At 50.3% G+C, this 210,730-nt stretch overlaps 1 protein-coding gene across 3 annotated transcripts; it reads right to left on the bottom strand.

Annotated features, from left to right (window-relative positions):
- Window positions 1–39,669: 39,669 nt before the first annotated feature.
- Window positions 39,670–198,187, bottom strand: COL13A1 (collagen type XIII alpha 1 chain). 3 transcript variants are annotated; one of them, XM_032491543.1, is made up of 40 exons: window positions 198,083–198,187; window positions 165,341–165,410; window positions 122,411–122,418; window positions 117,373–117,399; window positions 114,856–114,891; window positions 112,771–112,797; window positions 110,313–110,363; window positions 104,670–104,705; window positions 104,128–104,154; window positions 103,462–103,488; window positions 98,950–98,976; window positions 98,828–98,854; window positions 97,959–97,985; window positions 94,866–94,931; window positions 91,191–91,298; window positions 88,812–88,838; window positions 87,976–88,011; window positions 77,540–77,584; window positions 76,608–76,640; window positions 75,973–75,999; window positions 73,454–73,507; window positions 72,544–72,630; window positions 70,989–71,042; window positions 69,828–69,872; window positions 69,364–69,432; window positions 68,166–68,189; window positions 66,579–66,641; window positions 65,481–65,525; window positions 64,968–65,120; window positions 64,289–64,387; window positions 62,927–62,971; window positions 60,347–60,388; window positions 59,372–59,398; window positions 58,346–58,426; window positions 54,989–55,024; window positions 52,821–52,874; window positions 51,585–51,638; window positions 50,539–50,574; window positions 41,651–44,662; window positions 39,670–39,976 (listed from the first exon to the last, which is right to left on the bottom strand). In XM_032491543.1, the coding sequence occupies exons 2-39, from the start codon at window positions 165,366–165,368 to the stop codon at window positions 44,312–44,314; spliced, it is 2,109 nt and encodes a 702-aa protein (XP_032347434.1). In that variant the 5' UTR covers window positions 165,369–165,410; window positions 198,083–198,187; the 3' UTR covers window positions 39,670–39,976; window positions 41,651–44,311. The 3 variants fall into 3 exon arrangements, with proteins under 3 accessions (XP_032347434.1, XP_032347432.1, XP_032347433.1); XM_032491541.1 differs by lacking the exon at window positions 198,083–198,187 and adding an exon at window positions 183,138–183,982; XM_032491542.1 differs by lacking the exons at window positions 112,771–112,797; window positions 198,083–198,187 and adding an exon at window positions 183,138–183,983.
- Between the last annotated feature and the right edge of the window lie 12,543 nt (window positions 198,188–210,730).

Genomic DNA, 210,730 nt, shown 5'->3' with positions numbered 1-210,730 from the left:
CTCCAGTTTTGGTCAAACAGATTCATTTCAAAGCCTCCTCCATTTGGTAACATTGTAAGTATTTGCCCCTATAAACTTGTAAATGTTTAAGCAATGGGGAATCTTGGGGTGACTGAAAGCCTCCAATAGCCTGAGTGGGAGGAACCCAAATGTCCACTGCCCCCTGGATTTATTTAGTCAGGGCTGTTGATGGAATTAGTAGATAGTGCATTAGACTAGGTGCATCTTAAGTGTTTTCTGAGCAATCAGTTGACTTCCTTAAAGATCATAGATGTATCATAAAGGTATAAATAAACCTCCCTGTTTAAATCTCATATGGCTTCTCAAACTCTCCTGGACCCACTGGTCTCAGTTCACTGGGACTTCCTTCACTCTCCTTTCTACTTCTTTTACCCTGTGTATGACCTCACCCTGCTTTGTCTTTGAAGGCACTTCCAGGTCAGAAATCTAGTCAGGATAAAGTCCTCTTTTCCCAAGACACATATTTAAAGGGTTTTAAATGATCCCCTGGGGCATCTCATAATGGTTTCGATTTCCCCTTCCTAGAGGAAGCGCCTATCTCCCTTCTTACATAGATTTCTGGTGCCCATACTTGATCAGAAATAACCTCCAGGCCAACATTCAAGAGGGTTCAGGAGCCTTCTGGGAGTGCTTGAAAAATACTCCTACCCTGTGACCCAGTCAGCCAGGCTGACTGAGATAGAGTTGAATAATTCATCAATATATATTAGATTCACATTCTCCTTGTAACTTCCCAATAAAAATGGTATGCATGGGCATTTTTATGTGGATTTTATGTAACTCATTTCATCCTAGCATTTTGTTATTTGCTCTCCTGAGAAAGGCTGGGCCTAAGAAATTTACTAAACAAGATTTTCCCCTTTCATACTAGTTGGTTCCTTTAAATAGATGATGATGTCTCAATTCAGATTCAAATCAAGGGAATGTCAGCTTCATCATACTCTGGTTCTTAGAATAGAGGCGATCACAGAGTTCACCTGATCAAACCCTTTATGTTATAGGAGATGTGTAGGGAAAAGGATGCAACCTGATATGCAGATCTAGTTAAATTATCTATAATATTGAACATTTAGCACAAGAACAGAAATTTAACACTGAGATAATATTCTATAATTAAAATATGTTTGAAGTAGTCAATGTGATTATAAGTTCATGAGTACTCAGGAGTTCTGCAGTGGCCTCCAGCTCAGGGAACTTCTGACAAAGTGACTAACAAATAGTGATAATAAGAACTTACACTTACTGAATGCTTATTGTGTACACTGTGCTTCACCTCTACTAGCTCATTTAAATCCTGACAATAATCCTGACAGTGAGGTGGGCACTGTTTTCTCCTTTTTACAGCTGTAGAAACTGAGGCAGTAAGTGGATGAGAAACTTGCCCACAGTTACAGAGTTAGGAAGAGGCAGGCTCATACTCACTCATTGCTTTAGTCTGGTGGTAAGGGTGGGCATTCACTTTAACCAGAGGAATTTTGTGATTGGTCACATGATCGAAAGTCTCTTGGATCATTCCCAATACATATCCTCAAGGAGTCAGTGAAAAGTCTGATTACAGTAAGTTTGGTTGATTACTGTTGCAGTGAAAATGTTTTCTTAACCCTTGACCTGTGTGTGAGCATAATGTTAGGAATAAACATATTGATTGTGAGTTGACTCCATTAGTGACAAGGATGTCTCATAAACATTTTATTGAGATAGAGGATGAACTGCTTCTTACTTAGAGACAGGCATGTAGCATGATTTAGAGAGGAAGAAAAAATTAATTAGCCATGCAACCAGCTTCATATTCTATTGGATCTGCTAGTAATTCATCCACAGAATCATCTATTTCAAAAATATCTTCATCAAATTTGTCCCCCGCAACCTTTTTGCTTTCTCATGATCCAAATTGATGATGTTGTGTAGATTGAGTGGGTTTTTACTTTCCATGATTAGTTCTAATCTGGTTTATGACACCTATAATAATTTGTGATCATTTTACCCTTCTGAGATCTTGGTATGCAATTACCCTATTAATTTCCTGACCCTCACCTCTTCCAGAAAGTCTTTGTCATGTAGGTATATATTTATATCTGACATATGTAAGTATATGAGTGTAAGATTTATATATCCAGATTAATTTCATTTGAGAATTCTGATGTCCTTTGAAGTAACCTGAGATTCCCTGCGAGTATCATAAAAACAGATGGAAATCATTGGTTTAAGCTCTTCTTTGAATGTAAGTTAGGCAATTCTAGACAGTGTATTAATTCCATCAAGGCACCAACTGGCATAACTCTAAATAGCAACTCGGGAGTCTGAGGTTATGAATGCAGACAAAGCACCAAGTTGAACAGTACCCCACTATTCCAAGAAATAAACACAGCTTCTAAATGTCCCTTATAACCTGGAAAATATTAGGCAATCTGACTAAAAATTTTTATTAGCTAGGAAAATAGGAAGTCTTTCCTGTTGTTATGTTTTGATTAGTGAACATGTTTAATGTTAAACATTTATTTCCTTGGTCAGAACTGCTGGCTTTAGGATCTTAATCATTTATGGAAGTGAATAATATTCTTAAAGGAGGAATATTTTGTGGATGAATCACTAGCAAATCCAACAGAATATGAATCTGGTTACATGGCTAATAGACAATCATTATGCCAACAAAGCCCGTTCTTGGTATCTCTGGCTAAAATGAACATCTTCATCTGCTAACAAAAGAAACATTTTACTGTTTCTGGTTCTTAAAAACAACAACAAAATATGTCCTTTTTTGATACTATGCCCTGAGCCTTTGGTTCCGGGAAAGGAGATTTACATGAATGAGTATGTGTGTATATAGATTCAGATCTGAATACATGCATCTACATATAAGTAAATGAATATATATTTGGTGTGTGTTACACGTGTGTACGTTATAAGATGGATAGTGACTGAGATTGCTGTAGGCTCAAGAGTTAAGCCTGATTTGGATTTTAAAGGAATCTACCGAATGTTTAGCATTTAACCAATGAACTATATTGTAAAAAATATATTTGGAAAGTGAAATCTTTCAGGTTTTTAAGGGAAATGCATTGTCAGCCCCAATTATTCAGAGTTGTAGTTAGGAAAATGAAGCACGTGATGTCATTAAGTTTAATGGAAACAGAACCTGGAGCGAAGGGGAGTGTGCCAGTTGGTATCTTGCTCTGTTCGGCGCTGGGGCTCTCTGGGAGATCATCCCAATATCTCCAGGCAGGGCTCTTTGCGACAATTGCAATGGGAAGTGTCATCAAGCGCCTAGGGACTTTGGCCCTTAGCATCTGTGTTGGGAAATCTGCACAACGTGGCCTCACACCTAAATGAAATTGCTCATTACAATTTAGACACATTCTAGAGAATGGGGGCACTGATTTTTCAAATGCACAAAAGCAGAATACCACAGTAAAACTATAATTTATTTATACAAATGGTGTGTTTTTACAAAGGCCATCTGTCAGTTGACTCTCTGATCTAAAACAAATCTGTTTGTTCCCCGGAAGAAATAACATGTCTGTTGAAAAAGGATTTATGGACGACAGGCTGCCCAATCCACCAGCCATTGATATAATAGTAACTATTTATGATATATTTACTTCTAAGGGAGTGCTGTGAGTGGGAACTATTACTTGTAAAGTATGGTAATTAATTTTTCATTACCTCAAAGCCAAGAAATGGAGCCCAGTTGCATTTATTAAGGTTTCTGCATGAAAAACATGTTTCTTCTGGAAAAAAAATAAAATAAAAGTATTCAGAGAGCTATGGCCTCGTGGTAGCTCACTGCTCTGATGGGTGGGATAAAACTGTGGGCTGAAACTCAAGCCCTGGATTTGTTTTTGGAGGCCAAGAAGACAGTTTCTATTGAATGACCCTGGTCACTGGATCTCCAGGCACCACTGATAGTCCTTATAGAAAATTAGATCTTACCGTTAATACTGAAAGAAAAAAGAACTCTGGGCTGGGAGAAACAGAAATGGAAGAGAAAGGAAAGCCCCCTGTCTTCCCCACACAAGGAAGACCCCATCCCCCTACACAGAAGAGAGACTCCATGAGTATATTCATACTTTAATATTTACTTTGGGATGGAATCTAATGTTTCTTAGTATGTATCCTCTTCAAGAAACTGGGCTAGGTTATATGAGGGGTACAAAAAAGCATGTCTTCTCTCAGAAGGCTTACAATCTACCTGTTATCTCAGGGCATGGTGATAGATACAGAAATCACCTTGACTTTATCAATGAAAAATGGGTAACAGAGTCAGTGTTTATCACCAAACACCTTTCTTAAATTAACACCAATTCTTATATTTTGGTTTTCCAAAGCATTCTTAAAATTAGCTAAACCTAGTTTTCCCCCCAAATACGTAATTTTATTTCCTTTGAATTTATTTTTGTTTTTCAAACATTTTAAAAAATAGATAATACTTGAATATGACACACAAAAAGTACAAAGGTAGACGGTCCAAGGGGTCCTTTCCCTGTGTCCTCCAGGCAGCCAGTTGCCCTCTCCAAGGAAACCCAAATTCAGTTTCTTCTGTGTCCGTTTCTCCTGGGTTTCTCTTGTGGACAGAGGTCTTACTTGTCTTTTCCAAGGAACTGTGGAGGCGTCTTAATATTCAGATCCCAAAGGAGACAGATTCTACCGTAACACATTTACTTGTCTCTGCAAAGGTCTCGGACAGAAGAATGGACATTGAAGCTCAGAGGCAAGATGTTGGTGAATGTAACCATGTGGGTCTCCTCCTGATGCGGCAAAGTGACAGTCCTCCCATCTCTCCAGATCCAGGACGGTCCTCACGTTGGATAAGTAAAAACCCAGAGACAGGGCTGGCACTGAAATACATTGTGTCTCTCAGGCTGACAGTCCAGGATCCTTGGTTTGAAAATCGGAGGACCCTCTCTGCACCTGTTGATGGATCCTTGAGGATGCCTGATGCCATTCTGCTTTATTTCCCACAAATACCTCCCAGTGGTGGGACTAGAGATGAAGTGGGCACTGCCCTGGACCCCCATTATGTACACAAGTCTCCCAGGACAGTTGGACTGAGCCTGTTTGCTTCCAAGCTCCACACTGCAAGGTTGGAAATGATGAGGTGGTTGTTGAAATGATGAGGTGGTTGTTGGCCCAGATCACATCCAAAGTCATGTCTTCTTGGGATCTCTGCAGCCTCGGGTCCAAGAGCAGGGTCACCTTCAACTGGGGCTGCTGCTCCCTGGTTTGGACTGCCAACGTTCCCATCTGGAGGTTGGGTCTCAGCTCAGGCACTGGGGGATTTGAAGGTTGGGGGCCAGATTATAGCTTGTCTCCAGGGCCTGCATAAGCAGAAGGTTGCTTCAGCCAAGGCACCCTAGAGACATGGGCTTCCAGAACAGTGGGAGTGGGGGCAGCTCATGGCTTCCAACAGCCATTCAGCTGTGGCCTCCTCAGGTCTGCTTCTCAGTAACTGTGCCCCACCCCTGCCCCCTGCATCCTTATAGAGGAATTCCTACCTCCTTGAAATTCTTAGCTTGGGTTCTGGCACATGTAAAGGTCCACTAAGCTCTGTTGGACTCTTGGAAGAGATACTGAGTCTCTGGGACATTTTATGTGTACACGTTTCTGTTGAGAAGATCCGTCTTATGTTGTTGGCAGCTTTTGGGTGGTTGGGGGCGGTAATTATGTTTATTTATTTATTTTAGGTTTATTTATTTATTTTAATGGAAATACTGGGGGTTGAACCCAGGGCTTCTTGTATGCTAAGCAAGCACTCTAGCGCTGAGCTCCTTGGCAGCTTCTTAAAGGCATTTCTGCCACAAAAGCTGCCCACTCAGTCTTCTGGTCCCAGCCCAGGCCCCTGTCTTCACCAGCCAGCTCTGGTTTCCCTGCTACATGCTCTTAGAAAACGTCCCTCCTCCTTCTATAGTATAGATTAACAAACTTTTTCTGTACAGGGACAGATAGTAAATATTTTAGGGCTCTGGCCTAAGAGGCAAAATGAAGGAAGTATGTAGGTACTTATAAAGCAAGAGAGAAAACAAATCTCCACTTTTTTAAATTAATAAAATGCTAAATATAATAATAATAGAATACATTTTTTGTAGTATAGGACTATTAACGAGGATAATGGAATTCTATTTTAGGGATGATAATAATTTTTCTTAATTGAGGTTAAGATTTAGTGTTTGCTCTCATCAAAACTGATTGTAAATGTTTGTCTATTAATGCTGATCTGTAGTGAGATTTCATATATTAAATTAAAAAAATAAAATTTGAATACTGTAATTTTCCTGTGTCACAAAATATTATTCTTCATTTGATTTTTATTCAAACTTAAAAAAAAAGTAAAAACCATTTTTAGCTGTACAAAAACGGGGAATGGGCTGAATTTGTTTCTAGAGCCTTACTTTGCCCGTTCCTGCGTTGTAGCACTCCCCACTGCATGTGGTATACTCGTTTGTTTCCTCCTCTGTGCTTTAAATGCTTGTGGTTAAGATATCAAATGATCCTAAAAGTTTTTTTAGTAAAAACTAGCATTCACCTGCTCTGTTTCTCCCTACCCCCCTGCTGCTCCCTAGAGGCAATCACTTTAAATTCATAGCTAATTCTAATGTTAGTCTACATAGATCTAGAAAGAAAGAAAGGATAGAGATAAAAAGAAAAGAGAATATAAGAGGAAAAAATAAAAGGCATATAATGCTGTTTCTTGATTTATCAGTTTTAAACAGTATACCTCTTGATTTCTTACCACAGAATGAGATTTTAGGTCTCTTACACTCTCTCCTCCCACTTTCTTTCCTCTCATCCTCTCAGTATAGTTATACCACAGTTTTTGGTTAAATTAATATTCAGTCTTTATATTCTTGTGATCATTTAGTTATTACTCAGCAGAGCCATATAGTATACTATGACTACATTTCCTATATTGCACAATATTTCTTTTTCCTGAAGGTAATAATTTCCTTATTTTTTTTTTCCTAATTGTCTCTGTGCTTTTTGGCAGATTCTGTGGAAGTTCAGAATCTCCCAGCTCATGTAATATTAGAGATAATTCTGCCTAATAACATTGTTAGAGTGTTGCAATATAACTGTACATGGGTGATGCCAAGTCATCTCAATACAACTCTGGACGATGCAGCAAGATGGAACTGATGGTGTAGTATGATAAAATTGTACCTAAAACCAGGATGTTGGATCCTGTGGCCTGTGCAGGGTGGTTTTGCAATCATGTGTATTAATGATGCTTGGAGTTTCAGGGTGACCAGGCTAGAGGCAGCAGAGACTTGGTAAGTGCTTATTTAGACTTCCTACAACCTGCAGGATGTCCCTGTAGACAAGCAGAATATCTCCACCACCTTGAGTGCACCTCCTGTGAGGACACGGAGACTAGAGGAGACACCTGTACTCCCCACTCCAGCCAGCTGGACGTGCTCTTTCCCTCCAGTACTAGCAACACATACTTTTAGCTTTCTGCAGTGAAATGTTGCTTATATAAGATTCCTGACTGAACCTAATTTTCCCGCTACACTCACCACAGATCTCTAGAACTTTTCTCAATATGGTAAACCAAACAGGTAATCTAGCAGCTGTTTTTTTGTTTTTGTTTTTTAAATTGAAGTGTAATTGATTTACAGTGTTTCAGGTGTACAGCAAAGTGATTCAGTTATATATATACATATATATTTTTTTCAGATTATTTTCCATTATAGGTAATTACAAAATATTGACTATAGTTTCCTGTGCTATACAGTAGGTCCTTGTTATTTATATGTTTTATTATTTTTTTAAATTTTTTTGTTAGTGGAGGTACTGGGGAATGAACCCAGGATCTCATGCATGCTAAACCCACACTCCACCACTGAGCTATAACCTGCCCCCATCAGTTTTATATATAGTAATGTATATCAGTTAATCTCAAATTCCTAATTTATCCCTCCTCCCCTTTACCCCCAGTAACCATAAATTAGTTTTCTCTGTCTATGAGTCTATTTCTGTTTTGTAAGTAAGTTCATTTCTACCATTTTTTTAGATTCCATATATAAGTGATATTATGTGATATTTGTCTTTCTCTTTCTGACTTACTTCACTTAGTATGATAATCCCCAGGTCCATCCATGTTGCTGCAAATGGCATTATTTTATTCTTTTTTATGGCTGAGTACTATTCCATAGCATATACATGCAGTATCTTCTTTATGCAGTCATCCGTTGGTAGACGTGTAGGCTGCTTCCCTGACTTGGCTGCTGTAAGTGGTGCTGCTGTGAACACTGGGGTGTAGCAGCTGTTGTTGACGCTTCTCCTCATCCTTCCTCTCTGTCCCTTCTCCCCTCTCCCCTGCTTCCTCTCCCTCTTTTTCCCTTCCTTCTCCCTCCTCCTCCTCCTTCCTCTTCTTCTCCACTTAGACATTCCTCTTAGATCTCTCTCTTTGCTGACTCCAGGCTGTACTGATTGCTTTCTAGGATTGATATCTGATTATTTTGGGGATTTACCTCTTCTATCCTCTTGACAGTTTCCTTCATCCCTTTAGTGTGTTGGATCCACTGTCTTCCTCTTTCTTGATTGACTTCCTTGTTTTAGTGGAGAATATTTTCCAGGAAATCCCTGTGCATGAGAGGTAAAAATATTTGCATGTCTGAAAATGTCTTATCCTACTATCACATTTGATATCTTTCATCTGTGGTCATTTCTCTTACTCTTTTTGTCCTTGAGGGTTTATGTCTATAAATTCCTTTACTGTTATTTTAGTGGAGTTTTGGGAGGAAGCAGAAATAAACATACATAACAGAGTTAATTTTTACCTGCTATTCAATGTCTTTTTCCTTTATTAATAGAACCTCCCAATTTAAGCTAGAACAATGACTGCATTTCCTAGCTTCCCTTGGAGCTAGATATGGCTGTGTCATTAAGTTCTGGCCAGTTCTTTCTGCACATGTTATGTCTGTAGCTTCTAAGTCAAGCTCTTCAAGGCAAGAGGCAGGTCTTCTCCTTCTCCACCCTTTTGCCTAGAACATGGTTATGGTGGTGAACCATCCTCAACCTTGCAGAACAGGGTGACACTCAGGGAAGGCTGAGCAATGAGAGAGAAGGAATATGGGTCCCCAGCATAGTGGGGCACTTTATTATCCTTGGCCTTCTAATGATCCCTGTTATGTAGGAGAGAATTACACCTCTTTCTTGTTTAAGACATTGTTAGTAGAACCTGTATCCTGACTAGTTCACTGAATGTGTTCAATCTGCTGTCTTTGACTGGGGGAGAGCCTTCTTTACATGTAGAATAAATTTCTTCTCTTTTTCACGTAAGGGAATGAAAAGGCTCAGAAATGATAAGCAGTGGAGGAAGAAATACGTCTCTCAGATGTGTGAATAGATAAACTGTTGACACATGACCACACTCCTAACTTTTAATTTTTATCCACATGATTCATGGAAGGAAGAATGAACTTAGAAATGAAAGATTTGGTTCTAGTCCCAACCTCTCCACTGTGTCTTTGGAGGTGTTAGAATCTCTTTGAGTCTTAGTGTCTTCATCTGTGAAATGATAATAATGGTTAAGAATGGAGTAGGGGGTTTACCAAATTCTGCTTATGTAATTATATCTTTAAATGTTTGCTCTTAAGTGAATCTAAAATGAATCTTTAAAATTAATGTTATTTAGTATATCAGCTTAATGTATTATATTATCAATAGCTTTTATTTATTAAACATTTTCCACATGCCTGGGACTGCAAAGCACTTTTATGATGGTAATGATGTTAATAATAATAAACCCTTATTGCATGCTTACGATGTGCCACGTGCTGCACTAACTGCTTTGTATGTATTAGCTCATATACTCCTTGTAATAACCCTGTATGAATAATTCCATTATTAACCCATTTTACAGATGAGGAAAGTAAGACTTACAGAGGTATATAACTCCTCTAAGGCAAGGATTCACACCCCAGTCTAGACCAACTCCCAAGTCTTTGCTCTTTTCTTTTTTCTTTATTCCTTTTCACCTTTTCCTCAAATGTTTTATGTGATTTTTAACATGAGAAATTAAAACAAGTAGGTAAGATTAGAGAACCACAACTGAACCTAAAGCAAAATTAGCCTCTAACTTGAAACACTGTTTTGACCCCATGGCCATGACCCATCTTAGAATCATGGAAGGGGATGTGGGGTCACCCAGTCTAAACCTCCCACCCAGCATGGAAGTCCCCCCTGTAACAGCCTGGACGGATGGTCACCCAGCCTCTGTTTTAATACCTCAGTGGCTGAACTTGTGCTGCTTTATTCGGCTGCCAGTGCCACTGTCAGAGAATCACGGCACAGCCGGCTTTCAGACTCCAGCCCCTGTGTGTGCCTACCTCTGCAGCACCGAAGCTGTCAAGTGGCGGCACATCTCTCTTGTCTCTCATCTCCCTCCCTCCCCTTCTCCTCCAACCCCATTTGGTAGAGAACTCCATGAAGAAGATGACATTTGAGCTGGACGAGAGGGCTGCATGAAATTTCCGCAGGCAGAGGTGAGAGGAGGTAGAAGATTAGAGGCAGAGGCTGCAGGTGGGGCAGGTGGGGGCGAGGCCAGTGTCTCAGCCTGGTGGGTCGTGGATGCCCAGAGAGCAGCTTAAGGGGAAGGTATCTTTGGGGTGGCAGGTTGAGGCCCGACTACAGGGAGCTTTGAGCATGAGGGTGAGGACTGGTACATAACTATGGTAAGCGGTGGGATCTTGGAGCTTCTGATGAATAGGAGAGTGGACAGTTTGAGGGTCTTGCTTTTAGGAGATTCCTCTGATATCTGTGTGTGTACAGGGATGGCTTGGCAGGGAGACTCTGGAGCAGAGACCAGCCTTTCCCAACCTGTTGGAGCAGGTGCCCCCTGGCTCCTCTCATGAACATAATCACTTTTCTCTCTACACAGTAGCATTTTTATTTCCCCTACCATATAACAGGACAGCTTATTACATTTTTTTAAACTAAAGATGTGCATAAGACAAGCAAAAATGAGCAAAAATTTTTTAAAAAATGAGATAAGATAAAGAACAGCCTTTTACAACAAATAATTGAAATGTGCTGAGAGCACTTTTCCTTTCCTCTTCCAGCCTTCTCTGGCCGGAGGCACACTTACTTCCCAGCCTCGGAGAGAATCTGTCCTTTAATCTTGTCCCGTGGGCCCCAGGTCACACAGCTAGTGGCCCAGCAGGCATCAGAACTGGGGCTTTCTGATGGAGAGTCCAAGGTTCTTTCCACTGCGCCCAACTGCTTCCGTCAATCTCACTAACCGTCAGTGTGTGTGTATCATATCAAAGCTTAGAATAGACTCCAAAATAATTCAACATAGGAACTTTTGCAGTTGGGTTTTATGTGGACAGATGAAAATGGCCCGATCTCTTTATTTACACATGCTTATTTTCATAAAAAGGTACTTTTCAAAGAAGCTTATTAAGCAGGTGTACCCAGACTCTTTTGGTGTATTTGCAGATTTATGACTGATGGACTATGTGGTCACCATTTATTGATGAAGTTATTTTCTTATCTGTACAAAGTCATGGCTGCCTGTCCTTTGAGTCTGGTTTTGTCAAGGGGCCCAGGTCTCTCTCCACTGCATCTACTGCCTCTCTCTCTCTGGTTGTTCCTTTCATCCAGCTCATTAGATGAAGGTATTCTCCACTTGGTTCTGTGTTGACGATCATGAAATTGAGTGCTCCCAAAAAATGACAAGTGAGCAAGAAGAACCTTACTTAGAGCCAGAGGGGATGGTCGCAATTAAGATCTTTAAAAATTTCAAAAAGAAGTCCCTGCTGAGTGACTGCGACAGCTGCTGCTCATTGAGATGAGAAACCATTGGCTCCGAACCAGCCAGTTCTGAACAGCAGGGCTCCCTGCGCTACTCCAAAGTGTATTTCTTTCTGTGGTGGCTGCCGAAATGCAGGCTGTAGGAACCCTGCTTTAGATGTGCCACTGGAGTCTGTGGGCTGTTAAGGGATTCTGCTAGCGGTCCTCTGTCTAGGAAATGATCCCACTTCTACATTGTCCATCTCTGAGTTGGCTTAAAGGACTGCGTGCATTACTGCAGATGATGTGTGTGTTTGCTTTGGTAACCCGTATAGTCATTTGTAATGAAAATTATGTTGAGGACATTATAGTACATAACCCAAAGAAGCAAATGTTCACCCATCAGACGCTCGTAATTCTTTTCAGAATAAACTCTGTAAACTAACCCTCACGGGAACATGTTTTTATTTTCCAAGCAGAACGAGTGTTCAGATTACCTTTAGCTCACACTTATATATCCTTAAAATGGTTTGTGTATTAATGATTCAATGGAATTAATAATCCTCAGTGCCTCTCTTGAAACTATTTAAATTTTTCTCATATTGCTCCAAGGTTAGGTAGAATCCCAAATTTTGAATTCCATTGTCATGAAACCCCCTCCCCCCATTTTACACAGTGAGAGCACATGACATCCTGTGTGCCATGACACTCTGTTTCAAATTTGTACATTTAAAAAAAATCAATAATCAAACTGGACTTTATTTTTTTTTTTAAAGAAAGTGCATTGTAGTCCCTATGCTAATCTTTTGAGTGAGTAAAGTGTTTTCTTGCAGATGCTATAGGGCTGATATTCTACTGGCTAATCTTACTTGACTCAGACCTAGTCATTCACAAACAACAGATGTTCATGGTGTATTTTTCACTTTCCTGCTTGCTCTGTGAGCAATGATGTTTGTGGGAGGCCGTGTCTTTGTCAGGTCCTCACATTTCTAGTCAAACCTGGTATTTTCCTTGTGCTGATTTTTCCTCCCTTGGGATACGATCTTTTGGTGAGGTTAGAGGTTTGTGGCAGGCTTCATTTACTTTTGTTCTTGTTTTGGGTACAGCTAATTCAGGCATAAGGTTTCTGTCAGATGATATTTAGAAGCACTCTGTATTTCGGTTTGGACATACAAGGCTCTTTCTACAGAATATGTAAGTGCAATACTTCAGTCTCCTTGTTTACAAAATTATCTTTTAGACAACCCTGGAGCCTCCCAGAGAGATCCCCAAGGACTCTGACTGTCCACTCTAAATTCAGGATAACTGTTCTTCATCGCCTACCTCTCAGCCAAATGTTATTATTAATTAGAACAACAGATTCATAACAATGTGTTTTTAACTGCCTTTAACTCGGTTCTGTACAAAAACGTTTTTGAATATCTGCTTTTTACTAGATTTGAGCTGTTAGCACATACCACGGAGCAGCTCGGATAGGAATGGGCAAGGCTGATGCAATCAAAGCAAAGGAGCAAAGATTGTGAAAAGAGTATGAATTTCCCCAAAGACCGCATACTCAATTTGTGGATAAAGTATTTCTGTTCAAAGTATTTATTGGTTTAATTTTTTTTCCTGATTACAAAAGTACGTCATATTTGGAGTAGATATTTTGGAGAAAATAGAAAAGTAGTCATCCACCATCTCAGCATCCAGTGTTAACACTTGATTTCACGGCCTCCCTGTCTTTTTTCTAAGCATGTCTATATAGTTCACAAAAAGTTCACTCCATACTGTTTTCAAGAACCTTATGTTATAAAATAAAACCTGTATCTAGAAAATGACACAAATGTATGGCTTACTGTAAGTTATCAGAAGGTGAACACTCTTACAATTAATATCCAAATAGAGAATGAGAACTTTGCCGACACCAGAAGTCCTTTAATCTGCCTGATCATCATCTCAACCCACTCACTTCCCACCAAAGTAACTACTGTTCTGGCTTTTATCATGTGTAACATTTTATCATTTATAACTTCTACATATAAGCCTCATAATACATTATTATTAGTTTTTCATTAAACTATCAATGACCTTTTAAAGAGGTTTTAAAAAATAAGACCTGATAATTTTCCTTCTGTCTGCAGGATTTTCTTTAACACTTTCTGAAGTGTGGGTCTGCCACTAATAATAAATTCTTTTAGCTTTTTTATGCTTGAAAAAGTCTTTATTTTACTTTTGTTTTTGAGAGATATTTTTTCTGGATCCTATACAATATTACATATTATACAATTTTAGGATTACAGGTTTTTGTTGTCGTTTAGGAATTTTACAGTGTTGCTCCCTGGTCTTCTGACTTGCATTGTTTCCAAGAAGTCAGTTGTGTTCTTAGCTTTGTTCTGTTGGCTGCTTATGAGTTTATCTTTATCACTGGTTTTAAGCAGTTTGATTATGATACACCTTGGGAGAGTTTTCTTCTTGTATCTTGTGCTTTGGGTTCATTGAAATTCTTGGATAGATGGGGTTTGATAATTCTGTTAAAATTTGGAAAAATTTCAACCATTATTTCTTCAATTTTGTCCCACCTCCCTCTTCTTTCCTCTTTGGGGACTCCAGCTGCATATTTGCAGGTTACTGGAAGTTATCCCACTGAGCCCTGGTGCTCTGGGGGGTTTTTCAGTCTTATTTCTCTAATTTCTATTGCTTTGTCTTCAAGTTCATTACATTAGGCCTTTCTTCTGCAGTGTCCAATCTGCTATTCCTCCTGTCCAGTGTGTTTTTTAAATCTCAGATGTTGTAGTTTTCATCCCTGTATGTTCATTTGGGTCTTCTAAAAATATATTTTTCACATCTCTACATGCCCAATCTTTCCTCTACTTTATGAAATACATATATTTTAATTACAATTGTTTTATGCCCTTGTATCCTAATTCTGTTTGCTTTATTTATGCATCTTCTTATTATGGGTTATATTTTCCTGTTCCTTTTCATGTCTGGTAATTTTTTAATTGGCTCCAGATCTTAAGAATTTTAACATGCAGGGTGCTAGCTATTTTACATTCCTGCACATATTCTTGAGTTTATTTCTGGGATTCAGTAAAGTTACTTGGAAACAGTTTGATCACTTTGAGGCTTGCTTTTAAGCTTTGTTAGGTGGGACCAGAGCAATTTTTGTTCTAGGGCTGGTTTTTGCCTCACTACTTAATGCCTCATGAATTACAAGGTTTTTCCAGCTCATGAACTTTTCCTGGTTTTATGTGAGCTCCAGAAATTGTTCACTTTTCTTTGTATAAGTTTCCTTATATCCGTGTGCTGATCAGTACTCAGGGGTTGCTCTCTGCAGGTCTCTGGACTTCTCTTCCCGAATTCCTCTCCTGTCCTGTATTCTCCCTGTGGACTAGCCACCTGGCCTCCTTGAACTCGAAGTTTTTCTCCTCAACCCAAGAGGACTGTTAGGTTCCTCCTGTCCGCAGTCTGGCCTGGCTATTTTCTACAGGCAGTAAGCTGGGGCAGTTTTAGAGCTCACCTCATTTGTTTCCCCTGTCGTAGGGATCACTGTTCTGTGCAGCTAGATAGTCAATATCTAAAAACAGTTTTTTCTCCACCTATATGTTTTGTCTAGTATTTTAGTTATTTCAGGCAGGAGGCTGTATCTGGTCCCTGTTACTCCGTCTTGACCAGAAGCAGAAGTCCCTATCTTGACTTATAGTGATTGCTTCCTCATGCTGCTTTGTAGTTTTATCACCCAGGGGTACATCTCTAGAAACTACAATTTAGTCTCGCCCATAAAAAATTTTATCATGCATCTTTTAAGTCTCTTTTAATATACAGAATCCTTCTTCATCCTTTTCTTTTCCTTGCATTTCATCTGTTGAAGAACTGGACTGTTGAGCTGTAGTTTCATATGCTCTGGCTTTTGCTGATGCGTATTTTTGGTGCTGTTCAACATATAGCTCTAGTCTTTTATTTTTCCTGCAAATAGGGAGCCAGATCCAGAGGTTTGATCAGATTTGGGTTCAATTCCTTTGGGAAGATTTCACCAGGATGTTGTTTCTCTTTTTGTGATGTCAGATGAATGCTTAATGCCTAAATTTATTAATTCATTGAGGATTGCAAAATGATGATATTCTGATTCTTTAATTTCTTTTTCATTTATTAGGTAGAGTACCTTTATAAAGAGACACATGTCCTCATTACCATTTGATACTCACGGTGCAGTTTATATGGGAAGGCAGAATAAATGATTCATTTAAGATAAATTGGTTTTATATCACTCTCTCAAGCTGACCTATTCATTTAAAAAATCATTTTTAATATCATTATTAACTCATTGATTGATAGGTTTTAATCAATTGCGATTATACTTTGTGAAACTCAAATTGTTCCATCGCTGGCTGGGGGGAGCCTCTTCAAGTTGGCTCTGAATCTTTTTAACCCCTTAGTAGCTTCATGACTGCCTCTCTGTCTGGTATGCTAAGATATTCCAGGCTCATCTTGTACATTTCCTGCCCTAAACCAGGAATAGCAGCTTCTTTGAGAAGTGTTTTCATAGAAAATGGTATTTCAGATAATCCAAGTGCTAGGGATGATCTCTGCTATTAGTTGGTCATTGTTTTCAGGCTTCTTTAGTGAACAGAGCTCAGATTTTGTGTGTGTGTGTGTGTATTTATTTTTTCTTTTAAAAGGGAAAATATCTCCTGAGTTCGTATTGATCCTTCTGACTCATTTGGTTGTAAAATTCAACCTTTTCTATATTACATCTGTATTTCCTCTCTTCTACACCAAGAATCTTTTTTAAACACCTTTATTGTGGTATGGTTCTTATACACTAGACCACACATATTTCAGATGTACAATTTGATGAATTTTGATAGATGTGTGCACCCATGAAACCACACCACAATCAAGAGAGCTAACATTTCCATCACTCCCCAAGAGGTGCAATTTTTGAACTCCCAATTTACCTCTTCCCACCCCTTTTACCCCCTGGTAACCATAAGTTTGTTCTCTATGTCTGTGGGTCTTTCTGTTTTGTAGTTAAGTTCATTTGTGTCCTTTTTTTAGATTCCACATATGAGTGATATCACATGGTATTTTTCTTTCTCTTTCTGGCTTACTTCACTTAGAATGATTATTTCCACATCTCTCCATGTTGCTGCAAGTGCCATTATTTCATTCTTTTTTATGGCAGAGTAGTATTCCATTGTATAAATATACCCCAACTTTATCCAGTCCTCTGTCGATGGACATTTATGTTGTTTCCATGTCTTGGCTGTTGTATATAGTGCTGCTATGAACACTGGGGTGCATGTATCTTTTCAAATTAGAGTTCCCTCTGGATATGGGCCCAGGAAGGGGATTGCTAGATCATACGGTAAGTCTATTTTTAGTTTTTTGAGGAATTTCTATACTGTTTTCCATAATGGCTGCACCAAACTACATTCCCACCAACAATGTAGGAGGGTTCCCTTTTCTCCCCACCCTCCCCAGCATTTATCCCCCACAGTGTAAAGCCCCTGATGTTGCTCTTCAGAGGATGCAGGCTTGGTCATGCACACAGTCACCCTGGGATGAAAATGGTTTTATCCGGGCTCCCTTTGACTGTCTTCATCCTTGATCTCTCCATTGAGCTGTCTGCTTCTGTATCACACCCAGCTGTTAGGTTCCGCTAATTGTCAGCTGACTCCTCTATTCATTTTTTGGCAATGCCCCGGGTGGTGCATTGCTCCACAGTTTTATCCAATTAAATTCAGGCTCTTTTGTGGGGGTGACTTTTGAGGCCAGACTTTGGGATTTGTGCTGGTCCCGGGAAGGCTCTGAGCTCTCTCTCTGATGCTCTCTGGTGAGATAGCTTGCCTGTCATTAAGCCTGTTGCTGCCATAGAGCCGCCAACCTTTCCTCAATTGCTTACCACCAAGATTTCCACGGTTTTTGAGTGCGCCATTAGGCTTGAGCTTCCCCATATCCTTTTCCAAATAAAGTCAGTTCATTTGAGGAGTGCTGATGAACCTTTGTTCTTATGATCTGTCTCTCTTTCTGGACAAAACCTCTGGGGCTGGGGACAGGGGCAGTAGCCCTTTTCTCTTGCAGTGACACTCTGGGGCATTGGGCAGGGGTCGTGGGAGCATCTCATCTTTTCAACTTGCCTCTCTTGGCATGGAACCTCTGCCCTGTGAACAGCCTGGGGTGAGTAGGGTGATCTGGGGCCTTGGTATTCCTGGTGTTCCTGGGGGCAGAACCTCTACTGAACACCAGGGTCTGCGTGGAGGATGGGAGTCTCTGACCTCAGCACTCTTGCCCAGGATTTCGCCTCTGACTGGAGCTGGGGGAATGAGGAATGTCAGCATGCCCCTCCTAGGGATACACTGTAGCTCTTGACTGGGAATGGGGTGGCGGAGGTGGGGAGAGGGAGCCTTGTCTTCTAGGCCACACCCACCAAAGTGGAGCTTCCATCTTGCTTAAAAAATTTTTTCTTTCAGCCGTTTTTCAGTTTTTTAATTGCTGTTAATTCAAGGGGAAAAAGGTTGCATAAAATCCAATCTGTTTCCAATCTCGAAAAAACTTTACAATACATAGCATTTCAAATATCCAAGGATATGGTAAACATACAAATAAGGAGAAGGTGGAGGAAAGAGGAAGAGGGCTGTGGCTAATGTACCACAGACTCCCCCTGCATTTGTGCTTCAGTTTAGTAGACATTCTTTTATTCTTTCTTCTTCTTTTTTTTTTTTTTTTTTTTTGATGGGGGAGGTAATAAGGTTTGTTTGTTTGTTTGTTTATTTAATGGAGGCATTGGGGATTGAACCCAGATCTCGGGCATGCTAAGCACACACTCTACCACTGAGCTATACCTTCCCCCCAGTAGACATTCTTGAATAAATGTTTTTTCACTTGCTGTATGTGCTTAAGACAATTTCCAGAAAATATAAATGGCTGTTTTTTCATAATTTTCACCAATTAGTGATTGTTTCACTGGGGAGTGGGTTCATGGACCTCCTCACATAGCCATACCAATTTAGAGTTGGGATCTCTAATTCTAATTATTTTAAAATTTGTGTCTAATAACTGGAATACTTAAGTTTCCTATTGATTTTTTTCTACTGTTTTTGTTTTGGTCTTGGTTTTCAGCCAGTATTTATCTTTTTCTCTGTCTGGTTATTTTTGACTGAGGGTCAGATGTTGCCATGAAGATTTCAGAGATAATGTGCATCTTTAGGTGATTTTATTTTCCTTCAAGAGAATTTACTTTTGCTTCTGCAGCCAGGTTGGTGGCAGATAGCCTTAACTGAATTGGAGATTGATCTGATTTAAAGGTAGGCTTCCCTCTTTGTAAGGGCTGACTTATTTTGGTTATTTACTTAAAATTTTTTTTTTATTCATATAAGGCTTTATTTATATACCCTAATTTTTAAAATTGAAGTATAGTTGATTTACATTATTATATTAGTTTCAGGTATACAGCATAGTGATTTAGTATTTTTACAGTTATTACAAGATAATGGCTATGGTTCCCTGTGCTGTACAATATATCCTTGTTGCTCATCTTTTTATACATCGTAGTTTGTATTTCTTAATCCTCTGCCCCTAACTTGCCCCTCCCCCTTCCCTCTCCCCTCTAGTAACCACTAGTTTGTTTTCTACATCATCCTTTTAGCCCCTCACAGTCTCATTTGAAAGGTCTCACCTCTTTGCTGGACAGAAACTCCAATTTTCGTCCTCCCGTCAACGGGAAGTCAGGGAGTCACCTGAAAGCTCTGCTTCACTTTTCAGCTGTTGTTTGCAATGGGCAAGGGGAAGGTGGGCCCGGGGGTTCTGTTCCCTTTTCTGGGCTTTCCTTTATTCTGAGTTCTTGGCTCTGCAAGTCTTAACTACTTTTGTTACTGGGAAAAGGAAAACAAGAATTACCTTGGTTCTTAGTCACCCAAAAAAAAGATTTTTGATGAGAGACAAAAAGTGTGATATAAATAAGATTTTTATTAGTGAAGTAAAAAAAATAGTAAAAAATAGTAGACTTCCGAGAACTGGGAGCCGGCCAATCCAAGGGAGGAAAAATGGCGCCATTCCTAGTTTTTCCTGTTTTTCTATCCTGGATTCGTGATTGATTGATTGATTGATTGATTGACAGCTCAGGTTCCCTGTGTTCTGGTTAATTGACAGCTCAGGTTCTTTGTGTTCTGGATTGTTCCTTTCCCCTCCCTCTCCCCCTGCCCAGTGCTCAGTTCTATCTAAACTATCTGACACTTTGATAGCTCTCTGATGCCTTCACGTAGATTTTCTCCAACTGGCAATACAGGAAGCCACTCCAGCCAGCGTTGCGGAAGCTGCAGCAGCCGTCTCTCAGCTTGGCATGAGAAGGAACATGGAAGTGCCTTGACTCCAGTAAGCTTCCCGGGAGTTTATCGGTGGTGGAGGTGGGGGAGGCGGAGGGCACCTCAAGAGGAATATGTTGGGCTGCTGCTAACTGGGCAGGTGGTGGTTTGAATAATTAATTTTGAAAAGAGAGAGTAAATTTGTGAAGTTTGTGAAGCAGGTCTTATAAGTTGTAGAAGGTATAATTCATACCAAAGACTAGACCTGTCCATCTTTTACATCATATGCTTTTAAGTCATACATCATGCACCAAATGGCTCGTAAAGATAGTTCCCAGGACCCCATTGTGATTCTAGCATCTGTCCCCTTGTTCTGGAGCTGTTAGAGTTTTAATTCAGTTTTGTTCAGTCTTACGCTTTGGATCTACCTCTCATCGTTTATCCCTGAAGTGATTACTTCGGCAACTTTTCTTTCGTGCTTAGGCGCGAGCCTTCACCCTCCAAGGATGCTGGCTTTGCTCTTCTCTCCCACCTTTTGACTGTCCTGGGAGGTGCTCTTTGGATACACTCCTTTGGCCCTCCCCATGTTCCACTCCTGGGACACCTGTGATGGGTTAGAGTTGGAAAAGAATAGCCATCTAGTCATTGAAGGTGTCTTTTGCTATCATGAAACATGACGTTGGAAGTTAAGGAGATGAGTTAAAAAGATGAATGTCATCTTGAGAGTATTCATACGTAAAAGTAACACTGAATTTTTTGAATGAATGGTAAGCCAATAGAGAGAACTGGCTTATGACCAGTAAGATAATGAAGCTGTGAGTTTTAAGCACAGAGGGCTCATTAGGGAAAAAAAAAATTGTATCAGGCAACATTTTGCAGTTTATTTTGATAGTTTTCAAATCAGAAGCGATGCAGTAGACGTTACATGCATAAATGTTTGCAACACATTTCAGTGTTTGAAAATTTTACCACTAAAATTTAAGATGCCTTGGAATTAGAAAAACAGTCACATGGCTTGCAATCTGCTTGAAAGACTATAAATTACAAATGGTATTGTTTAGGAGTTAGGCTGAGAAGTTTAAGTGAAGTTGTAGAGTTGGAAAATGATTGCTGGAATCTGTAATTCCTAAGGAAAAATGTCTAGGAAGGTCAGGAGTTCCTGAGCAGTATATTTGTGGGAAAAAAATAATTTCAATTCTGTGTTTGTGGAATTCTTGAAATGCTGGAAAAGCTGACTTTTCAACAAGGTGGCGGAGGTTTACAGTGGAGATGGGCATTTTATGTTCGGCCGTGGCGACCAGTGTGGCTTCGGGGCTGTCCCACAGGAATTGGTCCTCTCTGTGGTGATTGGTGGTTTCTCACGCTAAGTGTTGTAGGGAATTTGGAAAGATTTCCTGTAAATTAGGATTGCCTGTATTCCACATCGTTATGATTTATTCTATATAAATGACTACATCCACTTTCTCGAATAACTTTTGGGGTTGTTTGCCTGTTGTCCTGATGTTATTTTCAAAGGTTCCAAGGTTCAAAAAACACAGCTTTGTTTCTCCGGAGTGCACTGCCTCCTGCTTTTTAATTTCCCCCAGAAATGGAAATGTTTGACAAGGCTTCCTTTGGGAATGCAGTTATCCAGTTAATCTTAGTGTGCTGTAGAAGGAGATTACAAAGCTTTTTTAGGTCTTGTCTTAGCTGGGGTGCTATAACAAATACTGTAGCCTTAAATAGCAGACATTTATTTCTCACAGTTCTGAAGGCTGGGAAATCCAAGATCAAGGTGCTGGCTGATTACGTTCCCGGGGAGGACCTTCTTCCTGGCTTGCAGCCGGCTGCCTCCTTGCTATGTCCCCACAGGGCAGAGAGAGAACGAGTGAGCTCTGGTCTTTCTTCCTCTCCTCATAGAGCCACTAATCCCATCACGGGGGCCCGGGTCTCAGTATCTCAGCTAACCCTAATTACCTCCCGAAGGCCTCATCTCCAAACACCATCACACTGGGGGTCAGGGCTTCAACGTGTGGATTTTGAGAGGCTACAAACGTTCAGTCCGTAATAGATCTCATGCCTCCAAACTTGATTGCAAGAAAATGCCTCCCAACTCCACATTTCTAACAGAAAAAGATTATTTGTTTATTTATTTACGGCCATTGTTTTTATTTATTTATTTATGCTTGGCACTTCTTAATCCCCTCACCTATTTATCTCGATCCCCCCAATGCCCCCACTTCTAGGAACCACCTATTTATCCTCTGTACGTATGACTCAGTTTCTGTTTTATTATGTTTGTTCATTTGTTTTTTTTAGATTCCACATGTAGGTGAAATCATGCAGTATTTGTCTTTTTCTGTCTGACTTATTTAATTTAACGTAATATCCTCTAGGTTCACCCATGTTGCTGCAAATGGCAAGATTTCGTCCTTTTTTCTGGCTGAGTATTATTTCATTATATATATATGTGTGTGTGTAGATCACATCTTTATCTATTCTTTAGTTAATGGACACTTAGGTTGCTTCCGTGTCTTAGTTATTGTAGATAATGCTGCAGTGAACACTGAAATACATAATGTCTTTTGAAACAGGGTTTTTGTTTTCTTCAGATAAATACTGGAAAGTCAAATTGCTGGATCGTATGGTTGTTCTATTTTTAGTTATTTGAGGAAGCTGCATACTGTTTTCCATAGTGGCTGCACCAATTGACATTCCCATCAACTGGGAGGGTGCACAGGGGCTCCCTTTTCTTCACATCCTCAACTACACTTGTTATTTGTTTTCTTTTTGATGATAGCCACTCTGATGGGTGTGAGGTGGTGTTTCACTGTGGTTTTAATTTGCATTTCCCTGATGATTAGTGACGCTGAGCATCTTTTCATGTGCCTGTTGGTCACCTGTGTGTCTTCTTTGGAAAAATGTCTGTTCAGGTCTTCTGCCCATTTTTAAGTTGGGTTGTTTGCTTTATTGATGTTGAGTTGATGCGTTTTTTTGTGTAGTTTGGCTATTAACCCCTTATCAGATATATCATTTGCAAATAGAAAAAAAATTGTTTCCTCTATTGGTGGACATTTAGGTTTGTTCCTATTTTTCTTTTATAACAATGTTACACTGAGTATTCTTGTGCATTCTCTGTATATAATTATAATATATGTAACATATACATATATATTTTTATTTATATAATACAGATATATGTATGATGTATAGAGTATATTGAAAAATATTTTGAAGTTGGACACAGGGCAATTTCTGGAACCATTGATCAGAATTTTTCTGTTTTTACTTGTAATACACATTACCTGTCTTCCAGATAAATTATTTCCCATGTATTTTCTGCTCATTTCCTTTTCTTCCCAATGGTTTTTATCTACTGTTAGGCAATTTTAAAAGAAACACTGAAAAAAATCATTCTTAATCTACATCAGGAACTTTTTTTTGTAAGTTACACATTTGTTAATTTTGTCTATATATAATTAGAATCTACCATCTTATTTCCTGCTTATTTTCATTCTATTTAAAACTGTCAAAAACATTTCCCCATGTAATTACATAGCCTTTCCTCATCCTCTTCATCATTATTATATGGCTTTATGATTACATGATAATCTGTAAAGATAAAGTAGTAAATTTACTTAACTGTTTTGGTGGGAACCATGCTAAACTGCAATAGAGAGGGATGTCCCCACCGCCTTCCCGAGAGATGGCGTGGGTCTTTAGGTCTCTATTCAGCAGCGCTGGGCTGCTTTCAGGAGGCCAGTCAGAGAAATAGGTGCTCAGGGAGTTTACCATCCAGCCCAGAGACAAAATTTTTTAAAAGTTTTTTGTTCCAAAATCAAGTTTGGAATTTTGTTACAGAAATTTTGGAGAGAGAGAGAGAGAGAGAGAGAGAGAGAACACATTAGCCTTAATTTCATCATTGATAGTACCACTTTTGTTTTTTGTATTAGTACATGTCCCTCTCAATTTGTTTTCTCTTTCCTTGTCTTTTAAAAGGTATAGAGTACATGAGTACATTCTCACTGTAAAAGATTAAAATAATTATTAAGTGGAGAGGAAACAATAAAGCTCCCCTTCATTCGAGCACAGGAATCTCCCCTCCCTCTAGAGGTTAATTACCGTTACATATTCGGTGAGCATAATTCCAATTTTACTTCTTTGTAGCTACATACATATAAGTACATATACAGTTACTTATTTTCTTTTTACAAATAACATCCTTTCTATATTGTTCTGTGACTTGCTTTTTCAATTTACAGTGTATCTTAGAGCTAGTTTCACATTAGTACTACATTATTCTCTTTAATAACCATTTAATATTCTATAGAAGGGATTGAGCCAGAGTTTTTAAATGTTTCCTCTCTCGGGCGGACATTTTAGATTTGTTCCTATTTTTTTTCTATAACAAACGATGTTACAGTGAATACTCTTGTGCATTCTTTTTTGAAACATATGTAAGAATTTCTGTATGGTAGTTTCCTTTAAGTTGAATTTCAAGTTCACAGGGTAGACATGTTAAAAAGTTTGAGAGATGCTGCCAAACTGTCTTGAATTTATATCCTTTCTAATAGTTATATAGGGGTGTCTTTCCTTTTATCCTTGTCACATTTAAAATTATATGACTCAAAAGTTGTTGGTAATCTGATTGGGAATACTTTATTATTATTTTAATTTGTATTTCTTTGCATTATGGTAGATCTGGCTTCTTTCACGTAGCACAATGTTTTCAATATTCACCTACTTTGAAGCGTGGATCAATGCGTCATTCCTTTTGTTTGACTGAATAATATTCCATTATATAGCTAGATCACTTTTAGTTTATCCATTTATCGGTTGATGGACCTTTGGGTTGTTTATACTTTTTTTTACTATTATGAATAATACTGCTATTATTCACTTGAACATTAGTGTACTTGTTTTTGTGTGAACATATGTTTTCTATTCTTCTGGGTACATTCCTGGGAGTGAAAACACTGGATCATATGGTAACTTTGTGTTTAACTTTTTGAGCAACTGCCAAACTGTTTTCTGAAGTGGCTGCACCGTTTTGCATTCCCATTAGCAGTTCATTAGGGTTCCGTTTTTCCCACGTCCATCCCAACACTTATAATGATCCATCATTTTCATTATAGCCTTAGTGGCTTTGAAGTGGTATCTCATGTGATTTGCATTTCTGTTCACATACCGGACATATCCTTTTCCTCCCTCGCCCTGGAGTTCACTTTCTAGTAATAATTGCAATGAGAGTTCATGGTCTAAGAAATATTTGGATTCCTGCACATCTGAACATGTCTATTTTTTCCTAACACTGGAATAATAATTTGGTTGGATATAAAATTTAGGTTCAAAATTATTTTGTCTCAGCATTTTGAAATTATTCTTACATTGTCTTCTTTTTAAATATATTTTTTGAAATAATTTCAAAGAAAAAGTAGAATAGTATAAAGAACTCCTGCCTGCCCTTCACTCAGATTTACCAATTGTTTGCATTTTCCCCCTTTTGTTTTATTATTTTATTTTTGTCTTTATCTCTTCTTATTTTTGTTGTGGAACTATTTGAGAACAAGTTGTAGATATCCTCTCCCTTTACTTTTAAATACTTCAGTGTGTATTTTCTAGGGGCAAGAATATTCACTTATACAACCACAATACCATTGTAAAAACAGATTTCACATTGATACAATACTATTTAAGCCTCAGACCATATTCAGGTGTTTCCAATTGCCCTATAATGAGTTTTATAGCTTTTTTTTCCTGACCCAGGATCCATTTAGTTCCCATGTCTCTGTAATCTTTATTCTTCATTATTCTGGATCAGTTCCTTGGTCTTTCTTTGCCTTTCGTGACATTCTTATTTTTGAAGAGTACAGGCAGTGTTTTTGTTGAATCTCTCTCCATTGCATTGTATTCTTATACCCAGTGCTACTAGAGAGAATCTGGAGGTAGAGGAAGTGAATGAGAGTGTATTTAACTCAGCATAATCCATCCTCACTCCTGAAAAGCCAGGGAGGTAAACAATCTACTTGTGTGATATTCAGTACCCCAACTCTTCAAGGCCTGTTCAAGCTCAGAATCCCTGGAGATGCCAGTTAACAGCTCCTTTCAGGGGATTTGCTGCTCTCTCACAGGGAGCACGAGCTGGGCAAGACATCTCTATCCAAGACAGCCTCTCCTCAGTTCCCACCTTACAAATCTTGTCTCTGAGAGGTGGTACACGGACTTTTTTCAACCACACTTAGAGCTTTCAACAATTGTCATATCATATAAAAATACTAACAGCCACAAGGTATCTCCACCTATCGCCTTAGTACCAGGTGAGATTTTGAGTTCAGTGATTTCACGTTTTGAAGAAGTAGAGGCCTTGAGAGAGAAGGCCACATCACTCGTTAGTGCCACAGCCCCGTCTTGAATTAATATTCTGATTTATTATTTAAACTTGAAACCCAGCAATCCTAAGGAAACCACTGTCCAGCAGTGGCAAGAATAATACAGTGGCCACCTTAATTAAATTAAGATTGGAAAAAAGTGGAGGAGGGTGAGGGACATAGTTCATGTCTCCGGGACTAAGATGGCTGGGAATCTGCCAGCCCGATTACAAAGGCCAGGTGAGTGATATGCATGAAGTATCCTTGGAGGGGGCTTTATGAGTTCAAAAAAGAGAGACTGCAGTTCATTATGTGAAGAGCATCTTAACTGTCAGCACATCGAATTAAGGGGCCAGTAGCAAAGAGGGCCTTCCTAGTTAACAGTCACAAATGTGAAGGGTCAGGGGTCTTTAATTCAGAGGAAAGACTCTAGCCATATAAACTGAGAGATTTAGTGCGTACCCAGCGATGGGTGCTGTGAATTGAGGGTCAACATCCTTCACTACATCTGCTTTTGATAAGCTCTGCTGAGTTAGTTATTTATGTCAAGAGTTCCTAGCCCCAAGCAAAGTGGGCTTGGTGGTGGGGTGACAACAGGAGAGACAGTGAACAGAGAGAGGGGAGCGGCCCAGCGCTCACGGGGTCAGGAGGTTAATGCTCAAATACAGGGCTCCATCAATATCTGTGCAAAGGTTTTCCTGATTACACTTCCCCCAGCATAACGTATGAGTTGAAAATGATGATGGGTTTTAATGTCGGTGAAATAGGTCTGGGTATTAAATAAAGCAGAGCATTGCTCTACAATTGTAAAAAATATTTCTGAGTTTCAACGGAAAACTGTGTTTCATCTGCAACCTGTCCTTCTAGGTTATTAGATACTAGACCCGTTCACTGTCTTTGAGCTGTTTTGCAGCCCTTCGTAAGTTGTAGGTGATGGACAGATGTGAATTCTGTCCTGGGAGTGATAGTTGTCTTTGTCGTCTTTGCAGTTCATCTCGACATTCCTCTGGTCCACAGAAATATGTACTTTTTAAACCTTTCCTTTGGACTGGTTAAAAACATCGATCTGGTTCCCTCATCATATGAGTCAAATGAAATCTTAACACACATTCACTTTTATGTCTGTATGAGGGTCATGATTTTACCTTTTTATGAATATTAATCTTTTAACAGAAAATCTTTGCGTAGCCTGATGGCTTGTGAAAAAGTTCAGACACTCTCCTCTTCTCTGAGATTTGATTATGCAGATCAGATCTCTGGAGACTTCTCCACTGGCACTTTTAAAACAAGACACAGCGGAAATATTTTTTTTTTCTTTTTTGATGCTGTTTTATACACTGTTGGATTTAATCATTTGAAATCACAGGACTGTGTATCTAAAGTACTTACTTATCTGTTTTACCAATTTTGCATCAAGATGCTGCTAGAAGTTGGTGGGGAGTGGGGGAGGCCAGTGGTAAAGAAAATGTCAGGAAAGAGAAAACAAGAGGTGCTTTTACCTCTATTGCGAGCATTTCAGAGCAGGAAGGGTTCCCGGTCACATTTAATGGCAGAGTCAGACCTGGAACTCGTATCTCCTGGTTGTAGGTCTGCTCTGCTCTTCAGAAAAGGAGAGGAGAGGTAGAAGCTTTTACTTTTAGAAGCCCCTCACTCAGACCCCCGGCCTGTTCAATGCGATGACTGTATTTGCAATGCCCTAATTTGAAGATGGAGGGCCCGTCGATGACAAAGGTGGATATAGCTGGTTCCCTCCCACCCGCCTTCCGTGTGTGTCATCTTGAGCAGGCAGAGAAGGAGGGGCTGCAACTCCAGAGAAGGGCCCGGATGGTCCCTTTATCCCTCGCAGTTTTTCTCATGAGTTTCAGTGACTATGTTATTGAGTAACTTCGGTTGAATCACAGAAGTCCCGGTCTCTCATATACACAAGGAGGGGAGGGGAGCTGATCTCAAAGGCTTGTTTCTACTCTGACGTGGTAGGAAGCCGAGGTCAAGCCTTTTGGTCTGTTGAAGTGGGAAGCAACCTGCTATTCATCATGGTTTTCTTTTGAACTGTACAGCTTCAGTTTGGTCATCAGCAAAGGGGAAGATGGCAATTCTCAGCTTTGAGGGACATACTCCTTCCACAGTAGTCTGCCTGGGACACTCCTTGGGAATTCCTTCCCACTTTGGGTGGATTGTCAATTCCAGGTCATTTGATTATATTTCTGTCTTGGTAAAAGTCTTCTTCATGTGATGTTAGACACTGATGAAGAAATTTTGGTCAAACCAAGAACATATTGAAAGTTTGTGTATTTCATCAAAAATTGTTGAAATGTAACATCTTCCCTAAATGTTCTGAAAGCTAACAAAATAATTCTGGTTATTAACCATGGATCTTCTATATACCGGTGGGAAAAGTTAGTATCAACTCAATTTCTTTTTCAATTTTGTCTCCAAATAGAATTCAAGCAAAATAAAATATTAAACAGAAATCTCCCTTATATAAAACGTTCACGCTCCAACCAATCGATATAATGAAAATTAAGACTTAGTAATTCCACGTGCATCTGCTACCTTTCAAATTTTAAAAAATAACTGTGACAGCTGTTTTCATTTTTAGATGAAGCTCCAAGAGGTTAAGTGACTTAGCCAGTCTCACATCTGTTAATGAAAGAGCCAGAACTAAAACCCACTCTCCTGAGCCCTAATCCTTTCCTCTTTATATGTCACCATCTTACTTCCATTAGTCAGGAATGAAGGTTCCCTTTAATCATGAAACTCTCTTTCCCTTCTGAAAGATGTTAAAGGTATGTAATTTCTGAAAAAAAAAAAAAAAAAAAAAGAAGAGGTAGATGATTCGTAATTTATTACTTAGATCAACTTCCATTTTAGAAAAGACAAAAACAAAGTATATAATCCATATTTATATCTTTTACAATGAAAAATATTTACACCACAGGTATTAAGTACAAAATAACACATAAAACTCTAGGACAACACAGATAGTAAGGACCACAATTTTGGCAGGAAGTTTTCTGGCTCCTTTTTTTTTTTTTTCCCCTTACAAGTTTAAGTGCATTAGGCTAACAGTAGCCTAATCATTTTGCTAATTTACTGGCAGTTACTGTTTCATCCTTTTAGTTTGATGGCCTCTCCAAAAGAGCCTTTGTTTAGTGTAATTAGTAACTAATCTTCCAACACTACTCTCTTGGATTCACCTTTGAGCCTTAGGACACCTGTTCCATCACTGTGGTCCAGGCCGTTGGCTCTTGTGGGTTTTCAGGGGTCGAGCTTTCTACTTAAAAGAGTATTTATTTGCTGAAATCCTCCCCATCTGGGAGTAGCAAAGCTACATTTCAAGGAATAGGCTCACTTGCTGAGCTGTGCTTTTTTGGTACAGAGTATTCCATTTGCAAAGAATGACCAGCTTGTACTTTATGGGGCCAAAGACCAGACAGGGCTGTCAGTTAGTGCACCACTGGCAGAACTGGGAGCAGGAGCTGGGCCTGCTGACCCCCACGGGGCTCTGCCCTGGTGCCACCTGGCTGGGATGGAGTTAGTTGCTCAGAAGGCCAGGTTTTGGCCTGCCTGGATGTGACAAAGTGGGAGGCAAGAAGTTTCAAACAGATGTGGGTGTGGGTTAGCTGGGGGCTCTGTCCTCTACTTCAAAAAACACTTAAGAAGCCACTTGTGAAGCCATCTAGTCGTAGGTCCTTGAGCAAAACCGACCACCTGGGATGTTTTCCCTGGGATTCACTTGTAGCCTGGAAGTTTTCAAAATGGAGCAAAGACCTCACTGCCAAGGCAGAAAGCTATCTTTGACCTGGTATGATGAGGCCTTGGCATGTTGAATTAAAAGTCAAAACAACTAAAATCAAAGTCAGAAACAGGAAGGACAGAATAATCCAGCAGAGAAACAAGTTTTGCTGAAACAGCACCTGATAATGGGAAGGAAACCACATAGGTAGCATTTAAAAGGACCGATCTGTTAATGTCAATACCTATCAAAGAGCTTGCTCACTGCTTCAGCAAAGAGCTTTCCCGCGTCTACTAACACAAATAACATAATTCCAAAATATCAAAGGAGATTAGAAAAATAAATTGAGCGCACCAGAAAAAATACCCAAATTTAAGAATGACAAAAGGATAATGGTGATAGTGATCGCAGTAAAAAACAGATAGTTCTTAAAGTACCAAGAGATAACAAAAGATATTTACATACATGAAGTTAGCAACCGCACAAAATGTGTAAATGGGTGTGTAAGATTTAAACAGTTCTGAAATTACCTGAAGGTTGTGAGAAGCAAGAGAAATTCTTTTCCACTATCAAGCTCATCGTGGAAATAAAATACTGTGCATTTAAACACTGTACCCCAGATGCACCAAATAACAAGGGGGAAAAAAGCTTAAATGAAGGTGTAAAATTAACAAATGCATAAAATCCGATTGCTTCAATAAACAGGCTGGTAAGATCAGCCCTGGACTGCGGTGGAAGTTTGCAGTGTCCAGCTGGGCAGAAGGGAGGTGCTGGGAATAAGGGAATTGGGCAATTTGCCCTTAGTGTTTTTTTCTGGTAAAACGGCATTTTTACTAAATTGATGGAATATGATATGAGATTCTATAATGTTTCTTATAAAGGAAGCTCTCAAACTTAAAATAGAGTAATTAAAATTCTTTGGAGGGGTTTTTTTAGATTGTAAATGGAAGAGGCCATGGTGCTTGGTGGAGTCCGGCATAACGGACGGGCTGTTGGAGAAAAGTAAGTTCTGAGGCACAGGGATTCTGCCCAGAAGCAGTCCCTGTGGTCAGTAGTGAGAGGCTGAAGCCAGGGCCTCGGGTGGTCATGCTCTCGGGTTACCACCATTCAGTGAATGCCTTTGTGAGGAGGTAGCAGGAACCCAAGATGCCCCACGTCTCCAGCGCCTCAGGAGCTGTCTTTCTCCTAGGCCAGCAGGTTGGTGTGGATGGGCTGGGAGCTGGGAACTCTGACCTTCAGAGCTGCACTTGCTCTGAAGAGCGCAGTGTCAGTGCCTCAGGATTTGGTGAGGAACGCCTCATGAATGGCCACTTCAGAAGAGAAAACTTTAACTGGAGAAACCAGACTTCCTTCAGGGGCTCCTTCCAAGTGGGGACATGCCTGGTTTATGATTATGTTAACGTTTGGACAGGGGACTGGAAGCTACACCCCCAACATAGAACCAGTCATTTCCACTGAGCCAGGTAACCTCTTATTTCTTAGCCAGTTGGTGTAGGTGAATGATGCTCTGTTCTGCCCCTACCCTGCTGGGTAAGGGCTTGGAAGACACGTGTTTTTGCATGGTCCATGCACAGTCATATTCCCAGAGATCACTTCATCTTGCACCAACTTGTAGTAACGCCTTCCAGTAGCACATAAAACACAGCTGTTAATTTTCTCTTCGATACAGTTATAAGCCCTTTTGGCCACATAAGAGCAACAGAACTGTTTAGAGATTTATTTTCTTACATTGATCATTCTTGAGCACACACTGAGCTCTAATGGCCACGACCACAGGAACCCTGCGGACACCTGCTCATTCATGGGAAATACTGAGGGTCTTTCATGGGGGTCTTGGATGGCCATGGAACCGGCTTGCTTACTTTTGGCTAAGCTAGAAACCAAAGAGTTGGATTTAAGGAAAAAGATTAGCTAGCTGTTCTATTTCTTGCCACAAATACTTGGCACTGGATTTCTCTGAACGTCTCATCTTGTGTTAGAGACCTCATTCCAGATTCCAGCAATGCATGGATGGGAGGAAACCAAATGAGTTCCCAAAGGAAGAGGAAAGAACCAGCACAGGAAATTGTCGCCGCTCCTCGTCCACTGCAACTTCCCACCCAGATTTGGTGAGGAGGGGGCATTTCTCAACTCAGGCTTGAGCCAGAGCCCCTCTTAAAATCAGAAAATATAGACACACGGTTGAAAACAAAACCAAACACACCCCTGACAGGCGTGAGGAAAAATGCCTTTGACCTGTTGAAATCAGCAAAAAAGCTATTGAATTATAGAATCACAAAATAGTACATCTAGTCTCACCCTTTATTTTTAAGGATGAGGAAACGGAAACTCTCGGCACCGCTGCCTTCCTCTGGAGATGGCGCGAGTCACGGCTCTGTAATGAGAAGTTTGCTGTGACATATTGAACTTAAAACTGGTGGGAAACCCTAGAGGCTTTGCTTATGACCCTCAAACCAGAAAACAAAGCATTTCTTCACCAGTAGGTCCTAATAACTATGTTTTATCAGATTCAGAATAGAAACTGAAAATCAAATAGAATAAAACAGAAGTGTGGCTTTTCTCTTACGAGGCACAGAATAAGATAAGTGATAATCTGTCAAGGACTCTATTTAAATGAAGGGCATCAGTAGTGTTTGTTAGGAAAACAAAACTGTCCCACACGCTGACCAGACTGCAGTTTTCTCCCCAGGGGCCTCGGGTTGCTGAGGTGAGCTAAGATGATGCTCAGTGGACTGAGCTGAAGGAAGTAGTGGGGAGGGTCTCTGAGGGGCAGAAGATGGTGGGGAAACAGAGACAGGAGAGAGGCGGGAGCCAAGTGGTCTGCGGGTGAAGAGTGAATGGAGAGAGAACTGAAAAACAAAGACAACAGAACCAGGGTAAGATAAGGAGGTGAGAAATTCCTCCCCGGTTGGGGTGTGATAGGGCGGGAACGAAAGGAAAGACCCAGAGGATCATCCAGGCTGAGGGGCTGGGGGTCCTATCCCTTGGGAGGGGGTGGTCAGAAGTCTATAAGAGGCTTTGGGAACCATTTGGGAAGGTGACAAACACAGCAAGAAGGTAGAAACGTTCCAAGCTCTCACCATCTGCTTGACCAGGTGAGGGGACTCAAGCCCCAGGGCACTGCGGGGACATGGAAGGGGGCACCATGGGGACCAATGACTGACCTGGAGCCAGGAAAGGTCCTGCCTATTGAAAAATGACCCCTTTTTGGCAAAAGGCACTAGAATGTGACAGGGATTCCTGCGGGGGTGAGGACGGGACCGCCTATCACTGGGGACACCTAGGGTGGGGAGGGGGTGTCGGATGCCTCACTCTAGGATCTTAGCACCGGGTTGCCTTCACAGGAGGCGCTTTTGACCCAAAGGAAAGCTTGAGGGAAATAACTTTTTAAAAGTCATAAAAAAAGAAAAGAAGACATCTTGCCATAACATCAAAACAGAAATGCTAGAAAAACTTACACCATGAGCAAACTATACACAGGCACATTTTTTTTTCTTCCATACAAAAGTCCTGCAGTATGGATAGATCCTTACCAAAAATAATTACCACAAGGAAAAAAATGTAATTCATGAGTGCTTTTATCATCGAGGAATTACTCCTGAAAACCCCTTTTTCCTACTCCCCAGTCTGTACAGTCAGTCAGGTAGGCTGTTGATCTTCATTATGCAATTCTGAAAATTGGGTTCTGACTCACCTTAAAAATACATTAAACCTTCAATTAACTGCACTGAAATTTCCTGCAAGACACAGTGCAATAAAACTTTTTCTACTGAAATACTGAGGTAATGATTGTTAAGCGTAAGACGACAGATTGACCACTTGGGGAGTCTCGGGCCCCAGGGTCTAAGAGTCACAGGAGGGGAGCGGGAGGGTGGGGCTGCTGGGGAGATGGGAACAGGCCCTGAATCAATATGCTGGAGCCGACAAAAGGGAAAGTCCTCATTCAACCAGGAATATGGGGAACTGTAATTTTAAAAAAAGATTTAAAAAAACTGCCGATTTTTCTCTTTTTAGCAAAAAGAAAGAAAAACCTATGAACATATATGGAATTTGCTTGTAAAAAGCAACTTGCCAGGGGCAGTCCACATCCATTCTTGTGTCCCATCCCAGGTGGGCCACCCCGGGTTGGAGATGTGTTTACATCTCTGTTATTCAGCGTTATTATTATTGAACCTAATTTCGCCAGAAACTTTAAGGAACCATTTCTCAAGTGACTCCAGTTAATTGAGGTTTGACTATAAAAAGCAAGGTTTTTTTCTCTCTTGAACTGAGCACTAACCATCTCATTGTCTAACCTTTATAGAGCTCTTTCCTGTGTTCCGAGTCTGTTCACAGAGCTAGTCCTCCTATGCTCTAGGTTATAAATGAGGAAGGGGAGGCTCAGAGCATGGGGAGCACTTGTCCAAGGTTGCCCAGCCGGCAAGGGGCGGTCAGGGCCAGCACGCAGACCTCCTTCCTCCTGGGCCAGAGTGCTTCCCACTGGCTAGGGGAGATGCAGGCATGTTTATTTTGGCAGACTTTTGCAATAAAACACTGTGTCTTTGGAATGAGCGGAGTGCAAGAAAAATGTCTCTTAGCAGGCGACTTCGCTGCATTTCTTAGAGTGAAATGAGCCCAGGCACCGGCAGTTTCCTCTTTCAAATGTGGCCGTGATGGATCTGGCTTCCTCTTGTGTTGTTGGTTCGGAGCTGGTGGTTTGCTGGCAGATGATAAAGACCATTTGACTATATGCAAATGTTCAGGATTCTGTGAGTCACTGAAAGTCCTCAAACCCCTTCACTCATGTGTCATGTCATATAGGGATGTTTTTTATTTCTCCTGTGACCTGAGGTTGGAAGGAGCATTGGGCGGCTGGTTAATTTGGCTGTAAAAACCCAGCGGTACCCACCAAGCCTCTGTATGGGGACCAAGCGAGAAGGAAGGTAGTGATGGGTAATTTCCAGGCCCTGTCCCTTCAACAATTTTGCTAAAGGAAGAAGTCTTATTCCAGATCCTCTTGAAAATATGTAGCTTGCTGTGCCTCTCCATCGTCTCAAGACTGCAGACTCGATGTGTGAGGCCCCTTGGCTCTGAGGGCCAGCCCAGACATCCAAGCTCATCGCTGTCTTGCTCATGGGCTTCTCTCCTCTATGATACTGATGTGCCTTCCTCTCGAAGACAAATACTCTGCTTTTACAGCTTGGTACACTCATCAGTTTATGATATTTGAAAGAACCCAGGAAATTAAAGTGTTAATGGTGGCAGCACCAAAGGAAGTTAAAGGAAATCAGTTGAGAAGGAGCTGGAGAGGTGACTGGTCTCTGGCCACAGCCTCCTGGGGAGGCCTTCCAGGGTCAGAGTGTGACAATGATGGCAGCCACTTCTGCAGAAGGGTTGTTGCACAAAAATCCCCAGTTCTCCGCGGCAGAAGGGCATCCCAGCGCCCTTGCAGTGAAGCAACAGCAGAGGGCGCCAGCTGCAGCGCCGCAGCAGAAACCCCAGCAGAGAGTGGAGGAGGTGGGCGAGCCTGCGCTCTGCTGGCGGGGCTCTGGCCCTTGGAGACGACAGGTGGCCCGCGCTCTCCTGTGGTCACCCTGTGATTGCCCCTCAAGCCAGGCCCCGGAAAGGGTTCAGCCCTCGTCCCTCTGTCCAGAGGAAGTGCTGTCTTCTCCTTCCTCCAGGGTAAGGCCTTTTCCCCAAGGCTGGCTTCACTTCTTGGCAACTAACCATGGACTCTGGCCCTTGAGGAGGTAGATAGAGGGGATGTTTGAGAACGAGCCCGGCTGGTGATTGGCACGTAGGATGCCTCCCTGGGCCGGGGATCCCACAGACCTGGTGACCTTGGTAGGTGCCCAGCACCCTCCCAGTTTGGACCCACCCTCTCTACCCCTTCCTTCCACCACAATCCCATTTGCCCTCCCCTGATTTGAGAAGCTAGTGTGGCCCCAGGATCACACTCACTGGAAGATTCTATGAGGAGGACAAGGGAAGGGAGGGGACCGCCTGTCCACAGTGGCCAGCTTCTCCTCCTCTGCTCGTAATTCCTTCCTGGCCTCCTCGCCCTCTCTGCATTCTGGCCACGCTGGCCGCACAGCATCCTCTGACGCGCCCTCACTGAGCACTCGGCACAGTCCTCGCAGGGCTGGAGCTCCTGTGAGCTCCTGGAGGGCAGACTGTGTCTTACGGCCCTTAGTAGCCCCTGCCCCCTCCCACTGCCTGCACATAGTGACATAGTGCTTAATGACGTAGACTGATGACTCAGCATGTGAGGGATGTTTACGAGCCCTGGCTGTGGTGGGGAGACCTGGGCCAGGTCCCGCAGGAGCCCAGAGAATAAGAAAATCCTTCTCTAAGAGTTCACTGTCTAATACGGGGAGACCGACTTTCCTACTCGATTAGAAGGTGGAGGAAGAAAGGAAGACAGAGTTCCTGGTCGTTCCAGGGAGGGAGACTCATCCAACCGAGGAACCCAGAGGTCTTCCTGGGGCCTGGAGTCTGAGCTGGGCCCTTAGAAGGAGGTAGAACTTTGACAGATTAGAAAGAAGGGCCCATCAGGGGCCAGGTGTGCAGGGGGTGAGCAGAGGGTATGGGCAGGGCCCAGTGGGTAGACCTGGGAAGGGGTGGGGCCCTGCTGGGGAGGCTTATGTCCCTTGTTCAGCTCTGCCTCCATCTGTGTCTTCCTCCAACAGACACCTGGCTGTTTCTCAGAAGCAGGGTGCTTGTAGGAACCAGAGGGTCACTCTGCGTGTGGAATTCTGCCTTGGTGGATCAAATCCAGCTCGCTTACCTGCACCACCACCAACCCCTGCCCCTGCTGTGAGAAACTTCACCCTCGAAAATTCCCCTCCTTGGAGAAATGAGCTGCTGGTTCCTCCCTGCCCTCCCTTCCGACTCCCCATGGACCCCTCTTCTTTTCTGGCTCACTCCTCAGGAGCCTGCCCTTCTCCTCATTTTGGGTGGAGTCTTAAGTGCTTGACATCTCAAGTTGCCCGAAAATGTGTCCAGGTGCAGGGCTGGGGGCAAGGCCAGGCTGCGGAGGGTGTGGGTGGTGCCCTGGGTGGGCGCGGCACGGAGAGCCTGGTCTGAGGAAGGTGGCAGTGTCCCTGCAGGTTTGTGGGGCTTTGGGGCCCCCGCTGCGTGCCGGGTGGTTCAGCCTGTACTGCTAAGTCTCTGATGAAGGCAGCAGCATGGACACCATCGTGAGAAGCCACCTCTGTAGCCACGCCTTCCCCAGGAGAGCTGACCCCACTCACCCACTCCCCGAGACAAATGCAGTAGTCTTGTTACTCAGGGTTACAAAGCACACGCATGCAGCACACGGTTTTGCAATGCCAGCGCCATGCACAGCACTCTCACAGCCAAATGCCTCTAGCTGGAGGGGCCTGGAACGCTCCAGCGTCCCAGTGCTCCCAGGAGCTGACCAGTCACTGGAATCAGGGAGTTTCAGGGTGTAAGAGGTCACCCAAGTCAACTTCCTCATGTGACACCAGGGGGAAAATGAGACCTGGAGTGGGTTGTCCCCAGGCCAGATAGTTAATAGTGAAGAAAGGGCTGGGAGCTGAGGCTCCCGACTCCCTGGCCAGTCCCCTCTGCCTTCTTGGGCTAAGCCTGACTCTCCCCACTTTTCTTTACACATACTTCTATTTCATTATCTATATTCTCGCAAGTGACTTCGAATTCTTTGTGGTATTAGCTGAGGTGTAATAAATAAGTGAATAATAACACCAGGATGGAAACACAGTAAAAGAGGTTTTGATTTGCCCAGAGTTGTCCAGGGTGTTCAGCTAACACAGAACCTCAGTTTCTGGAACTTTCTAGTTGATGTTTGACTCTATTTTGAGATCGTCATTGGGTTCTGATCGCTCCAGTGAGACCATGAAAGGGAATGAGGCAGTGGGTCTAGAAGAACCAGGTTACACTCTGATTCCTCAGGCCCTCCGATGGGCGGGGAGTTGGGGGAGGAAGCAAAAGAAAACGGTGAGGAGGGTGGCACTGCGGGGGGCGTTCAGTCAGTGGAGCCAGGGCGAGAGAGGACGTGGCAGAGCCGTGCTGTGACTTTTGGGGACCCTGGGCACTTTTTCCTTCCTCCAGAAAAATACAGAAGTCGTATTTTATGGCGGCCCTGGTAGAAGGATAAGTGTAACTCTGGCTGGATTCATGATTATGTATTCATTTTGCTTTTGAATTGAAAAGAAATGGAAATTACAATATCGAGTTGCCCCTGAAAGGCCTAGGCTTGGGCTCATGGCGCCTGGTGGAGAAGCCGGCCCTGGGTGAGGCCAGGAAGTGGGCTCGGGATGACCAGGGGTGGGGGTGGGGGTGCGGCAGCTGGGGCTCCCCCTCAGGGGGGAGAGCAACTGTGCCAGCTGCTGGCTTGGGCCTGGGTCCCTCATGCTTCTGCCACGAGGGGAGGGGACATCTGACCACAGAGAGCAGCTCTGTTCAGCCACTTCACTTTTCAAATGAGACTCAGAGGAGGAAGATGCCTGATTTTAAAATATCTGAGTGGATATTTGGTAGGAATGCAGGGAATGGTCCCCTGGGGTCTGGGCGGCATGTGGTCCCATGAAGACAAGAGCCTGTGAGTGCGACCTCACCCCACAACGTGGTGGGGGTCCTACGAATGTGAAACCCACTAATTTAGATTTCGTGTGACTGTGTGTGGACAGAGTCTCCATTTCAGTCTGCCTTTGTACACTTTATGATGAAAGGATATACGTATAAAGACAAGTTAAAGGGTAAATAAAATGGGGCTGTGTGTTTAAATTACCCAAGTACTTTGTTATTTTCAAGCTCTTTAGAAGCATCAGTTGTTTTGTAACATCTAATAGCAAATCTGAGTGCTACACCGTAGGTAACACTTACCTAGTCTTTAAAATAGTTTTATTTTATTTATAAGCAGTGAAACCCTTATAGGCATTGTGCTAAGAACAGTAAACAATAAAACTCTATTTCTTAAAAAACAGAAAGAACTTTAGATTGCCAGTCTCACCCAGATACGTGTTTTCTGAATGTTCTCTGTTGGAGTGGAATGGCTTTGAGGCAAATTTTTCAACAGCTAGTTGTGAGTGGACCTTGCAAATCTCTATCGAATGAATGGGCATCATGAGCAATAGCTGGTACTAGTGATTGCAGCTCAAAAGGAAGGGAAAAAACCACCAAAAAACAAAAGCAGTAGCAAGTAGCCCTTTGTAGCCCTGGGGGCTTGGAGGGTTTCAGCGTAACTAAACCCTGCATGCGCATGTGGTGCTGTAATGAACGTGGGAGGTGTTACAGTAGACATTGCTTAATACAGTCCCTTCCTCCCTCTATTGGACTTCATGTTTCAAACCATTACACTTCTGAGGATCTCTGCTTCTGGGATTTCCTGATTTCACAAGAAGAGAATATATTTAATTTAAAGATACATCAGGATCATGAATTGCCATGTTTCATTTTTTTAAATAATGAAAATCCATAAGAGTTTAAGAAATTCTTAGACACACCTAGTTTAGCAAACACCTCGGACCTCCACATTTCTGTGAATTCACACATAAACTAGCCAGCACCTGAGTGCTGGATGGCCCTCTTTGGCACCAGAACAGAATAATTTATTAAGCTTCAGTACTTAATAAGTGTGCACAAATATCATGCAAACGTACGACCATACTCACAAACGAAAAGTGTATTAGAGTCGTAGACTTATACAAAACATCTTGTAAACAAAAGGGAAGAGGTTGGTAATTTCTGTACAAAATATGCAGGTTTTCCTTTTTTTTTTTAATAATCTGTAAGATGTATCATACTTCTGGCATTTTCAAAAAGTGAAAACTGTATAAAAATAAATATTCTATGTACAAACACACACACAGGCCAATCCCAGGTTAGAGGAATCACTGCAAAACAAAAACAAACACAAAACAAATTGGAGTTAGTCTCAGTCAGTCTGTGGGTATGTGTTTCCCTAGTGGGAAATAAGGTAAGTCTTGTCCTGGGTTGAATGGGAGCTTTGGGTAGGGGAACTGGGGGAGCCAGGAACCCCCTAGTTCCAAGACCCTAGTGCGGACAGTCAGCGCCCTGAAGGTGGGAAACCACTTTCTCTTTCCAGTCACTCCCTGTCCTGGCCACTAGGGGGCACTTTCTCTCTATGCTGCCTTCAGCGGCCTTTTGGTTGAATTACCGCATCTTTGCAGGCTGAATTTACGGTGAGAACCAACAGGCACCAGGCTCTCTAGTTGCTTCTCCCGGACACTGGCTCTTGAGAGTGGCTGTTCTCCCCCTGCTAAGCTTAGTCAGTCATCTCTATCTCCTAACCATCCACAGCAATCTTGAAGAAGAAAATCTTTCTCTTAGGGGACACGCCCCTCACCTGCTTCTTGGTGCTTTAACTAGGTCTAGGGGCACTCAGCAAGAGGACGAGGCCAGCAGGAGGGACAGGTCCTTCTCCCTTAGGTGCTGAGCTTTTCGTTTCTCTTGTTAGGGGGTGCTTTAGGTACCTGGGCAAGTAGGTACTCAACCCAGGGCCTGGTGTCTTGGTGGTTTCACTGCTTTGCCAAGCCCCATGAACTGATGAGACTGTGGGCATTTAGCACAGAGGAGCTTATTCATCTCATTGTGAGTGTGACTGCTGTCACTGAGCAGGACTGGGTTAGCCAAGCACAGACTCTCATACAGGTAGGGGTCTCCAGCTCTTTTATGAAGATGAACCAACCCTTCGAGACCATGATGGTGGAGGGCTGGTGAGAAGTCTCTGAGCAGGAGGCAAGGTGAAGGGAGGCCATAGGTGGGTCTGCATGGCAGCTGCTACCTTTGCAGGACCAAGTTGGGCTTGCGATTAGCAAACCAATGGCCCTGGTTGTGCTGGGGAGCCCTGCACTTTTGGGGCCCTGGATGAGTGAGGTGATGGCATCGAGGGCACAACCTTGTGGTGTCAGCTTTAATGATGGCAAATGCCAAGCAAGTGTGAGCAGATGAAACCTCACTGTTGGTAGGAATTCTGGGAACCCAAGAGAGGTTGGGCTGAGTTCTCTCATGTGCAGAAGCATGAAGCTCTGACAGCTTAAGTTCAACGGTAAGAGTAGAGTGGTGAGCTGGCCAGTCTCTCCGAGGAGGTATAGAATCCACATGACTTTATAGTTTAAGCAACTTAGATTCCCTACATCTGGATAAACGTCATCACATGGCTTAAACGGCCTCCTATGAACACTATGAGACGAGCTACTGATAACTAATTTTAAAAACATGGTGTAGAACTCCATGCAGGAAGGACACTGTGATAAATGAACCACACAAAGCATAAAGATGTCACTTGGCTGGCTGCATGGACATTCCATACACTGGGGTTTGCTGATGCCTTAAAAAGCATTTTTAAATGTTCTCCAAGTGCATGCAGTGAGTGGCATGTTTAATGGGCACCCTGCCTTTGGGATCATTCCTTTTTTGACCCGTGCCCCGCTGCCTCATCTGCAGGAAGGCCTGGAATGGGAATTGTGCATGCTTTATTGCACGGCAGAGAATGGAGCCCAAGGCCACCTCTGCCCTGAGGCCCTAGAATGCTGGGAAAACCTTACCTTGTTCCAGCAGCCCTGGACTGGTAAGCCGTCTTCACCCTGCAGTGAGGAAGGAAGGCAGATGGCTCAGACTCTCCGGGATAGCCCACCAAGCCGCCGGACGGGGGCACACGGGCCACAGACACAGGCAGTTGATCGGGATGTAGCCCACCTGATGGTCTGTCTCTTTTCTCCCCATGGCGCAGCCTCAGAAGGAGGCAGGAAGCAAGCCCGCCAGTCTGCCCACTGGCTAAGCTCACAGGTAGTTACTGTGCAAGGGCAGGGGCTGTCCTGGCCTATGGGCTCAGCAAACACAGGGGACCTGAGTGTTGTGGAGAGAACAGCCTGGAGGCCCGCTGGCTTCTGCTCTGGCTGTACTGAGTGCGGGTGCCTGTAGGCAAGTCACTCAGTGCGTGGGGGGGCCTCAGTTTTCTCATCCATAAAACCTGGGCAAGGTGCAGCTCTGTGAAACAACAGCCCCCCCCCATGTCTCCCCTCTTATTCTCCTCTCTTCCTTAGCAGCTGGAGGAGGACATTCAGGCAGTTATCATCTGGTGTCTAATGAGGAGGAGGAGGGATGACCTCACAGACATCACAGTGTGGGCCTGAGGTGCCTTTAGCAAGGGGACAGGGCTCCCGGCACAGCCTGGGACACTGATGGGGATTTGGGGGGAAAAGGCAGAGGCAGGACGGGAATCCATTCGGTGTCGCCTGTCCCCTTTACCCATGGAGCAGCTGCAGCCTCAGGACCTCCTGAGTCTCCTCGAGCCCTGATATCCTGGCTGCTCTGCACACCCTGGGGAACCTAGAAATCTCTGAGAGGCATGTGGGGAGGGTGAGGCTAAACCAGGGCAAAGATCTGGTTCTCAATTCAAGTCTATTAGAATTGTAGCCAGATTCTAGAACTCCAGGCTCCAGGGCAGAGAAAGAGATGGACACAGGGTTTCAAGGGATTGGAGCAAGTGGTCAGCCCCGTGGAGGTGGAATGGTAGCCCCCTGTGCCCTGGACCAACTTCATCCATCCACGACAGGCGCCTAAACCGCTCACCTGGCGTTCCGCAGACAGCTGGCCCTGCGCGGAGGGCCCAAGAAGTCTAGTTGCCTTGTGTTAAAATTCATGATCAATAGCCCCCCTGCCCCATGTCCACAGTAACACAATGCAGGAGACGGGGCAAACAGCAACCACAGAAAATAAGAAAGGGAAGACATGTACACGTCCACAGCACAGTCAGTAGACACGTGACACGTGTTGCTGGTGGAAATGCCAGTTTGCACTACAGGTCAAGTCAAGATGACTTTCATTGTCCCCTCTGGGTTGGGGAGGGTCTGCAGGGGGTGGTGGTGCACCCGAGGGTTCCACGAAGACCTCTGTCCCCTTCCCCAGCCCAACACGTCATACGGACTCTGGAAGGCAGAGGAGCCCCCGCGGGCCACAGCAGCATTCCCATTGGCACGTGGATGGTGGCGGCGGGGACAGAGGAGGGCTGGGCAGGCAGAGGATCACGGTGGTGTCGGGGTGAGGAGCAGGGAGGCCAGGGCTGCAGCCGGCAGAACTCAAGGTGTTCAGATGGTGGGAAGGGATGTGGCAGAGGCGACAGCCGGCTGGTGATTAATGGAGGTGCCGTGGAAGGTGCGGAGGTTCCAGGGTTGGGAAAGGTGCCCGGTGCTGCATGCTCTGGGCTGGGGAGGTGGGGGCCGGGAGGCAGGGGGCGTGCTGCTCTGGGTGCTCGCTGCTCTGCCTCTCCTTTTGCTGCCTATGCTGGTCCTAAAAAGTCCCTTTAGGGGCCCTGAGGTCTCCTGTCAGGGTCACGCAGTGTTTTTCTTACCACTTTTTCTCTTCTGTTCAAAGATAATTCCTGTGTGACCCTGAGGTGGGGATGTGAGGCGGGGAATCCTCATCTGACAATTACTGGTATGAAAATAGCTTTCTTAGCGCCAAGCCTCATCTGGAAATTTAGGAGAGCAGGAAGCTTCTGAGCCAGTTGCCTTGAAATGAAGTGCCATCTTCTGCTTCCTTGCAGTAAGCTGAAAGGATCTCAGTGGCCGCCTGGAACATCCCCGCCTAGAGAGGGACTGGGCGTGGCAGGACCTGAACTGCTGCCACTGGTGTGGGATGTGCTTGGGAGCAAGTCCGAAATGTCCCTCCTGCCCCGTCTCCTCCCTCCTCTTCCTTAACTACATTTGTATCCTCTCTATGCTCTTCCAGACTTTTCGGTGATGAACCACCTGAAGATGAAAGAAAGGGAAACCAAGGGAGGGCGGTGTAGGGTCTTCTGGGACTTAAGCAAAAAGGATGAACCCTTCAGGATCTAGAATCCTGACCTAGGACCACCCCCTGGTTCTGGGGTGTCACTGGGACAGTGATCCCAGACCTATCCTGGAAGAACAGTCGGGGTACCCCCTCCTCCACCTGGCTTCTAGAACTCTTTATTCTGCCCCGTTTATAAGGGTGCCTGCCCATCTGTCCCCTGCTAGACTGTGAGATGCTAGAGTGGAGAGGGATGTGGGGCTGACTCATTCAAATGTTTGCTAACACTCATCTAACTAAGTGCAGCGTGGGAGAGAAGCCACAGTCCTAGGAACCTGTCCCTTGTTTTCCTTCTGGCGGCAGGTTTGTCTAGAAACAGTTCAGAAAGGAAGGTCCGCTACAGCTAAGGCTGGCACTAGATGGGGAGGGACGGCTCACATTAAAGTGACGGGCTTTTGAAGCAGCTGTAGGAGGAAGCCGAGAAAGCATCTTGGCAAACTTTGCATGCAAGAGGGGGATGTGGCGGGAGCCCCTGAGGACCAGCCAGGGCAGGCTGACCCTTGGTGTCTCCAGGGTGAAGAGGTGGGAAGTGGAGACCGGGTGGATGGAGCAGAAGTGTGGAGGGCAGCTGGAGAGGCAGCAGGCATAAACCACACACGTGGGGAAGCCCAAACTGGCCATGCAGGCGAGGGAGGGTGATGCCATACCAATGGGCACGGGGCATCCAGTCCGTCCAGCCCTGGTAACCCCGGCTCCCCTTTCTCTCCTTTAAAACCTCGATGTCCCTGTTCATGAAACCAACCACGATGATTATTTAGGTCAAGGCCGGCCAGCTCCGACTGTGGAGTGGAGAGGCCCAGTCCTATGCTGGCCAGGATGCAGGACCCTCAGGGCATCTGTAAGGAGGCTCCAAATGCTCGCTGCTCCCATCTCCCCAGTTCTGCCTTTGTGCTTCCTTTGATTTCTGGGAGAGCTGAGCTTTGGAATGTGTATGCCCAGCCCCCTCTCCATTTAGAGACTCACTTGGAGTAAACACAGATGAATTTCAACGTTAGTGCATCATAATTTTCAAGGCCTTCAAATGGGTTAAGACATTTGAGAAGCCAGGCAGATGTGCCACAAATCATTCCTTATTGGCTGGTTTGGGACAGCTTCCTGGAGGGTGTCTATCTGCTGATTTTGGTCTGCAGCTTTACAGGTTTTAGCCAGATGCCTGGTGGGCTTTGGGAGGCTGTGTATAAAAGCCCCCTCCATGGCCTCATTCTGCCCAGTTTTGGGCATAGGTAGCCCTTAGGAGACGCTAACCCCAGTGTTCTGCATCCTGACCAAGTGGGGATTCAGACGGCTTGAACTGCTGGCCACAGAAATGGCCACAAAACAAAGAAGGCAAATTTGAGGGGGCGTGTGTCACTGTGACATGCGACACTGGCTTCCAAAGCCATCTTGGAGCTAAGAGCCAAGGCCTGCTCCCAATCGCTTTCCTCGTGGTGTCTCCATTTCCACACATCAATTGTTCGGCATCTTCAAAGGAAAGGGATTTAGCGAGAATTACTTGCAGCTGTGGTTTCAGGGCAACACCAACAGCAGGCAGAATTTCACCGGCCAAGCAAAGAGATAGGTATTGGTGGAATCACTCGGTTTTTATCCTAGTTTATTTGCCTTCTTTGTTTCCAGCTTGCAAACCTCAAGGAAAAACCCAGAACCACCAAACAATAGATGGAAACATACCAATGGACAGGGGGCATCTAATCCAGGCGCTCCTTGGTCTCCCTTATCCCCCTTAGGCCCTCTAGAGCCTTTCTTCCCCCTCTCCCCCTGTAAATAATGGTTTAGTCCAAGAAAAAAAATAACATCAAAACTTTAGGATCATTCATGTGTTAAGGTTAGAGACAGAAAAAGAAAAAAAATGAAAGAGGGAAAAATAGATTCTCTCAATTAGGATACGCCCCCCAGTGGGATGAGGGGTCCGTACGCACCCCCCACCCCTGGAAGAACCTGAGAACCTGGCTGAGGCAGGTGTGGAGGGTGGGGAGCCGCGGGCTGAGAGCCAGAGGTGGAAGATGATAGTGGCGGCCAGTTTTGCTAATACCGTGGCCACTTTTGCTAATACCGCGGCCACTTTTGCTAATACCGAGCCCAGAGCGCATCGGTAATGATCCACTTCCTTCTCTTTCAGGGTCCATTTTTGAAAGGCCCTGTCCTGACAGCTTTTGTCCCAGTTGGTTTCCATCCCTTTGATAGTCTGTTAGGAGGTGAGTGATCTCGTTTAGAGCCCTGGGGTGTGTGCAGGCATATGGGAGTGTGCACATCCATGGCTGGTGCGTGTGTGTATGTGAGCCTGTGCGTGTGTGTACAGTGTGTGCTTGTACACGTGTGTGCAAGTGCACATGTGTATGTGTGTGTCCAGAGCTCACAGGCAGCACCTGGCTCTCCGCTGGGTCCTCCCATTTTGTGCATCTCTGGCCCATCCTGGTCTGAAGTCACTGGCAGCTATTTGTATGTGGGCATGCTGGTTCGAGAAATGTATTTGTTTCTGAAAAGCTTCATTATCATTTCTCTAAACTGAACCCTATTTTGTGTATGTCAGGGTCACTCTCCATTTAAAGAAGCACTGTGGGGAATTCTTTGTCATACATTTGAGTTTGGATTATATTTTGGGTCTCCTTATAATGGGGCCAAGTGTGCCCCTGGGGAGTCGCCCTGGGAACGCTCCTCTGCTCCGGAAGGCCGGCTGTCTGATGCTGGGAGGCTTCTCTGGCCTTTCTCCAGGGCGACGAGACATTTCAGGGTGGGTGGCTGAATGGTCAGAGCAAAGGCTTGGAGCCAGAGCAGGGTTTGCCTCTTATCAGCCACGTGACTTTGCGAACTTACTGAACCTCTCTGAGCCTCAGTTTCTTCTCCTGTACAATGTGGATAAAACACCTGCTTCAGAACTTTGTTGTGAGGTCTTTGTGCACCAGTAGTGCTTAACACTGGCATGTAGTACGTGCGCTGTAAGTGACGGCTGCTTCAGACGATGGCAGTAACCATTGTCATTTCTTGCCAACCAGCACAGGAGCCGAGGCTGCCGCCAGAGGTGCGGTCTCGCCGTGTCCACTGTGCTCCCGCAGTGGAACGCTGCAGGGCTCCTTAGAGGGAGGCAGTGGATTAAAACAACTTTTAATGTTTCTCTACATCTTTGGAAATTACCCCAATTTTTTGATTCCAGAGGTCGCCTGCCACTGCCAACATTCTAAGTGAGTTGTCTAAAATGCAAATGCTTGCTTAGAAAATGAGATATGTTTGAGAGGAACCATGAATATGCATATTAGGTGTCATCGCACTGGCTCTAGGATACGCCCACCAGTGAGGATATCACAGCACAATTCATCTGCAGACGCTGGACAAGTAAAACCACTAGCTGCTTGGACAGGGAAGCCCCGGGGTAAACTTTCTCGGGAACGTGGCTCCTTATTGTCCCTGGGGCAGGCCAGTGCAGAAGTGAGCACAGTTTCCTAAGTTCAGAGGGTAGGTGAAACTCTTGGGGAGTGGGGTTCAGGTCCCAGTGACGTGCCCCTGGGTAAGAGGGTCAGCCACGGTCCTTTCAGGATGGGAAACTTGCACTCTGGGCTGCCATGTTCTAAGGGCACAGGAAGTGGCCTTCACTGGGCGCCCCTTGGAGACATTGCAGCAGTAACTGCGCCTACATCCTCACCCTGGCCCTCCAGGAGGGACACGAAAGAGCCCAGGGGAAGAGGAGAGTTCTGGCTGGTACAGAAGGGGGCAAACAGGGTCAGCAGCAGATGTTTCTTTAAAAATAAATATAAACCTGATTTTAGAGGATGTAAATTGAAGCTGGGAGAGTGGAAGGGACAGGATGAGGGATGTGCGGTTATTATAATGGGTGCATATATCTAGAGGGAGAAATATTGAGTGGAGGAAGGAAGAAAGAAGCAGGCCTGGCCGAGAGAGTAGAGGAAGGGGAGGGAAGGAGGCAAGGGGGCCTGGGGAAGCACCACACACACACACACACACACACATGCACACATGCACCCCATCCCCACCCCCCAGACAGCACATCCCGGAGAGTGGCCGCAGCCTCACTGCACGCACTCAGACCTTTCGGTTGGCTGGTTGCAGGCAGTTCCACAGTAAAGTCCGGTTTCCCTGATGCCCAAATTGCCAAATTCACACCACCCTTTATACTTTTCATCCTAAACACAGCTCCTTGGCCACATTCACAGGGCTCTTAAGGGACAAGGAAAATGTCTCTAGTGACAAGGATAGACACCTTTTCCCTGGGATGTGTGTCCCCTTAGAAAACTGCCTGTCTTGGGCTCTGGCCCTTGCCCACCCCTACAAGGACCTCTTTCCTCCCGTGAGCAGGAACGACACTCCCAGACCGCCCTCTGGCGGGACTTGAAGAAGCCCTGTTGTAAAGACGTGTCTCAGTTCATGGTAAGATAGGACCACAGATGCTGCGGCACCTGCTGGTGCCTCTCTGATGGGTTCCCTGGGGGTGATGGGGGCGAAGTTCAGGAGCCTCCCTTCCATGCCCGGTGGGCACAGGGGCTTCAGACTCTCCTGGCTTTGCCTCCACAAGCAACAATGAAGCTTCCAACCAGAATGTCCTCTGAGCAATTCTGGCCTTTTACCTGGACCAAAGTGTCAACATTCTGAGCTTCCAAGCACCAGAAAAGCTGGTCGTGGCAAAGCATTGACTCTGCATGGACCTCTCTTCATTTTGGAGGCCTTATCACCAAGCCCTCATCGCTCCCCCCAGAAGTCCTGTTAGGACGGGTGGCATAAAGTGGCCTGAAAGGGGAGGCGGGACGTAGGGGGTGCTCTTCTAGGACACTCTGGCCTCCTGAGAGTCAGAACTCTTGGATGGAAGAAAAAGCCGGTCCTTGATGTGGAAACCTGCCCTTTGTAATAAGTCAACAGGTTCTTTGTGGTGCACTCAAGGGAAGATGCATGCAGCCTGCCTGTTTTCTGGACTTGACTTTTTACTAAGTGACATACTGCTAATTTACCTGTGGGATGGGGGAGAATGTGTAATACCTTAGAAAGGGGAAGTGGAGAAGGAATGCTTTCCCACTGAATCGTGGGGCCTCAGCGGCTCATTCAGTGACCTCAGTTCCTTAAGTGTCAGAGCCACCAGCCTCCCACCTCCTCTCCATCTGTCACAAGGGCATATCCCTGCCCCATCTCCACCTCTAGAGCAACACGGCCACTGCCACCTGACACTGGAAGGACTGGTTTTGCAGACTTTCAAATGGCCCAGTGCCTCAAGCCAACTGGAAAAGTCTTAAGAAACAGGTTTAATAGGTGTTAATTGAATGTAACAAAGAAAACAAGAACACTTTAGAAATAAATCAGAAAGGAGGTTAGTTAGTATGCCAACTGAGAGGTGGAATGATCAATTATTTTAGTGGTCTAAATTCTTTGATGCCACAGTAATGAAGGTGGGCTTCCCAGCTTGCCTGAACAGGATGGCACGTTTCTGGAAGTAGGTCTGTTTATTCCAGTGGTTTCTAGACATGGTCTTCCCATGGACAGTCTGGTAGGGGGAGGTCTGCCTGCTCGCTCTTGTTCATAGATTATACGGGACAAATTGACTGATTTTGATGAGCTGCCAGAAAGGCGAATTTAGGAATATGGAAGTGTTCAATAAATCCATCTTAAATTACAGTTGATGCCAGATATAAACACACAGATTCTGGCAGGTTCTATTCATGAACAGTTACCAGTGTTCAAAGGTCAGCTTCTGGAAGCCACCTGCTCTGTCTCTGACCCTCTGTGGGAACTCAGAACATGTTATCATCGTTCTGGGCCTTGTTTCTCCATCTGTTCTTACCACTCCTCTTCTACCTCTAAGATCCTTGGATATTATTCCCACTAGAAGATGCTCTTGGGCCTCTAGTGGTTCCCCATGAGAACCACTGTGATGAGGCAGCCAATGCATGAGATGCTCCAGAAAGGAACCCAAAGGTCATCCCTTGGTCAGAAGTAGTGAGATGATGCTGCTGGGCCCAAGTGTGCCATACACACAGCATGTATCGTACAGCATCGTGTGGCCCTGGGTGCTGTGGACACTCAGTAACTGTGTCCTGATGAAGAAGGCAGATACCAAGGGAGAGCAGGGGGCCCTGGAAGGCACAGTTTGTGTCATAGTCCTGCCGACTCTTGCCAAGAAAAATAACAGCTGGGGTCGTTTTTAAAACGGTTGGCTGCGTACAACTAACTGCTTGTCCTTGGACCTGCGAGGTATTCTCCCCCCCCCCCCCCAGTGGCCTGGGATGCCTAGTGAGACTGTCAGGGGACCAGAACTAGGCAAGGACGGGTATAAAAATACCATCTAGAGGCCCATCATCAGGGCTCCGTCCAGGGAGCCAGGCACGTGGCTCCTGGTCCTGGATGGCAGTGCTAATCTGATGGCCACCCTGGGATTCAGACTCCTCTTTTCTCGTGGAAAAAGATGTGCTTCCATTTCAGGAGTAGGTCCTGGGCTCCCTGCATGCCACGGATTAAGCCCCTCACTATAAAGCCTTTTAATTTAGGGTGATTTATCAGGAAAAACTGTACTTCCTTCCATACTGGGTCAGGAATCCCCAGTTGGTCATTCCACCTCACCATGAGGACGTCAGTAACGAGAGCCAGAGCGCGAGGACTCAAGACTCACCCGGTTGCCTTTATCCCCGGGTGGTCCGTGCAAACCCTACAGTAAATCAGAGAAACAAAGACACAGTAATAAGAAAGCACAGAATGTCCACACAGTCCTCCCTTCCAGGCTCATAAAGCTCTTTACTGGTGCCTCATTCATTGCAGACTGGTTTAATTATCCCCATTTTATGGAAGGGGGGCAAAGGAGAAAACTGCTCAAGGAACTTGACCCCGAGACAGACAATGAATTATGGGAAAGCCAAACAGTTCTGGTTTTCTGGCTCTGCAGCCAGTGCCCTGGCCTGCGGCCGAGTTCTTCTAGATGGCTCATCCGAGGACACGGTCTGGGTGCAGACTTCTCCTAGAAGAGCAGATGTTTGCATGGCTCTCCTGCCAGACTCTTGCTAGAATAATGACTCCAGAGCCCCTCTTGTCAAGGTGCAGGCCGTTCCCCTTGGCTTTAGCTGGGGGGTGGACACAAGGCAAAGACTGGCCAGAGGTGCCTACTTAGCCAAAGCACAGCTGAGCATGGAACCCATGAATAGACAGAGGTACCATCTTCAAGGGGGTGGGGAGCCAAAGTCCTGGCTCTCTTAGGCAGTCAGCTTTTCTAACCACGCAAGGGGAAATCTGCTGCAAATGGAAAGCCGGTCCCCTGCATGGGAAAGCTTCCCGTCTTGGGAAGTGTCTCCTTGCCTTATAGTGATCTGGACTCGATCCTGTCCCTCCTTGAGGGCAGGGGCCATGGTACATTCACCTGTGGGACCCCCGCTGCATAGAACACAGAGGCTTGTGGCAGAAGGTGCTCATCCGGGTTCACTACATCTCGCAGATGTTCCACACGGCTGAGGACCTGGTTTCCTAACGGGTCGTGTCCCCTCGAGCAGTGCCCGGCAGGGAAGTTCTAGAGACTGGGCCGGGGGCTGCTGGCTGCCTCCTCTGTCAGAGAAGTTAGAATTCTCGCTCGGCTCTAGGCTTTTTTGCCCTAGGCTCTGGGTGTTTAGACAGTGGTTCTGTGAGGGACCCGGGTGGGTGAGAAGAAACCTCTGAGCCCATGAGACTTACAGGAAGCCCAGCTGCTCCCGTTGGTCCTGTCATCCCGGGGTCGCCTTTGCTGCCCTGAAACAGGAACAAGAACACGTGACCCTCCTTGACATGGTAACAGCCTTCCGTCAACCATTTTCTGTTTTTGTACAAAACCTGGGAAACCTGCCTAGTCCCTTCAAAGAGCCCCCCAGGAAGCAAGGGCTAGGTGAAGCGTGGGGTGAGGGTGGGGTGACTGGTGTGGGCTCTGCCCCGAGGAGGGGGCTTAGAAGCCCCTCGCCTCCTCCCTCCACAGAGCCTATCCCCCAAGGCCCTCCGGAAGGACTGGACAGTGTCTGGGGGGTACTAGCTGGGCAAAGGCAGAAGCAGCAGAGAACACAGGACAGGAATGGGCGCAGACAAGGGAGGCAGAGGAGAGAGAAAGCGAAGAGGGGAGCTTCAAATTTCTCTTTGAAGCTGCAAGTGTCACTCCTCAGAGTAGCCATCCTGGTTCCCCAAGTGGCTGGTGATCTCAGGGAAGCCCATGCCTCTCTCCAGAAGCTCCCTGCCCTTGCCTCTTCCAGCTGTGTGGTCTGAGAGAGGAACAGAGTCTCCCCCACGGCAGAACCGGCAAGGTGGGCGCACGGTGAGAGGGAAAGCTGCTCCCACCGGCTGCTGGGGAACCCAGCAGCTGCCCACTCAGAGGTCCAGTGCCTGAGCTGGCTCTCTAGCAGTCCTGAGGGTGTAGAACCGGGACCTGGCTGGGGGGAGCTGATGTGAGGAGTTCTCGCCTCCACGGAGCCAATGCTTTCCACCCCTGCACACGCCCATTGCACTGGCTAGAGCTCAGGGAGGTGTGATGGTGGGAGCCTGCTTGATGCACCGGCCTCCTGGCTTCTTGATGTCTGCCAAGATTTCTAACACCATCTGTCACTCCATGTCATGCTGTCTGCCTAAATCATTGCAGAGTTTAGGTGTGCCCAGTGACAGCAGCACCTGGGGCCTTGCCAGTCACCTGTGACTGATGCCAGATGACCAGGAGCTGAGTGGGGGAAGCTCTCCAGGTCTTAGTCCAGTTGTAGCTACAAACTGAGCACCTGGAGCCTGCCCACTCGCCTATGGGCTGTTGGGACGGTCACCAGGGGGAGACAGGGATGAGGGGCTTGCTGGGTTTAGGAGGAACGGATGAGGCCGAGGCTGCTGGGGCTGATGCGGTGACATTGCAGGTCACAGGCGCCAGGGCTGAAGACCCGAGGCTGAGGAGCACTGAGCACTCACCCTCTCTCCCTTTGGTCCCGCTGGGCCTGGAACTCCAATTGGTCCTGGAGTACCCTGGGGAGGTGAAGGAAAGGAGAGGTGAGGGTTCTGATGCCAGGGGGAGCCCCAGGAACCCCGCCCGACGCCTGGAGGTGAGCAAGGTCCAGAGGCCCAGTTTTCAGGGTTGGCGAGGCCAGGCTCATTCAGGGCAGTCATTTGACTGGGCCGTGTTCCTGTTTGGGTTTGGGGGCCTTGGGGAGAGAGTGCCTCCCCCAAGCCTCAGAGCCAGATTTGAAGAAGGACACCTTTTCGCTTCACAACCAAGCTTGCCAAGGCTGAAAACAGCAGGAGAAGAGGTGCTTAGTTTGCTCCCAGAAGCGCTCGGGAGGGAGTTGACGCCATCCCAGGGGCAGGGGACTGGGGGCTGGCACCCCTTTGCTGACGCAGCTCCACATGCAGCGGGAGGGTCTTCATGCCACAGGGACCGATGCAGACGCACACACAGAGGTAGGCGTGGGAGGGTCATTCAGCCACCGCCCACCCCACCTGCCCCCACTGCGGGCCCTGGCCCTTAGCCTCTAGCTGGGCCCCCTGGCCCCGCTCCCAGGCCCTAAGGAACTGGCTGGGTTGGAGAGTGAATGAGTTCGCTCTGGATGTCTGCTGTCACTGGCCTGGCAGGGAAATGTGTCATAAGTACTCCCGATTCGAGGCTGCAGCTGAGTTGGGGCAGCTGGAGTGATCAGAGCTGTGTTGCTTAGGGACAGAGCAGGGCTTGCTATGACATCATTAAACATCTTCTGCAGGTTCCAAAGTTACAGCCCGCCTAGGTGACGTCTAGATTTCAGAGCTTCCTATTGCTCTGCATTGGTGATTAGTTTCTTGTTCGGGACATGAGCACGTGGGCCTGGGCCTGTGGGCAGTTCCCGGTGCTGCTCTGGGTGTAGCTGTGACGGGGGGCGGAGGCAAGTGGGGAAAGACTGATTTACTTTACATGGGACAAAAAAAAAGAGCTGTAAGACATTCTCAGTGCTCCCTTTGATGGGGGGAGGAAAGCTGTGGGTATCTGTGACTGTGTCAGAACAACACTCTGGACGCACTGGCCAGCTTCAAGTCCTGTCTCAAAGGCCTGCATACTCTGCAGTATTGGAGTTTCTTGGCCTCTCTAAGGGAGTTTTCCCACCTGTGAAATGGGGATGATAACTTGAGTGTCTGCCTCCTAGGCCGCTGCCAGGTTAGAATGGATGAATGCATGTCATGCATTTGGTGCTGGGCCTGACATCTAGGAAGTGCCCAATAAACGTTAGAAGCAGCAGGGTAGGATCATTCTTCCCATAACAATTTTTCTTTAAGTTTGTGATACTGATTTTATGAGAAAAAAAGCTGTCAGGTCCAAAGGGGACAGAATACATGAATGTGCACTGCTCCCCTCTGTCCCACATGAATGGACTAAGTGGTGGAGAGGAAAGTCACAGTTTCTCTGATTCCAGCCACACATAATCCCCCAGCCGTGGCTGGCCACCTGGGCAAGGTGTGCTAGGTGCGAGGGGGGTGGTGGAAGGAAACGAGGGCAGCTGCGGTGCCACAGGAAGTGAGCGGTGTGGTTATAACATGCCCTCGGAACACGGAGCTGGGACTGGCCTGTGTGCTCCTAAGTGCTACACCCGCCCTTACCCATCAGTGCTGTCCCCACCTACATACACACCAGACTGGTGGCGGCACAGGACTAGGAAGCCCTTGTGGGCAGACAGGAGATGGACAGAGCTCACAGCATGAAGATGACGAAGCGTGATGGGCACATACAGACACTGTTGTGTTTGGTGGGGACAAGTCATGGCCCAAACCCCCAGGGCTGGGCTCCCCGGCTGAATGCAGCCTTCCTTGAGGAACAGAGTCTTTGCTGCCGGAGCAGCCTCCCACCGCCCACATCCAGAGGTCTGGAAATCCAGATCTGAGGACCCCGGGTGTATACTATGGACGGGGAAATTTAGATGAAGGCCAGTTTTTTTTTTGCAAGAGGCCTGAGTAAGCACTTCTGAATTGAGCACAGATGGTACTTTCCGGTGTTGGTGGTGAGATAAGGCATGATTCACTGAAAACACAATGCCACAGCAGGACAGACGAAAGGGATTACAGGCCAGGGGAGGGGTGGGGTGGGGTGAGTTGAGGGATAATGGAGAAGAGACACTCACCGGTGGCCCAGGCCTGCCGTCCAAACCTGAAGCTCCCTGGACAAAGGGAACAGTTTGACCAAGAGAAGGGGAAGGGAGGAACGGGAGGGAGAAAAAGGGACCAGGGAGGGAAGAGGTGAGTGAAGCAGTGACTCTGGACAGACATAAATGCTGGTAATCAAACAAAACGGGGACAATAAGCTCGGGAGGACAGTAATGTATTCACATGAAAACCAACAAAAACATGGAGACGCTGGGTGCAGGGGGCCGACGGCTGAGCAGGCTGGGAGGAGATCAGTGCAGATGGCCGTTCTGATCCTCTGTGCCCCCTACTCCCCTCTCTCCTTTTATTCTTTCTCAGAAACACCTCTCCCAAGGGGTTGCAGTGCTCCGGGAAAAGAGATACAGAAAGTAAATTCATGGAGAGGTGTCTGGAACCAGAGCTAGTGCATCCTCCCCAGGACAGGCCTTACTTGGGAGAGACATGCCTATGTGACAGGAGGGGCCCAGGTGAGGGTGGTCTGCATACCTGTTGAGGCCAGGCCATGCTGGGAGACCCCAGGAGGCTCAGCTTTGAATTACAGCATTCAGCTTTGAAACCTGGGTAGAAGCTGGCCTACTTCAACTCAGCTGGGTGAGAGGAGTTGGGCCTTGAATGGTAATACTAAGAATGACTGACATTTCTCTGGCACTTTACAGTTTGCAAAGCTTAACACAAATTCAGTCCATTCATATTATCCCAGACAAGATCTCTTTTACAGAAAAAGGCTTTAGGGGGCAGCTGACTGGGATGGATGTTTAAGGCCATGTATCCCTTGGAATAAACTGGCTGGCAGGTGGGATGCTATGAGGGCCCACTCATTCTGCAGCATCCGGTGATATATTCAGTGGGAATTACAGCTCTTGCTCCAGTGCTGGGCTATGATGCTGCCCCTACAGCTCACCTAGGAGAACAGGGGTAAAATTATCTGATGACTCCAATGTGACTAACCCGGGGGAAGGCAGCAGGGACACTCTAGGCCAGGAGGGACTGAGTTCTTGAAAACTGCTTCCAACCAAGCCTCAGAAATGAGCCTAGGCCTCAGGAATTTAAAGGTGGGGGAACATCCCCAGGAAAGAGAGGGCAGGGAGGGAAGGGTGTTGGGTAGTAGATCCTTCAGGGCTTTGCTTCTCAGTTTTAGGACCACATAATTCTAGACCAGTCTTGCTCACAGCCTAGAGAGTTGTGGTTCTCAATTCTGGCTACAATGTCAGAATCTCCTGGGGGTAATATTAAATAATACAGATGCCTGGGCCCCACTCCAGCCCAATTCAAACAGAATCTCCAAGAGGAGTCCTGGGTAATAGTGTGTTTGAAAAGCTCCAGGTGATTCCAATGTGCAGCCAGTACTGAGAACCACTTCTGTAAGGCAAATAGGAGGAACTCGGAAGGATGGGCCTGGAAACTCAGGCTGCTATGATATGAAATAAAGCATAGAAGTGAAGCCTAAAAACAGAACTTCAGCTAAACAGCCATCTACTTTGTCTATGCAGCATTAATACTGAGTTGTCTTGAGAGGTCTGGAGCAGAGGGCATGAACTGGAGGCTTGGGGGCCATTTGTGGGCCACTGACATATTTTGTATGGGCTGCAGGATTGCAAATAATTTTGATTTACTATTGGAAAATGAGGAGATATTACATAAAATGCCAGATGCCTAGCTTCCTTAGAAAAATTAGAATATGCAGAAATACTGGATCCTCATTCCTCTAAGGTAACAGTCAGCTGAACTGAGAAGGGACTGGACCCCTTAAGAAGGGACACATGGTCTCCGGTGTACCACAGTCCGCGCCACTCCTTATTATCCCTCTGAAGTCCATGTGAGTTGCCATTTATGAATATTACTTGCTCTGTTGTTTTCTTAAGCTAGCAAAAGTACTTCTCTGTACCCATGTCCCTATCAAAAGTTGAAAAATTAAAGACAGAATGAGTACTTTGTCTTTTCTCTGGCACTTTCTTTGTTTATATTACCCGTTTGGTCTCTGTGCCATCTTCCTTTTAGCCCCTGACTGAATTGTCCAATGTTTACCAGGGTTGCGGGGCCGTGAAGGTGGACAAGGAGAGGTTTGTGGTTGAGTAGGGGGCAGGAAGGCTCTTTGTAGTCAAAAGTACTTAAATCATTTCGGACACAGCTTATGACATGGGAAAATGTCTGCTAAAGTCATCAGTTTACCATAGTCTGTCAAGCAAATCTGCTCCTTAAACATTCCTGCATTTGGTGGACTCCTGAGGTGTAATCATACCTTTTGCTCTTCCTGTTTGCTGGCTGCGATTACATTAACCAGAACTTCAAGCTCTGCCAAGCTGGGGCAGTTGGGCTTCCCATCATTCCCCTGCTTTTTACAGCTTCTTGGGGTGGGAACTGGCTTTATGCCTGGGAAAGAGGAAGCCCCAGTGGCTGGAAAGAGCCCTTTGCAAGGCTGTGGCCTCAGTGGAGGAGCAGCCCTTGGCCCAGCCGTCCCATCGACTTCGTATGTGACATCAGGTGACTCACTTTCTTCTCTGGATCCATCAGTAAGATGATTACATGGAATCCCAAAGTCCCTTCCAGGTCTTGAAAAACAGAAGAAAAGAGTGCTGACCTCACTGGGGTTAGAGGGAGGATGCAGCCCTGGGCGGGTGGTGGGATGCACTCTCTTGGAGGCAGGAGAGCTGGTGACCAGGCCATTGGCCGCTGGAGCTTGGGGTGAAAGAATTCGCCCGGGCAAGCCCCACATGTGGAGATACAGGTGCCCTCTGAGCAGCCTCTGCCCTGCCCTGGGGCCTCTAGCCCTGGGCAGGCTGAGATCAGAGATCTCGGGGAACTGGGCTTTGAGTAGCCTTAGCCTGCTGGGACCAGAGGATCTGACTTTTTGCAAGCTTTTCTGCTGTGGCCAGTGCTTAAGAGCAGAGAGCAGGGGCTCTCTTGTGGTCCCTGGGGAAAGTAGGAGAGAGGTGGGGAATACTCCACTGTCCTGTTGCTCCCAAGTCCTCCACACTCGGCCCCCACAAGGGCAGACTTTCAGTGCCACAGTCGAAGCACATGTAGGGCCTGAGGCTGTTCTCAGGCCTCTGTTGGCTCTCCAGCTGGGTGCTCTTGAGCGTGGGGAGCTTGTCTTGTTCAGCTTTGCGTTCCTCCAGAACCTAGGCCAGGGCTGGCCCAGAGGAGGCCCGCAGCAAGAGAATTAGAGCCTACTGTCTTATCCAGGTGGGAAAGCAGGATGCTGCAGAGCTCTGGGATGCTCAGGACTTTAGAACCTCGAATTTTCCTGGGGCCTTCTCTGGGGGCCCTGCCCAGCACGTTATCAGGACCACCTGGCTGGGATTGTCACACCGGTTTGCTGGGTCTGTAATACTTACGGGTAATCCCAAAGGACCTCGGTCTCCTTTTTCTCCCTGGACACCCTTTTCTCCTTTTGCTCCATCTAGTCCTGCTTCACCCTGAAGGAAAGGGAGGTGAGCGAGATCACAGAAGGGCATGTCCTAGATAACTGATTCTTGCATTCTGGGGTCCTGGAGATGGGGGAGGGTGGTGGAGAGAGGTGGTAGGGAGAGGAGGGAGAAGGTGGAGGTGGCTGGCCCAGGGGTGGCAGTCTGGGGACTCCAAGAATCCCTCAATTCTTAGCCTGGCTCTGCTTCAGTTAGAGTCCCCTGTTTCTCTGTAGTAACTCTGAGGTCCCTAAAGGGAAAAGGGATGGGGGATTGGAGAAAAATCCACAGGTCAGTTCCAGGTCAGGCTTTAGCATAGGTGACCATTTGCATAGCAGAAAAACTGGGACTCTGCAGAGACTGGCTGGCAGATGCCTGAAGTGCCACCACTGGAGCTCTGAGGCTCCCAAACTAATTGGGAGAAGAAAGTGCCCTATAATCCCCTGGAGAATGTTATCATAGGAGGCAAGGGCTGCTGTTAGACTAGCAGCCCCCAGCCCTTCTTATCTATTTTAAATGCTTTAGGCAGGGGAGGTTGGGAGAGCCCCAAACCAGAGTCCAGTGGACTTGGTCCTGGAAGGGGATCCTGTGCTTCACCGCCCTCTGTCTCCCACCTATACTTAATGGTAGTGAAGGGTCTGGGCTAGGTTACACGGGAAGAGGATTTCATTATCTGCTAAGAATCTAACCTGTCACTCTGTAGGGTGGGTTGATTGAAGGATGGGGAAATTCAAAATCCAAAGCCTGCCCAGTGTTGATGATGGGTGTTAAAGGGGCTGGAGGACTTTCACTCCATCCTAATTGTGCCCCACTGGCTGAAGTGTCACATGATTCCATTCAGGGAAGGGGTCAGCTTGGTCCCCTGGCACTGAAGCCTTTTCCCTCTTTTCTGCCCTCACTGACTCAGTCCCTTCCCCTACCCACTCGCCCAGCGCCTGTCACACCACCTCTTCTTACCTTTGGTCCAGGAATGCCTTGGAGCCCCTGCATTTGGAATCAAAACAAAGCACCTCAGAACTGCATTTCTGGTTAAGTCAGTTTCCTTGTCCATAAGTTAGACCACAAAAGAGCAAGTGCTTAGAATACATAGCCTGGCTTGGGGACCCTGCCTGGGGGGAGGTAGAAGAGAATGCTAAGGAGGGTTGTTCGTGGGGCTTCCTGGGGTGGGGTCTGAGCCAGGCTTCCCCAGCCAGGGACTGACAGAGAATCTCTCTGTGACCCCTACAGCTGACAGTTGGGAGAAGATTCAGAGACTTATGAAGGGAAGATTGAGAGGGAACAGAGGGAACGTTAAACAAATTAATATTTGCAAAGTGCTTAGAGTAGCATCTGGCACGTAGTAAGTTTCAATAAATGCTGGCGACTGTCATTATTACTACTACTACTTCTACCAATGACAGTGGGTGGCTCATTGCCATGGTGACCATGAACCCTGCAGAAGCAAGGACAAGCATCTCTTGGTTTAGGATGCTTGGGGGCCCTCTAGGCACAATGCATAGGGGTCTCTTTAAAGGTGCCTTATCATCTGTAACCATGGAAAGGCCAATCCAGTGGGCTGGTTTTAAATGGGTCCCTTTCTATTTTAATCCTGGTCGTCTTGCCTGCTGGTTAGCAGGAAGGAGGAAAGGGAGGAGCAGAGTGACTCCAACTTCTGCAGGGGGGTTGAACCAGACCCTGGGGCTGCCAAGCCAGTCAACTGTTTCCAGGAAACACGGCACTGCCCCGGCCCCTCAGTGTTCCAGAGATAGTGCCTGTTTAAGGTGTGAGGGAAGACGAGCAGGGAGGGGCCTGTGGATGTGAAATCCCATGTTGGAAGCAAGAGGCGATAGTGTGACCTAAGGCTGAAGTTAAACCCAGTGACTGTCATGGGGAGGGGACATTAAGGGACCCAATTACAGTAGACTGGAACACAGACAAGCCCTCCAAACTCACTGGAGGTCCAGGAGGCCCCTCTGGTCCTGGTGGCCCAGGAACCTAGAAGCCAAAAGGAGATGTTAGCCACCCCCACCTGTTACACTGTAAGTGGTCCTGCCTGCTGACATAGCCCAGGGTCCGGCTGGGGACTGCGAGGCCAGAGGACAGAATTACCAGCACACAGTCTCCCAAATGAAGGCTTAGAACAGGTCAGAAACTCATAGCAACTCATTAGCCTGAACAATATTGAGAAAGAAAACCACAACACTGCCAGGAAATATCCTCCAATGTCTATTTTTCTAGATTTCTTTTGAAAACCCAGAAAATCTGGCGGCACCAGGCTCTTGTTCATGCATGGCAACAATTGCCTGGACCTGAATAAGGGCTTCCCCTCCAGGTGAGGCCTGAGGTCTTCGGTTTACCCCAGTCCTCACCACTCCCTATTGTTTTGTTTGTTTGCGGGGGGTGGGGGGGATTAGGCTTATTTATTTATGTATATATTATTATTTTTTAAGTGGAGATACTGGGGATTGAACCCAGGACCTGGTGCATGCTAAGCATACCCTCCACCACTCAGCTCCACCCTCCCCACTCCCCCACTGTTTTTAACCCAGACCTCTTCCGTTCATTTGTTGCATGTCTGCTCCCTGTTGGCATTTGGATTTGAGACCTTTAGGAACAGAGACTGGTTATGTGGAATGAGGGGAGACTGAGATGTTTCTGAAGAATATTCCTCAAGCTCCCCCCACCCCAGGTTTGTAACAGGCAGAATGGGGACTGGGGGTCTTACTTCTCTGGAGAGCAGATTAAAGTAAGAGAGATTTGGACTGGACAGTGGAGATGGAGGAACCCAGGGTGGCCTTCCTCTCTACAGAGGATGCTGCTCTTTGTAGATCCTGTCTCTGGTGAAGATGGACAACCTTTTGTCCACAGTCAGCCACCCTTGAGGCAGGAAGGAGATCTGTCTCCCTACTTGAGCTTCCGGGCTTTCCTTGGGCATCTTGCCTTCCCAGGGACAGAATCCCCTGGAGTGTGGCCAGGGTGGGGACCCTCTGCCAGGCAACTATAAATGGAGCCCCTGTACTGGGCAGACAGGGCACCCCAAAGTCCCTTGGACCTGTGGGCTCTTCAGTTCCATAATACTACAGTCTCCTTGTAGGGAACTCAATCTTTGGAAACTCTGCTTTCTGAAAAAAAAAAGTTTGCTAATTTTCTTCTTACTGTAAATGAGTAATTCATATATCCTGATTTTGGTAGTGGGTATGCAAATCTATGCATATATTAACATTCATAGAACTGTATACATTCCACAAAAAAGTCAGTTTTACTGTATAATTTAAAAAATAAAAAATTAAAGGAATACAAACCCTTTAAAATATTTAATAAAGAGATTAAAAAAGGAAAAGAATATCACTGAATAATGCTAATATTTTACTTTATTTCCTCCTACTCTTCATGCATAAAAAATGTTTGAATATATGTCTATACTTATGATGATATTATATGTATGTAATTTGGTTCTCTGCTCTTTTTCACTTAGCATGAAACCCATTTTCCTTCTTCTGTGTGTTCCCACAAGTCTTTCAGTGTCCACGTGCTATTTACTGACTAGAATAAAAATGAACTCTCCCTAGCCAGGGCTTGGAGCAGCACTTGGCCCAAGGAAAGTTCACCAACACTGGACTATGATTCCCATTAGTATTGTTGCCATAAGTTATTTAATCATTTCCTTCTTGTTAGAAATGTAGGCTGTTTCCAGTTTTTATTTTAATACTTCTGGAAGGAACATTTTTGTATATAATGCTTTTCATGAATTTCAGAGCATTTCCATAGAAGGATTTGGATTTCTTATCCAAATAAGTAATATATATGTTACATAATTAGGTCTGAGTCACTAAATGCAGAAAGGGCTTGGTGACACGGAAAGGTGCCCGAGGGGACCTCTCCAGGGACTGAGTGGTGGTCTCTTTCTGCGGTGGTGTCTGGGTGGCCCTCCCACCAGAAGCTTCTCCCTTCTGTATCTGCAACCTCTGTTTTTTCCTGGCTCTTTCCCCTGAGCCTGATTCCCTCCCATCTTATGAGAAGCTGGCTTTCTTCCCGACTACCTCTCACTCCACTGTTCTCTCCTCCATTCACCACCACACTCCTCAAAAGAATAATGCCTCTCTCTAGAAACCCTAGCTCTGGAGCTTCTAGGCAAACTCATACAGAGTCTTCAAGACCCTGCTCAAATGACCCATTTTCTAGGGTGCTTGACTCCCTGAGCTGCTGCCATTCTAGTGCCCACTAGTGGGAACTGTTTGCTCACAGGGTTGTTCTGTTTTATTTTCTTGTCTCCAGGCTCTGGCACTGGGAATGGAACGTGGCAGGAGCTCTGTGAATGCTGTGGAGGGACCTGATTAATGCAGAGGCCATGGAGCAGACCTGAAGGCTCCAAGCTGACCCCTGAGATGCTCAATAAACGTTCAACTTCTTGCCCTCTCCCCAAGCCAGGCAGTCGTGAGCTTCATTCTAAAGCATGGAAGTGCTGCGCCCACTGGAGAGACTGTGGTGTGACAAGGTCCCCATGACATGAACAGCAGAGCAGGTACAACCTACCTCCACTCCTGGGTCACCTTTCTCCCCGGGTTCTCCTTTCTCTCCCTGTGGGCACAGAACAACATGGCATGGACGCCAGCATGTGGGGGAGCCTGGGACAGACACCCTCAAATCTGCAACAAACCTGACTGGGACTAGACTAAGCTTAGGTGTCAGCAAGGACTTCCTCCAAGGCTGTGGAGGCAGTCAGCCTGGAGGATGGAGACCCGGGCGGGGGCCCTGTGATCTCTGACTTCATGAATCTGAGGTTCTAGCACGTGGGAGGAGAGGCTGATATTCTGTACAGATCCTGTGGGGCACGGACCCTAGGGTGGACCTGGGACTTGCTTCTAACCAACAGGACATGGATAGGGTGAAGGTGATGGGATGTCACACCAGTGATTATGTTACAAGCTCACGATACAAATTGTAACATACATATGTTATACAAATGATAGCATATAACATGGTAAGATTATGTTATGAGCATGTTACACACACCCCCCTCTGTCTTGCTAGCATGCACTGGGACAGCCTGCTGGCCTTGACTTAAAGAAGTAAGCTGCTATACTGTGATCTGCTTGCTATGGGGAAGGCTCTGTGACCAGGAACTGTAGGTGGCCTCTAGGAGCTGAGGGACCCAGTCCTAACTATAGAAGGAACTGAATTATGCCAACAGCAGCCAGCTTGGAAGAGGACCCCGCCTCTAGATGGGAATGCATTTGGATGGCACCCTGACGGGGCAGAGGACCCTGCTGAGACGTGACTAGACTCCTGACTCATAGAAACTGATAAAATACGTGTGTGTTGTTTTAAGCCACTGAATTTGTGGTGACTTGTTATGCAGCTGCAAAAAATGAATATGGCTCTAGAAGCAGAGCCAGGGCCAGGGAACTGGTAAGGGAACTTCTGTACCACATCGGAGCACTCCCGCCAGTTTGGAGAGGACATGTCGGGAGGCCGTCAGCTGCCTGCCTGTCCCAGCTGAGTGGGGCAGTCACGTTCAGTGGCTCCTGAGGGATCCTGCACTGGGTCAGAGGTGGGACTGGTTGGTCTCTGAGGTTCTTTCCACTTCTAAGAGGAGAATTCCGAGTCTAAGATTCTAGCCCCTTTGAACTATGCTGGCACCTGGAGACGGAGGCCACCATGCTGTGAGTGGAGGGAGCTGGAACCCAGTTTACACCCGACTGGCCCTCAGGGAGTAGCGGCTCATGGAGGGGACCTCCCCCACCAGGCCGGGCAGGCAGGCTGGGGGTCAGTGCAGCCTTGCTGCAGCACGAGGCACCCGCCTGGCAGGTGGCCACAGTTAGGGAGCGCCCCGCTAGCTTGCCCTCATCTGCAGAGGCCTGCTGACAACCTTGGTACCCAGCCCTCTCGCCTTACTGTAAATCCTGGGAGCCCGATTGGGCCAGGCAATCCGGTCGCTCCGGGTCTCCCTTGGCCACCTGGTTCTCCTTTCTCCCCAGTTGGGCCGTCTAGACCCTACAGATCGACAAATATCTCTTTTAGTCAAGGGCAGGGCCATCACACTGAGGTCTGTGACCAGCTGTGGCACGCACGCAGGGCTCCCTTCCTCCAAGGGCATGTGCCCAGGGTGCTGCCCATTTCACAGATGGAAACCATGAGGCTGAGAGGAAGCTCCCAAGTCAAGCCAGCGGCCTAGCTGGACTGGGTTAAGGTCTCTTTTTTGTACCTCTCCTACCCAAGGCTTCTGCATACTTTCCCAAGAGGCAGTTTTACACCTGTGACTTCATCTCCTTCCCAACAGCCCAGTGAGGTGTCCAGGAAAGGCACTGTTATCCCCATTTAGAGATGAGGAAACCAAGGCTCTGCCAGGCTCAGTGACTTTCCTGAGGACACAGACAGGAGACGACAGAACAGGACCCTGATCTCTTGAGGTGGGAAACTGGTCTTCATAAAGTAAGGCTTGAGAGGAAACTGGGTGAATCCCCTGTGCCCAGCCCCAGGCTCCAAGTTTCCAGGCTGCAGCTAGCACATGCAGAGCCTGTGGCACGCTGCGGGCAGTGCGTGCTCCAGGGACAACGCGGGCACTGGCACTCACCGGTGGGCCTGGCTGCCCCGTCTCCCCTTTCTCCCCCTTCTCTCCTGGGCTCCCTGTGGGTCCGTCTTCTCCCTTCATTCCTGCAGGCCCAGCCTTTCCTGGGGGGCCCTGGGGACCAGGAGGGCCCACATCTCCTGGTTTGCCTCGAGGTCCCTTGAGGAAAGATCAACAACACATTTTTGATTCACTGGCAGAGAAGCGAGGGGAGAGAAAGTAAAAGGATGGGAGGTCAGAAGGACCTGGCTCTCTGGGGCTTGACAGGACCAGGCAGAGGGCCTGTCCAACTCCCCACGGGAATCCGAGGGGGCCTCGGCCACCAGCCACGGCCCATCCCAGCGTGAGTCTGCCTGGCTCCTCCTGGCGCCAGCAGCAGGGCTCAGCCAGGCTTCCACAGGGCGGGCCTCCCTTCCCTCCTCCCCACATGGCGTGCACCTGGGCTTCTTCCAGAGCTTCCTGCACCCTCACCCCCAGGGGTAAGAGGACCTTCAGAGGTTTGTCTGGCAGTGTCCTTACCTTTTCCCCATCATGTCCTGGAGGGCCTGGCAGTCCAACCTCCCCCTGCAGCCAGAACAACAAAAGGTCACTCCCAGATCAGAGGAGAACGATACCTGTTATTCATACAGCACTTGCTGTGAGCCAGGCGTCCCCAGCACCCACGCAGACCGTATGCACGTTCACTGACTCCGCTTTAGAGGTGAGGACCCCAGCACAGAGTTGTGAGCTCAAGGCCTCAAGTGAAGAGTGAAGCCAGGTCCCAGTCCAGGCAAGCTGGCTCCACTGCCCACGATTCGGCCATAACCTCACATCACTGCTTATGACGCCTGGGCTGGGGGGTTTGCCTCCACAGCTCCACGGCCAGGCTGGGTGCCTGCCTCGCTGACTCCCTCAAATTCACCCTTCCTGTCCATGCCCCCCACGGGGAGCTCCCTTCACTTCACATCAACCCGTGTCCCTTTAAGTCAGGGAGAGAGATAAAGGATGTGTGGCCTCTGCTTTGAGGCCAAGTAAACACCCAGCTGCACCATCAAGGCAAGCCCAAAGGAAAGAGCAGTGAATTCCACCTGCTAGATCAGGGGAGGCTTCAAGGAGGAGGCAACCTTCAGTTTAGGCTTGAAATGAGAACTTTGACAGGTAGGGAAAATGGGAAGGGACTTCAGGGGAGAAGGTCTCATGAGCAGAGGACGGAGGGATACATGTGCACAGCCTTCTGAGAAAAATCACAGAGGTGACAGGGGCCAGAGGATAAAAGGGAGCAGAGGCAGGAGGTGAGGGAGGGGCGAGATGGAGGAGGCTCAAGTGCCATGTGCCTTGATGGTAGGTTAGGGTCCCTGTTGTGGGTCTGGCTGGGGCAGGGGCTTGTCCAGACCCAGGTCTACCACATCAGAGGTTCTGTGAATTACAGGAGCCCAAGACAGACAGCAAGGAAAGAATGGCAGAGCTGAGGGTGGGAGGGTGAGGGCATAGGCAGGCGGTGCCCTGGAGCACCGGGGAGAATACCAGGCCAGAAGATGAGAAGGACACAGGCCAAGGGGCAGCCCTGGGGTCCGGCACTCAGAGACACACCCAGGGCTTCTGCAGGGTCTGCACCCCACCTTGTCAAGACAGTGTTACCTTCTGTCCTGGAATCCCTGGAGCTCCAGGTGGGCCAATTTGCCCGGGAAGACCAGGGGGTCCCTGGAAAGAAAAGAAAGATGTGTGGGAGGACTTTCTGACTGAGGAGGGGTGGCCTGTCTCCAGAAGTGGGGCATATGTGGAGGCTGGTGTATAGAGATTGGTCATTTCCAAACATTTCGTCAGTGTCAGGAACACTTTTTTTTTTTTTTTTTTTGTAAAGAAAATAACATGGAGACCCCACAGTGTAAAGCAGATAAACACTGAGTGTGCTTGGGTTAAAATGGGGACGGGGATCCTACAGCCATGCCTAAACAGCCTCTCTCTCCTCTTCCCTCTACACCCTGGGAGCTCCTTGGGCTCCAAGAGGACAAATATGACCTTCCCTGATAGTGATTTTAAAACATCTCCAGGAAACAACCCAAATGTCCATCACCAGGTGAACATCTGATATATTCATACAATGGAATACTACGCAGCAATGAAAAAAGACCCATGCACTGTGCAGGCCATGCCACGGATGAAAGAAACTCTGACACATTCATCTGAGCAAAAGAAACCAGATGTAGATACCTATATACTGTGTGACTCCATTCACTGAAACTCTAGGATAAAGACTAATCTACAGTGACAGAAAGCAGATTAGCAGTGGCCCAGGGCTCAGGGTAAGTGGGACTGACTCCTGAAGCACATGGAGGAACTTTCTGGAGTGATTGAGGTGGTATGGTAGATACATGGGTGTATACATTTGTCAAAACCCAGCAAATTCTACATCTAAAATGTGTACATTTTTTTGTATGTAAATGCTAACTCAAGGTTGATTTTAAAAATTAAAAAAAAAGGTTCCAGGAAAATTTTGCTTCAAAGAGCTATTTCAAATAATATATTTTAATGTTTCCAAATGAAGCTCACTGATTCGAGAATCATGTGGTTAATATCGATTTCTGGAACTGGGGCATCATATGACTGGTGTTCGATGCTGGGGTTGTATCACCCCTAAGTGTGTTGTTGTGTGGCACATGGCCACTAAAAAATACTAAGTGAATTGAAATGCTAGTAACCTGAGAATTTGTGATCTCCCCTCTCTTCTTTGCCTTGGAAGTTAAACCTGGTGGAAATCATTTTAGCTACAAATACTCACTGAGGGCCTGCCACTGGTAGGCACGCGTGCAAAATCCCGACTTAGAATTGACTGGTTTTCTAGATGCAGATAATGTAATCGACTTCTATGAATGAGGGAAATGCGGAGGGTCGCTGCTGATTTTTTAGGATTATGCACTTCATTAGTTAAAGGCTGAGTAAGAACCTTTAGGAGGAGAAACATAACAATACCCCTCTCTAAACCTCTAGTTGCCAGACATAGCTATAACGAGAACCCAGCATTTGCCCTGTGACAGGAGTGTGCTGCTCAGATGGTGAAGAGCCACATCAGGAGAGAGCCACAAGCCCTGCTAAGGCTCAGATCAGCCCCCACCCAGCAGCCCAGCGTCTGCCTTCTGGAGGCGAGTTTCAGTCCTGGCTTCCAGCCTGCCCTTTCCCAGGTCCCAGCCCAGTGCCTGGGTAAAGTGAGGAAGGAGGAAGACTCACCATCAAGGCCAGCGTCCGGATCTCCTAAAAACCAACACCATGCCATCAGTTGAGGAGCAAATCAAGAGCCACCTGCAGGGTCCCCTTGGCCCAGTCCTGGAAGCATGGGAGCCAGGCCCCTCAAAGGGGCACAGCAGAGGTAGACCCTCTCAGGAGGCTTCGTGCTTGCCAGCCCCACACCACCCTCGCGTCTCCCAGAGGTTTGTAATCACCGGACAGAGAACATCCCACATGCACCAACTGCTGCCCTGAGGCTATCCTACAACAGACATGTCCTAAAATGGACTGCAAACTTCCATTCTACCAGAGAGGGAGGGAAGCGACATCTCCTATCTTTTCTGATCACTCCCTCCTTGATCTTCCCTCTTCTTCTAGAACCCAGATTTAACGCTCTGGTGTACCTCCCTTTAAACAAATTAGATGTGATACAGCAATATGGAACCATTTGAAAAACAGATTAGAGGGACAATTGTTGGTGTTAAAAAAAAAACGATTGTACACCTTGTAAATGGATTCAGCTAGGTACAAAGATTCCTTTAAAGGAGCAGTTCTCAATCTAGGGTGATTTTGTGCCCCTGGGGACATTTGGCAGTGTGCGGAGACATATTTTGGTTGTCGTGGCTTGGGGTGGGGTGGCATCTAGTGGGTAGAGAGCAAGCATGCCCCCAGCGCACAGGACTGCCTCCCCCCCAACAACCCCACAGTCAAGATTATCCAGCCCCAGGTGTCAGTGGCACCCAAGTTGAGAAGCCCCGCTTTTCAAGGAGGGTACCATCTGAACCTGAAAGATGACAAAAGTGACACAAAGGCAGATGTGTTCCAGGAAGACAGATGCTGCCATGTGAAAGGGGAGTGTGTGTTTTGAAGAAATGGGGCCCCAGAGCCCTGGATTGACCAGCACCCCACAGGTGCCAAAATGCTTCAGTCATGGCTCTCAGTGACCCAGAGGCAGGATACCCAGCCAGCTGGGCGCAGACTGAGAGCTGGGCCACCCTCATTCCAAATGAGAGGCTGTGTGCCTGGGAGCTGCATGGGGAAGGCCGAAGGAGAGAAGGCCATGGGTCACCTGTCCTGGAGGCTCTGCACAGCAGCCTGTAGGGGGGCCCTGCCCCCTCATCAGGCCCTGGGGCGGAGCCCGGAGGCCCCTGAGCCCCCTGAGCCCCTCCAGGTGCCTAGTCTCTGGGAAGGCCCCGCTTACCTGGAGAGCCTCGTTGATGTTTCCGTTGTAGTCCACCATCTCTCCCTTCCCCGGTTCGCCCTTGGAGCCCTACGAGACAAGTGAAACCTCCACTCAGGGCCTGGGCCAGCAGGGACCTCAGGACAACTGCCACCTGCTTTCTATCAAACAGGACCACAGCCAGCACTGGCTGCAACACAGAAGGATCCAGAGCAGCTGGGCAGGGGGGCTGCTATCAGGGGGCTCCAAACACTCTCAGAGGAAGCCCAGGGGGTCCAGAACCGACAGAGAAGACTCCATGTGAGAACCCTGGGCTAGACAGACCTGGGGGAGACTGAGTCCAATCATGGCTGCAGTTCAGACCTCCCTGGGGTCAGAATGCTCTCCCCGCCCTCCCCTGCAAGGCCCCAGGGACAAGCCACTTCACGCTGTGATCCAGGGAGGTGAGATGTGATGCTGTGACTCTGGGTGAGAGATGCACGTACCTTGGGGCCAGCAGGTCCTTGTTCTCCAGCTGCTCCGGGCTCCCCCTGTTGTACAACAGAACTGGAGTGAAATGGGCATAAAGCCAGTATGAGATGTCCCCACATGGGCCAGGCGTTGGGGCCGTGGAGGGGGCTCAGGGGGCTCAGATCAGCTCAGGCCATTCATGTGCAGGCTCCACCCCTCAGGAAGCATCTCCACCTGCCCATGCTCCCCGCTCCCTCTGAGCTCCTCCAGCTTCGCCCTTGAAGATATTCTTTCTGTCTTGTGTTCATTGTTGGCGACTCTCCCTGTGTCCGTCTAGCCACCTCTTCCCAGTCCCCTACGTCAGCCATCTCCTCGGGAGCAGGGACCAGACCCTTTGCCCCTCTTTATTTCCATTCTGCTCAAGGAACAAGGGCTCAAAAACTTTTCGCCAATTGTCTGTGTGGTTGGTAATCACCATGGAGAGCCCAGGCAGTCCCTCCAGGGGTCTCTGCTGGTGAAAGACCCAAACTGTGAGAGGAAGCGTGGGGCCAGGTGCTGCGTTAGGAACAGCCGGCCTCCTGGAGTGGGTGGGCTGGGAGGATACGTTCCTGTTGGAAACAGGACAGGACTATGGGGACTAGATGAAACGGTGTAAATTGTGAAAAGCAAACTACAGTTGCAGTTGTTCCGGAATAATGTGAACACTGAACACAATTCAAAAAATTCAAGATAGAAAGTAAAAATAAAGGGAAAACAAACTCTTTAATATAACTCAACTCCTGCTGACCCTGCAGTCGGCCAGCTCACAGAGCGTTACCTCCAGGGAAGCTGCCCTCCACCTCCCCATGCCCACAGTCTCTCAGGCTTGGAGCACCTGCAGGGAACACAGTAGCACCGGCCAGCCCGTCCACAGGGAGCAGCGGAGACAAGTGGGAGCCCCGCCCTTACCCTCTGGGTCACTCCCCAGCCCCTGCGTCCCATCCCTCGGCCTGCCTTTGCGTGGCTGCCATCTCAGTGGGAGCTCTCCAAAGCCCAGGCTGACCAGGAGAGACAGTGGGCAGGAGTCATGGCTGTCAGCTCTGTGCCCTGGGGGCCCAGATGCAGGGACGGCCAAAACTCTCAGTCTCTCTGAGCCAGGCCTTGAGTTCCCAAGCCAACCCTCATCCTGCAGCTCTCGGATCTAGAGGCCTCTGTACCTTGTCTCCTTGCCGTCCTGGGGGGCCGGCGTGGCCATCAGCTCCAGCATCCCCCTGAGCAAGAGGAGAGAGATGGGATGAGCACACACAGGGCAGCTGGGACAGCTGTTTAAGGCGGCAAAGATGGTCTTGCTGTTGATGTCCTAGTGTCTCTGAGCCTCTGCCCCCTTCCTCAGCTTCTACTAACTCACCCCTGGGCCCAGCCCAGGTCTCACCTCCTCCAAGCAGCCCTCCCCACCTACTCCCTTCCTCCTCTGAGTTCTGCACTGCCCGGCCCGCCTCAGTTCTCGGTTAACACATGCGCGCCCAGCTTTGTTGAGAACCCCACTGGTATTGCCATCAGCCCCTGGCTGCGGGAGGCTGGTCATTTTGGAGCCTGGAACACTTACGAAGACACACCTCATCAGGTCCTGCCTGGGAGACAGAGGGGAGCGGGAAGGCCCTGGGCACGTGGGGAGGGGGCCCCAGGAGACCTAGGACAGGAGGAGCAGGGAGAGGTAGGAGGCGGCCCACTCTAAGCACTCTACTTATTCAACATTTTCTCTCGTCCTGGAAAGAGGACATGGGTTTGGGGACAGTCTTCTAGTTTTCTTCCCTTTCGTCCCAGGACACAGGGGCAACAGTGGCCAGGTTTCCCCGACTCCAAATCAAGACCCAAGAGGTGCCTGGTATCCATGCCCTGCGGGGTCAGCGGGACAGACTCAGCACTGGAGATGTCCCGGAGCCCAGGTGGCAGGGCTGTCTTTGGCAAAGCTGGTGCTCCTGCCAACGAAGCTCTGTTCCCACCACAGTCACATGAGCATGTGGAGGTGAGCCCGAGACCCTTCCTGCTACTTCATCTGCCTATCTGTGGGGTTCCTTGGGGCTCCCTACACTATATTCCTGGAATTGTGGGTTTACTTCCCTGCAGCCTCAGAGCCCACACAGAGGCCAGCCCATAGCAGGCCCTTGATAAAAGTCGGTAGAATGAATGAAGATCTTGCTTCAAATCATGCAGAGTAACTAATCCTTTCCTTTTAAGCTAAGAAAGAGACCCTCCTTATTTCCCTAAGCTACTAAAATAAACCAAGCAATGCAAGAGGCATCTGCTTCGGAGAACTCAAATCTCACCACTGTGGCTCCTGCCCTGTGCAGGGAAAGTGTGGGCAGTCCCATTTGCAGCTGCCCCACTGCTGCAACCCTGCCTCCCCGCAGTCTGCCACACCAGCCGGGCTCAGCTGATCACTGACCCGCGACTGATTCAGAGCCCGGGCCAGGGGCCTTTCTCGTTGTCCTAAGGCTTTGCAGCCATTGGTCCCCGACACAGTTACATCACAGCCATTTGAATCAGGGGGACCATCCGTCTGCCCCAGAGAGGACATCTCTCCTGGATGGTCGAATAATCACTGGCTGGAAAGCAGATACATGATCCAGATGACCTTTCCAGAATCCACCGGAAAAACCATACAATTGGAGCAGGAGAGCAGGCAAGGTGCCCAGGACACAGAACACCTGAAATGGGCTAAGGATGAAGGCAAACATCTGCCCTGAGCACTGATCCCAGGGAAAGACTCACCTTTGGCCCTGGGGGCCCAGGGAGCCCTGGGGGACCGGGCTCCCCTCGGCCTCCTCCAATGGAGTTGCCAGCATCACCTTTTTCTCCCTGGGGGTGGAAGGTAGAGTTACCATGACTAGCTCTGGAGGGAGGTGGTCGAGCCCTGTCTTTCCTCCCCTCACAGTTCAAAAGGAGTGAAGGCAGCAGACTGTCCTCAGTCTATGCTGAGTGTTGGGGGACATGAAGGGACTGCAGGCTCCAGGATGGCTGGGGACCTGAGGCCTTCAGAAGTCTGGCTGTGGGGTTTGAGGAGAGAACAGAGCTGGTTAGTGAAGGGGAACGGGTGTAGAGTTGGAACAAGACACCCATCGGAACTGGGATCTAGAGCAGTGGTTCTCAAAGTGTGCTCCGTGGGGCATTCCTTCAGCGGGCTGGGAATATTCAACATGTGAGAAAGGGGCCTGGCGGCCAAACAACATAGGAAAGGTAAAGCGAAACGAAGCTTCACAGGTTCCTTCACCGAAGGCGCCACGGGTCTCTTAGACAGGCCAAGGTGCTCTGCCTTACACAGCTCTCCCCAAATTTATTCGACCTTAAGTTTTGTTTGTTTGTTTTTAATGGAATATCTTACAGAACACACGTAGTGTGGGGCACACCTTCAGATCTGGTGCAGAGAAATCAGGCCAGGTCACAGTTACCAAATTCTTTGAATTTGGGCATTTTTTTTTTGCCAATCAGGGCCTCCCATGTGGTACCCCATGCCTCTGTCCCCCGAATCAGAATCTGACTGTTCCAGCTACTTTCCCCTAATTGGGGAGGGCCACCTCCAGTGCTGGGGCCTCTGTGAATTTAGGGGGACCGGAAATGTGGGTGGGGACGGACACCAGGGCTTTTACACAGAACCCACCATTCAGAGCTGACTGATACGCACCTTCTGCCCCAGGAGGCCGAGAAGCCCAGGGGGACCGGCAGCCCCCTTCTCACCCTGCAGAGGAAATGTAGACGGTGTGGGGTTAGGACCTGCAGCTCCAGGATGTTGGTGAAGGCACTAGCCCTCCAGCGTTGGGCTTTGCCCTTCGTCTCTCCTGCCTCCCTGCCCTACCTGGGCTGTTCTCTGAAGGACTCTACTTCCTGTTGGGCCCCACTGGGGACCTGAGTGCTTCCTTGGGACACTTCATACAGGCATCACTGTCCTCCTGGCCCATGTGGGCCAAAGCCTCGGCACTCATGCAGGGAGAGGAGCCAAGAGCATTTAGACCCTTTTGGGGGTCTCCTGGAGAGAGGTGAACAGTTCTGAATGCCAGTATTTGGAAAAGGCCATTTTTTTTTCTTTTTAAACTGCTCGGCTCTTTTTCATGTTTGTAATGTCTACCAATCAGAGGCCCCTGGTCTCCAGGGAAAGCTTTCTGCCCACCTCTTCCCTGCCTCTAGAAGGGCAAAAACCACAGAACCAGAACTTCTCCTTTGGAGGAATATTTTGAAAAGTTTGCCTCCTATTATAGGTTGAACTGCGTCCCACAAAAATTCATATGTTGAAGTCCTGACGTCATTGGACATGTAATTAGTTAAGTTATGAGGTCATCCTGGAGTAGGATGGGCCCCTAATCCAATATAATTGATGTCCTTACAAACAGGGGAAATTTGGACACAGACATGCATATGGGAAGAAAATCATGTAAGATGAAGGCAGAGATTGGGGTGATGCTTCCACAAGCCAAGGAACACCAAGGATGCCACCAAACTACCAGAAACTGGGAGAGAGGCACAGAACAGATTATCCCCCATGGCTCGCAGAAGGAACTGACCCTGCCCGCACCTTGATCTCAGACTTCTGGCCTCAGAACTGTGGGACAATACATTTCTGTGGTTGAAGCCACACAGCTTGTGGTCCTTTGTTAGGGCAGCCCTGGTGCACTAACACTCCTCCTGCACCAGCTGCTTCTACCACAGAAGAACACCTTTCTCCCCCAGGGCATGACTCCCAGAGCCCCACTCTCACTGAGCCGATGAAGGGGCTCCGTGACTGTGGAAGACCTCTCACTGTGTCAGTAGCACAGCCAGGTCCAGCACCCAGGTCTCCTGATGCTCTGTCGTCTAGCCACAAAGACTTCACTGTGATTCACAGAGTGTCCCGTATCAGGAGGCCCCCCAGTACCACCCCGCCAGGTTAGCAGAAGTTCCACTCTCCACAGCCTGATGGCTGGTGCTTCTCGTATGTAATGGTATAAACCGAGGGCCCTGGGATTGTAATTTGCTCAGCTGTTTCAATGAACTTTTCAGCTGGGGCCACAAAAGATGCCACACCAAATCTTTGGGTGTCATCCCCTTGCCACCTGCCCGTGGGTAGAAGATGAATGGAGAAATGCAGCTGGCCAAGGAATGGGAGGAGGGCTAGATAAGGCTCAATTGATGAGAGGATGGGAGTCCTGAGGCCCCAGCTGGCCCTGCTTTGCCTGTGCTGTGCTGTCTTCAGCTGGGGCCTTCCCCTGAAACAGGCCGGGTGTGGGTGGAGGATGCGGTGCTGCTCCACAGAGGTCCTGGGGGATGGGGGCGAGGGGGAGGGAGGGCCTTCCTTCCTTCCTTATGCTGGGCTTTCCTCCTGGGTACCCAACAGCTTTCAAGGAGAAAGGATGTGCTCTCGAGTGTGAATTTCTGAAGCTTTGCCCAGTCATCCCGGCACTCCCCTCGTTCCGGGGACACATGCACCCACAGCACACTGTAAGCAGCACACCAGCCATGGGGTGGGGCAGGGAGCTGGGGACTAGCCGAGGCCAGGATGAAGGGGCACACATTCAAAGACACAGTATCCTACCCTCTGCCCCCTCTTTCCCGGCAAACCTGGGGGCCCCGGCTTCCCTGTCGCTCCTGGGTCTCCCTTGGGGGTAAGAAGAGAAAGTCACTGATAAGAGGATGAGGGGGAGGGGGGAGGGGTACGAGGGACAGTCATCATAGACCAGAATACTTGTCCCATAAGATGCTCCTCTTAAAAAAAGAATGCCCTGGTGGGAAAGTTTGAAAATGCTGCACAAGATACTACTTTTTTAGTTTCCCAATGTATGTTCAGCATATTAAAGGCTGGGAAGGCCTGCAGTAAAGAAACCTGTGTAATATTTTTTAACCCTGTTATTTCTCAAACGTATTTGACCACGGAAACTGTTTCTCATGTTATGTCTCTTATTGTCCTAGATAAGAGAGACAGCCCTGCAGGTGCAGGGGACAATAGCCACTGCCCGCTGGAGCGGGCAGGCCGGGATCCAGGCAAGGGGGGAGACATTTTCAGAGCATTCCTGACAAGCAAGCCCCTCCCTGGCAGGCTCTCCTCTGCTCAGTCAGGTCCCTAGCCCCAGGCCAGCCTCAGGGGGACCAAGAGCAAAACGACAGCAGCCCCTCCCACCTCCACCCCACGCCTGATGCTCCACGCAGCCCAGAACGTTTCTTCTGCATCAGTACCTTGGCTCCTGGGGTCCCCGGCTCGCCCTGTGTGGGAAAAAGAAGACTCCGGTAAAGAAATGGGAGATGGAAAGAGAGAGCAAGTGCAGAAGCAAAGGGTGAAAGCACTCTGGGGGCAGGGGAAGCCTCAGGGGCTAGCCCCCAGTCTTCCTCTTTTAGGACCTGGGCCCCTCCTGGATGTTCCTTATTCTTTCCCCAGGTGAGAGGGGTGGCAGGTGTGAAGCAGCCTAGGAGGAGGGAGAGGAAGGAAGGGGCATTTGCTCTGGACACAGAGCCCTTGTCAATGGACCTGCAGGGAGATCCACACCGAGAATTTATGCTTCCCCGGTGTCCCCGCCCATCGGAATGTAGTGGCTGGATCTTGGAGTGGGAAGGAAAGCGGTCCCTTCACATTGGCAGGTGAGATTTCTAGTTGAGGCTGCTAAACCTTGGCTACTTACTTGCAAGGCTTAGTTAAACATCTGTTGTTCCAGTTATGCCTCTGGCGTAAATATTTCTTTAAGAGAATGTTTCCGAATCCTCTCTGCTCCCTCTTTGGTCCAGAGGCCACACACTGAGCCCTGAAGCCCCGACTCTGTCCTCTCTCCATCCCTCCCATCCTGCCCCTCAGGTGTCAAGTTACAAGGTCCACTGACCTTCATCCCAGCCACAGCGATTCCAGGAGCCCCCTGGCAGAGAGAAGAAAAGGCAGGGGAACCTTCTCAACCAGGGGGAAGCGCGGAAAAGGTGGTGAGATGTAAGATGTGAAGGTTTCTCCCTGCCACCCCGGCCCCCCAGGGAAGGGGTTGCTGAGGTCGGCACAGTGAGAAGGGGCCTGAGGAAGAGGCTCTGTGCAGTGCTGCTGGCTCCCTGGGCTTCCCACACACCTGCTCAGCCCTGAGACCCTCCTGGGGGGACTCAGAGGACACTGTGGCAGGCAGCCCGTGGTGGGCTAGGCAGGGACGCCCCGGGGTGGAGTGAGGAGAGGGCTACCTGGGATGGGAAAGGAGGAGGAGGAGACGGAGGGGAAGGGGCAGGAAGGGAGAGCCGTGGGGGGGAACAGCAGATACTGATTCCAGCAAGTACAGTGGCCGTGGGTGTGCAGCTGGAACTCTCCTCACAGAGCGCTCTGGCTCTGAGCCCCAGTGCCTGGGGCGGCGGGGGGGGGGTGTTGGGAGTGAACCCCATTTCCTCATCAGCCCAAGACTACCAGCTTTGAAGTAAATAGGCTGCCAAGTGCATCAGTTAGTAAATCCCAAGTGAAAGTGGTATTTAGCAGCTCCTGACTCCCACATGGGTCTCAGGACTGCAGCCAGAGCTGGGGCTACCTGAGAGGCCTTTCATGACCCACAGATGCCCCGGAGGAGGCCTGGCCATGTCAGGAGGGCACTGGAGGGCATGTGAGTGACGGCTCATGGGCCAAGAAGGAGCACCCCTGCCTGGAAGGACAGGCCGTGTAGCATGGGGAGGGGGCCGGGGAGGAAACGTGCACCCATCTTCACAGTGGGATGCGGGGAGGAGCTGTGGGAGAGAGGGCTGGGCTGCCGTGCGGGGTGGGAGGTGCCAGGGCTGTGGTGGGAGGCAATACCTTTGCGCCCTGTTTGCCCGGCATCCCTGGCATGCCCCGTTCTCCCTGAAGGAAGAAACAAGAGAAACGATGAGAAGATGACCAGACTCAGGGCCCAAGTCTTGGCTCTGGAAGCTTGGCCTGCAAGGACGTCCAGATAGTGGTAGCTCTGGAAGCCTGGGATGACTGTCCAGCCCACGATGGGCCTTGAGGACCCTGTGGTCACCGGCAGCCACTGTGGGCCCCTTCTCTCAGCTAGGTGAACCTGAACACAGCCAAGTCACAGATCACAGAGCAGGAAAGAGCCAGGGAGAGAAACTAGCCAGTGGAGCCTGAGTCTGGGGGCGGGGACTTGCTCAAGGTTTATCGCCATACAGGGCCCCGGCCAGGGCCGTGGGCCTGAGCTGCCCACCTGGCCACTTACCTCCTGCATAGCCCCCCTCCCTTCCCGTCTAGTGTTTCCTGCCCTGTTTTCACTCCAGCAGGTTTGTATGAGTGGCACTGCTGGCTGAGCTGGATGGGGCTCCAGCCTATCCTCTTTGTCTGGGGTCCTTTTCCTCCCAGGTTCCTTGGGTCTAACTCTTCCTAAGGACACGTGGGCCTTGGCCTCACATGGCCAAGGGTCAGCCTGTGCTTTGGGTGTTGGGGAACTGTGGATGGAGGTAGGACACAGTCCTAGAGCCCCCAAGCCCACTCATTTCTCTCCACCACACCCCTAACCTCATCCATCCAGAGGCAGGCAAGTGGTTGCTTCTCTAGGATACTGTGCATGAGGATTTGCTTTACCATCTCGGCAGTGTCCTATCTTTTTCTGTAATCTCTTTTACTTCCTGATGAAAATGCCAAATCTTGGGAGGGGCTGGAGCTCAGGAAGGAAAGGGAACATACTCTTCCCTCCTTGGAAGGACACACCAGGGGGAGATGGGATTGGAGACGACAGCAAGTGACAAATGGGGGCCAAGAGTAGGTGAGTCAAGACTAACCTGTTGTGTCAGAGAGGGAGGGGTGCAGGGGAGGAATAAGGCAGCTCTTGTCTCCACGAGTTGAGCCCCCAAAGAAGCCCCAGCCAGAACCCAGCATATTGGGCAGTGCAGGTGGGAGCAGCCCAGGCCCTGTGGGCTGCAGACCATGCTGCAAGTCCCACGGGCAGAGGCGGAGCCTGGCCCCACCTGCCTGCATCTTTTCTGCTGTCCTCATCCCTTCCCTGCCATCTTACAGGAAGTCCTGGCCCACCCTGCTCCTGGCTGAGGCTGGAGCTACTTCTAACCTTGTCCCCTCCATGATCAGGGCTCCACACTGGCATCCAGGTAAGCTTCCCAATACAAAGACTGGACAATATCACTCCCCCACTTGGCCGAGCCTGCCACTGCCCAGCATTGACCATGGAAGAGGGGCCAGGCTCCTGAGCATGGCCTTCCACTCCCACTCCTTTTTGGCCTCCTCACCTGACATCCCAACATCTGCTCTCCGTTTCTCTGAAAACACCACCCATTTTCACCATTGTATGCCTTTCTGCTATTTCCTTAACTCAAAACCTTATTCATTCCTTGGGGACCAGGTCCAACACCATCTCCGCTATGAAGCCTTTCGCTCTGCCCCATGACCCAGTGCTGGTTCCTCAGTACAGCAGGGACCACTGTGTATTTGTAACCTGCATTCACAGATTCATGTCTGCCTGGGACGGCTTCACCTCCATCCTCTTTGAGCCAAGTCTCCGAATTCTGCAAAAGGCCCAGAAACTTTAGCTTCAAACTCAGGAGCCCTCCCTCACCCCGGCCCACCAGGACCCCTGAGCCACAGGCAGGGGTGTTGAAGCTGGACTCAGAAGTGATCACAGCAGACAAGCTGGTGCCCCAGGTCTGCCCCAGGCACTAAATTCTGGAAAATGTCTCTGGTGGGACAGAGCAGAGAAAGGGACAGCCATTTACCACACCTGTTACGTGTCTGGTACTGAGTTAAGCCTTTATATCCTTCCTTTATTCAATCTCTAAAAAGAATCCCCTACGATCAGTGTGGGAGTGGATGTTATTCCTGTTTCACAGGTGAGCGAACTGTGGCTCAGAAAGGCTGGGTATGATTGCCAAGGTCATGCAGAGCAGGGATTCAGACACAGGTTTTTTGTCTGCCAAAACCCAGGTACCCTTCTCTCAGCCAGCCTCAAGCTACAGAAAGGCTGGTGTTCCATCACTTCCATTACCCACTCTCTGCAGGCCGAAAGCAGGGCAAGCTCTCTCTTCTGGAGGAGCCTCAGGGCTGTTCTCCATAGGAGTGAAGGTTCACTGCTCAGCCTAGGGCTGTCTAATCACAGGCACCAGAAAGGGGCTGAGCCAGGCCCTGCCTACAAGCACAGTTCTGCTCTATGGCCAGCAGAGGGCGCCAGAGGACCTTGTCAGAAGTCTGGCGACTGTAGCTCTAAGGTTCTCAAAGACCCCTCCTCAGGAGCGCCCTCTGAGGTCCCCGTTACTCTTTCCTTTGGAGGACCAGGTCTCCTGCTAACATTCCAAACAATTCCAAACATTCCCAGGATTGACTCAGCCCCAGGGACATCAGACAGAGTCCCCTGGGGGGTGGGTACAGGTGGGAGGTCAGCTTGGGCATCCCTGACTATTCAGGGATCTCCCGTTTGTCTCATTCTTCCTCTTCCCATCTTCCCCTCAGCTTTCCTCCAACGCACCCACCCTCACCTTACCACCTCCACTGAGGGAGATGGCCTGGGAGTCAGGAAAGGCTGTCTGTGTGACCCTGGATAAGTCACTTTCCCTCTCTGGGTCCAGGTTCCTTATCTGCAAAGTGCAATTAGACTAGACACCTCCTACCCACCCCTGCTCCTGAGAGGCCCTTAGGTGGGAGAGGCCAAAGCTGAGGAGGTGACACTTGGGTGTGTTGGCAGCTCCAAAAGAGGGCTCCACCTGAGAGGGAGTGTTAGCTCTGGGTAAAACTGCAGCTCTAGGAGGGGCTCAGTGGGTCTCTGCTCTCCCCTCCTCCTGCTCTGAGGGACAACCTTGCGATGCTTCAGCAAAGGAAGCAGCTGAGGTCTGTCCACACTCCATCTCTGGGCTTCTGTCCCCAGTCTCCACATGAGCTGTGGAGAGCAGAACCTCAGGAGTGAGGGTTTCTGGACTAATCAGGGTTGTCCTCAGCCCGTGTTAGTTTGTATGCAAAGACACAACCACACACTCCAAGGAAATCCAGGGCCCCTTGGAGCCTCTGAGGAGGCAGCCCTCCTCGTTAGGGTGGCTGACCTCTGCCACTCCCCTCCCCTCTGGGTCAGATCTCTTAATTCTGCAAGTGACCCAGACTCCCTTGATCCCCATCTGGGGGCCTCCCTCACCCCCACGTCTGGGCTGGGCAGGAAGCAGGGGTGCCCCCGGCTGACCCCACCCTGCAGGCTCACTCCACTCTCATCAGTCTCCTTCTCCAGGGCTTGTCTCCATGGGATTGCCCCAGCCTGACCTCTGCACCGGGAACTGGGCTCGTCCTGCACCAGAAGACGATGATTGTGGATGGTGGGGGAGGGGAGAGAGGGCTGAGAGTCATTATCAAGGACTCAGGGCAGTGGGCAAGGGCGCTCGTTTGCAGGGGTGCGGGGGTGGGGGGGTTTCTGGCAGCCACTGGTGAAGGGAGGACAAAGACACACTTGTGTTCGCAGGAGCGTTTCCTCGTGGCTTGTCTTTGCGCGAGCACATCTAGAGGCTCCTTCTTTCCCATTTCCCTTCTTAAAAGTTCTCCTATTTAGAAGGTTTAAGTTTGGAATTGTGCTGAATTTAGATCCACTAACACACTAATGTCTTAGTTGGGGAGGGAGCTCTGATAGTCTGCCAAATTCTGAGGGCCCCAATGTATCCCCTCTACTTCTGCCTTCTCCTGTCCTCCCAGTGGGGAGCCAGGAGGCTCCCCTAGGGGCTGTCAGCCACCCAACCTGGGCCATCCTACAGCTGGGGAAGTGGGCACTCTGAGCATTACGAAGGGTCTTACCCCATGTGCACAGATGGTGGCAGCTGCTGTGGGACCAGGCCTGAGACCCCCAGGCCGGCCTGGCCGACCACCTGGGATGATGGCTCTTCAACCTTGGTGCCCAGACCTGATGATGCTGGATTGCTGGCCTGGAAGAGGCAGATTTCAGTCTTTGCGGCTAAGATAGAGCTGGGTGAGCATGGGTGGATAGAGAGAGGACTACCCCGAATGACCCTGAAGGCCGTCCCAGCCCCCAGCTGGATGCCACTTGACTCCAGCTGCCCCTGCACGAGCGCGTGCCAGCTGCAGTAGGTTCTCTATCCTGGTCCCGCTTCCAGGTGGGAGGACCATCTTTTACCCAGATGACAGGTTGGAGGCAAGCTCCTTGGAGCACAAACTGGTCGTGCTCCTGTTCTCTTAATTGGTGATTTACTGTTTGTTGAACAAGCAGGGCAGGGACTTGGCAAGAAGATGTAGTCTGGAAGGAGGTGGGGGCTTCCAGGTCAGCTCTGGCTGAGCAAGGTTAGGCCAGAGAAGCATGGGGAGGGGAAAACCTTCCTAACGTGAGGGTCCCGCTGTGGCCCAGCTCTGGGGTGGGAGGGCCCTGGGCCCAAGCAGCACCACACAGACTCTTTGTTCTCTGCAGGGGAGAAGTGTGGGGCGTGGAGGGCTGGGGGGAGGCCAGTAGGTGACTCAGGCCTTAAGTCTGGACCAGGGCCCTTTCTGGGGCTGGAAAAGCAGGGTGAGGAGGGCTAATGTTTTTCTCTCCCCTAAAGAGTTCGCAGGACTCCCTTCCAGGAGAAAGGCAGCTCTGCCCTAGCCAGCTCCTGCCTGGAGGGGGCTGGGGCCGCAGAAACGCCAGGTCCTCCGGTAATTAGGGCCGGCAGGAAGTGAGCCGGGGAATTACCGGGGTCAGGCGCCCCATCGAAGGCCAGGGCTTTGGAAGGGCGGCTGGCTTGTAATCTCGATTTGAGATGGGTTGATTTTGTAGTTAGTTCCAAAAAGAAAAGTCAGCTCTAATTAATCTGTGGACTTTGGAGTGCAGGAGAAACAGGGCCCAGAGAGCACAGGCTGGGGGGCTGGAGGCCGGCAGAGTGAGAGTCCCAGTCAGCCCCCACTGAGGCCTCAGATCTGGGGCCCCTCTCTCAGCTCCCTGATCTGCTTTAATTGAAATGGTCTGGATGCCCCTGCTGGGAATTCATGGCTTTGAAAGAAAGTGCTGTCCCTACTCCAGAAGGCTCCTACTGTCTACGGCTTCCATCTCACGGAGCCTGGGGTTGCCCAGGTCCTCAGGAGCCAGAGGGGTGCAGGGAGGTTTCTCCGCTGCAGTGGGGCGGGCCTGAGACAGCTGCCTTCTCCTGGCTTTATTGGAGGTCCCAGGACCAGGCCAGCTCCCTGGGGAAGCATTCAGGTGGACTCAGTGCCAATAGGCAAAGTACTCCCCTTCCTTGGTTCTTTGACTAAAATGCACCGAATACCCCAACTTCTCTGCCTTAGACGCTCTGTGTCCTGCTCGCAGAGTCTGGGAGGCTTGGAGGAGGGCCTGAATCCAGCCACAATCTTTTTCTCACAAGAAGGAAAACAGCCCAACTCCCTCCTTCTTTCCTTCTAGTGGAGCAGAAGGAGGAGTGGGGATGAAACTACTGGAAATCACGAGCCCCTCCAGGCTCCTAAGACCAGGTAGTAAAGCCATTCCGTACAAGGCTTTCGGGCCAGACGGACCTGGCTCCACTGCTTTGTAGCGGTGGCCCTTAGGGGATTCACCTCTGTGAACGTGGGTTTGCTCATCTGTAAACTGGGAATAAGAATAAAACCTACCTCCTAGGGTGGTTATAAGGATCCAGTGAGTTGATGCCAGCAAAGTGCCCTTACACAGCCTGGCATGAAGAGGTCCAGTAAGGCAGATATACTAATACTAGTTACCATTCTACAGAAGTATGTCCACCAACAGGATGCCTTGCTCTACCTGGCAGGTCAGAATGATCCTGCCCTTTTGTAGGATGGAGGAGGGGTGAGGAGATGGGCTGGCACGGCCAGAGAATCAGGGCAGAGATGGGCCGGGCGGGCGAGCTTCCGTTCCTCACGCCCTCACTCTAGTGCTCCCGCTATCTGACCATGGGGCCGTTGGATCTCCTCCCCTGGGAGTCCTTCTTTCTGGGAGCCCTGCAGCCTCCAGAGGAGCACCTGCAGTTCCAAGCTGGTCTATCACATCCTTCCTCCTCTGGTCTGAAAACGCACAGCCCGCAGCCTGCTGGAGGGAAATGTGTGCTCAGCTCCAGTCCTTCATGCAAACCCCAAGGCTTAACACCCAGACCGCTATATGCATCAAATGCACACCCCACTGCCAAGACGGACAGACCAGCTCCCATGTGCTTAGAGATAAGATCTCACCAGGTTTTGTGATCCACAAAGTCTGACAATATTCGTCAATCCTCTTGAAAGAGAGCCAGGGTTGTAATGTTTTAAACACACTTTGCGTCTTACAACATATTTAAAGTGGATGGGTGTCATAAATTTGGATCAAATAGGTACCACATGGGTGCACAACAATACTCACAGTGTCTAGGCAGCAGGGCTGAACGTGAGTGGGGCTGGGGTAGCATGAGGCCTGCTGGCCACACTGGGCTGTGATCTCAAGGAGCTGGTGGAGACCCTTTCCTGCTGGCCTGGCTGGCCTTTGAGAGAATGCCAGGCAGGGACCAGCTGCTGGGGTTGGGGGTGGGTGGTGGATGGAACTAATCATCAACAAACTTCACAGGACGAGAAATGTCTTTGCTGAGAGTTAAATTTCACCTCTTATTGAAAGAAAGGCCTCCCTGCATGTGTGTCAAGTCACCAGGACAGAGCAATAGAAGCAGATGTGGAGGGTCTATCAGTTACCATGCGGGTCCCCTCACACCCTGAACACAAGGGGCATCCTGCGGCCTCTGTCCCAGCTCGGTGTCCCCACCCGCTGGCACTCCCTCCTCCCTGGGGTGGCGGGTGAGAGCAAACTCATCCTCCCAGCATGTGATCAAGCTGCCCTTCATGTTGGTGCCTCCTCCCCAGGCCTCATTCCAGGCAGAGAAAAGAGGGGAGGAGAGAGAAGAGATCTGATGGACAGAAGAAGGGAGCTTGGGGGCTGACCCCCCACATCCCAGAGAAACCACAAGCAAGGGTGGTCTGTGCATAGTTAGCCTGAGGTGAGACCCCCTGAGCAGACATTCACCTCTGCACTGGCGCAAGAAGACTGGCTTCTGGGTTTGGACTCATGAAACCTAGCTTCCAATCCCGGCATGACTATTCACCAGCATGACAGGTGCACCAGCTGTGCACCTTGAACAAAGTATTAACCTTTCTGAGCTTCTCATCTGTCCAGTGGGGATAATGAGCTCAAACTAGTGGGCAATGGTGAGGACCAGTGAGAGAGGGAGTGAACGGCCTTTGGCTAAACCAGGGATGGGAAGCATTGCTACCCTTGTCCTTGGGCACCAGACTCTTCATGTCAGAGTTCTGACAGGAAGCAAACTTCTGCCTGGGCGTGGTGGTCCCTGGGGCCAACATGCCCACTACACCAGTGGGGCCGGGGCAGGCACTTGTAGCCTCCTGAGTGTCACTCAGCCTTGAGGAATGACTCCTAAGTCCTTGGGGGCAGACTCTTTGCTGCTGCCATCAGCCCCCAGTGCATGCCCTCTGGACTCTGTTGGACCAGGAGGCTGTGGCTTCAGTGGTAACAGGACAAGGGTCCTAGCAGAGTGAGAGCCGGCACAGAGATGAGGTGCTGAGACTATCTGGTGGCTCCAGAGGCACCTACTGAAAAGTCCCAAGGACAGGCTTAGAGAAGAGGAGGCAGCAGGAGCCTTCCAGAAACCCAGAGAGGCAGTGGGCTAGCAGCCTCACAGCCCCTCCAGATTCCACGAGAAGAGGCCGATGTGGAAGGCGGTGGGAGTCAGGGGGGCTGGCAGAGAAAGAAAGGGTGGGGAGCATGACCTGAGCATGAAGAAGAAGGGCCTCTTGATTCCTCGAGGCACCTAAGAACAATGATGCTTCTGATGAGTCCTGGATGTGGATAAAGAAAGGCCTGGCAAAGACACAGGGGACTGACTCATAAAGCCGGGGTAGGGGCTGCTCCTCTCTAGGGGATATGGAGCCAACTCTGTCCTCAGGAAGCTGCAGCTTCCCTGAACTGGATCTTAATCCAGTCTCCCATCTGGTACACAAGCTTCTCTTAGCACAATCCCAGACCCGTGATTATCCAGCCTCTCCTTGAATACCTCTGGTGACGGGGAGCTCCCTCCTTCTCAAGGGACCCATCAGCACTTGCGCTACCTTTAGTCATGCGAAAGAAGTACGTTCTCCTTTCCATGCTCGAGCCTTCTCTAGCAGCCCTGAGCCTTCTCTCCTCAGAGCAGGCTTCCCAGGGGTCAGGAGCTGCCCTATCAGCAGGACCACACTGGTTTTCTCTACAAAGTCAATGCAGCCAGGAATGAATGATTCCTCCCACAATCTGAGCCCAGAATTGCCACACTCATGGAACCAGGCCTTCTGTCATCATGACACCCAGCCTTAAGCTGATGCCTCTCCATCCTCAGAGCAACAGACCCCCAACCTCCTGTATGGATGAATCAGACTTGCAGTTGGCAGGAGCAGACATCCGGCATGGTATGGATGCCAGTCGCAGGCATCCTCATGACCCCGGGGAAAATTCTGCATTCCCTCTCCTTGTCGTTTCTTCATGGCTTGAAGAGCTGGTCTGGCTGCTAATGGGAAAGCTGACCCATTGTTGCACCAGGAGGCAGTAAATTTTGTGAGCCTGCGTGAGTGGATGGAGGCAAACGTGGGGGCCGTAATTCCCACTTCCTGACACAGTACAAACTTCATGGTTTATGCAGAACTAATGAAAGATCTCTCAGGTCTTGCCGTTTCACCCCCAAGCACCCATAAAACACTGCGGTGACGGCAGCGGCCCAATCACAGAGTGTGCTGGAGTGTGCTTCTTTAGAGGGAGTCTTCCCTTTCCAGAACCCCTCCTCCTCCTCGCCCTGCCTTTCCTTCCCGTCTCTTTGCTTCCTCTGGAAGGTGCTCTGGCACCTTCCCAGCCAGGGCCTAGAGGGCGGGATGGGCTCCTCGCGGCAGGTGCACCATGGGAAGGACCCAGACTTGGACTTGAATTCCTGCTCTGTCACTTATGAGTCATGTGACTTCAGGCGTGCCTCAGTTTCCTCATTTATTAAATAGGAGATGAATAGTACCAGCCTCCTAAGGTGGTCTTAGGATTAGATATAATGCAGGTCATGTTGAAGCACAGCCTGGTACATAGTAGGCATTCAGTAAGTGGTGCCTATTATTAAAGTTATTTTTTATGTTATATAGTTATTGTAATGACTACCTCTGGGCCTTTGCTCAAACTATTTCCTTGTCTAATATGCCATTTCCCTTGAAATTTACTTGTTGAAGGACCACAGTGGTAGATTTAAAATGGCCACAAAGGCTTCGCTGATCCTCTCACAAGAAGTGGAGGCTCTGACTTGCATGCTTTGGCTGCGTGACTTGCTTTGACCAACAGGACATCAGCAAACGTGATGCAAGGCATGCTGTTGAAAAGCACTTGTGCCCTGGGACTTGCCCATTTTGAACACAGCCCTGAGCTTGCCATGCTGTGAGGAAACCTGTCTGCTCTACTGGGGGTTGAGAGGCCACATGGAGGAGAACAGAGGTACCCGGCCCACAGCCAGCGCCAACCCCAGGCACATGGATGAGGCCACCTTGTTTCCCCAGCCTTTCCATTCATCATCTCACATGACTGCATAAGTGAGCCCAGAGGAGACAGCGGAACCCCCAGATGGCCAATCCACAGAATCATGAGAAATAATTAATCATTTGAAGTGAGTAAGTTTGACAGGACTTGTTACACAGCAGTAGATAATCAATACACTTACCCAATCACCAGGATTGAGCTCAGAGGCTGTCCTCTCCCAGCAAACTTCCCAAACTCCTCCCAACCTAGCATTAATCTCTCTGCACCCACCCCCCATATTCACACAGCACTTTGGGGATGGTAACAGTTAGCACGGTCTGCCTTCACCAGGGTTATCTGTGCAGGAAATCCTTCAGTCTCTCTGGCCTGTGAGCTGCCAGAGAGCAGGGCTGGGGCCGCTCCATATCCCCCACCACACTCAGTGTGGAGCTCTACCTGGCTCCCACTTACCAAGCCCTCGGGGGCCAGTGAGAACCTGGCCTGCCTCTGTGCAGACACAGCCACCCAGGCTGGCAGGGGACACTCCTGGGTCTCAGGTTTAGCCAGGCCACTGACTTGGCTGAGGCCCGGCCCCCTCAGAGCCTCCTCCTCCCTCAAATGGAGGCATGAACTCCTGTTCAGCCAACTTCAAAAGGTTTTCAGGCTCTTGCTGGGTGTGTGTGCAAAAGTGCGTGTGCGTGACTAAGTCCAGACCCTGTGTGCTCTGTGGTGAAGCCCCTCTTGGTTGTCACTGAAGGGTGGGATCCTCCCGTCCCTTCATTCTTACCTTCCGGCCGTGGTAGCCCTGGATCCCTGGGTCTCCCTGGGGGAACCAAGAGAAGACCATTAGAGGGGTTTTCCCAGCGCCAGACTTCAGCTCTCACCACCCGCCTCACAGTAACCATTCCTCTTCCTCCCTCTGACTCCAAATCCTCTGACATCCACCTCCAGCCATCCCTGGGACAACAACAGGGACCATCGGCCCCTTCAGAATGAGTCCCCGCCTTGCAGAGGCAGAGGGAGACGGAGGGTGGACTTGGCAGGGGCCCAGGACACCCGAGTGTCAGTTTTGGTTCCACCACTGACACTCTGTTGCACCTGCTGGGTAAGTCACTTTTCTCCAGGGCTCTAGCTTCTGTATTTGTAAAATGATTGGGTGAGATCAGTGATTCACAACTTCTCATCCCCAGAGCTGCAGGGACCCCAGCTTCAAAGGGAGAGGCTGTTTTAAACTGTGGGCTTCCAGATAAGGTTTTGAAAGAGACCAGATGACCCCAAAGGTTCTTCCCAGTTCTGGCCCCTTATGAAACACTGTTTTATTGGGATGCTGTGACAGCGCCCTGGGCATCTTGAGTTTCCAACTAGACCGTACGTCAGCTCTTTGGAGGGTGGGGCTGCATCTTCCATTCCAACCATAGCACTTGCTAGGCCTGAGCCCACAAAAGTGCAGTCTCTGTGGGACCCAATCAATTTCCGAGTGGCGTTTTCTACATGAGCCACTCATGATCCATCTCTCGGCTGAGAGCCCTCCAGTTCCTTACTCAGTACCCGAGTGTTGCGTCCCCTGCCTTCCTACAGGCAACCCTCCTACCCATTTGATGCATCACCCAGAAGGACCCTCACCTTCAGTCCAGGAGGCCCAGGTAAGCCCTGTGGAAGCAAGAAAAAAAGATGTGTGGAGATGGATTCCACTGGCAAATGGTGAGGGCTAGTCATGTTTACAGTGGAAGCTGGGGGCAGAGTAGTGCTTGAATAGCTGGGATGGGTTCTGGCTGTGCTGGAGAACAGATCTAGAGGGTGCTGGAAGGGTGTCTGAAGCCTGGTGAGGGCACGTGGGGACAACAGGCTCATGTCCCTCTCTGGAGCCACATGGGCGCCATGGGCAACTCCGCAGTGCTCGCCCACTGGAAAATAGGTCAGTGGCATCCTGTGAAATTGATGGTGTGGTTTGGTCCAGATCCCCACCCACCCACCTCCTAACTGGAACCGCTCTCTGGAAAGCTGACCTTGCCCAGCAGAACCTGGATTTTGCCTTTGGCCCTGCCAGACTGCGGGGGAGCCCTCTGTCTCCTTTCCCCATCTCCCGGGCACTGTAACCTCGGCAGCCAGCGCAGGGAGGTGGTGCGGCCCTGTGGGAGCCTGAAGGAGAGGTGAGGGAAGGCTGGCTCCGGCGTGGTCTCGGGAGTGGGTCTGGACGGCAAACATGGGTGGGAGGAAACCATGATGCCCAAGTCTGGTCTGTTTCAACTGGCTTGAAAAACATGCTTTCTGGTTTTTTCTTTTATAAACAACCTAACAAAGAAAACCACCTGGCTTGGGTTCAGGGATGGGGAGCCCAGTGTGTCTGGGGGAGGGCCATCAGCGAATAAGTCAATTTTGAGCACTTTGGTTTTCTCAGCTTGGTTTGTTTGGTTCAATTCCCTAAATTTCACTACCTTTCAGGTTTTCCGTTTTCCCATCTAGAAACCCATGGAAGTGAGAAAACCCTGGGTTCTGAGGAGAAATCATGGAAATATTTAAAATCCATGGTAGGGTCAAGTTGAGCAGGAGAGCTGTCTCCTAGTAAATTAAGTGTTTACTCTGCTATGCTGCTTTCTGGCCAAGCTGGCTGCCCTGGTCAGCCAGAGCTGTCGCCCAGCCCAGGGGGACCCTACACTGCAGCTGGGCAGCTGGGGTAGCTGAGGGCCCAGACGTGAAGCTGAGTGGCCTGGAATGTGGTTGTCCCCATTGAGGGCTGTTTGGCAGGGGCATCCCTGACCCAGCAATCCGACCTCTGGGACTCCATTGCTGCAAAAGCATCAAATATGTGCACAGACATTTATGTTCCAGGATATACACATTGCAGAAGAGAATTCATAACTGCCTTGTAAATAGAGCCAGCAGTCCTAAAATCCATATCATGGGAGACTACCTGACATAGGAAAGGGCATGGTTTATGCTATTAAGTGAAAAAAGTAACAGGCTACAAACTGCTCTACTATTCAGAACATCACCAACCTAGAAAACGTTCATGTGCAGATAAGTCTAAGGAGAAAAATGGAAAGGACTCTCCACAATGTTAATGACAGGGAACTCTGGAAAATAGGCAATTTACAACTTTTTTTGTCTATTTTCCAAATTTTTCACAATGAATGTATGATGCTTTGTTGTCATAAGAGAGAATAAGTTTTATGGTTTTTTCTTAAGCCACGTGGAAAAAACATCAAACAGACTATGTCCTTAACCCCTGTCCCTCCAGTAACTGCTGATGTTAGTCTTAGTTCTGGGTGGAGAACCCATTTTCTCCAAAGAAGTTGAGGGGCCTGCTAAGTTATTCTGCCCTGGTACTTTCTTGTACTAAACTGGGCTGAGATAGAGTCAGGGGTTGGCCAGGGCTTGACAACAGATGACCTGGTGGACTCTGGCACCGACATATTGCCTGAGTGTGGTCTTGCCTGGAGCAGGTGCCTGTTGGCCCCGCTGGACCCCTCCCAGCAGTGGTCCAATCCCCAGACTCGATGCAGGGTCCTCCTGGCCGACCAGGTGTGCAGCCCAGCTGGGAGGTGGCCCAGGAGTGTGAAACCTACATATACTGGGACAGGTGTGTTCCTTAGGATGCCCCCTTGCTACCTCCTGTAGAACTTCCCCATCTCAGGTTTTCCTAAGCCCAGGGTCAGGGGCAGCCATCAGAGTGGTCCTGGGGACTTTTTTCCCAAGCTCCTCTCTGCTGAGGCTGGGAGAGGGGAGGCCTGTTAGCGATTTCCTCTCTGGAAGGCAATGACTGGAGTGGAGCGCAGGGTCCCAGGACGTGTGTTTCCAGAACCAGACTGCAACAGGTGAGTGTGACAGGGATAGGCAGCTCCTACACAGGCCAGCCACGTTCAGTGGCCCTGCCAAGGTGTTTCTGCCTGTTTGGCAGGGACCCAGGTTCCTGTTGGTTATACAAGGTTTGGAAACTTCCAGAGAATTCTTGGAACAAATCTTGAAGGAGAAGAAGCAGTGGAGAGCAGGAGGGATACTTACAGGTGGCCCCATAGGCCCTGGCAGTCCTGGGTGCCCCAGAGGTCCACTCGGTCCAGGAGGGCCTGGTGGCCCTGGTGGGCCTTGAATGCCAGCCTGGCCCTGTTCACCCTGAGGTTCATGGAAACAAGTGTTAGAGCCCCAGGGCTGCAAAGCGGTTCCCGCCCCAGTGCCATGCACCCAGTGAGGCCCCGCCGTGGGCTCTGGGGGGAGGCAGTGGTGGCGTGATGGTGGTGATGCTGTGGTGGTGATTACATGCAGGGACTGGTGGCAGCAAGGAGATGGCCAAGACATTAGGCCCCCAGAGGAGAGGCTTCCAGAGAGGACTTGCTGCAGGAGCAGCTGGTCCCCAGGGCAAGAGCCCTGCTGCGGTGGCAGAGGCAAAGGAGTGAGTGAGATGCCCCCGGCACGCCCAAAGGCCTGCTCCCGGCCTGGTCAGATGGCCAGGGTCCATGCCTGGTGGCCGGCGGCCTGGGCCTGCCCGGCCGCCCCCCTTCCTTTGTGGAGAGTGCACCATCTCTGTGCCCCAGTCTCCCTGCCATCAAATGAGAACAGCTGCTCCCTGCTTCCTGTCACCACTTTTTGCTGTCTTTGATTATTTGGCCCAGAGGATCAACTGAGATCCTAGGGTCAGAGGCTACAGAATTTTGTTTGGTTCACCAGACAATTGGGCAAGAGATTTTATGTAAAAAATTTGGCTTAGTGGCTTCTGAAGAAAAACTGGGAGCCCTGGCCAGCTAGGCCCACACTCCGGAGGGCAGCCACTGCCTGGGCTCCCCAGCTGCTTCCGTCCCCACACTCCATATCCTTTCTGCATGCAGCCTGCTTCTGTCACTTACGTGATTGGTGCCTGATCTCAGGGGACAGCTGAGTTTGCAACCCTTAGCTTGGTTGAATTTTGAAACTGTCAAGTGCTCTTTGCATGGGGATGCTATTGCTATTCCTTTGCCTACCCTGACTCCTCACTCAGCTGCTCTGAGCCCAGCCTTTGTCACCCACCGTGCATATGCCCAGGATGGACCCAGGGCCCAGAGAGGTTAAGGTGGGATCGAGTTCCCTCAGGAGGAAGAGAGAGCCTGGTCCATGCGACCCAGATCTTGGGGCCTGGGGCCAGCCAGAGTCATTATGTAATTTTCTATGTGACATCTCTAGGGGGGATCTGGGCTCAGCTCTTGATAAGGGCCCCATTCCTGCGACAGACTAAAGCAGAACAGCCTGGCAGGTGTGAGAGCTCCAGGCTGGGATGCAGTGGGGCACAGGTGACCAGACTTCCAGGCTGGCCCATCCTTCTCAGTGTGATCTCAGTAATCCTCTAGGACACTCCTGCTTCCCTAAATGAAGAAGGGAGCTGATGGTGCTTGCTGCAAACCCCATAGAGGAAAATGATGATTATAAACAGGAGTGCACAACCTCAGGATGAGAACAAAGATTTTAGCAGCACCTGCTTGAACCATCTCTCCGTTGGGACATCCTAGGGCCAATGCCACCAGCAGTGCCACTCTGGGGCCTGGGCTGCATCCTGTCACAACCTCTGAGAAGCTGCTTGAGGGCTCTGAGTGTCCTTGGGGGAGAAAGCAGGTGCAGAAATGGATCACAAGTCCCACTTTACAGAAGAGAAAACTGAAGCTCAGAGAAGTTGAGCTCTCTGACCAAGGTCACAGGGAGAAATCGGGGTGGGGGGGAGCCAGGACCCAAACTCAGAACTCCAGATTATTTCTATTCATTCCAGATAAGCCCCCAGCAAAAACTGCTCACCATCCAACTTTATGCACGTTGGAAATGACTCCAACACCATCTGCTAAGCACATCATATCTTACATAAAGTCTCCTCTTTCAACTAATGTTAGACCCTATGTTTAAGCATCTTAGAGAGCCTGTAAAATCAATATTGGTTTATTGATAGGAAATGGACAAGCCTTTTTATGTCCCACGGTGGCTGACAGCATCAAAACCTTATTCTCCAGGCCGAATCCGCAGCAGGCAGAACAGGGGCCCCTATTCTTCCCACTTTCCTGTGGAAATCAGGTCAGAGCAGCACAGAAAGTTCTGGATCACCTGCCTCTCGCTCTTGAAAAGGGAGGCAGGAGCAAGCCTCAGCCCCTCTCAGTTTCTTCACCTGTAATGTGGGGATAACGAGGATGGCACCGCCGCTGCTGGGTGGCTGGTGTGGGATCACACGGGATAATCCATGTAGAATTCTTACAGAAGTTCCTGGAACCCAGTGGGGGCTCAGCAAACAGCGGTTGACGCAACTAAGGCCGGGAGGTGGCTGCTGGGGGCTGGGGCCGACGGCCACTCTGAGAGCAAGGACTCAGCTCCCCTGGTAGGGCGTCTGACACAGTGGGATCGCTGAGGGTGGGGTGGGCCTGGTGCTTCTCTGAGCTGGCACTGGGCCCCCTGAGAGCCATGCTTGGGGTAAGTACTCGGAGCACGTGGAGGCTCTCGAGGATTTGGCTGGTGTAATGGGATATGTAGGCTCGGGTAGCACACGTATCACGTGTCCCTCTGTATTTTTAGCTGTTAATTGGAGTGATTTTTCAGCCTTGTTCAATCAGGTGCCTGAACATGCAGGCCCCTGGGCTCCTGAGTCAAGCCAGATGGTGGCTCCTGGCCCTGCTGTCAGGCTTTCGGAGAGCATCTCTGAGCCTTGCCACTTCCAGCACCACTGTAGCCTTGAGGGGGACCCCGACCCCCAATATAAGGAAGGCTGGTGGCGTGAGTGGCAGCCATGGGCTGCCTGGTCTAGAATCAAGCTGTAACACCTCTGCCTGGATCCCTTGGTCTGTGGTCTCTTGCTCTTTGTTCGTTGTGATCTGGTCCAATCCCAGCCTCCTTGGCTTGTAAGGCAGGAAGAAGGAAGCGGTTGCTCACGATGATTACATCTATCAGTTGTGGGCTAAATTTCCTCTGCAAATTCCCTCGATTCTCAAACTCAGGTTACCAGCAATCAGATACTAAGCAACCTACACTTTTAAATAGAAAGGGTGTAGGTCCAACTGAGAGAGCCCTGGATGTGGGGTCTGAAGACCTGGCTGCCAGTTCCCATCCTGCCTCCTGCTGTTTGTGTGACCTTGGGTACAAATTCACCTCTCTGAGCCTCAGTTTAATCATAGCACTTAAACTATGCCAGAATTATTCCCAGTGCTTTGTGTACACAATGACCCTAGGCAGTAGGAACTGTTATTACCCTTATTTTACAAACGAGCAAGCTGAGGTACAGAGAGGTTAAGTAACTTGCCCCAAATCACACAGCTAGTAAGGAAGAAAATCTTGGTGCTCTGCAATTTACTGGCTGTGTAATCTTGGGCAACTTAATGTCTCTGAGCCTGATTTCCTCATCTGTGAAATAAGGATGATCATGCCTAAATCATACAACTGTGGAGAGAATTAAATGAAATCAGGCCTGTAAAAAGCACAGCTCAGTGCCTGGCACACAGTGATGGCTGTTGATGGTGGCTGTTATGAGCAGTAATGGTGAGGTAATAGTCGTGACTCCTGGGTCTGGGTGTTGTGTATTTTCATGTCTATGGCATTTGTGGGTCCATTTTTATCTAGTTTAATGTAACGAGAGTGGAGTGAGATTCTGGCTTTGCTGGCAGCCCCAACTGGCCTGTCAGGGCCCAGAGACTTGCCAGTCCCCGGGAAGCCCGATGTGGTCTGGGCAAGGGAGGTGTCTACCTGGAAGGTCCGCCTTTTAATGACTGGGGGTGGAGCCAGCCGCACTGAATTGAGGAGAGGCAGCAGCTGAGGAGAAAGACCAGGTGGAAGGCCAGAGGGCAAAGGCCAAAGATCACAGGTGCTCAGGAGGGTCGAAAGTCGCCAGGAAGGCAGGGCGGCCAAGAGGGTGGGAGGAGAGGAAGAGAGAAGAGAGATTAGCGAGCATGAGGCACAGGAGGAGGGCGTGGGCGGGGCTTCAAGGTTTGTGGGTGCAGTGCAGAGCTTGCCCTTGGGTGGCACCCCATCCCTTGAGGGAGTGTTGGCCAGCAGCCCTCCCCGACCAGGAGAGTGGCCCTACCTGGCCTGGCCTGCCCTCTGTGGCCAAGGTGGGCCACAGAGGCCTCCTGACACACGGCCCAACATTGCACTGCCAGCCCCGGCCATCCCTGGTTGTGGACCGAGGCTGCTGGGCTGAGGGGAGCAGACTCCAAGGCTGTGGCTGGGGAGCCACAAGACCAGCTAAATTGGTCCTTGAGGCCAGGCTGGTGTGTGGTGACCTCTGGGTTCTTTTTTTGGTTGAAGAAGAAAGGCTAGTGTCAGCGAATCTGGGGAGGATGGTCAAGGGTGGTGCCAAGGCTGGCTCCCGGGTGCTGAGCCAGTGGAGGGTGTGACCGGTATGGGCACCAGCTAAGTGCAACTGAGGTCTCACCCTGGGGCTCATGGGCTTGGAAAACAGAGGCTGGGCAAAGATGTCTCCAGCATGTTCAACCACTTTTTAGAGGGGAGGCAACTTGCAATCACATTATCTGATGTCATTTTCGTTTCTGGAAATCCTTGCTGCTTCTGGTCTCTCTACCCATTGGAGCTGAGTGCCCCGTGGCTTTAGGAATGTGAAAACAAAGATGGCATGTAATCCACCTCTTGCTTTTGAAAGCATTTTAACTCATGTGAGGTTGTTGGGATGAGCATTAAGAAGCAGGGGCCACCTGGGCTGAGGAGGGACCCAGCTGAGGACTTGGGAGCCCGATTGTGGCCTTTCTGGGTCACTGCTGCCTTCATGGGCAGCTGCTGCCCTGGGAGCCCCACCCCTCCCACTGTAGGACCTGGAGACGTGCAATGTTGGGCTCTGCGTCCAGGGAGCCTCTCAGCAGAGGGGCCCGGAGACCTTCCAGAACCTACGAACCTTCAGGGTAATTATCTGGTTGGAGCGCAGAGCGGCTAGAGGGCTGCTTAGGTGCTCCTGGGGTGGGGGTGCGGGTGGAAACAGGGTGACAGAGAGAGTGAGTGCCAGGCCCAGACACCAGCTCCCTGCTCCCTGTCCCAGAGCACCCCAGCCCACCCCTGCCTACCCCTCCTCCTGCTCCCTCCCTCCCTGGGGATGCTGCAGGCTGGAACAGAGGCCTGGGCCAACCTGCCACTCCCTTCAGGTCCACAGACCCCTCAGAAAGCCAACAGACCCCTTGCCTAGAAGCACCCCGATTTCCTACCCACTTCCAAATAAACAGAGGGTGCCTGCTGCCTTGCCTTGCCCATCAGCTGGATCCCCAAATCCACTCTCACCCTGCCTGACTTGTCACGCACACAGGTGCAGTCATAGCGCCGGGCTTCCTTGCACTCTGTGCCCAAGGGGCTCTGAAGCTTCTATCCCTGTCAGCTTCCTCTTGCTGGGTTGGGCTGAAGGGCAGAGAGCGCTCTCCTCCTCCTGCCCCCATGCATTCACTTGGACTAAGGACACACTGTCAAAGCGTCTGCAAGCGTGTTGTCTTTTGTGCTGGGGGATGCTGTCTTTCTTTCGTGTAACATAACAATCCTGTGAGCCCATCGTTCCAAATAAACACAGCTGACCTTCTATTATTGTATCAGGATCAGGCTGGCCGGAACACCAGGGCCCCTGCCTCCCTGGAGCACATGCCACTGACAGGCTGGCTCTGTCTGCCCTGCTACCGGCCCGCGTCCCCTGCCCAGCCTTGGCCTCAACCCCACCCCAGCCGCTCATGTTCAAGGCTGCCCCGCCTTCAGCCTCTCCCTGGCCTGGGAACCCAGAGGTCAGAGTCTGAGTGGCCAGACCCTGTTGGCAAGGCCCTCCCAGTGGCCTTCCGGAGCCAGCACAGTTAACTGCGAGCCTGGCTTGTACACCTCTCCACTCCCTCAATCCCCCTGCCTGGCAGGGATGGGCGGCCAGGGCAGCTGTACTGTGTGTGTGTTTCTGAACACAATGAAGCCTGTGACAGGTGGATGGACACCTAAAGATGCCTGTCGTCCCTACCCCTACTGCCCACGTCTGAAAGCAGCAAGGCTGATCCACAAAACAAGGGGCATTTTCCTGGTCCCTGCTCCCTGGGGCTCCTGCTGGAGGAAGCACCGCACACCTTCACCCTCCTCGCTCAAGAATGGACTCTCTGATGCTGGTACACATATTTGAGGCTTCCTAATAGGACCATAACAGCCATTGGGCTCTGTATTCTGGGGTGGAGCAAGGAAAAGGAAGGAGCTGGGTGGGGGCTGGGGCAGAGTGGGAGACCATCCCAGCCCTGAAATCCCCTACCCGCTTAGAGAAGCATCCTTTTATTCTTCAAGAGGCAAAACAGAGACTTTATCCTTGAATCGATACAGTCAGCCTTCAATTATCTCCCGCCATGGAGGTTTGGGTCATCTGAAACAATGACTAACCCAAAAGTCCCTCTGATTCAGCCAGGGCAGGCAGCCAGACACACACGTACATGGAGTCACACGCTGGGTACAGGATCAGACACAGACTCGAACAAGCTGCACGGCCTTACCTAGAAGGCCATGTGCAAAGGAGTGCACAGCCAGGCGGGGGGAGTTCCAGACATACACACGCTGCAGGGCGAGCAGGCCCAGCCAACACAGGGGCAGACAGACAAAAACACGCACGGGCGGGTGGACATGATCACTGGAGACCAGCTCTGTACAAACACACGCACTGAACACAGGGCACTCTTGGGGGCCAAACACACTGCTCCCACACAGCACCGCTCTGGCTACTGAGTGCCAAGGGGACTGTGTGCTCCTGGGCCCCAAGCTCAGTAGGGAAGATAAGGCTGAGCTGGGGGCTGTGCCCCAGGGGTGGATCAGTTTTCAGGGTTCACTTACCCGATGTGGGTACTCTCCACACTGACCCTGGGAAAGAGAGGGAAGGAGAGGAGGGTGTTAGGCACCTGTTGGGGGGCTGTCCCTCGGAGGCAACCTCAGGACTTGTGGACACAGCACTCATACTCATAACCCACGAGCCTCGCTCTGATCCTAGGCTGAGCTCTCAGAGGTAGAACTGATTCCCTCCCTCTCGCCAGGATGGTAGCAGGGAAGAAGCCCCCAGGGCCTGCCTGACGGGGCCCCACGGAGCCTAGGGCAGGACTCTGCCACCCCTTACCATGTGCTGTGACAGCAGAGTGAGGAGTTATGCTCCATGCCCGGCTGGAGGAATCTCCTGGAAAGGTCAACACTCTAGGTGTGTCCAACCAACAGCCCTGAACAGGAGCCCCTGAATGGGAACAGTGGACACTGAGGCAGGCTGTGAGCAACAGGGCCCTCGGGGATGCCTTTTTTTTGAGTGGGGGGTGCCAGGTGGCTGCACCATCTACCTTGGGGCATGCCCAGCAGAGCCTCCATCAGAAATTCAAGGAGACACAGAACACAGGAGGACAGGAAGGGGACCAGACCAGTGGTTTACAAACTGACACCTCAAAATCCTGGAGGCTCATGGAGGTGATCAGGAAATACCACTGGGGTGGCAGGTGTGATAGGCAGAGAAAGAGGCTGAGAAGGACCAGGCTCCAGGCTGCCCTGTCCCCCCAAGAAAAGAACCCCTACTAGAGCAGCTTCCCTTCTCTCCCTCGTATACCGCCTGCCACGGGGTTTCCTGGTTCTGTTGATTAAAAACTGAAGTTTGAAAATAACCCTTTCTACCTGTTGGAAGGCTGTTTACTGAGATGAAAATTCTAGAAAGCCTCCACTGGCCTTACCTTTTCTCCTTTTTGTCCTTGAGGTCCCTATGAAAAGACAGAAACGAGAGAGTTAGAAACTGAGCCTAAGGACCTAGGGCCCAAAGCCTCTCTGCTGGGGAACATGAGAGCGAGGTACCAACCGGCTGTCCTGGGGGACCCGCCAGGCCCTGTGGGGAGGAAACACACACAGGTCAGTGGGAGCAAAGAGGGGGGCAGAACCAGAGATGTAGGCCTGTGTAGGATTGTGCAGGAACTTTTTGGAAAGCCTGGAGTCCTGAAGCCTGGGTTTGGCCACCCATGCCTGGTCTTCCTATGCCCAAGATGGTCCAGCTGGTGTAGCTCAGCTTCTTTGTCCCCCAGTGGACATGAATGTGTGTCCTGTGTGTCCAGTAGGTGTGCCCTGGCCCCTGCATGCAGCCATGATGAAGAACAGATGCCGTCCTTCATTCACTCCTCCACCGCCAGCATCTAGTGGTGGGGACACAAAGGAGGTGGCATCTCCATCTGCACATCAGGTGATGCTCTGCTACTGCAGACGCCCTGCTCACTCACGCCCTCTCCTCGTGGAGACAAAAGCCTCCAGGAGACACTGCACATTCTAACTCCTACCCTCTGCAGCCTTAGCATCAACCCCACTGAGCCAGAGGGATTCTGAGGACACGGGGGCTGGGGCAGTGCTGCAGACATCAGGGTTTTGGAGAAACCTTTGGCAAAAGAGAGGAAACAGGAAGTGGACAACTTAAGCCATGTTCTGGGCTCTGCAGAGGAACATAAGGGGCCTTGGGCTTTCCTTCCAAGGGGTCTTGTCAAGTTTGTAGGGCTGAGAAAAGAGCCCGGGTTCAGAGAGGACCCTTGTTCTCTGAGGAGGACACAGTGTCCAGCTGGCTCTCTCAGGAGCCTGACCTGAGGTCAGTGCTGAGGTACTCATGCTGGGCTGGTGTGGTGGGGAGACAGGGAGGACAGTCCACCTTGTTTTGAGGACCCCCTCAGAGGCAGGCTTTTGGGATATTCTGAGCTCACACCATGCTGGCCCAAGAAGGCACTGGCATCACTCCATCTCCCGGACGAGGTGATGGAGACAAGGCCCTGCGGCTCAGTGAGTGATGGCACTGGGACTGCTGTGTCCAGCTGTGTCCACACTGCCACACTCTGTGAGCTGGGCTGGACCTCGCGGGGCAGGGATTCTAAACTTGGCTAGAGTCACAGGCAGTGCCCCAGCCCCTGGGGCCCTGAGGTCCCTTCTAGCCACCGTCCTGAGGGCCTGTGAGGACCCACCTCTGGATCAGTCTCTCTGGGGCTTGACCTCAGGACCCCATGGACAGATCCATCTGGGTGGGAAAAAATCCCTCTTGTCTCCAACTTGCCAACTGGAACATCTACCAAACTGGGAAATTCTCAGCAGGTTCATGGGAAGGGACAAGTGGTCTTTGGGACAATCCATGTGGCACCCCAGCCCACGTGGTTGACAGTTTAGAATCAAGTTCAGCAGAATATGATGCATCTGGCAGGGAACCAGACTGCAGGGGACCAGGCCACACTTTCTCGGGAATATTATGAGCAAGGGAGGGCCAGGAGCCCAGAAAAAATAACACAAAGGTTTGGGACTGCAGAGACTTGGAGGATTGGGTCCAGACAACCCAAATGGTGGGCCATGGGACAATTGTGGTTCCCAGAGGGATTTTGTTGACACCATGCAGTTTTATTTCAATTAATTGCCAATATTTGAGAGCAAGGAGAGTACAACAAAAATCTGAATTTCAAGTTTCGCTTAAGTATTTCAAGGTCCAACCACACACAGCACCAACAAGCTCCTGAGGCTCCCCTTTAGGACAGGTGGTGGGAGATGCGCCAGCTCAGGCGCCTGTCCTTCTCCCTCTGTGCCAGGAACTGTTCTAAGCACTTGGTGTGAATTAACTCCTCCCACCCTTAGGACAGCTCTGTGAGTGGTGGGACAAGATGTGAATTCAGAGTCCTGGTTCTCCTTGAAGCCACTTGTGGGACCCCCGATCCTGTCTACACCTTACAACAGGTTCTCGGGGCTACTGTGAGGTGGGCAGGGTGAAGTCACCCCTTTTGACAAGTAAGGACACAGATTAAGCACATAAGGGTGAGCCCCAGCCCCTTATTTTGGACACCCAGTGGAGGGGAAACCATCCGGAGAGGGAGGTGAGTGGGAGCCCAACAGATGATAAGCAGGCCAAGATAATTACACTAGACAGCATGTTGAATTAAGAGCTCGGGGTTCCTGTGCCAAGCCAAACAGGAGCCCAGTGGCTCTGTGGCCTGTTGGATTTTGATGGATGACTCTGAGGCAGACAGGGGATCTATCACACTAACGTGGCCTTATGGGAGAAGGAATGGCCCCACCTTTCCCCCGCAAGTTACTTCTGACCCGGGAACAGACAAGGAAGCTCATGGGTGGTCAAGTGAGGTGGGGCAGAGGGACGGCAGGAGGAGGAGCCCTATAGAAGGGTCCCTTTCCTTTAAAACCAAGGGCCCTGGCAGCAAAAGGAGACGTGGTGCAGGGGTAAAATCCTACCACGTGGGTTTCAATCTCAGCTCTGTTATTTAGAAGCTGTGTAGCCTCGGGAAATACACTCAGCCACGCTGTGCCTTGATTTCCCCTTTTGTAGAGTGGGAATGAAAAATTTTTATGATTACAGAAAAGTGCCCAGATGTTGATCATCATAATTACTTCTAGGGTCGCAAGGTGGGTGATCCTAGCCATTAGGCCACTAGGAAGGGGAAGAAGGTGGCAGAGAGGGGTCTGATAAACACTCCAAACTCCTGGCATCCAGATCCCTTATGCCTCTATAACAAGGGAAGCATGGAGTATATTCTTGCCTTGGTCTCCAACACTTCCTGCATGTGCACAGCATGCTTAAGAACAGGGTAGGAGCCACAAGAAATGCATTTGCAGTGGAGGTGGCTGGGATGGAGAGGAAAGCTGGCTGGGGGGACCTGAATTCAATGCCAGTTCTTCTATCTATGGCTTCCAGTGCCCCACTGCCCTTCTTCCAGCTCCATGGATGTTTTAAGGACTTTCCTATTTCAGGGTCTTTGCACATGCTGTCCTCCCATGTCCAGAATGCCCCTTCCCATCTCCTTCTCTCTTAGTTAAATCCTCATCCCTCAGGACCTAGTTCAAGTCTTTTTCTCAGGAAAGCCTCTCTGACCCTCAGCCTGGGTGAGGGGTTGTTATGCTGAGGTTTCTCAGGCTAACAGGTACTGGCTTTTCATAGCACTGACTGCTAAGGCAATTTGTTGATTATGTGAGTGATTATTTAAATGTATGTCTCCTAGACTAGGCTGTGTGCTACAGAATGACAAGGACTTACTCCTGTCTGTATCCCAGCACCTGGCACAGTGCCCAGCAGTGCAGATACTTCATGAAAATATGTCAAAGGAAGGAGTCAGGGAGAAAGGGAAGGAGAGAGAGGAATAAAGAGGGAGAAAGACAATAAAATGTGGAGGGAAGGAATTCGAGAACTGGGTGGGATCCTTTCTGGACGCTCCCTAGCTGTGTGACTTCAGGCAAGTTAGACTCTCTGGGCTTCAGTTTCCACAGCTGTCAAAGGGGACACTAACAGGACCTGGAGCACAGGGCTAGGCTGAGGATTAGGTGAGATGGTACACGTACAGTACTTAGCCCCTGCCACCACAGAGAAAACCCTCAGTAAATGTTAGCTGAGTTTGAGTCAAGCAGGCAGGCTGAGGCCCAGAGGGAGCTGAGCTGCCAAGAGTCCCATGGCAAGTTAGGGAGTGTCGGGGCTAAAGCTCAGGTCTCCCAGCCTACCCTCCTCCATCTCTTTTCCCAGGTTATCCACGTCCCTCAGAGGACAGGGTTCTGGCAGTGCCCTGGCTCCCATCTGCACTTGGAGCAAGGCACAAGCCAGAGGCGGCTGGACACAGAAGCAGGGAAACTGCCGTGGGCTCTCACCACCCGGCACAAATCCCAGGAGCTGGTTCCTCACAAGTAGATGTGACTAGCATCGGAGGCAGGAAAGCCCAGGGCTGGCCCATCTGCTCTTAATGGTTCATCCAACTCACTAAGAACTGGCCCCCTCCGCCAGAGGGGAAGGCCCCTGACAAGGGGAGGCCTTTCCCTTCTAAAAAGAGTAGCCTAGGGGAGACAGTGAAAAGAGGAAATTCCTTTAAAAGGCTCTGTAGAAGGTGGGAAGGGGCCAGGAGGAGGGTGGAAGCAGTGGTCTGCTTCTCCAGGTCTGCTTTGTGCTTCCAGCTGGGGTAGGGGCGCCTGGAGTCCCAGGGGACCCAGGGCAGGGAGCATTAGGAAATCAGGCTCAGGACAAAGTGCTGGATGGGCTCCCTTCGCCCCTGTGTGTATGCTGAACACAAGCCCATCCCCAGTGGCGGTTTGAAGACACTGGCCTCTGTGTGACACTGGCCAAGCGCCGACGCTCTCTGGACCTCCCTTTCCTCATTCTTCAGGTGGAGAAGCAGCCCCTGCCCACCTCTCCTCCCTGTGCTGAGTGAGGACCTAGGGGACGCGTTGTACACAGCTGGGGAGTGACTGTGGGGCAGTGCCTCCTACTGTCCCTGTTGGCCCCCTCTGCCTGGCAGTGCCTGTGTGGCCCCCGAGGGCCAGGTTGACCCCCTACCCATGGAGGGAAGACAGGAAAGCTGGGTCTTACCATCTCCCCCTTTGGTCCGGGGTGGCCCTGGAAGGAGAAGAGCATGAGTGCCAGGTGTGTTGTTTGCAGCCAGAATTCCCCGCCCCCCCAGGCCCTGTGGTACACGCTCCTCCCATGAACGTCTGTGTCTGGGGCCAAGTCAAAAGGATGGATGTGAACAGAGTGGAGCTCTGGACGGGAAGCAGCCTCCACACAGACCTAGGTGTGTTGTGGGGGCTCAACAAGGTGGGGGACCCCGAGGAGAACACAGGAGGCGCCCCGCAGTGCTGGGGGATGAGGGTGTGTACTAGTGCCCAGGCTTCTTTCAGAATTAGCAGACTGAGCTCTCCTCCCCTCTCCCCTTCCTGCTCCCTCCTTGACTCTCTCCCTGCTAGCCCCTCCCAGGAGTGCCCCAGAATCACTAAATTCTAGGATGGCTCCTGCTTCAGATGATCAGAGCCTAGCCTGGGGCCATGGACTTGCGCCCAGGGAAGGCCCACTGGGTCAGGGACAACTCATTCTAATGGCCCCTCCTCCCCTTCTCACTGGCAACGACTCTCCACCCTAGAAACGTTCATTCTATCTGAAGCTTCTTCCAAAGAGTCAGGGTCTCGCAGAAGGACTGAGAGACACTGGGTTAGGACCAAGGGAAGGGGAGGAGCCCACAGCACCAGAGGGTCTACTCACCGGTTTGCCGTCAAGCCCAATGGGACCCTGAAAGAGAAAGAGGCCGATGTAAACAGCGAGAGTCACAGGTCTCCTAGGCAGTGGTTAAGGCCCCAGGTTGTCTCTGCTTGACCGCTTGCCGTTATGAGACCATAACAAGCTTGAGTCTCAGCTTCCCACTCTAAAATGGTATGAGAATAATAGAATCTTCCATGAGGGGCCCTTGTGAGGAGTGAACAAGACACCACCTGCCAGGTTGGAGGAGGCTTCCCTGCAGTACATCATCTGCCCAACCTCCCAGTGTCCTGCTGGGACTCACTAGCCTGTGACTTCACTGCCTGTTCCTGTCTGCCGCCCTTTATTTTGGAATTGATTTCCCTGTCCATGAGCCACATGCTGGGCTACTCTCCTTGCTTGCTCTCCAAGAAAGGCTGCAGGAGAGGGTTCTTACTGACTGGGGTTTGGAAGGGCAAGAGCAGCTTGAGGGTGGGCCCAGGCTGAAGCTTAACCCAGCCAGGTCCAGGGCTTGCCGGGGACACAGCTCACCAGTTCTCTCCACTTACCGGAAATCCAGGAAAACCTCGAGTGCCCGGCTGGCCCTGAAAAGAGCAGGAGAGGAGTGAGGATGGGCGAGGAGGAGAGGAAGCCAAACCTTAGTCCCTGGTTCACCTTGGCTCCCAGAGAGTCCATGGTTTCTCTCCCACTCCTCTGTGATCGTCCATGGGAGACACTGGCTGGGAGGGAGGATGGAGAAAGATGGAGACGGACCATCATAGGAAATCTCCTCCAGGGACCTGGGGGTGGGGCAGGGAAAAGCAGGTGGCCAGCATCCTTTGGATCTTTCTGGGAAGTGGCCCCTGAGAGCTTCTCACTGCCCAGACACTCTGAACCTTGGCACGTGAATAAGATAGAGAGCAAGGACCGCAGGGGACTTGGCCCACAGCACGCTGGACCCCTGGACTGTGACTGTCTAAGTCCTTTTCATTTACACAGCCATTGCTCACGGCCATTTATCTGAGGATGGTTTGGATGTCAGAACATGGCCTTAGGAATGTGTTTTCAGGCCAGAACAGGTCAGGTGGCTCACTGTCCTCTCACGCTGCCTAGCAGCTCCTGGTGGGGCAATCCCCGGATACCCCAATCTGGGTGGAAGGCAGAGCAGTCACGCCCATCTTCCCAGAGGTGCAGAGTGCCACAAACGACAGCGTTCAGGCTGGAGATTAGAAGCTGGTTCACTGGCCACAGCCCAGTGGCTTAAGGCCCAGATTCAGGGCAAAAGAGATGTGTGGACAGGAGAAAAAGCGTGAGGCTGTGCAGATGCACAGGGCTGGGGCCGGCTGATCAGAAGATTCTAGGAAACATGGGTCCTGTCACTCCCCTTCTCATGAACCAGCAAGTGTTCCTTTCTGTTCATGTATCATTCAATGTCATCCTCAGTCTCATCCTGATCCACCATTTTGGTTCCCTTCCAGCCTTATCTTCCCACCTACTCTCTGCTCAGGCACCCTGGTGCATCTGCCTTTCCCTGGACACACCACATCCTTCATATGATTAGCTCTCAGCTTGGTGTCTCCCCTTGACTGAGATGATCTCGATCTTTTCCCAAGCTTGGGCTTTTGAGCCTGGCCGACTGAGTTCTAATCCTGCCTCCACCACCACTGATGGCTGTGTGATTCTGAGCAAGTTATTTAAACCTCCCTGTGCCTGTTTCCTCATCTATAGGATGGGGATAACAGTATAAATTCTTAGGGTCATTCAATTATATCTGTAAAGCCTATTGAAATGGTAGCTGCTATCATTGGATGTTTAACTGAACTGAACCTAGGAGTACCAGCATAAAGCAAGGTGGCTTTTGAGCCAGTACAGTCTTAGAATCTATGAAGATTTATCCTTATCAAGCAGTAGTTTCAGAATAAGACCTTGCCTAGAGGAAGACTTCTCTGGATCCATTTGCTATAAATCTGAAACATCCCCAGCCTCCTTGGGTCCTCCTTGAAGCTGTGGACATGAGTGCCCAGAGGCGTCTGCTCAGCAGACATGCTCAAGGGACACGGGTAAGTGGGATGGGGGCCTTGCTGTCAGGGTGGGCGCACTGGTCATACAGGGAGCGAGCTGGAGTATGCTGAGGGCCCAGGATGGTCCTGTGGCAGGCATCCAAAAGGGCAAGAGGGTGGAGATGCCACTCATGTACCAGAAGGGCCCCAGGCTTCTCTCCTGTCAAGGATAAGTGATGCTAAGAATAGCACTAAGGAGAAAACCTGGAAACCCCCCAGTGTAAACTGTCAGCCACTCTGAATGCTGAGAGGCCTGAAGAGAAGGTCAGGAGGAGAGGATTCCAAGAAACATCTTCAAGTCCCACTCCTGGTAATGTTTACACGGTAGGGGTAATCACATGGCTGGCTGATTACAGAGCTGGCCCTGGTAGCAGGACACATCTCTCCAGCCCAGAGCCAAATCCAGGGCTAACCAAGGCTTTTTCAGGGATCTTGGGAAGAATGTTGTCATTGACCAAATGGAAACTGGGACTCCACTTCCTGGAGAGGTTGGGCTGGGTGAGGCACTCGGAGAAGCTTGGAACCGGATTTCAGTTTCCATCTCTTCACATCTACGCTGAAGGTGGACATCTCCTCCAGTGTTTACTGACCGGTTCTATTTATTTGTGAACTGCTTGTTTGTATTCTTTATCAGTAATTCCTACTACATTGTTTATCTTTTCCTACTGATTTGAATAATGCTCTCTGTCAAGAATAGTAACTGAGTCATATGTGTTGCAAATATTCTTTCCAATTTGGCATTTGTCTTTTTTACGGTAGATTTTCTGTCATAGGGAAATTCTACACTGATGTCGACAAACTTATCAATCTTCTCCTATGGCTTCTGGGTTTTATGTCATCCTCTGGGAAGCCTTCCCTGACTGCCCTCACCCCAAGTCAGGTGCCTCCTCCGGGTCCCCACAGCTCCCTAACCATCCCTGGCTGAACGCTGACTGTCTGTACTGGAATCGCTATGGGATTGCTTCTCTGCAAAGGGGGCAAGCAGCCTGCAGTCAGGTTTCCATCATCTGCCCAACACCTAGGATGCAGTAGGTGCCTGACAAATATTAATGGAATGAATAAATGAAGAAACACTCAACAGGGGTATCGACCTGGTGTGGGATGTCTCCTTGTGAATGAGGGCTGGAAGTTCTGACAGCTCCTTCTGGCCCCTGAAGAGAAGCTGGGCAGGTGAGGGGCCCCAGGAAGGGATGAGCTCCCTTTGAGATGGGGGGGGTGGGGTGGGGGGCAGATGACCTTCCTAGTGCCTGCTGGGCCAGTCTGCATCTAAAGCTCCCAGCCTCCATCTCCAGTTTGATCGGCATATTGCTCCAGCATCTTGCCTCGTTGGAATGTGAACCGTCCTTCTCTAAAGGGCCTGGATGGATCCCCTTTTGCACACACCATTTCTAAAGCTTCAAGAGAGGGGGCAAGTGGCCTCTGGGAGCGGCAAGGCTGGTTCTCATTAGCAGCATGGATTCTGGGCCCTTCCTGGCTGAGTGAAAAGCCACATGTTCCTCATCATCCCTGGCCGCAGAGAACTTGCCCACTTGACCTCTACCTCTTAATTGCAATCGGCCCCTTGGTCTTCTGCAGTTCCTGCTCTCACCAGCTCCGGGTGGCTTCCTGGGAGGAACTGAGGGGGTTGCTCTGGTGTCTAGTGAGGACTCGGCAGGGGTGGCCCCAGTCATCTGGGTGATGGTCACATACACAGGCTAAAGTCGGAGGGTGCTGGGCTTGGTTGAGCCTCCTGGTACCGTAACGCCTCTCCCAGCACCAACACAACATGCAAAGGGAGGAGTTTTTCCTCCTTAAGGTAAACATCCTTTTTAAACAGTAGAGCTTAAACCATAGATGGGGGTGTTGGGGAAAGAATGCTGGTTTTGGAATGAGGCCAACTGGGCCCAAACCAAGCTCCAGCACGGACGAGCTGGGTGACCACAGGCTAGTTATGGGCCTCTGTTTCCTCCTCTGTGAAACAGGCTGACAGGGCCTGCCTCACAGCTTTCCCTGGGGAACTGAAGGAGACCAGCACATATATAGGCTTCAGCATAGGACCTAGCAAGTCTCCCAGGTGTCCAGGAGACGGAAGCTATTGCTGTTACCAGAACAGAAGGGACTTTTCACCATAAGAACCAAGCCCAGCTTGGGAGATGTGATTATGTGCGTTGCGTTGGAGGCCGGGGGAGCTGAGGCAGACCCTGCCCCCGAGCATGTTCCCCAGAAGTGGGGCCTTTCAGTCACTTCTAGGTAGCCTGCTGACATCACACTGCTGAAGGATGCTGCGAAGGGAGTGTTAGTGGTCCACGCAATGGAACATATGTGGTCACATCAGGAGGCAGACAGAAACGGTGGCCAAAGCATAGGGCCTGCATTCTGTGTTACTCCCCTGTCCTCCTAACAGGACCACCCCCAGGCTCAGTCCTTGCTGTTAGAACCTGGGGGACTGTCTCTCTCTGGGACTTTCCCGTCTCCTAGTTCCCCCTGGCTGGGCACCACTTTTTTTGGGAACACCTGGGCTCAGGACATCCAGGCTGTGGCTCCCTCAGTGCACAAGGAGGCTTACAGCCCATTGGGGCAGCGGCCACGTGAGCCCAGAAGCACAGATAACCCCAGGGCCTGGTGGTCTGCTACAGCAGTGGGGGTCAGAGTGCAGACTCAGAGCACACGGCCCAGGCTGAGTGTCAAATCCCAGCATGGCCACACTCTTGTGTACTAAGCAAGTCACTCAGCCTCTCTGTGCCTTGCTTTTCTCATCTATAAAACAAAGCTGCTAATAGTACCCACCTGTGGGGTCCTCATGAGGATTCAGTGAGCTGCAATGAGTAAAGATCTTAGGATACTGCCAGCCACAGAGTAAGCCAAGGGTCAGCCCTCATCCCTGTGGTCTGAGCTGGAGAAAACCTTGCTGAGAAGGCCTGTCTACACAGCCCAGCACCCCTCCAAGACCTGCCTCCAGCCCAGGCCCCCGCTCTGCCCGCCAGCCCTGATCCCTGGCTGCATCCTTCAGCTTGCCTCTCTGACCTTCCCAGGCTCCCCTTCTCAGCTCCCAACTCTCACCATAGCCCCTCCCTGGCTGCTCAGCTCAGCAGGGTCCCCATCATTTGGAGGTAGCTTAGCAATCTGCCCTCTGACTCCTCTCTCTAGTCTGTGGGTTGGAGACTCTGGCTTCCCCTTGGCTCTCTCCATGGAAGGCAGGGGAATGGGTGCGGGGTTGGGGTGTGGGGAGGGCGCTTCATCCATCCATTGGGCCAGCTTCTGGGAGTCTGAGGCTAGCCCTCCGTGCCCCTCCTCTCTCACCATGCAGGGCAGGTCAGGAAAAGAGCACAGCAGAGCATACAGGTGGCAGCCTGTTGCTGTGGTGGAAGCCCTGGGTGCCAGGGGTCCTGGGTTCTAATCCTGCTCCAGCCTTTATGTGGGGGATCCTGGCCAAGCCCCTAGCCCTCCCCAGGCATCAGTTTCCCCTTCTGAGAGGGCTGTGTTAGACCATCACTGAAGTCCTTTCCACCCTGACATTTGGTGATTTTATTGAAGCTCGTGGGTGGGGCGCTCTTTGAGAAAACTAGCCAGTCCTCCTTCCCATCGTCATGATATCTTCCCACATCATCACCCATGCCCCCCTTTTGGTCCCTAAGGAAGCCTATCTGAGGGGAAGCCGCTCTGATTTTCCCAAGTCCTTGGCCATGGGGTGGAGGATACCGGAACACCGGACCCAGCACTGAGCACAAAAAAGGAGCCTTTGAGAGTACGGGGTGGGTTGGGTCTCTGCCAAGACTAGGAGTGGGTGCCGGGGTCAGGGAGTCTGGACTCTGCGTCTCTGCTCCATGGGCTTCTGGAAACAAGGCTTGTCCCCTGGAAGCTGGAGCACCCCTCCAGAGAGGAGCAGCCCTTTGTCCCTCTGCCTGTAAACAGCAGGGCTGCCTCACAGCTGCTGTCATTTCGTGGCTAGAGGGCAGGCCCTTGTGAACCCTCCCGAGAGGTTGTAATTTCGGTATATTTAGTCAGGCCATTTTCTTTAACATCAACAGCAGCACTGAGGCCTGGCCTGGCTGACTGCATCCCATGCAGTGGTCGTCACACCCAGAGGCACAGCCAGGACATGTGCTCCCCCATCCCCACCCAGCCCTTAACTCATTCATCCCTCCACCCCAAAGAAGAGCAAAAATCACTTACTGGGGGGCCACGGGGACCGATGATGGACATCCCGGCATCTCCTGGGGCCCCCTGTTGGGGAGACAAAGAGGGAGGAGGGGGAAAGGGAGCAGGGGCAGGGGCGGGAGGGGAGGGGTGGGGAAGAGTAGAAGGAGCAGCTGGCAGGTGGGGAAGGCGGGGTGGGTGAGGTGGGGGTGCCGAGCCAGAGGCCGAGGACACAGTGGGCAGAGGATGCAGAGGAAGATGAGGGATCCAGAGGAGAGGGGACACATTCGGGAAGGATTGAGAAGGGCAGTGGGGAAGCCGGAGGAAGGAAGAGAGGAGATGAGTGAGAGCATACATGTGGGACCCCAGGCCGGGAAGCAGGGAAAAGAGGATGCAGCCCAGTGATGGGCAAGAGGGCGGTACAGGGAGGGAGGTGGGGGTAGGGGGACACTCAGCTCAGCCACTGCTGCTCAGGCCCCAGAGGCGTCCCCACAGGGCCCCGCTCAGGATGTTCCCCAACCTGCCCCAGCCCCAGCCAAGTTTTAAAACCCCTGAGGTCCTCTTCCCTGGCCCCAAATACCCACGTGGCTGCGCACCCTGTAACTTGCCTCGGGGAGGTGCTGCTGCAAACAGAGGGTGGGGACAAGACACATACTTGTTGAGTGGGCCTATCAGCCCCGGCCTGAAGATTACAGCTGCCTTGGACCTCCTAGTCCTGGTGTCGGAGCGACACAGAGGGCTTAAGTCTGGGAATTTTCAGTCTAGAGAAGATGGTGGCTGCTTCTGGGCTGGGAGCTCAAAGTGTCATCCAAGGGTGGTCCAGCTGCCTAGATAAATTTGTGTGTGTGTGCGTGTGCGTGTGCGTGTGCGTGTTGAGGGTGGGGAAGGGCGACAGAAGGACGATGAAGGATGTACAGAACACAGGTGGGCGTGAGAGGTGATGCTCTGGCAGAAGGATCCAGATTGTGCTCGACAGGGAGGAGGCAGGATACTGCCTCCAACCAGGGATCTAGGGCCGTACTTCCCGGTCTTGCTCTGCCAGGCAATTCACAGAATCTCTCCGAGCCCACATACCTCCTCTGTGAAAGGAAGCCTGAGAGCATCTCTGCTGCCTTTACAGGGCGAGGGATGGAAATACATTTTTCAACTGTCATGCCTCACACTCAGGTGAGGAGTGACTTCAAATTAATAACTATTTATGCCATTACAATTATACAATCATTTTTATACAAGGCAGTATAATGTGATGGTTATGAGCCAAAATGCTTGTTTGAGCCCAGCTCTGCTTCCCCTGGCTGTCTGACCTTGGGCTACCTAAATTCTCTCTGCCTCAGTTTCCTTATCTGTAATGCAGGGATAATAGTGCCTGTCTCATAGGGTGAATGTGAACATTTCATGAGATAATGTTGTAAAGTGCTTAAAAGAACGCCTGATACAGGAAGGGGCTGGCAAGGGTCTGCTATTGTCTGTATACAGTGGTTGTGTCCCCCGTCTTCCTGCTGGGTGGTTTAGCCCCAAACTCTTCATCCCATTTGGAGGACAGCATAGCACAGTGGTTAGGGGCCCCAGCCTTGGAGTCAGACACCCCGGGCTCGTCTCAAGCTCTGTCATTTTTTGCTTTGTGACTTTGGGTATGTGACCTTGCCTTTCTGAGTTTCAGCTCCTCGTGTAAATGGGAGTACTGAAGCCCCCCCGGAAGGGCTGCGTCAGGGTTAACTGGAGGAACAGAGCGAACGCTTAAGCTGCACCTGACACAGTTTGCCAGATGCTGTTACTACTGCTGTCATCGTTATCCTGGAGACGGGGAGGCTCGACTGCAGAAATTCACACAGCAGTGTCCAGGCATGGATGTATCGGGCTGGGCACCGGGAGGTCTGGCTTCCAGTGCCTGCCCATCTCTCTAGCTGGGGGCCCTCAGGCAAGCCCCACCCGTCTCTGGGCTGCAGTTGCCTCATCTGCAGAGTGAGCTGGTTAGCTGTGTGGCTCTCTGTAACCCTTCCGAGCCTGCTAGGGCTGATGTTTCAGGATTATCTCTTGGGCTTCTGGGTTCCAGGGGGCCCCAATCTACGACTCTGGGAGCCTCTCTGGGTGTTTCCCTCAGGGACACTTTCTGGGGCAGCACCAGTGTCTGAGGCTCAGGGGCCAGTGGTGGGCTGGGGAGGGGCTAGAACCAGCCACACAAAACAGCAGTCTGCGCTCTCCTTGTCCCTGGGAAGGGTGTCTGCCCTAGGCAGAAATCAGAGGCCACAGGCAGCCTCTGTGGGCAGGGGAGACCAACTCAGCCAGGGAAGCTGGGACCTTAGCCCGATGGTGTGGAAGCTGTTAGGAAACCAGGCTGCGAGAGGCTGCGAGGGCAGAGCAGGCCAGGGTGGCACGCTGTGCTGGCTATGTGCCAGAAGGAGGGCTGAGATGGGGGCCTCTGAAAGCACCCCCAGAGTCCAAGGGTAGAAGTGGAGGCGGGGGCAGCCACGCGGAGGGGAAAGTGCAGACTCACCTTCTCACCTGGTTGGCCCTTTCCTCCCTGGGGCAGCCACATGCAACACGGGGTGCAGGGAAGAGAGGGAGGGAGAGAAAAAAGAAAGGATGAGAGAGAGGCACACACACAAGAATTCGTGTTAATGGCACAATGACCAAACAAAAGAAATCACCGTGAAATAAGAAACAACACAAAACACAGATGCTGACAAACGACAGGTCCTGTGTCCAACACGCATAGCACACAGACAACTATTGCCTCAGCCCGGGGGCCAGCCCCAGCCACATAACTAAGACAGAAACAGTGGCAGGAGCCTTAAGAGGCCCTCCTGAAGAATGTGTATATGTGTGTGTGAGCGAGAGAAACAGGCAGACAGAGAGCAGGAGAAACCACCCAGGTCAGAGAATCATCTGAGGATGCGTGGCGCCGGCCAGCTGGGCTATTTGGGGTGGGAATGGGCACGGGAGAGACTTTCCCAAGGACCCTGTGGTGAGGTGGGATTTAATTGGTTTGAGGATCCAACTGAGCACCAAGTACAAAGTTTTGCCAAGCTCAATGTGCCAGGAGTCATTAGGGCAGCCAGGCAAGAAGGTGGGAGGGGGCGGGAGGAACGTGAGAGGACAGATAGAAGGACACACACGTCTGGGAGGATGGAAGATGGATCCGGGATGCAGAGGAAACTGGGTCATCACCAAGGCCCTCTATAACCGCAGTGACCAGCAGAAAGACAGCTCCAAGCCACCTTAATCGGCAGAAGCCAGTATCCCTCCTCTGGTGAACTACAGGAACAACTCAGGCATTTCACACTCACTGGCTACCCCAGTCCTTATCAGGTGGCTCATGCCAGGACACCTACTGGGCAGCCAAAAGGGTCCACTGTCACATTTAAAATAGCACAAGCAGCAAGAAAGCCTCAAAGTGGCTTGCAAACAGCTTTGTGTTGAAGGAAACAGGGGTAGGGGGGTGGACCTGCGACTCTGGGACAGACACTTAACATCCGAGCTTCAGTCTTCTCATCTGAATAATGTGTCTCCCTCATGCAGTTCTTGTGATGAGCTGATGTGTGTAAAGCTCTTAGCAGCATGCCCAGCACACAGGCAGCACTTTCAAGCATTAGCTATGATGTGGGTGCCTTTTCTCTGAGCACAGGGCTCATACCAGGCAAGCCAATTCACATGGGATGCCATACCCAGGCCTAAGGCCAACCCAGCCCAAGCGGTGAAGTTATGAGGCAAAGCATGTGAGTGACATGGAATAGTGGCACAGGGCCGGTGAGGGGGCACTGGGGAGCCAGGGTGGAGGTTGAGGCTGCGGTGGGGAGTTAGAGGTCAGACAAGGAGAGTAGCTCGGACCACATCCTAGATGAGGCTGGGGGTTGGTGAGGCCAGCGTGTGGCCATCACTGCCTGAGGCTGCCCTCAGGTTCCTGTGCTGCTCTTTCTAGCCCCTCAAAGGCTAGAAGCCACCAGGAAAAACCCTGGTGCTGGGACCTCAAAGCCTAGTGCTGACCTTCCCATCCCTGAGATGCGTGCTCCCTATCAAACATTCCCTTTCACCATCTTAATTTTTTCAGCAGGAAACGTTATATGTTTTAACTCCCAGCCTCCTGGGGAGGATTTGGAGGCACTGCCTGGAAGCCAGCCCTCTCTTCACCATCTTCTGGTTTCTGTCTAGGGCAGGTGCCCCGGAAGCTGGCCCCAGAATAGCATCTGTAGAGCACTTTCAGTTTGCATTTCTTGCCATCTTCTCCTGCTCTTGCTGGGGGATGGTCGCAGGAGCAGCTATAAATCTGAGGGTGAGCTGCCAGCCTTGCGGGGGTTAAGGGGGTGGGAGTCCTCAGTAGGTAATTGGCAAAGAGCTTTCTTCATGCAACTTTTGGATTTTTCCTTTGCCATGGCAGCTCTCTGGAGAGTAAAGCCATATTGCAAGATCTGAAGGACTGGATTAAAACTTTTCCCTTCAACTCGCATGTCCCTCTCTGAACCAGACTTGGACTGGGGAAGGGAGAGGTGGGACAGGCAACGCCTCGCCATGGTCTGCAGGATGGGCCAGCATGGGGAAGCAAGCAATGGCCACCCAGGCAGGTGCAGATGCTCCAACTCACCACACGTCCAGGCATCCCAATGGCACCTTTGTCCCCCTGATGAAAGAGACAGAAACAATTAGATGTTGCTGGAGCTGGGCCAGCACATGAGGGACCCCATGGCTAGCTAGACACTCAAGACCTGGTTTGCATAGGCACTTGGGAAGATTCCCAGGCATTATGTGGGTGAACTTGCCCTTTCAGCCACACAGACTGTTCGGCCACATCCTCATTATGCTCAGTTTCAAGGCACGGATCAGGGTGAGTGGCAGCTCCCACATGACAGATGGGTGAATCACTTCCCTTGGTCTGTCTCTGCTGGAGCTGTGGGGCAGTGCCCATGGTTCCCACCAACTCCCCAGGCCCTCTGTCTGGGAAGGCTACCGACAGAGTCCTGCCTCTCCTCACTGCCACCCCCAGGGCCAACAGTGCGCCATGTGGATTCAGTCGCATCACGAGTTTCAGCTGCTCAGAGGGGGAATTGCTTTGTTTTGCAGCCAGGGGTTACATCTTTTCACTCTGGAAATCTGCTTATTAAGTTTTGTTCCTCCCCCTTTTGGTAGAGAATATTTTTTTGCAATCATAATGTGTGCAGACTCATAAAATCTGGGGTGGGGCCTGGGGTTTGCTGGGAGTCCGAAAGGGTGGAAACCAATAGGGGCTGAGAATCCGATGGCATCTGTCCCGGCCTGCTGGGCAGGAGATAGCTGGGCTTGTGGGTGCCCCTGCAGGGTGGGCATTTCTAGGGTAATTCTGTGTCTGCTGACCCCACTGAGGCAAAATGCCTCGGAGATGGTTAGCATCCCAAGATGTATGTGGACACACCAGAGAATAGCGAGCAGCTCTGAATTAGGCTCCTGCTACACGTACACTGTTAAGGCTGAGAGTGTCTTTAGTAAAATGTTCAGCCTTTGCGAAAGAGGGGCAGGTCGCAGTGATGGTTATAAGCGTGGATTTGTTTCCTGAACTTCCCTAACTATCTGCATCTCTCGCCTGGGGCTGCTTGGAGGATGCCATGAGACTGTGGTTCTGGAGAGCTAACTCCTGGTGTCTGGCACCTGGTGAGTGCTTGTGTAAACCGCGTCTACGGGTAGTGAGCCAGGCATGGCCACGGGCAAGTGATTTTTATAAGCATGTGTGTACTTCACACTTTTGTATTTCACAACAAGAGGCCAATGTCAATCAGTCAATTTGTGGGTCAATCCCAGGTCCCTTCATGGAAGCCTAAGCGGGGCTGTGACCCTTCCTGCTGAGGATGCCAGGCCCGCTGGTTGCTGGCTGTGACATCCCCATGTCCCACTCACTCCTGGGCTTTTGAATGATATTGCAGGATGTGTGTTTGGGTTTCTTTCATTTCTTGTTAAAAACTAATGTTCTTTGCAGTCCTGGCCATAAAACATTTGGGTTAGGGACCGGCATGGAACAGCCAGAGACTGGAAACTGTGCGGCTATTCCTGCTCTGCGAATTGCCCCCAAATGCTTTTTAAAGGTGGACATCGTCAGAAAAAAACAAAGTCTGCCCACATTCCCTAGTCATCTTATTTTTCCCCTCCTTGGATTTCACGGGACAGATTTCCCCTGTTTTCCTTTGCTCTAGAGCTTCTACTTGCTAGGAGAGTTTCCATTTTCGAGGCTAAACATTCTCCCACATGCATTTTATTAAGAAAGTCACTGCTGGACATGAATCCTAGAAGCTGTTGGATTAGTCAGGAGGTGATAGTATAATTCAGTCTAAAAGAGGAGTAACTGGGACAAGAGGGATGCAGAGAAGTCCCTAGAAGCCAATGGATGTGGCCTTCAGTGCAGGGAGAGAGGGCAGCCTGCTGCCAGCCCCACCTCGGCCCTCTGGCTGGCTGCAGCATCTTGCCTGAGCCACTACGCATCTGAGTAACGTGGGGCCGCTAACAAGCCTACAGCTGAAGCCCAGGCAATCAGACAAGCTATTTTACCTCTCTCTGTTTCCTCACCGATAAAATGTGCATAGCAATGCCCATTTCACTGAGTGGCTGAACAACTCAGATATATGAAAAGGGATTAGCATAGTGCCTGGCATGTATTGTCTCAGTGAGAGGTGGCTATTAGTATTATTTCTACTTTTGTTCCAAAGCCCCCGTGGTTACTTGACACAGCCTCTCTAGCATTCAGAAATGGTAAATGGGAGGAAAACAAAGTTTTGGAGTCTACTCTTACCAGGGGGCATGGGACAAAGTGGGGACAATGGTCTTCAACTAAGCTGGGACACAGGAGGACACCAAGTAAGCCAGGAGGCTGCCTTCTTGTGCAGTCCCCCCATTATAGGGCCACTAGTCTGGAAGTCAGATCCAGCCCTGGAGGGGCCTGCATGCACTCATTTGCCTGCCTGGGGCCGCAGGAAAGGCACAGGGGAGCTTCACCCTCAGCTATAGGCTAGAGATGCTGGAGAGAGGCCTCCACCTCGATATACCTGGAGGAAAGCAGCCACCCAACCTCACCTGTCCTCAGATTGAGAAGGAGCCTGCGAAAGAGATGCAAAGGAAAAACAAAATGAAAGCTACTCACCGGGAGGCCAGGTCTTCCAGCAGGACCCTGAAATAGAGGCAGAAAGAGTGACGTTTGGGAAGGTCAAGGTGTTACAATATCCAACGGCTCTACACGGCCCAGCTGGCCGTGAGGGCCGGGGGTCACTTGTGCTCTGTGCGCCTCTGCTATTTTATGCACAAAATGAAGAAAGGGCTTTACTCGCTAAGCCTCTTTTTAGTCCTAGTATTCATTCATTCATTCATTCATTCATTCACAACAGCTGTTAGCAGGGGTCTCCCCCATGCCAGGCCCAGGGCAGGTACAGGGAACAGAAAGACAAGAACGTCCCATCATGTCTCTGTCACTCATGACTCAAGGATCATCAGGGCTCTGGGCCTCACGAAAGCATCACCTCTCTCTGAGCCTCTGCCTCAGTGCACACGTGTCCCCCACTCATGTGTGCTGGCCCTGCCTGGGAAAGGGACCGAGGCGGTCAGACATGTCCTACCACATAGGAGAAGCCAGATGTCTGCTGCGATGAAGCAGGTCCACCTGGTACACTTCTGCTGGACCTGCCCCATCGGGGCTGAGGGACCACAACCGTCCCCCAGGGGGCCCCTTCCCCTCTGTTGGGATGCTGAAGAGGGCAGTGGGACTTCCTTCCTTTGATGCCTCCAACCAGCTTCAGACCACCATCTCCACAATGAGTTGGTGCTGGGGGTGAGGCAGGAGGCTGGATCCCACCCTGTGTGGGCCCTGTGTGGCTCCAGGAGTCTTCAATGACCACCACCATGGCTTTTTCAAACCCTTTATTTACAACCCTAGGACTCCTGCCTAGAACAATTCTGGGTGTAGACTAAAGACTCCATATGATGGGTCTCAAATCCCACTGGAAAGAGGAAAACATTCAACAAGATGTCGATAATAATAGTTAACCTCAGAGCAGCATGTATAGGATGGGGTTCAGGAACCAAGCAAATTCTGAGCTCATCGTGTCTTTTTTGCTCTGGCTTCTGACTTCCAGATGGATCTGATACAAGATGGTGTCTGAGAAATTGCTCTAGGAGCTGCCTCGTGGGGCACCGTGGAGAGCCTGGCAGTGGGGAGCAGGGGCACCTGGAGAGAGATTCTTGAGCTAAGTCCCCAGCCTGGCGTGGCCAGGGCCTGTGGTCAGGAGAGGTGGGGTCTTGGTCAGGGAGAAGCAGGATTTTAGTTAAGATATGGGCTCTGGAGTGAGCCCACCTGTGCTCGAATCCCGGCTCTGCACTTACTCGTCAGTGACTTTAGTCAAGTTGTTTTGTCTCCCTGTGTCTCAGTTTCCTCACCTTATAAATGGGAGAACAAGCATATCTACTTCTTAGGATTAAATGAGATCATGTACGGAGAGGACTCAGCACAGGAGACCCACAGGGAGCAAGCGCTGAGTAAACACTAGCTACTGCGATCACGGAGAGAGCAGGACTGGCTGACGAGGCTGGCCTCTCTGGACTCTGCTGTCAGGTGCGGTTCCTCTCCTCCCAGACATCCTGCTCTTCCCGTAAACCCGTGGCAGCAACAGGAGTGGATCTCAGGGGGTCCACCGGGAGACAAGTGCATCCCGTGCAGGGCTGCTAAGGCAACACAGGCAGCACAAGGAATAAACATGCCCCGTCCTGTCCCTTGTTCCTGAGGACGTCCTGGAGGCAGGGCTGCAGGGATGCCCTCACTTGGGCCCAGCCAGGGGGTCCTGGGGGGCTGCTGGTTAGTGGCCACAGGGGCACAGGGCCCATGCCCACCCCTTCACTCTGCTGGGTTTTGTTCCTGGGGCAGGCAGGGTGCTTTCTGCTTGGTTCACGGATGTGTTCCCAGGGTCTAAAGGAGTGCTGAGCTCTTAGTAGGTCCTTAATTCATGTTTGTGAATGAATGAACCTGAGGGCAGATACCATGAAGCTGGGAATACAGCCTCCTTCTTTCTCAGCTCCTCAAAGGAAGCTCAGCACTGAGGGGCCTCAACCCAGAGCTTTAGCGCTGAGCGCATCCCTCTTCCCAACCCTTCTAAACACTATCAGGGAGTGGGCCACCTCCCTCCCGTCCCAGAAAGCACATCCCAGGCAGCATGCGCCTGAGGAGGGTTCCTAACCTCACACAGGGGGAGTCTACCCCACCAGATGGGGACAGAAGGGGTAGTTTGCCACTGCTCCAGGGTACTGACCACCAACATTGCCCGCACAGGAGAGGAACTTCTTTAGGGTCTCAGCACCAGGGAAAGCAGTGCTTCACCCAGATGCTAGGGCGCTCCTTTTACTGCACCCTGACACTTGCAACAATTCTGCTTTCCTCTCTGCTCTGACCACCAGGATGCTCAAAGCAGAGTCCACAGGATGTTGTGGTATCATCAGCCCTGAATTCCCTGTTTTCCTGCCTCTATTTTCTATGCCTCCCCTCCATTGTTTCCTTATTTAGTTTGTAAATCACCCCAAAAATGTTTCTTGGAACAAGGTGGGGGAGAAATAAAATGAAATAAGCTTACTGAATGAAATAAAACAAAATGACATGAAATGAAAATTAAAGGCTTGTCAGAATCTTTGGGGATCATCTAGAGAAGTCTTCTGTTTCTAGAATTTAAATGAGTTAATATATTCTAAACGAAAAAATATAGGCATACATATATACATACATATGTACACACATACATATAGACATTATACGAATATACATATACCTATACATACATACACACTCATATGTATAACATATATATTCCTCACAACACCTGTATGAAGCACACTACTACTACTTCAGGTGGGGAAACTGAAGCACAGAGAGGTAAAGTAACTTGCTTGAGGTCACACAGCTAGAGGTGACAGAGACAGGATTCTGACCCAGGGGGTCTGGCTCCAGAGCCCATGCCTGTAATCACTCTATTACACTGCCTCCATAAAAAAACAATAGTGTCTAACACATAGTAAATAAGTGTAAGCTAGTATTTCAGCAAGGATCGCTTTCAACCAGGGCTGGCAGCTGGATATCATATATTTCCCTATATTCCTTCAGAGAAAGAGACATACATACTTCCTTTGGTCATCTGTTTCAGTCTCACAGGTCTCATAATTAAGAAATTTTTCTTAAATCTATTGCAGGAATGGTCAACAGCTATCCGCTTGAGAGCAGACTAATGGATTGGTAGTGACAGATGACAGGCTAAGAAGCCTCCTAATTGATTAGCAATGTCTGCCATGGGTGAGAGGTGGATGGGGGCAGTGGTGGGTACAATTTTTCTACCACTCAGATGATTCCTTCTGTTACTTAAACCCATCCTCGGTGGTTGTGTTCTCTGGGCGCTGGCCATTCTTAAGCCCACAGGAATTGGGGTCTAGAGTCACCCCCGGAGGCATCCGAGAAACACCCAGAGGGTGGCAGACAGGCATTGTGAGCAGCTGCCATCTCCCTCTCCCTGCATCTGGCGTGACATTCTTCCTTTGTAAGAAGTAGAGAGAACGGGGCGAGGGGGCGCTTCCCACCCATGCCAGCTTCCCATTTCCTCCTCATTGCACCTTGCGGCTTCAGCCAGAGTTGGGTGAAGGTTCAGGCCTGTTCTGTGTCAGGCTGAGAATTCAGGAAAGCTACCTGGGCTCCCCTCCCTCACCCCATGGCTCGGGTGGTGGCTGGGTGGGCAGGGATTGTGAGGAGAGGCCCAGATCCACCCCCCTCATTTGCTCTGGCACTGCAGAGCCCCCAGGAGTGGCAGCATCCTCTCCAGCTAGGAACAGTTGTGGGATGAGGCCAGCAGAAGCTCTCAGGATGCTGTGTTCCTGGTAAGGAGTCAGGCAAGGACCCAGAATGGACTCAGGTTAGCCCAGTAGCCTGGCTGGGGGAACGAGGTAGATGGGGGAGGTCCTGGGAGTGGAGGAGACAAGGGCTCTTTTTGGCTTTGTCAAAAAAGAAGGGGAAAAGCAGCCCATTTCCAGCAGGTGGTCCACTGAAGTTTCCCAGGGCAGAGTTTATTTTGGAAGATTGATGACAGGAATTGAGATCTGACATCTAAAACATGTGTGATAAATCACCCCTCCTCCTTTCAAGGAATGACACGATTTTCCTCTCTCTGTAACAGAGCAGTGAGCGAGCCAGGCGGGGTCGGCTGCACGGGTTCATTGTGCCTTTCAAGAAAGACATAGATGTAATGGAACATCATGGTCTTATTACAAATTGGGCCGGCTGCTCTCACAGGTACAGATCAAGAGGAGAACAGCTATGGAAATGACTTCTCCGAGGAAGGGAGGATGATAGGGCCGCTTTCAGTGTCGCTGAGAAAGATCTGATGTGGAGGGCCTGGCCCTTTCAACTCTAATCCCCAGCTCCCCTGGCGATCTCTGGGGCTTTTGTTGGGATATCAAATGCTGTCCTCAGAAGACGCGCTCCTGTTCTCTGGATCCATTACTTTGGGGAGGCAGTCTCCTCGGGCTCTTCTCAGGTTCTCTGTAAATGGCTTGGCTCCCCCACCCTGCCCTGGGCTCCTGGGCGATACCAGGGGAAGGAGCCTGACATGCTGCCTCTACTTCGTGCCGCTTCCCAATGTAACCCACTGACATTACTCTCTTACATAAAAACACCACCACCATCACCTGCCCGAAGTGACTCAGCCAGATGGAGCTGCCCACACAGTGCCATGGACACCACGTCCTCAAGAGCAGTCCACACGGAGAGCCACTCACCGACCTGTTTACTAAATGGGCAGGCCACGTTTCAAGGACCAGAACTAAGTAGAGATGACCTCTTTCTTCTTTCTAATACCTGGTGCTTCTTTGACTCCACTTGGCTGTTTTGGGGACAAAGGAGCAGGCATTGTTCCTAACAATGGGGCAAGCCAGCCTTTCAGATTGAAACTGGGACACGCTCTGCCCTGGGCACAACCACTGTTTGGGCCTGGAGGGTGCAGAGGTGGGTGGAAAGCAAAATGGTGGCCACGTCAACCTTCTGGAGGGACCCTGCAGACTTCAGCAGAGGGTGCAGGGGGCTCAGTAACCCCACCCAGGGCCCGGTTACCAGCAAGGAGCAAGGCCTTTCAGACGTGCGAGACTGGCTGCACTGGAGTACTTACAGGAGGTCCTGCAAGAGAGAGAAAATGCCAGGGTCAGTGTCACTGTCGTAAGGGCTGCCTTAGAAGCAGCATCCAAGAATTCTTCAGCTGAAGGGTTTCCATCTGGCCTTCAAAGTCAATATTTTCCTGGCCCACTTTCACAGTATAGACTTTTCCCCCTTTATTTCCTCTCCATATTTTCATCATTGGATGAGAAACCCAGAGGTCTGCGTCACAGCCCTAGTTTCCCAACCCCCAGATGGGCTCCGTGGGACCCACGCAGCTCGTACACACTGAACACAGGGCAGTGGGCACTCAGGCACCTTGCTGAAGGTCAGAAGTGTAGCAGAACCTAAAGAGATTGCGATTATTAGCACATTCGTCGTCCTCTCTGTGCTTCCATGAAACGAAATGGAAAAGCAGCAGGAACAGCGGGGAAGGTTTCTCACTGGGTTCCCTGCCTGATGTCTATCAGGCCTGTCCTGGTTTCTGTTAAGCTGTGAGTCAGGTTTTCTGTCCTCCTGGGTCTGCTGCCCACTCCCTCCTCCTCACCGCCCACCTCTGTGCTCCGGCCCCACCCTCCCTCCACGCCTCCCCCTTTTGTTTCCTCCTCCTCTGTGTGGCCACTCTCCCTCCTCCCTCCCACAGGCCTCAGTAATAGCCCTATCTTGTTTCTGACAACAGCCAAGAATTACAAATTCAAAGGTTCCGCAAAAGGGACAGGAGGATAGGTGGGGAGGTAAGGTAGAGAAAAAGCAGCCACAGAAAGATAGTGAACTGAAAGGCATTTCTGCAAACATGAGTCACAAAACCCCCCAAGGTCCATGGGATTCCCAGCTGGGCCGGTGCGTCTGCCCAGCCCCTGGTGACCTGGCCGAGTTAACACAGCTGCTGCTCCTGTTGCTTCTTTTATGCTCGGCCAATAGAGACTCCTGATGTTTCCCTTTGCTCCTCACGTTCCCAAAATCGGCTCCCCCCCCCAGCCCCTCAACTGCCTGCTCCTCTGTCCTGGGCCCCTTCCAGGAGCACGCAACCTCTGTCAGGCCATCGCGTTAAGGGAGAACAAAATGTTTTTAATAATAATAATAATAACAACAACAAGAACAACAACAAAACAACAACAACAACAATAATAATAAAATAGTGAAGAGATGTGGTGCCGGGTGAGGAGGCCCAGGCAGAAGGTTTCAGAACAGCGAGAGAAAGGGGAGTTGAGGGAGGCGGGGACCATCTGGGACCTATTAGGCTGAGGAGCAGGGGAATGTCACCCTGAATCTGAAAATATCCCCTGAGTACAGCTTGCCTGAGGGGCCAGCCCAGCTGGAAAGTCCATGCTTCCTGGCCAGGGGAAGTGTCCTTGTGAGAAACAGGCTGGTGACAAAGTTCAGCCCACAGCAATTTTGGGATAGTTTAGCCACATGGCGAGCAGATGCCCTGCACCCGCCGGGCTCCCAGTGCACAGGCTCTGCAGGAGTCCCTGGTGACGCGGCGGAGCCCCGGTGACCACCCTGCCTGCTGTCAGCAGTCTCGGCTGCATAGGTATCACACTATGTAGCCGGGCAGCTGACGTGAAACGCGGCACTTAGCCCAGGCCCAGGAGAGCAGTTTGCTGGGTCCCCCCAAGTGATATAAATTCTACTGCAGATTTCAAAGGTTTTTACATCACCACCATTACCGCACATACCTCTATGGTCCTTACTATGTGCCAGGCACAATCCTAAGTGTTTTCCACTGCAGAGGAGATTCTGTTATGCCCACCTTGTAGATGGAGATACTCTGGCACAGAAAGGCTGACCTACTCCCCCAAGGCCAAGTCATTAGTAAGCAGCGGAGCTCCTGACTTTTCATCAAAGCACCTCTCTCTACTCCTCTCACTCAAAATACAACTCACTTTACCCCCAAATCGCCCACAGGCCTTTTCCCTCTCCACGCCTCTCCCTTCGATGGGTGTCATGTTCAGCCTCTTGCTCCTCTCTCTGGACCCAACCCTCCCACTTCTCTTTTACGGGCCCCTTTTTCTGATACAAGGGAATCTGGCTCTGTCAAGCTCTTCCAGGCTGGCAACCCCCCACCTGTCACACAGATTTCAGGATGGGAAAAGCCCCTCTTTGTTAGTTGATTCTGTACCTTAGGGGAAGAGAGATAGTGGAGTTATAAAAAAAAAAAGACTTTTTCTATCACTAACATTTCCCCCTCTGGCAATGATGATCCTCAAGGGTCCCCCTGTGAAATCTTTAAGGCCCTTGGAAAATCTGCTGCTGCCCTGCCCCTGCCGGCTTTCATCAGACCTCTGGATTTCAGAGCAGATGCTTCATCTAATGCTGTGTTCGGGGCGCAGCTGCTCTAAGGTGGCTGGGGAGTCGATGGCTTTGTGAAAGCAGTAGTGCCTTGATGTCACTGGTTGGTCTCACATGTATGACACTTGGCCATGCTCAGTAACATTGACTGACTTGTCATGCTGGCCAAGTATCAAAAGACAGGGTCACCCCAAGGCATCACCTAGTCCCCATTGTATGGGTGGGGAAACAGAGGCCCAGGGAGAGTAGTGATCATGCAAGGTGACAGGGATGGGGCCACAACCCAGGTCTCCTGACTCCCTATCTAGGGGTCTTGCTAATAAACTACACTGTCTCTCTTGCTCTGTGTAGTTGACCCTCTCACCCACCACCTCAGTGAGTCCACTGCTGCCCTTCCTGGGGTTTGGCAAACGTCCTCCAAGTAAGGCAGTCATGTTCTCCTAAAGGGACGTGTAGGAATGCACTCCAGTGAAGAATCCTGGGTAGTCACGCCTTTCTTTCAGCCATTTTTGGTATGTTCATTTATTCATTCAACAAACATTTAATCAACACCTGCTGTGTATCAGTCACTGTGCTGGGCTGTGGCTCTATAAAGATGAATAAAGCACAGTCACCACCCTTTGAGGAAGAAGAAGTTCATTTTTAAAGCATTCAATATCTACCAGTCCTGATGCTAAGCTCTAGTGATACAGACAGAAATAACTCATTTAACAGTTTTCTATGTCAAAGAGCTGGAGAAGTTCCAGAGAAGAGAACTAAAACGAACAAGAGGATTTAAGGGAGAAAGTTATGCTGTGAGAGGATTCACTCATTTGTTCACTCAGTCATTCATTCAACATTTACTGAGTGCCTATGACGTGGCAGACTAAATACAATCATTATAACAGCACATTTAATCCTTATAACAAGATTATACACACAAGGTTGGCATTATCATTCTCATTTCATAGATGAAGAACCTGAGGCTTAGAGGTTAAGCAACCTTCCTAAGGTGGTCCCCTTGTCTTAAATGGCAGCGTCTGTTTTGTTTTTCTTTCTTTCTTTCTTTCTTTCTTAGGTTTAATTTCCATGCAGCGGAGCCTGGATTTGAAACTTACCCAGAAGCCCGTGCTCTCCAGGTTGGAGGTCATGAAGGTCAAATAGGTCATGTCTAGGGCTGGGAGGGTCCCCCTTCTAATTTAAGCAGGTAAGGCCCCTCTCCTCTCTTCCCCTCACCCCTCATCCAGACCTTGGATCCAGTCCCAGTCCTGGACAGAGAAGTAAAGAGCCACAGGGTGTGCCTGAGTTCAACGTCATACGAGCCATGATCTGACCCTGCTTGACTGCTGGGCTCCCAGCAGCTGGGGTCCTAGCCCCGACCCATGCCGCCTGGTGCCTGCTGCCAGGCTGCCTGAAGCTGACCACCTGCCACTTGGCTCTGCCACGTGCCGACCCACCCACTCTGCCAGGACAGATGCTCTGCATCCCGGGCTCTCCTCAGACCCGAGTGACTAACAGTGCCTGTCACGCTCTATCTGCTGGAACCGGGGTTCTCAACCGGGGGTGATTTTGCCCCTCAGGGAACAGTTGGCAATATCTGGAGGCATTTTTGATTGCTACAACTGGGAGGTTGCTTCTGGTCTCCTGCGCGTAGAGGCCAGGGATGCTGCTAAACATCCTATGATGCACAGGCAGCTTCCTACAAAAAAGCATTAACTGGCCCCAAATGTTAATAGTGCCAAGAGTGAGAAATCCAGCACTGTACTAACAGAAGCAGTCCTGTCTCTGGGCTCCCCATGTGTCTACGGTCCTGCTTATGCTCCTAGGTCGAGGCCCTGGCCCTCAGTCCATTTGTAGTTTGCCAACTTTGGCGATTTTCTCCTATAGGTTGGCCTATTCAGCCTCCACTCAAGACTTTGTTAGGATAAATAATAATTCATTTATTAAGCAATTAGTCTGTGCCTGACACTATTCAAAAAACTTTATGTACTGCCTAACAAAACAGTGAAATAACTACTATTATTATTAGTCCCACTCTACAGATGGAAGAGCTGAGGCCCAGAGAGTTTAAGGCACGTATTCACGGTCGCAGAGCTCATGCACGCCTGATGCTACCACGGCGTGAACACAGCTTGGCACAGCCTCCCAGGACATAGGAGAAATAAAAGGAACAACTTCCCCCTTAAGAAGTGGCTAAGGAGGGAAACACAGGTAGCTCAAAAACCATGAAAAGAAATTCGTCAGCGGCAGGCGTGAAGGCCTGTCAAGGGAAACTGAACGAGCTTTGAGGCAGCCCCTGAACTTTGAGGTTGACATCAAAGAGAACAGGAAGCCTGTCTGCCATGCAGCCCCACGGTGGGAATACTGGCTTTCCAGCAGACTTCTGGGCAGACCGTCTGGATTTGGTGCCCTGAGAGCATGTCTGACAAGTCATGCTTGGTGACTCTCAGAGGGCTTCCGTGTATCTTAGCTCATTGTGCTTCACCACAACCCAGTTCCCATTTTACAGATCAGGGAACTGAGGCTCAGAAGGGATGTAACTTGCCTATGGTTCACAGCTGGTAAGGGCTCCTGCATCCTAGTCCACACTCTTCCTGGAACAGCCCACCACTGGCAGAGCTTTGAGGGGCAGTAGTAGGCTTTATATTTCTTAGAAAAAATATAAAAGTACCCGGATGGTGGTATGCTGGGACTGGCGCATATTACATACATTTTTGTGAGGGTTGATTGTGTGCGTCAATTCCCAACTCTGCATTCAGTGACTTCACATTGGCAGCTGGAAATCAACCATGGTGGGAGCATTCACACCACAGAAATTGGCAACAGCTACAAAGCAACCCCATCTCCACCCTAGGAGCCAACTGTTAACCATTTTTCAGCACACTGCAGTGCTGATATGTGCCATGATGATGTCAGCCACAAGATATGCCCAGTCCTTTCCAGCTTAGGCTGATGGAGAGTAACAGGTCCTGAGAGGAGTGGGCAGCTGCTAAAATCACACATGCCACACTCTACTCCTGCACTCGTGGCAGACATTGCTAATCAATTACAGCTAGTTTTCCCCTAGTATGCCTTGACAAAGTTTCACAGTTCTTTCCAACACAGCCACTATCAATCAGCAGAAGCTGGCATATGAGATGAAATCTATTAATCATCTTGGAACTAGAGCCGTCTGGGCGGGTAAGACACAGGGAAACAAGTAGGCAAAGCGTGAGGGTCCTTTTCTGACTTCTCAGGGAGGGCTGGGGCCAGCCTTGGTAGGTGAGCAGAGGTGGAGAGGCTGGGTAACCTGGACTCCCCAGCCGTACCTCATACCAGGGGTATACAGTAGCATTAATGGCAGCCCTCTCCCCTAGTCCCCATCCGGTTGTCAAGACCGGCAGAGGGACCGGGAGGTGTGAGCAGGGAAAGGACAGGAGCCAGCAAGTTCCCCTCCAGTTTGGTTCATGTCCTGGCCCCAGGAAGTCCCCAGATGTCCTACTGCTGCCACATCTGGAGCCACCAGAGGGCAAGCTGAGGGCAACACCTTCCTTCAGACACCATGGAAGTGGCCTTCCTACCTGACAGGGCCTGGAGCCAGATCTTGGGGCTCCTGGACCCCTCTGCTCTTGGCAGGCCCCTCCCTTCAATGTGGAGGTTGTCCCCCTTCTTGTCCTTGCTCCCCATCTCATTTGACAAGTGCCTGGGGACAGGTGGGGCAGTGGGCTGGGGAGAGGCTCAGGTGCCCACTCTTCCTGATGTGGAGGGTGTGCCTGAGTAGCAGACTCTCTCATTGTCTCTCCAGTGCTCCTTCTCTCTTCCTACTGAACCCCAATTTTATTCTAGTCCCCGCCCATTCTTCACAGCCCATGTCTCCAGGAAAACCGATTCCAGGCCTAGCTGTGAATGGGTGAGCGTTAAGTGTCTGGACCCCTTGCGGAGATGGCTCTGAAGTGGTCAGTCTGCACAGGCAAAGAGGGAGCCCACAGCTGAGGACACTGAGAGATGGAGATCCCACTTCAACGACTGCAGCTCCCAGCACCCCAGACTCCCACATACCCTGTGGCTGGAAAGCAGTCCCGAGGTTCCAGGAAGCGGCCACAAGGGCTGCTGGCTGGCAGGAGGCCACAGACAGGGAGGAGGAGACCGAGCGTGCAGACCTGGCGGTGGGGACCCTGCCCAGGGGACAGAGGGCAATGCCCAGCCCCTGCAGAATGGATAACGGCTCCAACCAAAGACGGCCACAGACCACACCTGTGTCCCCTCCCCAGCACCACAGCAGCTGCAATCCTGGGAGGGGGAGAGAGAAGGGGACGGTGTCCTGAACCAACCAGCGCTGAGCCTAAAGGGCTATTAACAGGAAGTGGCTGAGCTTCTCTGAGTTATTTTTTCACCCTCAGCAGAGGCAGGGGCTTGAGAGCCAAGCCGAGCGCAGTATGAGGCGGGGGAAGCCAATCACATCTTTGCGCACTTGAGCTGTGCCCTCCTCACGCTCACTTCGCAAGTGTTTATTACCATAAACGTCCGCTCAAAGCCGGCCGCGTGTGGGCTGCTGTGCTTGACCTGTAGCAGTCAGACGCCGTCCCTGTTCTCAGGGGCTCCTCTAGCTCGGGAGATGCCTCCTCACTCCAGGTCAGATGGGTCCCTGCAGGAGGACGAGCCTCCGAGGCACCGCACCTCTGACCCCAGACCTTCTTCCTGACACCGGATCTGGCTACTGTATCCTGCCACCGTATCCGATGTTCCTGTGGAAGGTCCTGCTTGGGGCAGCTCAAACGGCACAGTTCTGCTGCGAGGCCCCACTAGGCAACTGCTGGTGGGGGAGAGGGGAGGGGTCGGCCAGGGGTTACCCCTCAGAGGCCCGGAAGAGGCCACAGCTTTCGTAGTTCTTGTCTTTACAACCAGGCCTACACCTCCCAAGGACGAGTTTTGTTCTTTGGTTTTTTTAAAATTAATGTCACTGTATTGACAATCCATTAGGGGGCTGGCATCCTGAGTCTCTTGTCTCATCACTGTCATAAATACTAATATTTATTAAGTAAACACTGACCCCATCAGGACCCAAGCATATATCATCTCATTTACTCTTCACAGTAGTCCCACAAGGTAACACTACTATTATCCACACCTAACAGATGAGGAAAGCTGAAGTGGAGAAGTCACTTTGGGGGTCCAGGGTCACAGAGCTGGAGCGCAGGCACGTCCTTAGCTGTGCATGACCTCACTGAATAGCCACCACCAACTGACAGGTACATTCAGTGCTATTACTGCTCCATTTTACAGTTGGGGCTCTTGAGGCACGGAGAAGTTAAATAAATTGTCCAGGGTCACAGAGCTGTAAGAGGCAGAGCTGGCATTTGGAATTAGTTACATCCTAAAGTTTTCTTTTGTAACCCCTATATTTATAACTTCAATGAAAGCAAATAAGAGTCATTAAGACTTAGGTGGTGGGCAGAGAGGATCAGACTACTGAGGAAGAAAATCTGCAACAAATCCATTCTAGGCCCTTTGAGGATCGCATGGCCTCATCCATGGTCTGACCTCGGACCACTCTCATCTCTCTCTTACAGCTGGCTCCCTGAGCGCCCCCGCTGAGGACTGATTGTTAACCCCACTGCCTGTCTGAGCAGGAAAAACAGCCGGCCACACTGCACACACTGTCTCATGGCTTCATTGTTCCTTTCTTTATTTAGAAGTAACGGAATAGAAGCTTGACTTGATAACTTGCACCTTTTGCTTATCAAACTGGGATCCTGCCCAGAATCATGGGTAAGAGCATGGGCTTTGGAGCCAAACAGCCACAGGTTCAAATCTCAACTTTGCTACTTGCTAGCTGTGTGACCAAGTGTGGGCAAGTTGCTTAATCTCTCTGAGTTTCAGTGTCTTTTTCTGTAAAATGGGGGTAACTATAGTATCTACCTTGTTGGATTTCAAGGAGTAAATGAGAGAATACAGGTAAGAGGTTTAGCACTGTTCCTGGCTTAGAGTAAACATACAGTAAATGATAACTATGATAATTATTAAGGTTAAAAAGTCGGAAAAATGGCATTCTATCCCAGAAGGGTATGCTATCTTCCTCCATTCTAACTACAAATACTGCTAACACTTAGAGAGTTCTTTGGATGTGCCAGGCACCATTCTTAGTGTTTCATGGATATGACCATATTCAACCCTTGCAAGCCTTATAAGATGGACATCCTTGTGACCTTCATTTTACAGATGAGAAAACTGAGGCAAAGAGAAGTGATGTCCTGCGAGGGGTCACAGGCTGGTGAGGGACAGGCTGACTCCAGGGCCAAGGCTATTATCCTCCCCTGCTGCACTGCCTCCCAGATGAGCCCCCGAAATCCTGGAGACCAAGAACAACAGGCAGGGGTCAGGGTAAGCTGAGATAAGCAGAGCAGGATGGATGGGGCTAGGTGTCCGTTTGAATAAAATAGTACAAGTCACCAGCTTTGAAGTGGTGGGACAAATTACGCATTTTCTTGCTTCCTTGGGCCCCTACACTTCCAGGTATGGGTCAGAATCAGAAGTCCTGAGTGAGGAAATTTCGGGGTAGGTCTTGCTGATGGAGATTGCAGGCCCAGTTCTGTGGGTTGAGGCCAAGGGCAGGCATTGTTCTCTGGCCGCCAGTTTCCTGGAATGGCCTCCATCCGGCTCAGGGCAGACGGGCCAGGCTGTCCGAACACAGATGGGGGCTCTGGGCCCAGGGAGTGGGGAGAGAATCTCTATCAAGTCACCCCCTGCACTGCTGAAATCAGCTGGGGTGCCCACCAGACTCTGCCGACTCTGCCACCTATTTTGATAAAGATCTGGAGTCTCATTTGAACTTGGCACCCTTCACTGAATCTCCAAGAAGCAGTGAGGTCCTCCCACATGCCCTGGAGATACTTCTCAAGGAGAGTTACTTCCTGCCCCCACCCCTCCTCCCCTCACCTTGGGTCCTTCTCAGGAAGTCAGCAGTTGTGCAAGTGATGCTGTCTTGCCACATCCCCAAGGCACACAGAGTTCTCCAGGAAAGGTCACAGTATGTTCACCACAGCTCCACACCACCTCCTCCAGACAGATGGCTTTGATTGACCACAACCCCATAGTACTGTGCTCAATTCTCTCCAAGCCCTTAAAATATCCAGTTAGTTATAATTGTTCTCCTTTCTATGCGAGAATGCCAAATCCATGTTTTTCTTCCTTGTCTTTTCTGTTAGCCTGTAAGATTTCTGATGAGTGCAGTCATTTTTCCTTTAGTCACTACTTTAAAAGAAGTTGAGGGAGATTTGATGTTGCCAACTCCAGCGCCCATGAGAAGACAGACAAGTAATAAACAACCAAAGCAGGCCAGGTGTAGTGCAATAGGGAGTGGTAGAGACTGTGGCACAGTGCTAAAGGATTGCTTGTGCCCCTAAAATTGAGTTACTGCCAACAGCTCCAGTCAAGTCCTGCTAGGTAGGGATGCAGACACACTATTGACAGGCCTTGAAAATGTTCAAGAAAAGCTCCAAATTTAATGTTTTATGCAAAAATCTTCTGATTTTGAAATGTTGATACTAATTTAAAAAATTTTTAAAAACTACCTAAAAGGGATGTTCCTACATTCCCCACTAACAATTCTACACAATCAGCTTGTGACTAACAGCTTGTGCCCTTGCGCCCACCCCTGGGAGGAGGACGTTAGCGTTGCCTGCCTCACCCACCCCATCCTGATTTTTGTTGCCTAAGCATTACCTGGCTTTCCCATCTAGTCTCTCCTTTTCGCCAAAGAAATGAACATTTCAAGGAGTTGGAAGTGAAATCTATGATATGAAACATGTTGCTTCTTGTGTACTGTGTCATAAACAGATGAATAAACTGAATTTTTACTTTAAGAACAAACAAACAAACAAAAAAAACTACTTTGCAAGCCAAACAAAGCTGCATTTGGTCCTCAAGCTGCTAGTTCACAGCACATTCTCTGGGCCCTTCCAGGCCTGATGTGTTCCAACCCCACACCCAGAACGTGTGTCAGTAGACCTTGCTGAGGACATGAGTGGGTGCATGGGTGGGTCCAGTCGCTGTCCCCTGAGCTAGGGGTATGTAAAGAAACAGCTTTCTGGGGGAAGGGTACAGCTCAGTGGTAGAGTGCGTGCTTGTAGGCACGAGGTCCTGGGTTCAATCCCCTGTACCTCCAGTAAAAATTTTAAAAATTAAAAAAAAAACCCCAACAACAATGTTCTAACAGTATTTGGAAACTGAATGCCTGTTTGAGAGTTAGCTTTACCCAAGTGTGGAACTGTTCAGTTATGCCACCTCCAAGCATATTACATCCCTCCCCTTTTGCCTCCCTCCTTCCACTGGGCACCGAAGCCCAGAACTGAAGACTAGCACTGAACAAGGCACAAGCCTCAGGGTGGCAGGTGAGCGGGAAAGCTGAGCTTTACTCACGCTTGGAGGTAAAGCAGAGTAATGCTGAGCAGTGTCTGAGATCAATTAATACTTAATGAGGTATTTAACGCCCCTGGGTATTTATTTTTCTCAAATATTACTTTAAACTCTATGCAATTAAAAATATATGCCATGATAAGTAATTAGTACATGTTAATTCTTGGTCAAAATACAGAGTGTTTTAATTTATGCTAACATGATCAGGTGAAAAATTTGCTTGTCTTTGTCTCAATCATGTCTCAAGCAGCTGTGCTATTTGCCCACACGGCCAGGGTTAAGGTGTGCATATGTAATGTGGGCCAGTCAGCCATAAGGAAATACACAGGGGCAGCAACCCCCTACCAGGCCTTCTTTCATGCCACCTGCCTGGACGCACCACCAAACCCTCTGAACTTCTTTTTGGCCAGGATAGCAGCTACCATGTGCCAGGCAGGAGACTGGCCACTTCTGTTCACTATTTTTAATATTCATAACACAACTTATCTGCACATACTCTAATTTACAGATGAAAACACTAAGGCTCAGTAATGTTAAATAGATTATCCAAGGTTAAATAGCTAATAAATGATGGAGGTTGGGATGGAGTTCTCACCTGGGTCCATCAGACTGCAAAGTCCATCCTCTTTCCACACTAGTATTCTGAACTGGACACATCCACCTTTCCTGACATGGGACAAAGTTTTTCTGTACCCAAGATTCTCCAGGGAAGCCCTGGCAAGGTTGAGAGGAAAGCCCAGATGTCTGAGACCTATTTGTAGTACCAAAGTACTCTGGGATAGCAATTACCTGGGACACATTCCGTCACTCACCTACCCAGGGCCCGTGGTAGACATAACTAATCTACTTCAGTGCTGCTTTCCCTACTTGTGGCAACCACAACCAATCAATCAGAGCTGGCACCTGTGAGGAAACATTTGCCCTCCTTGGCCAGGGTCTCAGCACAACTGCAAGTCAAAGAACTTCCATAAACTGAGGATGTGGAAACTCTAACCAGAGTCTGGTGGCAAGCAGAGATAGATGGAAATCACTATCTTTTGAACCAAGAGGGTCTGAAATAAGTGTTAGGAGAAGAGGCATAAGGAAAAAGAAAGGATGAAATTAGGCTCTGGTCTTATATCCCAACCCAGACAGACTGGGGAGCAGGGCCCAGTTTGCTGGGTCACCTCACCTGTCTGTGTTGGGGCTTAGGTGGGGGTGGGGGTAGGGGGACGGGGGTAGGTGGGAGTGGGGCTGTGGTGGAGAGGATCCGAAGAACTGGATATATCTGAGCTGAGAAGAGTGAAAACACTTTGGCTTTGCTTTCTAAAAAACTTTGGTTTGTTTTTCTGACATTTATTTATTGTTAAAACAGCTCTTCAGGAACATTAAAGGACATTTTGTGAAAGAAAAGCATCATCCCCCAGCCCCTGCTCTCACACAACTGTTTCCATGTTCTCTTCTCCCCTCTGATCCTCCTCCACTGCATACCTAGGTTTGCAGGGCTGAAATGAGCAAGCACGCAACGTGGGGTGCTGCTTCCTTCACTTAACATGACAAGGTAACCATATTCCCACATTGTGCTGCCTTCCAAATGACATTTTTAAAACAGCTGCACAATACACCATGATTGGCTTAGATTTGTTGTCTAGTAGACCTGGAAGTCTGTATGTTTTGTTTTTTAAATTTTATTTTATGCCTCAAAGAATATCTTTGTGCATTTAGCACTATTCTTTTGAGAAATTATTTTCTTAGACTAAGGAAATGGGACTGTTGGGTCGACACGAAACCTCGTATGAACATCGCTGTGACTTTCTGTGGTTGTTTTGACCTCCCATGTGTAAGCTCTTGAGAGTTTTCTGAGCACTGTATCTCAGCTGGGTGGTTAAGAAGTCTAGTCCGGGCCACCCAGCAGAAAAGAGGCCTCGTTGGAACCAATACTTGTGTTTCAGGCTCCTCGTCCAGAGCTCCAGCACACCTATAAGCCCTGCCTGCTGGGGTGAGGGGTCTGGGGCTGTATATGGGGAGGGAGTGGGACACGGACAGGAGCCCACAGGAAATGCGAATGCAGCATCAGGAAGAGGGTGAAGCCTCTCTGGTGGCCACAAGCGTCCCCACCTCATAGAATGTCCCTTCCCGACAGGAGGCCCTGCCCGACTTTTTAATTAAGAGAAGATGCTATTTAGAAGGGGCGGGGCACTGGAAAGCCCAGGTTGTGTTATCAGGTGCCGATTCCCATGAAGGGGCTCGCAGCAGAAAAGCCTCTACCCACTGCACACAGCCCTTCCACCCCACCCCCTGCAGCTGGACAGCCCGTGGCTAGGGCTTTGGTGGGGAGGGCAGGCGGTGTGAGAGCTCTCTGAAGAGGAAAAGGCTGGGTGGTCTCCAAGGCTTTGGTCCCTTTCTGCCTGAGGCACCAGGAAAGCACAATAAACACAAGCTGAGCAGCCCCAGCCCAGCCCCGCCCAGGCCCAGCCCCGCCCCCTGCTCTAGCCCAAGTCCCTGCCCCAGCCTAGCCCAGCCCCCGCCTCAGTTGCTAAGAGTCCACCTGGCAGAGAGCATCACTTCACTGCCCAGGAGAAACATTTGCCAGTTTAGCCCAGCCAGGCCCTACTCCTCTCCCTACTTAGCCTACTGGGGTCTCCCAGGATGGGGTGGGTATGACTGCAGGCCACACTCGGCACTGCCTAGGACCTCACCTCCAACCCACTGTTCTGGCCTGGGGTTCCACAAAGCTGCAGGGCTGGTGCTCACACCCAAGGTTAGAGGCTATCCTGGGCCCATACCAGCCCAGCGGCAGCGCCCAGGAGAGCCCTAGCCAGCCCGCAGTCACTGTTTACTCAGGGACTCCTTGCTTTACGTGGCTGGCACTGTTCTAAGTTGGCGCTGGGGCTATAGAGGTGAAAAAGATAAAGTGAGCCCTGGCGTGTGGCCTTGGTCAAGTCAACCTCTAAGCTTCAGTATCGTCATCTGTAAAATGGGATAAAACAATATCTACCATGGGGGTGCTGTGAGAATTAAGTGAGATAATATATGTGCAGTTTTTAAACCAGTACCCAGCATACAGTCAGTGCCATGTAAATATTAGACTTTACATTGTTATCATTTTTGCTAGTTGCAAGCAATAGGCAGGAAACAAATAAGTGAGAAAAATTCAGGCATTGATAACTGCTACAAAGAAGTTAAAACATGGCAATGTAAAGGAGAGGGGCTGGAATCTGAGAAAATGTGAAAATGCTTTAGCTTAGGTGGTGAAGGAAGACCCTTCTGAGGAGGTGATACTGGAGTCAGAACTTAAAAAACTAGAAGGAGCCAGTATGAATGGATACAAGGGATGATTATATCACACAAGCCACAGCAAGTGCAAAGGCCCTGAGGTAGAAACAAGCTTGGGTGTCTGGGAAACAGACAAAAGGCCTTTGTGGTTGGAGCTGTGATGTCTAATATGGTGGCCATTAGCTACCTGTGGTCATTTAAATTAAAATTAAAAAAATAAAAAATTCAGTTCCTCAGTTTCAATAACCATATTTCAAGTAGTCAGTAGCCACACGTAGTTAATGACTACTGTATAGGACAGCACAGGTATAAAGTGTCCTGGGAAGCCTTTGAGCTGTCCAGACTTCGGATTAGGAGTAGAGGAGGGGCTCCCTCTGATTCTTCCACTTCTTTGAGTCTGAGGAACCCTCCAAAGTCAGAGCTGAAGGGAAACGGACGTGTTCACTGAGCCTGACAAACCTACACACTCTGAAGGCACGCCACAGCTCTCCAGGACCTGGCATTTTGCCGGGGGAGGCGTGGCTCCCCTTAGTGAAGGCAGAGGCGGAGCTCCTGGTCCTGAGGCCACTGGCCCATGTCCTGGCACCTTGCGAAGGTCTCAGTGGTGGATGCTGTGTCCCCAGATTCCCCTTCAGGGGATAAGGACTTAATCCTCAGATGCTGAGGGTGCTGCCCGCACACAGCCCTCACTGTCAGTTCTCTTCAGGAATTATTTTGGCTGAAGAGAACCCCCTTGTCCAAGGCCCCCACTTGGGACAGGGCTGAAGGGCCCTCCCAGCTCCAGAGCTCCCTGAGCTCCACTGGGGTCTTCCTTGAGACTGCATCATGGCTCAGCTTCTCCCTTTGCCCACCGCCGCTCCTGGCCTTCCCTTTCCCCATCTCCAAGTCAGCTTCCCAGGGCGCCCAATCTGCCTCGGTCCCTCAGCATCACAGCAGAACAACTGGTCCTTCTGCCTGTTGGTGGGAGACAGTCGAAGAGTCAGAGGACGAGGTGGTCACTGTGACAACAGCACTAATTCAAGCACAGCCCTGACTGGAAGGCAACCCCCTCCGAGTGGTGGTGGCCACTGCAAGGTCCCTAAAGTGTCCCCATGTTGGACACGCCCCAACGGGTAAGAAATCATATTCACCGAGTGGCCTCCTTTGCCATGCAGTTTACACATGTGCTCCCCGCTCCCCTCACCGGGGACCACATTGTAATCCTCATCCTCCTAGAAGCAAAGGCCGGGCTTTGAGAGGCTCTATTACAAGCCCAATTTACCACAGCTCCCAGACGCCAGAAGTGGGATGTGAACCCAGATCCCGTTGATCCCAGAATCTACTCTCCTTGCCTGCACTGCGCTGTGCAGCCTAAACTCACTGAGTTCTGAACGCAAGGATTTCATGAGTTGAAGCACAAATTCACGTTAAGAAACATGGACATGCCTTTACTGTGGTCAAGAACCGGAATGACACTCTCTTCCCTCCATGCCCACCTCACCCAGTGGGGGCTTTATGGTGTAGCTACAGCTACCATCCAATGTTTGTCACAGCCATCGCTTTTCCAGGCTCTACAAATCCTGCTTTGATGTGCTAACAGCCCCTAATGGAGACAGCAGTTAATAAATCATTCAGTGGAGCCCAGGATGGCTAACCTAAGCGAGACTGACCTAGCTCCTGACCTCTGACCTCATTCAGGAGCTGGCAGTGAGACCACTGCATATCCCAGGCACCGAGGCAGGACAATTCAGGGAAGCTGAAATCCCCTAGGCAGTGCACAGTGGGCAAGGCCTGGAAGGGGGCCAGGAACTTGTGACTTCAGCAGATGGGAAAAAACATCCATAAAAGAGTCACTTGCAGATGACAGGGGTGACCTGTCCCAGGGACAGGGTGACGCAGCCTGGAAAGATGTCAGGGAGACACCATCCTTGAAACTAGTCCCTGAACACAACACAAGACTATGCAGTTGACTTCTGAAGAAAGAGGTCTCCCATGCTACTGGCGTCAGAGAGTCTGCAGAATTGTAGCGGGGGTTGGGGAATGGTGGGGTTGGGGAGTGGTAGGGCTGGGGCCGACATCAAAAGGAGATGTGAAAAAAGAGAAACAACGTCCTCTCCTCTTATTGAAAAAAGGATAGAAACCTGCCATCATGAGGCAATAATCCCAACCCTCCCAAAGACAGGGCAGAAGAGCTGCTGAGCCGGGCGATCTCCGTGGTAGGGCGGTGGGGAATGGCCAGTGAGCATGGCTGCCTGAGTCCTCAACAAGCACCTGGCCAGGCAACCAGGGCATCTATGCCAGGCCCCAGCCGCCATACTGGAAAGCGCAGGGAAGGGATTCAAGGGGAGGGAAGTCCCATCCTGTCTCTGGTGGGACCAGAGACTGGGGCTGAAGCCTGGACGTCACTTCTGTGGGTTTAGGGTCAGAAACCTGTTCCTTGTAGGTGCTGTGATTTAAAAACCTTATAACATTCTAAGACATTTAAAAATGGTTTTAATATTTCTCTCTGTTTTTGGTAAAACTGTTAAGGCAATTCCAGACCATCTGAGCCAGAGGGGAAATGGGGATGAATTGCCCTCATGGCTTAGGCAGAGAAGGGGGTCAAGGTGCCTTGGGTGGCTGGGGGACAATGGCAACAGCAGGAAACCCCACAGGGATGGTGGTGCAGGAGCAATGTTGGCTGGATGGGGCAGCCCTTGGGCGCACAGATGTCCATGCTGCCTGTGACAGGTAGGGAGAAGGTGAGCTGCTGGGGGGGGGGGGGTTATCAGGGGTGATGGTGCAGCCTTGCTTGCCCTCCAGCTCCCTGCTGGTGCTGGCTGTTTCTTCCGTGGGGATGCTTCATTCCATTTTTATAAGAGGAGGGGGATCCCTTTCTGGTCCAACAAAACATCCTTTGTCCATCTGTCTCCAGAAAGACACAGTGGAAGTCCAGGGTGGGGAAGACAGGTGAATCAGATGCCATCCAAGGGAGACAGAGAAGCAGTCCACACCCGTCGGGCTCCTCTCTCTTTCACTGATAGGAATTATGTTTACACTCCCAGCACTTCTTACAACATTGGGTACCACAGTACATGAGCTTTGGAGCCAAACAGACCTGGGTTCAAATCCCAGTGGCTCTCAGTAGCTATGGAGCTCCCTGCTCCACAAGTTTTTTTCATTTCTTGGGGCCTCAGTCTCCTTATTTGTAAATGAGTTAATAGTAGCAGCTTGCAAGATTGTCAGGAGGGCAGGACATGTGCATGCAAGGGTCTCGTACCGAATAAGCACTCCATAAATGGCAGCTTTGCTTCTGGTTACTCAGCCATCATGTGGGCTCAGGATGTTTGCTACGGGGTGATTTTGATTCAATTCAGGCCAGTTTGCTCGCACTTTGTCATCAGTCTCAGCAGTATGGCTTCGTGATGCTCTTCTGTCATCTATCCATCTTCCTGGCAACCTCGGCATTTGTCCTGCCCCCTCCCCCAGAGCCCCTGGCCTCAGCTGGCCCCAGTGGCTCCCCCACCTCCCGACTGAAAGGACTTGAGCAAATGATCCCAGAATCCTCAGCAACCCCACTCTTAGAACCCAGACAAGCTAGAAAGGGGAAGGAGGGTGGAACCAGGGGATAAATAGGGCTGTGCTTCCTGCCTGAGTTCCACACACACTGGCTCTCAGAAGGTGCTCTCTTTCCTGTGGGTCAGGATGCAGCCCTCTGCAGGCAGAGGGCCCGGCCCCCCTCCCTCGCCCCCTCCCAGTGGGCCAGTCCCACTCCCACTGAAGCCTTGATGGGAAGAACCTATTGAACTTTCTTTTAAGTTCTTGGCTGGTTTTGTGGGGCCTGCCTGATTGCTTTTATGGGTCACAGATGGGGAGGGTAATGGGCGAGTGATTAAGGGCTCCTCCCCTACCTTGGCCGGAGCCCCTGCCCCTCCCTCTCAGGGCTCCTAATCCCTTGCCTACAAACGCCTGTCCTCCTGAGCTGAGATGCTGCAGAGCCAGAGAATTATACACAGACCCATTATTTATTGGGAGGCTTAGGGCCAGGATGAGGTCGGGGCCACATTCTCTTCTGTCCTGGCTCTTCTCACCTGGGTTGTAAGCAGGGAGAGAAGGGGAAAGGAGAAAGAGAGAGGTGGGGGGATGGGATCCAAGAAGGGGCACTCCTGTGTTGCAGGCCTACTGTGTGCCTGGTTCTGTACAAGGTATTAATGGGGCGAATTCATTGAACAGGTTGCAATAGGTCACTTTTACCTGAAGCGCATGCATGTGTGAGCAGTGTGGATGTGTTTGTTTGGAGACTGGATGGTACTGTGGTCAACAGCACGGTTCTTGAGGCAGATAGGGGTCCAAGCTTTAGCCCTAACTCTTATGCGATGAACTCATATACACACACCCCTTCACTTCTCTGAGCCTTAGTTTTCTCATCTGTAAAATGAGGATGCGAATATACTTCCTAGAGTTCTAGAGAGACTGGAATCAAGCCCCAAGCATGGTTCCTGGCATACTGTCAGCATGCCGTAGGTGGTGGCTATCATGAGGAGGAGGAGGGAGAGGCTGGGAGAGAAGAGCCAGGGAGAAGATGAGAAAATAAGGGTTAGGAGGAGTGTCTGAGCAGAATTCATTTGCTGGCCTCCACCTGATTTGCCTGGCTTCAGTTTTCCAGCCGCAGCCTCGGGGTGGGTAAGCCCCTGAGGAGGATGCAGCTCCCACTAGGAAACCCCAGCTAAGAATGACGGAGGGGGATCCAGAGGATTCCAAGCAGCAGAGCTGCAGCCACTGCCCCCACCCCTCATGTTTGCACACCGGCTCTCACCAGCAGCCACTGCACAAAGGAGGGATGTCAGGGATGGGGGAATGGGGGAGTGGGGTGGGGCATTTGGTCCTTCCTGGGGCTCCTTGCTGAGATTCCAAAAAGCACCCTGTGTCTTTAAGGAGGAGACTGTTGGGAGTGCAGGAGGGAGGAAGGTTAAGATGATTAGCTGGTGCTAACAAATTTAGGATATGGAAGAAGTCTTTTCTTGGCTATCCATCAAAGGAAGGATTGAATGTCCCTGAGGTTGGAGAGAGCAGAAGGAGGAGACGAAAGGGCTGGGGGAGGGGAGCAGGAGGGCATTATGTGCTTACCAGCTGAGCCTTCTCCCTGGACAGGCCTTTCCCGGGCACTGGGGGTGTGTGGGAGTTGGGCAGGCTCGCAGGGCCACAAGCTGTCTGTCCAGACACTGGCCTCCCTGTCAGCCTGTCTGTCTGTCATCGCCCCTCCCCCACAGCCCCAACCCCAGCTCAGGTTATGTCCAAGCAGCTGGGCTGAAAAGTGATCCTGGAGGAAGAAGGCCCTTCCTGTTGATTAGGAACCAGGACACTCTCCCCCAACCCCCCTCTAGCATGACCAGAGCCCCTGCTCGTCCAGGCTCCCTGTCCTGGGGCCACCCCCAGCCCCTCAATTAAGGGCTGGGCCACCCTTCATCTAGGTTCCCTTGTAACCAAGGGAAACGTACATGGCCTCCCAGAGAGATCACAAACCACTTGCAAAAGCCTTCATAAAAGGTTATTTCCGGCACGGGCTAGAAGGAGGGGGGCATGGGAACTGTGCCACATCCAGGAACGATTCATTCAGAACTGCCTGGGCACAGGCTCTGGGCCAGGCCCCGTGCCGGGCACTGGGGAAACAGATAGCAAGACCCTGTTCCTGTCCCTGCCCTAGCTCGTGTTCCCAGGAGCTCACCAACAAGTAGGGTTAAAAGAGAGATGAGAACAAAACAATGCGCTAAAAAGAAACGTATATACAGCAGCGGCGTTCAGAACTCAGCGGGCAGAGGATGCCTGGGAATGCATCTCTAGATGCAGACCTCTGGCGAGTCTGATGCCATAGGTTTGGTGTGGGACCTGAGCACCTGCATGTTTAAGCAGAGCAGGTGATTTCCATTCAGGTCGGCATCGGCATCGGAGTTGATTAGGAGGAAGGTGAAATGGAGGGAGCAGGGGTAATGCCAAGAAAGAGTGGAGGGACAGGGAAAGCTTTCAGATTTGGTGGCCCGAAGCTGCTTCCTGCTGGGGAGGTTGGGCAGGCCATGGAGTGGAAGGGGGAAGGAGGCTTGCGGGTTGGGGAATGCCTAGGTTGGTGTGGCTAGAATATAGGAAAAAACCAAGCTGTGCAAGAAGTGAGATTTTGGGAGCATCCCAGGGGAGTTTAATGTCTTCAGCAAGAGAGGTCTTGATTGGGTTTGCAGTTCTGAGAAAGTGTTCTAGCTGCAAAGTGGAGAGTAGCAGGGAGGGGACCAAAAGCAAAGGGGGGGCAATAGTTAGCAGACTGTGGCAAGAATCTCCATGAGGGCAGGAGGTGGGGAAGAGGCGATGCCAAGGAGGCTGAGTGCACACATCATGGTGCCTGGTGGCCGGGGTAGGTGAGGGAGAGGGAGAAAGCAGTGATGATTCTCAAGTCTCTAGTCTTGGTAGTGGGTGGTGAGGCCCACTTCTCCCTGAGACTGAGGATACAAGAGATATGAGCTGGGTCAAGAGGAAAATGGGGCATTTCATTTTGGACTCAGTGACTTAGCGCACCCTGTAGGCCATCTGAGTAGAGATGGGCAGTGGGCAGCTGGACATAATAGATCTGGAGCACAGGGAAAGAAAATGGGTTGAAGATGTACATTTGAGAGATGTCAGGGCCCACATCTGTGGCTTTCACACTTCTGACTGACCTGGTATAAGAAAAAGCAAACTGGAACACACCCACAGAAAGGAAAAGCTCCACGAAACAACCATTCCCTTACCACGTGCCACGCACGTGACATTTTCTACTTCATTTTTCTTTATTTGATTTCACTTAATTCAAAAAAAGCTTGGTCACCGCCCACTAAATTGATTTTATGACCTGACAGAGCCCAGAAACGGGAGTCACTAGAGTGAATGAGGTCAATAGGGAGAGGGTTTGGGATGCCAAGGGTGGAGTTTTAAGGACACCCAACATTGAAAGGACTGGTGGGAGATGAGGAGGTAGCTGAGACAACTGTGAAGGAAGGCATGAGAAAATCTAGGAGACACTGACTTGGAAGAGAGAATATCTCAAGAAGGAAGGAGTTAGCAGAGAGCTGTCACAGCATGCAGCTTACAGAGTGAACGGGACCCAGTGGGGTGGGGCCTGGGGTCAGTGGACCACCAAGAGCCACATCCTGCATCATGCTCAGGGAAGGTCAGCACAGGAAGATGCCTCTGGGCCACAGTACTGGTAGGGAAACTCAGTCCCACAGAGGTGCAGGGACTCCCCCAAGGACACCTGGGGCTGTCTCTCTTTCCTGTCTCAGCTCCCTCACCCCGTGGCCTGTGAGGTGCTGCCAGTCCCCTCTGTTACCCCATCTACATAGAACACATGTGGCCTCTTGGGGTCTTAGAAGAGATGTACGTCCTCATCCTCACTGTTGCTCAAGGCCCACGTGGAACTGAGGAGGACATGTGTGCTGAGGGCCTTTGTCACCTCAGCTGAGGCACTCACCATGCACTGAGCGCTAGGCCTAGAACTTAGAGGGACCTAACCTAGTCTGGGGTGGGGTTAAAGACAGCTCCCCTTGGATGGGAGGTGTCAGCTAAGACTTGAAGAGTGAGTACGAATGAGTTCAGCCATGAGATGGGGTGGAGCCTGGGAAGGAGGCAGATCCTCTGAGATCCTCTGAGACTGAGAAGGGCTGCAGTACAGAAATCAGGGGCATGATTCGGGGCTCTGAATGTTGGGAAAGTGCTTGGAAGCTCAGAGGCTGCCAGAGCCCTGAAGACCTGGGTGATGGTCCCTTCTGTAGGTGGCCACATCAATTCAGGCCCAGACTGCCCCTTCTATGGCTCCTCCAACTTCCCCAGGTGCCCCTGTACCTCTGCATACAGAAGTTATGGGAGGCTGGAGAGAGCCTGTGGCCTGCCCCTGGCTAGCACCTTTTAGGAGAGGACCTCCAGAGAAGCCCCAAGCCTTCCAGGGAACAAACCAAAAGATGCTGCTTGGAAAGGACCTTGGGCACCATCCAACCAAATGTCTTATTTTGAAAATAAGGAAACAGAGTCATACAACAAAATAGAGATAGGACCTTATAATACGGTTCTCTTGTAGGCTCTCCAGTAAACTATTCATCTCTCAAGGCCCATATGTAAAGTCATGTCCACTGGGATTCCCCAGATGGAGCCCAGGCCCTCTGGGCAAAACCACTAGAGACAGAAAATCCACCCAGGAGCTGAAGTGAGGCTCAATCCCGTCTGCCTCCCCAGCACTGCTGGAGTTGACAGTGTAGGGCACCTCTCTCCAGTTTGCATTCACCCGGCATATGTACTTCATGCTTTCAAATAGCCTTTAGGGAACTGAGGCATAGCTAGCTCTGATTTTAGGAACTTTAAGTCCTGCTCAAATGATCAGACAGGCCAGCTGAACACTTTCCTTCCCCAAGACAAAAGCAACGATATTTGTCATCATCGTGCTAACATTGACAGCTGATCCCTCTATAGCACTCACTGTGTGCTTGCTGCCGTTCTAAGCACGTCACATGTCTGAACTCATTCAGTCCTTAGGACAACCCAACGAAGTGGCCACTATCACTAGCCTATTTTACAGATGGGGGCTGAGGCATGGAGTTAGACCACCTTATATTTGTCCTGGGACCAATCCAGATGGTTCGTGCTGTCACCTCACCTCACTGTGCACCTTCACAGGCTTGCAGGGGTTCCAGATAGAGAAGGAGGTGTAATCGAAGCAGACACGAGGCACAGGGAGGCAGGACACAGTTAACGATCTTCCTTCCCTCATATCACCAATCCTGCAAATCCTGAGTGGCTGGCATTTGAATATGGGGCCTGCGCTCCATGCCTTCTGCCCCAGCCATGCTGAGCTGTCCATTATTTCCATAGCACAGAGAGCTTTCCAGGTCCCATGTGTTAGCAGATGCTGCTCCCTGGTCTGGGATGCCCAACTGCCCTCCAAAAATCAAGCACTACACCTCCTTTAAGACCTAGATCAAATGATGCCTCCTCTAGGAAGCCCTCAAGGTTTGCTATTCCTTTCTTTTTGCTTCAGACTCTCCTTGGGTGCTTTTTACATTCTATACATTATTTGCAGGCATCTCCCCTGGAGAATGAGGACCATTTCTTGTTCCAGCTTGTAACCTATCAAACATCTATCACAGAGCCTGGCCCAGAGCAAAGGATCAGCACCATTTTATTGATAAATAAATCCAGGTTTGTCGATGCCTAGCCTCTTTTTATTGGATGGCAGCACCTCTCCTGGTGGATGCAGTAGGACACTAAGAACATACACGGGAAGGGACAGACTGTCACCAATCCCGTCTCCATCTTCACTATCACAGTAAGCATTGGTCAACACTTAACTCCGTATGTTCATTACCTCATTTAATCCTCATCGAAATCCATAGGATAAGTCTCATCATCCTTGTGTCATAGATCGGAGCTTGCCAATAGGACATTCTGCAATGATGGAAATGTTCCACATCTGTGCAGTCCAACTCAATTGCCACTAGCCACGTGAGTATTTAAAAAGGCTGGTGTGACCCAGGAACTGAATTTTAAACTTTATTTAATTTTAATTAACTTAAATATAGTCACATATGGCCAGTGACAGCCATAATGGACATTTCAGGGTAAATGAAGACAAGCCAGAGGCGTTATGTAACTTGCCCAAGAACCCACAGCTGGCAAGTGATAAAGGCAGGACTTGCACCCAGGGCTGTCTGGCCCTGAACCCACGCTGTGAGCCACCAGGATTTAACACCATCTCCTTTTCTCACCCCCAGGTTGTGGGTGCAGTGGGAGGAGCTTAGCATCATCACACCAGCTCTGGTGCAGGCTGCGGACCTGTGTGATCACCACTGAGTCCTCTGACATGTGCAGCATGACTGACCTGTGTGAGACTCTGGGTTCCCCTGGGCCTGCCTGTCCTGCTGGGACAGTGAGTGCCGGAGGAGATCGTCCCACATCCTCCAGCACTCACATCCCACAAGCCACAATTTCTTTGCAGGAGGCCTTTGGTCACGGGCTCTGCAGCTGGAGAATATAAACAGTTTACTCTCACTGCATTTCTGCAGCCCAGGCAACGGGGAAGAGTTAACCTTGCTTGGGTCCTGGCATCAACTTCCAACGTTTGCAGACCTGAGGCCTTGTGAGGTATAAATGCTGCTCCAGTATAAATGCTGCTGCCCAACTACTGTGGCCCCCATGTCTAAAATCCTCGCACAGTAGGGCCAAGAAGGAGCAAGCCCGGGGTGAAGCAGTCCTCACCCAGTGGGTGCTGAAGCCCTGGCAGCACACTGGGGTCAGCATCTGGATACCCACAGCCTGCTGTGGCTGCCGGAGGAAAGCCAGCATTCAGGGTGGGCATAATGCCAGTGCCCAAATGAGCACAGGCAGATGAATGCTTGGGAAGGGGGAGCGGACGGGGAGAACGAGTCCTCAGAGATGCATTGACCTCGGGTGGGCAAGGGTATAGAACGTGGACATCAAGTGTGGGCTGGGTGTGAAGACACCCAGATTCTGGTCCTTGCTCTGTACAGATGCTAGTCTGAACTTTTCATGACGTCAATAGGATTAGGCCGTGGCTCTGCTCAATATTCTTTGGTGGCTCCCCACTGCACTCAAGACAAAAGCCAAAACATTAACATGGCGCACATAGCCACGTCCCAGCTCCTGCCGATCTTCCGAACCTTGTCTTGTGCCACTCTCCCCCAGCTTCCACTCTGGACACAAGGCTCCTCCTCCTGTTCCTCATTCTTGCTGCACTCCTTTCCACCTCAGGGTCCTTGCATATGCTGGTCCCTTTGCCTGGAATGAACGCTCTCCCTCCTCTCTTTGCCCGCTCAATTTCTGCTCCTCAAGGACCACTTTCTCAGAGGAGCCTTCCTGGACCTCCCTTACCCCGAAGACTTTTTCTAGTTTGCCATGAAAGTCTGTATTCCCTTTGGTAGGACTGGCCATCATGCAATTGTATGTTTGCAAGTGGGATTAGTAGAGGTGCCTCCCTCACTAGACCGCAAGTTCTTAGACTTGTTGTGTTCACCCTTGGGCCCCTAGCATCTAGCAAAGTCCTGGCATAGAGCAGGTGCTTAATAATATGAGCTGAATGCATGCATGAATGAATAAGTGAAAGGATGCTCTTGTGATTTTGTGCAAAGCAATTCTGTTCTCTGGGTCTGATAGCTTAGATGATGATTTGTAGAGTATTTACTCCATGCGTGGTGCTGTGGGGGGCACAGAGCTGGCTGTCCAGAGGGGAGACATACATTTAAACAAGCCATGACACAGTGGGATAAGGTGCTGCTTGGAGGACGGGCAGGCTGTAAGGAAGCTTTTGGCAGAGGCATTTGGTGGGAAAAGGGGCTGGGAGTTGGGGAGGATTCCCTGAATTGGGTTTACAACTAAGGCCCAGTATGAAGGGTAAGATAGAGTTAACAGGCAAAGATGGAGAAAGCATTCCTGGCAGGGGGCAGAGCAAGGGGGAGAGAGCCCTAGAAAGGCTATTTATTGTAGGGAGGCTGCAAGGTGGGCCGGTGGGGCAGTGGGGAGGTGGGGAGAGACAGGGTCAGATGGGGCCAAGTTGGACTTTGTCGTGAAGGCGCTGGCACCACTGCAGGGTTTCGGGCAGATGGGCAACAGAGGAGTGTTTTTCTGGGTAAAAGGAGAGGACAGAGTAGGGCAGAGTCTGGGGCCTCTCCAGCTCTGGCGCCTGGGTGGGTATGAGGCTAGATTAGGAAGGTTCCTGACTCCATGGCCACATCAGCCTCAAGGGACTGGTTTCCTCCCTGACGTCAACTTAAAGGTCACACAGATCCCAGGTTTCCTCTCCGGAGACATTAACGGTTCTGCATTTTGTCCTTCTACTCAGATCCTTTTGGGATCCTGTGACATTCCCAGCCTGGACCACCTCGAGGGGGTCATCAGTCCCCTGAGCTCCCGAAACACCGTGAGAAGCAGGACTTCCTTTAATTTGTCCTAAACTTATCTTGCTCAAGTTTCAAAGTGGGGCCCATCATCCTAGCCTGTCAGGAGTCAGTGGAGAAGAAAATGCCCTGTGAGCTGTGTGGTAGGAAGGGGAACTCAGGACATCTTTACTCTGGGGGCCCTCTGCATCACATCAGCCATACAGACAGGCCCATCTCTCCCTCCCCCCAAACCCAGGCCCCTCTCTCTGCCTATTAATCCAGGCATGATCTGATGAACTGGAGGTGAAACTAGGCCATTCAACCAACTTCTCACTCTAGCAAACGATGCCACAGCTGGGGAGTGTGTGCATTACAGGACCCTAAGTAGCTGGCGCCGTCAGCTGCACTGACTGTCCCTCCAGACTCTTCTTCCAGTCCTGCCCCCATGCCTTCGGGGATCCAGCTCCTTGGGCTGCAGCCATGCTCCAGCCACACGCCCCTAACAGCCTAGCTAGGCAATGGCTCCCATCAAAAAGCTCTGAGTCCTGCCTGGCTTCTCTCTCTCTCCCCAACACAGGTGGACCAACAGCAGGGCCTGCCAGTGTCACCTCCAAAACATAGCCCAAGTCTCCCCACTTTTCTCATCTCCTCTATCACCACTGCTTCTCACCTGGACACCCACAGGTTCTTCTCTCACTCCCTCTGCACCTGTGCCTTTGTAATCCATTCTCATCAAGAGGAAGATAAATTGTCCTCTGAGTATTTGGTTCCCCCTTTTAAAAGCCTCCAGTGGCTTCCTGGTTCACTAACAATGAAATTCACAAATCCCATAGGCCAGAGTTGTGCAAGGTGCTGCAGGGCTGAGCCCATGACTGCTCTCCCTTCTACTCACTCCACCAGGTCACTCTGACCTTCTTTCTCTTCAGACACACCAAGCCCATTTCTACCTCAGGACCTTTGCACATGCTGTTCCTGCTGATGGGAATGCTCACACCCCATCCTCTAATTTAATTAATCAGTCATTTGATTGAGTAATTTAATAGACACTTTGATAGTGCTTTGTTCTATGCCAGGCTTAGTCTAAGCACTTTTCAAGTTCTGAATCACTTGTCAATGCTTCACAAGGCTGGGTCCCTCTTGGCAGTTCAAATGTCCCCTTTTCATGGAGGACATCAAACACAGTTACCACTGCCCCCTCCCTAATCCTACAGAAAACACGCCTTTGATTTATTTTTGTTAAAACAATCAGTGGCTATTTTCTTATTTTTTTTCCTACTTATTAACTCTCTCTTCCAGATTGGAAGCCCCAGGAGGGTGAGGCCTGTCAATCAGTTTGACCCCTCATATTTCTAGAGCCTAGCATAGTGCCTGCCCCTGAAAATGAATGAATGAAGGGGTCACCTGCCCTGATAGGCTTCTAAGACCACTAAACTGCTTAAACTCCATGGCTGGCATGTACCGATTGCATGATATAAGTGGTGAAATGTTTCCTGTGGACACTGCTCAGGGCCCCAGCAGGGGATGAGCTTCTGGAAGGTGGGGTTAAGGTCTTGCTCATCTTTGTGTAAATATGAAAATAACAACTGGTATGTTCTCAGCAAATTAGCAATTCACTTTAGAGCTTTCAAAAAAGCTTCACACACATGAACTCACTGGCCTCTCCCAGTTACTCAGTGAGACTGTCATAGCTCCATTTTACAGATGTGGCAGCTGAGGCCCAGAGTCAGGGCCACACTATGTGCACAAGAGCCAGGATTCAGTGCAGATCTGAAGCCTTACAAATGTTATATCCAACTGGGTGTCCAGCACTCTGTATACAGCAGGGGCTCAGTGGAGATATCTGCAGCCAATAGGCAGCAGTTCAAAAATTCCTTTGAAAGAGTTGATCCCACGGCAGTGGTGTTTCAGAGGCTCCGGGAGGAGAGGCAATGTGGGCAGTCAAAAGAGTACTGCATGAGGGTTCGGGAGAGCTGAGTAAGTGCAGCTCAGGACCATTTACTAGGCACCTCCCCTGTGCCAGGCTTTACATACGTCTCCTTAGTGCCCACGACAATGCAATGAGGTAGATGCTATCATTATCCCCATTTTACAGATGAGGAAGCTGAGGTTCAGAGAAGTTAAGTCACTTGCCCATTGTAACACAGTCAAATCCTGGAACTCATCAGCAGAGAATCCCACCACTCATTAGCCCAGACACTTTCAGACGTGGCTGAAGCAGCCTCTTGCGTTATCTGGGTCTTAAACTTTGCCTATAAAGCCCAGGTTCAAACTAGATCCTGTCTAGACCTGTCTGGCTCTGACACAAGTTAGACGGAAGAGACGAGAGCAGGATGTGTGGCCCCCTGCAATATGAGGAAGGGGCTGCCTGGATGCCCTGGAGCAAGGGCAGAGCCCCCGTCCGCCCAGGGCTTGGTGGATGGAGTGCCCAGAAGTAACCAATCCACAGGGCCCTGGTCTCCTGTGCTGATTGGATGACAAAGACCAGGTCACACGGGAACAGAGAAGGGCTGGGGGATCTTGGAGCTTCCCAAGGCCAAGACAGTGACTCATCATATCCAAGGGGGGAAGGGAGTTACCGTGGGCAAATGCTCTGAGTAACATCCAGCCTGGCTACACAGCTGCTAAAATGAACATCAGAAATGGGCTCCCAGCCTGAGCTCCCTTTGGATAATAAAATCCTTTTCCTTCTCTGTATGTCTCTTTCTTTCTTTAAGCAGAATCTTTGAGTCTATTGGTTCTACAGAAACACAATCCTACTGCCTTAGGTGTCCACCCCTCAGGGGGATGGGCACGGAGGATGGAGAAGAAGTGAGAGTTGAGGCTGATTTCTAACTCTCAAGGGAGCTACCGCCCTCCCCAGAAGCAAGAGGGTGATTGAGACCATGCCCCAGGGGAAGAGTAGAGATGATAGGATCTGACTTCATCCCTGGAAATAGTTGTGTGGTGGGTGGTGGCTTCAGGGGCCAATCAGTTTTAGGGACATGGCAGCATCTTTTGTTCTGGCAGGAAGGACAGGCTGTCTAACAGACAGATGAATCCAGAACCAGATGCCCAGCTTGGCAGGAGCTCTTGGCCTCAGGACATATCACGGTGTTGGCTGATGCCGGCCACTGGGCTATTTTACATTCCTCTGCCTTGCCTCAGTTTCCATAAAAGTTCTGCCTCCCTGTGACTCCAGTAGTGGCTCTAGGGACCGATTTGGAAGACAAGACACGGTGGGTAGGGCCTGGCCACTCCCCAGCTGCCTGCTGCAGGTTGAGGCAAGCTCCTTTTATCCTCTTAAGGGCCTCATTATCCCCAGCTACAAAATGAACAGGTTGGATGACACCAGTGGATTTTGCATTCTGCTCCTAGAGCATCGAGGTGCCTGGGGGAACCAGTGGGACAGACCCTGGGCACTCGAGTCCCCCACTCCCTCCCCAACCCCACCTGTGGGGCTCTGCTTTTACATGATGTATATGTTGGATGGCAGGGAAGATTCCTTTCAAAGAAAGAGTTTGCTGCTGCCTCCCTGCCCAAGGTGGCCTCTGAAGTCCCCTTGGTGTTGCAGGCTGGATTTGGCATCTGTAAGGAGGAGACATGCCCCCTTCCATCCCTGCAGGACCCAGAGGGCAGGAACCCCCTCCTCCACAACCAGTCAGGATCCAGAATTAGGTGGATCTCGCCCCACAGTTTACAGGCTCCTCGCTCTCCTCTCCTAACGCACAGCTTGCTGCTCCTGCTCCTTCCTCAGCTAAGTTGGGGGAGCACTTGGCAGATGCCGGTGTTATTTAATTGTGAGAATCGGGAGCCAGATTCTTCCGGGTTGAAGAGGCTTTCCAGAGCCAAAGGCACATGACTTCAAAATAACAACATAATAGAGATTTTTAAAAAAACCTCCATGGACTTCCAGTGTTGTTTCTCAGAGTCAGTGTCCCTTCAGTCCGACGAGTCATCTGTCCCCTTCCCAGCCCCACTTCCTGAGGTAAAAATGGAACATCACGCTCTGGTCAATACCTCTGAGTGCCAATCAGCGAAGAACGAAGCAGCAGGCGTGATGCTATCAAGAACTGGGAACTATAACCACACAGAGACCCACCAATCAGAACCAAAGCCAGCATGATGAACCAGTGATGATGAAGGGGACATTCCGGCTGCCAAAGCCCTCGGGCCCTAGGCGTTCGGGAGCCTGGAGGTGCAGCGAGGAGAGTTCTCCTGGCCAACATACTGGGAGCACGTGGCCCTGTGCCCTGTCCATGCTGCCCCAGGAGGTCTGGGACCTGCCCCGGCCTCCCTCACCATGTGCCAGGCCACCCTGTGACAGCTTGCATAGCCGTGTGGGGAGCTGGCGTCCACTCAGCCGCCTGCCGCCTGCTGGTGGCTCCACGCCAAGTTCTCATGCACTTCCTCTCCCTTGGGTTGACAGAAGCGGCAGGCCACGCTGCTGGAACCTCTGCCCACATTCGACCTTCATTCCGGCCCCCATGAGCCTCCCCGAGGTCTCTACCGGGTGGAGATGTCTGTCTGCCAAAGGATGTGGCACCACGAGTGCTGCACCAGCCATCCCGGCTCCTCCTGCTGCACTGCCGCCCACTGGAGACATTCCCACGACGCCCTGCCTGGCATACCTGCCTCCCGCACACAGATGGCAAAGGGGGAAGCGGTGGGCTGACGATGAGTTGTGAAGTGAGCTGGAAAGAATGGGCAGGCAGGCCCGGAGCCGCCCTGCTGCCACTCGGCTACTAGAGGGTCTGACCCTTTTTCAATCCTCTCTTCCCTCCCTCCTCCACCTGCCTCACCCCACAACCTCTGTCACACCCCCTCAGGCAGAGCTGGGGGCCTCTCCTGCTTCTCACCAGGGAGCCCAGGGCAGCTGGGCTCCTGGGTCTCTTCTGATTCCCTGGGCTACTGCCAGAGGTACAGATCCAGCTGTGCAGGCCACTGTCAATAGCATGGTTCTCGACTGCTGTCCATGCCTGGCTTGTGGCCCACCTCACAGGGGTGACCCCAGGGTGGCAGCTGGACTGCCCCATGCAGGGCACCCACATGCCACTACCCGCGGGCCCGCTCCCACCCGAGCCCCTGGTCTCTGCAGCAGCCACTGCTTTACCTATGCATCCCTTCACCTGGACTGTGAGCGCCTCTGAGCCTCCTGAGGACAGGGCATGGCCCAGAGACAGTGTCTGCAGAGTAAGTGAGTGAGTAAAAGTGAGACAGGGAGAATGAGCCTGCATTCTGACGCTGCTCTGGGTCAGACTTGGGTTAAAATAATTCTGGCTCCAGCACACACTAGCTCTGTGACCTTGGCCACGTTGCATAACCTCTTTGGGCCTCAGTCTCCTCTTACGTAAACTGGAGATAATAATGGCACTGCCACATAAAGTAATTACAGAGATTAAATGAGATAAGGTGATAAAGTGCTTGTAACAGTGCCTGGCACAGAGTAAGCCCCCAACACATGTTGTTGTTGTTATCATTATTAATTAATGTCCTCCAGCCTTATCTGACATCACCTCCCAGGACAAGCATTACGGCCACTGCCAAGTCCTCAGTTTGCCTGCTACGCTCCAGGGAGCACTCCGGGGGCTGTGGGATGTACACTGTAGGATGTACAGCAGAACAATGTATCTCCTGATGTTTTGGGGTTGGGCTGCTTTCCAATCCCAACCCTACTACATCCTTGAGCGAGTGCTCTGAGCTTCAGAGTCCTCACCTGGGAAGCTCGGTCATGGGAGTCTTAACCTCAGAGATTGGGAGGATGAAGTGAGGTGCACAAGGTGAGAAGTGGGCAATCAGACTAGCTGCCAGGGAGCAGCTGAGAGGAGAAGCTGGCTAGGTTGTAACAAGGAGTCGGGGCAGCCAGCAATGCAGTGGGCGGTGGGGTGGCTCCAGGAAGAACTGAGGGCTGCGTCCATGTGTCCACTGTACCCTCCCTTCTAGTCCTTTACAAGGGCCATGGTCCTTCCCGTTTACTGCCTCTTTCCTGCAAAGCAGCACCCAACATTCCCTTAGCATCACGGTGATAGAACCTTCTCTTGGGACCCTGCAGGGCAGAGTGGATAGAGGCTAGATGGAGACCCTTCCCTGAGTGTGAGGCAGGGAGCACCTGTGTTCTCAGCATGTGTGGGGCCAGGGCTGGCCATGGGAGAGGGGACTGACTCCTGGGGCACAAAGTCTCCAGCTTGGGTGCCTCCAGCAGGCTCTCCAGCAAATGCGCCCTCACCTCTCTGCCCTGACCAGAGGCCTCAGCTGCCAGCCAGGTGCCGGCTACACTTAAGGCCTTTCTCCTCTAAGGCCGAAGAATCAGAGCTTCCCTCTCCCCTCTCCCTGGGACAAGCCCTGCTGGAACCCTCAGCACTGCCACGGGAACATCCTGCGTCCCCGCCCGCCCCACCCCTGGCTTGTCCAAAATAGAGCTCTGCATCTTTCCTCTCCACCCTCTTCTGCTCTACCTTGTCCCTGAAGGGTGAAGACAGTCAGTCTTGGGCTCTGTCTCCTAGCTATAGACCTCGGGCAGTCCCCCAGCATCTCTGAGCCTGTTTCCTCATCTTGGAGCTGGGGATAACCACAGCCCTACAGCACAGAATGCCTGATGGAATATAAGCAGTACTGGATTAAGCATGAAGCATGATGCCATCTGTTAATATAAATACATGCCATAGGCTCATTGGTTACCTGGTCACCACTACCTTGACCCTCCTTTGCCCACAAGCAGCCAATGCTTGCCAATTTTACCTCTGTGATTTAACCACCCCTCGGCCTCTTCACCTGCTGCTCCATGTCTTCTATTAGCAGGGTGGTGGCAGCCGCCTCCTGGCTCCTCTCCTTGGCACTAACTGTCCTCTCCACTGCAGCTACGCCCAGCTGGCTCATGTCACACCCCTGCTGAGAACCTGCCCTGCATCTCCAGCGTGGTGTCCAGTTCCCTCCAGAGTCTGCCTTCCCAAACCCCAGCCTTTCTTCCCATCCTTATCTCTTACCCCATCCCTCCAGGTGAGCTTGCTACAGCTATTCTAGATTATTCCTCCTTTTCCAGAGTGGAAAACACTCTCTACACTTTTATTACTCTGTTTCCTTCACTCACAATGTTCTCATATATGTTTTCCTTGACTGACATCTTACTTGTTTTGCAAGGCCTGCTTCAGATGCCACCTCTTCCATGAAGCCTTTCTTGATGCCTCCCTTCAAAAGTAATCACTCCTTCTCTCGCATTTTCCAAACATGATGCTGATGCATCCGTTTAGCATTTACTTAACCCTGAACAGAATCAGGCCTTGTTTACCCACAGTGGGCCAAGTTCGCCTGATGATGTGGCCCATGGACAGCCTGCAGCCCCGAAGTGCACACAGTCAGCCTGGAAGTCTGGCCACTGGTCCCTGGTCTGTGTCTGCTGGGTGGGGGTAAAGGGGTGGGAGATGGAGGTTCACTTAACCCCTCTGACCACAGTGTCTGCCCTCACAGGGCAGGTTCTAAGGAAAGGCTCTGACAGGTGAGTGTCTTACAAACATGTGGAATCATCACAGGAGTGGGACCAAATGGTCTCTTCTTTCTCCTGGTCTCCTCCTCTGGCCTCTCAGAGGCAGAAAGCTGGACAGACAGGAAGAAATGAACACACAGCGGGTGCTGCTCTCTGCCTGCAAGTCCACCCAGCCAGACCCAGCCAGACAAATGTCCCTTGTTCTTTGGAATAACTGCAAAATTCCAGAGACATCCCCACCCCAACCAACACTGCTACAAATGTGGCCCTTTTCTCCCTCAGGAGGGCCAGTCGCCAGACCCTGTATGGATAAGGGGCAATGAATACGACCCTTCAGAAAAACCCCACTGCCCAGTGGTGCCTGCTCCAGGCTGTGGCTGGACAGAGTGGTGTGAAGCGGAGTCTTTCTCCATAAACCAGGGTTCCAGGCCCTTTGACTCAAAGTGTCAGCAGCGATCTCAACACCCCCTCCAAGGAGTCAACCAACACCACGCTTGTAAGTAACCATCACTCTACCGTGGTCCACGGCACTTTTCACATTCATGGTGTGCAACCCAGTCTCCCTTCTACTAAGTGACTGGATTGTGCGTTGTGACTAATTTCCCTTCCTCTAAAATTGTTCACTTGTATAGTACTCCACAAATGACCAACAACTTTTTCCATCACCCTGTGAGATTGTTATTTCAGTGTGAGAGGTGAGCAAATGGAAACTCTGCGACGTTAAGTGACCTTTCTGATGCTGAAGAGAGAGGCAGAGAGAGCTGGGACTCTCCCCGAGGGCTCCCACCCACCGCAAATGCTGCCATCACCTCTTTGAGGGCAGGCGTGCATCTCACCCATTTTGCATCCTGCAGTACATAGCACGGTGTCCTGTAACAGAGGCATCCAGAATTTTTCATAATGTTCGACTGACTGGCTTAGCCTCTGGCAGGGCGGAGAGGGGTAGTGGGAGTGAGAGAACAACTTCTGCAGCTAAGCCACATTTCCCTATTGTGTTCAGTGCTTGATGTGCATTCTCTTTCAGGATCTCACATGGCTGGAATCAACCGGGCAAGGGCCTTTTCCACTCATCCTCGTATTCCTCCTCCTCCTCCTCATGGCAACTAACAGTCGTTAAGAGCTAAATATGTGTCAGGCTCAATAAGGTACTAAGATACTATCACTATTCCCATTTTACACAAGGTCAAGACAGTAACTCGCCCACAGTCCTGCAACTAATAAGAGTAGAATGGGATTCTTGGGACTTGAACCCTGGGTTGCTGGAACTCAGAGCCCACATTTGTAACCGCTGGGTTAGCCTGCTTCTCCTGGGCAGGTCAGCTGGGAACCACTGCTACTGAAGCCCCGAAATTGTTCCTCCCTACAGACAGCACAGCCCTGCCCAGGGCCATCACCTGGTAATAGGGGAGTCAGAGACACAAAAGCAGGATCCTAAGACAAGACTCTGGATAATAGATACATAGCCTATTTTGTTGAATATTCATCTCTATCTGGCAGGCCCTAGTACCTTCAGTTTACAGTGGTAGAGATCGATGTTCAGAAAAGATAAGGACCTTGCAGGGCTGTCAGCCCTCAATGCCTGGCCACCCCCAGGACCACCAGCCATGCCTGGGAGAGTCATGTGCGATGTCTCAGAGGTGGTGGCAGAGAAAGGGGCTGCACAGCATCAGGAGGGAACTGGGTGTTGGAGTCCAGCTGTGCAAGGTTTGGCCTCCTGGACGTGGGTCCTGCTAGGGCTGGCACTATTGCTGCCAAAGGTGGCGAAGGCCCCACACGTGGGACTCAAGCTCCAAGCAATGTCACCTCTTCGCTGGTGGAGAATGCCCATTAGGTGTTACAGAGTCAGGCCTCTAGGTTCCTTCAACGTACTCTAATCCAACAACATTCTCAAATTAACCTGATGATTAGAAATATTTTATCTTGATATGTTTTAGATATTCAAAAAGGCTTAACATGATGTATTACTCAGTAATAAAAAGGAATGACATACTGGTCCATACTACAACATGGATGAACCTTGAAAACATTTCACTAAATCCATAGAAAAGAAACTAGATTAGTGGTTCCCTGGAGCTGGGAGGGTTGGGGAAATGGAGGATGACTGCTAAAAGGTATGATGTTGTTTTATATGTTTCTAACTTTATATAAATGAATTATATTGTAAATATTCTCTTATTATTTGCTTTTTTCCCTCAAGAAGATGAGATTCATCCAGGTACTGCTTGGTCTGGAGGTCAAGTTCATCTGTGCTCACTGTGTATGGTATTTCACAGGCGAAAGTACCGCAATTGAATATCCCACAACGTGTCTCCACTCTGTTGCTGACAAATATTTAGGTTTTCTTTTCCTTTTCTTAGCAGTACACATAGTGCTGAGGTGGACATCCTTTCCTGTCTCATGCACGTGTGAGTGTTTCTCTAGGATGTAGCCGGGAGGGGGGCGGCTTTCCACACTTGACCAGATTCTGCCCAGTTGTTCTTCAAAGGCGTTCACCACTCTTTACAAGGGAGGAAACTGAGGCTCAGAGAGAGGGCAGTGACCCTCTCAGAGTCCCCAAGGTCTGGGACGGATTACCAGTCCAGGGCCCTTCCGGGTGCGGCACACTGCCTGTCCGGAACCCTCCGTTTCCTTATTTTTATTTCTCTACAAATCTCCGCGACCACCCGGGTAGGCGTTATCAGAGCTGATCTAGGAGAAACACATTATCAGCGTCGTCCAGGAGGGCTGGGATCTGGAAATGCTTTCGGGAGGAAATGGGGAAGAAGTTAACTTTAGAGAACTCCCTAGGCAGCTCTAAAACTCAGAGCTGACGGCCTGGAGAGAAGAGGCACTTCCAGGGCAGGTGGGTTGGGGGGATGTTTTCTTAGCGGGCAGCACCTGGCTCCCTGCACTGTGGCCCTTCCCACGCCTGTTCCCTGACCCTCCCCTCCTTGTGAGGTCTGGGGGCTTCCTTACGTCTGGGTGCCCTCTCCAAGGCAACAGCCAGTCCTCCTCTGGAGCAAGCTGGGGCTGCAATGGGCCATAACCAGGGTGATGCATTAAGTTTCAAAAGACCTTTCTGGCTTCCGGGTGAAGAGGGATTGGAGGAGGTCAGTTAGGGGCTACAGCAGCGAGTAAGGTGAGAGATGGTGGCAGCCTGACAGGGTAATGCTGGTGGAGGTGGAAGGAACCAGCAGAGTGGGATCCTGAGACTCTGGGATCAGTGGGATGGGAGGGAAACAGTGGTGTCCAGGCGGACTCCCAGGGTCCAGCCCAGGTGTGGTGACGGTGCCATTCTCCAATTTCGTAGGCGGGGAATGTTCTCCCTGGCTGGAAACCCACAAAGGCTCCTCTCACTGTGTAAGCGCCTCACACTGAATATTGCTGTCAAGCAATACTGTAGAATCTAAATCAAATGGTTAATGATCATGTTTAAGGAGAACCCTTTGCAGGTGTGTACATCTTGGTCTGTTTTCACTTCTCATCTGAAGAGAAATTGCTTGTCCCAGTGGGTGGTTTTGCCTGGATTATACATTGAGCACACACACCAGGCATTATGTTAGCATAGTAACCAAATAGCAGAACTATGGTAGGAGAGGAGGACGGAAGGAGCTGCAGGGATGCTGTAGCCAGCCTTCAGGGGAGAAGAGTTCATCAGGTAGAAACAGAGAACAAAGGTATCAACAGCATGAGCGAGTGTGCACAGGTGAGATGCAGGGCAGGGCAGGTAAGTAGCCCAATTTTACTGAAAATGCAAAGGAGTACAGCACAGTGGGATACTGGATGGAGACTAGGCTGGAGCAATAAGGTGGGCTTATCATTGGGGTGGGGGGATGTATAAGCACTAGGGAGCCACAGCTGCTTTTTGAGCAGAGGAGTAGAATTGACATAAGCCAGCAACCGATGGAGGGCAGTGGGCGCAGGAGAAGGGGACACTGATGCTGCCACAATGGGTTGGAGCCCGAGTGTGTGGGAAGTCAGATGGGCCATGAGACAGGACTGCAAAGACAGGAGGAAGAGGTGGGCTGGCGGCCTGGCCGGGTTGGGGTGGGGAGGGGAACGAAGCTGACACAGCATGTGAAAGCAAAACTAGGGAGAGTCTGAACTGAATAGGAGGGTCTCTTCCCAGAGTAGCCCTCAGGGATGCCTTTTAAGGAATAGCCAAGAATGACTCAGCATTAACCCATCAATTATTTGCATGTAAAGCACTGTTTCACAGGTATCTGAAAACAGTATTTCTTTAGTTTAAACGTTTTCCCTAAAATAGCCATCGGCTCTGCAGTCTTCTTTACCAATGGCACGAGAGGACATTTTGGTTTGAATTCTCCCCTTTCTGAGTTAGCCAAGTCCAAAAGGAGGAGAACCACAAAGAAAGGGGCGGGGCTATGGGTCTACTCTGCTGTGGCCTCAGGGGAGGTGAAGGGGCCCAGTTTGGTATGAAGCTCTGCCCATAGGCCCTGCCCTTGTAAATGCCATGAGGCTGTTGGGGGCGAAATCTGGTGCCAGGACAAACAAGGCAAGGCTAGGCAAAGGAAAGACTTCAGGACGTGTGGACACCAGCTCTCACCACCTAGGGAAAATAACCAAGTCCAGAGAGGCACTTCCAACCTGGACACAAATAGCATCGCATGAGAAAATAAAGCTCTGTTCACAGAATCACAGACTTTGTTGCTGGAAGGGGCTTCTCTGCCGTCCAAGCCGTCCTCCACATCATTGCTAGTTAGTGATCTAGAATATGAATTGATCAGGTCACATGCCTGCTTCCCCAAACCTCCTCTGTCAGCACACCATCTCCGGTTGGGTAACAAAGCCAGGGCACAGGCATGGCTGCCCTTCACTTCTGCACCCACAGCAGACATCGTTAAGCGACTGCCACATTATCTTCTGAGCCTGGACCCGGCCTCAGAATCTGACTCAGCACAGCCTTGCAGGCAGCCATTACCAAACAACCACCACCCTCAGGATGACAACCGTTTGCCTCCCACTGAACAGAGAGAGCCAGGACTCCTCAGCCAGGCCCTTTGCTGTCTTTTTCCACCCATATTTTCCATCACTACTTCTAGGCTCCAGCTTCCTTCAACTGCTTCCCATTCCCAAACACACCTGCCCTTTTCTCACTCTCTGAGCCTTTGTCCGGGCTGTGACACAGCCTGGAATGCCCTCTCTGCAGACTGCTAGTCGCTCCTCAGAATCTGTTCTCTCACCTCCCATTGCAAAAAAGTTGCATCTAGTCACACAGCTGTCTAGCAAAACACACTTCCTGGCCTCCCTTGGACCTGGGGGTAACATGTGCTAAGTGCTGGCCAATGTGCTATGAGCAGAAGTAATGCGTGTGGGTTTTTTTTGCTCCAAGTTACACTCTTAAGCGCTTGAACATATACTCCCCTGGGCTCCCTTCCTTTCACACTGGCCAGGGGATGGTGAGAACGAAGTCGCTGCCAGGGGTCCAGAGATGGAAGCCAAGTGATGAAGATGGCAGGTCAGCCTCCCAGCCTGGACCCCTGTCCTCTGGCCTGCTAAGGAAGAGTCCCCCATACCCCCTGCTGGAGTCCCTGTATTTGGGGGTCTCTGGTTATGGTGGAAGCTGAGTCCATATTCTCACTATACGCCCTCCCACCTGCTTCCTGTCCCTTCCATCCACCCTCCAGTGCCACCTCCTCAGTGACGTTTTCCCGAAATCCCAGGCTCCTCTGGGATCCCCTGCACTTCGTGCACACTTCATAGTGGCACACCCTAAACCATGGCTGTGGCCCCTCCTACTAGCCTGGCTGGAGGCAACTCCTCTCCCCTTCACCCCTCCTCTGTACCAGTGCTGGCAATGGCGCTAATGCCCAAACCTGACCATTATCACCCCCGTACCCCCGCTCTCAGCCTGGAGGTCAGTGCATGATTCTGGCCCACTCTTCCCCTTGGAGATGAAGCCCAACCTGTGAAGAGATCTGCTCCAGCAGCTCAGCATGTCATGGCTCCCTGTGTGTGTGTGTGCAGCCTGTGGCCCATCCCGCCTGCTGCCGGCCCCGCCCAGCCCCAGCGTGGCGGACCTGAAGTAGCTGCTTCCTCGCCGGCTGGAGCCCATATTGTCTCACTTCTCCTTTGTTACTGAGAACAGGGGCAGAGAATGGGGAGTCTCCCTGATCTGTGTATTCTTCTCAAATGGCCTAGAAAGTCCCACAGTCTGTATATCTGTTCCCAGGGCCCTCCTCCTGTCCCACCAGACCACATGCTTTGCAAACAGCCCACACCTATTCCTCTGAACTTCTGGCCACTGTGACCCTTCAAACAAGGCCCGACCTCTGGCATCCCGTCCCAGGGCTGCATGCCCATCACTCCCCTGACAATCAGTGCACGCAGCCCAGAAGCAGGATGCAGCCGGATCTCAGCCAGTAGATGGCTATTTTGGGACAGGGAGGATCCTGGGAGGATGCTGATGAGGTCAGAGTAGGAAGGGAAAGAGGTGGGTTTTCTGCCCACGATTATGTGTCCCAAGCCCTCTGGATGCTGCCCAGGGACCCAAGGCTGCCACAAGGAAGAACACACCCACCACAGGGCTCCAGCCTCAGCCCAGCCGGCCACAGAGGCAAAATGGGGTCAGGCACGGGTCTGGGGCTCTAGACTCCTATCCCCATGGCCAAAGTGAGCAGGACGAGTGTGTGTTTATTTGTTCAGTCCCAACAGCAAGTGATTTCAGCATCAGACAAGACTCAGAGCAGTCTTGGAGCCAGAGAAGTGTCAGAAACCAACTGGAGGTCAAATGGAGAACGCCAGAAAGAATCCAATCACCCAGGAACAATTAATAATGATAATTTGTGAACATTCATTGAGCATCTATTCTGTGCACGCACTACTATGGGGAACAATGTTAGGTGCTGGCAAGAAAAAGTGAACAATGCTTTGACTTTGGATGTGACACTTTAAAATTGTGTAAGTCCTTCTGCAAGCAACAGGGGCCTTAAAGTGGTTCATAAAGCAGTTTATATACTCCAACCTGAAGGCAATAATTGGAGATGCATGATTTAGGTGCAAGGAAAGAGGTGTTTTTCTCATGACTCTGGGGACTGTAAATATTTCAGAAGGCCAGAACTCCACTGTGTCTTTTTAGAGAGTTCTGGGGCAGGACATCCATCAATGCGAGGTGCTCAGTACCGTGCCGGGCACATAGTGGGTGCTCAGTGAGGGGCAACGGCAGTAACTGCTACTACTCAGAACAGGTTGGCAGGCACAGGGCCCAGGCTTTAGTGTGGAGGAGGTAACTTTACAACCTGGTGGGAAGCCTCAGGTTGGGCAGGGCTGGAGGAGGGGGCACGGTTCAGGAAGCCAGCAGGACTTAGCTTATCTTGGGAGATGCATTTTATTCTGCACTTCTCTTATCTGAGATGCCTCTGGGTAGCTCTCCAGTTCTTCTCTGCTGACTCTCCAAAAAGCTGGGAGAGCATCATACTCTCTGGAATTCTTTAAATTCTATTGCTCACCTGGCTCTGCTCCATATTTCGGGCCAAGCAGCCCTCTGGGGCACTCTCTAACACCCAGGACACTCCTCCCAGCTGCTCCTGCTCACCCTCCTCCCATCTGTCAGCCAGCTCAGTCTCCGCTGGTGGCCCTTCCACAGAGGGCCTGCCTGAAGCCCTTCCTCCTCCCACCACTGCTGATAACGAGCTGCTGATGCTGCTTCACACTTTCTCCTCACCATCCAAGGCGGGAGCACCCTTCCAGATCCTTCTTTCCTCCTCCCACATCCCTTCCCACCTCCCAACCTCTCAGGACCACCTGAGCCAGATTCTCCCAAGCACAAAATCAATACCCATTGGTTAGGTCCCCACTTTGATGGCAGCCAGGATGTGAGAAACCCAATCAGACCGGGAAGGGACAGGGATGTGCCCCCGACAGCAGGACACGTGTTTGGCAAGGATTTCAGTGCATCTTTAAAGTGCAAGAGGAATTGATGAGCCAAAAAAAAAAACAAAAAACAAAGACAAAAAAACCCCACCATGCTTACTAGGAATTAGGGAAGTGCTAAGCACTCTCCACGATGATCTCACTGAACCTCTACCACACACCAGCAAGGTGGGTGTTATCCACATTATTCAGACAAGGCCACCAGGGCAGAGAGACGTTAAATAATGCTCTGAAGGTCACACAGCTGGAACTAGTAAATATCAGAGCTGGAATTCAAACCTACATCTTCTGTGGTCCAGATCTACTGCCCATCACCAGCATTCTATACTTTGCGCAAAAAACAATTACAACTGACCAAGAGTTATGAGGACAACAGACACAATGATTTGGAACATGGGAGGCCCCAGAAACCCGGGTGCACACAGTTGCTCTGCCCAGGCCCGGTCACCCCACTCTCGCCTTCATCTCATCTCATTAATCTTGGCATTCTTTTCCCAAAAGCTATCCCAGATCCCAGGGCTCAATCTCCTGGGCCCCGAGGGAGGGAGCTTCCCAGGGCTTCTGGACACCCTTTTAATTAACCTAGACGACCCTCTTCTGACCAAGGCCAGCTGACTCCCATCACGGTCTCACCAGCTTCCAGGGCAGCACCTGAACTGTGACTCCCCACTGTGACTCAGCCTCCAGTGAATGTGGTCCCTCCATTTCCCACACACTCAGCATCTATCGGCCTCTCCTCCCTGGCTTGGGGACCCTGAGTGAGGCCCCTATGTCCAGTGGAGGGCCTGCCAGAGAGCCTAGGGAGGGTCCTGCTAAGTGGGGACCCAGGGCCCCCACTCCGAGCTGGCAGAGGCCCAGAGCAGGGCAAACCCTTCTGTGGTTCCTCGAATGTGTCCCCTTGTCTCTCACGACCCTTGTTTGGAGCTTCCTCCCTCACCCCCAAAGGGGTGCAGCCCATTACTCATGCAAACATGGAAACTTGCTCATCTGTCATTTCTGTAGCTTAATAACAATGATCGGCAACCTGGAAAAGTCCTTCAGGACCGTGACTTATTCACATTACTAACTGTGGATGATGTGGTTGAATCTGATGCCCAGCGTGGGGCCAAGCACAGAGCAGGGACTCAGGACACAGCTGCGACCAGAGGAGCAGACCCGGTGAGGAGCAGGCCGCACAACACAGAGCAAAGAGCACTGGAATCGTGTCTTTGGAAGGGATCTGCCTGTATGGGGTCAGAAAAGGCAAAAGCAGCCTCAGAGTCCAGATTAGACTGGCTAGCTTGATCACACCACATCACCCTGCAACCTTAAGCTTGTACACAAGTGTGAGTGTGTGTGTGTGTGTGTGTGTGTGTGTGTGTGTGTGCAGCCTAGATACCAGACAGTCAACACATAGCCCCTGAGCCACCTAGCTGGGGCGGGCAAGGTTTTACAATTGCAGGGTAATTCATTCATTCGGGTAACAAGCCCTTTTGAACATCTACTCTGTGCTAGGGGCTGGAGGCACAGCGGTGAAATACATGAGCCAAGCCCCTGCCCCTGGGGGCTCCTCTTCTCAACTCTGTGTAACATCTGACAGTTTGTCACACCCATTATCTTATCTGATTTCAGTTTGCACAGTGTCAGGCCCATAGAAGAGCTGATGAATGAATGAATGAATGTTTGAGTGAATATATGATGGCTGGGGGATGGGTGGGCCAATCACTGGGTCCATGGGAGGTAAACATCCATCTTCCAAATAAAAAGCATCGCTCTGAACAGGGTGTGGCAGGGCCACTGAGAGGGCCTCTGGTGTGTGTCCCCTGTCCTAGTCACCCCTTCACAGGGGTGTCCTTACCTGGTGGGCAGTGACATCCTGGAGACATCTTTGGGGCCTCCCGGCGCCTCCGAGAGTGGAGCTTCCATTTCTGCACAAGGAGACAGAGACGAGGAGTCAGTGGGAGTTGTAAATGCCAAGCCCTGGAAAGCAGCGTGGGGCGGGCGGGGAGAAGGGGCGGCTTAGACGCTGGCAGGAGGACTGATCCTGCATCAAAGCCTGGCCACCGGGTGGCTGGGTAATGAGAAGCAGATGGAGAGGTCCCATCTTGGTAACCTCGGGGTCTGATGTCTTCACAGAGCTCTGAAAGAAATTAACCCCAAGCACAGGACCCTATAAAGCAGTTGTGGCCTTCCTGCGCCCGGCACTCATGACACTCAGACACTCACGGCACAACCTGCTTTTCTCAGCTCTCTGCTAATTGTTTCCTGTCTAGGTCTGAGCTCCTGATGGATCTTGGGGTGGGGACAGTGACTTCTGTTCTTCTGTGTCCCTCACAGAGCCAAGCACAGGCAGGCCCTCTGCCCCTCCATCAAACCTCTTTTTCACCAGCTTGCAAATTCTGGAGCCAATCTGGAAGGCCTCAGAGAAGTAGCATGAAGCAGACTGAGTCACCTGCCCTCAAGAAGCTGCCATTTCGGTGGAGATGGACAGACAAGGACACACCTGTAAGCACCAGCACCTGGAAAGGGCAGGGTGCTGAGCGCCTCTGTCCTCACCACCACCCCAGGGGGCGGGTGTGGCCCATACACACAGAGGTAACAGCCTGGCCTCTGGAGCCAGACTGCCTGGGCTCCTGTATTGTTCTGGGACCCTGAGCTGATAACCGTTCCAACCTCACTGGGTTACTGAGATGATCAAAGAGGTTGGTGCATAGAAAGAAAGGTGCCTGACACCCAGGAGGCGTCACTAAATGTTAGCTGTTATTACACTCATTTCATACGTGAAGGACCTGGACATGGAGAGGGGACTAACCTGGCCAAGGTCAGCAGGGGAGGAGGCTGGGATTTGGACCCCTCTCTCTGAAGCCAGTGTTGCAGTTAAAAGCTGGTAGCCCCAGAGCTAAATTGGCCCTTAGATGTATTTTATTTGGTTTCCACAGTGATTTTGTTTTTTGTTGAATTTGTTGCCAGTATTTTGAAGAGGCTGATTTCCCATGAAAGTCTGCATTTCTAACTTCTTTTAAAAACCTGGAAGACCTGGCCCCATGGGCCCTGTCCTATGGCTGTCTGTGATCGACTCTGTCCTGGGTACTGTGGTCACCACCCTGACATACTGACCAGTGAGGATGCCAGCTGGCTTCCCATAAGCATTTCCCCAGCAATTGCCTCCTCACTCCTATGTAGCTCTGTCACTCAAGGTGAGCCATGAGAGACATAAACAAAGTCTCATAGGAGGTGTCATAGGATTTGGTGTCACTGCTAGTTTGGCAGTGGAGAGAGAAGGTCAGGAAAGCTTCCTGAGGATTCATATCAAACTAATGTGTCTGCTGAGCTTCCCCACCCTGTCCCCGACCCCATGTACTGAGCTGGGTACTTTCACACAGGGAATCACATCTGTATTTCATAATCAAATCCTAAGGTAGGTTTAATAGTGATTTCATTTTTTGCTTAAGGAAAGTGAGGCTCAGAGAGGCTAAGTGACTTGCCCAAGGTCACACAGCCAGTCTGTGGTGGATCTAGGATGAGAACAGACCTTTTGATGCAAAGTCTACTCCATCTTGCTGGAGAAAAGTGTGTACAAATTTCCCTGGGAGATAGAGCTCAGCGATAGTATGAGTGTGTGTGTGTGTGTGTATGTGTGTGTGTGTGTTTGTATGTGTGTGTGTGTTGGGGGAAGGGGCAGATAGTGTGTGTAGGGAGGGCAGAAGTAGGGGCTGGAGGTCAAAACATACAGGAGGAGGATGGGAGGAATGTCTCAAAGGGGAGCCCCTCACTCAGTAAGGGAAGCTGGCACACAAATTCTAAGTGGATGAATATTGAGGTGGACACAGAGGCCACTGGGCAAACAAATGATGTCCCAGGACAAGGTCTGGTGGAAGGCACTGTGATGTCCAGCTCTGAGCCTAGCTCACTGGTACAACTTTCCAGGAAGGCACCGTACATACCTACTTCCACATCCCTTCCCACAGACAACCTATGGGCTCTTCAAGGCGCTTATTTGTGGCTGTGTGTGGCACACGGTAGGCATGTGACACAAGTCTGCTAAATGACAGAGCCAGTCAATGCTGACAAGCCAAAGCCAGCTGAATGTGCAGCATTATGGCTACAGGGTTCAACCACTAGGGTTGTCACTCATTCAATAACAGCAAGATGTGAAGCACGGGTTCTACCCTGGAGCTGGAGAACGCAGCACAAAGTGGACAAGGGTCCTGCCCTCCTGGGCTCCCCTTCCACTGGAAGAGACAGACAACCAGAAACAAATGAATATACAATTCAGGCAATTACAAGTGCTATAGAGAGAAGTAAAGCAGGATAAGGGGACAGAGTGATGGAAGGTGGTATTTTAAACCCAGGGGCCAAGGAAGGTCTCCCTGTGCAGAAGACGTATGAGCACAGAGCTGGTGGAAGTAAGGACATGAGTTGTGTAAAGATCTGGAGGAAGCGTGTTCCAGGCAGAAGGAACAGCAGAAGTGAAGGCTCTGGGACAGGACTGTGCATGGAGTGTTTGAGGAAGAGGGAAGGGGGCAGTGCAGTGGGAGTGACTCAGGTGAGGAAGGAGGGATAGGAACGGGGCAGGAGGGCAGGTCTTCAGGGCACTGGCAGAGACTTTGAATTTAGCAGGACACAGATTCCTGACATTTCCATGGCTTACCGACAGCCCTAAAACTCCAGAGCTGGTACGGATGTGGGGTGAGCCACTTGAGTCTCCTGCTCAGGATCAGGCCACTTATCCTTAGCTGCCAGGTGTGTTGGCTGCTGATGGTCTAGCCCCTCTCCAGGGACCACTCTCAGCTGAAAAAATTGCCTTGACCGGGGTCACGCCCATTCCTCAGGCAACCCATATCCAATTACTTATGGATACCGTCCTGGTCCCTGTGCCTCGATTTAGGACGGCTCTGATGGCCATCCCAGTGGCAGAGCCCCGGGGGACCAGCTGAGGCCTCTGTCATGACTGCATCACAGCTCAACCCTCTGCCCACCCCTGTTTCCCTCACCCTCTCTAACGTTGATCCCAGTAAGCCTCTTGCCCACACACCTCCATTTCAGAGCCTGTTTCTCTGGGAACCTGACCTAAGGCAGAACTGGCAGTGACTTTCACATTTCCTGAGACTTCACCTGACCCTCACCTTCACCCTTGGCAATAGTCAGGCCACAAATCAGCCCCACTGTATAATCAAGGAGACTGAGACAGAGAGGGAAAGGGAATTGCCTTGACAGGTAAGGCGCGGAGGGCTACAATTCCAAGTCCTTCACCTCAAGTTCAATACTTCTGTTCAATCCCTCCAATGTATATGGAGCCCTACTGGTTGTGAGACCATGCAAAATGGAGGACAAGACACAGTCCCCATCTGCAAAGGGGCTTGAGCCTCATGTGGGAGAAGCACGGAGAAGTGTCCGGGTGACTGCAGACTTTGAGAGCTGAGTGGGTGATGGGAGCCCATGTGCCCAGGGAAGGGTCCAGCCCGAAGAAGCCAACCAAGGGTTTGAAGCAGAGGAGGCACGTGGTCAAATGTGGCCGGCATAAGGGCCCTCCAGCAGCATGTTGACAATAGACCAGGACAGTGAGAAGGTTGGTGGCTGACATTCCTCTCTGGAGACTGTTGCCGTCATCCATCCAACAGAGAGACGCTGGTGGCCTGGGCTGCCGCACGGCAGCAAAACAGGGAGCAGTGGACAAGGGGAAGGGATACACAGGAGGAAGAAGGGATGGGCACGGACGGATTTGGTGTGGGGGTAGGGCTGGGCTCTGCCCAGGGCAGTTGAGATGCCCCCATCGAGGGAGGTGGAAGGTGATGAGTTTGGTTGGGGACAAGCTGAGTTAGTGGAAGGGTCCAGGTGGGCATGTGGCTCTGGGGCTCAGGGGAGAGGCCTGGATGAGGAAGGCGGACCTGGGAATCAGAAGCCTTCAACAGGAGGGGCAGGAGACATCTGAGAAGGCCAAGCTACCAGGGACACAGAGGTGGGAAACTGGCTAACTTCAGGGTGTGGTTTCCTGGCCCACTCAATGGTTATTTTTGAAAAGCATTAAATCCCAACATCACCACAGACCTTCCAGAGTCCGGGCTTCAACCCCACCCACTGACCCTCGCCCGCAGCTCACTCCTTCTCATTCTCAATCCCAGGGATCCTTCCAGCCGCGGACCTTCAGTCCATTTTACTGTCTCTGGCACACCATGTTTCACCTCCCTCCTTGTCCAGCTTAAATTCTGTGCCCAGTCATTATAATCACTCCCCTGGCTCCACCCTCGGCTGCCTTGACGCCTTTTATCTTCAGCGCATTCTCTTGGCCAAGCCACAAACCTGGTGGATGCAATGTTTCCACTGCCCCAACACCACCAACAAAGCAGCGAAGGAAGCTGGGGAAAGTGCACAGCCTTGCTGAGTGGCCTCACTTAATTCATGAGCATCATCTCAGATGAAGCCCAGCAAGCATGTTCCGTTTCCCCAGTCCCTCCATCTCACCGTCCTAGTAGTTCTCACACCTTCTCTCTCCCAACTTCAACCACACTGTCACCTGATGACCTTGAGAAAACAGAAGCAGCATAAGAGGTCTTCCAGGGGCTCCCACCCTCCAGGCACACCCGCCCGCACCCTCTCCCTCCTCTAGTCTCGCACAGCATGCCAGGTCTTCCTCTGCCCACCTGCTCCAGGACATCACTCAGGCAAGTCCCCTCTCCCGCCTGTATCATCCATTTCCTCCTCCAGACCAGATCACTTACACTGGGATTGGCAAACGTTTTTTGTAAAGGCCCAGCTAGTAAATATTTCAGGCTGTGTGAGCCATACGATCTCTGTCATAACCACTCATCTCTACTGTCGTAGGTGAAAAGCAGCCTTAGACAACGCGAAAGCAAAACCAGCATGGCTGTGTTCCCATAAAAATGTACTTAGAAAGTAACAGTCTTCCAGCGGGGTTCAGCTGTCTGCCCACTCTGATGCAAACATGCTGTTGTTCCTCCCATCATAAAAAAGAGAAGCAAAATCCTCCCTGGACCCCATTTAGCTCTCTTCCTGGAAAAACTCCCAGATGGAGGGTGTCTCCCCTGCTCTCCCCTGGACCACTCCCATCAGGCTCTTACACTCCCTCCACCCAAGCAGCTCTGGCTCTCCACACTGGCAGTGGAACGTTGAAGGGCTGCAGGGCCCAGTTCTGCTTCTTTTCTCTGTGCTGGTTCCTTGGGGTTCTCACGCCTTAGGTCTTCAACACCATCTATAAGGTATCCCCCATTTTTGAAAATTTGCTTTACCCACTTCACTTTTACAAAAGACCTACACCAGTACCTGTTTTCGCTAGCCAAAAGAAATCTGGAGAGGATTTTTCATTTTACTAATAAAAGAGGAAAATCAACAAATAGTGTTCAGCATTTGTTTTGCAGTGAGAGACAGCACATACCCTGAGCAGAGAGTGGCACTGCCAAGCTCCTGCCCTGGGAATCACACTCAGTATCTCAACATGAAGCCCCAGAGCTTTGAACTGTGTCTGTGAGCATCTGTACTTTATCTCCATTTATTTAGTGCTTCAGGTAGCAAGAAGGTAATTGCTTCTTCGCTTCACGCTATTTTGCTTTACGAAAGCTTTAATAGGATCCCTCTACTTTTGGATAGCAGGGGAAACCTATATGTTACAATGCCCCTCTCTTTGCACCTCCAACCTGGACCCTCGCCCCAAACTCCGGACATACATATATCCAGATGCCTATTTGACATCTCCACTGATAGACATTCCAAAACTGAGCTTCTTGTATTCTGCCTCCACTCTCCCAGGCGTAGCCCACCCACTGTCTTTCTCATCACAGGTAATGGCCACTCCATCTTGCCAGTTGCTCAGAACTTTGAGATCATCAGTGATGGCTCTTTCTCTCTTACTCCTCACCTACTCAGTCAGCAACTCCTGTTCTCTACCTCCCAGATGCATCCAGGATCTGACCCCTTCTCACTGCCTCCACCACTGCCACCTGGTCCAAGCCTCATTGTCTCTGGTCCAATTACTGCAATAACCTTCTGATGGATTCCCCTGCCTCTGCCCTTGCCCCAGACCATTCTCAAAACAGCAGCCAGGGTGACAACACAGGCCTCCTTACTGCTCCTGCACAAGCCAGGCTTTCTCCTACCTCAGGGCCTTTGCACTCACTGGCCTCCGTGCCTGGGATATTCTTTGCCTAGCTACTACCTGGCTCACTCTCAGTGAGGCCCTCCTTGTCCCCCGGGCCCTTCTGCAATATACTTGCTATCCCTCCTCCTTGTTTTATTTTCTCCTTCACATTTTTTGCTGTTCTTGCCTTATTTATCTGGCTTATTTTCTCCCCCCACCACTAGAAAGCAAGTTCGACAAAGACCTAGATATTTTGATCTGTTTCATTCACTGCTACATCCTCAGTGCCTAGAGCGTGACTGGCACATGTAGGTACTCAATAAATATTGGTTGCTTAGGAAATTTCACATAGGCCTAGATTTCTGGTCTCTCTTGGAAACAGGAGGATCCGGCAACCCTGAGCTGCAGTAATGATTGGGTGGTGCTCCATGATGCCTGCGCCTTTTAGGTGGGCATGTGCTGTCCTGTTCACCACAGTTTCCTCCCCCTGGCTAGTCTCACTCGCTTAGGCCACTGCCCTCTTAGGGATCTGACTTTGAGACCCCTGGTTTGATATGCCCAGGCTGGGGCTCAGGCAGGTGTAAACCTTTCTCAGGTCCTGGGGTGGACCCCAGCCATCCTGGCCAGAGAAGTCTTCCTGCTTCACCCCTCCTGGCAGCCAGGGCCTCATGGAATGCCCCGCATGGCCAGAGCTGAAACATCACCCTCTGGATCATTGCAGCTATTAAAATGCCTGTATCAGTATCAAAGGGAAAATGCCAAGCTGCCACTAACTCCCCACCAGAGAATGTGGCTCAGGTCTGGCCTGGGGCTCAGGGGCCACTCCCTCCCTGTGCTCAGCCCCACTCAGGGCTCTTAAAGGGCTCAGGCCCAACCTGGGCTTCTGTTATATGTGGGTGGGTCCAAGTTGTGGTGTGAGGGAGCCCAGAGCAGAGGCCAGGTGAGTGCTGTACTCCACAGCCACGACCTTGAGCCTGGCATCTCCACTCTGGGAAAATCTGCAAAATGGAGATATTACCCCCCTGCTAACTTCTTATGTGCTGTCTTAGAAAGTGCTTCGGAAACCATGAAGCACTCACCAGGTGGAATTATTAAACAAGAGTTAATAATAATTGCTACACATATTAAGCAGTATATACGAGGCACTGTGCCAAGTGCTGCAGCATTTAATAATTATTTTTTGATATCAGCGTATGTCTCCTATTAGAACCCACCCGCCTTGGAGGCTGTGGTGGGACTGTATTTGGGCTCAAGCCCCAATAAAGCATCTACTACACGCAGAGCTTGGCAGTGTTGACATGGGCTTGAGCTACCTTTGGGAGTGCCAGGACCTTGGGGTCTAGTCCCAGCATTCTCACTGTTTATTAAGAATGTAACCCCTTTGGGCCTTGATTTCATCATCCGTGAAGTGGGAATAATATCAGTTATCTGCTGGACCATACAGGACAGCTGGAGGGATAAAATGAGATGAGATCAGAAAACAAAAAGAGGTGTCCAGATGTGAAGAAGGGTGAGCACCTGCTATACCAGCTTGTTTTTCTTAGCGGCCAGATGAAGGCCACTTTTCTCTTGAGCTGGTGCCAGGCCTGCCTCCTCCCACATGCCACAGTGAGGCTGGCCTGGCCTCATGCACTGCTGCCCACGTGTGCTCCTGCCCCTCCCCCTCCTGGGAAACTCAGCTCCCCTCTTCCCACACGGGGGAGGGTGAGTGAGGGTCCCAACTGCAGCCCTGCCTTTTGACCTCAAGAACCAGAAGTTGAAAGGAGTTGCCCACTGAAATGACCACACTGGGCAAAGCCCTGGCCCCTGTGCCAGCGTCTAATTACAATGCTTGACACAGAGTGGGGGCTCAATCATCTGTGGAGCCCTCTCGTTACCCTGGGCCATTGCTGCTACTGGGCTGTTGTCCTGTTGAAGACTGGCCCTTTGAGGGCAGGGTCTGGTCTGGTGTCTCTGAGCCACACTTGAACCAAATTACTTACTTTTACATCTGTTCCCCTAGAACCTGTCCTTGTGGTACCAGGTGGGCTTTGGCCTAGGCTTGAGCAGAATTTGGATAGATGGAGATGGGGGTGGGGAAGGGCATTCCAGGGAGGAGCAAAGGCACAGAGGCAGGACCTGGGCTGCACCCTGCTGGCTCTGTGGGCTGGATCCCAGGGACCACAGGAGAGGGATGGCCCCACAGACAGGGTTTGTTAAGGGGAAAGGCCCAGATGCGGCTGCGTGCCCCGGAGCGCAGGCAGCTCAGCAGGGTGAAATCAAAGCGGAGGAAATGGAGACACTCAACCCACACCCACCAAAACTAGACTAGCCCTGTCTGCTCTGGGAGCTTGTGTGCTGGAGGACAGGAGGGGGTGCCATGGGGGGGAAGCCTAAGGAATTGTCTTCTCTCTCCCTCCCCCACTCCCTCTGTGCAATGGACTTGGCGCCTGATCACAGACTCCCTGGGTCATGAAACAGGGGCTGGAGGATCGTCCAGATGCCATGAGCTGCCACCGCCTCCCTGTTTCACCAGAACCACAGATCGAGATTGCTCCAGGCTCTGCAGATCAGAAAAACTGGGGAAGGAGGTACAGGCCCCTGTGAACTTTCCAGCCTTCATTTGTGGAAGTTCTTCCAGCTAAACTAAGGCTCTGCTGCTGCCTCAAGGGGAGACAGGAGCTGGGCCCTGAAACTACGTGGATGTGGAGCCAGGTCAGCATGCGGCCGATGGACCTCCAGTTTCAAGGGGTCTGAGGTCATCTCTGGACCTAGTGCCAGACGAAGCAGGGGTCCCCCACAATGGAGTGGGGGAGGGGCTGGGGCTAAGAATGTTGGGATGGAAATCAGAGCCTCTCTCACCTTTCTTCCCTTCCAAAAATGAGTATCGAGCATCTATGTTGCAGAACCATGCAAAGTACTGGGGACATGTGTGAGTGGGGCAGACAGGGAGGCTGTCCTCATGGAGCTTACTCTCTAGCAAGGGGCATGTGAGAGTCTACAAACCACACACACCAACGTGAAGCAAGTCATCAGAGCACTGGCTGGGAGGGGCGAGGTGCTGAGAGCCAGTCCCGGGGCTTGCACTAGGCCTGTTCATCATGGGGAAGTGACAGCCAGGCTGACATCTGAGGATGAGCAGTAACTGACCAGAGAGGGGCTCAGGTACAGGGGGAAATGGCTAAGACCTGACATAATAATGTGCTTCTTGTGAACCAGGCAGGAATCTTACATATATTAATTCATTCAGCACTTTTGCAACCCATTTCTGAACAAGGAAAATGAGACAGAGGGAAGTGTATTAACTTGCACACAGCCAAGAAGGGCAGTGGCAGGATTTGAACCTGGCTCTGAGCCTTGTCCCACTACCATACGCCTATGTCGGGGTGGGGGTGGCTCTTTCCAGAAGATTGCAATACCTATTACTGGGGTTCCAGGCACTGCTCAAAGCACTTGTTTTAACTTTCTTTAATCCTAGAAACAACATTCAAAAGAAGGAGATGCTCTTTTTATCATCAATCCCATTTTAAAGAGATACAACCCAAAGCACAGAGAGCTTAAACAATTTGCCCAATGTCACACAGCCAGTAATTAGAAGAGCTGGACTTAAACCTAGCAGTCTGGCCTCTAGAATCTGTGCTCTGAGCCAAGACCCTGTACAGCCAGATGGCTGGACTCCAAAAGTGAAGGAAGAAGAACCATGAAGCTAGAGAGGGTGGCAAGGGCCATAGCCTACAGACCTCATGGACCAGAATAAGAAGCAATAGAAAGTCACTGAAGGGTTGCAATCAGGGACATGTGGTGATTGCATTTAGAGATTGTATTTAGATGTGTAAATAGATCGTATTCTTTTGAAAGATTACCCCGGCTGCCATGTGGGTGAAGGGGACAGGGCAGAATGAACTTAAGCAGATGACTTAGGAGGTTCCTGCCGTGGCCTAGGAGTGCTGAGGGTAGCTTGGGTGGGGAAGAGCAGGCTGTGATACATGTGAAGAAGACAAGTCTGTGGGAGGCTGAGAAGGTGCAGTTAGTAGGACCTGGAGTCAGTACAGCTGGATGCCAGTGCGTTCACAGATGGAGGGGTGCCAGGCAGGCCGGACTTCCAGCTCAGCTTGGAGACATTGAATTTGAGGTGCTTCCAAGACAGGCTGGAGGGGTGGAATGGTAGGTGTAGAGATGGGTCTAGGAGCTCTTTCGAGATGAAGAACACACATGACATTACAGCCAGAGCTGTCCAATCATGGAGCAGTCAGCTGCATAAGGTAGCGAGCTCCCTCTTACTGAGGATGCGTAAGCTCCCTCTTACTGAGGATGTTACGGGGGATGCCTGGTATAGCACATAACTCCCTTGCCTCCAGCAGTCTGACTCTATGGAGTGAAGTGAGGCTAAAGGTGGCAAGACCACCCTCTGACCTCCCATGGCACTGAGCTTCCCCCTAGCCCCAGAAAACCTCAGCGCCAGCTCACAGGAAAGGCACTGAGGCTGTTCCTGGAAGAGCCCCAGCTAATGCCCCTCTTACAAGATCCCTTTCTGCATCCCTGTCCCCAGAGGTCACCCTTCCTGTCCTGCCCTACAGGCCACCTTGTCAGAGCATGACCCAATGCAGAAAACCTCAAAGTAATGGCTTAAGAGGCACCTTCACCGGACATCTGCAATATAACAGGCGACTTCAGGTGTAAATTCTCTTGGATGGCAGAGTCCCAGGCCTAGGGACAGCCTTTTGGGGGAAGATATGTCCTCTGGGGGCAGCAAGCCCTCCCCTGTCCCCCTGAAGAACAGGCAGGAATGAGCCACCTGGTGGGGGGGACAGGGCAAGATGCCCATGGCAGGCATGTCTGAGCCAAGGAAAGACCACGACTGCACTGTGGGCATCACAGAGGCCAGGGAGGCTGTAGACGGGTGAGAGGAGAGGGGAGGGGGCCGAAGAGGCCCAGCCCGTGTGGACTCTAGCCATGCAGGGTTTCGGGAAAACCCACAATAGCCTCCAGGAGGGGATACAGGGGCCCAGTGTCCCCCAGAAAGGCTGCGCCCAGCCTCTCAGGCAGGCAGTTCTGCCCTTGGCTTGTCTCACCCTTTGAAGGCGCAGAGGAGCCCCACTGCCATCCCCACCCTTTCAGCCACAGAGAGTTTTTTGCCAGGAGGACCCCACCCAGGGCAGGAGGCAAGCGGATGGGAGGGTGGAGTGTCCGAGCGCAGCTGCTGCTGGGGCCGACCGGCCCACCGCTGATGACACCCAGCAGAGTGGGGACCCCCACCTGCCTCAGCCTAAGGCCTCAGTTTCCCTGGAGGAGCCTGCTGACTGCCTTTCATACTGAGGACTCCATAAACCTGCTTCTGGGAGGGGCAGAAACCAACCCAAAGAGGTGGGAGAAGGATTCTTAAAGCTTCTCCTGAAACTCCTTTCTTCTGGATAGCAAACCCTCAGTTGATTTTATTTTTTGAAAAAACAAGACGAAAACCAAAATGAAAAACAACCCCTCCCCCAAAAGAATATAAATCCCACTGCTTACCCTTCTTTAAACCTTCCATACTTTCAAACCGTGCAGTGCATGGGAGGACTTTCATTGACATCTCACGGTGACCCTCATTACTGCCACCATCAGCCCCTCAAGCACTGCTCTGGACTCAGGTGAGAGGTTTGGAGTAAACGGCGTAGGACGCTCTGGGCTCAGGGGCACAGACCCACTCTATCTCGCTCTGTCTCTGTCTCTCTGTCTCTGTCTCAGGGACTGTCAGCTGTGGAGCTTGTTAAACAACCCACTGCTAGACCCTATCCACAGGGATTCACATCAGGGTGTTAGGAAGGAGGTCAGTCAGCCTTGGTGTGTTTTAAAGTTCCCGGGTGACCCTAGGCAGCCAGCCCATCACCAGCCCAGGGGCAGGCCTCTGAGGGTGTGCAGATATGCTGAGAAGAGGGGAGGGTCACTTTAAAAAGTTTAGTTACTACAGAACTTTTATCCTATTGTGCTCCAAAAGGGGGCATTCAGGCAGCTGCAGAGGCAGACGGACAAACACATATTATACTGTAAGGCAGCACGACATAAGAGAGGAAAAGAAAAGCAACATAAAATAGAGCTGAGACCTGGGCTTATGCAAAACCTTCTGCCCGAAGGCCTCCGCTCTGCCATGGGGTGAACCCCAAATCTGTGGCAAAGCTTCTGAGAAGACAGTTCAGTGTCCAAGACACAAGAACCTACCCATCCCTCTGGAAGCCCCAGCACTCTGGAAGCCAAGGCTGGACAGGGACTTTCCTAAAGGTCCACATCACCAAGGCCTGATGTGACAAACAGCGTCCTCAGCACCATTCTTATAGCAAAGATGGTAATGCGAGCTCGATGCCAAGGCAGTTTGGTAGACGCCACCTCTGTGGGAGCCAAATCAAACTGAACCGAACAGGTCCCCAGACCCAGAATATGTGACTGGCCTCAGTTGACTCAGTGCAATATGGCTCTTTATACAGATGGTCTATCCATGTGGCTCAGAATGCCAGCTCTGGGGCCAGGTGGCTGCGGTTCAAGGCCTGGCTGTGCTACGTAACAGCTGTGTGACCTTGAGAAAGTTATGTAACTTCTCTGGGCCTCTGTGTTCTCTTCTGTAAGATGGGAATAGTAAAAACATAACCACTTCATAGGATGATTGTCACAATTAAATGTATTAATAGAAGTAAAATGCTCAATAAATTAGCCATTAATAAAAGTTGTGGACGTGGTACAGCTCTACCTTATCTCGTCCGATGAGGTTCAGACCTGTTTTCTCATCAGTAGAGTGAGAGGACTGGACTTGAGGGCTCTGAGGATCTTCCCTCTATCAACTCCCCCTAAGACTAGTCATTTCCTCAGGGCATGAAAAGAAGGGTAGTTGTAGGACTGACTCAGTGGAGTGCTGGCCACATCGGAGGGCACCTGGATCTAAGGTCTGTCCATTAACTGGGGTCCAGGCAGCTGTGATGTACATAGGACACTCTACACAGGCCCACACTCCTGCCACACACATATGTTCCTTTTAAGAGCCTGCTCCTGTCCTCATCCCAGCATTTCAATCCTAGAGGACCCCATCCAGAGCCCCAGCCTCTCAGCCACTGCTTTGATCTTTCCTCCAAATGTTCCTGGAAAGGTTCCAATAAGGGGCTTCTGTACACACCCCATGCATGTGAAACAGTCCTACTACAATAATTATTATTATTTTTAGGGATGAGGAAGTCTGCCTGAGATTCTCCAACAATTTAGCTTGGAAGTTTCAACCACTTCCTATCCCAGGGGACTCCTGGGAGTGGAAAACGCCCTCAACACTCAAAGGATTGGATCACAGATAGTGGAATGGAGGTACACTGACATCAGTCTTCTCATCTGTAAAATGGGGTAACAAGAGTATCAATCTCTTAGGGAAGTTGTGACAATTGAAAGGGATACTCCGTGTAGCACCGGCTGCTGTACGTACCCCATAAACATGAGCCACTCCTGGTAGAGTTGCTGTTACTCTCATTGCTGGGGATGTGCTATCCCCTAACACTCACCCTGAAGGTGGCTGCTGACACCCCTTGCTCTCCCTTGGCCTCCAGAATGGATTTGGTGAGTTTAAATTCCACTCTCTTCTCTGTCACCACATACCATCTGCCCAGCCCTAGGTGACATCTGATTTCCACCATTTGGGACATTCCAGTTTCTTTTTTTATAGCAAGCAAACCAAGTAACAGGCAGCTGGAGTGCTCATTAAGGGTCCCGAACAGGAGAGAGGCGCTGAGAGGGGGAGAGTTGGGGCTGAGGTCTGGAAGCCACACTCCCAGCTCCCCTGAGCTGGCTCCCGCACCCATGCTCCTCTCCTGGCCCTGACTTGCCCTCCCAGGGGCTTGGCCCCTCACCCCTGGGCCTTCTGCTCACATCTCCCCCTGGCTCACTTCACTCCAGGCTCCTCTCCTTCCCTTCCAGCTCCTTCTTCCTCCTGTCTCTGCCCCCAGCTCACTGCTTTCCCCACTGGGATGGGTGGTGTGCATGTGCCCCTGGACTCCTGCTTCCAGGCCACCATGCAGGCTGTACGCCTCATGGGGACTGCCTTGCCCAATGCCCTTCTGCCATCCTTCAGGGAGTGGCCCAGGCTCACCTGTTTCAGGACAGACTGCCTGCCCCAGGGACCCGGGAGCTCTCCAGAAGCACTCTGGTGGCCTGTGGTGGTGGCACCTTTAAGTGCATTGTTCCATTTGCTATCTTCTGAGAGCCCCACAGCAACCCCAAGAGGGAGGCAGGGCCTGGGCTTTACAGAGGAGGAATCTGAGGTAAGGCCACGTGGCTGGCAAAGCCCAGCTGGAATCTTGGCTTGGGCCCCTATGCTCACGGGCCACCTGTGTGTCCCCTGTGGGCAGGAACCCTCTACACGTCCATTTCACAGACCCAGTCTGTTACAAACCATCTCTGCCCCCCTCCGCCATGCCTTTCCTTCTCACCCAGGGGGTTTCCACTGGTCCCAGTTCTCACTTGTCTCCCTCACCCCTTCCTCACCTTTGCCCTTTGCTCTGACCTGGGAGAGCATACCTAGGAAGGGAAAGGGTCAGGGAAAGGCCTCCAGTTGCTCCTAGACACCTATGCTGGCCCGAAGCTGCCTGCTCCCAGTGCAGCGGCATCCCGTAGAACCTTCTGCCGTGATATGTGTGTTCTATGTCTGTGCTGTCCTATCTGTAGGCCACTGGCTAAAGATATCTATTGGGTACTTATTTGAAAGGTGGCTAGTGTGACCGCAGAGCTACATTTTAGACTTTATTTAATTGTAATTGATTTAAATACACCGAGTTATATGTGAGAAGTGGTTACCATACTGGACAGTGCAGCACTTACAGTGTCCCTTTGAGAGCTACTGGACTGCAGGCCCCATCCAGCGGAGGCCTCCTGGGGTCATCTCCATACAGACAAGGCCACCAACCCCCTCCACCCGCAGGACAGCTCTCTCCCTCTGGTCCTAGGGCCTCTGCTACTGACCTCAGGTCCCACCACTGTGGCTGCCATTTCCAGTCATTCCTCTTTGTCCCCACTAGCCCTGGACCTGGTCACAGTCCCCTCGGGCCTCTTGTTTGGCCTCCCTGCTCTGCCCTGCTCTTCCTCTCATTCTAAGGACTCTCTTCCTCAAGACCCTTCCATGGCTCCCCATTGCGCTTTCAAAGATCGAACTGTCTCAACATAGGTTACCTGTCTCTTTCCAGTATTATCTTCCACCCATTCAGTTCCCCAAGGCCAACCCCTTCCTCTGGCTTCCAGCTTCCAACTTCCAGAAGCTGTTCCCTTTGCCCCATATTCATCCCCTTTTGCCTGGAAAATTCCTGTTCACCCTTTAAGTCTTCACTTGAAAATCACTTTCCCAGGAAGCCACGGCCACCAGGTAGCTGCATGATAATCCATTCCCCAGACCTCCTCCACTTGCTTCCATTATTGCAGCGTTTTTCACATGACACAGTCACTGCGCATTTTCTTCTTTGTGTCCTATTTGCCTCTAAGTTCAGGAGGGCAGAAGTGTGTCCCCCACAATGCCTGACCCCAAGCTGGCTCTCAAGTTCATTTGCTGAATGAATGAATGGATGAGAATGGACAACAGGAAGGTGGCAGGGCAGAGTGGGGAGAGCACAGGAAGCAAGGTCCAGAAGCTTAGGTTCTAGTCCTGGATCTCACCGTGTGACTCTGGATAACCTACTGTCCCTCTCCGGGCCCTAGTTTCCCCATCTATAACATGGGGCTCTAGAAGTCAGTAGGAGTTTGGAGAGGAGGAATGAGCATGACAGATAACATTGTCAGCCCGAAGTTCCTGAGAGCATGAGAATTGGTCTGGCTGAGTCTTAAGCAGAGGAAGCCAGGATCTGGGAAAGGGCTGGGGTGTGCCCCAGCCAGCAGGAGGGGCCAGGAAGAGGAGAGGATGGAGAGAAGAGCTGAGTAAAGTGATCGGGGTCGGATGTTGTCCCTCAGCAGCCCAGGCCTGGGAGATACCTGGGGCAGTGCTCACTGTCCTGACGCCCTCCCCACCACCCAACCAGTCCCAGGTGCACTCTCAACCAGCCGGCAAAGGCCGCCTGCTGGCACTGCTGAGCCCATAGGCTTCCCCCTGACTCCCAGGGGACTGTGGGTGGCCTGACAGAGCCTTCTGGCTTTCCTGGGGCCCAGTAGGGCATGGGAATGAGCTGAGCGCAGCTGTCAAGGGTGCACCACTGGCATCAGTAAACTTGCCCTGTGACAACCCTCTACGCTCCATCTGGCCCTATGACCTCCCTCTCTGTGATCACCCTGGAGAGCTACTTTGGCAAGTACCAGCCTTTGCCTGGTAGAGACACCTGAAGGGAGCCTGGCTGTGGGGAATTGGTGCATCATGCCAGGATGGCCACAGCACCCACTACAGTTAGAGCTGGGCTCAAATGTTTGCCATCATCACCACCTATTCTGTGAGCTCCGAGGGGTTAGGGCATTTGCCCCAGGTTGCACAGCTTCTAAGCAGCAGAGTGGGGATACAAGCCAGGCCTGCTGGGCTCCACCTCCTGCTCTTCACTGTTCCGTACCACCTCCTACTAAGTAGGAGTTCTTTCCCTAGGAAATCTTCCATGGCCAGCATGAGATGGCTGTGGCCTTTACCTGTGGGTCCACCCCCTCATCTAGGCCTTGGATCCCCTGGACTGTCCAGAGTCTCAGAATTCACCAGGCCTCATGGTCTCTCTGCCCAGGCTTTACCCTGGTGGCACTAATGAGACTGTATGTCCCTACTTCCTATGGACAATGGATCTTTTCATGTACTCCCAAGATTGCCGTGGCTAAGAGACACTAGTGGCTTTTAATACATTTGGGCTAAAGGACATCTGGGAAATGGGAGAAAGCTCAACATCCTTCTCCCAGAAAAACACACAGACACAAAATATTGGGGACCGTTCCAGGGAACGAGGGACAAGAAACCCAGCTTAGGAACAAAAAGGTAAGGACTTATTCATGCCCAAGGACAGCAGAACCAGAACTACCAACACCTAAGCCCTAGACTTCTGGGGCAGTGCGTAGGGACCAGGACCCTACCCCTGCAAGGACTGCCCCCCTGTCCACCGCAGTCCCTTGGATGACTCACTCCCTCACTCTCTTCCCAACAGAACATGGCAATAAAAGTCAGGCAACACTGATCCTCAAGGGATGGACAGGGAGGGCCGTGGGGGCCCAGCAAGCCTTGGCCAGGGCCACCGGGCTCAAGTCCCGCCGCGTGGGCGCTGGGCTGCTCTCACACCACCCTGGCGGGGTGCCAGGAGAGAGAAGTGAAGGTTGGCCGCTTTTGCGCGCCTCCGCGCCTCGCCTTCCTCCACCTGCCCTGCGCCCAGGGCGCCCTCCGCGCGGAACGCGGGGGGCGCCTGCTGGAGACGGGAGCCGAGGGAAACCGCGAGGCCGCCTGGGTCCTCATGGTCCCTGGCAGGGCAGCGTCTGTCCCAGCCCCGACTCCTCCCGCAGACAACTGGTGCGAGGCCGCGGCGCACCGCGCGGCGGGGAGAGCAGGAGCCCACGGGCAGTGGCTGGTACAAAGTTTGGAGGTTGCGCGAGGGGGCGCCGCGGGGAGGCATAAAAAGCAGCAACAAAGAGCACAGACCTCCTCCAGCAGTTGGTTGACTCGTCCCAAAATAGCCGTCTCCATTTGCTGCTCCCCACGCTCCGCTTCCAGGCGCAGCACCCGGGCCTGCAGCTCGGCGGTCCGAAAGTGGGCGAGCAGGCTAAGCGCCAGCGAGCAAAGGGCCAGCGCCAGCAGCCCGCACGACCCCGGGCTCGGCAGCCGCGCGCAGCGCTCCGCCGGCGCCACCGCCAGCGCCACTGTCCCGGGCGCGCCCAGCTCCCCAGGTCCGCGGGCACCGGCGGCTGTCGCTTTGCGGGCGCGCTCCGCTACCATCCCTTCGCGTCTTGAGAACCAATAAATAAATAAATAGAATAAATAAAGGCGAGAGCCGCTGCTCAAAGGCGTGATCCAAGCTGCGGAGCAGGGGGAAAGGGCTTGTGTCGCTGGAAAATGTCCCTTTCCTTTGCTCCCAGGAATGAGGATGGAAAAAAAAGCAGCTGGAGGGGCAAAGCCGAAAAATCACAACCAGAAATAACCGGGGTACACCCAGGTGAGAAAAACAGTTACTTCGAAGAACGTTCCAGGTTCAGGGAAGTTAGAGGATTCTGGCCGGCGCTCCTTTCCGCCCCGTCTTTCCCTTCAAGTATCTGCAGAGTCCCGGAGTTGGTTCTGCGCTGTCTGTCCTTCTTGGTGTCTCCCGTCTCCCGGGCGAGCTAGTTTCAGTCCTGGGGCGACGGGGCGTACATGGAGGGCCCCATGGGTAGAGGTGGGTCGTGGCGGCCGCCGAGGAGCGCTGGGGCCGATTCCGGCGCCTCTGTAACTTGACACACTAGCTGCGGCTGCACGGATCGGATGAGCAATCCGTGCTACTTCCCAAACTAATCTCTCCCGCCCCCCTCCCTTCTCCTCCTCCCCTCTCCTTCTCCACCTCCTGCGGGGCCGATGGCTTGGATTTGTTTATTTATGCAAACTGGCCCGGGATGGGGGGCGTGGTGTTCAGGGCCCACTGCCCCCAATCCTCGGGCCCAGGAGACCCTCTCCCGCGCTCCCTGTCCCCTTTGAAGTGACACTTGGGGTTATTTATAGGCAGGAAGGGGGTGTGGAGTGGAGCTGGAGCTGGGGGCTTCACTTCTCTCCCTTTCTCCGAATTCACATGGAGGGCCCTCTTAGCCTTCCTCATGGGCCCAGTCATCACTCTGCTTTCTGACAAGTTGGCAGAGCCAGCCTTTGGGAACCTCCAAGGAGCCTGGCTGAGTTACTGTCCGGCATCCAGTTGGATCTCCACCTCCTGAGCAGGACCATCTGAGTCCCTTTGGCTGCCATGGCGCACCCCCTGTCATGTCTCATCCCTTCTCTTCCTCCCCAAAGCAGCGCCACTTGGGCTCTGTACCCCCTGAGTCCTGCAGCTGCCCCAGTGCCTTTGGTGGGGCTCATTCCACCAACCACATCTTTACTTGGGGTTGAAAAGTCAGCCCTCCAGGGGGACAGCAGAACTGATGCCCTTTTCTCTGTTTCAGGATCAAGACATAAGGTATAGGCATACCTGTCATTAAAAACTGAGCAGAAGGTTTATTCCAGGGTATCCGAGAGGCCAGTGAGTCCTGCCGCTTGCCAGTCCTGACCCCTCTCCTTGCTTGCCATCAATCTGACACCCATTACAGCCCTCCGCTGTCAGACCAGCCTGCCTCAACCATGGCAGCCGCTAAAGGTGAGCAATTCTCTGACACACTCGTACTCCTTAAGACTAATTCTGCTCCCTCGTGATGTCATTTCCTAGGCTTTGGTAGAGAAAGCTGCCTGAAGAGCATTTTGTAGTTCCCTCTCTTTTCTTATCATCTCTCCCACTTTAAGTAACATTTGTATCCCAAGAGACTTTATCTCCTTGCACCTCTTGACATTCCTGAGAATGAGGTGGTGGGACTGAGTTTATGGAGAAAGTCTACTTCCCAGGAACAGCGGGGGTTGGGGAGGGGGTGATAAAAGCCTGGCCTTTGAAATGTGAAACAGTGGTAGTGGCAACAGGAGAGTTTCTGTGATTCCATTTTATAATAACAGGGTTGTCAACTTCAGATTTTATATACTGACCTGATCAGGCTTAATATATAACACAGTATCACGGCACATCTAAAAGTGTGGCGTATTTAATAGAGTAACGTAGTACTTAGATCCTAAATAATAAATGTTATAACATCGCCTGCCCCGTCAATTAGTCACTGTGGAGGACTACAGAGATAGAAAGTGATCCTGTGGAAAGGACTGGTGGCCAGGATCTCTCGGTCAGTTCCAGCTCTAGCATTTCCTTGATGTGGGACATTGGGTAAGTGTGCCTGTTGCCTTACGCTATGATGGATGTCTCAGTTGAACTGTAGAGTAATCCCCGAGAGAACACAGTCGTGTTGAAGGCCACCAGGGGGCGCCAGAGAATTTCTGCACTGAGAGGTACAAGCCAGGGCATCCAGGGACTTTTGACTTGACTCCCCCTCCCCGCCCCCACCCGCCACACCCCTGTAAGGGTAGTGGGAAGAGAGGAACTGAACTAGGAGGGTAGTTACATTCCTTCCTTGTTCCACAAGCTGATCTTTTCCCTTTCAAGACTTTAGGGGCCTTCAGGAATGCTAAGGCAGTGAAAGCCAAAAGGTTTGGGGCTGGAGAATACTCTGTGATTGGGAGCTGAAGGGGGAGGGTGCAGCAGTACTAGCCTGACCTCTGCAACAGAAATGACATGTCTGAACCCCAGGGAGCCCGGGGGGACCCTGAGATCAGAGAAACCCAGGTATTCTTTGTCAGTGTTAGATCAATGTTCGGTCAATGTTGGAGTTAATTAACATCTCTAGGAAATAAGATTTCTTGTTTGTAGCAAGAAGATAGACTTTCAGTGCTAACCCAAAGAGTTTGACTTTAATCTGTGGTCATGATTACACTCCTAGATAAAAACACATTCTGGGTGCCAGAAAGGAAAGCTAAGAAAAAAATGTCCCTATGCACACAAGCTGTTCTATTCCTAAAGTATTTTCTGTGTTTTTCTGCTTCCACACGTTTGCTCATGCTGGACCCTCTGCCAGGAAGTCCATCCTTCATTTACCTGTTCTCTGTACCTTGAAATCCTGCCGGTGTCTCCAAGTCCAGTCCTATGGGTCTGATGGGGTTGACCCCATACCTGACTCTAAGGTAGGTGAACTAATCTAACCAATCAGCATCTGCATCTTCCCTGGCTACAGCGATTGGGCCCGAGATAGGCTTGTGGCTTAGTTCAGGCTAATGTGAATCAGACTGGGATGATTGGGAAGGGACAGTGATTTCCTTGCAAAGGGTTCTCTCAAAGATTATCAGCTGCTGCTGGGAGCATCTTGCCCCTGTTCTTAAGGATCCCGCCTAAGGATGAAACCAACACAAGAGGCAAGCAGAGGTGGAGACAGACTGAGTCCTGAAGACATTAAACTCTTGGACCAAACTGTGCTGAAGCTCATGCCTGCCTGTTGTCTTCCAGTACAAGAATCATTCTTGCTCAAGCCAGTCTGAGTTGGGTTACTTCTCTTGCAAGTAAAAGAACACAGAGTCACAGAGAGGGCCTCACTCCGTCTTACTGAGTCAGAATCTCTTTGTGGTGGAAGTAGGGGGACAGGGAAGCCCAAGTTCCCATCCTGTTTATAGAAGCTTCCAGAGAAATTGGGATGTATGTCCAAGGTAGGAGGTCACTGGGACAGTGGGGGAACTTGTCTCTCCTGAGTCTGTTTCTGTCTCTGATAATGACCTTCCCAGGCAAACCCACAGCCCATGTCTCCTGGCACTTCTCACCATGTCTCCAGCTGCTCCCTGGCACCTGTATTTGAAGCTCCTGCCCATCGCCTCACCTCACACTCAGCTCCCCCTGGCTGCCTGGCTTTCATTCCCTTGGTGTGTGGCATTGGCATCACCCTGAGGCTCAGGCTGGATGTGCACCTTCTCCCTCACCTTTGCCTTCTCCATCCAACTGGGATCAAGTTCTATAGATTCTACCCTCTTAGTTTCTTTCAGATCTGCTCTTCATTTTGGATTTATCTGCTCCCACTGCCTGCCCCATGCAGGCTTCTAAACAGGTCCAACCCTCCCACATAGCAGCCACAGTCAGGAAACCTCACCCATGGAGGCCTGGCCTGGGGACCTACTGGAATCTCCCCCATGCACTGCAGACTCCCTGTTCCTTATTACCTCCGAGGCTTTATGATCACTGGCCTCAGAGTCCTGCTTCTCAGCTCTGCTTCTGACTCCTGAGCAACAAGATAGGAGGGGCCTGCGTCCCTGGTGACTTTGTGGAGTTGAGCTCCAGGCAAGTCTAGACTCTCACATTACCTCATTTAGGCCACTGTATTCTGGTCTGCCTTGCGTAGCCTAAACCATGTCCTAACCATGACCCGAGTCTGTTCTCTCCCGTAGGCTGTGAGTTTCTAGAGAGCAGGATAACTGTATCCATCTCTGTGTGCTCAGCATTCAGCACAGTGTAGATGCCCAAGAAATGGTGGTTAGAATGGATGAGTGAGTGAATGAATGGATGGATGGGTGGATTCTAGTTCTGGCTCTCTCTCAGTTGTATTAACCTGTGCACCCACTCCCTCTCACATAAGATTTAGAGACTGATGGGCAAGGAAGGGGAAGGGGGAACTGGGATGTATAAGGGCCTTCCTAACTCGAAAATTCATCCATTCAGCAAATATTTATGGAGCACTTTCCAGTGCCAGGCCCTGCACTGGTGTGGGGGACACAGTGGTGAACAAGGCAGACTAGTGGTGGAGGCCAACTGGGAGGAGTGCTGCAGTGCAGGGCAGAGAGTGTGTTTGGGGAGCACAGAAGAGGAGCTCCTACTAGGCTCGGGGATGAGACCTGAAGGATATGCAGAGTTAGTCAGATAAAGGGGTGTAGGGAGGGCACACCAAAAAGAGGGACCTGCCTGTGCAAAAGCCTGGAGGGGAGAAAGCGTGGTGCTTCAGGGAAACTGAGTGGTTAAACCGTGGCTGAAACATAGAGTGCAAAGAGAGAGGATGGAGGATTCTGCTGAAGAGGTGGGCAGGGGCTGAGCAGGATAAAGGGTTTGGATTTTGTCCTGAGGGCAAAGGGGAGCCATTGAAGGGGCTCTGCCCCTGTACTGGGTGTTAGGGTTAGGCACCAGATGGGGATTCCAGAGTCTGAGCTGAGGCCAGGCTCGGAGGAGAACCCAGATGAGCAAGGCAGGCATGCTCTCGGGCTCAAGCTCTCAATCTTGCTCTCGCGCAGGCTCTGGGATTAAATTAGTTTGCCCCAGGTTAGAGGACAGTAGCAAGCATTGTCTCTGGGGAGAGTGGTTTGGGGGTTTGGGGGCCAGCCCGAGGCTCCTGCTTGGAGCCGCAGATCAGACATTTGGAAATGCCTTTTCCTGAGTCCTGACTTCCTTCCCACACAGCCACGCCAATCAGCTCACTGGCTGTGACTCTGTAGAGCTGGGGACGGAGGGTCGAGGGGCAGGGGCTGCAGATGTGCGGGGGAGGGCCAGCCTGCCCAGGAGGCCCTGGGAGCCTTGTTAACTGGGGCCAAAACAAACTCTCTCATGAAGTAGAGAGCAGAGCCAAGTGCGTAGGCTACGCTGATGAAAATGCTGGGGGACCCTGTTCAGCAGGTTTGGATACTTAACGGCTTTAGGCAATGAGCGATTGTGTGCACATGTATGTGGGTGTGACCCCCCTCCACACACACACAAGCCGCCTCAACCTAGGGTCTCACTGCGTGTAATTGCCTTTATCTGCTCTCGTGCTCTGGTACAGGTACCAAAGCAGGTACAGGCAGGGGAGTGTGGATGCTGTGGGTGATCCGGACTGCCCTGCAGAACAAGTGGGCTATCTCCAAGCCACCCCTAGTGTGTGCATGGATGTGGGTGTGCACCCATACTTGTGCCCACGATGGGTGTTTACTGACCTGTATGTGTACAATCTGCTTTGGCCGAGATGTGTATATCAGAACACATGCATGCTTCTGATTGGTCAGGACTGCCACCACATTTAGGACTGGTAGTGGCAGTGACCAAGGACAGTATTCTAGGCATCTATAGCAGCACAGCAGATGGCTCTAAATCTTAGTTCCTTAAATGGAGTGATTTATTACTTCTCACAATTCTGAGCTGACAGGGCTCAGTGGAGTGGTTCTTTTCTTCCAAGTAGCATGAATGAGGTCACACAGCAGGCTGCATTGTGGAAGCTCCACTGGGAGCATGGCTGGGGATGGAACATTCAAGGTGGCCTCTCATCATCCCACAGTCTATCCTGGGCATCTTTCTAGCATGGTGGCTGGCTTTCAAAGGGAGATTCCAAGAGGCCAAGCCCCATTGGCAAGTGCTTATGATGCCTCTGCTTGTGTGACACTTGCTAATGTCCCATTGGCCAGAACAAGTCACAGGGCCAAGCCCAGATTCCTGTGGGAGGGAACTACCCATGGACCTGGTTCCAGGTGTAATCCACAGATATCTACTCCAGCCTGAGAAGAATGCCTGAGAGGGTGCACTAGCGGACCCGTCCACAGGATCACTTACCCTAAGTAGGATTTGGGGAATACTGTGGTTAGCAAAGGCCATGTCCATCCTACTGCCCAGGCCTTTCCCAGACCAGCTTTCTCCTGATGACCTCTTGCAGGAACAGCTGGAGGCTCCAGATGGCCCACATCCCTGTGGTCTCAGGTGGTTCAAGAATAATTCAGGAGAAATCTCCTATGTGGCCTCATTTCAGGGTCAGGCATAGACAGCTCTGGGTCCTATTTTCTGCTACTTGGAGGCTGTTCTGAGTGGCTTCAGGTGCTGGCTCCACTGTTTACTAGCTGTGTAATCTTGGACAAACTGTGTAGACTCTCTGCACCTGCTTTTAAAATCTGAACTATGGAATGAACAATTCTATTTCCTAGGGTCATTTTGAGGATTGGATGTGATGGCATATGTTGAGTGCTGTGTCTGTCCTCAACACAAGCCCCTTATGACCATGATGACAGCTACAGGAGACTGGGGACATACAACAAAGGCCAAACGAGAGTTCACACCTTCTCCCAAGACCGTGTTCCTGCATCTGAGAGGGGGGATAGTGTAGGTCATTGATCCATCAGTTAGTCCACACCTATTATTGAGCTCCTGATGGGAACAAAACCCAGAGTCAGGTGCTCACAGAGGGTGCAGTTCCATGGGGCCTTTGTAGGAAACTACATGTGCAGGAAAGAGAACAGCAGTGCCAGGCAGCATGGGCTGAGGGCCCAACAAATAGGCAGATGAGTAGTGACTTGGGACTTGGAGAAGAATAGAAAGGCAGAGGAGACTTGGAGTTGGGTGAAGTTGCAGGAGGGCTTCCTGGAAGAGGTGAATACTGAGCAGAGCCCCTGAGCATAGCAGGATCCAGAGAGAGGAGAGGACTGGAATAATAGAGTAGAAGTCCCAAATTTTTGTGGTACATCCTTACCAGGGATGCATCATGTGACCACCTGATCCCCAACAGTCCCAACCATCTGTCCCTTCCTTTCCTGTCTTCTCAGGTGGCATGTTCTGATCATGCCAACACTCCCATTCCCACATCATTGGCAGACATCACTAATCAACTACAGAACACTACTCCTAATACACACACACACACACACACACACACACACACACACACACCCTCTGCTTAGGCTTCTCAAAGCAGGAAGATATTATCAATCTTTGGAGATTAGTGCTTGGGGTGAAGCCATTTTGCTGACTCAGGCTGAGCTGAAACAAAGCACCATCTTTGAAATCCAGAAACTCTGAGCCCTGACCTCTCCATCTGCAAACTGTGTGCCTTTCAGTAAGTGTCCTCACCTCTCTGGATCTCAGCCTCCTGCCTGGGGCAAGAGAATATTAATTCCTACTCAGAGGAGCGCCGAGAGACTCAAATGAGATCATGTGTGCAGGACTTTTAATAAAATACAAAATCCAAGAGAGTTGATGGTGATGGTCACGCTACAGCCAGACATCAGAAAGCTCAAGCAAATGCATCCATTAGGGCCCTATTTGCAGCTTTTTGGAGGAAGAACAATCAGTTGAGGAGTGAGAGTGAGATGCAGCCCCTCCAAGCTGTCAGCCCATGGAAACAGGGTTTGGAATCTGGGCCTCAGCATGGGGGGTGGTGGAAGGGCGCCCCAAGCATGTGCTCAGAGAAGAAGCCCAGGACTTGCACTCTCCCTGACAGTGGGGAAGAGCTGTCAGAAAGGCAGGCCACTGTGGGTTAAGAGACAGATGTTTTTGGTTGATGACAGACGGGTAATGAAGAGCACAGTTAGTTTACTGGAGCAGATCCCTGTTTACCAGCATCTGGGAACTGCAAGTTATGCTGTTGTGTCTCTGTGTGCGCTCCTGTCCCCAGCTCTCTGCCCACCCCCACTGCTGTGGAACTCTTTGTGTTGACCATGGAGCTTGGTCTGAGTCTCATCTTAGGAGCAGTTCTCCTGGTTTGAAGTGGGGAGTGTCCCTACCCCTTGCCCAGAAGAGCCTCCAAAAATCCCCCAAGGCTCCACTGGTATATGACATCTGCAGAAACTGAGCACAGAGAGGTCAGAGTGTGGTTCAAGGTCATACAGCATACTAGTGGCAGAGCCAGATCTGGGCCAGATTGCTTCCCTACCAGGCACAGCTCAGTCCCCAGGTTCAAGCCTGGCCCAGTGTCTGGACTGCAGCCAATGGCCAGTAAATCCAGAGGAGGCTGTGCCCTTCCCACAGAGCTTTGCTCCCTCTTGTTCCTTCACCAGCAGTAGCTGTGAAAGCAGAACTGCTTGGAACATTTATTCCTGTAAACCTCATTAAAAAGGCCTTCTCTTTCTTTCTCCTTTTCCTCCTGTTGCTTTGCTAAGGTCATTTCTAAAGTTGGGGTGGGGGATGCCCTGTTTGTCTTTCCTATGCGCCCCACCCCCCATCAGGAAATGAGGGCTCTTGCTTTCCTTGAGCGATCCGCTCCTGACATTAGCTCACCGCTGACAGTTGGGTCTGCTGTAGATATATTAACTTGAGTCTTCCTTTGGCTTTATACAGCTCTGGGACAACATCTGGAAACAGATGTTTGCTTGGAGATGGAGTAGGAGCAGGAGGCACAGATCCAAAAGCAAGCCCCATCCCCCCAGGGGAGGGGGGCAGATGTGCTGAGGGCCCCTGCAGGCTGCAGGCCGCACGCTGGTGCAGGAGCTTTGCGCATTTGAAGAAATGCCCCCCTCTTTGGGGGAGATACAGGCTGCTGTTTTGCTGGGCCTGCCCATGGATTAGGGCTAGTGCTGCAGAAGTGCTGGACTCTGTCCCTACAGCTTCCCTCTTTCCTCCATCCCATGGCCAAGGATTAGGAGTCCATCTCTTTGAACATGTCAACTTTCTTGTTTTCCAGAAATGGAAAATTCCTGAAGGGCTGGAGGTGTCATCAGATTCAAATTTGTTGAGGTTCCAAATGTGAGGTTCAGGGCTTGGCACATTATAATTCCCAAGAGAAGAGTGATGATGGTAGCAATAGTAGTGGTAGTGGTGGTGGGAGTAATGGTGGTGATGGTGGTGGAGGTTGTGGTGGTTGTAGTAGAGATGGTAGTGCTGGTGAAGGTGACGGTACTGATGGTGGTGGTGGAGCTGGTGGTCAATGGGAAGGTGAATGCAGACACAATATAGGTTATCCACCTGCTCACCAAGTTTCTCCCAGTTGCCATGTCTATTCTTGGCACATGATAATCTGGGCTAAACACACATTTCTACCCATTTGATTGACCCAAAAGGTAAAACCAAGCTGAACCAATCAGGGAACTTCCCTGGGATTTTACAATCTGAGCCTCAGAGATGAAAACTCTTTTGCTTTTGGGTCACTGTGCAGCCAGGATGTAAATCCCTGGCTCACATGTACAGAGGTCTGTCTGTAGAAGAAAATTAAGTGAACAGCAGAGAGAAGCAGAGACAAGAGATGGAGCATCCTTTTAGTGTTTGAGTCCCTGGGGAATAGTCATTCCTAGGAAGGTCTTGCCCTATCCGGTTAAGTTAGTCAACTTGGGTTTCTGTCACTTGCTACCAAAGGGTTCTGATTGGCCCTGAGCAGAAGGTGACCATAGAAGTGTAAAGATGATCATGTGAGAGGGAGCCTAATGATGACGAAATGAAAATAAAAGTGGCAAAGACAACATTGGTGATGGAGATGGTTATGGTGATGCAATCGTGCTGCCAAAAATGGAGGTGGTGGTGATGACAGTTCAGGTTAAATGGTGACATTGATGGGAATGATATTGGTGATGATGGAAGTAATCTTGTGGATCAGTTGTGATGATGATGGTGAAGATGCTAAGGCTTTGCCAACTGAATCTGGGTATATATCTTAGAAACACATGCCCAAAAGACTCAACAAAGGATTATAAAAAAGAGTGGGAGGGAAAAAAAGATTATTTCAGAATGTCAGATGCTGTCCTTTTTCTTAACTAAATAAAACCTAGCTGACCCTGGAGAGGAGGGTCCCAGATGGTACCTCATAGAACTTCAGAAATGTACTAGAACCTTCTGGAACAGAAGGACCCAGGGCTCCCAACCTCAACAGGTCATCTTGAGAATTCCAGGTGCCTCCAGGGTTTCAGACAAGATGAATTTGAGGTGGGACAGAAAACATAAAAAAGCACAGCATCTCGTATCTGACCATTTATGCCTTGTTTATATCTGTGATTATCCATCATGATCTATGTGGTGAAAATGAGTTATTTCTGGAGCATAATAGCAGCTAATTTTTGTTAAGCATTGACTATGTGCCAGGGACTGTTCTAAGTGCTTTATATACATCATCTCACATGATGAAATCATCACAACCATAGGTATTTCTATTCTCCATTTAACAAAGGAGGAAACTCAGGTACAAGAGGTTATGTGACCTCACCCAAAGTCGCACCATGAGCAAGGCAGGGTGGGAAGCCAGGTCTCACCCTCTAATTCATTGTGCCCCACTGGGAAATGTGCTCAGGGTGGAACCTCCACCCCAAGCAGTGCTTCTGACCCCGTCCCTTCCCCAGATGCCTCTCTTTCACCCCCTTCTACCCAAGAAAGCATTTTTCAGAAGGAGGGCCTGGGGCCAGTGGAGGAGGAAGTGAACTTCTGTGAGTCCCATGGAAGAAGCCACTTGCTTTAGGGAGCTGCCTGGTGCTGCCACCCCCAATGTGGGGGGAGCCCTGATGGAGGAGATCAGGGTTATTGGGACATGCCTACCTCTTTCTTAGGGTTCAGTTCCTTTTCCCCTAAAAAGGGCTCTTGCCTGCAGTTGTGAGCACACAGCTCTGTTTCTGATTCCAGCAAAAGACTGTCCGTGTAGTGTTGGGGTCACACAAACCTGTGTGTGACTCTTACTTCACCACTTTGGGCTTGTAATTACTCCTCTGAGACTCAGTTTTCTCCCTTGTAAAGTGTAGACAATAATTCCCACTTCCCAGGGTTATGGGGAGCGTTACTTTGTAAAGTGCCCAGCCCAGTGTTGGGCACACAGTAAGTGCTCAGTGAATGTCGCCCATACTTGTTACAACGTTATCATAAACCCCGGATTTCACTCCTTTGTTTGGAATTCTTCTCTCCATGAGCAAAACTCCTGCTCCGCTAAAAGGAGAGAGGCCTAGGAGGGAGGAACCCACTGGCTAAAGAAACCCAGACCCGCCTCTAATATAGGAGGGCCAGCACTGGCCCCGGAGCCGCCTCCCTCCCTCAGAAGTTATAGATCCCTGTGGCTGGATTTCTATAAATAAACACATGCCATTTCTACTATGGAAAATTTTCCTTAAAAAAAAGGGAAGAAAGTAAAACATTCTCCTGTCGTCTCCCTTGGCCAAAGAGAACTGAGAAAGATAAATGAAGATTTTTACACAGACGCAGGAGGTTCCAGCTCCAGGCTCCACCCTGCCGTGGTTCTGGTTTTATTGGAGGCTCCCAAGGCCTGGGGAGCACCCCCTTAGTGCCCCTGGGAGGCCAACAGCAGGAATGTGGTCTTTGGGAGGGGAGGTCCCTCTCCCTCCTGTTGGTTTTTTTCTTTCTCCGTGGTGCCCCCTGCAGTCAGCCAGCATCACTGCACCCGCCAGCCCATTATCTAGAGTGCGCCGGCTGGTAACAAACACCGAGGACTCGCCAGGTAAAAACACTTGTTCAAGGTCACCCAGGAAGTAAATGGCAGAGCCAGGACTAGAACGAAGGCTTTGGATTCCTGGCCTAGGAACTTTCTTCCATACCAGCCACTCTGCCCCATCAAAGCACACGCTCCAGAAACTCTGACATCAATTCATTAGTCTGGGATGCAGTAAGGAAAGTTATGAATCCGGAGTCAGAAGCCACAGGCTTAATCTGCTGGCTCTTTTGCCCTTTGTATAACCCTAGTCGCTACACAGCTCTGAGTCTCCCCTGTCTGCTCTGCAGAAAGGAGTCCTGAGGCCTACCGCGTGGGGCTGTTGGGGTCGTGAACTGCCTAGTACGTAGAAAGGACTCAAAACACATTTTCAAACTCAAGTCACAAGAAACCATCATTGCTTCTCATGGAAGGATTTACAGGTATCAATTAATTAATTTGACTACCCTAAATTTTCCTACAATGAATATATATTGCTTCTCCAACAAGAAAAATTTTCTGTGTTTAAGTAAAACCCAAACCAGTTGTCTGTGCTTTCCAACTCCATTTCCTTTCCAGCACTATTACCAGACACCCAGGAAAAGTAGTAATTGGGGTCAGGCCTCTAACGTAGACAACCACCTACCTCACCAAGTGTCATCTGTTGGGTAGGATCCCAAGGAGACAGACTTTGAGAAAGAGATTTGCGTGTGGGGGTATGCCAGGAAGTGAGGGCAGTGGGACAGGGCAGAGGCAGAAGTTTAACTGCACTGCAGTAGGAAGAGGTCTCTGTCAACCCCATGCAGAGCTGGGAGCTGGGAGGATCTGCAAAGTTGCCCTAAATTGAGGGGGTACTGGTCTCTGTATCTCTACTCTCCCTCCAGTCATGGGATACAAGCAACCCCTAGGGAGGGAGCATGATCTTGGGTGAGGCTGTTCCCTTTAGCCAAATGTGAGCCATCAGCAGCAACAGCCCGATGGCTGGGGAACCAGTGCCCTTGTCCTGGAGGACAACTGGGTGGTGCGCCCCAGCATGCACTACACCAAGGTTAAAACCTGACCCTGTAGGGGACAGATTCCTGATGAAAAGACCCCAGTCCCTCTCTGAACTGTCAACTCAGCACACATTTGAGCCTTTGTCATCACCTACTTGGCCACCAAGACGGAGAAATTTAATAATCAGGCATTTCAGTGGTTGCATCTAAGTTCTTCCCTTCCTCTCTGCCCTTCTCGGAATTCAGATCTCCATCCACAGGGTGCCTGGAGGTGCAGGCACACAGCTGCCCAGCTGAGAAATTCCAGCCTTCTTTCTAGGACACAGAACCTTAGAAGAGCTCTGCATGTGAAGCATCACCCAGATACCCAGGAGCACTGGATCTCTAAAGGAAAGGCTGCCTGTCTCACACCTGCTGCTCCTGAGAGGCACTGAGGGGAGCCACCCTCCTCCTTTTATCTGTAGTGACTGTTTGGGGTAGACATGCCTATATACAGCTACTTCTACAGGCTGCCCACACTTGGAAGCAGCTCAAAAATGTTTAGAATGTTCTGGGTTGCAAATAATAGAAAGTCTGATTTAAAGTGGCTGGAACAATAAAGTGAAGATATTGACTTACATAAGTGAAAAATCCATAGGCAGGTTTGGCTTCAGGTGATGTTTGGTACAGAATTTCAGTATCACTAAGGACTCAGCTTCTTTTTCCCTTCCTTCCCTTATCTCTCTTTCTTTTCCTTTCCTTTCCTCTCTCTCTCCCTCCCTCTCCCACCCATGCTTCTTCTGCATGACACCTCACTTCCCTCGTGGTCCCAAGATGACTGCCCACAGCTCCCAGTGCTACAGGCTTTCTCACTCATATCCTTTCAAAGAGAAAGAGCATCTTATCCTAGCATTACCAGCAAAAGCCCTGGATTCATTCTAACTGGACTGGCTCAGGTCAGATGCTCACCCCGGACCAATCCCGGTGGGTGGGAGGAGGGAATGTGCCCACTGGCCTCACCCCTGGTGTGGAGTGAGGGTAGGGCCCACCTTCCCTCACTCCATCCCCAAAGAGAAAACAGGGCTACTGGGAGGAGCAACCTGGGTCCTGGGAGGCAACCAACAAATGTCCACATGGTTCATGTGCTGTGGGTCCCACAACCTCTTTATCAGTGAAAAACACTTTCAAATATTTCAATTAGCACAAAACGTTTTGTGATTCCTCACAACTGATGTAGAGGTGTGGATGTTCCTGGGACTCCAACCGTCCCCTCCAGGTAGCATGGATTATGGGCTGCTGGTAAAGCGGTTCTCTTTTTAGCTGTGCGGTGGTACAAGTTTTTATTACACCTTATGATCTCTTCACCCTCCACATGGAAGCAGCACCCCAGATTTCCTTGAGGGACAATTTGTCCTTCCCACTCTCTGTCCATGTGATTTGAATAGGACCAGGCAATCTAGGTTGACCCAGTGGGACCATGTTACCAAAGGTTAGCCAATCAGTGCAATTCTACTCTCTTGGCTTCAGTGATTGGTTCAGGGATAGACACACAACCCAATTTGGGCCAGTGACAGCCAGGCCCAGGAGTTGTTTCCCACAACTGGGGACAAAAAGCTCCTCTTTTCTGCTGAGTTTGAATCTGGGAGAATGTAACCTGGAGCTGCTCGTGGCCATCTTACCACAAGTTGGAACCTTATTATGAAGACAACCAGAGAAGAATCAGACTGAGAAATGGACCAAGACTGCTTCCTAGTGACAATCTGTAACTGGGAACATGCAGCAGCGGAAGGCAGAGCTATCTCGGGTTTTTCAGGAATATGTTCCAATAATTCTTTTTTTGGTTCAAGCCTAATGAGTTGGATTTTCTGTCACTGGTACCTCAAGTGTCCTAAGTGGTAGAGCAAGTATTTGACTTACCCCCATCCCCACTCACCTTGGGCTAAAAGCACCTGATTCGTCTTGGGCAGAACCTGGTCTTTCAATGAGGAAACCATTTCCCTGCCAAATGCTTCTGCTTGAGGGTGTCCAAACATGGAGCCTGTTAAAAAGGAAAAAAAAAACATTTGTCTATAGTGGGTCAAAGTCAGAGTGTCAGGCCATCATTACTGTGATCATTATTGTGGAATATTGGAGGAAAAGGTGCTCCAGGGCGAGAAGAGAAAGGCTGGCAAGGTCTGCCCTTAGAAGTGCACTTACCAGGGGGCCTGCGGGTCACTCCCCGAGGGAATGAAGCCTGGCTGCTGGGAATATTTCCCAGGAGAACGGGCACAGCTTTGCTGCACATTCCCACTCGGGCGCTTCCTCAAATGGCTAAATAATCTTAAGAGCTCAGCTATGTATTTTTCATTCCACATACTATTTGCTCTGCACCCCAACTCCCGTCCCAGGCAGCTAAGTTTAACCCAATTGAGACGTTCTTCTCGCAGACCCATAACTCATAGGACCATGTGTCAGCCGTCCCACTGGGTAGCTTGGATTGACGTCCAGCTCAGTAGATGTCACCCAGTACCTTCTCCTGCCAGGCCTAGGTTCAGTTGGGCCCTAAGTAAGCACAGATGGGAATTAGATGCAACCCTTGCTCCTCAAAGAACTCAGAGCTGGGGTAGATAGGATGTGAAAAGGCAAGATATTATATAGGCTGAAAGAGATAAGGGCAAATGAGAGCTGGAGTTGGAGCTCTGTGCTTTGAGAATGTGGGGGAGGAGGGGTGTAGGGGGAGGCAGGCATGGCAGGACTCACTGGGCCCACCTTGGCGCTTACCCTTCAAGGGTTGGGAACTTGGCTCCGGAGGGAGCCAGGAGGCTTTCTGGGCCAAAGGAAGAGTGGAGCAGAGACTCAGAATGACACCAAGCCACGTGTTCATCTTTCTCGCCATCTTCCTTAGGCTGTGTCTCCTCATCTAAAGCTCAACAGGGGTTATAAAAACACCACATTCAAGGGGTTAACTGTAGGAACTGGGCCTTCAGTGCTCACATTACAGCCTTCACTGTTAATTAAGTTCTTGCTTTTTTGGCCAGGACTCTCCTTTCTTTGAGCCAATCTGACAAGCTCAAAGCAAAGCCAAGAATTATGTGTCTGGCGGCATCATGGTAGTTTCTAAACCAGCCTACTGCCTGAGAACCCACTGGCCCATATTGTAGCTACAAACTTTATCTGTCACTAATTGGCCACATTAGATCATTGGCTGTTGGCTGTTACCATTTCCACATTGTAAGGGTTTGATTTTTGAGCACAAAGGATTTGAGAAGAACAGAGGAAAGAGTTGGTTTCTAAAAGAGGTGAGGCTGGTGAGGGATGGGAAGATGGACTAAACAAAGATATGGCCCAGGAAGGAGAGAGGTGGAGGGGAGGGTATGGCTCAGTGGTAGAGTGCATGCTTAGCATACATGAGGTCCTGGGTTCAATCCCTGGTACCTTCATTAAAAAGTAAATAAATAAAACAAAGGGTTTTTTTTTCTTTTCCATTTTTTAAAGGAGAGACGTAGGTAAGAGGGGTAGAGCAGATATAGGAGCGCTGTCTGGAAGCATAGACACCGAATAGTTACTGGAAGCTTGGTAGCTCTGCTCTGGAGTTTGGAATACCATTCACCCTCTCTGTGCTTCATTTAGGAGAGAGAAAAACACTGGAACCTCTTACAGTGGATGACTTGCTCCTTTGCTAAGGGGGGGGGGGGGGGGGGCGGAGGGTGGAGCGATGGGAAGGACATTAGGCAGTAAGTATGAATTCCAGCCCTTTGTTCCAGGTGTGACAGAGACAGCACAGTCCCCATTCTATGCTACTCCATTTCTATTTCAAGGCCTTCTTCTGCCACAGCAGTAGCAGTGTAATCTCAGCCAATTTGGAGTCCTCTTCTTTTCAGTTTCCTGGAAGCTTAAATGGTGTCCAGGCCTCTGGTCTTCAGCGTCGTTTGTGATGTCCTTGCTCATCAGTCCCTGCAAAGTGCTGTGGAGATGGCCTTTGTCCCCTCGCGAGACCCTTGCCGGTCTCTGTCTCATCTAGTCCTGTGCCACTCTTGGGTCATTCCTGTCCTTTGGGGACATCTTAGTATGTCAGAAGTTTCTGCAAATCTGAGAGGTGGAATCATTGCTCTCACTCAAGTCTTCTGAATTTTGCTGGTGTGAGCCCTTTCTGCTGCCTTATGGCCCAAGTGTTTTCAACTCAAAACCAGAAAACTCCTTCCTCTGCCTCCTGAGGCTGCAGCCCTCCCCTGAGACAATAACACACGACTGCATGTGGGTGGGGGCGAGAGGTAAGGAGTAAAGTATAGAAGGGGGAAATACCAGAGAAACACACTGTGAGTGAACATTTCAAAACGCGAATCAAGGCACCCCTGAAATTCAGAGAGGTTTAAGTGACCTGTAAAGATAATGCCAATAGTCACAGATCCAAAATGAGAATCTGGAACCTCTTTCTACAGGCCAAAATGCAGGATTCGCTCATGCTTGATGATGGTGAAAAAATCTGTGAGACCACCGATCTGACTGAACCATCCTAAGAGAGGAAGAACTGAAGTTTCCATCAATTACCCACAAGCACTGGGTAGCTGTGAATTGCCTGGCACTCTTCTAAGCACTTTGGGCACTCAGAAGCAAGTCATAGGGCAAGGTCACAGCTGAATCTTGAGTACCAATTTTTTTTTTTCTTGAAGGAAATCTGGAGGAGAAGGCAGCTGTAAGGAGAGGTCAGAAAACCTTGCCCTATGAGGCAGGTGAAGAAACAGGGAAGATTTATTCTAGAGGAGAAACATCTCTGAAGGCTGTCAGGTGGGAGAAGGACTTGATCTGGGACTTCCTGTAGGACCTAAGGTACACAGAGAGTCAGACTTTGGCCCTGCTGAAGGAAAGGACCTAAAGTTTGGTCTGAAAATGGGAAGACTCTCCCTAGAGTTTCCTGTGAGTAGGATGATGAAGCAGGGGATGGACAAACCATTGGTGGTAAGATAGACTGTAGGATGGAACATTCAATGACACCTTGGAGGTTCCTGCCCCACTGAGATGCCATGATTTTTCATACCCACTGAGTTCTGGTATCTCCCACTCACATACGTTTCAATCCCACTAATCCATACCTGGTGGTAACTCAGACAGGTGCTGTCCGAAGGCATCACCAACTATGAAAAATGAGTTTGCTGAGAGATAGAAAGTGAAATTGGATTACAAGGGAAGGGCTTGCCCTGCCTATAAGAACAGACTGTTTCCAAGCCTTTCTTCATCTGTAAGCAATCACCATGGTAATTGACATCATTGTTCATTCTCTGTTTACTGCGACCTTGCCTCCTACTCTTTCCAAGAAAATTGAGGCCATCAGGTATGAGTTCTCAATTCCCAGGCTTCCTCAGGTCTTGCACTAGCCAGGCTCATCCTGCCTCCCTCACTGCAGCCTCAGAGGATGAAGTGTCTCTCTGTTCAAAGCCAAGCATCCCACCTGTGTCTCTGACCTCCACTTCTCCTGCCTCCTCCGAGAAGCTATACCATCCGTCATCCTTCCCCTCCTGGATCGTCACCTCTCCCAGTCATCTGACTGCTTCTCCTCTGCCTAAAAATCTATGCAGGCCTCCATATCCAAAAAAACTAAATCCTCCATGTCCTTCTCTAGCTTCTGTCCAAATCTCCCTTCTCTCTTTCTCATTCAACTCTTTTGAAAAAGTAGTCCACACCTACTGTTGTCCAGCTGTTCCCCACCCACTGAAACCTCAGTCCATGGTAAACTGGTCAACTGAGCTCTTAATTGCTCTTAACGTTCTTACTGACCCTGACTGCCAAATCCAATGGACATTTCTCAACCCTTAGCTACTGGCTTTCAGTATTGTATTGAAAACTATTAAACACTTCTGGAATGCTCTCCCTTGGTCTCTGGGATACCATCTCATCTCTCTTGCTGTCTTCTTATCTGTCTCCTTCAATGGCTCTGTGGTGGCCAGTCTCCAAGATAGCCCCCAAAGATTCCCATCTCCTGGAGTTTACAGTGCATAATTACTTCCCACACTAAACCAGGGTTGGACAGTGTGGCCAACAGAATATAGCCAAGGTGACAGTATATAACTTCCGAGATTAGAGTTATCAAAGACTGGTGTGGCTTCCATGTTGGTCTTCCTCTCATTCTCCTTCTTGGATAACTTACTTTGGGAGAAGTCAGCTGCCATATATTGAGGACTCTCAGGCTGTCCGAGGAGGGGTCCATTGGGTAAGGAACTCAGCTGATAGCCAGCAAGGAATTGAGGACTTCAACCAATAGCCCCATGAGTAAGCCTTCTTGGAAGTGGATCCTCCAGCCCAAATCAAGGCTTTAGATAACACAGCCTCAGCCAATGGCTTGATTGCAACCTCTTGAGAGACCCTAAGCCAGAACCACTCAGATAAGCTGTTCACAACCCCTTGGAAATTGTGAGAAAATAAATGTTTGTTGTTTCAAGCTACTAAGTTTTGGGGCAACTTGTTGCTCAGAAAATACTAAGACTCTCTTTCCTTGACCCCAAATATGGGGCTCCAGGAATGTTGGTTGTCCCCAGGATCCCAATATTTTGACCTCATTTCTCACTCCTGGCACTCCTGGGGCAAATGCTATGAATTGTCTATCCAACAGTCATCCTCTATTCTCTCCTGCTGCAGAATCCACCTCCCATAACTGAGGCTGAAAACATCAGACACCTGCTTTACTAGCCTCCCGTGCAGCAACTAGAATGTGGGCACTAGACCCAACCCTGGCCTATGCGTGTTCTGTGAAAGGTTTCTCTCTATGATTAAAGAAAAGAGGGAGATTAATGAAAGGCTCTCCTTTTGTCTTCCAACTTTTAAATATCATTGTGTGAAGCGTGATGCTTGGGGCAATAACATCTGCTCTTCTGAGAAGTACATTCCATCCTCTACCCCATTATCCTCCTTGGCCACATCTGCAATGAGCACTGAAGAATGTGCCCTCCTTGGGGAATGCACAGTTTTCCCAGCCTGGCTGTAGAGTTCTGCAAGCCCAAGAATGAAAACTTGAACAGTCACGAGGCTTTTAAGTCCAGGACTGTGATGTTTTTGGCAGTACAACTCAAAGACATAGCAATCTTCTTATCCATTTTATTCCAAACAACTCCATATACCAATACCCACATTCATAGTTTTTATTTTAGATATACATTTTAAATTTGCTGAATTTCTTTCCTCTCCTGTCCCCAGTGGCCCCCACTTCTGTCAAGACATTAAATTTTGGGGTAGTTAATTACAGGTAAGTTGGGTCTCTCCGGTTTAGATGGAAGAGCACTCCAAGTTTCTTTTCCCTGAGTCAGTCTGCCCAGTTGAAAAGATTGACCTCTTAGTTCATTCAGAGTTTTCAACAATGGCTATGATAGCTATACCATCGATTTGATCCTTACCACAGGCTAAGATTTTACTGGGCCTGAATTTAAGGGGTTCTGTTTCGTTTTGCTTCACAATGATTTTCAGCAGTTTGATTATGATATGCCTTGGTGTGATTTTCTTTGTGTTTATCCTGATTGAAATTCATGGAATGTCTTCGATCTATGTGTTTATATTTTTCATCAAATTTGGAAAATGTTTGGTCATTTTTTTCCCCAAATACCCACATCCTCTGTAGTCTTCTTCTGGGGCTCTAATTACAAGTATGTAAGACCAGTTGTCCAACAGGTCACTCAATCTTGTTAATGTTTTTTTTTTCTCTCTTTGTGCTTCAGTTTATTCTGTCTTCAAGTTCACTGATCTTTTTTTTCTGTCATGTCTAATGTGTTTAGCCTATCCACTAAAATTTTTATTTCATATACTATATATTAATCAGGATTCTTTAGAGAAACAGAACCAATAGAATTTGTCTCTATTTCTCTATCTGTCTATTATCTATCTATCTATCTATCTATCCATCTAACTATCTATGATAAGATTTATTGTAAAGAACTGGCTCATAGAATTATGGAAGCTGAGAAGTCCCGTGATCTGCCATCTGCAAGCTGGGGAAAACCAGTGGCCTGAGAACCAGAGCACTAGTAGATAAGTTCCCAGTCCGAGGGCAGGAGGAGACTGATGTCTTAGCTCAGCAGTCAGGTGGAGAGAATTCAAACTTCTTTTGTCTTTCTGTTTGGTCCTTCAGTAGGTTGGATGATGCCCACCCACCATGGGGAGGGTGATCTGCTTTACTCATTTCACCAAGTCAAATACTTCTGGAGACACCCTCATAGACATGCCCAGAAATAATGTTTAACCAGACATGTGGGCATCTCATGGACCAATCAAATTGACACATAAAAGTAACCTTCACACTGCATTTTTCAGTTCTAAAGTCCCATTTGGTGCTTTAAAAGAAATGTTCCATTTCTTTTCTCATTCTATTGTTTTCCTTTAAATACCTGAATCTAGTTATAATAGCTGTTTAAAATTCTTGTCTGCTAATTCCATCACATCTGCCATGTCTGAATTGGTTTCGATTGATTGACTTTTTTCTCTTGGTTATGAATGTCATTTCTTTGCTTCTCATATCCAGTGATTTTTGACTAGAAGACAGATATTCTGAATATTACCTTATGGAGTGCTGAATTTTTATCATCATTCTTTAGAGTGTTAAGTTTTGTTCCGGCAAATTACTCAGAGATCAGTTTGATGCTTTCAAGGCTTGTCTTTATGCTTTGTTAGGATAGGTCTCTAAAAGCCTTCACCCTAAACTAGTACAGCTGACTAGTTTAGCTGTACTTCTAAGGTGGGGCCTTTCTGAAGTTTCCACTAAATAGTCTGGTCCCTCAGTGAGGTCTCTCCACCTTGGTGGGCCTGAACTTGAACATCTCCCAACTCTGTTTGAGCTCAAGAGTCGTTCAGTTTACAACTCCCCAATGATTATTCTCTCTCCAGTATTTGTCCTTTGCCCAACCTCATGGAGCCCCATCATACACATGCACGGTTTAGTATTTAGCCAAAGACTCAAAAGGACTCCTGTACGATTTTCTGAATCTCTTTCTCTGCATCACTCCTTTCTCTCCAGTATTCTGCTCTGCAAATTCTAGCTGCATCAGTTCTCTGAATGCTGATCTCCGTCTCCTTCAAACAGCAAGACTTTTGTGCTCTGCTTGGGTCCCCATTCCCAGGGCCATGGTCTGGTAAACGCCTCTACGCAGAAAGTCAGGTTGATCACAGAATTCATCTTATTTGTTTTCCCTCCCTCGGGGAACACAGTCTTGTTCTGCTGATTATCTCACATCTGAAAACAGATGTTTCATATAATTTATCCACTTTCCTATTTGTTTATGGTAGGTGGGGGCCAGTCCAGTATCTGTTACTCCATCATAGCCCAAAGCAGAAGTCCACACAGGGTAAGTTTTCACCAGCCTTTCTTCCCAAAAGCAGTTTTCAATTTTACCTTTTACTACTTAGGGTTAAGAAGCAGTTTTTCCCTTCCAACCCTACAAGTACTGATTAGTGGACATTTAATTCCCTCTCATTCCTGCTTGTCAACAAGCCAGTTCTTTTCTGGGCTTACCCCTTTCTTGTCCCTTGCCAAACACAGTCGAAGGCAGGCATCACATCTATTAAGCAATTGTCCTCTACCCTCTCCCTGGGGTTCCAACTCCTTCAAGTACCTCATCTGTCTTCACACTACAGTGGGATATACAGTTTTGAATGAATGGAAGGGGCAGAGCTAAAATGTATAAAGATCTGGGTCCTTGATGACATATTGAGAAGAAGCCCAGGACCTACCTCCAAACTTAGTAAGAGAAATAAATAAATGCCCTTATTTGTTTTAGCCACTTTTAAGTGTACGTTTTGTTCTGTGAAGCCTAGAGCATCCCAGTGAGCACATGGATGCTCCCACCCAGTCTGTGGTTCCCAACGCTCATGCCTCTCACATCTTTGTCTCCAGCCCAGATCTTCCTCCACAGGGACAAGCTCAAATATCCACCTGCCTGCTGGTCATCTCCACTGATGTCCCACCTACAAGTTCCTCAAACTCAACATCAAAAATGGAAACTGTTTTTTTCCCCTTCCAAACTGCTTTCCCTCAGAATTCTCAGTTTCAGTTGAAGGTACCACCACTGGCTTTTTCACCCCAGCTGTAAACCTAGCAGTCACTCTGGAATTGTCCTTCTCTCTCTTCTCTTTATATCTAGAAATCACCATGTCCTACTAATTTGGTCCCATAAGCATTTCTCAAACACATCCCCTCCTTTCTGTTCCTTCCACTGCTATGGAGGACAGGCCCCCTCTCTCTCCCAGTCTGTCCCAGCTGATCCCTCTGCTTCCAATGCATCCTCCACATGGCTTCTTTTTTTCTGAAACACAGATTTATTTGTATCATTCCCCTGCGCAGAACTTTTTAGTGCCCCCTCCCCCCGCCTTGTTTATATGATGAAGTCCAAACCCTTACCAAGCCTTCCAGGCTCCCAGGGTCTGGCGTCTGCTGGCTTTTCCAGCCCCAACTCTGACTACACCCCTATCATCGTGTGACATCCCAGCGACATCAGTCTGTGCCCGATTTCTCTAGTCATCCTGCTTCTTTGCCGCATGAGCCTTTGTGCATGCTGTGCCCCACCTGATGGCTCTACCTCGTCCCCTGGGCAAGCATCTGTTCATCCCACCCAAGTAGGGGGTGCCCTTTTCCTCCCGCTAGGAATCTTCCCTGGTCACCTCAACCTCAAATCACGTACAGCTACCCTTCTCAGTGCTCGTAATCTTCCTACACATCACTCTTGCCACACCTACCACTCTGCTTTATAATCATAGTTATGTGCCTGCCTCCTCCTCCAGGTGGAGTGCATTCAGGACAGATACTGGGACTTACTTAGCCTTGAATCTCCAGCCTTTGGCCCATAGTGTCTGTGCAATAAATGTTTAATGACTAAATGGGTACCCCAGTAAATCCCGTATAGCAGGTCTCCTACAGATCATCTCTGAGGGATGCTTAGTGGTTAGGTCACTCAAGTAAGTGGATTAACTTAAAAAATAATAAAACTATGTTTCCTTAAAATCATTTTTCCACTAGTATTTTCCTTTAATTTAGTACAATCAGGGACTGGAGTGTATTTGTGGTGAGGTTTCCATAGTACTTCTCTCGGAAGGGGTATTATGTTTCCAGAAGCAAAGAATCATGGCTTAGTAAGAGAAAATGTGAAAAAAGCATGGCATAGATATGAGAAGCTGCTGGAAAACTTTTATAGGCCATATAATTAGGATGGGCCTTGAGCCCATGCAGCCAGTGACTACAGATATGGGTGATTTGGTGGGTGTCTGGAAGTCCTTTCTCCCTCAGTTGCTACACTTATCAAAATTCACCATTAGATAGTCACTCCTTTTGACTAACTACCACCCTCTCCTGTGGAACTCTTACAAGCCAAATTTCCTGGGGAAGGAAGTCCCTCTCTCCTTCCAGGGATTGCTTTCTTCTGCCTGGAAAGTTTTTCCCAGGCTTTCCTGTTCTTTAAAATGTATATTAAGTCCCTTCCCTCCTACCAAGTCATCCTAGGACTTTCTTTTAAGATGAGAGTGTCCGAAGAGTAGAAAACATGTCTCTGGGCATCCAACTCCCTGAAGATAAACCATAAACGTGGGAGAAATCCTACCTACCTGCCCCCTGCCACTGGTCCTAGAAAGTCCTCCACCAGCCCCTCCCTTGAGGGCACAGGCCATTTGCACCAACAGTCCCTTAATGAGCCAATTACAAAATCTGAAGGTCTGTACATGCAACACTAAAATGATGGCTGGAGAAGGAGGCACTACATGGAGAAGCCAGTGGGTCTCCAAGGCTTCCCTCCTGAAACCCACTGTGATTCCACAAGCCAGGCATGACGTAGGGTGGTGTGGAGACCAACCACTGCCTGGTGTGACTGCCTATAACAGGACTGAGTCACAGCATCAGATCCACTACTAATGAGATGGATGACCTCTCAGAGGTGACAGTGACAAATGGGGACAGAAAGCCAGGCCCTCACATCACTCCCAGGGAGGCTCTGAACTCAAATGTTGCAAAATATGGGAAGTGCTTGGAGAAATCAAGGGTTGCATGAAGACTAGGGTGCATTTGAGACAGCCTGGTGCCAAGGAGGAGAGAATCCGAAGTCTGTGCCCTTGGGCAGGCCACAGAGCCTCCCTGAGCCTCAGTTCCCATTCGCTCATTCATTCATTCATTCATTTGGAGGTTAGTGGAGACCCCAGCCAGAGTAGGTTTGCTGTACCCATGCGGGTGGAGGTCAGGCTGGAGGGCTGCCCTGTGCTGGTGTTTCACTGCATGATCTTGGTCAGGTCACTTCCCATCTCTAATCTTAGAGCCTTGAGCCTTGCAGGGGCAGTAACACCCTAAGCCCTAGAATCAGCCCACCTGTGCGGCCCACCTGTGGCACAAAGAGCCGGCAGCACACCGCAGGCGGCTGCAGGATATGGTAGCAAAGGCAGGCCCTCTGGAAGCCGCAGACGGGATTCCAGATTCCATTGCCAGCTCTGCCTCTTGCTCCAGCTTGTTCTGAGTCTCCATTTCCTCTTAGCCCGTGTGAGGTGAGTAATCCTGGCCTCCCAAAGGTGTTGTGAGGATTACATGAAATACCACGAGCGCAGAGCTCAGTCCGCACCTAGTAACCAGGACGTGATAGACATTACTTCTGCCTTAGTTAGAACTCACTGTTCATGAGAAAGTCAACTTTCTGACCTCCGGTTTATCATGACCTTGCAAAGCCTTGATTTTACTCAGGGATGTGTTGGCCCCGTCCTGAGGTATGAAGTCTGAGAATGCTCTCTTCTGCTCCACCTCTGCCCCTTCTGGGTCTTTCCCCATCACTCCTCTGGCCTCTGCAAAAGTGACACCCTTTCTCTTTGAAACCCAACATTCTCATGCTCTTTCCCTTCTTTGTATCCAAATCCTGCCCTTGCAGAAGGGCCAGATGACCCATTTATATTAAAGTGTAAATGACTGGGGTGGCTGGGGCTTTGCCTCTTGTTAGGGCTTGTATTTTAGAAGGAAACAAAGCCATCAATGGGCAGAGTGTTTAAGAGAGTCCTTCAGGCATCAGTACACAAATGAAGGAATTATTTGTGGTTGGAGGGACCTTCCCCTAGGGGACCCAGGATTCTGAGGACACCAAGGCTCTTCCTGCTCTTTGAGACCCATCTTTGAGCAAATCAGCTCCACAGGACTCCCTGGCTCCAGGTGACCTCAGCGCACCCCTCTGGCCTCTCTTGGACCCTCCTTCTGGCAGCTATTTCAGAGGCTCCCCAGGACCCCCACAGACCACTCTGACTCCGAGTCCTGCTCACGCCTTGCTCTGAGCCACTGGCCCCAGCTGGCCTTGCAGGCCCTCTCATCCCTTTGCTCAGATTCCAGCTTCCAGGAAAACATGTTCTTCCTGGGGTTTGGGAACAAGGCGGTCTGATTCATGCTAGGAGCTTCTTTGTTTACATTCCCTGGGTCTTTCTGCTCTTAAGGAAAAAAAAAAAAAAAAAGAGGGAGAGAAGAAGGAAGGAAAGAAAGACGGAAGGAGGGAAGGTAGGATGGAAGGAAGGAAGAAAACTTTTGCTTTGGCCAAGAGTTTAAAATGGAATTTTCCCCCTTTCTTTCTTCTTTTTCCTCTTTTTCTCCCCAGCATCAAACCACTCAACTCTGAAATGGAAGGGTAGGGACCTCTCCGGCTGTCAGAAGAGGCGGGGATGCCAGCCCTGCCTGGGGGACCAAGGCCTCGGCCTCCCACCCCCAACAGAGACTGCGCGTCTGGAGATGCTGAGCGGGCCCAGGAGAGGTCAACACACTGGTCCTACACAGCCCTCACCCGCTGCCCCTGAGCGTTCTCATAAGCTCCTTGCTCCCACACCTCACTTTTTATTCTTTGCTGCCCCCCCAGAAATCAGAGAGGAGGAGGAGGGAGAAAAGCGCAGCATGGGCACCACACGCTCTGCAGTCCCCACACCATGTGGTTCTACGTCTTCCCAGCATGCCTTGTTCTCTGAGATTGTTTTGTTGGTTTCCTTGGTGGTGTTGTCACAGAATGCGAGTTCCCTGAGAGAAGAGGTGAGGTTTTTCTTGCTCACACTGTCACTGCAGCACCCAGAACAGTGCCTCGCTCTGGGACCAAGTAAATGGAAGGAGAGGGGAGGGAGGTGGCTCACCCCGGGACCCTAGGCTCCAAACCCCTCCCCACGCACGCAGGCAGACACGAGCACACACTCAGGCACACGCATTCTCAAGCACACAGGCCCACAGTTAGAAAGGTTCTCTTCTTCAGAACTTCTGAGGCGGCCTGGGGGTGGTGGGGAGAGGACAGCGGGTTTCTTAGCACCTTGGGAATGACCCTGAGGCCAGAGCCCTGTGCTGGGGCCTTGCCTGAAGAAGAGAAGGGAGACTCAGTTCTGTCTCCCTAGATGGAGGCGGGGGGCCCTTAGCTCAAGGACAAAGGTGCAGAGCCACTTGAGCTGCTGGGCCCCTCTTCCCAGAGGCCCAGGAAATTGGAGGATGTGTAACTCTATCCCTGCTTCAAAGATGGCAAAACTTTGGCAGTGAGGCTGAGGGATATACCCAAACCTGGAGGGCTGGAGAGGGCGGGTGGAGTCAAGAAGTCTCCCCAGCGCTGTCAGCTCCCTGGCCCGCTTCTTGCTGCCCTTGGCTGGGAGAACGACA

The sequence above is a fragment of the Camelus ferus genome, chromosome 11, assembly GCF_009834535.1.
Source record: "Camelus ferus isolate YT-003-E chromosome 11, BCGSAC_Cfer_1.0, whole genome shotgun sequence".
Lineage (NCBI taxonomy): Eukaryota > Metazoa > Chordata > Mammalia > Artiodactyla > Camelidae > Camelus > Camelus ferus.
Note: the sequence above shows the minus strand (reverse complement) of the source record. Positions and strands in the feature narration are given on the sequence as shown.

Excerpts from the sequence above, each read along its gene's own strand:
- COL13A1 (XM_032491541.1), bottom strand. The coding sequence starts at position 183,431 with ATGGTAGCGGAGCGCGCCCGCAAAGCGACAGCCGCCGGTGCCCGCGGA. Across the intron at positions 110,364-112,770 it reads AGGGCCAACCAGGTGAGAAG|GGGGCCCCAGGAGATGCCGG; the intron begins GTGAGTCTGCAC and ends TCTCCCCAACAG. Across the intron at positions 97,986-98,827 it reads AAGGACAAAAAGGAGAAAAG|GGTCAGTGTGGAGAGTACCC; the intron begins GTAAGGCCAGTG and ends TCTCTTTCCCAG.